This window comes from Dromiciops gliroides, chromosome 1 (genome assembly GCF_019393635.1).
Source record: "Dromiciops gliroides isolate mDroGli1 chromosome 1, mDroGli1.pri, whole genome shotgun sequence".
Lineage (NCBI taxonomy): Eukaryota > Metazoa > Chordata > Mammalia > Microbiotheria > Microbiotheriidae > Dromiciops > Dromiciops gliroides.
Window position 1 is genome coordinate 466784609 of NC_057861.1, and position 288358 is coordinate 467072966.

The window sequence follows — 288358 nt, forward strand, 5'->3', positions numbered from 1 at the left end:
TTTTCTAAGTGCTCTCTATATTATTTCACAAAGCATCTAGTTTTAGTCAACTACTCGTGTATGTCTAAATGTGTTTGTCACTACAGAATCATGTAGATTATGTCCTTTCTTACAAATACATGTAATCATTTTGAAATCCCACTTTAATAAGGTAGGTACTGGATTTATGAGAATAGTAAATTGAAACTACAAAGGGAATTTTCTAAAGGAAATTTTAGAGAAAGTCATTCATGCTTTTACCAGATTTCAACTGTAAATTCGAATCAGGTCTGCTCTCATCTATGCACTAAAGAAAGGGCATCTTCTGTGTCAGAAGGGAAAAAAGACTTTCCTTAAAACTTCTTTAATATAATCTCCTTGCTAAAAATGTATGCCAGATCTAGTAAAAAAAAATGCTTAACTAGGTGTCTGCATGGAGCAGCTAACATTCTCGTGCATGCCTCTCAACAGCTGCATGCAGAAATAATGTAACAAGTAATTGGGTAGCATCATTCTACCAAATGGAGAATTAGGGTGGGGGATGGTGTTTGTTCTTTTGTGTTCTGTTCTCCACAAAGAATGAGAAAAAAATTTGCATTCAGAGAGCTAACCCACCATTTGCTTAAAGCAATGTCTTCCATTTCTGCTAGCACAAGGCAACTTCTACTTCCTGCTGCCTGTCCATTCTCCCAGTGGGGACATGTAGAACCTCTGGTGCAAAGAAGAGCAATGTACCCTTTGACATCAGGCCTTCTACCTCCTGCTTCAGTTTTCCTGCCTAATCTTCAGCCTTTGGAGGGAAGAGAAGTTGTGAAGCAGGGCCTCCCATCTGACCATCTGACTGTGTGCCTTCCGTCTCATATTGCGCTAGCCTTCAGCTTGATCTCCAACCTCTGTTGGGAAGAAGAATGGGACCTTTCACTCAATTATGAACATTCTCACATATGGTCACATATGTCACATGCCAGTGATCCTGTCAATCATCATCCAAGCTCCATTTCCTATTCCCCACAACTCAATTCTTTCTTCCTATCCCTCTCAACCCTCCCATCCAAAAGTTCCTATTAAACACCTGTGGAATGTCTGGTCCATGGGAAACAAACTTCATTTTAAATCTTTTCCTATCCTACTCTTTCCATCTAGTCGCTATTACTGAAACTTAGCTTCCCTCTGATGGCACAGCCTTTCTGGCCACTCTTTCCAGTACTAGCTGCACCTTTCCTCGTTTTCCTTGGTTCACTGGCCATTGTTCCCCATTGCCACTTCCAGGTTCCCCTCCTACCTCCATCATTCAGTAACCTCTCCTACTTTGAGGTTCTTGCTAGTCATATATTACCACCCAATCAAAATGCTGGTGGTTGTCTACAGACCCCCCAGGTCACTCCCCTTCCTTCCTCAATGAGTTTGGTACCTGGTTCACAATTTTTCTTTTCTTAATTCCTGCCTTCATATCAGAGAACTTCACCATACACATTCCTTCCCCCTCAAATTCCCTAACTGCTCAGTTCCTGAACTTACTCAACTTCCAAGAGCTTCACCCCACATTAGCCAAACACAAAGATGGTCATACCCTTAATCTTGCTATTATTCAAAGTTGCTACCTATATGTTCAAGAATTCTGAAATCCCCTAATTGGCCCTAATCTATTCTTTTCTCCTCTCTCTCTCCCTTCCCTTACAAAACTCTACTCTTCATCTGCAATGTGACCTCCAGGCCCTTGACCCCTCAATTATCTCCAAGGCTGTCTCTCCTGAACTAGTCACTCTCTCCTTCCCATCTTCTTCCCTTGGTGAATCAATTCGACCTTACACTGTCCTCCTTTCTTGAATACCTAGTTTCATTATCATATCACTGATTAGGCCCAGTCAAACCCCAGTCTTGGATCACTCCCACCATTTATCACCTTTGTTGCTACACATAAGATGTTAAATGAAAAGTGGAGAAAATCACTTAATCATTCTGATTGGGTCCACTACAGATTTATGTTACACAATCTCAACTGGGCCCTCAATTTTACTCATACTTCCCTCATAAACCCACCTTCCACCGGAATTTTTCCACATATTTTCATTCTTCCTCAAACACTCCATGACTTCTCTCTTCACTCTCTCAGCTGGAAAGTTGCCTCATATTTTACAGAAAAAAATGAGGTCATTAGGCATAAACAATTCCTTCTCCATTCTTCCTCAGTTCCTATCACTCAGATGCCTTCTGCCACTTTCTTCTCCTTCTCCCCTGTCTCACATAATGAAATGACCTTACTCCTTATCAAGACTAACCCCTCTAACTGCTGAAGGGATCCACTTCTATCTCTTGCTACAGATTAGCCCCTCTGTAATCCTTACTTTATTTTAAATAATTTTTTTTGGGGGGTGAAGCTATTGGGGTTAAGTGACTTGCCCAGGGTCACACAGCTAGTGTCATGTGTCTGAGGCCACATTTGAACTCAGGTCCTCCTGAATCCAGGGCAGGTGCTTTATCTACTGTGCCACGGAGCTGCCCCCTGAAATGTCTTTTTTCAAAGTTACTAATGATCTCTTAGTTGCCAAATACCATGCCCTTTTCTCAATCCTCAGTCTCCTTGACCTTTCTGGAGCCTTTGACACTGTTGATCACTCCTCCTTGATACTCTCTTCTTTCTAGGTTTTTAGGACACCTCTCTCCTGGTTTTCCTCCTATCTATCTAACCACTATTTTTCTGCCTCCTTTGCTGGATCCTCTTCCAGATTGATTCTGTTCTGGGCCTTCTTTCTTATCTTCTCCCTTCACTGGGTGATCTCATCAGCTCCCATACCATCTCTAGGCTGATGATTCTCAAATCTACCTATCCTATCTCTCTTCTGACCTTCAATCTCTCATTTCCAACTGCCTTTCAAATATCTTAAACTGAATGGTCTACTTATATCTTAAACTCAACATGTCCAAAACCATCCCCTCTCTTCCCCCTTCAGTCTCTCTATTACTGTAAAGGCCAATACCACCCTCCCAGTCCCTTGGAATCTGGGAATCATCTTGGCTCTTTACTATCTTTCAGCACCCCACTCCCCATCCAATCTATTGCTACGTCCGATTAGTTTCACCTTTGCAACCTCTCTTGAAACATGTCTTCTCTTCCCTGAACACTACCACCACTCCATTTCAGGTCCTGGTCACTTCATATCTGGATGATTGTAAGAGACTGCTAATGGGTCTGGTTGCTTCAAGTCTCTCCTGACTCCAATCCATCCTCCTTATAGTTACTAAAGTGATTTTCCTAAAGCACAGGTCCCATTATCCTGGCTCTGCCCCCCTTCTTCTACTCAATAAACTTCAATGGCTCCCTATTGCCTCCAGGATCAGATACAAAATCTGGTCTGGCTTCAAAGCCCTTCACAACCCAGCCTTTTCTACCTTTCCAGTCTTCTTAATACTTTACTCCCCACCACACACTCTTCAATCCAGTGACAATGACCTGGCTATTTCACAAACAAGACACTTGCTCTTTCAGCTCTGGACATTTTCTCTGCTGTCCTTCATGCCTGGAATCCTCTCCTCCTCATCTATACCTATTGACTTCTCTGGCTTCATTTCAGTCCCAACTAAAATCCCACATTTTACTGGAAACCTTCCTCAAACCCTTTTATTTCTAGAGACTTTCCTTTGTCAATTATTTCCCATTTATCCTGTATATAGCTATGTGTGTATGTGAGTGTGTGTGTGTATGTGTGTGTGTGTGTATTTGTTTGCATGTTGCTTCCCCCATTAGATTAAGCTCCCTGAAGGCAGGGACTGTCTTGACCATCTTTTTGTATTGCTAGTGTTTGGCACAGTGCCTGGTATATAGAAGGTGCTTAATAAATATCGATTGATTGCCTTCAATAAAGGCAAGAATTTGATTTGTTTGTTTTTGTGGGGCAATGAGGGTTAAGTGACTTGCCCAGGGTCACACAGCTAGTGTCAAGTATCTGAGGGCTGATTTGAACTCAGGTCCTCCTGAATCCAGAGCCAGTGCTTTATCCACTGTGATACCTAGCTGCCCCCAAGAAGTTGATTTGACTGTATTCAAAGATCATTTCTCTCCACAAATTAATGTGATCTTCAATCCTTAATTCGTAGGTCAGGGAATCAGACTTTGGTTAAATAGCACGGCATTTCATAATCTCTAGATTCTATCCTTAGGAAATTATCCAAAATACAAATGGATGCAAAACATGGTATTTCTGAATTTGTGAATCCACTCTCCATTGCATCATTCTTACCAATGGAGCAGGAAATCTCTCAAAGCATAAGCCAAAGGTCAGGAGAACAAACTAGGTTTGTGCCACTGATATTTTCAGAGAGGAGTAGAGAATTTGACAATATGAAGGTTGGAGAGGGTTCAAAGAAAAGTCACCAAAAGAGAATAAAACCTGGGGTGGTGGTGGGGGGGGGGAAGCATTGGGAATATTTATACAGGAGAAGAGAAGTCTGGGCAGGGAGTCATTTAATAATTGTGTATTAACTAGCTATTCTCAGTACATCCAAAAGAAGAAATGGTATTAAGCTGAAGTAGGAGAGATTTAAGTTCAACAAATACATAGAGGAATTTCCTGATTGTGAAGTAACCTTTGGAACAGGCTTTGGAATAGGTCGCAGTGGAATATTTTCTCTGAACGACTTTAAATATTGGATTCTTCTTTATCTGTGGCAGGTTATGAATAGATCTGTTTGAAGCCTGGGGGTTGAGGAGATGACTTCTCAAGGTTCCAGCTAGCTCTGTGATTCTTAGCTACTTCTGCAGGCCTTCTGGTGATGGGAAACATACAGCTTAAGGAGAGGCCCTAGAAGAATCCAGAGAAGAAAGTAACAGCAGCTGCATCAACAGTTCCTATTAGAGTACCTAACTACAGGTGAGTCAGGTCACCTTGGTCTAAGGTACTTCCTCCGACTTGGGAAGAGGAGCATCCCTTCTGAACCTGCCAGGCAAATGCTTAGTCAGCTGAAACAGGAGAAACAGAAAGATGTTTGGCGGGCGACTAGTGGGAGGGACCCACTGCAGGAACGCTGGGAGAAAGGGCTGGGGAAGAGAGGAGCAAGCCCCTGGGCTCCAGCATTAACACCAAAGGGTTCCACTCTCCCTCACTGGGTCTCGAAAGCCATTCTGGCTTCCTCAGCAACTACGGTGCCACCCCTTCAGTGCCTTATTTCTTTTCAGTTACTGCAGAAGAGTGGCAGCTCCCCTTTCCAAGTGTCTGGACCTGGGGTTCATGCAAGTCACTGCCACCACTGCCTTCTGTGGAGGAACAGAGGGAAGAGGAGGGGAGAGGGGAAAAAAAAAAAAGGAAGGAAGGAAGGAAGGAAGGAAGGAAGGAAGGAAGGAAGGAAGGAAGGAAGGAAGGAAGGAAGGAAGAAAGGAAGGAAAGAAGGGAGGGAGGAAGGAAAGAAGGAAGGAATAGGGGAGAGAGAGGAGATAACCCTTCCCCTCCTTTTTTTCCCTCTCCCTAGTCTCTTTGCACTCTTCCATCTCTCTGCGCTTTTTGTTTCACTCCCTCCTCTTCCTCCACCTCCTGCACTACTGCAACCACTTCAGTCTCGGTAACTGAATTTTTCTTCCTCCTCCACCCCTTCCTCGTTTTCTCCCTCCTCTTCCCCCTCCCCCCTTCTCTCCCCTTTTCTCCTCCCCTCGCTCCCTCTGCACCCTTGCACACCAGAGAGGAGCTGCTGTAAGAGAAGAGTGTGTGGGAGAACAGGAGAAGGAAGAGGTGGCGGTGGTGGGTGTGGGTGTGTGGAAGGACACGGACTCGCTTCTCGTTCTTGCTCTTGCAGTCGGCGAGGGAGCACAAGAAGACCCGGTGAGCAGCAGTAAGCGGAGTTCTGCTAGGAAGATGCTGAAAGTCACCGTGCCCACCTCTTCCTCCTCCTCCAGTTCTTCTTCGACCACCACAGGGGTCGGGATTACCTTGTCTGGGAGCGCCTCGGCCACTCCCGATTATTGGATCGACGGCTCCAATAAAGACTCTTTGGATGATTTCTTCGAGGTGGAGACGGAGCTGGGACGGTAAGAAAGAGGAAGAGAAGGAGATGGTGTGTGTGTGGGGAGGTGGGAGGGCGGTGCAGAGGCGGGAGAGAGGGCCGGCTGCAGAAAATCGGGTGTTCTGTCCCTCAGTCTCTGTTGGCTTTTCTGGCTGCCGTAGCTTAGCAAAACCAGACAAGCCGCTCCCGGCTGTGTGCAGGTAAACAAATGGAAAGGAGGGAGTGTGCATGTGTGATAAATAAAGGTGTCACAAGCTAAAGGGAGCCTCCCCATCCTCTGGTTTTCAGGGACACAGACTTTCCCTTTCCTTCCTCCATCATCATCATCGTCGTTGTCGTCGTCATCATTTCAATTTGCTCCCGTAATAGAATTAACTAAATTTTGAATGGTCACTTCTTGGTCGAGGTTTTCTCCCTGCAGAGGAAATTTAGGGTTGCTGGAACAGTATTCGATCTCTACGCCATCCCTGTTCTTCCCCAGCAACCTCCAGCCCCAGCCTCTTTTCAGGTAGCTTTCTCCTCCACTTTTGAACTCGGTTCTGCCATCCATCCTACTTAAAGTAATCCAGGCGTACAACCTATTTGAGCGTCCTTTTGTCTTGGGAATGGGAGGAGCGGAAATATGACAAAAATGTTAAAACTTGATTCCCTTCCCCCTGCCCTATCTTGCTCTCTAAATTAAGTGACATTGGAAATTAAACTTAAATACCAGCTTCCTTGCAGTGGTTGTTTAGGAGTAGATAGGAGAATGAATCACTTAAAAGAGTTTGTGGCAGAATAATAAGCGAGTGATTCTTTAAAGGAAAAAAAAATCAGCTCAAAGGGTCCAGGTGAGTGATCATTAGTGAGAAGGGCCCTAGCTATTCTTTCAAGCATTGTAGTGACTTGTTTGAGTTATGGACTACGAAATCTCCCCTGGGCTGCAGAATTATCTCTTCTGATCTGATGTTTGCAGTGGCCTGAGACTTTTGCTATGGGACTGGTGCCATATACTATTGTAGTTTTTACATTCTGAATTCTCTTTTTGTTTTTCTATTCAGACTTGGGGGGAAATTCTAATTACTCATTTAAGATTAAGATCCTTTATTGTGGGAGAACCTAAAGATAAAAAAAAAAAGTTGGTTCCTTTCGGTTTTCATGCTCAATGATGCCAGGAAATTCCACTGAGGATGGGGGTGGGGGAGGGCAAGGAGTTTAGCTAATAGAACATTTTTTTTTTCTGTTGGTAAAAGTTCTAAACTAGATTTTGTAATTTGAACAGTGTGTGGAAGGATTCGGAGGACCTTTCCTCTCATTGCTTCTCTTTCATCCTCCTCTTTTCACTCAAGCCTAATTGGGTTGAGGAACTGTATCAAATGACTATAAGATACATAACATTTGAATTCAAAGGAATAATTGTCAGTTAACAGATGTTTCCAAATGTTGAATATTATACAAACGAAACATCCAGGTCATTAAATTAATTTTTTATCACTAATATTAAAGGTAGAAAGGTGAAAAAGAGAGGATTTTTATTGGGGTAGTGTAGGGTTCCAATAATAACACATAATAACAATAACACATAATCTTTGTGTAACCACGGGCAAGTCACAACTTCTTTGTGCTCTTGGCAGTTCTCTAAGACTGTTAGAGATGAGGAAGTTTTCATACTGGAAGTTTCTCCTCTGAAGAAATTAGAGGTAGGGACTCTTTCTCTACTAATGAAATCTGAGGACTCTTCATTCCCCCCAAAAAGTTGAAAAGTGTATATTCCTGTAATGGTAAATAGAAAAACATAATTTTGTAAACAGAATAATAGGCTGTGCAGAGGATTAAGCTTTTAACCAAACAGTCTACTTTTTTTTTTTTTTTTTGGTTTGGCATATTAGAAATTGTTAGATCATTAAGGAAATTCCTGTAATCAGGTCTGGGACAGGCAATTCCTGCCAGTAAACTCACCTGCCTTTCTAGATATTGTTCATCTTAAATCTGTCATTAATCTACTTCAAATTGCCATGTGTGAGCATATGGAAGGACATCTAAGTCTAATGGGGAAAAAAATAGAATTTTGAAGGTTGTACTGAAATTTTTAAGTAAAAAAATACTGTGTTGATTGAATATTTATAGAATAATTTTCTGGTACATTAATTTAATTGTAGCTTGAGAGAGCATGGAGTGGTGGCTAAGAGAGCTGGCCTCAGAGCCAGAAATACCTGGATTCAAGTTTGGTTTCTTGACTCTTTCAACTTGTTCAATTCATTTAACCTTTCTGTGGCCTAGGAAACCCCTTAAGACTATAAGTTGCAGAGAAAATGCCAAACTGCCCAGGTAGAGTTCCTGTAATAGTCCAATCACAAGTCCAGTCCCTATCCCATTCTTTCTTATTAAGTGTACTGTTCTGACTATACTTAGTTATCTTAAATATATGTTAATAATACCATAGATACTTCACCCAGGATTGCTCTTTGGCAGTGCCCATAAGTAAAAACCTAAACTATTAATTTTCTGTAGATTACAGCATTGGTAAGTTATATATTTTATGTCTCCTTATAATTTAAAAACTAATTTCCTGATCAAAGTTTTTTCTAATAAATGGGAAACTTTAATTTTGTTGCATTTCAAAATGCCTTCTGTCTACATATGTCTTTAAAGCAATTAATATAATTTTTACTAGCAAAAGATTATAATAATGCTAAAATTGTTCATGTGAGAAATTTCCTTTTAATTATACAGTGATTTGAAAATTTAGAAAATTGAGGCTGAATCAACCAGTTTCAAGCCCTTGCTCTAACTTTTTGGTCATAACTATAAAATTAATAACACAAAACTGAACCAACTGATTGCCCATGGGCCACTATGATACTACCTTAATATACACTGTCTGAGTACCAAAGTATGAGTCCACCTTTTGGATGACAATGAGAAAGAAGCTAACTTAGAGTTAACTAGAAATAACTTATTTAAAAACTTATAATATTTATTGTAAAGTTGTTTTTATTGAATGCCCCCCCAAACCCTACAAATTGTTTTGGATATATATTCTTGATAAGAGGATAGATATAGGAAATTAGGGGAACCTGATTTTTGGAGGTTGCATTTACAACATCAATCTAGGACTTTCCACTTCCTTGCTATATACTCTGTGACCTAGGGTGTGACCTAGTAGTTCTGTAATTTGCCTGAAGTCTTATAAATTCTCCCACAAATAACCTAAAATAATTCTACAAAGTAAATTTTAGACCTGCAAAAATAATTAAAAGTAAGGGCAAAGCAGTTGTCTAGCCTAAGATAATGTGGTAGGATGTTAGGAAAGACCTGATCTCCAGAGGTGGTTGTGGGCCTGATTTGAAGTGCAGATACCAGGCATATACTAGGAGCCAACAAACAGCAAATCCTGGGGGCAGCTGTGTCTGGGGTGCTTTTCTACTACAGACGGTGTTGGTGTTGGGTAACTGATCAGGGGAAGATTGTGAGGTCCTCCATTGGTGCTGGATGGGGGCCCAGACTCTGACTAGATGGGGTCCCAAGCTATGACTGCAACAAGAAGTGAGCAAATGCTCTACCTGAAAGAGATCCCAAAATGAAAACTCATGAGAACATTATAGCTAGGTTTAAAAGCTCCCAGGTGAAAATATTACAAGCAACTAGAAAGAAACAATTTAAATATCGTGGATCTATAGCCAGAATAACATAAGATTTAGTAGCTTCTATGTTAAAATACTGAAGGATGTGGAATATAATATTCTGAAGGGCAAAGGAACTTTGTTTGCAACCCAGAATAACCTACCCAGCAAAGTTGAGTGTAATCCTACAAAGGAAACAAGTTGATATTTAGTGAACTAAAGTACTTTTAAGTATTCTTGAGGAAAAGACTAGAATTGAACAGAAAACTTGACTTACTAGAATTAGGAGAAACATAAGAAGGTAAACATGAAAGACTAATTATAAGGGATTTAATAAAATTAAATTGTTTACTTCTCTGAGAAAATTATATTTATAACTCTTAATGTTATCATTACTAGGTTAATTCAAAACAGAATAGATAGATAGAAGACTCAGGGTTGAATTGATTATGATGGAATGATCCTAAAAAATAAAATTGGGCAGGGAGAGATAAAATGGAACAAATTATCTCACGCAAAAGAGACATGAATGAAAGAACTATTGCAGCAGAAGTGAGGATAAGATACAAGGTGACTAATGCTGGAGCTTTTTTCTCATCAGAACTGGGTTATAGAGGGAATAACATATATTTAGTAGGGCATAAAAATCTTCTTAGCTTATAGAGAAATAGGAGGAGAAGAGGATAGGATGAAGGAGGGACTCAAAAGGGTGTGTGGATTAAGAAAGAGGAGGACAAAGGGATAGGATAAAGTGGGGGACTTTTAGAAGAGTATGTGAATTAGGGAGGCAGTAGTCAGAAGTAAAATAGAATTCTGAGGAAGGGTAGGGTATAAAGAGAGAGAGGATAAACAATGAGGAAAAATAGGATGGAAGGAAGTACACAACTAGTAATTACAACTTTGAATATAATGAAGCCATCCATAAAATGGAAGCAGCAGAATTCATTAAAAAACAACCCTAGAATCTGACAATGTATTGTTTACAAGAACCACATTTAAAAATAAGAGGCACAGGGGCAGCTGGTTGGCACAGCAGATAAAGCACCGGCCCTAGATTCAGAGTACCTAAGTTCAAATCTGGCCTCAGACACTTGACACTTACTAGCTGTGTGACCCTGGGTAAGTCTCTTAACCCCCATTGCCCCGTAAATAAAATAAAATAAAATAAAATAAGAGGCACACATAGAGTAAATATCAAGGGCTGGAATAGAATTTGTGCTAAAGCTAATGTAAAAAAATCAGGGGTAGTGATCAAGATCTCAGACAAAGCTAAAGCTAAAGTAGATTTAATTAAAAGAGATAAGCAGGGGAACTACATTATGTTAAAAGGTATAGATGATGATGTAAATACTAAACAGATATATACCAAATGCTATAACATTCAAATATTTAAATGAAAAGGTAAATGGAGTACAGGTAGAAATAGGTTGCAAAACTATAGTAGGGGGGAATTTCAACCTTTCCTTATCAGAACTAGATAAATCTAACCAAAGAATAAATAAGGAAGGCATCAAAGAGATTAATAGAATCTTAGATAAGCTAAATATGATGGACATTTGGAGAGAATTGAATGGAAATAGGAAGGAATATACCTTTTTCTCAGTGGTATATGGCACCTTTACAAAAATTGACTATATAGTAGACCCTAAAAACTTTATAGTTAAATGCAGAAAAGCAGAAATATTAAATGTATCCTTTTCCAGATCATAATGCAATAAAAATTACATTCAGTAAAGGACCATGGAAACACAGATTAAAAACTAATTGGAGACTAAATAACTTAACTTAAAGAATGAGTGGGTTAAAGAACAAGTCATGGAAACAAATGAATTATTTTATCGAATAGAAGGATGTTGATGTGACAGCATGTCATGACTCAGTGGTCGACAGTGATTGGGGGCAAATTTATGTATAAATGTTTGCATCAGTGAGGTGGAGAAGGAGCAGATCAATGTGCAGTTGGAAGGACTGGGAGGGAAACTGATTAGGAGTCCCCAATTAAAAAAAAACAGGTTGCAGGTCCTGAAAGATAAAGGTGGGAATTCATGAAATTGAATATCCAGAAATCTTTGAGTTGGTGACTGAAACTAGGGGTTGGTTTTGTGAAATAACTAGTGGACCGGATAAATCATTGATTAATATGAGTGGAGCGGGGAGAGAGAAGAACCAAATCACTGGTGTTGGAGATGAGCGGGGTGAATGTACCACTGATAAAGATGAAATTAGAGCAATTAGTGAGAGTTATTTTGCCCATTTGTATATCAATAAATTTGACAATTTGCATATGGAAGAATGCTTACAGAAACATAAACTGCCCAGATTAAGAGAAGAAGAGGTAGAATATCTAAATCTATTTTGGAGAAGAAAAGTGGACAGGCCATAGATGGCTTCCTAGGAAGGAAGCGTCAGGACCAGATGGATTTGCAGGTGAGTTCTACCAAACATTTGAGGATCAGCTAATTATAATATTAAATAATTATTTGGAATGGTAGTGGAGAGGGAGTCCTACCAAACTTTTTTTTGTTTGTTTGTGTGTGAGGCAAGTGTGATGCCAATGGACAATGCTAGATCTTGAACCATATTTTGGGATATTGATTTTCAAGGCTATCTGGTGCTGGCTAGGAGGTAGAATGGTGGATCAGTGGAGTAGAGTGGCTATACAGTGCACAGTGGTAAAGTATTATAGTAGCATTATGTTTGATGAATGTATAGATTTGGACTTTTGGGATAGAAATCCACTATTTGGTGAAGGGGAGCAATCTGGCAGAAACTGGATGTAGACCAGTGTCTTGTACCATTAGCCAAGATAGGGGCAGATTGGATACATGACCTAGACATGGAGGGGAATGTCATGGATGAGTTGGAGTAGTATGGAACATGTTGCCTATTGGATTTATGGATGGGAGAGGAATTTGTGAGTGGGCAAGAGATGAATCAAATTGTGGGATGTGGAATAGATGGTTTTGATTACATTGAATTGAAAAGTTTTTGTACAAATAAAACCAATAAAAGGATTAGAGGGAGGGCAGAAAATTGAGAAAAAAAATTGTGGATAGTTTCTTGGATGAAGGCTTCGTGTCTCAGGTATATGGAGAACTTTGTTGAAATTATGAGACTGGGAGTCACTCCCCAATTGACAGATGGGGACAGATGGAGGATGAAATCAGGGCTACATGTGGTTATTTGGGGAAGTACTCTCATTATCTATTGGAGAGGTACAAATTGAAACATCTTTGAGATGCCATGTCATGCCTATCAGATTGGCTGAAATGATGAAAGGGGAGGATGATGGATATTGCAGAGGATTGGGAAAGATTGGGACACTGATACACTGTTGGTGGAGCTGTGAACTGATACAGCCATTTTGGAGAGCAATCTGGAGTTGGATCCATGGAGTTATAGAGCTGAGTGTGCCCTTTGATCAAGCAGTGCCATGGATTGCTTACCCAGGGTGATCAGGGAGGGAGGAGAGGAGGCTATAATGTTCTTAAATATTTGTAGCAGCTTTCTTTGAGGTGGTGGACAATTGGAGGTTTAGGAAATGCTCATCAATTGGGGAATGGCTAACTAGGTTGTGGTGTATAATTTGATGGAGTGTTGCTGTGCTATGGGGAATGACGAACAGGTTGATTTTGGGAAAGTAAGGAAGGACTCAAATAAGTGGTGAGGAGTTAAATGGGTAGAACCAAGAGAATGTTGTGTGCAGTGGCAGCAGTATTGTTTGAGGAATGGATTGAATGACTAGGTGAATTTGAATTATATGAATGTTTAAATTGACTTCAAGGGACCTGTGAAAGAGAATGCAATACTCCTCCAGAGGGGGAAATGATGTATGGAGCTATGTGTTGTGTGGTTTCACATGTATGTCTCTGTCATGTGTTGGCCTTCTCTGGTGTAGGGTTGGGAGGGAGGGAAGCAGCTCAGAGCTCAGGACTAGCAAAGAAAAAGATGAAGGGAATATTAAAAACAACGACTTAGTATGTGCCAGGAACCATGTACTGGGAATACAAGAAAAGACAAAAACCAGTCCCTGCCATTGAGGAGCTCACATTTGAATGGGGGAGACAATGTGCCAGTAACTATGTATGCACAAGATATATACACTGAAGGTATTTTTAGAGGAAAACCACTGGGAACAGGGGGAGAAAAAAAAGGATCAGGAAACATTCCTGCAGAGGGTGGGGAGAGGACATAAGGCAATCCAGGAGGCAGAGGTGAGGAGGGAGGGCTTTCCAGGAATGGCATCCAGCCAGTGAAAAGGCCCGACGTGGGAGTGTTGTATTTAAGGAACAGCAAGAAAACAGGTATTGCTTCATTGTAAAGTAAATGGAGGGGAATAAAGTGTAAGAAGATTGGAAAGATAGGAAGGAGCAAGGCTGTGAAGGGCTTTAAATGCCAAAAAGCCAGTGTTCTCTGGCCCTCTCTCCTAGAGTCAGGTGGGTTAAATGTTCCTCAAGGTACCGGGGAACCTTGAGATGTTTGTGGTGGCTTTTTTCTCTGTTGCTATCAGTTCAAGCTCCCACAGGTCAAGTCACTCCATTGCTGGGGGATGAGCGGCAAACATCTCAGTTTTATTATATAACACTGATTAGTCTCTTACAAAAGGATAGTTACTTCTAAGATATATACCTACAACAAACATATGCACATTTCCCCCAATTCATCCAGGTAATACCACCTAGATCTAACAGGAATTGAGAGAGTAGTGGGATAGGCTCAACTTAATTTAGGTCCTACCTAGCATTGGCCCCTCTGTTGGCACTTCTGCTTAATGTGGTAGCCAAATGTCCTCCCCAAATTCTCTTTTTACTCCCTTGGGCATTGATGTTGTGCTTGCTAAGAAATCCCACTTGGTGTCTGCTTCCTGGATTCTTACAGGTTGACATCATGACCTTTTAAAGTTCCCAATATTGGAGAGATGCCATTCCCTTCACCACATGCCATGAATGAAAAAGTCAGTAAATTCCTGCTGAAATGAATGAGCCAAATAGACAGTGATTGGAGCTGACAGGCCATTTTCAAAGCCTCTGCAACCAACTAAGGTTATGTGGTTAGCTTGCCAGTTATGGAAGGTCTGAATATTATCCCACAGTCTATCTCACTAAGGCCCTTAACATATCATGATTCTCCCAGAATCAGCTCCCTAACATCCTCTACCTGGAGAGAGAGGCCATGTTCTCTCTAGCTTCCTTCATGTGGAGATACCATCTGAGGCAGGTTGATGAGGCCTGTACATAGGCCAGGCCAGCATTACATCTACTTGATCTTGGAGATAATAGATACCAACTGGAGTTGGGGAGGAGTAATATATTCAGCTCTTCACTTGATGGAAATCACTGTGACAACTGGGTGGAGGATGGATTGGAGTGAGGAGAGATGAGGTAGGAACACCAAACAGCAGGCCATTGCAGTAACGTAGGCATGAGATGATGACTACCTTCACTAGGGTGGTGGCTGTGAGTGGAGTGAAGAGGCTCTATACTAAAGATGTTGTGAAGGTAGAATTGACAAGATTGGCAACAAATTGGATATATGGGGAGAGTATGAGTGAGTAATTAAGGATAACATTGAGGTCGTGATTCTGGGTGACTAAGGATGTTGGAAGCCTAGACCATAAGAAAGTTGGAAAGAAGGGAAGACGGGGTGGGGCAGGGAAAAAAATGATATATGAAACTTCTAGTTGGTATAATGGATAAGAACACTAGACATGAAGTTAAGAAAACCAGAGTTCAAATCTGGTCTCAGACACTAGCAGAGTGACCCTAGGCAAGTCACTTAGCTTCTGTCTGCCTCAGTTGACTCATCAATAAAATGGAGATAATAATAGTTCCTAACTCTTAGGGTTATTGTGAGGATAAAATGAAATGATATTTGTAAAATTCTTTGCAAACCTGAACACTATAAATTATGGCTATTACATGTTTTGGACATGTTGGGTTTGATATAGCAACAGGAAATCCAATGTCAGATATCTAAAAGACAGTTGGTGGTGCAGGCTGGATCCCAGGAGACACCTGGGTTTACAGATCTGGGGTTCATCTATATAGAGATGGTAATTGAGCCCATGAGAGCTGATGAGATCAATATAGATAGTATAGAAGAAGAGAGGGCACTGATCCAGAGCTTTGGAGGCTACCCATAGCTAATGGCCCTGACCTGGATAAAAATCCATGGAGGAGACTGAGAAGGAGCAATCACACAGGTAGAAGGAATCTCATTAAAATATAATTTGAATATATGATATAGACCATGCAGATTTGTAAATACTTTACAACAATCATTAGCTTTAATAATTCCATTCTGTTTAAGAATATATATATGTATATATACATATATATATATACATTTTTTTACCTAGATTCTGTTCAGACTTATATTACTCTAGAGAATATAGTCATTTTTCCAGTAACCTGTTTCTTCATATATATTTTTATGCTTTTTCTTTTTTTTTAATTTAATTTTTTTAATTAAGTGAGGCAATTGGGGTTAAGTGACTTGTCCAGGGTCACACAGCTAGTAAGTATCAATTGTCTGAGGCCGGATTTGAACTCAGGTCCTCCTGAATCCAGGGCTGGTGCTCTATTCACTGCGCCACCTAGCTGCCCCTTTTCTTTTTTAATAAACATTTTTATTTAAAGTTTTGAGTTCCAAATTCTATCCCTCCTTCTCTCTCTCTCCCTTCTGCCTTTCCTGAGGCAGTAAGCAATCAGATATAGGTTATACAGATGTAATTATGTAAAACATTACCATGGTAGTCATTGTGTATAAGAAAACTCACAAGAAAAAAATGAAAGAAAGTGAAAAATAGCATACTTCAGTTCATGTTCAATCAATATCAGTTCTTTCTTTGGAGGTGGATAGTATACTTCATCATTAGTCCTTTGGGATTATCTTGGATCCTTGCACTGCTGAGAATAGTTAAGTCATTCACAGTTCTTAATTGAATTTTTATGCTTTTTCGATCTAAACTCCCTCCCCTGGAAACTTTGGTCAGTGTCTTGGAACAAAAACCTTTCACTTGGTGGGCTTTGTGGAGGTAATTTAAATAGGAATACCCACTTGCACCCCAACAATCTGCAGAGCTTTTCTTGAAATAAAAACTACTCAAGTATTTGCCTCATCTACTTTTTTTTGCTCTGCTTCTGCCTGATACTGCAAGCGTGAATTTCTCTTTGGCATTTCTTTTGCTGAGAGCCTCTAGCCTGGAACTAAAAACACACACCCGGCTCTGTGCTTTATATATACCTTGATACTTTCCTTGTTGAAAGCTGACCAAAGATGAATTGAAGGTTAGGGAATGTTACTTGGAGAATTAGGAGGGAGAATTTATTTGTCCATTAAAATTAGGATTGGAGCCAAAGGGGATTAGGAGTATGTGGGAAGAAAGATTCTTTTCTTTTGTCCTGGTGGGCAGATACCTTCTTAAGATGACAAAGTTACAGTATCTGCAGGGGAATGAGAAAAGTAGAAATCTCTTCCCAGATCCTTTACAAACATATGGCCATAAAACTTAAACTTACTAACTCTGTTTTTCCATCTCTGCATTAGGACCTGTGATAACTACGATCTCTTTACTTTGCAGGTGTTGAAAAGAATGAATATGTTTATGTTGGCCAATTATATTGTGGCTTTGAGACAGAAACAATTCAGAATTAGGGGTGAGATACATGTTAAAATTCAATGTATGAAACTCCCTGGGGCTCTACCACCATGTTTACTACAAAATAAATGTAATTTGGAAACACTTCTGGCAAAGGAGTTTTTAAAAGTCCTCAAGTCTATTATAGCATCAGTGTTTTGTTGAAACACACTCTTTTCCCATGTTTTAAGTATTGTTAAGTTAAAGGTAACTTCAAGTGAAAACAGACCCAGGTGCTGCCTGCTGCTACCACACAAACTGTTCTAAGGAACTGTCTTTGAAAAAAACATCATCTTCCACATTAACCACAAAGTAGCTTCATAGCACTTTATTCTCATAAAACTACCCACAAAGCTACATGTGTGGGCTATGTATCTTCAGCACCGAGATTAGGAGTAAAGTTGTGGGTGATAAAGCAGGTGAATTAATTCATTTTTTGAACTCTTTTTCATTCCATTCTGATAAATCTAACTAAAAATATAACATTGAATTTTATTTTCTTTCAATATTAGATTTATGTAAGCAAAGTGACAAAGGTGAATTTAGTCAATTATTCACAAAAGTGAGGCCCAAACCACATTTATCTGTAGTTGATAGATGGTAAGAGGTTTTGTGTTGTTTTTTTTTTTACAGGAATTATGTATAATTGACCTAATTTTCTTGTCTCTGTGTAGAAATAACTAAAAGGATTGTAACTCAAAAAAATTAAAATTCTGATTGTAAATCTGATAGAAATATTTGTGGTTCACTATTAACATTATATAAATAGTACACACACACACATATGGAACCTAATGAGTCTGTTCTTTTTCTCATGAATGGTAATGGAGGGAGCTAGTAGTGTGAATAACATTAAATCACAAGAAACTTGATTGGGCCTTAACTTCCTGTCACAGTGTTGTCTGAGACAAAGATTAAATAATTGTAGGTTGGGCACTGTTTCAGAGAATTTATGATGCAACTATAGTCATCTTTGGTCCAATGATTCTAATCCTTCTCCTTTGATGCTTATGTTCTATGTAGACTCTTTTCTGTTCTCTATCAGTATCAGTCACCAACCTATTAGACCCCCCACCACACAAATCTTCAGTGGCTTCTTATTTCTTCTAGGCTAAAAAGTAAATTCCCCAGCATGGCATTTAAGGATCTCCACAGTATAATTCTAAACAACCTCCGCAGGTTTATTTCACATTGTTTCTCATCCATTTGCAGTTAAAATGTCTCCATTTTAAAGTGGACACTAACTTCCTCAAACACTGTAGCTTCAGATAAGAGAATCCCATTGTCTTCCTTCCGGGCTCCACTTAGTGTCACTTTCTCTGAGGAGACTTTCCTGATTCTTCTGTTGTTAATACTCTTTTATTTTCTCTTATTTGTATACTAAAGAATCCTTCCACTAGAAAGTAAGCTCCTTGAAGGTGGAGACTTTAAAAAAAATTATTTTGTTTGGCTAATATTGTAACAAAAGAGGAAAATGATAAATGTTGGAGGGGATATGGGAAAACTGGAACACTTAAGAATTGTTGGTGGAGTTGCGAACTGATCCAACCATTCTGCAGAGCAATTTGGAACTATGCCCAAAGGGCTATAAAACTGTGCATACCCTTTGATCCAGCAATACCACTGCTAGGTCTACATTCCAAAGAGTCTTTTTAAAAAAAGAGTAAAGAATCTATGTATGCAAAAATATTTATAGTAACCCTTTTTGTGGTGGCTAAGAATTGGACATCAAAGGGATGCCCATCAATGGGGGAATGGCTAAACAAGGTGTTGTATATGATTGTGATGGAATATTACTGTGCCATAAGGAATGACAAATAGGATGATTTCAGAAAAACCTGGAAAGACTTACATGAACTGATACAAAGTGAAGTGAGCAGGGGCAGCTAGGTGGCACAGTGGATAGAGAACCGGCCCTGGATTCAGGAGGACCTGAGTTCAAATCCGACCTCAGACACTTAACACTTACTAGCTGTGTGACCCTGGGCAAATCACTTAACCCCAATTGCTGCACCAAAAACAAACAAAGTGAAATGAGCAGAACCAGAAGGACATTGTACACAGTAAGAGCAATATTATACAATGAAGAACTGTGAATGACTTAGCTATTATCTGCAGTACAATGATCCAAGACAATCCAAAAGGACTTATGATGAAAAATGCTATCTGCCTCCAGAAAAAAGAATTGATATTGTCTAAATACAGACTTAAGAAGACCATTTCTCACTTTCTTTCATTTTTTATTGAATCTTCTTGTACAAAATGACTAAAATGGAAATGTTTTGCATGATTACACATGTCTAACCTATATCAGATTGCTTACCATCTCAGAGAGGAGGAGGGTAAGGAGGAAGGGAGAGATATAATTTGGAACTCAAAACTTAAAAAAATTTAAAATTGTTTTAGTGTGAAATTGGTGAAAAATAGAGTATGATTAAAAAGAAAAAGAAAAAAGACACTAAACAAAACAAACAAATAAAAAACCAAGACTTTTAGAATTAAAAAAAAATTATCTTTGTATCCTCAGGGCCAAACAGTAGCATGTGCTTAATAAATGTTTACTTGAATTGAAAAAGTAATTTAATTGGCAAATCAAAACCCTATTTAGAGTTTTTAAAAAAGGAACTAGGTTACTATTTCTTAAAGAGAAGTAAAGAGGCTTTTTGGTGTGTTTGGTTTTTTTTTTTGGTGGGGCAATGAGGGTTAAGTGACTGGCTCAAGGTCACACAGCTAATAAGTGTCAAGTGTCTGAGGCTGGATTTGAACTCAGGTCCTCCTGAATCCAGGGTGGATGCTTTATCCACTGTGCCACCTAGCTGCTCCTGGTGGTTTTTGGTTTTTTTTTTTTTAATTTACAGGACTCTTTTCTCTTTTTCCCACTCCCACCCTATTGAAAAAAACAAATTCTTCATAAAAAATATATACTTAAGTAAAACAAATTCCTTCATTGCCTGTGTTCTCTCTCTCTGTACATGCATATATATATATATATATATTTATATACATAGGTGTACGTATTTATATAGATTTATATAGATAGATATGTCTCATTCCGCACTCTGAATCCATCATATCTCTGTCTGGAGGTGCATAGCATATTTCACCATCAGTCCTCTAGAATCATAGATAGTTATTGTATTGATCAGATTACAGATTTTAAAATTGCTTTTCTTTGCAGTGTTATTTTATATATTATTATATAAATTATTCTGCTTCTGCTCATTTAACACAACAGTTTATAAAAGTCTTCAAAATTGTTCATTTTATGATATTGATGTTATAGTATAAATTATTCTGGTTCTACTTGCTTTACTCTATATCAGTTCATACAAATCTCTGAAATAATCTATTTCCTCATTTCTTAAATACAATAGTACTCCATCACCTGCTTATATTACAGTTTCTTCAACTATTTCCCAATTGATGGACATCCCTTTAGTTTCCAATTTTTAAGCCACTGCATTAAAAAAAGATGCTCTAAATATTTTTGTTCAGTTAGACCTTTTTCTGTTTGGTTTCTTTAAAAAATAACCCTAGTAATGGTATAACAGAGTCAAAGGGCATTCTCAAAATAATCTGGTACTGGTTAAAAATATACAGAAGCAAATGAATCTGGTTGCCTAATGTTTGTAAATACAATTACCTGAACTACTGGGATAAGGACTCATTATCTGATAAAAATTGGTGGAGAAATAGACAGCAAATATAGAAGAAATTAGATTTAGATCTATATGACATATACATGATATAGATACATGACATAAAAAGTGACATCAAAAACAAATTAGAGAAACATGGAAAGAAATTACATATCAGCTCTATGGATTAAAAAATTCATGACCAAACAAGGGATAGAGAAGATCACAGAAAGTAAAATGGATAATTTTGATAATATAAAATTTTAAAGTTTTTGCACAAATACAATACAGCTAAGATTAAAAGAGAAACACCCAGGGGGAAATCAAGTCTCTCTGATAAAGATCCTATTTCTAAGCTCCATACAAACCTGATTCAGCTTTTAAGAATAAGTGCCATTCTCTAATCAATTGATAAATGGTTTCAGTATATGAAGAGACTGATTTCAGAAGAAACCTTGGCTATCAATAACCATATGAAAAAGTACTCCAAATTATTAATAATTAGAGAAGTGCAAATTGAAGCATCAGATTGGCAAAGATGATAAAAAAAAAGAAAATTATATCTATGGGATGGGCTGTGTGGAATACATTGATGTACTGTTGGCAGACCCATGAATAGGTACAACCATTCTGGAAAACAATTTGGAAGAATATACAAGAGTAACTAAATAAAGAGCATTTTTGAAGAATAATCACTACCACTTCTTTCCCTCTATCTGTTGTATTTAGACCTTCATGCCCTATATTTTTCTAACTGGCAAATCAGACAATGGAAATAGAGATAAATTTTATGTCTTGATTTCCAATTTATAGCCAGCTTATCTCAAAACAGTTTTGTGAAGCAGTTTAAGCATTTTTATCCATATTTTATGGCTGAGGAAACCAAGAACAGAAAACAGAAAACTTATATAAAGTCACAGAGATCGTAACAAGTGATAGTCTCAGTGGGCTTTGAAAGAAAGTTATCATGCAAGAAAGTCAGGCAACATGAGGCTGGAGCAGGAAAGAGAAATCTGTAAGAAAATCAGGAAAGTCCATTGTTGGAGAGAAAGAACCCTGAGTCTTGGAGAGAGGATGTGACCTCTTAATAAACCAAATATTGGTAACTGAAAAAAGATTGTATTTTGGGGAACATTCCCATGTTACATCTACATGGATAAAGTGAAAAGCAACATTTAGCAATTCTGTAGATAATTTAAGGTGGAATAACTTCTATCTATCTAGCAGTTTCAGGTTAAAGAATTTTTGAAACCCTAATTATTCAGCTTATTAACTCAATTCCCATTTTTACATTGTTAATACAGAAAGCATCATTCTTTTTTTTTTTTTAAGACAATCGGGGTTAAGTGACTTGCCCAGGTTCACACAGTTAGTGTCTGAGGTCAGATTTGAACTCAGGTCCTCCTAACTCCAGGGCTGGTGCTCTAGGAGAGGAAGATCAGAGAAAGGAATAGTGAGTGCAAAAAATAAAAAAGTACCTGTTTTGTACCTTGTTCTCCTTGAATTTCCTTATCTGTAGAAGGAGGAGCTCTGATCAGATTATTTCTAAAATTCCAGTCTTCTAAATCCTATGATTCTTGGCCTGATTATCTAATCCTTTTCTCTGTGCTTTCAAGGTACCAACCAATAGTACCTCACTTTGACCAGATCTCCCTAAGGCCTGGGGTTCCCGTGCTCTTAACCTTTCCCTGTTCCTCTCCTTCCTTTCCAAAGACTTATGTGTCCTTGTCTTGTATCCCATTCTCTTCATCCCTGTACTTTATGTCTCCCAAGGTGAATACAGTGAATCTGTGCTATGTGGCCAAAAGAGAGGGATAGAGTAGAAGCTGGCAGCCAATATATTTTTGATAATAGCCTTCAAACACAATTCTGTCCTGTTTGGGCTCAGTCCAGAGTAGTGACTCCTAGGCTTTATTTGCAGGTCAGGAGGAGAGAAGGGTGATGCCAAGGATGGCACATGGGGAAACTATGTTTGGACCTTCAGTGTTCTTCAGAACATTCTGTATAGGTGGCCTACATTGTATATTCATAGATTCAGATCTGCATGATTCTGTTTTTCATAACATGGTGTTTTGTCCCATTGGCACCTTTATCTTTTCTGTACTCATTACGATTCATCTATGGGTTCAATTTCTTCTCTGATACCTTTCTCATAGTCACACTTTTGTACAACACAATGCTTCATTACCTGTTGGCTTGAAAAATGTCACTGCTTGACAACTCACAGCTTATTACTTCCTTGTCATCTGGCATGAAATTTTTCAGTGCCAACTTGAAGGTTCTGCTATGAAAAAAACAATAACTTGGCACCTCTTCTATGGTCATATGGTTCCCTCAGGTTTCTAGGTGCCCTTTCTAGATTGGCTCATGATTATCAGCTTAGTAGCCTTCAAAAATATGAGTGAAATTAATAATTCACATTTACTTGGTGATTTTAGACTTATAACAACTTTTTCCTTAAAACCACACTATGAGGTGGGTATTATTATCCTCATTATGCAGCTGATTAAACTAAGGCTCATGGAAGTTAAGTGACCCCAGGTCATATAATGAGGAACTAATGATCACTTAGAATTTTCACCCAGATTTTCCTGAATCTAGTTTAGTGCTTTTTCTACTCCATCATGTAGCCTCTCCAGAATTCCTATCAAGGATCTGATATATTTACTTGCTCTTTGAAATTTCTGCCTATGACTTTGACCCTTTAAAATGTTTAGGTGGATTGGGGATTCTGGTTAGGTGACTAGCAGTTAATACTTTTTTGCAGGAAGGTGGTACAGTGGATAGAACATTGGCCTTAGAGTCAGGAGGACCTGAGTTCAAATCTCAGACACTTACTAGCTGTGTGACCCTGAGCAAGTTACTTAACCACAATTGCCTTAAACATCTCCAGTCATTTTGATGTATGTCTTGCCATTGGATCTAGATGGCTCTAGAGGAGAAAGTGAGGTTGGTAACTTTGTACCGCTCTCCCTCACTTAAATCCAATTTACTGCAAGTCATGACATCACCCTGATGTCACGGCTGAAGTTGGTGACCTTAAACAGCTCTCCCTCACTTAAATCCTATTCACTAGAAGTCATGACATTGCCCTAATGCCATGCTTCTTTCTGAGAATGAAGGACAAACAACAACTTTTTCTATTAAATTCATAGACTTTTTTTTTAGTATAGTGGTATAGTACTAGCTAAATTTCCTTCACATATACTAATGTCTGGTATTGTTGTTGGACTTTAAGGTCTCAGAGGGTAAGGATCATATTTATTAACTTTTTATAGTTAATTCTTAGAAAAGAGCAAAGTAAAGATGGAAAAAAAGAGTTGCAATCAGGGGTGATGCAAGGATGCCCATTATTTAATACTGTATGAGAAATGTTAGCTATAGTAATGAGAAGAAAAAGAAACGAAAGGAATTAGAATAGGTAATGAGAGAACAAAGCTATCACTCTTTCAAATGATGTGATGTTATAGTTAGAAAATCCTAGAGAATCAATTAAAAACTACTTGAAATTATTAACAACTTTAGCAAAGTTGCAGGATATAAAATAAGCCCACAAAAAAGATGAGTATTTCTATATATTACCAACAAAGTCCAGCAACAACAGATAGAAAGAGAAATTCCATTTAAAATAACTGTAGACAAAGTAAAGTACTTGGCAGTCTACCTGCCATGACAAACCCAGGAACTATATGACCAGAACTATAAAATGCTTTTCACACAAAGTTAGATCTAAACAATTGGAAAAATATTAATTGCTCATGGATAGGCTGAGCCAATATAATAAAAATGACTATCCTAAGTTTATTTATTTAGTACTATACTAATCAAATTATAAAAATATTTTAATAGATCTAGAAAAAATGATAACAAAATTCATCTGGAAGAACAAAAGCTCAAGAATATCAAGGGAATAAATGAAAAAAATGTGAAAGAAGGTGGTCTAGCAGTATAGGATCTCAAACTGTATCATAAAGTAGTAATTATCAAAACAATCTGCTACTGGCTAAGAAGTAGAAAGGTAGATCAGTGGAATAGAATAGGTCCAAATTACACTATAGTAAATGACCATCATAATGGAGTATATGATAAACTTAAAGATCCAAGCTTTTGAAACAAAAACTCCTTATTTGGCAAAAACTGCTGGGAAATCTGGAAAATGGTATGGCAGAAACTAGGTATAGACCAACATCTCACATTGTATACTAAAATAAGGTCAAAATGGGTACATGATTTACATACAAAGGATGATACCATAAGCAACTTAAGAAAGTATGGGATAGTTTATTAATCAGATTTATGACCAGAGAAAGAATTTAGGACCAAAGAAGATATAGAGAGCAACACAAAATGTAAAATAGATAATTTTGATTATATAAAATTTGAAAAGTTTTGCATAAACAGAACTAATGTAACCAAGATTATAAGGTAGGCAGAAATCTGGGAAAGTATTTTTGAAACAAGTATCTCTGATAAAGGCCTCATTTCTCAAGTATATAGAGAACTGAGTTAAACTGATAAAAGTACAAGTCATTCCCCAATTGATAAATGGTCAAAGGATATGAAGAGTCAGTTTTCAGACAAATCAAAGCTATCTATAGTAATATGAAAAAATGCTCTAGATCACTATTGATCAGAGAAAAGTAAATTAAAACAACTCCGGGGCAGAAAGGTAGCACAGTGGATAAAGCACCAGTCCTGGATTCAGGAGTACCTGAGTTCAAATCCGGCCTCAGACACTTGACACTTCCTAGCTGTGTGACCCTGGGCAAGTCACTTAACCCCCATTGCCCCACCAAAAAAACAACAAAAAACCCCCCAAAACCTCTGAGGTTTCTTCTCACACCTATCAGGGTGGCAAATATAACAAAAAAGAAAAATATTGGATGCTGGAGAGGATGTGGGAAAACTGGTACACTAATCCATTGTTGGTGGAGTTATGAATTGATAAAATTATTCTGGAGAGAAATTTGGAAATATGCAAAAATTGCTATCTAACTGTGCATACTCTTTGATCTAGCAATACCACTCCTAGGTTTATATCCCAAAGACATCCTCAAAAAGAAGAAAAGACCTATTTGTACAAAATATTTGTAGCATCTATTTTTGTGGTGGCTAATAATTGGAAATAAAAGGAATGCCCACCCATCAGTTGGGGAATGGCTAAACAAGCTATGGCTTATGAGGATGATGGAATCTTACTGTGCTATAAGAAATGACAAGTAGGATGATTTCAGAAAGGCCTGGAAAGACTTTTATGAACAGATATGTAGTGAAATGAACAGAACTAGGAGAACATTGTGTACATTGACAGCAATATTGTTTGATAACTGTGAATGACTTAACTATTCTCAGCAATACAATGATCCGAGACAATCCCAAAGGACTGATAATGAAGCATGCTATGCACCTCCAAAGAAAGAACTGATATTGATTGAACATATACTGAAGCATGATATTTTTCACTTCCATTTTTTCATTTTATTAAAGTTTTCTTACATAAAATGACTAATATGGTAATATTTTACATAATTGCACATATGTAACCTATATCTGATTGCTTACTGCCTCAGGAAAGGGAAAGGGAAGGGAAGGAAGGAGGGATAAAATTTGGAATTCAAAACTTTAAAAATGTTTATTATTATGAAAAAGACAACCTAATAAAGAATAGAGTTACAAATTTTTTTAAAATAGTGTTGCTTATTTTTTCCAATGGCAATGAGATATTAGAAAGGCAACAATGACTATGTAGATTTTCAGCATGAGAATTGGTTGCTCTTGGTAGAATCATTTCTGGTTAGGTTAAATGTATTGCCCAGGGTCACAAAGGTATGCAGTAGAAATTTAGAATTCAAAACTAGGTGATCTATTACTCTTTTTTTTTCAGGGCAATGAGGGTTAAGTGACTTGCCCAGGGTCACACAGATAGTAAGTGTCAAATGTCTGAGGTTGGATTTTAATTTAGGTCCTTTTTAATCCAGGGCTGGTGCTTTATCCACTGCATCACCTAGCTGCCCATTCTATTACTCTTTCTACTGCATCATTGGGCTTCTCTAGTTATCTTTCTGCTCTCTTCTAAGATACTATGATCTGAAATTTGTTGAGTGTGGGATTTCAGAAGTTTTCCTCCTACTACCTCAGATATTCCATGCCGTTGGGAAAGTCCAATTCACCTTTGTTAAGTGATCCACCTTTCAGTGGAAAATATTCATGCATAACTAAGGAATTTGTGACATTTTTGCTTTAGTGCAAGACTGGGTTATTATTCCAAACCAATTTTTTTGGTATAGAGGTCTCCTCTAATTTATACATAAGGCAATTTTTCAGAGCTTTCATTGATTGATAGAGAAATAATACAGCACAATGTTTCATGTGGAATATAACTATTCTCATTCCAATTGTATTAAAGTTAATTGCTTGTGCCATTTATTTTTACACAATTAATGTAATCTACATAGCCTGGAATTATTTCTGTGTAAACTGTCATTTTCAATTTCGTAATCTGTACAAGAATTTTAGCTTCTTGTAACCTCCATGCTGAAAATGCCAGAGTTAGGACCAGAAGGACTCAAAAAGCATCTCTGTTCCAAAATACGTGCAAAACTGTTTCTGGAAGTAGAAGTCATAAATATCATCTCTTGTTGCTCAGCTTGAGATATCTTTCCCTCCTCATCCTTTTTTTTCCCTTGAGCACTTTTCCTTCTCAAGGATATCCTTTCCCTTCCTCACTTTCCCCTGCCCCCTAGCAAGTGAAAACACACTTTCTGGCCTACAGTATAATGATCTCCAAGTGAAGATAGAAGTCAGTGAAATTGCATTGCTGGCATCTCAGGCCAGAGGGGAAGATGTTTTGGCAGGAGACAGATAGGGTCAAGAGGCTTATAGCTGAAATAAGTCAGTGATGGCTGGACATAAGACCTTCTTCCTGTACCATTTCATAAGAAATAACCCCACAGCACTGAAACATTAACACCAAAATGTTTAAAATGGCTAATACTATTATCATATCAAGTTTCAAATCTGATAAAGTAAAAAGAAAGACAATATAAAGACATTGTGCAAATAAAGGGGCCTGTTGGAGGCAAGGATGAAAAAAATTAAAAATTTTGATTAGGGATAACTTCTTTTGGATACATTTTAAAATATCATCTTCTGTAAATCCAAGTTCTGTGTATAGCATTACAAATGTTCCTGTTCTGCTTCCTACTTGTCACTCCAAATGACCTGAAAAAATTGACTCTATAATCTACCTTTCTCCCACTTTTTCCATTAATGAAAGTTGTCTCTGTTCTTATTTTTTTTTTTTTTTGGTGAGGCAGTTGGGGTTAAGTGACTTGCCCAGGGTCACACAGCTAGTAAGTGTTAAGTGTCTGAGGCCGAGTTTGAACTCAGGTCCTCCTGAATCCAGGGCTAATGCTTTATCCACTGCACTACCTAGCTGCCCCTTGATTTCATAATTCTTAACTCCAATCCTTGATTTCCCTGTTTTCTGTATTTTTTTTGGGGGGGGGGAATATACCTTCTCTATTTGCATACTCCAGCAATGCCCAAAATTAAACATGTATAGAAACAAGTTCACTATTTTCCTTCAAGCTCATTATTTATATCCAACTACTCTGTTTTTTTAAATAAATTTTTATTGACATCTTGTTTTTAAAATAAAAATAGTTTTTCCTAGTATCCCTGCTCTTCTCTTTCCCAGAGAGCCATCCCATATAATAAATATAATTTTTAAAGGCAAAAAAGAGGGAAAAATTGGGGGACAGCTAGATGGAGCAGTGGATAAGGCACTGGCCCTGGATTCAGGAGGACCTGAGTTAAAATCTGGCCTCAGACACTTGACACTAGCTGAGTGACCCTGGGCAAGTCACTTAACCCTCATTGCCTGACGAAGAAGAAGGAGGAGGAGAATAAGAGAAAATCCCTATAACTGATAAGATAATACATCAAAAAAGTGAAAAAAAAATCCAAAATGAACAATGTGCTTCCACATCCATGAATGGCTTTAGGTGGCCTTATATCTCTTCATTCAAGTCATGCTTGATCTTTATAATTTTGTTACATTCACTTTTGGTTTGGGATTTTCCCCATTTACATTGTCCATTATGCATATTGTTTTCTTGGTTCTGCATACTTCATTCTGCATCAGATCCTGGAATTCTTTCCTTGTTTTTCTGTATTCATAATATATATATATATAATTTCTTATACCACAGGAATATTTCCTTGCATTCATGCACTATAATTTGCTTAGCTATTCCCCAGTTGGTAAGCATCTATTTAAAAAAAAAAATCTTAGCTATCACAAAAAGTGTTGCTACAAACTATTTTTATGTACATGGGGATGTTCTGTCTATCAATGGCTTTCTTGGGGGTATAAACCCAGTTATGGAGTCTCTGGTTCAAAAAGAATGGACATTTTGGTCACTTTATTTACATAATTTCAAACTGCTTTTCAAATGGTTGTAGCATTTCACAGGTACACCAATAATGTAACTATCATCCCACAATTCCTCTAACATCGACTATTGCCATTTTTTGTAATCTTTGAAAATTTTCAGACTGTGAAATAAAACCTCAAATTTTTTTTGATGTGCATTTCTCTTATTAGTGATTTTGACTTTCTCTTATTGTTAGTTACTTGGTTTTTGTGTGACTGATCAATACATTGCAATTTTTTTGTTCATAGCCTTTGATCACTTATCTGTTGGGGAATGGCAATTAGTCATTATAGTATAATTTTTAATATTAACTTCACATTTCCATTTAGAATGTATTGTAGAATAAGATGTATCGTGTTAGTTTAAGTTCAATCTAATTTTGCCACATTGCTTTCCAGTTTTCTCAGTAGGTTTTTAAAAAACAATAATTGGTTCCTTCCTAGGTAATTTATGTTTTCCACTTCATCTGAGAATGGGTCATTTAATTTCATTTTTTCTTACTTTCCTTGTCTAATATGTTCTATTGATTTGTCTCTTTTTAAAAAAAAAACTAATACCAGAGAGCTTTTATGGCTACTGTTTTACAGTATGGTTTGAGGTCTGGAAGTTTTTCTTCCTTCATTACTTTTCATAATTTCATTTGATATTCTAAATCTTCTGTTTTTCCAAATAATTTTGTTAGTATTTTATCAAGTTTTATAAAGTATCTCCTTAGTAATTTGATTGATATAGCATTAAAAGTGTATCTTAACTTTAGTAGTATCATCATTTTTATTATAGTGGCATGGCCTAGTCATGAGCACTGAATATTCCTACAATTATTTAAGTTGTTCTTTATTTTGTTTAGGAGCAATTTGCAACTTAATCTATACAAGTATAGATTCTTTGATAGAAAATATTTTAGTAGAATTATTCCCAGATGTTTTATGCATATTGTAGTTATTTAGAATGAGATTTTCTTTCCTCTTGGATTTTCTTCTTATTATATAGAAGTTAGATTTTCTTATTATTACATAGAAATTGTTGATTTTTGAAAATGAGATTGGATTAAGGATAGCAGAAGACCAAATAGAAATCTTAGGTAACCAAATTTCAGAGAAGGAAATTGAACTAGTTGTCAAGGAATTACCAAAGGAAGGGAAAAAAACAGAACAAAACCTCCTTCTGGTCCTAATGGATTCACAGAAGAATTGTAGCAGACTTTTTTTTTTTTTTTAGTGAGGCAATTGGGGTTAAGTGACTTGCCCAGGGTCACACAGCTATTAAATGTTAAGTGTCTGAGGCCAGATTTGAACTCAGGTCCTCCTGAATCCAGGGCCGGTGCTCTATCCACTATGTCACCTAGCTGCCTCCTTAGCAGACTTTTAAAGAACAATTAGTACCACAATGTACCAATTATTCTCAACATCTGAGAAATAAAGGATCCTACCAGAATTTTTTTAATGGAACTAATATAGTCTTTTGTTGTTTTGTTTTTGTGGGGCAATGAGGGTTAAGTGACTTGCCAAGGGTCACATAGCTAGTAAGTGTCAAGTGTCTGAGGTCAAATTTGAACTCAGGTCCTCCTGAATCCAGGGAGGGTGCTTTATCCATTGTGCCACCTAGCTGCCCCGAAACTAATATAGTCTTAATACCTAAACCAGGGAAGAACAAAATACAGGAGATAAAACAAGAAAACTATAGACTAATAACACTAATCAATTAAAAATTTAAATAAAATTCTGACAGAGAAAAAAATCCTTTTTTCTTAAGAAAAAATGAAAGAAACCATCTTCCAAATGAACGTGTATCAGTTGTTTCTGAAGAAAGATTGTTTTTATATCTGTCAATAGTGTGCAAAATAACATAGCAGATCATTTCAACTAACTTAAGGGAACTTTTTAATGTGGTATTGCTGTTCAGACATTATTTCCAAAAGGCAGTGGATGTGGCAGAGTGGAAAGAGCACCTGGCTTGAAGTTCTCTTTTTCCTTTGAGTTTTGGTTTCCTCATCTATAAAATAAGGAAATTAGATTTCATGATGTTTAAGGTCCCTTCCCATTCTTAGTCCATTGATTTAAGGCTTCTTGTCTCTTTTAAAAATACAAATGTACTGTGGAGAGGTAACACATATTCTTCTATTCACAACTTTCTGCCAAATTACAAGCAAAGTTACTAGTACTAAGACAGGGCTGACCCTCTGAAATATTGTAAAGTAGGCAAAATTTCTCATCCAGGGTCTCAGTCTCCCCTTTCCTATTCTACACACTATCCTCACCTTTATCCCCTGCTACAGTCTGCTTGGCTAAGGCTTTCTTTTTCCCCCCCTCTTCCTCTTTCCTCCAGTTCAATCTATTCTTTCTTTTTTCTTTTTTTCTTTTTCTTTTTCTTTTTTTTTGCAGGGCAGTGAGGGTTACATGACTTGCCCAGGGTCACACAGCTAGTTAAGTGTCAAGTGTCTGAGGCCAGATTGGAACTCAGGGAGTCCTGAATCCAGGGCTGGTGCTTTATCCACTGCGCCACCTAGCTGCCCCCTATTCTTTCTTACTGAAGATATAAAAGACTGAATACTTAATCTGTTACTACTTCCACGGATATTTACATTTTAAAAAGAGACAAGAAACCTTAAGTCTGTGTAAAGAAATGCTCTAATTGTAGAATTAAAGATATTAGTGTGCAATTAGAAGTATTTAGGAGGACAAAAAGATCCTCTTAAAATTTCAAAAAACATTTATTTTAAATTCAATTTTATTTTATTTTCAGATCCACATCCTCTCCCTCTCACCTCCTTCTATTGAGAAAAAAGAAAAACAACCCTATTCCAGACATGTATAATAAAGAAAACATGTTCCTACATGGGTCTTGTCTATATTTGTGTTTGCATAAACACTGAGAAATTTTTGGCAATATTTAAAATATAATCAGTCATATTTGAAAGATAGCCATTGATATATGTTTTGTGGAGTACGATGGTGTTTATCATAAGCTAATTTTCAGCTGTGTCCTACAATAACAACAACAACAAACAACAACTACATGGACAGTGAGTAGGTTGATTAAAAAATATATTCACCACCAATAATAACATAAACTTCCATTTAATTTTTTATAATTTTCTTTTATAACATAATCTTTCTGTGTTTCTGTCTTTGTGTCTGTCATTCTTTCTGTTTCTCTGTCTCCATAACTCTCTTGTTATACAAGATTTTGAGAATTTACAAATTGATTCCTTGATATGGAGACAAAACTCTACCAATATTATTTCTTGAAAACATGAGGTTAAGTGAAACAGCATTACAAGGCACTGCTGGTTTCAAAAGAACAGTGTTATTAGTGGGATAAGTAGACCAAAGCTTTAGTGAGTTAAAGGTACTTGGAGCTCAAGTATTACACAGGATTTCAACCAGGCATCCAGTAACATCCTGGGAAATTGGCCAAACAACACTGCGATGGGGTTTTGCAACATTATAATGAAGTTTAGTTATAATCTATCAATACCATTATAGCAAAATGACATTGAAACAACATTATTTGAAGTTTACCTGTATCTTTTTTGAAGATCATTTATGATAGTTGTAGCAAAGTTCCTACTATTTGTATACATTTTATTTCTACTTACAGTTGTACATTTTATTTCTCTTTATAAAATATAAGCCTAGGAGACTGAGACTATTTCATTTTTCCTCCAGCACTTATCATAATACCTGTCACATAGAAGAAGCTTAATAAATTCCTGTTGATTAATTGATTGACTGATTAAGGTAAAATATGCTCAATTACATCATACTTAAGAATATCCTCTCACCTGGGAATCTCAGTGCTCTTCATAAATCTTAGAATTTTCAAACAAAAAATTGAAGGTAAATTATCTGTTTTAAACCATGTGCAATTCAAAGTTGGAAAATTGACTTTTAGCCTATGAAAAATGAGTTTATAATAAAGTGATCCCCTCTGATGATGTGCCAGAATATTTTTGTTGTTAATCTTGCTTATAATAAATTCTAATATGTATGATATATAACAGAGCATATTAGTTATAATTTATATCATAAGTATATTCAGAGCATGCAATACAATATAATAAAGGAACAACCACAAGAACAGATCATATGCTAGCAGTATATTGAAATTGTAAGATGGTTGCAAGGCACTGGAATGCATGAACAAAGGAAACTGGGTAATGTTCTCAAGAATTCAAGAAATGTGAATAGCTCTCTTTAGAAACATTCAAGGTTGGCTAAGAGACCCAATAGTCTTTGAAACTAATTTGAGAAGTGTGGCAAGTATTGTTTCTACTTAAGATGTGAAAAAATGTAAGTGCTAATAATAAATCAAGTACAGAGAGATTAGTTGGCTTAAAATCTCAAAAGAAATACAATACAATTAATACTTATCCTATTTTCTCTCTTATTTTGTTTGCTTTTATCCCTATGTACAGTGCCACTGGAAGAGTATGTGTGTGGTGTGTCTGTCTGTCTGTCTGACATGGTCAGACCTGCATGAAGATCATTTTGGTAGCAGACTGGAGGATGAATGGTAGTGGGGGAGTAACTTGAGATAAGCAGACCAATCATCAGGCTATTGTAATAGACCATGAATGAGATGATGAGGGCCTGAACTTGCAGTGTCAGGGTAGAGAAGATGGAATATTCAAGAGATATTATAGAGGTAAAATCAATAGTTTTGGCAACAGATTGCATATGGCGAGGAGAAGAGTAAGAAAGTGAAGAGTTAAGGACAACCCCTACGGTTTGAGTCTGAGTGATTGAAGAGATAGATGATGGTTATCTCTACAATAATAGGGAAGTTTGGAAGGTGAGCATGGCGGGGAGGAGTTCAGTTTTGGACATGTTGAGCTTAAGGTTTCTACTGGTAATCCATTTCAGGATTATCAATAGGTAGCTAGAGATGTGAGACTGGAGATCAATAGAAAGTTTAGAGTTAGATAAGTAGGTTGGATAATTATCCACAGAGAGGTTATAATAGGAGCTGATGAAATCACCAAATGCAATAGCATAGAGGGAAATGAGAAGAGGGCCCAGGACACATTGCTGTGGGATACAACTTATAATAGCTGGCATGACCTAGATGAAGATCCAGCAAAGGAGCCTGAGAAAGAATAGTCAGAGGTAAGAGAAGAGCCAGGAAAGAGTATTATCATGAAAACCTAGAGAGAAAAGACTCAAAGAGGTTGATTAATAGTGTCAAAGGCTGCAGAAAGGTCAAGAAGGCTGAGAATTGAGGAAAGACCATTAGATTTGTCAAGAGGTTCTTAGGAAGTTTGGAACTGCAAAAAGAATGATGAGGTTGGAATGTAGACTGTAAAGTTACAAAGAGGGTGAAGAGAGTAAAAGGAAAGGAAGTAGAGGTACCTTCTGAAAGAAATACACAAATGAAAACTAGGAATCTCATAGCCACAATTCAGAGATTTTAGGTCAAACAAAAAATACTACAAATAACCATAAAGCAAGAATTCAAATATCAAAGAACCACAGTCAGGATCACAGATATTTGGCAGCCACTCCTTTTAGTTTTATCTTTGTTTTAAAATATTTTTCCAATTACATGTAAAAACAATTTTAAACATTCATTTTTAAAATTTTGAGTTCCAAATTCTTTCCTCCTTTGATTCCCTTCCCCCATCATTGAAAAGGCAAGCAATTTGATATAGGTTATACAGGTACAGTCATGGAAAACATCTTTCCATATTAGTCATAAAAGAAAACATGACGAAAATAAACCCATGAAAAAAATAAAGTAAAAAATAGTATGTTTTGATCTTCATTCAGACACCATCAATTATTTCTCTGGAGATTGATAGTATTTTTCATCCTAAGTCCTTCAGGGTAGTCTTGGATCTTTGTGTTGCTGAGTATAACTGTCATTCATAGTTGATCATTGTACATTATTGCTGTTACTACATACTCTTTTCACCTGGTTCTGTTCACTTCACTTTGCAGTCAGTTCATGTAAGTATTTCCAGGTATTTCTGATATCATCCTGCTCATTATTTCTTACAGTTCAATAATATTCCATCACAATCATATGCCACAACTTGTTCAACCATTCCCCAATGGATAGGCATCTACCTTAATTGCCACCACAAAAGAGCTGCTATAAATGTTTTTGTATAAATAGGTCCTTTTCCTTTTTCCTTTAAATTTCTTTGTGATACAGAATATACTGCTGGGTAAAAAGGTGTTCACAGTCTTATAGCCATTTGGGTATAGTTCCAACTTGCTCTCCAGAATGGTTGGATCTGTTCACAGCTCCACCAACAGTTCTTTAGTGTCCCAGTTTTCTCACATCACTTGTTATTATTTTCCTGTCAGTCTCATAGGTGTGAGGTGATAATTCAGAGTTTAAAAATTTGCATTTCTCTAATTAACCATGAGTTAGATAATTTTTTCATATGACTATAGATAGCTTTGATTTCTTGTTCTGAAAACTGCCTGTTCATATCCTTTGACCATTTATCAGTTGGGGAATGACTCATATTCTTGTAAATTTGACTCAGTTCTCTATATATTTGAGATATGAGGCCTTTAACAGAGAAACTTGCTATAAAATTCCCCCCCCGCCCAGTTTTCTGCTTTCCTTCTAATTTTGGTTGCATTGGTTTTGTTTGTGCAAAACCTTTTAAATTTATTGTAATTAAAATTATCTATTTTATATCCTGTAATGATCTCTATCTCTTGTTTGGTAAAAAATTCTTCCCTTATCCTTAGATTTGGCAAGTAAAATATTCCATGCTCCCCTAATTTGCTTATGGTAGCACCCTTTACGTCTAAGTCATGTACCCATTTTGACCTTATCTTAGCATATGGTGTGAAATGTTGTTTCATACCTTTCCACCAAATGGTTTTCCAGTTTTTTCAGTAATTTTTGTTAAATAGTGAGTTTGTGTCCCCAAAGTTGGCATCTTTGCATTTATTTTAACACTAGATTATAATAGTCATCACATACTGTGTATTGTGAACCTAGTCTATGCTATGGATTCATCTTTCTATGTCTCAGCCAGTACCAGATTGTTTTGATGATTACCAATTTTCAATATATTATGAATTCTGGAGCTTCTAGGCCATTTTCCTTTACATTTCTCCCTATTAATTCCTTTCATATTCTTGATCTTTTGTTTTTCTAGATGAATTTTGTTATGATTTTTTCTATCTCTAAAAATATTTTTTTTGTAGTTTAATTGTTATGGCACTGACTAAGTAAGTTAATGTAGGTAGAATTGTCATTTTTATTAGATTGTCTTGGCTTGTCCATAAGAAATTAGTATTTTTACCATTTGTGAAAAGTGTTTAGTAATTGTGTTCATATAGTTCTTGGGTTTGCCTTACTAGGTAGACTTCAATGTATCTTATATTGTTTGCAGTTGTTTAAAATGGAATTTCTTTTTCTATCTCTTGTTCCTGGACTTTGTTGGTAATATATGCTGATGATTTATGTGGGCTTATTTTATATCCTGTAAGTTTGCTAACATTGTTAATTATTTCAGTTAGTTTTTTAATTGATTCTCTAGGATTCTCTAAGTATACAATCATATCATCTGAGAAGAGTGATAGTTTTATTTTCTCATTGCCTATTCCAATTCCTTCAGTTTCTTTTTCTTCTCTTATTGCTATAGCTATCATTTCTAGTACAATATTTAATAATAGCAGTGATAATAGGCATCCTTGCTTTACTGCTGATTTTATTGGAAAGGCTTCTAGCTTATCCCCATTACAGTTAATGTTTGCTGATGGTCTTAGATACTTCTTAACATTTTGAGGAAAGCTCCATTTATTCCTATGCTTTCTTTTTTTCAAAAGAATAAGTGCTGTATTTTGTGAAAAGCTTTTTTGCATCTATTAAGATAATAATATGATTTTTGTTGTTATTATAGTCAATTATGTGGATACTTTTCCTAATACTGAACTAGCCCTGCATTTTTGGTATGAATTCCACCTGGTTATAGTATATGATATTTGTTATATATTGCTGTAATCTCCTTTCTAGTGTTTTATTTAAAATTTTTGTATCAATATTCATTAGGGAAATTGATCAATAATTTTATTTCTCTGTTTTTGCTTTCCCTGGTTTAGGTATCAAAATCATATTTCTGTCAAAAAAGGTATTTGGGAGGACTCCATCTTTGTCAATTTTTCCAAATATTTTATATAGTATTGGAATTAATTGTTCTTTAAATATTTGGTAGATATAAACATGTAGAACTATAAACATTTTCCCTAAGTACTGTTTTGGCTGCATCCCACATTTTTTTAGTATACTGTTTCATTGTTGTAGTTATTGTTTATGAAATTATTGATTGTTTCCGTGATTTGTTCTTTGATTCACTTGTTCTTTAGGATTAGATTATTTAATTTCCATTTAATTTTTAAACTAAGGTTCCAAAGTCCTCAATTGAATGGATTTTTTATTGCATTTAATTCCCAAAAGAGTGTGTTTAATATTTCTTCTTTTCTGCATTTGTTTGTTTATGCCCTTTAGCATGGTCAATTTGGGGGAAGGTGTCAGGTACAGCTGAAAAAGAGGTATACTCATCCTATTACTAATCAGTTTTCTCTAGAAGTCTATCATATCCATTTTTCCTAAAGTTCTATTCATCTCCTTAACATTTTAATTTATTTTATCATTTGATTTATTTAATTTTATAGAGGGAAAAATTGAGGTCCCGTAATAGAACATTTTTATTGTCAATTTCTTCCTATAACTCATTTAACTTTTCTGTTAAGAAAAATGCTATGACATTTGGAACATATATATATATAATTTATATTACTACATTGTCTGTGGTACTTTTTAGCAAGATGTAGTTTCCCTGTTTATCTGGTTTAATTTGGTCTATTTTTGCTTTTGCTTTGTCTGAGATCATGATTGCTACTCTTGCCTTTTTTAAAACCTCAGCTGAAGGATAATAGATTATGTTTGAGCCTCTTATTTTAACTCTCTGTGTGCCTATTTCAAGTGTGTTCCTTGAAAACAGCATATTGTTGGATTCTGATTTCTAAACCATTCTGCTATCCACTTATGGATGAGTTCATTGCATTCATATTCACAATTATGATTACTAACTGCATATTTCCCTTCATCCACTTTCCTTCTGGTTATTTTTTATCTCTTTCTTTTTACCCTGTCCCTCCTCAACAGTCTGTTTTGTTTCCTGAAGTCCCTTAATCTGCCCTTCCTTTTATCAGCTTCCTACTTTTCTTTTATCTCTTTTCCCTCCTACTTCCCTGTTGGGTAACAGATTTCTATACCCAACTGAGTGTGTACATGTATTCTGCTTTCTTTGAACCAGTTGAGGTGACAGTGAGATTCAACTGTTGCCTATTCCCCCTCTCTTTTCCCCTTCACTGTGAAAGTTTTTCTTTTCATGCCTCCTTTATGACAGATAATTTCCCCCATTTTTCTTTTCTTTCCTTCTTTTCCCAGTTCATCCCTCTTTCTCACCCCTCCATTTTCTTTTTTGAAATCATCACAATGGAAAAAGCTGTGTTATATGATTGTAGTGGAATGGATTTGTGCTACAGGAAATGACAAACAGGATGATCCCCGAAAAACCTTGAAAGACTAATGAACATCGATGTATAGTGAAGTGAGCAGAGCTGAGAGGACATTGTACGTAGTGACAGCAGTATTGTTCAATGAGTATTTGTGAATGACTTAACTACTCTCAGCAGTGCAATGATCCAAGACAATCCCAAGGAACTAATGAGGAAGCTTACTATGCACCCCTATAGAAAGAACTGATAAAAAGAACACTTGTGGATTGTACATATATAACCTGATTGCAATCTTGTGGAGGGGGGAAAAAGGGAGGGAGAAAAATTTGGAACTCTAAATCTTATGAAAATGAATGTTGAAAACTACCCTTACATGTAAATGGAAAATAAAATGTTTGTTGTTGAAATCATCAAAAAAACCACCAGTTCACACTGCTGTCCTCTGTCTGTGTCGACCACTCCTAACCACCCTAATAATGATAAAGTTCTTAGGAGTTACCTGTGTCATATAGTTATGTAAACAGTTTAACCTAATTGAGTCCCTAATGATTTCTCTTTCATGGTTCACTTTTTATTCTTTTCTTGAGTCTTATATTTGAAAGTCATTTTAAAAAAATTAGCTCTGCTCTTTTCATTAGGAATGCTTGAAAGGGCTCCATTTCATTAGATGTTCATTCCCCTCCCCCCTCCCCAAAGGATTATCCTCAGTTTTGCTGTGTAGGTTATTTTTTATTGTAATCCTAGCTTCTTTGCCTCTGGAATATCATATTCAAAGCCTTCTGCTCTTTTAACTTGGGAGCTGCTAAATCCTGTGTGATACTGACTGTGGCTCCATGGTATTTGAATGGTTTCTTTATGTCTTCATGCAGTATTTTCTTTTTGACATTGGGTACTGTGGAATTTGGCTGTAATATTCCTGGGAGTTTTCATTCTGGGATCTCTTTTAAGAGGTGATTGGCAAATTCTTTCAGTTTCTATTTTACCCTCTATTTCTAAGATATTGGGGCAATTTTCCTTTATAACTGTTGAAATATAGTGTCTAGGTTCTTTATTTGATTATGGATTTCAGGTAGTCCAATAAGTCTTAAATTATCTTCCCTCATTCTATTTTCCAGGTAAGTTGTTTTTCCAATGTGGTTTTTCACATTTTCTTCTATTTTTTCATTCTTTTGACTTTAATTATTTCTTTATGTATTTTTGTAGTTATTAATTTCCACTTGCATAATTCTAATTTTTAAGAAAGTATTTTCTTCAATGAGCTTTTGTATCTTTTTTCTGTTTGTTTAATTCTGCTTTTTAAGGAGTTATTTTCATCAGTGAATTTTATACCTCTTTTGTCATTTGTTAAATCTGCTTTTAAAGGAATTTTTTCTTCAGTAGGTTTATATCTCTTTTTACCATTGGGCCAGTACTTTTGTTTTAAGGTGTTATTTTCTTCAGTATTTTTTGTTCCTCTTTTACCAAGCAGTTAATTCTCTTTTCTTAATTTTCTTACATCACTCTCATTTCTTTTCCCATTTTTTCCTCTACCATTCTTATTTGATTTTTAAAATAAGGATTTTTTAAAACTCTACCAGAAATTTTTATTGGGTTTATGCCCAAATTATATCTTTCTTTGAGGCTTTGCTTGTAGCTATCTTCATATTGTTGTCTTCTTTGAGTTTGTGTTTTGATCTTCCCTGTCATCAAAGTAGCTTTTAATAGTTAGGTTTTTTTCTTTTCATTTTTTCAGCCTATTTCCTGACTTTGATTTTTATGTTAAAGTTGAGCTGTGCCCAGGGAATTGTTGGGGAACACTCTCCCAAGCATTAGACGTTTTTGGTAGTGTTATTTTCACAACTTTTTCTGGGAGTTTGTAAGTTTTTGGTGCTTCCAAGGTAGTGTGATCTGGGGAGAGGTGTGGTCCCTGTTCTCTTGGTCTGTGCTGTGGTCCTTACTCTGGAAGGGATCCTGATCTCTTACAACCCCAAGTGTTCTTGTTCCTCAGGTGCCAGCTCTCTTGTTACAAAGTGCTTTTCTCTGCCTTGGAACTGTAACTCTGAAGTGGGTATGGACAATGGGATTGCCAAACAGCACCCTGTCCTGCTGCCAGTGCTAGCACATGGGTCTCCTGTAATCTCTTTCTGATCAGTTGCCCAGTGTCCTTACTATCATTGGGCTGAGAATTTCCAAAGCTGCTGCTGCTGACACAGCCATCAAGGCCCACAGCTGGTGTTGCTGACATGTGTACTCGAGGTCAGCTCTCAACCCAGTGTTACAACACTCTCCTTCTGACATCCTAACTTGTCTTGTGCTGGAAAAATGTCACATCCTGTCCTTTTGTTGGCTTTGCTGCTCCAGAATTTTATTTGAAGTATTATTTTAAAGTTGTTTAGAAGGGAATGTTGGATGAGTTCAATTGTAGTGCTTCCTCTACTCTGCTCTCTTGGCCAAGAGACTTTTATTGCTGAATATATAAATTCTACAAATTTCCTACTGTTCTATGTTTTGTCCATTTCCACGAAAACAGCAGGTTACACTAATTTCCTTGTCCTATTATCCTTGGCATCCTTTCCCATCACTAATTTAGATGCAAAGATTTTCATTATTTAATGGAACCCTTCCCACAGGATATCTACATGGAGTGAGGAACTAACTCTACAGCAGTGTGACAGAAAGGAAATGAAAACTTTTAAACCTTTTGGGTTTCTAGTTTTGCACATTTGCCAAATTCTGTCAACATTTCTTATATAAGAAGTGAATGCATGTTTTACATTTGATAATTTTTAATACCTAATGACTTCCTTTCTAGCTTTTTATTATTGCCAGTCTTAGAAGTTATTCACTTTTTTTTGCACTGAACCCAAAATGAACAATATATTCTTGAGATGTGATCTACCAAAGTCAATAAAAAGAGCTTAGATTTTTGTACCAATTCACAGAAAAGTTTACAAATATGGATTAAACAAATGTAGGCAATATACAATATAAATAAATCTTTTCAGGCCATATTATATGAAACTCTGATATATCACTTAGATTGCTTGGGGATGTTTCATTAAAATTATATAATAGTTATTTTCAAATATAACCATAACTTTTTCAAGTTGTTGTAAATATTTTAGGTTATTTTTCAAAAGTATGATGTTGGAAGACTAATTTGGTGCAATTAAAAATGTACTGCTAGGGCAGCTAAGTGGCATAGTGGATAAAGCACCAGCCTTGGATTTGGGAGGACCTGAGTTCAAATCTGGCCTCAGACACTTGACACTTAGTAGCTGTGTGACCCTGGGAAAGTCACTTAATCCTCATTGCCCCACCAAAAAAAATGTACTGCTTATAGGAATAGTTTTTTAAGGTAAAAAAAAAAAAGTAACTCCACAACATTTCCACAGAGCCATGGGACATTTTCCAAGGGTTCTGTAGCTTCTGAATTTGAAATCATGTTTTAATGTGTAGCCTTTTTAGACTGAAACTCCTTATTCCAATTCTTACTTGCACTGACAAGTCAGGCCCCTGGTTGCATCTTTCGCTCAGAGTTATAGTGGTACCACTGAAGGGTATGGAGTGTCTTTCTAATATCATAGACATTGCCCATCAGCAAATAAGGCTCCAATATAATTTATGTTTTGTTTTGTTTTATTTTTTACTTATTATCTATTTATTTTAAATATTTTTTAAAAAGTGAGTTCTGAAATCTTTGCCTCTCTCCAAGTCCTCTCCCACTCACTAAGGCAAGCAATATAATACTCATTATACATGTGAAATCATACAAAACAAATTTCCATATTAGCCACATTGCAAAAAAAAAATCAAGAAAAAGTGAGAAAATTATACTTCAATTTTCCTTCAGAATTAATCAGTTCTCTTTCTGGAGATGGATAGCAATTTTTATCATAAGCGCTTCCAAATTGTCTTGGATCATTGCATTGATCAGACTGGCTAAGTTTTCCACAGTTGAAGATCATTATAGTATTGTTATGTACAATGATCCCCTGGTTCTGTTCACTTCACCTTTCATCAATTAATATAGGTCTTCCCAGGTTTTTCTGAAACCAACTACTTTGTCATTTCTTTTTTTTTTTTTTGTGGTGAGGCAATTGGGGTTAAGTGACTTGCCTAGGGTCACACAGCTAGTAAGTGTTAAGTATCTGAGGCAGGATTTGAACTCAGGTCCTCCTGACTCCAGGGCCGGTGCTCTATCCACTGCACCACCTAGCTGCCCCACCTTTGTCATTTCTTATAGCACAACAGTGTTCCATCACAATAGGGCATCTAAGTGGTACAGTGGATGGAGTACCAGGTTGGAGTCAGAAAGTCACATTTTCCTGAATTTAAATCTGGCCTCAGGCACTTAGTAGCTCTGCAACCCTAGGCAAGTCACTTAACCCTATTTGCCTTAGTTTCCTTATTTATAAAATGAGCTGGAGAAGGAAATGGCAAACCACTCTAGTATCTTTGCCAAGAAAACCCAAAATTGAACTGATTTCGAAGAGTCAGGCATGTCTGACAAATGACTAAACAACAAATGTTCCATCTAAATCATATACCACAACTTGTTCAGTCATTCCTAAATTAATGGGCATCCCCTCAATTTCCTAGGTGATTTTTGTTTTGTTTTGTTTTGTTTTGTTTTGATCCCATCAATTTCCAATTCTTTTCCACCACAAGAAAACTGTTATAAATATTTTTGTACATATAGTTCCTTTTCCATTTTATTTGATCTCTTTAGGATACTGTTCTAGAAGTTGTATTGTTGAGTCAAAGGATATGCATGGTTCTATAGCCCTTTGAGTAGATTTCCAAATTGTTCTCCAGAATGTTTGGATCAATTCCCAACTCCACCAACAGTGGATTAGCATCTCAGATTTCCCATATCCCCTCCAAACAACATTTTCCTTTTTTGTTATATTTGTCCCTCTGATAGGTGTGAGGTGTTACCTCAGAATTGTTTTAATTTACATTTCTCTCATCAATAATGATTTAGAGCATTTTTTCATATGACTATAAGTAGCTCTTTGAATTCACTTGAAATGGAGCCTTTATCAGAGAAACTTACTGTAAACTTTTTTACAAGTCATGATTACTGTGTATTTCCTTTCATTCTATATTTCCCCCTGTTTATCCTTCTCTTTCTCTCTCCTTTCACCCTGTCCCTCCTCAAAAATGTTTTCTTCTGACCCCCACCCCAAATCTGCTCTCTTTTCTATTAGCCTCTCCCATCCCCAACTTCTCTTATCCCCTTTCCTTCCTACTTCACTGCAAGGTAAGATATATTTCTTTATTCAACTAAGTGTGTGTGTGTGTGTGTGTGTGATTCCTTCTTTGAGCCAATTCTGATGAGATACTAGCCAGCCAAGGAATTTATGGATTAAATTTTACCCCCAAACCTACATGTATCTCAGTATTAATTAGTTCTATTAAGTAACATTAGTTTTTATAATAGATTAAAATCAATTGTTTCAGATGGGAACTTAAATTGGAATGACCATTTTAATTAAGAAAATTTGAATTGTTGAACTCATATTATGTTTTGGTTTTTTTGTGAGGCAGTTGGGGTTAAGTGATTTGCCCAAGGTCACACAGCTAGTAAGTGTCAAGTGTCTGAGGCCTAATTTGAACTCAGGTCCTCCTGACTCCAGGGCCAGTGCTCTATCCACTGTTCTACCTAGCTGCCCCTAGCTCATATTATATTAAAGGCAGTGTGCATACTGTATTTCAGCAGATGAGTGCATGACCCCAAATTAGACTTTTTGAAATTGGTATCTCATAAATCTAATTTTTATTTTTTAAACAAATGAATCTTTGGTTTCCTAGACTACATAGCCACAATATATCAATCATCATAAAGAAAGGCCATTATTTATTCCTTAGAGCTGATGGCTATTGTATTCAACTACCAGAGTGTGGTAGTGACTGGGAATAGTCCTTGGCTTATACTTGAAGCCTTTGGCTCATTGAAATAGCACTTCTCTGTGGGCACAGCATATCATAAAGCCTCATGAATGTAATAAATCAAAGAGGTTCCCAAGAGCTGATTTTTCCAGAGTGGAAAGTAACATTTTATTTAACTCTCATTCATTGTTCTTTCAATAAATATCAAGCCATTTTAGTCTCATTTCTGTTCTTTATAAAGTTTCCTAGAATTTTATTTGTAGCAAACTTTGGCATAAGATCATAATTTTAAATGTCTATGAAAGTGTTAGAATATTCAGCAGTGAAGTGAAGTCAACATAGTTTCTAATTTGTTCAAACACATTTATATATTTTGAAAGATCTTTGATTTTATCAACATGTGGATTTCCTCCACTGAGCAGATCTCAATGTCTTAACATTGTTTCATTCTTTTTTTTTCTTTTTTTAGTGAGGTAATTGGGGTTAAGTGCCACTACACCACCTAGCTGCCCCTGTTTCATTCTTTCTGAGTCTTGTCCCTATACATTTTCATGAAGGCACTACCCAAGACATTGGAGGTCTTCCTTAGAAAATTGAAGAGTACTAAAGTTTCTCTTAGGCTATCTAAGATGTCTGCAGTTTTCCTTCATATATTGTCTTAATGGAGTCTTTACATCTTTTGGTTGATGTCATTTGATTAAATTTATTTTTTAGGAAATGCTTGAATTTGAAAATTATGAATGTGATAAACACCAGCAAACCATGAACAAGTCCCTCTATATGTACACTGACCTTCTGTCTTCTCCAGCAGATTGTATCCTCAGTCACTCTCCCACTCTTGAATCTTCAACCTCTTCCAAATTTGTTTCTTTCCTACTGATTTCAAATATGTCCAAATGTAACTGCATTTTTGGCAAGGTTGGACTACTTGCCTATGATGAGGCATATGTCTGTGAATACCCTAGAAATTTTCTTTCTTGCAAGGGAAGAATCACCTGAGGATCAGGATTGAAGCATGGAGATTCCAGATATCTAGAGTTTTAAAAAGCTCTCTGGAGGATAGGAAGACAGTTGGAAACTAGCATCAGCAGATGGATCACTTCTCAGGAGACTTGGAAGCCTCTGAGTCTTTCCTTTCCCTGGCTCACAGCTAGGTTTATTAAGAGAATCTAGCAGAGTGACTGAATTTTGGCTTCTCTCTACTTCCTGGACAATAGTGAATCCAGGAAGAAGTAGGACTTCTGCCCTAAAATTCCCAGGAGTTAATCTCATTATCTTTTTATTTTTTTATTTTTGCAGGGCAATGAGGGTTAAGTGACTTGCCCAGGGTCACACAGCTAGGAAGTGTCAAGTGTCTGAGGCCAGATTTGAACTCAGGTCCTCCTGAATCCAGGGCCTGTGCTTTATCCACTATGCCACCTAGCTGCCCCAATCTCATTATCTTTTAGCCAACTGATGTCTTCGTACCTAGGTTTTTGAGTTTTGTTTGTTTTTCGCCACCTACTTTGGGAGAGGAAGAGGATGGTAAAGACCTTAAAAGAAACATTATAACCCGAGTCAGCTATAGTGACTTCTGCTTGCCAATACAAATCTTAGTTATCCCGAAAAAAAAATTTTTTTTCACTAGACCCTACCATCTCTTCAAGCTATTGCCTGTATCTTTTCTCTCATTTTCAGCCAAACTCCTTGAAAAAAAAAAACATTTACACTTGATGCCTCCTTTTCTTCTCCCTATCATCTTTCTTCTCACCCTTCTGTAATCTGGCTTCTGACATCATCATTCAACTGAAACTGCTCTCTCCAAAGTTACCCCACGATCTCTTATTTACCAAATCTGATGATCTGTTTTCAGACCTAATCCTTCTCAAAGTGCCTATTGCATTTGGCACTGTTAAGCACCTTCTCCTCTAGCATAGTCTCTCCTCTCTGGGTTTTTGTGACACTGCTCCATCCTGGTTTTCCATCTACCTAACTTCTTTTCAGTTTCCTTTAGTAGCTCATCACCCACATCATAACCCTAGATTTTAGGTATTCTCTATGTTTCTGACCTGGATCCTCTTCTCATCTCATTCTATACTTTTGACAAAATCTCATCGACTTCAATGGGTTTAACTATCATCTTTATGCAGATGACTTCCAGATCTATGTATCCAGTTTGAGTCTTTCCCATGAGCTTTAAGTTTCATATCACCAAGTCAGTATTGGACATTCCAAACTGGATGTCCCAGAGACATGTTGAATATATATATTTATTCAACATGTCTAAAACTGAACTCTTAATCTTTCCCTATAGTCCCCTAACTCCCTTCTATACTTCCCCATGTATGTCAAAAGCACCAATATTTTTCAAGTCTCTTACATTTTTAATCCAGACATTATAATGGATTCTTAACCTCAGAGATACAGTCACCACATCTTTCCATTTCTACCTTTACAACAATTCTATCCCTTCATATGTGACCCCCAAGCTATCACCTTATTTCAGGTTCTCATCACTTTTAACCTACATATATTGCATCAGCTTTCTAACTGTTCTATCTGACTTAAGTCCTTCACCACTCTAGTCAGCCAATCAATCAGCCTGCTTACTGCTAAGCGTTGTGCCTTTGGTTACAGAAAAAGGGAAAAGATAGTTTCTGTTCTCAAGGATCTTACGGTCTAATGAAGGACATAACATGAAAAAGAATGATATAAAAACAAGATATTATACAGGATTCATTGCTGCCAAATAATTTTCTTTAAGTGTAGAACTCTCCATGTAACTTCCCTATTCAATCAATTCTTTTGGATTCCTATTGCATACAGGATAAAATATAAATTCCTCTGTTTAGCTTTTTTTTTTCCAGGGCAGTGAGGGTTAAGTGACTTGCCCAGGGTCACACAGCTAGTTAAGTGTCAAGTATCTGAGGCTGGATTTGAACTCAGGTTCTCCTGAATCCAAGGCCAGTGCTTTATCCACTGTGCCACCTAGCTGCCCCCCTGTTTAGCTTTTTTTTTTTCTGGCAATGGGGGTTAAGTGACTTGCCCAGGGTCACACAGCTAGTAAGTGTCAAGTGTCTGAGGTCAGATTTGAACTCAGGTCCTCCTGAATCCAGGGCTGGTGCTTTAACCACTGCGCCATCTAGCTGCCCCCCTGTTTAGCTTTTAAAGCTCCCAATAATCTAGCCCCAAGCTATCTTTTCAGCATCACTGGAATTAGTCCCCCTCCTTTATTCGTGATGTAGTCAAACTGGTCTTCTCCCTCTTCCTTATACAGGACAGTCAATATCCCATTTCTGTGCCTTTGCAACTGGCCATCCCCCCAAACTTAAGAAAATTGATGGAGGAAATGTTAATAATGCAGATTAAATTTTCAAATGTGTCCTGTGTTCATCCCCTTCCCTGAGAAAGTCAGTTGTTAAGCATTTACCAAAACACTCCTATATACATGATAAATTAAAGGCGAGGGTAATTAAGGATAAATGAAGATGTAAGACACTAAGATTAAAGAAGACTAGGAAAGGCTTCTTGCAGAGAGTGGACTATAGGTGAGATTTGAAGGAGACCAGGGAGGCTAGGAGGTGGAGATAAGTAGGGAAAGTGTTTCTAGGCATAGGAGATGGTGACAACACTCAGAGTTGGGAGATGGATTATTCTGTCTTCCCCAACAGATTGCCCTTTCTTACTTTTCTTCTGTTTCTCCCCTATCCTTAAAGAACCTTCACTAGATCCATACATCCCTACTCTATTGTCTCATATCCTTTCTTTTGTAGCTAAGAAGAAAAATGCGATTTTTACCAGATGTACTAAGTTTAAATATTCCTTTAAAATATGTTAGCTCTAAAAAATTGTCATAATTATTCATGAATTCATTTATATCCATCTGTACTGACTTTAAACATTGTTCAAATAGCCCTTGTGTGCCATGGTGACTAGAAAGCTGCTTATTGTGCAACTAACCAAGGATTGGGAAGACCTTTATGAATCTTTTGCTTGAGGGCATTGGGTCTAAAATTTAGCCTTGTGTCATTAAGCTAATAGTTTTCTTTTGTTTAGGTTGTATTTGAAGTCTTATTCTATTTAAGTTTATTAAGCCCACCCTGCTTTCCCCAAACCGAAAAGATGGGACCTGAACATGTGATTTCACTGATTTAGGGAATTCCTGGATAGGAAGCTATCATAATGCACATTGGCACCTTATCTGAAACTGTCAGTGGAGCTGGGAATTGGTCCAGTTTTTCTAGAAAGCAGTTTGGAACTACGGCCAGAAAGCTACCAAACTGTATATTGTTGTTGATTGTCTAGATTTAAGAAAAGAATTTCCCAACAAAACTCACCACCTCTGTACAGAGCTTTGTTGGGAAATTCCTCAAACCAAAGGTTCTAGGATTCTTTCAGGCAGTAACTGTTCCACCTTGGGGTCACTTTGATGGTGGGTTAGTTAATTAAGAGGCAAGGCCCAAAAGGTAAAAACTTTAACAGCAGCAGCTGATGAACAATTGCCAGGTAGAAAGCAATACCCTGAATGAAGACAGATACATACATACATATATAAAGTTTTACACAACTTAGGATGACATTATGGGTGGCAAAAGGAGCCTATCAGGTGAGGCTGCTCAAGCACTTTCCTTATATGGGAGAATGAGTAATAGGGACAGGATGTTAGATGATTTGGAGGATGTTAGGTAATTGGGACAGGATGTTGTTATAGAGAAAATATCTGTTCTCTGAGTTATGTGGTAGGTAAATGCTGGAAATATATATACACCACAATGCATAAATTATAGAGGTAAAAACCTAGGTTTTATTATTATACTAAAGCATAAGTTCAGGCCTCAGAGAAAACCTGAACCACCATGAGGATTCTGACAAGACTTTTTATAGGCAAAATTATGTCAAAGTGACAGAGAAATAATTCATTTATATATATTGCAATTTTAAACATTTCTCATAGGCCATAAAAGTTTAAGAAAAGATAGAGCCATAATCCTATACTTCCTTCAATGTCATAAAAGTTGAACAAATTTAATTAGTCAGCCATAATCTCACACATCCTTTAAAGAAACAAACCTTGTCGTTGGATAAACTCTATGAGTAAACTAAGTCAGATTACAAATCAAAACTACATTTAGAAGGTTCACAAATAGGCTGATTGAGAAAGAGGATTTACATGCCTCCAAAGAGTCAAGGACAGTTGAGATTCTTCCTCTGGCTTCTTATCTAAGGAATATTTAAGGCTCTAAGTAAATGTTCACATCTCAGGGGGTAGGTTTTGATTAGATGAGGTTAATGTTAACCAAAATTTCTAGGAGGAATGGCCCAAATTCCAAATAATAAGAGGAAATAAAAAATTCCCATAACAATGTTAACCTTGAGGATAAAACACATTAACCTTGAGGTTTCAAAGATATTAAAGGTCAGGTTTCTTCCAGTGGAATAACAGGTTTCTCTGAGGTTAGTTTTATCAGAATATCTTAGGTGGTGAAGGAGATCTCTAAGATAGTGAAGCCTTCCTTCCGGATAGAATCATTCTATTGTTGAATAAAAATAGCCTGAGGGTCTACCCTGTAGCTCTATTTCTTTGATTTCTAAGTCTACTTTTTCTGGGGAGATGTGTCCTTAAAACTCAGTCTATATCCTCCACAGTTTCTAGGCCAGGGCATCATCTGAAGCACTGTATAGGAGAATGTCATATAGACAATACCACAACTGAGTCCCTGACCTGTAGGGTTGGAGGTTGGGCATCTCTTCAGAATGAGAGGGACACTAGGCATGATCTTTTTTCTGTTAGTGAAGTTAACTTTCACCTTATTTGGATTTGCTTGCTATCAGCCAATAGGGAGCATCTAGGCCCCTGAATTGCCAGTCAAAGGGTAATGGGGTATGGCCCTGTTGCCTGTAGCTCTCCCTACCTTGCTTCTCCCCACTACAGCCTATGGAATGGAGGCTCCCTCTGTGATGAATTATTGGGCTGAGACAAGAATACACTTTGGACTGTGGCTGGTGTCGATGATTAGCTAGCGATTCAAGTGCAACTAAGGCCTTTCCTACATTTCTTTTTTTTCTTTCCTACATTTCTAGCCTGCCGGAGAAGAGGCAGGAGGGTACCCTATAGTCAGGAGTTAATTCAAGAATCCATATAAATGTAACATGTGACTTGGCCTTCTGACTTGTGTTCTCTGTTTATGTGCCTCAGTATATTTGTGTTTTAAGTTTGGACTCGCTCTCCCTAGAGATCATGTGGGTACAAAAGGGAAGAGTTTCCCCTATTTGGGACAGTTGTTTCTATAACAACTGTACTTGCTAAACCTGCCTCATAAATATGCTGTCTAAAAGCTAATTAGGGGGCAGCTAGGTGGCGCAGTGGATAAAACACCGGTCCTGGATTCATGAGGACCTGAGTTCAGATTCAGACTCAGACACTTGACACTTACTAGCTGGGTGACCCTGGGCAAGTCACTTAACCCTCATTGGCCTGAAAAAAAAAAGCTAATTAGGCCTAGCTGATAATTAATAGGGAATATACTGTTGGGGGCTCGTGAGTGACAGTACTAAAATATCCTCACCATTTTAGCATTGCTCAGTAGAATTCTGAAAGTAGTATTAGTCAGTCACTAACTGGGGACCATATCTATGAGTTCTGGTGCAAGTGTGAGGAATAGTTCCAGAGTGCACAAGTAATAAATTATTGAATTACATTCTCTGCTTTGAGGAGACAGGGGCATATGCCAGGAGGATCGGAAAGAGTTAAAAAGACACACAGCTGTTAATGCACATTGGACATACTTATCATCCTTTTTCTGTCACTTTGGAGCTCTGGACTAAAAGGAAAATAAGTGAACTGTGCAAATAATTGAACCAAGAATTACATACCCTTCTGCCCACATAGTAGATGCATCATTCCCACCTAGGTTAAAAGGAACTTTCTCTATTCCCTTTGGAAACTTTTTAAAGCCTAATGCAAAACAACTGTGCTTTAAGGTATCTTTGACTTTCTTCCAGTAAGCAGTAAATCTGTATACAATCAGTTCTGCTGTAACACTACATGTGTTAAAAGCACTGTAATATGCAAAACCTCAGAATTAAAAACCACAGAGCTTATGGGGGAAATGGGGTTAGGGACACAATTCTCAAAAACTTTATCAGTGACACATAAAAAAAGACGAAAATCTAACAATAATGGTAGTACAATTTTAGACCCATTAAATGGTTAAGAAATACATAAATTGGGGCAGCTAGGTGGCACAGTGGATAGAGCACCGGCCCTAGAGTCAGGAGTACCTGAGTTCAAGTCTGGCCTCAGACACTTAACACTTACTAGCTGTGTGACCTTGGGCAAGTCACTTAACCCCAATTGCCTCACTAAATATATATATATATATATATATATATATATATATATATATATATATATATAAATTGTGTCCATGATCTTGGATTGCTGCTCATCCTGTACCCCATGGCTGCCTAAGCAATTTAGACAGGCTACAACTCCCACTACACATGGGGGTCGCAGGTGGGGATGGTGCAGACCAGCCTTTCTCAGTTCACAGCTTCGTTCCAACAGAATATAAATATAATAGATATGGTACTTTACTTTGACAAAGACCTGAAATTTCCTTGTAGAAGTGGGGGTCAGAAAGGTTGTAGCTTATGAGTTATTGTGAAATTGCACAGTTTTCTGCCTTTTTGCTATTTCTTGTGGAGGAAATTGCACAGAAGCAAACTCAAAATTCATGTTATGCTCAAAATATTCCCCCAAAATCAATCACACTGGAACAAATTTGTGTTTTTGAAACAAAGCAGAACTTTTCCACTCAATTCTCAAGAGTAGTTTTTGTGTTTTTAGTTGTTTTTTTTTTTCACTTGAATTAAAGGCAATGGAAAGATGGGTCAGTATAAATAGGCTGAAGCAGTCAGTGAGTCAGTCAATAAAGATTTATTAAATGTCTAATATGTGCCAGGAACTCTGCTGAGTGCAAGGGGGAAAATGTGGCAAAGGACAGTTCTGTTCTCAAGGAACTCATGGTCTTATGGGAGAGATGAGAAGCAAACAAATATGTACAAACAAGCTATATTTAGAATAAATAGGGATTAAGAGAGAGAAGGCACCAGAACTAAGAGGGGTTGGAAAAGGCTTCTTGTATAAGAAAGGGAGCCTGGGAAGTCAGGAGGCACAGATGAGGAAGGAGAATATTCTAGGCATGAGGACAGCCAGAGAAAATGCCTGCAGCTGAGAGATGGAGCATCTTGTTCATGGAACAGCAGGGAGCCCCATTCACCTGCATTTCAGAGTATGTGCTGCTTGCATCCCGGGACTGCTTCCTGTCCTCAGACAGCTCACACTCCCTAGTGTGGTGTGTATTCCACCCCCCCACCCCAAAGATTCATTGTTAAACATTTACCAGCATTCCCCTGGTGAGAGTCCACACCCAGAGTCTCCCTGCTCTGCAAAGAAGGAATATGTTGTATTCTTTTATTTCTCCTTTGGGGGCAAACTTGGTCATTTGAATTTTATATTATCCAGTTTCTATTATTTCCATTCTTTTTACTTCATTTTGCATAGTAAACAGGGAAAAGGCAGCCACAACCCTTCCCATAATACCTTCAACATTGACTATTATCATCTTGTATCATTTTTGACAATTTTATTGGCCTGAGGCGAGATCTCCAATTGTTTTGATTTGCATTTCTCCTATCATTGGTGATGTGGAGAAGTGTTTCATATAATAGCTTTCATTTCTTCTTTTGAAAAATACTTGTTGGGGGGCAGCTAGGTGGCACAGTGGATAAAGCACTGGCCCTGGATTCAGGAGGACCTGAGTTCAAATCCAGCCTCAGACACTTGACACTTACTAGCTGTGTGACCCTGGGCAAGTCACTTAACCCTCATTGCCCTGCCAAAAAAAAGAAAGAAAGAAATATTCTAAGCCTAGATTTATAGAATCTTTGAGTTGGAAATGAGCTGAGAAATCATCTAGTACAACATATATATGAAATATGAACCAGTTTATAATATTCCTAGTTCATGCTCAGTGATTTCCAAGGTCAGGAAGCTCACTGCTTTAAGAGGCCATCCATTGGGTTGGTGTCTCAGACCATTGCTTTCCAAGGCTTCCCTTCTGAGCTGGCCACAACATCTGACCTGGAATCCTGAGCCCCAAGATCCCTTTGGCTTGAACACCTACGTTGAGGACATCACTCCATTGCACCTAGAACTGACAAGGACAAACAAAACATAACAACACCCCAATATCATTTCGTGAGGTCACATGGCCTAATTGGAGAGGTGAGGTGGCCCTCAGGCCCTTCTCTCTTTACTGTATGTCACCTGTTGAGAGGTAATAAGTCCTTTGTTTCTGTAGATGAATATTGGATTGTGACTTTTCTTAGGTAGATTTAAAGACAGACCATTCAGACTATGCAGTCAATGGAAAAAGGCTGCTTTCATCTACATAGTAGGCCAATACAGAACGGATGTCCACATATACACCATTTTTCTTGTCTCCTCGAAGGAGGTCCCAAGCACCTTCCATGTGGGTGAAACCTTTTTTGACATGCATCAAACTCCTGTTAGGTATGAAAACAACAGAGCTGAAGAGAAGAGAAAGAAAACAGTCCCTGAGGTGGCCAAAGTACCAGAATTTAAGAAGGCAAGCAGAAATACCAATCCTGTCAGAAGCTAGAGGGAGCAAAAGATTAAGAATCTAGGCAAACCACTAGGAATTTGGAACCCATACTTATGAGAGGGTCAGAAATCTAGAGAGAAAGGAAGAAATGTCAGTATGAAGCACCTCCAACTAGGAGAATCTGAGATGACTTTGACTCAGCCAGAATTTTCTTATATGTTTGCTATGAGGACAGAAATCATATTGGATGTAGGCAGATAAATGGATGCAACTACTTGAAATTGTCAGTGGAAGGATTTCAAACTATAGATAGGTCCTTACACTAAGTTTATTAAAACTCTAGCATTAAGCATTTCTGAATAGGAGTTTTAAAACATTCTAGGTAATAGTAGCTTTTAATATATGAGGTTTGATTTGGGGTTTTGATATTTAGCCAACTTAGAAAGCCACCAGGTCTAATGGTAGCTTTCTCAATTTTAAAGGTTAACCATTTTTCTTGTTGCAGATTTGAAAATGCCAACATAATAATTGAACAACCAGAGCATTTGTTCATTTTGTTTGTTTAAAGTTCATATTTTGTTTTTGGTGCTTATGAAACATACTAAACAATGTTTCTGAAGAGTTTCAGGCTATCACAAGATATTTGAAAGTGAGTAAACTGACAACACACTATGCCCGTTTATGCTGATATTATACAAGCGTCTCTTTTGAGACTTTTGTAGACTTCTGTTGCTGAATATTGCCCAATTTGTTACCTTGAAAGAGCTTTAAATTCTTCTTTGATAATTCATCTAATCAAAAAACTAGTCAAAGGAATAGGACTTATTAGATAAAGCATATTATTCTAAAAGTTTAAAAAGACAAACACAGCTGCTAACTTTTTATTTCAATGTATTTTTCCCTATAGTCTATAGTTTATATTTTTTAAATTTTGCAAAAAAAAAAGCAGTAGAATCCTACCTTCAAAAGCATATACATAGGGTTTAAAAACACCCTAAAAAAGAATAGTTTAAAATCACCCCCCCACAACATACACACCCAGCTTGGAGGAGTTGGCTGTAGTGAAAAGAGCACATTATCAAGCAATACAAAAATAGGCATAATAAAAATTTTCCTTTCAAAATGTACTTTATTAGTATTTATTTTCATGTAAGATTGAATTAGGTTTAGAATATTTTCCATATATAAAAGTTCATGTGCAAATTTCTATTTTTCCTTCCCCTACCATTAACTATTTGTAGTTCTTCTAAGGTCAGGTAGGAAGCCTCATCTTCCTGAGTTCAAATCCAGGCTCAGACACTTAGTAGTTGTGTGACCCTGAGTAAGTCACTTAACCCTTTCTGCCTCAGTTTCCTTATCTGTAAAATGAGCTAGAGAAGAAAATGGCAAACCACTCAAGTATCTTTGCCAAGAAATCCCCAAATGGGGTCACAAAGAGTAAGATATGGCTGAACAACAAGAACAGCTATCTGTTCTCTGAGTGCTGTGTAACTAAAGACTAATGTTCAAAACTGGTAGTATTCACTAATTAATCAGTTAAAATGTATTTATTAAGTATCTACTATGTGCCCTGCACTGTGTTTAGCACTGTGGATAAAGATAAAGGCAAAAAAAAAGAGGTCCCTCCTTTCCAGAACCTCTTGGTCTGCAGAGGCTAGAGCCAAACAGACAGAGCAGGCAAAAACAACTGTGCAGAGAATAAGATGGAAGTTTATTTTCTATAATGAGGGAAATGGCTTGCAAGCAAGGAGGGAAAACTAAACTCATATTTAGTTCCCCCTGTGGGGGAACCCTCTTTAGTCTGGGCAAATCTCAATACTTATACCAGTGGCTACTCAGTGAGTTATAGCCCTGACAGTGAGGGATAACAGCAACAATGAGACAAGTTTGATTCATAGCAGGGCTTCACGACCATACTGCAGGTACTTGTCTGAGCTCAGGGAACACCTGGTGATGATAAAAGCAATACAAAAATTATGTGAAATAATTCTGGGATTTTGCTGTGGCTGAGTTCATCCAGAGGGTGAGTGCAAAGGATTGTTGTTTGCCAAGCTCAGGGCACAGTTTGCTTCCTGGGCCTTACCTCTGGAAAACAGGGTGTTTCCTATTAATATCTTGATACAAAGAACTCACGGTCCAATGGAGAAGACAACAAATACACAAATGTACAAATAAGATATATACACAATTAATTGGAGATAATCAACAGAGGGAAGGCATTAGCATTGAGGGGACTTGGGAAAGGCTTCTTGTAGAAGGTAAGATTTTAGCTGGGACTTGAAGGAAGCTAGGAAGGACTAAAGATGATGAAGAGGGAAAGAATTCTAGACAGTGAAAGTTCCCAGAGTCTGGAGATAGAATGTCTTGTTCAAGTTACACTACAATGATGAACTCAGGATCATCATAGGGTTTCCTATCAGTTTGGGGTGAAATCTCAGGGCATGAATCTCCAAAGGATGAATTCATGCAGGGACTCCCATTTACAGTACTTAAGAATGAATTTGAATTGCTGACAAAAATGGGTCCAGACTGGCCTAGGTTTTCTAGGCTCATTTTGAAACAGAATTATATCTCCAGCATGTTTGAATTAACACACTTCTGGGACAGCACCTTAGACCCTGGAACTAGCTTAGATTCCAAGAGTTGGGGTACCTGAAGGCCCAGTTTATATCAGCACAGTGTTCATGCATTTCTTACCACAACCACTTAATATTTCCTTTCTTGCCTGGGGAAGAAATGAGGGGCAAGCAGAAAAACATAGTCTTATTACCTACTATAGTGTACAATACATAGGAGAGTTTTTAAATTATGCAATGATTTATTATTAATATAACTATATCATTCCACATTTTCAACCTTCCTTAAATTTAGTGTTCTTCAAAGTGGTACCTGTGGCTCTCTAGGAGAGCATGACCTGATCCCAAGTGGACTGTATCCTTACCCCAAGAGATATATAATCAGGAAATTGTAGCCTGAGAAGATGATTTGCATCCCACTTTTCCTGTGGTAGCCAATCATGAGGTTTCACTCCCATCTAATTATACCTTTCCTTGTTCTTCAACACTCCCTAGTTCCACATACTCCCTCAGTTCTGTAAGATCTCTGCCTCTCTCAGCGTTAATCCCTCAGGGTAGTTAAAATATCATCATTTTCCTAGTTAGCAACAATAGCAAATGTTTTGGTTCCTTTGGGAAAAAACTTCCCCCCTTTCCCTTCCCAAGTATAACCACTCCCTGGCCTCAGGTCACCTTATGGCTTTAGCAGGCACTTTGTTAAAGGGGTAAGAGGGGTAGAGGATAGGGTCCGTGCTCCACGGCAGAGCTTTGTCCCATTTTGGGTGCAATGGACAATGTGTTGCCCAGGATAAGCAGGCATGGCACACATTTTTTTTTTCAGGGCAATGGATGTTAAGTGACTTGCCCAGGGTCACTCGGCTAGTAAGTGTCAAGTGTCTGAGGCCAGATTTGAACTCAGGTCCTCCTGAATCCAGGGCAGTACTTTATCCACTGTGCCACCTAGCTGCCCCCAGGCATGGCACACATTTAAAAAAAATTTTATATTTCCCCCCAATACATGTAAAAACAATTTTAACATTCTTTTTTCAAATTTGAGTTTCAAATAATCTCCCTCCCTTCTCTCCCCCTTCATTGAGAAGGCAAGCTATTTGACATAGATTTTACATGTGTAGTCCTACAAAACACATTTCCACCTAAGTCATACCGTGAAAAAAAGAGACAAAAAAAATAACAAGAAAAATAAAGTAAAGAAAAAGTATCATTGATCTGCATTCAGGATAGCAGTTTTCACCATAAGACCTTCAGTCTTGGATCATTATATTGCTGATAATAGTTAAGTCATTCACAATAGATCATCATACAATATTGCTGTTACTGTGTACAGTGTTTTCCTGGTTCTGTTCTTTTCATTTTGCTTCAGTTCATGTCTTGCCAGGTTTTTTTGAGAGTGTTCTCCTCATCATTTCTTATAGCCCAATAGTATTCCATCCCAATCATACACAAAAACTTGTTCATCCTTTCCTCAACTGATGGACATCCCATCAATTTCCAATTCTTTGCTACCACTAAAAGAGGTGCTATATTTTTGTACATATAGACCTTTTTCCTTTTCCTTTTTTAAAAAAAAATATTTGGGGGATACAGACGTAGTAGTGGTATTCCTTGGTCAAAGTTTATGCATAGTTTTATAGGCCTCTGGCCACAGCTGCAAATTGCTCTCTAAAATGGTAGTACATTAGTGTTTTAGTCTTCCCACATTCCCTCTAACATTTGTCATTTTCTTTTTCTCTCGTATTAGCCAGTCTGGTAGCTCAGAGTTGTTTGAATGTGCATTTCTCTAATCAATAGTGATTTAGAATATTTTTTCATGTGACTATAGGTAGCTTTGATTACTTTGTCTAAAAACTGCCTGTTCATATCCTTTGACAATTTATCAATTGAAAAATGATTCTTATTTCTATGAAATTGACTCAGTTTTCTATATATTTGACAAATTGAGTCTTTATCAGAGAAACTTGCTATAAATATTTTTCACAGCAATTACCAGCTATGATTTTCCCTCCATACTATTTTCCCCTTGTTTATTTTACTCTTTCTCCTTTCAACCTGTTGATTCTCTTTTAGAATTTTATTTTTTTCCCAAAGTACATGTAAAAACAAATTTTAACGTCAATTTTTAAATCTTTGTGTTCCAAATTCTCTTCCTTCCTCCTTCCCTACAACCCTTCTTAAGAACTCAAGCAATTCAATGTAAGTTTTTTGTTTGTTGTTTGTTTTTTAGTGAGGCAATTGGGGCTAAGTGACTTGCCCAGGGTCACACAGCTAGTTAAGTGTTAAGTGTCTGAGGCTGGATTTGAACTCAGGTACTCCTGACTCCAGGGCCCATGCTCTATCCACTGTGCCACCCAGCTGCCCCTCGATATAAGTTATACATGTGTAGTCATGTAAAACATTTCCATGTTAGTCAGGTTGTGAAAGAAAACAGACCAAAAAAACTTTAGAAAAAGAAAATAACAATTATGCTTCAATTATATTCAGACACCATCAGTTCTTTCTCTGGAGATGGATTGCATTTTTCACAAGTGCTTCAGAGTTGTCTTGGACGACTACGCTGCTGAAAATTACCAAGTCATTCACAGCAGATCATCTTACAATATTGCTGTTATTTTGTATACAATACATTTCACTTTGCATCAGCTCATGTAAATCTTTCCAGGTTTTTCTGATAGCATCCTGCTCATCATTTCTCATAGAATATCAGTGTTCCATCATAATCCCATCCCACAATTTGTTCAGCCATTTCCCAATTGATGGGCATCTCCTCAATTTTGAATTCAACTTTTTAAAAAAATCTCTTTTGGGATACCAACCTAGTAGTGGTATTACTGGGTCAAAGAGAGTATGCATAGCACTTTGGTCATAGTTCCAAATTGCTCTACAGAATGTTTGAATAAGTTTACAACTTTACCAAGAATGCATTATATCTCATTTCCCCCATATCTCCTACAACATTTGTCATTTTCCTCTGCTGTCCTGTTATCCAGTTTCCCCAGAATTGTTTTCACCTGCATCTCTCCAATCAGTAGTGAGTTAGAACAATTTTTTTTTCATATGGCTATAGGTAGCTTTGATTATTTCATCTGAAAACTTCATATCTTTTGATCACCTATCAATTGGGAAATGGCTCTTATTTTAACAAAATTCACTCAGTTCTCTATATGTTTGAGAACTGAGGCCTGTCAGACAAACTTGCTTCAAATTTTTTTCACAGTTACTATTGCTAACTGTATTTCCCTCCACCCTATTCCATCACCATGATATTTACTCTATTTTCTATCTTCTTTCACCCTATCCCTCCTCAAAAGTGTTTTGCTTCTGACTGCCCCCTCCCCCAGTCTTCCCTCCCTTCTTTCACCTGCTCCCCCTATCCCCTTCTCCTCCTACTTTTCTGCAGGGTAAGATATATTACTATACCCAGTTGAATGTGTATGTTATTCCCTCTTTGAGCCAATTCTGATGAGAGTAAGGTTCACTCACTCCACAGCACCTCCCTCAGCTTCCTCTGAATTGTATATACTTTTTATTTTTATTTTATGTGAGATACTTTACCCATTTCATTTCTCCCTTTCCCTTTCACTGCATTCCTCTCACCCCTTAATTTTTTTTTAGATCCTTTCACATTTAATTTACACCTATACTTTTTATCTATATATACTAGTTCTAACTGGTCTAAAAATGAGAAAGATTTTAGGAGTTAAAGTATCATTTTCCCATGTAGAAATGTAAACAGAATAATCATATTGAATATATGATTTGTCTTTCCTGTTTACCTTTTATGCTTCTTTTGAGTCTTGTATTTGAAAGTCACATTTTCTTTACAATTCTGATTCTTTCATCAGGAATACTTGAAAAATCCTCTATTTCATTTTAAATATCTATTTTTCTTCCTGAAGGATTATACTTAGTTTTGCTGGGTAGGTGATTCTTGGTCATAATTATAGTTCTTTTGCCCTCTGGAATATCATTTTCCAAGCACTCAGATTCCTTAATGTAGAAAATGCTAAATCTTGTGTTATCCTGACTGTGGCTCCATAATATTTGAATTGTTTCTTTTTTGGCTGCTTGCAATATTTTTCCTTGACCTGAACGCTCTGAAATTTGGCTATAATATTTCTGGCAGTTTTCATTTTTGGATCTCCTTCAGGAGGTGATTGGTGAATTCTTTCCATTTCTATTTTGCCCTCTGGTTCTAGAATAGTGGGGCAGTTTTATTTGATAATTTCTTGAAAGATGATTTCTAGGCTCTTTTAAAAAAATTCATGGATTTCAAGTAGTCCTATAATTCTTAAATTATCTCTCCTGGATCTATTTTCCAGGTCAGTTGTTTTTTCCAATGAGATATTTCACATTTTCTTCTATTTATTTCATTCTTTTGGGTTTGTTTTATTTTTTCTTGATGTCTCATAAAGTCATTAGCTTCCACTTGCCCAGCTCTAATTTTTAAGGAGTTCTTTTCTTCAGTGGATTTTTGTATATCTTTTCCATTTGACCAATTATTTTCAAGGCATTCTCTTCATTGGATTTCTTTTTTGTTTTTTTTGTTTGTTTGTTTTTGATGGGAAATGAGGGTTAAGTGACTTGCCCAGGGTCACACAGCTAATAAGTGTCAAGTGTCTGAGGCTGGATTTGAACTCAGGCCCTCCTAAATCCAAGGTCAATGCTTTATCCCCTGTGCCACTTACCTGCCCCCTCTTCACTGGAATTTTGTCATTCCTTTACCTTTTGGTATATTCTATCTTTTAAGGTGTTCTTTTCATCAATTTTTTTTGTGCCTCCTTTACCAAGCTGTTGACACTTTTTTCATGATTTTCTTGCATCACTCTCATTTCTCTTTCCAATTTTTCCTCTACCTCTCTTACTTGATTTTAAAAATATTTTTGAGCGCTTCCATGGCCTGGACCCAATTCATATTTCTTTTTGAGGCTTTGAATATAAAAGTTTTGCCTTTATTGTCTTTTTCTGAGTTTGTGTTTTTGATCTTCCCTGTCACCATTGTAACTTTCTATAGTTATAGATCTTTTTCTTTTATTTGCTCATTTCTAGCCTATTTCCTGACTTTTATCTGTATGCTAAAGTGGGGCTCTGCTTCCCAAGTGAAGGAGGCACTTAGATTTAGGTTTTTTGTGCAGTTGTTTTCAGAGGTTATTCTGGGGATCTATATATTTTCAATTCTTTCAATGTGGTAGGCTGATGCTCTGCTCTGTGAGTAAAAAGAAACATTTTTTTCCACCCTGGAATTATATCCCTGCTCCCCTGTGTTGGAAATCTCTGATGTGCTAGTGCTCCTCTTTTCCATGGGACTGAGCCCCAAGACTGTGACCCAGATCCAAGGATGGGCAATGCAACAGAGTCCTATCTCCTGGTGTAAGTAGATGGACTCCTATGATGTCCTTACCATCTGTGGACTGAGGGGTCCAGAAACTGCCACTGCCATCACGGATTTAATAACCCTCAAGGTCTTCTCTTCATTTGCTGGGACTTAGTCTACACTGGCCCAGTTTGAGCTCGACTGACTTCCACTCTCACCCTGGTGCAATAGACCTTTCCTGCTGACCTTCTAAGTTGTCTTGAGCTGGAAAATTGTTTCGCTTCATCTTTTGGTGGATTTTTTTTTCTCAGAGCAATGAGGGTTAAGTGACTTGCCCCTGGTCACACAGCTAGTAAGTGTCAAGTGTCTGAGTTCAGATTTGAACTCAGTTCCTCCTGACTCCAGGGCCAGTGCTTTATCCACTGTGCCACCTAGTTGCCCGCATGGATTCTGCCCTTCTAAAATCTGTTTTGAATCGTTATTTAAAGGTATTTGTAGGTGTTTGGGAGAGAGCTTAGGTGATTCTTGCCTTTTCTTCTCCATATTGGCTCTTGTGCTAAACATTTAATGTTTTTTGGCAAAACCCACTCTTTCCTCCCAAATTTCCCTATTATACTATTGAGGTTATCATTATCCTTCTAGTCATCAAGATTCACAAGCTCAGGGTTATCTTTGACTCTTTATTCTCTCTGACTTTTCATAATTAATTCAATTGACAAATCTTGTTTTTCTGCCTTCACCCATGGGCTCTTCTCTCTACTCACACAGCTACCACACAACAGTAGCCTCCTTATTGGTTTCCCTGTCCCAAATTACTCCCCTTTTCAATCCATCCACCACACAGTTCTAGTCTAACTATGTCAATTCAGTTAACTCTAAAAGCTCCTTATTGACTCTAGAACCAAATGTTATTTAACATTTTTCACATTCTTTTAAATTTCCATTTTTATATGTCTTATAATATATATAATTATTATCACAGTACACGCATATGTATGTAACTTGCAAATAAGTAATATACACATGAAGAGTATGTGCTCAAAATTTTTTTATTGATGGGATACACTATCAAAAATGTTTACAGTTTTTTTCCTGTTTATCCTTCCTCTCTCCTTAAGGGGTGCTACATCAATTGTCTACAAATGTATCCAGAAAGGAACACAGAAGCCTTATGCTCTCAAAGTGCTAAAGAAAACAGTAAGTACATTCAATTATTTATCTGAATTTCTAAGGGACTGCTAGGAATAGAGGAATCTGGGGGGTGGTCTCAAAAAGATCATGGGAAAATAGAATCTTATCCCTGGCTGACTGTTTGAATATTGGTCATATTGAAAAACAACAAAAAAAAATTATCTGATAGGAATGTTATGGATCTTCAAAAGGAATATGTGGTCTTATCTCTGTTTTGACTAAAACAATATTCATATTTTGGAGTACAGAAAAAAGCAACTTTGCATATGTAATGGAGGCTCTATCCTCAGAATATGTACAATGTATTTTGCCTACAGCCAAATCACAGGAAGAGGCTTGGTGAGCCTGCTACTGGAATTTCATAATGACATATAATCTAAATATGCTCATAATCTATATAAGTATATATATATAGAGAGATATAACCTATATCAGATTACCTGCTGTCTAGGGGAGGGGGAGGGAGGGGAGGGAGGGAGAAAAATCTGAAATTGTAAAGCTTGTATAAACAAAAGTTGAGAACTATCTTTACATGTAACAGAAAAAATAAAATACCTTATATGTAAAAAAAAAAATACTTGAAGACAATAAATAAATAAATAAATAAATATGCTCATCATCGATCAGATACAGTCAGAATGTTTCTGATCTAGTATACATGTAACAAAGAAATGGATTTTTAACTTAACTGTTTAATTGGAAGTAGGAATACATATAGAATATTCTGATAGTAATAACTTGTTTGGTTTTTCCACTTTCCTTTCAATTGCATCCAGGAAAAAAAGAGATTTGATTTGTTCCCCCATAAGTCTTTTGTATTTATACTTGTCCTGACTTAGTAGCCAATCAGAAAGGTCCTTTCCTCACCACAGTGTCAATGGGGAGAACAGTCATAGAATATTTGTGTGTATTTTAAAATTCATGTTGGGTATTGCTTCAAGCTGACCATTTTGTACATACTTATAAGGGTTGGTCTCTCATTGTCCAGCTCCCATTACACTTAATAGTTATGATCTTGAAAAGTGATGTGTGGAAGAGTGAGGGCAGCCTAGAAAAATTTCTAACTCCACCAAATAAGATACAGCATCCACATATATACACATGCACATACAAATACCTGAAACAGGTGAGACTATATCTCAATTGACAATGTAAGATGTTAGAAGAAATATGAAGTTTTTGAAAACCATTTGATGAACTGGAGTGATATTGCATAGGAGGCATGCTATGATAGGCTGAGAAAATATGGTCTTGCCCTGAGGTCAATGTATAAAATATTGAGCCAGTTCTACAACTAAGAGATTTAAGCAAGGAGATTTAAACCAGGAGAAATTGCAGTTCTGGCTAGGCTCCTGAGAAGTAGTTAGTAACTCTGTGTGTGGGGGTGTGTGTGTGTGTACTTGTATATAGGGGAGAAGTAGAATATAGGACCTGGCTCTCAGCTTTGGTATCATTTCTAACTCTTTTTGCCAGAAGAGTACCTTGTGCCCATCAGAGCACTATAGAATATAGACTTTTTAAAAAATGTATTTTAAAAAAATTTATGGAACAAAACATACATATACAGAACATAGTATAATAAAAAGATAATTGCACATGAAACTGCAAATCTACTATGTATAACTTGCTATTCCTTTTAAATATACAGCAAAATTATCATGTAAATGTATTAAAAAAAATGTTCTCCCCCCCAGAGATGTCTACCATTAGAGACACACACACATATATACATACACGCACTTATTATATATATATAATATACTTATATAAGCATATATTATAAACTTATATATACTTACATATGTAAAATTATTCTATACATCTATTTATCAGTCTTTTCTCTGGATGCAGATAGCATCTTTCTTCATATGTCCTTTATGGTTAATTTGGGTATTTATAATAGTCAAAATAACTTATTCATTCAGAGTTGTTCTTAAAACAATATTGCTGTTGCTGTATACAATATTCTCTTGGTTCTGCTCATTTCACTTTTTATTATTTCATGCAAGTCTTTCCAAATTTTTCTAAGATCATCAAGTTCATCATTTCTTATAGCACAGTAATATTCCATCGCAATCATGTATCACAACTTGTTCAGCCATTTCTCCAACTGATGAGCATCCCTACAATGTCCAGTTTTTTGCCAATACAAAGTTGCTATAAACATTTTGGAACATATAGGTTCTTTTCCTTTTTCCCTAATCATCTTTGGAAATAGACCTGGAAGTGTAGACTTTTTCATTAGCATCCTACTCCTAGGAGTGCTTCCAGAACAGCTAGTGTAGTGTCTGCATTGGGAGCCAAGAATAGATTTGACTTGACATGAGAAATTAGTTTAAATATTCTATAAGAAAGCAGTATTAGCAGAGACTACCCAGGATATCAAAGTGGAAGAAATAGCGTAGCTTGGTTTCCTTAATAACTATTCCAACAAAAATTTCAGAAGAGTGCCAGACCAAATAGTAATCAGAAATCTAAAAAGAAACCAAAGTGTGTTATCTTTCAAGCACCAGATCACAATTAAACCCACAAATAATTAACTAGGTCAGGTACTATGGAACAAGGTGGGCCAGAATCACAAAGCTAGAATAAGGAGTAAAACAAGGCCACACTATTTTCTTCCTAATCCAAGAGAGGGGATTGGGATCTTGCATATGAAGAAGAGGTGTACAAATTTGTCTTTATGACCAAGGAAAGGCTGTCTTAGATTCAGCTATTGAGCCCAGGGATAATACCAGTCACTCTACCCCAAGAGAAAGGATTTAAGAGCCAGATGTCTGGTGTGGAATAGGGTCAGTGTACTGTCATTCTAACCCAGGAGAGGGGTTCTTGCCTCAGAGCCAAATATCTTGGAGAAGCATAGAAGCAGTTTTTCTGCTGTGACTTCAGCAGCAGGATCCCACATAAGACATCCCAAGGCAAGTAAGACTCATACAAAGTTACAACATACTCAAAAGAAGTAGATAGAATCTACCCTAACCTAATAGAGTAGAAGCCCAAATCTGGGAGGTAAGGCTAGAAGAATGAATAAAAGAAAAAGAGTTATTAAGATTCTAGGGATGTCCAGGACAGGAATGCAAAAAAAAAAGAGAGAATAATTCCAAAATATATATAAGCAAAGCCTCGAAGAAAAACACAGCTTATTTGAAAGATCAATTAGAAGTCCTAAAAGAAATGACATAGGAATTTTTTTTAAGTGAGGCAATTGGGGTTAAGTGACTTGCCCAGGGTCACACAGCTAGTAAGTGTTAAGTGTCTGAGGCCGGATTTGAACTCAGGTACTCCTGATTCCAGGTCCAGTGCTCTATCCACTGCGCCACCTAGCTGCCCGACATAGGAATTTTAAAGTGATTTTACAATTGAAATGGGAGCACTGGAGGAAAGAATTGGAAAAGAAATGATATATATGCTGGAGAGTTTTGAAAAAACAATTAATAGTTTGGCATAAGAGATATAAAATCTTAACCAAGTAACAGATTTCATAAAAATTATAATGGGCCAAACAGAAGTAAATGTTTCTATGAGAAGATAAGAAAATTTTAAAATAGTCAGAAAGTTGAAAAAAACTTATAAAAACATAAGGGGTTCCATATAAAAACCAACTGACTTAGAAAATAGATCAAGGAGAGATAATTTAAGAATGGTTAGACTACTTGAAAGCCAATGCAAGAAGAAGAAGGAGGAGGCAGAGGAGGAAGAGGAGGAAAGAAAGGAAGGAAGGAAGGAAAAGAAAAAGAAGGGGGGAAAAGCCTAGATATTTCAATGAAAGAGAACTGCCCACATCTATTAGAAATGAGGGGTAAGGGATAGGGTTGGGAGGGAGGCAAAGTGAAAATAAAATACACTAGTTATCTTCTGGAAAAAAAACAACACCCTAAAACAAAACCTCCCTGCAGCATCATAGCCAAAATTCAGAGCTTTCAGGACAAAGCAAAACCACTTCAAGCTGCTGGAAAGAAAATATTCTAGAATTGAGAAACCATAGTCAGGATCACATAAAATTTAGCAGATACCACTTTAAAGAGGAGAAAAGCAAGGATTATAGTATTCCAAAAGGCAAAGATATAGGCTCATAATCAAGAACAACTTAACACAGAAAAACCGAGTATAATCCTTTAGGGGAGAAATAGGTCTTCAGTGAAATATAAGACTTGCAGGTATTCCTAATGAAGAGACCATCGCTTAGGATTGTTGTTGTTCAGGCATTTAGTTGTGTCCTGCTCTTCATGATCTCATCGATCATATAATGCGAGACCCATCTGTCCTCTACTCTTTCCTGAAGTCTGTCCAAGCTCATATTCATTGCTCTCATGATGCTATCATCCATCTCATTCTCTGCTGTTCACTTCTCCTTTTGTCTTCAATCTTTCCCAATATCAGGGTCTTTTCCAATGAGTCCTGTCTTTTCATTATGTGGCCAAAGTATTTAAACTTCAGCTCCAGTATTTGACCTTCCAATGAATCGTCTGAATTAATATACTTTAGCATTAACTGATTTGATCTCCTTGCTATCCAAGGGACTCTCAAAAGTCTTCCTCAGCACCACAATTTAAAAGCATAGATCCTCTGATACTGTTTCCCTATAGTTCAGCCCTTACTGCCTTTCAATGCTACTGGGGGAAAAAAAAACAGCTTTGGCTAATACAGACTTTTGTTGGCAAGATGACGCCTCTGCTTTTTAGTATGCTGTCCAGATTTTCCATAGCTTTCCTTCCAAGGAGCAAGCAAATAGCTTTTAATTTCATGGCTGAAGTCACCATCTGCCTTTTTTGAAAGTGTTGAAACTTTCTGTAGAAAAAGTTCCCAGTTTTTTGTGTTGGGTTTTTTTTTTTGGTCTGTTCTAAAAGCTTTATCTCTTAAAGCTTGAAAGTTTAATCAAAGGGTCAGTGGAAGTTGCTGTTCATTGGGAAGACAAGTTTAACATCAGAATCACAGTAATTACAGATACAGAGAGATGATTTGGGTATGAAGTTTCAACAGTTAAGTTTACACAGTATTTCAAATTCTAAAGATTCTCCCTGATAGCAAGGATGTCTAGTTTTAGCAGTTATCCTGGTCCAGGCATTTTCACAAAGATATTAAAACCAAGTTTTTGACAGACCGAATTCTTAGAAAGGATTTTCCCTCCTAATTAGCCAGGAGATAACCCAGAGGGATGTCTCTAGATGGGAGTAGATTGGATCAGGAATAATTTTGCTTCTGAATCTACAGATTGCCACAAACCAGAATTACCAGAATTATCAGAACCTGAGGGATCCCATAATGATCATTGACTACTCAAAGCAGACTTGAGATGTTAGATGTATATCATTAGTCATAGGGACCCTCCTCAAGATTTACATCAGACCAGACCCAACAAGAACTACCCAGAAATTTAGACAGGAAGGGTAGACAAGACAGTATAAATGACAGACAACCAGACAGAGAGGTCTTCTGCTTATTTCCCCATAAGAAATAAAGTGAAGGTGCATAGGGTTGGGATGAATTTTAGTTTTAGCTCAAGTATTCACCTAGAAAAAAATAATGTTACATGGTTAAAACAGTAAGCTCTCAACTAATCTCTTGTTTTTGAGTTCTGGCTCATAGCACCATGCTCCTCACAATATCAGTGCTGCTTCCTAGGTTATTCAGGTGCAAGAGATAGACAATATAAATAAATATACAAATGACTTGTCTCTGCAATTTCCTAGGTAGTACTTCAACTTCACTGGTTAGTCAGTTTTTCCTACTCATAAATCTCCCTAGATAAAATCTACCTTGTGGGTGCTGGAGAGTTCTTGGACTGAAAAACTCTATTTTGATCTAGCCTAGACTGTTCTACCTGGAGTGCCAATAACTGTGACAGAAATGTCTGAAGATTCATTGATTAGGTACTGCTATAAATCATATAATCAGTGACACAGAGATAGAAGGGAAAAACACAGTTTGTTATATTCACAAGGCAGACTTCAGTGTATAAAAAGTCCGTGAACCCCAAGCATCAGCTTCAGCAACTTTATATAGGTTTTGGTTACATAAACAGGATGTAACTTGTTTCTTGATGTCTCATAAAGCCATTAGCTTCCACTTGCCCAATTCTAATTTTAAAGGGATTATTTTCTTCAGTGAGTTTTTGTACCTCTTTTCCATCTGGCGAATTCTGCTTTTTAAAGAGTTTGTTTCTTCAATGAATTTTTGTCCTGCTTTTTCCATTTTGTTTTTTTTAAGGTATTTTTCTTCAGAATTTTTTGTGCCTTTTTACCAAGCTGTTGACTCTTTTTTTCCTAATTTTCTTGTATCACTATCATTTCTTTTCCCTAATTTTCCTCTACCACTCTAATTTGATTTTTTTCAAATTCTTTTTGAGTTCTTCCAGGAAATCTTTTTTGGACCTGTGACTAAATCACATTTTTCTTTGAAGATTTATATATAGCTGTTTTGTTTTCTTCTAAATTTGTGTCTTGATCTTTGTCACCAGAGTAATTTTCTACAGTCAGGTTCTTTTGTTTTTGCTGTTTGCTACATTTACTAGCCTATTTAGTGACTTAAAACTTTATGTTAAAGTTGGGCTCTGCTCCTGAATGGAGGTGCCATTGTCCCAAGTTTCAATTTTTTTTGTGTGTATTGTTCTTTTTCAGAGCTAGTTCTGGGGGTTTGTAGGTTTTTGGTTCTCCCAAGGCAGTATGATCTAAGGAGAGGTGTGGTCCCTACTCTCCTAGCCTGTGCTCTGATCCATTAGTCACTACCATGGCATTATGACCAGGGCCCCTGCACCCCTGAAGCCACAAATGCTAGTGGCCTAGTGCTCCTCTTAACTCTGGGACTGTGACCCAGAACTGTGTGTGGGCAATATAACAGGGTCCTGCTCTCAGTGCCAGCAAAGGGTTCCCTGTAATCTCCTTCTGACCAGTTGTCCTACCTCCTTACTATCTGTGGGTTGAAAGCTTCCAAAAGTATAGCTGCTCCTGATCTGTCACCAAGGTCTGCCATTGGCATCCTGGCATTGCTTGCCCTGCATGGTCTGTGTTGGGCTCCAGGTATCCAGTACCCCACTGAGATAGACCTTTCATGCTGACCTAAGTTGTCCTGAGCTAGAAAATTCTTTTACCTTTTGTTGGTTTCTGCTACTCCAGAATTTGATTTGAAATGTTACTTTTAAGTTGTTTGGGAGGGAAATTTTAGAAAGCTCGGGTTAGTCCCTGTGTCTACTCTGTCATCTTAGCTCTATTCCAAGCAATTTCCAAAGCATTTTAATGTTTACAAAATTTTCATTGTGTACCTTTTCCATTTCTTCTTCTCCTATTGCATCAAACATGTCTAAGAAAACAGCAATATAGTAATTCTCTAAATTTCTTCATAGAAATAAAAAATGCCAAAAAGTAATGGAATATAATTATTAAATTTTTTCCCTAGGCCCTTATTGTACAAACTAGTGCCTTTTTGGAGGTCTGTGATAAAATCTAAAGTATGAGACTTGGATGTATTGACTGACAACAAAGCATAGTGCATTTAACTTCTTACTGAAGTTTAGAGTAAGGTAATTGCTGGCTCAAGTTCATTTTCATTATAGTGTTAAAAACAGAGGTGAAATATCATTGGTAGGCAAAACACAGGAGTCATAAAATACTACATTCATAACCTGATTTAGGATATGTGGCATCATGAGCAATGATTCAATCAATAAGCACTCCTTAAGAACCTACACTGTGCCAGGTTCTGTGCTAGGCCTTGTCGATACAAAGAGGAGAATGGAAAAGTCCACGCCCTTAAGGGACTCCCTTCTCTGAGTTTTGAGTAAAGTGGGCCATTTGTAAAGTAGGGATGACATCATGCAAGAGACTTTCAGCTCCATATAGGGACAAACTTCCTAAAATCAGAGTTGTCCAGAAATAGCAATGCTTGGAGAAGTAGGCCATGCTTAGAGGCAGTAGATTCTCCACTATGGAAGAACTTCCACCAGGAGCTGGGTGATTATTAGATCCCTTCGGAGATTCTTTTCAATGCTGAGGTTCTCATACTGTGATAACACAGGAAGATGCTGAGAGGAAAGCCCCATGTAAATTTTAAATTGCTAAAGAGATGTGAGTTGGTGTTATTTTCAATTTTACTTTGTAGGTTTCAAATGGTATGAATCAACATGCAAGCTATCAGCAAGCACTTATTAAAGTCTTTTTATCGAGTACTGTGCTAGGGATTCAATGAAGAGAAAAAATAGTGTTTGTTTTCAAGTAGCTCACAATCTAATTGGGATAGAAAGTGTACAATCATGTACAAACAAGATATATACAGAAGTTAAGGATTTAAGTTGAATTTTTTTATAGTTTCAGTTTTCCCTAGACACTATTCTCCTTATTCAGGAGAACTGGAAGTAGAATGCTAAGGAAGGTTGTATTAGGAAGAACTTTGTAAATGTGAGCTAATAAAAAAAAATGGAATTGATCTCATGATGTAGTGAGTTTCCAATCACTGAAAATTCTGAGGAAGAGAAAGAATGAAGATTGATGTGTGTTGTAAGATGGATTAATATGCTGGAAAGGGAAGTCAAACTAGATGTTCTCTGAGGTCTCTTCCATCTTTAGACTATTGTGAGAAGTAATGTGATATAGTGGAATGAGTACTGGACTTAAAATTAGGAGAGCTGGGGTTTTGGTTTTTTTTGTTTGGTTGGGTTTTTTTGTGGCGGACAATGGGGGTTAAGTGACTTGCCCAGGGTCACACAGCTAGTAAGTATCATGTGTCAGTGGCCAGATTTGAATTTAGGTACTCCTGAATCCAGGGCCGGTGCTTTATCCACTGCGCCAGCTAGCTGCCCCAAGAGCTGGGTTTTGAACCTAGCTATGGCTAGGAACTTAATTCTTGCTATGTGATTGTAGTAAAACCATTTAATCTATCTGTTCTTCAGTTTTCTCATCTGTAACAGGAGTATAATGTTTATATTATCTAATTCACAGGATTGTTGTAAAGAAAATGTTTTTTTTTTAATATCTTAAAGTCCTCTGTAGATATAAGCTGTTATTAATCTATGGGATCTAATCTTAAATCCTCAAAAATGTTGTAACATCAGATCATGTTTCATCTTTGTGGAGACTAAATGCCTTTCATTTTTGCCTTAGTCATTTACTCCATCAGGGGTTTACCAAATTCTTTGAGGTTGCACTTATCTCAATCACCAGGTTGGCAAATCAAGGAAAAACAAAAAGTAACCCTTATAAAAAACCACTTCAAGCTCAAAAACCGTATCATGATCATTTCTTTGATATAGGATATAAGTCCTATATTTTTCTCAGGAAAAAAAATAACATAAGTGGAAAATTAAAGGTTGTTTTCTTGTGGCAGTTATTTGAATGAAAAACTCTTCCTTGTGGACAATAAAAGAGTAGCTCTGTGTTTCCACTGCTTAATGTCAGCCTATCCTATTTAGTCATTCCTCATAAAAATTAAAGAATGTGTTCCTATCTGCAAGTAACAAAGTGGTAAGGAAATGTATATCAAAATTTTCAATCTTCACAGGCATCATTGAGTACTGCCAGGACCCTGCCGTGTCTGAGAGCTCTTTTCGATTTCTAAATAAAGGCAGATTTTGCTCTTATGCTTCCAATCTTACTGTCAAGGTGGCTTGAGAAAGCCTACCCTTTATATTATGGCAACACTAAGGAGTCTGTGGTAAAAATGACTTCAGAAATAGATCTAGGAACTTTGATGATTTGCTTGTTAGATATTAGGTGGGGAAATGTTACAAGGCTTTCCTTGGAATTTTTCCATCACAACTCATTGGTAGACACCTCTCTGTTCAAATGCCCACCCAAACATCAACTCTAAAACTTGATTTACATAAGATTATAAGATTTAGAGCTGGATGGAGACTAAGAAGTCATGGAGTTCTTTCATTTTACTAATGAAGAAACTAAGGTCTAGGTAAGTTACATGGCTTGTCCAAAGTCTTTGACAGAGATGGAATTCAGACTTCTGATTCTAGATCTACTTTTATTGGTATACCTTTTCTACATTCCATTACTGAAAGTTAATTGAAAAAGTAAGGATCCAGCCAAAAAATAATCATCATTTGTTAGAAAGTGATAGCCATTTTTTATTCCTATGCACTCAGAAGAACTAAGTTATAATTGCAGCTCTACCACATATTAGCTGTGTTATCTTTTTCCCCTAATAATAAACCTTTTTATTCATAGTTTTGAGCTCCAAATTTTATCCCTCCTTTCCTCTCTCTCCCCCATCCCTGAGGTAGTAAGCAATCACATGTGGGTTATACATATGCAATTATGTAAAACATTACCATATTAGTCATTTCATACAAGAAAACTTGATTAAAAGAAAAAATGAAAGTGAAAAATAGTATGCTTCAGTCTGTGTTCAGTGTCAGTTCTTTAGACGTGGATAGTATGCTTCATCATTAGTCCTTTGGGGTTGTCTTGGATCATTGTATTGCTGAGAATAGTTAAGTCATTTACAATTCTTCACTGAATAATATTGCTGTCTTTGTGCATAACATTCTCTTGGTTCTGCTCACTTCACCATACATCAGTTCATACAAGTTTTTCCAGGCCTTTCTGAGATCATCCTGCTTGTCATTTCTTATAGCATAATAATATTCCATCACCATCATATACCACAGCCTGTTTAGCCATTCTCCAATTGATAGGTAGTCCTTTGATTTCCAATTCTTAGCCACCACAAAAAGCTGCTAGAAATATTTTTGTACAAATAGGTCTTTTTTGGGATGTTTTTGGGGTATAAACCTAGCAGTGATATTGCTAGATCAAAGGGTATGTACCGTTCTATAACTCTTTGGGCATAGTTCCAAATTTTAGCTGTGTTATCTTAGGCAATTCCCTTCTCTACTCTGGGTCTCAGTTCCCTTGTCTGCGGAATGAGGGAATGGATTAGATCAGAAATTCTTAATGTGGGGCAAACAAAATTCTAAGGGGGTCCATGGATAGATTTTGGGGGTGGGGTATAAATTTGGATGGGAAAATTTTTTGATAACCAAAAAAACTGATAAAATTTGGATAACTTCAATAAAGTTTCCTTTATAATCCTATGCATTGTATTTTATGCACTTAAAAACATTATTCTGAGAGAGGATTCATAGACTGATAAGGAATCCATGACACAAAAAAAGGTTAGGAAATTCTGAACTTTAAGGACCCTTGCAGCTTTAGATTTATGATCCTATGAAGTCTCAAGCACAATAAAGTACTTGGTGTTCTTTGGGGGCCACAAGGGAGAAAACTTATGGAATAGACTCTCTCTTTCTCTCTTTTGGAATAGACTCCCTTTAATGTTTTGACACAGCGGTGATATTTTCCTTAGGAATGCTTTTCATCAGAAATCTTTTCTATTTCATTAAATGTTCATTTTCCCCTGTAGTTTTGCTGGGTAAGTTATTCTTGGCTGTAATTCTGTATCCTTTGCTTTCTGTAATATAATGTTCCAAACTCTCTACTCCTTTGCTGTAGTGGCTGCTAAACCACATCTGATCCTGACTATGACTGTTTGGTATTTGAATTTTTGATTTCTAGGTGTTTGCAGTATTTTCTAGTTCTAGAAGTTCTGGATTTTAGCTATAGTGGTCTTCAGGTTTCTTTCAGGAGATGAGATGATTGGTGTATTCCTTCTTTACTCTATGTCTCTAAGGGATCTGGACAGTTTTCTTTTTTCTTTTCTTTCTTTTTTTGTCCTGGTTTTCAGGAATTCTTATTTTTTTTCTCCTTGACCAGATCACTTATTTTTGTTATGAAATACCTTGCATTTTCTTCAACTTTTTTAGGTGTTTTGATTTTGTTTTAATATTTCTGCATGTCTCATGGAGTCATTGGCCTAAATTTGGTAGACTCTAATTCTCCAAGAGTTTATAGCTTGGGTATGCTTTTATATCTCTTCTGTCAAACTATTAATTCCCTTTCCAATTCTTTCTTCCATAACTCTCATTTATTTTTCCATTTTTTTCTCTAGTGCTTTCATTTCATTTATAAAAGCATTTTAAAGCCTTTGAATATGCTTTCTTCATCTCTTGAAGGAATTCTAGTTGAATATGTGACCAAGCTTTGTTTTTCTTTGAGACTTTGCTTGCAGTTGTTTTGGAGTAATTTTTTCTCTTTTGGGTTTATGTCTTGAGTATCCCTGTCTCTGTTTTATGGTGGGATTCTTTTTTTGTTTGCTCATTCTTCTAGCCTACTTCCTGATTTCAGATTTGATATTAGGGCTAATTTCTGCACATTTCTGAAGGGAAGGTCTGGGCTGATCCTGATGTTGCTTTCTTGGGGTATTGAGTGTTATATTGTCCTACAATCTCAGAGACATTTCAGGCTTGGAACATGAAAGCTTTCAGTATTCTAAAATGATCTGAACCAGAGCAAAGTCTAATTGTTTTTCCCTTGATTTGAGCTCAACCAGATCCTGATCTGACTTTGGGTGTAAGCAACAGTAAATTGCTTCTAGACTCAGTCACTATCATTCAGCGGGAGGACTCTGCTGGTGCGGAATGATAGAAGAGCAGTTCACTTTTGGTCTGTGGTTTCTGTCCTTGTTATTCTTCTTCATGTTTCAGACCAGGCTAGGACTAGAACTGAGACCCTGCTCTATTCTTGGGATCTGAGAAACACAAATGTTTTTTGCTTCAGAACTTGTTCCTTTATAGATACACAACTCATGAGCTGTGGACACACCTTACTCTGGAATAGCTCCCATGTGTACAGCTCCCCATCTCAGCTGGCCAGGGATCTGTGACTTGGAACTTGGAACTGTGATAAAGCTGCCAGTTGGCATCTCCTCCTCCACTCTGTGCTCAGTTGATGCAGTATGGATCTGGGACTTCCTCTTGTCTCAGTTTACAGCCTCTCCCTGGACACTATCCCCAGGTCTGCAGACAAGTCCCTGGTGTTTGCAGAACCCTTAGTCTTTCTCTCTATGTTGACCTGAACTGGAAAATGACTCAAGGTGACTTTTTCTTGGATTTTTACATCAGGATTCACTCTGTTTTTTTGAGGGAGAGGGGTTGGGGGAAATCTACTGTCTTCTAGAATAGACTCTCCTTGTCACATAACATTTAACCTAACTGAGACTTCTGGAACCTTGATCTGGCTGTGAGGGATTAAAAAAAGAAAGTAACAAAAAATTTTATAGTACAGCTTTCATTTCTCAAATTCAAGATTCATCTTCATTTGAATTGTGTGAACTATCTTCTTTCTTGCCCTTATTATATAGTTCTTGAATAGAACTCTATGTATTCCTCACTTTTTTTTTTTTTTTTTGGATTCACCTTGCCTTTAGAGGCAGCTGGTAGGGCAGTAGATAAAGTGCTAGGCTTAGAGTCAGGAAGACTTGAGTTCAAATGTGGCCTTGGACACTAACTAGTTCTGTGACCCTGGGTAAGTCACTTAACATGTGTTTGCCTCAGTTTCCTCAATTATAAAATGGGGATAATAACAGCATCTACCTCTCAGTGTTGTTGTGAAGATTTAATGAGACAATACTTGCACAAAGCACTCAGCACAGTACCCAACATATCGCAAGCACTTTAGAAATGCTTATTCTCTTCACTCATTAACCATATAAGCTCTTAAAGGACTGTACAAATTTTTAGGCTCCTCCCATATCTTCTAGAATGCCTAACACAGTATAGCTGCTCGGAGTAAAAACTCAGTGATAGTGATTGAAAGATTATTCTTGGAAAGTGAGGGAGCAGAAAAACTAAATTAATTGGGTTCACTGAGTGTTTCATAAAGGGAGGTAAGGAAAATAATGGACTAAACAGAAAATTCTACCCATAAATCTGATTGAAAGAAACCATGTTGGGGCAGCTAGGTGGTGCAGTGGATAAAGCACCAGCCCTGGATTCAGGAGAACCTGAGTTCAAATCCTGCCTCAGACACTTTACACTTACTAACTGTGTGACCCTGGACAAGTCACTTAACCCCCATTGCCTTGAAAAAAACCCCAAAACCCAAAACCCAAAACAGAAAGAAACCACGTTTGGGACCTTCTTCATGGCAAAGTTAGTGAAGCAGTCTCCAAAGATTATAGATAATTGGTGTTTGGGCATATAAAGATTCATCTCCTTTTATTTTTATTAATCTGAAAAGGCATCAAGCAATTTAGTTTAAGGTTAAATAAGTTGAATAAGGCCTTTCTATCAATTTTTCTCTTCTCTTAGAAGTCCTCTCACATCATCCTTTCATATTATTTGTCATTTAGATAACATCCATAGATTATATTATCTTTTCCCCTTTTCTTAGCAAGATTAAATTATCAAAGCTATAGATTCTTTGTACGTAAAATTTTTATGAATATGCTTTCTTCATCTCTTAAGATGAAAATGATCAATGGATGCAATCTGGCATTCTTTCAGATAAACTGGCAATATATAATGACTCAAGGATAATTAGCATGAATTAGGAAATCTCTATTAATACTATATGCCCCGTTATTATCATAATTGTCTAGTGTTTTGATACATATTAATACTGTCTTGAGTATAAAGATAATATGAATATCCTAGAGATATGTGTAATTTGTTAATAGATACTATCTGAATAGTCACTCCACTTTTTATCTCCTGCTTTGCTTGGTTTCAATTCTAGGGAACGAGATGCCTTTTTCAATTCTAAACTCAGCACCACACAGCTAACTCAAGTCTTGATTAACACCACCTCCCTGGGTCTCCTCTCCTTTTTGTTTAGAGGGCTGGAGGATGAAGTACCAAAGTCTTTCCAGTGCCTGCCTTCATAGAGGGCAGAAATTGGACTTTCAACTCTCTTCACTTTGCATCTGCTTCTCTTCCTGGTTTGAACTTCACAGAACAAGATGTTTCTTCTCTGGGTACACCCTGGTATCCTCCTTAACCCTTTCCACTTTCCTTCCTCCTTTTGTGCAGTGACCCCCTCTTTAGAGTGTAAGCTTCTTGAGGGCAAAGACTGTTTCTTTTTGTTAATTACATCTCAATACCTAGCACAGTGCCTGGCACATAGTAGGTGCATAATACATGTTTATTGCATAGGATTGGACCTTGGATGGGATTGAAATGATCTTGGATTCTAGTTGTTAAAAAGCACTGGAGGGGCAGCTAAGTGGTGCAGTGGATAGAGCACCGGCCCTGGAGTCGGGAATACCTGAGTTCAAATCCGGCCTCAGACACTTAACACACACTTACTAGCTGTGTGACCCTGGGCAAGTCACTTAACCCCAATTGCCTCACTAAAAAAAAACAAACTAAAAAGCACTGGACACAAAGTGGGGGAAAATGTAAAAAGAAACAGAACTGGTTATCTCTAAGCTATAGGAGTGGCTGACTTTGCTTTAAAACTAGAAGTCAGAGTTCAGTAGAGGGGCCAAGATACTGCTATTAATCACGAAGAGAAATCACAGGAACTTCTGGACCTACCTATGATGTCTCCCACTGTTGCCAGCTTCACCTAGGTACTATTGCCTTTGATCCTTTAATACAGTAAAAAGTTTCTGTGACAGAGATTTCTTTTAACTTATATTTATTCTGTATTTTAGGTAGACAAAAAAATAATTCGAACAGAAATAGGAGTCCTTCTTCGCCTTTCACATCCAAACATCGTAAGTGATTTTCCACCCTTGTAACTTGAATTATTTCCAAAGCTTTAGTATAGATTTGTCCTTCACATTCTGTTAATGAAGGGGGCATCTGACTATAATTTGTAACAGGCCTAGCCTGTTTTCTTCCTTTTGACCACATTTCTAACTGATACAAAATTAATGGCTGAATCAGGCTTATAGTTACTCATAGTGGTATATATGGCTCCAACTAGCAGATCAGCAACACTCTTGTTCATTCATTTCAAGCACAAATTCCATGCCTTAAATTGATTATGTAAGATGGCTAATGTGTTGCTATCTAATGACTGAACATTTAGTGAGTGTTTTTTTTTCTTCTAGGAACCACTCCATTTCTCTAGGTCCATTGATCCTAAAACTTGAACAGACACTCTCATCTTCCCCACCATTCCTTTATACTCTTTTATAATTAGAAATCTCCAAGTCTACTTTGTATTGAAATTTTTAATGTCCAAAATACCTTGAAAAATCATTCCTAACTTCACATTGAATGCTGAACAATTAAAGCAGTCAGTCAGTCAATGTACCATGTTAAGCAGTAGGGACACAGACAAAAAATTTAAAAAGCATATCCATCTGAAAGATCCACCCACATTATGGGTTGATATAATGGAAGGAACACTGGACTAAGAATAAAAGAACATGAGTTCTAGGTTCTAGATCTACTCCTAACTAGCCATGTGATTTGGGGCATATCATTTAACCATATGGGTCTCAGTTTATTCATCTGTAAAATAAGTGCCTTAGATTAAATTACTTTTGAGATCTATTTTTATTTCTAATAAACTATAGTTTTATGATGACTATATTTAGTATACAGATGCTATGTACATAATAAAGTACTATATAAATGTTAGTGAATATTATTATTATAATTGTATTCATCTTTTTTTCCACTGGATTTAAGATAGAAATGACAAGTACCTATCTTTCTATCATTTCATTCTATTCATTTTTTTGTATAGACTATTGCAATAGTGTATGAAAAAAATTTAAACTAACACTACTTTGATTCTACATTGTACTGATTTTGTATTGTAATTGAATCTGCATCAGCCTAAAGTTACCTTTCTATGTCCTTAAGTTGACCTCAGGAATTTAGCTTTCCCTTTGAGTTAGTTTAAAATTATAGTTAAAAGTTGTTATTTCTCATACTGGTAGCCTCTAGAATACATCCAGGATATATGTTTATTTTCTTTAAGTCACGCAAGTTGACTTGATACCACCCCCAAAAAATATAGTGTCTATCCTTGCTTGTCCTTGTAAAATTTGGGGGGTGTTTATGTCTGCCAAGGAGACAGCAAGTCTGTTAGTTTTGATCCCCTAGCAAAGATTGCAAGATGTAGGTGAGTTCCATAGAAAAAATAACATTTCTTAATTGTCAGAGAAGGGCTGTGACGTGAATGCCAGCTCAGCTTTTTTAGTGTAGTCAGTCAAAATGTTCCTGCCCTGATGCTACAACTTATTAGTTTTTCTCCATGCCTACTAAGACGCCTTCTTAACTGTGTGTCAATAAAGAGAGACCCTTTCTTCTCATTGAAATCTCTGGCTTTACCAAGGTTATCGGTCTGATCCCCTTTGTTAACAGTTAAACAAGTCACTGTTAATAAACTTATTTTCCTGAGAGCTCTGTATCTCATTTTAGCTTTATTTTATTTGCCATATGAATAAAACATTTGATTTTTGTCAAATAAATATTAGGATATAAACTTATTCTTTATAGAGCCATTGAAAGCTTCCTTGGTACAACTCCCCAAGATTGTTATATCTTCTATTAGTTCTCTTTGCTTTGAAAACTTTTCATTCCATGTGGTTTGGAGATTATGAATGCATGGATTGGCTTCATTGTTATCTCAAAAAATTACACATGCAAACCTTATCTAATTCAAGTCAGTATCTGCCCAAGACAATACTTATGAAGATTCACAGGATCACAGAATCTCAAAGTTGGAAAGAGCATCAGAGGTCATCTAGTCTAACTCCTACTTGAACAAGAATCCCTTCAATGACATAACTGGCAAGTGGTCACCCAGCCTTTGTCTGAAGATCTCTAGTGAGGGGTCCAGCATTTCCTGAGATTAAAATACCTCAGAAATCTATTAAGTCATGTCCTTTTTTTGTGTGTGTGTGAGGCCAAGTGACTTGCCCAGGGTCACACAGCCAGTAAGTGTCAAGTGTCTGAGGCCAGTTCCAAACTCAAGTCCTCTTGATTCCAGGGCTGGTACTCTATCTACTGCACCACCTAGCTGCCCCCAAGCCATGTCCATTCAAAGCCACTGACTTAGACAGTTTGGTTGGAAGCTTTTTGGTATGCTTATCTATATGAGGCCAAAAAGAATATGTGTCATCAATGAGTTGAAGATATTGCCATAAGGATTTCTCCTTCCTGTACACTGAGAAAGCCTGAAACACCTGTTTGGAATACTTAAGTTATGGCTAAGTGCTTAAAGGCCAGTTATTGTTTTGACCTAATCATTTACAAAGAGCTATCTGTCCATCAGGTTCTGGATATAAGCCAGGAAACTGGAAGGGAGACTATCTCTTTAAACTAATTTAATTATCCTAAAATAGGTAAATTTTCATTTTTCTTAGAAACATTCTAGTTTATCTCCATTGCATGGACACTGACTTTTCACTTTCAGTACAATTTCAGGCCATCACATAAGCAGAGATTTTGTTTAATATTTGTCCCTTCTATACTCATTCTCCATTCACTCCAGGCTCTCTGATTTCGAAGTAGGCCTTTGCTTCTCCAAAACTAACATGGCTTAATATAGTTCAGAAATGGGCGGCTAGGTGGTGCAGTGGATAAAGCACCGGCCCTGGATTCAGGAGTACCTGAGTTCAAAACCGGCCTCAGACACTTGACACCTCGTAGCTGTGTGACCCTGGGCAAGTCACTTAACCCCAATTGCCCTGCAAAAAAAACCCAAAAAAACAAACAAAATATAGTTCAGAAATATCATTATGCTAGAGGAGTTCTGAAACTGGATTGTTTGTTTAAATAAAGAGGACAACTGAGATCTGTGGTCTTCAGTATAGCAGATAGAAAGAAGCTTCCGTATGAAGATAAAGGAAAGAGAAGGTAATAAGCAATTACAAACACTACGCTAACTACTTTTCAAATATTATCTCATTTGATCCTCACAACCACCCTGTGAGACATATCTCATATTATCTCCTTTTTATAGATGAAAAAACTAAGGCAGTTAGAGGTTGAACCTCCCCAGGATCATACAACTAGGCCAGACTTGAATTCCAGACCCAGTGGCAATATTCACCGTACCATCTTACTACTGCTAATAAGAATCAAACTAGCTTGATTCTGTTTGGACCAATTTGATTGCATGCAAGTGGCAAATGAGTTCTTTGCAATGAAACTAAAAGCCTCTATTAACTGATCAGTTTCTATTGTTTTGGTGCTGATGGAATGTTCCTTTAGTTTCAGTTAATTTCCCAGCATATAGTGTTAGGAAAGGTGAAAATAATGAACTTGTGACTTTTTTATGCTTCTCTGCAGATAAAACTAAAAGAGATATTTGAAACACAAGCAGAAATCAGCCTGGTTCTGGAATTGGTCACAGGAGGGGAACTCTTTGATAGGTGAGTGGTCTATGGAAGTCAACTCTCAGAAAGGTTTATATTTTGGACCACAAAAAAGCATCCAGGGAGAATTTATTCTGTCCTTCCTTCCTTCTTTCTACCTATCCTTCCTTCTTTCTTTCCTTCCTTCCTTCCTTCCTTCCTTCCATCCATCTAATATTTATTAAACCCAAACTATTTCCTGAAAAGTCTAATAGAGGAATGAGGTATAAACACAGTAATGAGTCACAATAACATACAATCAGCTTATTAGAGAGGTGCAGAATAAAGATTTAAATGAGGTTTGTGTGGCAAGATTGTAGTAAGAAAAATATAGACTGTTTAGTTAATTTGCATATCATTTATTTGGAAATTCCTCTAAGAAAAAAATTTTTTAAAAGATATTTCTACTGAAATAAATTCTCAACAGGGAAAATGCTATTGAAAAATTGACAATTGATAGATTCCTAGCAGAATAATGTAGTAGGCCAAAATCTATGGTGTTTGGACAGTTAAAAGGAAGATTTAAAACATCTAATTATACTTGCAAACTATAACCAATTTTATAGTTATATAAGAATGTTATTGTAACAGAGGAGAAAATGTAAGGTTAATTGTATCTTATGAGAAAAATGTTAAATAATATAAATGGAAACACTAGTATTTACCAGTGTTCTATGTTTATTACAACTCCAATGCTGGGTACGCTACTGCACATGATACTTCCTTTAAATCATACAGTTGAGACCCAAATTTTCTATTCAGCAGTTTTTTCAGAACCCTGACCTCAAAGGGTTTTAAGTTGCCCATCACATTATATTATTTAAATTACTATTTTTGTAAAGTTATGGGTTTTTTCCAAGGGAAGCTGAGGGTTGAGAGTGGATATTGTCCCTCAGAAATGTAAACCTAGTTTAGCAGATTGAAATCATGCATCTTGCCAGCAGAAATTTAACTCTTCCACTATATGAGAAAAAAGGCCTTACACGTTGATTAAACATATTTTCTGACTATCATTTTTAATTAATCCATAAAATTATCTCCAGCTTTTCCTATACCTCCCATGGTATTTTAAACAGATGAACCAAGTGAGCTTTTATAATATAAGTAGATACATACAATAGATACATAGTCCCTTGCTTCATTTGTTCATATTTATTAAAATCTATTCCTATCCATATTGTTTATTTTATAAAACATGAACAATACTGGGCAAGTAGGTAGGTAGTCAACTGATTAATTTTAGACACGACTTGAAAGTTTCTCTCTCTCTCTCTCTCTCTCTCTCTCTCTCTCTCTCTCTCTATATATATATACATATATATGTATATATATGATATTGTTATTTTTATAACAACACTTAGTGCTTATCTTACCATATCCTTTTTCCACCTTTTTGGATTTTTCTAGTTTTATTGTCCATATCTTTTAGACATCTTAGATTCCAAATCTGAGAGCTAGAAGATAGATCATAAGCTTCTGGAAATTTACTTACTATACCTAGTAAAATGCCTTGCATGTTGTAGGCACTTAATAAATATTTGTTCATTTTAATTGAATAAACATAGAAGTTAGATAATTATCTATAGCAATCATCTATTTCTCTATTCTCTATATATCTATGACTCTTTGCTTATCTATGTCTATCTAACACCTATCTATCTATTTATCAATCTATCTATCTATCATCTATCTATCTATCTAGTCACCTATATCTGTTTCTGTGCCTATAACCTATTCTGAGCTGTAGCAATATGATTAAAAGAGGAAAGAATATGGAAATGGAATCAGAGAGCCTGAGCTCAAATCTAAGCTCTGCTACTTACAAACCTGTGTGAATCTGGGGCACTCTGAGTCCCAATATCCTGATTTGTGAAATGAAGGGCTTGGACTAGATGACCTCCAAAGTTTCTTCCAGCATTAGTGAATCTATTTCTACAAACATCTTGATAGGAGCAATATTTTTTATAGCCTGGCTAGGGATATCCTAAGACTCCACTCGCATTCTAAATAGGCTAATTTTTCCTTAAAGAGTATTGAAATTATTCCTGAGACTCAATTGGCTTAGAGAACTAAGACCTAGTCCTTGATGTAGCTTCCTGACTGTCTATGCACAGAAAAGTCATGAAGAGCTTCAGCGGGCTCCTGCAAATTTGGACCAGCAAGATTGCCAATGTGACCAACATTGGATAACTAACCCCGGGAAGCTGTATCCAACTTGTTTTTGTTTTTGTTTTGTGGGACAATGAGGGTTAAGTGACTTGCCCAGGGTCACACAGCTAGTAAGTGTCAAGTGTCTGAGGCTGGATTTGAACTCAGGTCCTCCTGAATCCAGGGCTGGTGCTTTATGCACTGTGCCACCTAGCTGCCTGTTGTATCCAACTAAATCAAATATACCCTTAATGAATATCCTTTCCCTGTTCTGAATGTCCTTCCCCTACTGTAACCAAGTAAACCTTCTTTTTCTAACTGTTAGATAAATTACTAAGTGTCTCATTTCATTCTAGTCTTGGACCTAAGTCTTTCAGACTTTCTTGGTCAGCTCTAACCTATGGATTGGAAGTATATCTACTATACATCTGTCTGTGTTTTCAAGAACATGTTTGCTTTGATGTATGCCAAAGGACCATAGCTAGTTGGTTGTATTGGGGTATGGTTTAAAGATAGCTCCATATAAAAATAAAAATGGTTTTGTTAAATCTAATGCTTCCAAGTTTATTAATATTTTAATGGAAGACATTTTTAAATGTCTTATTGGCAGCCAGACAGTAAACATTCAACAGAGCTTCTGAACTCAGTGGTTTTTATGGGTGGGATTTTTTTTCAAATAAAAAATTTGCCAACAGTGCAAATAGAATCACTGACACCGAAATAGACTTTGTTCCTCCATTAAAATACTGACTTTCTCAGTTATTTAAAAATCTTTCTTTGGGCTGAAACTATCCCTGGATTAGAATGTAAGCTTAAAAATAAATTTTATCTAAATGAATTTTATCTAAAACAATTTAAATTTAATTAAAAATTAAATTATGGTTACTCACATTATAGTATTATAGTGATTATCTTCATTTTATATTAATTGTCCTGATCCTTATAAAACATTTATGCATAATAAAATGATGCATTATAATATATAAAATGAAAACTATTATTCAGAAATACTCTAAATGCTTAAGGAGTCTAGGCAGATACCCAGCTGAGTAGGCTGCCAATATCAATTTGTGGTTGCCCACATTTTGGCAAATAGGGAGTAACTTGCCTAATTTGATTGTTTCTGTGAAAACATGACATCAGGAGAAAGAACAATTGAGAGGAAGTTGCTTTTACAACTTTATAGTAGGGTTTGCAGGGTTTGGTTATAATGTAGTAAGATTATTGCGAAGTGATGTTGGGTAGGGCCAAATTATATGGAATTTGACTGTAGACAGTTTGTTGTCTCAGTTAACATGGGAACATTGTGGGGATCCATAAAGTACCATTATCCTCTCTCTTTCTGTAACAGTATAGGTAACCTATCCTAATGAATAGAGTGCTGGGCTTGGAGTCAGGAAGGTCTGGATTCAAATCTTGCCTCTGACACATACTAGTTGTGTGACAATATAAAAGTCCCTGAACTGATATAAGCCTTTTAAGTTTCTTTCTTTTTTTCTTTTTTTTAGTGAGGTAATTGGGGTTAAGTGACTTGCCCAAGGTCACACAGCTAGTAAGTGTTAAGTGTCTGAGGCCGGATTTGAACTCAGGTACTCCTGACTCCAGGGCCGGTGCTCTATCCACTGCGCCACCTAGCTGCCCCCTTTTAAGTTTCTTAATCTGTAAAAATAGTGACAATAGCTGGGTGTGTTGTTGCATGCCTGTGATCCTGTTAATAGAGAGGCAGACTGCTAGATTGCTCCAGCACAGGAGTTCTGAGCTGTAGTGGGCTAAGATGATCAGCTATCAGCACTTAACTTGGCACCAAACTGGTAAACCCTTGGGAGCAGGGGCCACCGGGAGTAAACTAAGAAGGAGCAAACTAGTCCAGGTCTGAAATAGAACAGGTCAAAGCTCCTGAGCTCATTAGAAATGGGACTAGGTGAGATAGAGACACCTAGTCTCAGAAAGAAAGAAAGAAAGAAAGAAAGAAAGAAAGAAAGAAAGAAAGAAAGAAAGAAAGAAAGAAAGAAAGAAAGAAAGAAAGAAAGAAAGAAAGAAAGAAGGAAGGAAGGAAGGAAGGAAGGAAGGAAGGAAGGAAGGAAAGAAAGAAAGAAAGAAAGAAAGAAAGAAAGAAAGAAAGAAAGAAAGAAAGAAAGAAAGAAAGAAAGAAAGAAAGAAAGAAAGAAAGAAGGAAAGAAAGAAAGAAAGAAGGAAAGAAGGAAAGAAAGAAGGAAAGAAGGAAGGAAGGAAGGAAGGAAGGAAGGAAGGAAAGAAAGAAAGAAAGAAAGAAAGAAAGAAAGAAAGAAAGAAAGAAAGAAAGAAAGAAAGAAAGAAAGAAAGAAAGAAAGAAAGAAAGAAAGAAAGGAAAAAGAAAGAGACAGGAAGGAAAGAAGGAAGGAAAAAGGAAAAAGAAAGTGACATAATAAAAGAATACCTGTAGTACCTACCTCATAAAATTATTGTGGAGCTCAAATGAAATAATGTATGTATGAAAGCATGTTGCAAATGTTAAACATTAAATATATGTCAATGAGTATCATATGGAAAGTGAGATAATTATTTCAGTTACCAACTCAACATATGTTTAAAACATGCTGATATTCCTGATTAAAGACTCAAGGAATGTTTTCTTATACATTGGATTTCTTTCAAAGAATGAAAATTTCCTAGAGATGAAAAATACTAAGAAGCGAGCCCAGAAGAAAAAGATGGTGAGAAGAAAGTTTTCTAACTGGAAGAACATGATGTAGCTGAAAAAAGAGAGAAGGGTTTGAAATGCTGATCAACCAGAACTATATGATAACAATGAAACTTTTCATAAGAATAGATCTGGACCTTCCAAGGAAGAAACATGATTTTATATACCAAGGAAACAGAAGGTGGAGTCATAGCTGGGATCCATAAGTTCAAAAAAATGTGTTAATCATTTTCAGAAGAAGAAGTATGTGAAATTGGTTGATGGCATCTTTGTTTTAGGCTAAGGCTGTGGCCATCTCAAGGTAGCATGGTCAGACACATGTGTGACTTTCCTGGACTATGTATCAAGAAGATCATGCTTAAGCTGCCAAGTCACTAAAACTATCAGTCAAAATTTTCAGCTGATTCATGTGGAATCAAATCTAAATAACACAAAGACAGGAGGGAATGCTAAGAGGCTATGTGACAGAATTAGGGTCCAAAAAACTCAACAGACTGGAATTAGAGTGCTGATACAATAAGATTATGTTTAATAAAGTTATGTACAAGATGCTATACTTATGAAGTATAGACTCAGGGAACTTGTATGAAAACAGGCTGAAGGATTTAGTCAACTATAAGCTCAATGGAATTCAGCAGTGTGATTTGGCTAATACATAGACTGCACAGAAGTACAGCCTCCAAAATAAAAACGTAATCTATTTGTCCACTTTGTTCTCTTCTGGTCAACTCCTATGTAGTATATATATTTTTTTATTTTTGCAGGGCAATGGGGGTTAAGTGACTTGCCCAGGGTCACACAGCTAGTTAAGTGTCAAGTGTCTGAGGCTGGATTTGAACTCAGGTCCTCCTGAATCCAAGGCCAGTGCTTTATCCACTGCGCCACCTAGCTGCCCCCGTATGTAGTATATTTTGAAAGGATAAGGAGGGCATTGCTAAACTAGAGCAGACATGTCAAACTCCTGGTGGAGCCAGGTTGCCTATAAAATTGAGTGCAGGCAAAATGTAATTGGGAAATATTCAACAAAAGAAATAGAAATACAGTAAAACATAGTAATGTTCATTTCTGGTTTTCCATGTCAATATGCCCCAAAAGGGATCTATTCCTATTTAAGTTTGACACCAATGAACTAGAGGATTTCCATGAAAATCATGTCATATGAGTAGCAATTAAATTAACTGAGCATATTTAATTCATATAATTCAATTAAACAAACCTTTATTGAGTACCTTCTTTATGCAGGGCACTATGTTAGGTTTTGGGGATGGTTCAAGGTTCAAATAAGACAAGGTTTCTGTCTTTATGGAACTTACAATCTAATAATAGAATTTACAGTCTAAGTGTAGACCCAGAGGGCACATGATGGCTTTCTTTAAGTATCTGAAGGTTTGTCATGTGGAAGAGTTATGTTAAACTTATTCTGTGTGGCTCCACAGAACAGAGCTAGGACCAATCAGTGGAATTTATAAGAAAGCAGATTTTGCCTCAATACTCCCCACTAAAATCCTACTCTGATGCCTTATCATGGCATGGAGATGATCCTGGGTTCTTGAAGGAAACACCAGTGGACTATGTGTTCTGGCAGGTTTTGCAGAGCTGGAAAGATTTCAAGTCAGGCATCTGTGATGGAATATGTGTCTCCTGTCTGAAGACTAGCTTAACTAAATTTGGAGAGGCTTATCACCAGGTTGGCTGAAGGGTGGTGAATTTTTTTTTTTACCACAGCACCTCTTGAAGACCATCTACTAAGTCACAGAGGACTTGTTATCTGTATTAGTGGAGGGAATAACCACACCAAATAAATCATGGATATTTGACATATTGACAGGTAAGAAAGAACTTTCTAACATTAGAGCTGTCCAAACATCAAATAGGTTGCATCATAAGGTGATGAGTTCATCATTGTCCTTGGAAATATAAAAGGAGAAGTTAGACAGCATTTTTTGGAGGATATTTTTTTACCTTGAGTAGGGGCTTACACTTGAAATCCTCAAAAATTACTTCCAACTCTTAAGCTGCTATGTGAATTTCTGAAAATTCAAGCAAAATCTGATTAGTGAGTTGTTTCAAGCTAAATTTAAATGAAAAACTTCATAGTTCAATCATTGAAACTTTTTTGGACTCAAAATGTGTCGAATGTTACATGTTCCTAAAATAAAGCAATTTTAAAAATCATGGACTTAACAGGAAGAGTAGAGGGTTGGAAGACATTCAGCAATTTTCTAGTCCATCTCTCTTTGACTAGGTTCATCTAATAATTTCAACATCACTAATTGCTTTTTTTAAAATAAGCTACCAAGTTTGTGCAAAAAGTAAGTTTAAAAGATGTTTTTCAGAAACATTTTATCATATCACATACCCTGGGGACCATATGTCTTGGAAAGTTGCCATTTATAGCCATTTAAATACCAACTCATAAGAAGCTTACATTTTACTTACAGTATTATCTAAAAATATTGAATAGACAACATTTTTTTTGCATTATGTATAATCAGAGGTAGCTTAAGAACAAGTGCAGTCAGTCCAATATATTAAAATAAGGGGATTAGGCAAGGATTGGATTTGATCTTCTGCACACATTTACAACAGTGAGGGTTCCATTGTTGATGAGCAAAGCACCTACCAGGCCAAAAGCCAGGGCTTCAGTCAGTGATGTGAGTGAGTTTTTGATGAAGTTGGGGAAGAACAGAGACATAAGGGTTCAAGGCTCAAAGTCAGGAAGTGCTGCTCTACATGTATGAGGAGACTGATGAAAATGTTCAAGGTAACATTAATATAAAGAAAAAAACCCCAGCAGCTGCTTCCCTAGATGAGTGCCCTACTATTTCTTTTCTCTAAAGTAGGGTTTTCCATTTCTTCCCTACCCCTTTCCAAGTCCTGGCTCAAACTTTTTTTGGTCCCCATTTGAAGATGTCCTTGCTCACTTCCTAAGTCCATTTATATGATATCCAAGCTGTGCAACATGCCTAAGGGGAGGGTTCAGGGAAAGAAGTTCAGATTCCTTGAGCTCTCAAACAGAAGTGTGGTGTCTCTGAATGATCTATCCATTCATCATTACATTAACATACAATGACAATTAACTTTATAATCCTACTTTCTGACAAATCTTCATGTGTGAGCAGACAACATCTAAACCTGAGCAAGTGTTCTTTCTATATGCTTGTTCATTGTTAGCATTGAAAACACATTAAACTTATAGGACTTCACGATTAGCAGAGCTGTTTCTATCTAACTTGTGTAATATCTTGTAGTTTCACCAGGGTCTTGACACAGTTTCTATTTTAGTAAACCTAACTAGAAAATTCATGAATTGATACAGGCTGTTAATTATTTCCTGATGTAAGTGACTAAAATAAATGTCTCTTAAATATGCTTCCCCAAAAGGAGGCAAGAGTCACTAATGTACGGACTTGGGAACCTATGCTAAAAGAGAAACATAAGATTGGCAAAGTGGAGATATTTTGCCTAATAGATTCTTAAATGTATTTTTTAATAGATGAATTTTTTTATCTGAATGTTTTCAGAAAAAAAGTTTCTCTTTGTCCTATTTGATTTAACTATATATGAGATGCCTTTTAGGTATAAATTGCTTTAGGTTAGACATAGCATCAAGTACTTCTACCTAATTTACAGAGTTGTTATGCAGAAAGCAATTTGTAAATTGAAGTGTGTTTATGTGACCCTAGCCAAGTCATTTTCATTTGTAAGACAGGTGCCAATCTTCCTTAAAAGAGGGAGGTACCTCAACCAGGAATGCCCTAATCTAATAAGATTAAACGTTTGTTTACAAAGAAACTAGTCATAAAAATGTGTTATTTTAAATATCCTTTCTCTACTATTACCTTTAGTAAAGTTCTTCCCTGATGCCACATCATGGTATGGAAGTGACCTTGTGATCTCAGAGGCCATGCTAGCAGAATATAAGCCCTAGGAGGTCCTTCTCCCCACCCCCCTCCTGCCTTTTTTGGTCTGAACCAGGGATTTTGCTGGTATGGGAAACTCTTACTGTGGAAACTTGACCCATACATGCATATTAACTACTTTTCTACGATGTGTAGTTTTACAGAATTGCTTAGGACAACGAGAGATTAGGTGACTCATCCAGGGTCACATAGCAAGTATGTGTTAAAAGCAGGATTTGAACTCAGGTCTTCTTCACTCTAAGGCTGGCACTCCATCCACTATACAACACTACCTCTCTTGGCAGACGCTACCAAAGTAGTAAAGCTTTTAATATGGCCCTAGTCATAGATCATATGTTTGCATCCAATGACCAGAATAAGTTTGTAGTAAGGCCTTCATCACCAGGTTTGGTTGTAGGACAGTGACTTTTCAAGACATGAAGAAACTCTCAAAGACCATCTTCTAAGTAAAAGGAAGGTAGTGATCTGTGTAGAGGTAGGGAATACAAACAGGTCTTAAAATATTGAAGGAAGTAATATCTTAACATGTGGCAACAAATCATTCTATCCTTCCCCTGACCCAGTACATTGCTAAGGGAAAACAAGATGAAAATCAGCTTACAGACCAAGTATTAGTGAATATAATTTCTAATCTATAACTTTAGGGCTAGGAAAAACTTGCATAGAGAAGGGAGAGAGAAGTTTATCTGTAGCCTGGTTGGAATAACCAATATAAGATATTCTCTTATTGATTTTGCAAGATGGCCAGTCCTAGAATGGGAGAATCAGGTTGTTGTTTTTACAGCAGTCTTTGTGATTTTTGATGTTTCATAGGATCATAGATTTAATGCTTATCCAACTTATTTTAAAGCTGAGAATCTGAAACCTAGAGTGGGTTGTGACTTCTTCAGAGTTTTCTTTATACCATACCATGCCACCTCAAAATATTGTAGTGACATATCAAATAGTAATAGCAAGTAATGGGCTTATTTTTTCTTTTTTTTCCCTCATTCTTTTTTTTTTTTTTTTTTTTTTTTGGTGGGACTGTCCAGGGTCACACAGCTAGTAAGTGTCAAGTGTCTGAGGCCGGATTTGAATTCAAGTTCTCCCGAATTCAGGTCTGGTGCTTTATCTACTGTGCAACCTAGCTGCCCCATCTGGCCACATTCTAATCATTATTTTTATACCACCCCATATTAGTAAGAATTTTATCTGTTTGCTTGTTTGTTTGTTTTTAGGGTAAATAACTTTCCCTTAAGGAAATTATCTGGAGAGACAGAAGGATTTATCAGATGAGTGCTAGATTTAGAGTCAGGAAGACTTGGATTTATTTGACTCCTGCCTGAGACTTTTACTAACTATATAACTAGGTTCTTTCAGTTTCTTAAACTGTAAATAAGGATAATTATGTCTGTAGTGTTTCACAGGAATGTTATGGTGAAAAAGAGGGAAATATATGTAAAGTATTTTGCAAATCTTAAATCTATTATTTTTTTTAAAATTATTATAAGCAAAAGACATGCAGTATTGGGGGGAGTAGTAGTTGGGAGAGTCACCCTCTAAAATAAGGAGACCTAGGTTCAAGTCTCACCTCTGACACATAGTGAATTTAGTATCCTGGGCAAGTCCTTTAAATTTTTTGGGTCCCCAGGCAACTCTCTAAGACTGTTAAGTTCTAGAACAGTTGCAGATCTACATTTGAAGAAGTAGTTTCCTCACTAGGATCTCCATATATCAATGATATAGATCCAGTTACCCCCATCCTATATGAATTTTTTTAAAAATGCTGATTGGCTGTTGTCCTTTGTGCTCAAAGAAGACCAAAATGACATCATTCTGTCAGGGTCAAGGTACAGTGTGTCCAACTGGGGCTGCTCAGTCCAAATATGAGCTTGGAAGGCTCTACCACAGGTCATGCACAATTAGTCAATATGAACATTTAGAGTAGAGATGTCTCTAAATTTGCACATTTCACATTTCTTTTGAGCTACTGCAATTCTGCTTCACTCATAGAGCACAGCACCTTCTTTGATGCAGGCATACCATCCTGGACACTGTGCCAGTGTCTCCCATGTCTCACAATCAATTCCAAAGTCCTTCAGAGAGACCTTGGGAGTGTCCTTGTATCAATTCTGACCTTCGTGTTGGTGCTTTCTTTGTGTGAGTTCTCTATAAAATAGTAATTGAAGCAAACATACATTTGGTATTGGAACAACATGGCCAGCCCATTGGAATTGTACTCTCTGCAGTAGAAATCGAATACTTGGCAGTTCACCTCAAGAAAGGACCTCAGTGTCCAGTACCTTATCTTACCAGATGATCTTCAGAATCTTCCCAAGACAATTCAAACAGAAGCGATTCAGTTTCCGGCTTTAGTGCTGGTATCCTGGCCAGATTACACAGGCCTAAAACAATAAAGTCAGCAAAAGGGCTCTGTGGACCTTCAGTTTGGGAAGCAGCATAAAGCAGGGGTGGGGGGCAGTGAAAGGAATAGGAAGACCAGAAAGGTCTCTCACAGATGAGATTTGAACTGAATCTTGGAGGAAGTCAGGGAAGTCAAGAGGTAAAGGTAAAAAGATTATTTACAGGTATGGGGGACAAACAGGATAAAAGCAAATGGCTGGGAGATAGAGTGTGATAGAGTATATAAGGAATAACAAATAGACAAGTATCTCTAGATCGTAGACTAAGAAGAAGGGAATAAAATGTAAGAAGACTGGAAAAGTAAGAAGAGATCAAGTTGTTTTCTGTATTTTTTTTTGTAAGGCAATGGGGGTTAAGTGACTTGCCCAGGGTCACACAGCTAGTAAGTGTTAAGTGTCTGAGGCCGGATTTGAACTCAGGTCCTCCTGAATCCAGGGCCGGTGCTCTATCCACTGCGCCACCTAGCTGCCCCTGAGATCCAGTTGTGAAAGGCTTTAAATGCCAAACAAAGAATTTTACATTTGATCTCGGAACCAGTAGAGTTGATTGAATTTACTGACTAAGTAATAGGGCAACAGAGGCAGAGCTGAGCTTTGACAGGTGAGTGGAGTTGGATAATGTAAGCGTCCTCTCATAGATAGCTCAGGACCCATAACTATTTTCAATTCTGAAAAGGATCTCAAATAGAAAACAAGACATTAGTAGGGTGGGAACTTTGAAATAGGAAAAAGTGGAATGTTTGTGAGCCATAGAGCTGATAAGGAATCAGGCTCCAGAGGAGTGGCCTCTGCCATTGAGACCACATGAAAGCTACTTAGACTTAGTCATGGTCATAGAATTTCAAGCTGTGAGACTTTACAGATAATATAGTTCAACCACTCCATTTTGCAGATGAGGAGATGAGGCCCAGAGTGGTGAAATTTCTTGATCTACAAAATGTAGGCTTTGGATTTCATAAACATCTAATTCCCTCCTCGCTCTAAATCCCTGACTTACTGACAAGCATGTCAATCCCCAGACGAAAACTACTGCTTCATTCGGTGTTCTAGATGTGACCTTGAGGGAAAATGTGGGAGTGGGGAGATCTTTATTATTATAGCTCACGAGTTACCATCCAATTCCACTCACCATTATTAATCACCAGTTAAAATTTCCCTAATGTCATCTAACTAGTGATTACTGCTCCAATATCAATTAATATCAATTGGCCACAGAATCTGCTGCTCTGCCTGGAATCAATTCCATGGAATAAGATGCTCCTTCCAGGAGAAGCTCATCACTTCTAATCTCATTGTTATTGTTTGGTCATTTTCAGTTGTGTCTAACCCTCTATGACCCCATTTGGGGTTTTCTTGGCAAAGATACTAGAGTGGTTTACCATTTCCTTCTCTGGCTCATTTTTCAGATGAGGAAACAGATGAAAAGGGTTAAGTGACTTGACACAGTGAGGAAGTGTCTGAGGCCAGATTTAAACTTAGGAAGTTGAGACTTTCTGAATCCAGACCCAGCACTCTATCTACTGCACTATCTAGCTGCCCATCTAACCTCACCACCATGCTGCTTACTAAAGACTTAATTCATACCGCTTCCCTCAGCCTCGCTTCTTCTCTTACTAGAGGACTTAAAGGTGGAATTCCAAAATCTAAGTCTTCTTTTAGTGAGGGCTGAAATTGAGCCTTCAGCTTACCCCACTCTATATCTGCTGCTCTACCTGGATTTCCCTTGAACAAGATGTTCCTGTGTTGGGTGCCCTCTGATGTCTCCTCCCCCCATTTTCCTGCCTCCTTTTGTGTGGCCACCCCTGCTCCCCACCCATTAGATTGTAAGCTCCTTGAGGGCAGGGGTTGTCTTTCTTTTCCTCATTTGTGTCCCCACTACTTAGCACAGTGCCTGGTGTGTAGTAGGCCATTTAATAAATGTTTATAGAATTAAATAGAAATATATAGCAAGACTTGAAGCACAAAGACCTCTGAAACCAGGAGCCCCTTCTCTATTGCTCCAGTTCTATTTAAGCAGATTCAAATTTAAAGTGCAACTAGTAACATTTCTCCCTCAAGTTCACTTCTAGGGATTTTATTGTCACAATGGAAGAGTCTCTCCTTTGTTAGCAGGACACAGTGTCACTTCATTGCTGAGCAGGGTCAGTATAGGTTACTCTTTAGGGTTCAGCTGGTTCAGCTACTGGCAAATTCTTCCACAGACTAAAGTTCTTCTGAACTTCAAAGTTCAGTCCTATGAGCCTGGTCCCTCTGTCTCCAAAATTAATTCACCTAAAATCATGACAGAAGAAACAGAATCACTGTGTTCACTGACACATGGAGAACCATGGAGTATAAGAGTCCCCCACTTGAAGGCTAGTATTTCTTCCTCCTCCCCTGATAAGGGTGAAGACAATTGCATTTCTTAATGCCTTTTGTATGTATACTCACTTTCAGCTCAGCAGCCAATTAAAAGGCTTGTTGTCCCCAACAGAAAACAATAAACCTAACAGGACACAATAGTAGAATACAGCAAGGTGGCAGTGGATGGAGTGCTGAGCTTGAAGTCAGGAAAATCTGAGTCCAAATGTGGCCTCAGATACTTATTCTGTGCCTCAGTTTCCTCATCTATGAAATGGAGATACCTAACAGGGTTGTTGTGGGGATCAAATGTGATAATGTTTATAAAGTCATTTTGGATGTTGCAAATCTAATATGTTGTACCAATAAATATTTCTATTTTTTAATCATTACCAAATAGTTTTGATGATTACTTCTTTTCTCTCTCTCTCTTTTTTTTTTTAGTGAGGCAATTGGGGTTAAGTGACTTGCCCACGGTCACACAGTTAGTAAGTGTTAAGTGTCTGAGGCTGGATTTGAACTCAGGTACTCCTGACTCCAGGGCCGGTGCTCTATCCACTGCGCCATCTAGCTGCCCCTGATGATTACTTCTGTGATCTAACTTGAGCACTGCTACAGTTAGCCTCTCTTCCTTCCTCATTTTTTCTGTTACTTCCTTCAAAATTCTCTGGATTCACTTTTCCCAATTCTACAAATAACCCTTTGCTATTCTGATTGGCATGATACTGAATCAAAAGAATAATTTAGATAGCATTATCACTTTTACTGTAATAGCACAATATAGCCATAAGTAATTAATATCTGAGTCTTTGTTTATTTCTATAAAGTGCTTTATAGTTGCATTTACAAAATTTCTGAGTGAGATAAACTTCCCAGATTTTAAAGACATCTTATAGTTATTTCATCAATCCTTAGCAATATTCAGAAAGTCTGATGATTTGGGGGAGGGGGCATTTGATATCCTGCCACTTGATTGAAGTTAGCAATTATTTCACTTGACTTGTTTTACTTAGAGAACTTGAAAGATTCAGCTCTCATACCGTATTCAAAAAGATTATTCTGTTTCTTGCTTTTTCTTATTTCCTCAATTTCTTTCTCTTTTTTTATCATTGCTATAGCTAGAATATCTAGAACTCTATAAAATAATACTTATGGCAATGGATACATTTGCTTTTACTCTTTATGATATTGGAAAAGCTTCTAGCATTATTCCATTGCAGATAATATTGTCTCTTGGTTTTTACTATTTATAAACCCTATTTAATCCTAAATTTCTCAAAGTTTTTAATGTAAAAGAATATTGCACTTTTGTAAGAAAAAAAACCTTTTCTGCATCTATTATATAATTGTGTGCTTTTTATTTTTGTCATTAATATGTTCTATTGTTTGTAATTAAATTATTATTGAACCACCCCTGTATTCCTGAAATATATCCAACTTGGTCATTTAATATGATGCCATAGCCTCTTAGCTAATATTTTATTCAATAGTTGTGTACTGATCTACAGTTTTCTTTTTCTTTTTTACTTTCTTTTTGAGATTAAATTTTACCTTTTTTAAAACTAATAAATCTATTTTCTCCTTCTCACTTCATTCTCCATTGGTGGAAAATTTTTGTAACATGTATAATCAAACAAAAATTCTCTCATTGACTGTATTGTACACACATACACACACAGTCACACACACACACACACACACACACACACACACACATAGGAGCTAGGGAGAACACAGTAGATAGAGTGCCAGACTTGGAGGCAGGAAGACCTGAGTTTAAATGTGGCTTCAGATACTTACTGTGTGACTCTGGACAAGTCACTTAACCCTGTTTGCCTCAGTTTCCTCTTCTGTAAAATGAGCTTGAGAAGGAAATGGCAAATCACTTCGGTATCTCAAGAGTTCTCCAACATGACAGATTGCAAGTCTTAAGGGTTCTTGGATTATGTCAGTAGATGCCAGGTGTCTACAGGTTAGATAATTCCTGGAGGATCTTAGGAGGCAGTGGCAAGGAAAATGATAAGGCCTGGTGGTCTTTCATCTCATCAGAAAAAATAGTGTTGTTGATTATCATCTAATTCAAGACTTGTGAGCAGCTAATTAGTCTATATAGTTTCTTGATAGCCCAGAGCCAAGAAGCAGGGTAAAGGGGGAAAGAAAGTAGGAGGGAGAGAGGAAAGGCACTGCCAGTGGTAACAGTTCATCTCAATTCCTGACTATCCAGGATGGGTTTTGGATGACCTAGGGTTAAGGGAAAGGTAAGTGGGTGAAGGTTACCCCTAATAGTGGCAATCACCCAGGCCATCCTAGATGTGTTTTATGCAGATCTTTAAATTTTTTCTTATTTTTTTGTTAGGTTTGTTAGGTTGAGAAAGTGGGCACAGGTATTAACAGTCTTTCTGGCTATTTCTTCTTGTAATTCTAGTAAGTTTTTCTCTAGATACTATGCCCTTCAGTTCATACATATACAGTTCATACTTTGTCTATCGTGCCTTTAAGTATAACATAACTTCCTTGATTATCTTTTTTATGTCTTTTTATTCTTGATCTAATGAGATCGTGATTGCTACCTTCACTTTCATGAATTTACTTGAAGCATAATAAACTTTGTACCATTGGATCTTCATTTTAACTCTGTAAGAATCTTTGTTTCACTTATGTTTCTCATAAACAGTATAATGTTGTATTCTACTTTCTGATCCACTCTACTACGCCATTTCATTTTATGAAAAAGTTCATACCTGTCACATTCACTTATTAAAATTTTTTTTAAATTTCTATCACCTGTCCAAGTGCGGGTGGATGGGAAATAAAAGCAGAATCTATGTAACATGTATGCATAGGCAAACAAAGCAATTTACTCTGTTGGCTTTGTCCAAAAATTGTATGTCTCATTCTGCATATTTGTCCACCATCCCTCTGTCAGGAGGTGAGTAATTCTGACTGTGATTTTTGTGGTATCCATACTCATTTTTTTTTTCTGGCTGATGACCTTTTTTTTTTCCTTTGACTTAGAAGGTCTGATTTTGGTACTTTAAATATTGGGTTTCTTTCAAGTGCATTCTTTCAAGTGTGTTCTTTCTGTTTTCACTTTGCCCTCAGACCCCCAATAAATCTGAACAGTTTTCTTTTATGATTTCTTGAAATATGGTATCCAGGTTTTTTACTTGGTCATGCTTTCTAGGGGGAGCGATAATTTTAGAATTATGTTTCATCAAGCTGTTTTCTGGGCCAGTTGGTTTTTATAGTAAGTACTTTATCTTTTCTCCATTTTTCAACCATTTGATTTTTTCCCTATTAATTCTTGTTGTGTGATAAAAATCATTGAGTTTTGTTAGCTTCATTCTGTTTTTCAAAGAATCTACTACTTGGAGATGGTTTCCACCTTCTATTCTGAGCTATTCATCTTTCTTCTTTTTTTGCTCCATAATTCTAATTTCATTTATATTCTCTTTTTAAAATTTTCTTCTAGTTCCCATGGTCAAGTCATTTTTCCCCTTGATGCTCCATTTGTCTGTGTTATGGAGCTAAACACTTGTTCTGGGTTTACTTCATGTCCATCTCAAACCCACAGTACTTTTTCCCTGTGTTTGAAATTTTCTTCTGTTTACTCATATTTTTATCCTCAGATTTTAGATTGGAATATCGTGCCAGGGCCATAGTTCACCCCTCCAGAATACCTGGATGGGTAGACCTTATTTTCCTGTGTCCCTGTGTAGTCTGGATTCCATTGTCACTGTCATTCTGTAGCTCTAAATCTTTTGGGGGGGCGGGGAAATGGGGGTTAAGTGACTTGCCCAGGGTCACACAGCTAGTGAGTGTCAAATGTCTGAGGCCAGATTTGAACTCAGGTCCCCTTGAATCCAGGGCCAGTGCTTTTATCCACTGCACCACCTAGCTGCCCCCCTCACTGTCATTCTGAATAGAGTTGCTGGAATCCCCTTACATCTTCCTGTACCTCTCCCCCCACCCCCCACTTACTTCAATCTCTGATTTCTACCCATAAAACGATTTAGTATTAGTGCTTGGTCATTGAGTTGGTCCTTTCTCTGTTGCCTTCAGGATTGAACAGGTTCGCCTTGTCTCCCTGAACAGGGGTCTGTTAGGGCAGGCTCTATCTTCCACTTCTATTCTGATAGCCCAGAGTTGAGAATGGGGTGAACTACTGGGGGTTTTTTTGTATTTGTTGTCCCATTGACACCACACTGATGACAACTTAGGATCACTTTGATGATAATAGACTAGTTCATATCCCTGAGATATTCTACTGACTTTGGCTTTTAAAAGACAAGGTGGGTGAATACATAGATTTATAAGACTGAAGAGCTGAAAAGTGACAGAGAGAAAGAATAAGGAGAGGGGATAGACAGAGATATAAACTCATATCCCTGGAGGGAGGCTTGGACATCTATCTATATGAAGTCCCTCTAGAGAACTGCATGTCCCTCAGGTAGGGTAGCACTAAAGAGACAGCCTCAACAGAGAACTAAGTAAAGGTAATCCTAGTGTGATGGGTGTTTGCTGCATGTCTAAATAACTTAATATGGCATCATCCACATGGGAGATGCTAGGGATCTGATACCAGAGAGAAGGACTGAAGCATAAGTGACATTCTGCACCTACCTACCAGATGATTGAGATCATCCTTTTTCCATTCACTGCATAGCTAGAATAGCCATCATTGAAAAAATATCCTTAGTCATTACCTATGTGGCTATCATGACATTCCCATCTGAGGGAATCACACCAGGTAAAAATGGTGGGGAGAGGGCCCAAGGGCTCCCCCCACCCCAAGAAACTTAGGCCATGTAATCTTGAGAAATAGGCCTAGGTCTTTGGCCTTTTCGTTCGTTCTTTTCTGTTCTAGGTCCAGGGAATGGAATGTCTGATTTGCCGAGCAGATCAAGCCACAAGGATCCAGGAGTCCAAGATTCCAGGCCTGGTGTTGCAGTCTACCGAGCAGAAGCCAGCATGGCCAGCTTTGGACTTGAATTTGGTGGGACGAATGCTATGTAGGAACTGAGCTAAGCTGTGAGCGTAATTCCTCTTTACCCCTTCCATTCCTTCCCCTTGTCCCCCCAAACCAACAATGAGGTGGTTGGTATAGGGGAGATTATACTCCTAAAGTTTAGGGGGAAATATTTCTAAATTTTTTCTTGCTATATCTTTGAAGTAAATATCCCTTTGCATAAATTAATCTTGGGACTCTAAAAATTATGGGGGACATGGCTAATGGGGGGTGGCTTAGAGGGACTATTGAACTTTGTCAGAGAACTAGAGCACCCTGTGAGGGATGAAAGGAAATAGACCTGGCTCTGAATGCATGGGGCTGGAGTTAGCTGAGATACACTAGAGCAAATGAAGGAGCTCCTGGGTAAAGCTAAGGGCCTGCTTCAAAGTTAGGTGTATGAGAACAGGAACTAAGAAGCAACAAGGAACAGAACAGTCATAAGAAGGAACAAATTTGAATTTGCTGTCCAGAACAGTACTCTGGTCAAAACTAAAGTCTTGGATAGTGAAGAAACTGGCGAATAGGATTACTGTATCACAGGAAATGATCTTTGAAAGATCATGAAGAACAGAGGTACCTCAAAAATGGGGAAGGAAAATGTCAGCAAGAGTACTTCAAAAAGGGAAAGAGAATGGAGTCTGAAAACTATAGGCTACTGAGTTTCATTTTGATTCCTAGAAAAGTTCTAGAACATATTAGAATAAAGCTAGATGGTGCAGAGCTTTAGGTTTAAGAGTCAGAAAGACCTGAGGTCAAATACTGCCTCAGACACTTATTTGATATGTGACACCTGGAAAGTCACTTAACCTCCCACCCGGCCTTGGTGTTCTAATCATGTAAAATGAAGAACTTGGACTCAACTGGTCTCTAAGTTCCTTTCTAGCTCTAAATCTATGCTATTATGTGTAATTAATGAACATTTAGAAATTAAATCTGTGATCACAAAGACCTTCATTAAGAATTAATCATTCCCGGGGCAGCTAGGTGGCACAGTGGATGAAGCACTGGCCCTGGATTCAGAAGGACCTGAGATCAGATCCGGCCTCAGACACTTGACACCTGCTGGCTGTGTGACCCTGGGCAAGTCACTTGGCCCTCATTGCCCCGCAAAAAAAAAAAAAAGAATTAATCATTCCTAACCCATGATTTCAGAGTAATTAAGATAAATGTTACCTTCTTCTAACACAGAAGTCATAAATCAAAGATGCCTAAGTTGTTGGACATTTTTGGATCCCAATTCCAATTTGGATTCTAAATTCCAATTTAGGATTTGCTTTACTTGACTGTTCATAATTATTAGAAGCATTTTTGTTTGTTTGTTTTTGTCCAACCGGGAGGGAAGAGAACAAAGAGAAAGAAAATAAATGCTTGTTAGTAAAAACAAATAAATTTGAACAAAAAAGAGTAGGTCATGCCAGACCAACTTCCTTTCATTTTTTAAATGAGATTGCCATACTGATACATTGTGGGAATGATAGAGATATAATTGCTAATATTTTAGTAAAACATTTGTTATTCTCTCATTTTCTTATGGAAGTGACTTTGAAATGTAAACTTGGGTAAGGCTCCTTCAAATGTTGTTAGGTGAAATACAAACTGCCCTTCATTCAGCCAGGGTATGAGTTTGCAGTAGATAAGTCATTGCAGTCCCTTCTAATTCTGAAATTCTGTGATTCTGTGAGTATTTCCATTAGAGTGGACGGTATTCTTTCTTTCTTTTTTTTTTTTTTGGTAGTGATTTAAATGTGAACCAAATTCTGATGTTCTTAGGGAAAACCCTGGGTGATAGCATGAGCAGTAGACAATATGGTTTGTCTGAATTCAGAGCTATGATTGTAAGCATAAATATTTCACCTCCATCTACAATACTAGTCTTTGTCCATAGTAGAGGATGTAAGTATTGGGACTAACCCCTTTAAAGACACTATATTGAAAAGTCTATATTATGGAGATAGTGAATCAGTACTTAGAAGACAGAGAGTAGGAGGGGTAAGGGAATTTGTCCAGGATACAGCAGAGTACTGGGGAAGGGAAAAAGCAATGGAGAGAATAAAATGAGAAATACTTTCTAGTTTACTTTCTAAAAATGGATATTGTTCTAATTATAAAAATAAATCTGGGGGCAGCTATGTGGCGCAGTGGATAAAGCATCGGCCCTGGATTCAAGAGGACCTGAGTTCAAATCCAGCCTCAGACAATTGACACTTACTAGCTGTGTGACCTTGGGCAAGACACTTAACCCTCATTGCCCTGCCCCCCCCCCCAAAAAAAATCTTGTTCTCTACAGTATATATTTGCTTTCTGGGAAGTCTCATGTGTTACAATGCCATAGAAGGCAAACTTTTCAACTTTGTGCAGGAAGAGATGGAAATATTTTCAATTTTTTCCTAGGGTAGTCAAATTTCATGTTTCAGCCCTGACAAAGGGAATAATAGAGTTAGTGTGAGATAGTAAGGTAGCAATTATACATAATCTGGAAATGAGTACTTCACTTTCCTGAGACTATCCTATTGTGGGATGCTATCATAGTGCACAGCACATTGCTCAGTGATCCTCTGTGTTTCCCAAAAATTCAGAGTATATACTCCTTTTTTTGTTTTTTGTTGTTGTTGTTTTTTGGGGCAGGGCAATGAGGGTTAAGTAACTTGCCCAGGGTCACACAGCTAATAAGCGTCAAGTGTCTGAGGTCAGATTTGAATTCAGGTCCTCCTGAATCCAGGGCCGGTGCTTTATCCACTTTGCCACCTAACTGCACCCCCCCAACTCCCCCAGAGTATATACTCCTAAACTATCAGGGCAGTAAAATATAGTTCAGTAGCAATGATTAATACAACAGAGTGCTGGCTTCAGCATAGCACATTTACAGTAAAAACTATAATGACCACAATCTACTATTACAGCACATATACAACCACACTAAAAGTAAATGAAGAAAAAAACCAGAGGGGCGGCTAGGTGGTGCAGTGGATAAAGCACCGGCCCTGGATTGAGGAGGACCTGAGTTTAAATCCGGCTTCAGACACTTGACACTTACTAGCTGTGTGACCCTGGGGAAGTTACTTAACCCCCATTGCCCTGCAAAAAAAAAAAAAAAAAAGTAAATGAAGAGAGTCTTAAAAATGGCTTTGTTCAAGACAAGTTGCTTAGAACAACGCTGGAACTAAATTCATGTTCTTATTCTTCAACCAACTTTCATTAGCCATTCAGCAAATAATAATAATAATAACAATAACAATAATCATAATCATCTAAGTTTTCTTATCTGAAAAAGTAAGCACATTTAAAAAATAATCTTTAAGGTCCCTTCTCATTCTAAAACCTATGCCCTTTCACTTCCCCCCCCCCAATATTAATCTTTTATAGGAAATAATGACCAGGAAGCTAGTCTCAGAGTCAAGAAGACCTGGATTCAAATCTAACCTCTGAAACATACTGACTATATGACTTTGAGTGTCAGTTTAATCTCTCATTGCCCCAAGTAATTTTCTAAGAATAAACACCAGATAGGTTGCATAGCAATTCCTATCTGTATTGATAGCACAAGTTTACTTACCAATAATTTCCCGTACTAATGAAATCATAGGTACACTTCCCATCTCTTGACCCCTATTTCTTTTATGAGTTTCATCCCTACTTCTTATATTTGGATCATTTAGTATTCTAATAAAGTTATAAAAATGAAACCTCTCTGACAGCAATGTAGCCCTTCTCCTTGCCAAAGCCAACCCACAGACTCATAAATAGTTGAAAGGGATATTAATGGTCATTGAATGCAGCCCTCTCGTTTTGATGATGAGAAAACTACATTTTCTTAATGCAGAGAGGTTAAATGACACACTCCCTGTACATATCAGAGGCAGGATTCAAACCCAGATCTCCTTCACTTCAAGTCAAACATGCTATTCACTACACCATCCTGTCTCAGGCTCACTGCATATGCCCTTTGATTGCTGTCCCCTCCCACAGTCTATAAATAATTATAATCTCAGTCATCCTTTCAACCTTCTATTGGTTACTTCCCTACTGCCTTCATATGTGCTAAATTCTCTCCATCCTAAAAACAAACAAAAAAACCCTTCACTACATAGAACCATTCACTCAAGCTACTGTTCTAATTTTCCACTTTCCCTTTCTCAGTCAAATTCCTAGAAAAAACTGTGTATACTTCACTGCCTTTATTTCTTTTCCTCTCACTCCTCAACCCTTTGCAATTTGGCTTCCAAACTTATCATTCAAATGAAATTGCTTTCTCTAAAGTTTCTAGCAGTCTCTTAATTGCCAAATATGCCGGTCATTTCCTAGTCCTCTTCCTCCTGGATCAGTCTGCTCCATTTGACATGGTATGATTTTTACAGTAGCAATATATAGCTGTGAGAGTTGGACTATAAGGAAAGCCAAGCACCACAGAAATGCTTTCCAGTTGTGATGCTGGAGAAGACCTTTGATTTTCCATTGACAGCAAGGAGATCAAATGAGTCGATACTTAAAGAAATTAATTCAGGCTATTTACTGGAATGTCAAATACAGAATCTGAACTTCAATGAACACTTTGACTACATAATGAGAAGACAATATTCATTGCGAGAGACCCTGACGTTGGAAAAGATTGAAGGCAAAAGGAAAGGGGGATGAGAGAGGATGAGAAGGATAAATAGTGTCATGGAAACAATGATCATGAACTTGGACAGACTTCAGGAGATAGAGAACAGAAAGACCTGTAGTGTGTGGCATTTAAAATCTAAATTGTGTGGTTGCCTTAAATTAGAAGCTTTAGCACCAGTCTTGGGCATTAAACATTTATTAAAGCATACAAGGTATTCACATGGAATTCAGAAAGTTAAGAAAAGGCCTATCTAGCCTACAGTTCCAGCCTGGTCTAGTTCTTACTCAAGTCTTCTGCCATGAGCCTGCTTCAATCATGAACTCTCCTTCAAACTGAGCGTGGAAGCTTTTTATAGGTCCAGAGCAGAGGCGGTCCTTACACACTGCTTCAAGATGATTGGTTAGCATCATCCAAATCCATTGGTTCACTGGACTTGAAGGTGGTCTCGAGTTAAGTTCAAAGTCTAGCTTCTGAGAACAATACCTTCTTAAGGGCTAGCCAGGTGTTTACTATCTAGGTAATTTGAAATAGACTAATCGGCAGTCAATCACTCTCACTTAATTCAATCAGTTTAGATTAATCTCCAGGTGGACCTTTGAGTATCTCCTAAATCCCATTATTTTATCACAAGTGCTATAGTCTACAGGGTCACAAAAAGTCAGACAGGACTGACTGACTCAACAACAGCAACAACCACCAAAAACCTTTCTCCTGTGTACTCTTTCCTCTTTGGGTTTTGTGACACTACTTACTCTTTCTAGGTTTTCCTCTTATCTGTCTGACCATTCCTTCATCTCCTCTGCTGGCTTCTGATTCATATTTAGGAAGTCTCTGGAATTACTATTTTAGAGTAAAGCCGGATGTCTTTCTCCCTCAGGATTCTAGGCCCTGAGGACTGGGGGGATTGGAGGAACCTTTTTCTGATGCTGTTTGTTCAAGCTCACATTCTAATGTGTTCCATCTATTGTTAGCTGCTGGTAAACTACACTCCAGTTCTACTTAATCAATTAATATAAATGAGCTTCTTAAGGGATATTTACTTCAAAGATATAACAACAGAAGTACAATTATCTTCCCCAAATACCTGAGGGAACACTTCCCTGTACTGCCTCAGTCCTTAGGCTCAGACTTGAAATCATTGATACATGGCATTTGCCCCACTGAGATCATTTCCAAGTGAAGCATAGTTGATAGATAGATGAGTCTGCATCTCTGCCATTGCTAGACTGGATTGAGCAGGTCTCTTGGGGCTTACCACCTGGCTTGCAGCAAATCTCAGCATGAACTCCAGTCCCTGGACTTCTAATGGCTCAGTTAGCCAGTCTTCTAAAGCTCACAATGCCATATTCATCTCTAAACAAATAGATGCAACAGATGGTTCTGGCCAAAAGAAGGACAAAGGTCCCTTCCCTACAGAGAGACTCTGGGATTCACCCTAGCTGGACAGTGCCTTTTGAATGCACCCTAGTTCCAGCTTCATAGTCAGTCAAAAAAGGCTTATCTTCACCATGTGGTTAACCGACTGGAACCAGTTGCAGAATGTTTGAGTATGCTCTAAAATCCATTTGTGGGTTCCATCATCTGAGCATGCTAGGATAATTTATTACATCTATCATGATCCCTAATTGTAGTTATTCTCCAAAGTTCTAATGCTAGGCCTTTTCTCTTCTGTCTCTACATTTTCTTTCTTTCTTTCTTTTTATTTAAAAAAAATTTTTTTTGGCGGGGCCATGAGGGTTAAGTGACTTGCCCAGGGTCACACAGCTAGTAAGTGTCAAGTGTCTGAGGTCAGATTTGAACTCAGGTCCTCCTGAATCCAGGGCTGGTGCTTTACCTACTGTGCTACCTAGCTGCCCCTGTCTTTACATTTTCTCCTGGTGACCTTATCAGATCCCCAAATCATCTCTATGAAAATGCCCCAGATCTATATATCTAGTTACAGTCTCTTTCCTGAACCTCAGTCCCACATTACCAATATCCTGTTGGACATTTCAATGTCCCTAAGACATCCCAAACTCAGCATGTTCAAAACTGAAATCTTGATTTTTTTTTGTATTTAAAGTCTGAGACTAATTTAGCTAATTATGTAATACTGTGGAACTATAATACCTAGGTTAGGTAGTCATATCGGTCTGTATATTTTTCTTTCTCCCTAACTTAGAACTCAAAACACTGAATCATAGAATAAGAGAATTGGACCTTAGTTAGAGAAACCTTAGGGGTCATCTACTCCAACGACCTCATGTTACAGATGAGAAAATTGAGGCTTAAAGAGGTGACTTGTCTAAATTGTGAGATAATTCCTTGAACAGACCAAACTTATAGTGGTAATAAAAAAGGAAAGTATTCAATTCAGCATTTATTAAATGCTACAACATCCTGTGCCAGGCACTAGTGATACAAAGACAAAAATTTATTAAGTAGTTCCTGCTTCTAAGTAGCTTATGTTCTATGGAGAGATACAGTGTGTACAATAGGCAAAAACTTGTTTTCCCTAAAGGCATTCGTGTTCCCCCAGGGTCTCTTTGTCTTTCTAGCCTCATCTCTTAGTTCTCAATTCCTCTGCATATGATCTCTTTGGTCAAAAATGTCTTTGAATACAATTCAAATACTAAAATTTTAAATTATGTCTTAGAGAGGTAAGAAATCTACAGCTGTTTTTGGGTTTGGTTTTGGTTTTTTTTAGTCAGGTATTATAGAGCTAGGGAAATAGTTCAGTTTATAAAATATTTTATAAAATGGTGGTCATATTTGAAAAACTTGAAGGGTATGAATGAAAGCTCAATTAATAAATCTTTTGGAAACAAAACTTCTTTTCACAGTGTCAATCTAAATAAGGCATAAAAAAGTTCTTGTTCCAGGGGGCAGCTAGCTGGCACAAGGGATAAAGCACAGGCCTTAGATTCAGGAGGACCTGAGTTCAAATATGGTCTCAGATACCTGACACTTCATAGCTGTGTGACCCTGGGCAAGTCACTTAACCCCCATTGCCCCACAAAAAAAAAAAAGGAAGGAAGTTCTGGTTCCTCAATAGTGTGCCTCTTTTGTACCTGTTTTTGTGGTCCGTTCACAAAACATAGGAGTTTCCCTACTGGTTTCTTTCTGGCTTTGTTGTTACCCAGATTAGCCTTTGAGAAAGGGGGGTAGGCTTTTCCCATCTCTGTGAAAATAGCCTATGGCCTATCTTTTAGGTCTTTTAAATGGTCTTAATTACAAGGAACTCTGGAAAATCTTCAACTGATTCTTAAATGATAATTATAAGTAATGATTAAAATAGTAATAAATTATAGGGAACTCTGGGAGTTAAGAATTCCAGGAATAATATACAGTCTGAGACCACCTTTTAGTAATATTGTAGAAGTAAGTCCTTCATGGATTTGAGATTGGACTAGAGGATCTCCTTTCCAACTGTGATTTTGTCACTCCCTGGGAGTTAAAATAAAGTGGAAAGTGAAAAGTTAAAAGGACTCAATAGTCAGTACTGAATTACACATAGTCATACAGAGAACTAGTTCTTCTTTTTTTTTTAGTGGGGCAATTGGGGTTAAGTGACTTGCCCAGGGCTATACAGCTAGAAAGTGTCAAGTGTCTGAGGTCAAATTTGAACTCAGGTTCTCTTGAATCCAGGGCCAGTGCTTTATCCACTGCACCACCTAACTGCCCCTGAACTAGATCTTTTTTGAAAATTTTAAATGTTCTTTTCTTTTTAAATTTTGAGTTCCAAATTCCCTTCCTCTTTCCCAACCCCCCTCAGCCACTGAAAATATAATCCATATATCATGTAAAATCATGCAAAATAGATTGCCATATTGCAAAATAAAAAGGAAAAATGGGAAAATTATATTTCAGTTTGCACTCAGAGTTCCTTAGCGTGCTCTCTCTGTAGATAGATAGCATTTTTTTGTCATGGGTTTCTTGCAATTGTCTTGGATCCTTGTATTGATCAGAGTAGCCAAGTCTTTCACAGTTGATTATTATTACAACATTGTTGTTACTGTGGACAAAGATGTCCTGTTTCTCACTTCACTTTGCATTGGTTCATATAAGCCTTGCCATGATTTTTTAAACCATCCCCCCTCATCATTTTGTATATTACTCTATCACAATCATATGCCATAGCTTGTTCAGATATTCTATAGTTGATAAACATGCCCTCAATTTTCAATTCTTTGCCACCACAAAAGCACTACTATATAGGTCTCTTTTCTTTGATCTCTTTGGAGTATAGGCCTAGTATTACTGCATCAAAGGGTATGGACAGTTTTTTTAGCTCTTTGGGAATAGTTCCAAATTGTTCTCCAGAATAGTCACACCAGTCCACAACTCTAGCAACAATCCATCAGCATATCTATTTTTAACCCATTCCCTGTAGCATTTGTCATTTCTGGAACCTCAGAGGTGGTACCTCAGAGTTGTTTTAATTTGCATTTCTCTAATTAGAACATTTGTCATATGACTATAGATAGCTTTAATTTCATTTTCTGAAAACTGCCTATTTATATCCTTGGGCCATTTATCAATTGGGAAATTACTGTTATTTTTATAAATTTGAGTCAGTTCTCTATATATTTAGGAAATGAACCCTTCATCAGAAAAACTTGCTATAATTTTTTTCAAATTTTAACATTTAATTTAGTTTTGAATTCCAAATTCTATCTTTCCCTCTCTCCTCCCTTCCCTGAGAGGAGAATAATCACATATAGGTTATACACGTACAATTACGTAAAAAATGTCCATATTAGTAATTTTGTACTGGAAAACTCGAAAGAAAAAATGAGAGAAAGAAAATTTAAAAATGGTATTCTTCTGTCTGTATTCAAAAAATGTTAGTTCTTTCTTTGGAGGCAAACTTTTTGATATTATTTTATTGGATATGGTACCTTTTTAGCAAAATGTAGTTTTCCTGATTATCTCTATTATTAGATTTATTTTTGCTCCTGCTTTGTGTGATATCATGATTACTACCCCGTCTGTTTTTAATGTCAGCTGAAACATAATAGATTCTGCTCCAGCCCTTAACTTTACCTCTATGTGTGTCTTTTTGTTTCAAATGTGTCTCTTATAAACAATATGTTGCTGTATTCTGGTTTTTAATCCATTCTGCCATCTGTTTCTGTTTTATAGGTAAGTTCATAAAATTCAATTCACAGTTATGATTACTAACTGTATTTCCTTGTATCCTATTTTCTTCTGTTTCTCTTTTATCCTGTCCCTCTTTAAAAAGTAAGGTTTACTTCTGGCCACTGTCTCTTAATTTGCCCTCCCTTTTATCATTCCCCTTCAGTCCCATATCTCTCATCACCTTCCTCTCCTATTTCCCTATTGGGTAAGATATATTTCTATACCCAGTTGAGTCTACATATGTTTTCTTCCCTCTTTGAACCAGTTCTAGAGAGAGTAAGGTTCAAGTATTGCTCCCAAGCCCTCTCCTTTTTAAAGCTCTTCCTTGTGTTTCTCTATTATGTGAGATAAATTTTCCCTTTCTTTCTCTCCCTTCCCCCTTCCAGTGCCTTCCTTTTTCTCACTCCCCCTTTATTTTAGGTAGTCCCAACATAATTGACTCGAATTCATGTTCTCTGTCTATGTAGATTTCACATAAGTGCCCTTACTAATGATAAAGTTCTTAGGAGTTACATGTATCATCTTCCCACACAGGAATATACACAGTTTAACTTTATTGAGTACCTTATAATACTCTTCCATGTTTATCTTTTTATGCTTTTCTTGAGTCTTCTGTTTAAATGTCAAATTTTCTGTTCAATCTTTTCACCAGGGATGCTTAAAAGTCCTCTATTTTATTAAATATCCATTTCCCCCTGAAGTATTATACTCAGATTTGTTGGGTAGGATATTCTTGGTTGGAACATTAGCTTCTTTGCCTTCTGGGATATCATATCCCAACTCCTCTGCTCCTTTAACATGGAAGCTGCTAAATGTTGTGTGATTCTGACTGTGGTTCCATAATATCTGAATTGTTTCTTTCTGGATGCTTCTAATATTTTCTCCTTGACCTAGAAGCTCCAGAATTTTGCTATAATATTCCTGGGAGTTTTCATTTTGGGATCTCTTTCAGGAGGTGATTGGCAGATTCTTTCAATTTCTATTTTACCTTCTGGTTCTAGGATAGTGGAGCAGTTTTCTTTGATAATTTCTTGAAAAATGTTGTCTAGGGGGCAGCTAGGTGGGGCAATGGATAAAGCACTGGCCCTGGATTCAGGACAACCTGAGTTCAGATCTGGCCTTGAATACTTGACACGAAAGAAAGAAAGAAAGAAAGAGAGAAAGAAAGAAAGGAAGAAAGAAAGAGGAAAAAAAGGGAAAAAAAAGATGATGTCTAATCTCTTTCTTTGATCATGGCTTTCAGGCAGTCCAATAATTCTTAAATTATATCTCCTCCATCTATTTTCCAGTGAGATATTTCACATTTTCTTTTATTTTTTTCATTATTTTGACTTTATTTTATTGTTTCTTAGTGTTTTGTGCAGTCATTACCTCCCACTTTCCTAATTCTAATTTTTAAGGAATTATTTTCCTCATTGAGCTTTTGTATCTCTTTTTCCATTTGGCCTATTCTGCTTTTTAAGTAGTTCTTTTTTTCAGGGTTTTTTTTTTTTTTTTGGATGCTTCTTTTACCACCAGGTAAAAATTCTGGGTTTTGAGGTGTTATTTTCTTCAGAATGTTTTTAGTGCATCTTTTACTAAGCTGTTAATTCTCTTTTCATAATTTTTCTGCATCACTCATTTCTGCCCCCAATTTTTCCTCTACTACTTTTATTTCTCTCTTTTCAAAAGTTCTTCCTGGAATTCTTGTTCTGCTTAGGTCTGATTAGTACTTTTTCTTTGAGGCTTTGCTTGTAGTTGGTTTTACACTGTTACCTTTTTCTAAATTTCTTTCTTGATCTTCCTTACCACTGTAGAAGTTTTTTTATGGTCACATTCTGATTTTGTTGTTTGTTCATTTTCCCAGCCTATTTCTTTTTCTTTTTTTCTTTTTGGCTGGGCAATGAGGGTTAAGTGACTTGCCCAGGGTCACACAGCTAGTAGGTGTCAAGTGTCTGAGGCCGGATTTGAACTCAGGTCCTCCTGAATCCAGGGCCAGTGCTTTATCCACTGTGCCACCTAGCTGCCCCCTCCCAGTCTATTTCTTGATTTTGAACTTTACATTAAAGTTAGGCTCTGCTCACCTGAGGGTGAGGAGGCACTGTCTCAAGCTTCATGGCTTTTTCATGTTGCTGTTTTCATAAATAGTTCTGATGGTCTCCAAGTTTTTCAGTGCTTTAAAGGTGGTGTGATCAGGGGAAAGATGTGGTCACTAGTCTTCTGGCCTGTGCTCTGAAAGACTCCCTGCTCCCTTGAAGCCTTAAGTTTTAGCATTCCTCTTGGCCCTGTAACTGTGACCAAGTTCCCCGCTCTCCTGCAGACATAAGTACTAGTATTTTTCTCTGCCTTGGAACTATGATGAGGGCCCTTGCTTCCCTGTGACCAATGAGATGTGCTCTTCTCCTCCCTGGAAATGTGACCCAGAACCACATATGGGCAATAGAGTTGTCAATCAGGATCAGCTGCACTTAGTGCCAGCAAAGAGACCCCTGTAACCTTGTTCTGATCAATTGTCTGACTCCCTTACCATTTGGGGGCTGAGAGCTCCTGAATGTTGTTGCTGCTGCTGCTGCATTGCAGGCTGGCTGCCACCTTAGGTTCACAGACCTCTCCTGCCTGCCTCCTAAATTGTCTTAAGCTAGAAAAATGTTTTACCTTTACCTTTTGTTGGCTTTGCCATTCCAAAATTTTATTTGAGGGGCAGCTAGGTGGTGCAGTGGATAGAGCACCGGCCCTGGATTCAGGAGGACCCGAGTTAAAATCTGGCCTCAGACACTTAACACTTACAAGCTGTGTGACCCTGGGCAAGTCACTTAACCCCAATTGCCACACACACACACACACACACACACACACACACACACACACACACACACACATACACACACACACACACATTTTATTTGAGGCATTATTTTAAAGGTGTTTGGAGGGGAACATTGACAGGGTTCATTTGGGTTGCTGCTTGTACTCTGCCATCTGACTCTTCTTTTTCTAGGTCTTTTTAAGGACCTCCTCTCAAGCCTGGTTGACCCCAGTTCTGCCTGTGCTTATTTGTTCAATTATCTTTCTTGGATGATTTGTTAATGCAAGATGCTTGTAGCTATTAATGGGCAATATCTGTGCTGCTCATTAGTTCCAAGAAGATTACAAGAACATTGTATTTTGCTTTGAGATTGCATTATATACAGTTGGGAGAGATGTAATAAGCCTAGCACTCTACTTGGAGGAAGCACAATTTAAGGAAATATATAATCAAATAACATGGAAGACTTAAAAAAATGACAAGAGATCAGAAGGGTGAAATAATCTGAGAATGGAATGCTCAGCAAAAAGCTTAAGCTTTTTTTTTTAAAGGAACCACAGACTATCATAGCTGGAAGATAATTTAGAAACATACTGAAAAGACATAAATGAACTGCCAAAGGAAAATCCAAAACAACAGAAAATCAAACCTGATTCATTTATAAGTGGTGCATGTGTCTGTGTACTGATTTAGGATATATATGTATATGTGTGTATATATGTATATACATATATGTATATATGTATTGTGTGGATTTAGGATATATATTTGTATGTTATATGTGTGTGTGACCTGAGTTTGTTGCTCACAAGGAGACTTAGATATCTCAAGGATCTTGTTCCCTTCCCTTCTCCAAAGGAGGATTTGATTCCTGTATCAAGGGGAGCTGGTGAAGTGACTATAAGACTAGCCACCAGGCTCTCCTAAGAATGGAAATATTAGACTAGAATTAAATCTATTTGCCCAGTAAATATTGCTAGTTTAGAGAAAATTATTTTTTAAACTGATTTCCTGGTTGCTAGGAGTACTCCAAGGTTATGTCTTAAGCCTTGAACCATATCACATTCAAAAAACATCACAAATAATGAGTAATAAGTAAATACATTTATACATACGAGATGATTCTCAGAGTGAATGAGCTTTCCCATTGAGAGCAAAATATCTCAGCCCAACCAAAAGTCCCTAATCTCACCCAAGGAAAAATTTCCTAAATTTTCTAAGGAAATCAGGGACTTATTGAGTATCAAAATTCTGTCTCTCTCTGTTACTCTGTCTCTCTGTCTCTGTCCATCTGTCTGTCTTCCCCACCATTACCACCACCACCACCATCACTACTACCACCACCAAAGAGGATATGGAATGTGTATTTTTTCTTGAAGATCTCTCCCAAGCTCTTGTGACAATTCAATGTCTCTCTACCAGTCTTATGAAAATTCTCCAGGTTTAAACCTTAGGTTATACAAGCATATTTTATTAAATTTTTAAAATTTAAAAATCACGTGATAAAAATGCTACAAATTATTCTAATAAATGGAGACAGGAGATACTCTATCACATACTTTTAAAAAGGCATGTTGAATTGTTAAATAAACCCAGAAGAAACAAAACGGAAAAAGAGAACTGTGGATAAATGGGTACTGAGGCAAAAATAGAAATAAAACCTTTGAAATGTAACTACAGAAATATATCCAGAAAATGCTTCACTATGACTTAGTTATACTCATATCAGTATTGCAAAAAAATGGTTTGATATTAGGAAAACAATTAGCCTATTCATTATATAAACAGCAAAGACAACAAAAGCTACTTGATTGTTTCAATAAAGGAAAAAATCTGACAAAATGCAGCATTCATTTATGTTAAAAAAAAACTCTTAAAAGCAAAGGCATTGGGGCAGCTAGGTGGCACAGTGGATAGAGCACCGGCCCTGGACTCAGGAGGACCTGAGTTCAAATCCGGCTTCAGACACTTTACACTTACTAGCTGTGTGACCCTAGGCAAGTCACTTAACCCCAATTGCCTCACCAAAAAAAAAAAAAAAAGCAAAGGCATTGAAGTTATCTTTTTTAATGTGATGAAAAATATATTTAAAACCAGGACAAACAGAAGAAAAGCAAGAGCTATTATTTTTATTATGAACATCATTATCATATTACATCTAAAATACATCATATATTGTATGATTATTATCTCCCAATTCCTTTTCATGTAGCTATAGAAATATAATAATGCAAGGACAATAGCAAAAGAGAATTTAAAAAATTTTAAATTCCTTTGGAAGAAAAAATATTTAGAATATTAAAAAATTTTTTTTAAGTAGGAATGAAGAGTTTATCACATTTACAAGATATCAAGCTATATTACAAAAACTACTTTGTACTGGTTTAAAAGAAAGAGTAGATCATTGGAGCAGACTAGATAAATAAGAATTAAAAACAATATAACCTAATAGTTCAGTGTTTGATAAATTCAAGAACATAAATTATTAGAAGAAAAGAATCCCTTTTTAAAAAATAGGTGATTGAATACTTTAACCAAAGCTAGGTTTAAATTATGATCATATACTTTAAACCATAATAAACTCAAAATGAATATGCAACAAAAAAGATCAAAACACAAAAATATTTAAGAACAAGATCAGGTACTTTTCCCAACTATAGTTAAGAAGAGAATTCTCGACAACATCATCAAACATAAAATAGACAATTTTGACTACATTAATTTAGAAGCTTTTATAGCAATAAAATCAATGAAGGTAAAAGTAGAAGAGAACTAGTAAGGGAAATACATTAGAAAAAAGTTGAATAACAGAAATACATAGGGAATTGAAGCAAGTATCAATCAACAATTAATCAGTGATCAAACCCCTATTTATATATAACAGCAAATGTCATTCCCCAAAAGATAAATGGTCAAAGGATATGTAGAGTTTTCAAAAGAAGAATTGCACATTATAAAATTATCATATGAAAGTATTCTCCAAATCAGTCATAGTAAAAGAAATACAAAAGAAAGCAACTCATATATTCTACTTCATACCTTGAAAATTAGCAAAGATAACAAAAGATACAAAAAAGTTTTTCAGGGGCTTTGGGACAACAGGTATACTGATGCACTCTTGATTGAACTGTACAGTGTGTTGAATCACCTTTGAGAAATTCAGAGAAGAAAATGAAACATTTAATTCCTCAAGGCAGCAAGCAAGTTATGGGGCTACTGGGAGAGAATAGTGTTTATTATTACAGTCTATCAGATTTTTTCCTTTATTTTTTTTCTTTGTCACAGAGAGAATTCAATGAGGGTGGTGAAATGACCATGATATAAAGGCAAAAGACATTTAAAAAATTTATATTTTAAAACTTTGAGCAAAATGTGCCTCTACCCAATATTCCAGCTGTTGAATTGCTTAGATCTTTCTAGCCTAAAAAATTTTTTTTCCTTATCCCTTTTCCTGACATTATGTTTCTTTGGTTTTCTAATTTCTGAATTCACAGGATAATTATTTCTATGTAATGCTTTATTAATTTCCCTATGAAAATTTATCAGGAATTAGAAAAGCTTATGGTCTTTTAAATTAAATAAAAATATTTAGTTGATTTTTAGAAACTGCAAAAATCAATTCATTTTGTGTCCTTCCATTGATGAACTTGATTTTGGTGTAACACAGAGTTGACCATGAGTCAAAAGAGCATAAGAGGTGATTTTATACATTTGACTCTTTGAAATAATTGGTTATTTTGTAGTTTTTATCCATGTATTAAATGTTGTTAAATTGGCAAAAGAAAATAATTGAATTTTAGGTATAATAAAATATGTATATGGATAGATGTTCAGAATTAGCTCTGTGAATATTGATAGCTCATTGTATAGGTCTCTTCATGTATAATTTAGTACTGGCCAGTATATCTCTCAGGGTTTGTCTCTCTCTGGTGATATCTGGTGATGATGTTACCTAATCATTCTACCTAAGTTAGAAAGGTTGATTTTAAAATGGGTTAGTTTCAGGATGATAGACTCCTCAGCCACTCTCCTGAACTATCTTCTAAGTTGTAGAATGGTTGCAATCAACACTGACAAAGGAAATGCTTTCACTAAAACATCAGAGATTTGAAATATTGAGGAAGTAATAGTGGGAGAGGAGGAGTTGTAGTAGTAGTAGTAGTAGTAGTAGTAGTAGTAGTAGTAGTAGTAGTAGTAGTAGTAGTAGTAGTAGTAGTAGTAGTAGTAGTAGTAGTAGTAGTAATTGTTGTTATAGTAGTAGCAGTGGTGGTGGTGGTGGTAGTGGTAGTGGTAGTGGTACTGGTAGTGGTCATAGTAGAAGTCCCCAAGCACATTAAGGTAGACTGCTTATAGTCTTATTGAAAGACATAGACAAGTCATATGGGTTGAGAGGACATGGATAGGATGCTATCTTTGTCATTAGATGAAGTATCCATATTGATGATATCATGTAGCTATCAATACAGTAGCAGCAGAAGCAGCAATAGTATTTCTATGACACAAACCCCAAGTAAGACTTAAAATAAAAGGCAAATTTGTAGCACTAAGCGCTTGTAGTAGCAGGTTGACAGTGCAAGACAACGAAAGAAATCCCTTCTATTTCCTCAAGGTAAGCAGGGATCTAAAGACATTTCTATGTTTAAACTCCTTAATTCACAGGGAAAATGATAACCGAATCTAACTATTTGAATGTTACTGTATTTTGGTTAACTGTTTGTCAGACTACATCTTCCTATCTGAATCCATATATTTCCTTGATTTCTTTTAGAATTGTGGAAAAAGGCTATTATAGTGAGCGTGATGCAGCACAGGCAGTTAAACAGATCCTGGAGGCAGTTGCGGTAAGTATTAAGTAATGCTTAAAAAATTAAATATTAGGACTCATCACCAACTATTCTTTTTTCCTTCCCATAGTAATTCTTAATAAAATTATCATGACAACAGCATGATTTATATAGAAAATCATCTGAAAATGTTATTTTCTTGTTTTCTTCTTTTTTATTGATATAAATAGCCCTGAGGGGCACAAATATTCACTAAAATGAATTCTCATATTAGCCAAATGTTTTCCAATTAAACAACTGGACAATAGCTTTTGAAGTTCCCCTGCCTCTTTTCTTGTCAAATTTTCTTTTTTGTTTTTATCTGTTTACCCCCCCACACACACACACACCATGATAAATATGTAGCCTGGAGCTTTTAAACTGATTGTATTGACTTTTTTATTCTTAATTGGACCAGTAGCACATGAAATAGAGAGAAAACGTGGCAATTTAACTTTCAAAAAGAAACAACAATTCTAAATGCATAACATTTTAAGACAGAGCATTGGTAAAGAAAAAATATACTGATAAATGTTTGCTATGAAATATTCCTTCTTGAGAAGCTTATTAGGATAAAAGAATTAGAGGTAAAGCCACAATTATTGAGACCTTTCAAATGCACTCAAGAGGGCAATAGCTAGTAAAATATACATGATTGATTCAGTTATTGAGTATAAACTCAGAACAAATTGTTCTCCAAATAAGCAAGATAGATCTCAAGGGAAGATGCTTAACATAAGCAGTTAAAAAGAAAATTCATAAAATTTGCCAAGGATTAAAGTGTAGCCTAATATTCACTGTTATTTATCAATTTAAAAGTTAGCTATTCAGTATACTGAGAAACCAGGCTTGGCTGACAAGAATACACTGGCCTGACAATCACATAGATAATCAAACCCACTTAAAAAGAAGTAGTTCTCTGTGTCCAAAACCACAATTTTGAAAACAAAGCGGGGGGAGGGGGAAACCCGTCACAATCTCTGTGAAGAGAATTGTTTTGTTTTTGTTTTTCAGGGCAATGAGGGTTAAGTGATTTGCCCAGGGTCACACAGTTAGTAAGTGTCAAGTGTCTGAGGTAGGATTTGAACTCAGGTCCTCCTGAATCCAGGACCAGGGCTTTATCCACTGAATCACCTAGCTGCCCCTGTGAAGAGAATTGTAAAAATGTATTCTAACTAAACATTGTGCTGAGTAAACAGGCTTCAGCTTTAGTTGGTTTTATAGATTTATCCTATCAAATCTATATTTGTTTTATTGTTTTTTGGGTTTTTTGAAGGGAGGTGGATAGAAGACATGACTATGGGGAAATCTCACATACTTGCTTTTAATAATCTTTTCATGATATGACTCCTAAATATTTGATTTAAAATGTTGAAAACCAATTATTGTCTCTCTCCAGTCACCCCAATTTTACCATTATTGTCAGTGACAGCACTATCTCATGTATTCACTGGGCTTATAACCTCAGTCATTTTCCATTTATCTCTTTCTTTTGTCCATCACATTCATTCACCAAATTTTTGTCAATTCTTTTTTTTAAAAATAAAACGTTTTATAAGCATGAACCTAGTTTGAGTCCCTATTACCATATGTTTCAATAACTGCAATATAGCCTCCTACCTGTTTCCCTACCTTCATTGTCTCCTTTCTTTAATCCAAATTGTCTTAATGTTATGTTACTATCCTGTTCACTGAAGGAATTCCCATCTCAGCAAAGTCCTTTCTCATTACTCCACAATATAAATTTAAATTCGGTCAAATAAAATGGTTTTCTATGCCCCAACCCTGTTTTTTAATTTCGATATTAATAACTGTAGGTGATCTATTTTCTTCTGTCAATAATTGCCTTCCTAACTCCTCTTCTCTCCCCATCTCCTATCCTAAAATCTGATTCAAAAATCCCTTTCTTCAGAATATTATTTTAAGGCAAATCAGATTTTGCTCTTCATCTAATCATCACTTATATATGGATATTCTTCCATGTAACACTTCAAGTAGTTGTCTAACAACTTATTTCTATGATTTTGTTATGGGTCGGTGAGTATTCTGGTTAACGAAACTTTGCATGTAAAACCAAGTACCTATTTACACAATGAAACTACATCTAAGCAAAGATATCTTTGCAAAGTATATAGGGAACTGAGTGTCCAGAACTCTCTTCCAGGCATGACAAATGAATTGCTTGATGTCCCAATTCTGTACCTTTAGAAAAATAATTCTTGCACTACAGCATTGTGGTGACTGGCATAGCAAACAAAACAAAACTTGAAAATAGGCTCATAAAAATACCAGAATTGTCATTGTTGATTTTATTTTAGCAGAGTAAACCTATAAGGAGAATAAAAACTTTCTCTAAGACTTCCCAGAGGTAAAAAGGATTAGAATTCTGTGTCTCGTCATATAGTTGGCAAGATGCCAACACAGTTATTTTCAGCATATCTTTTCTAACCTGACAACATCAAAAGAAGGAATTGTGCACAAAATCAATAGTAATTCAGATTGAATCAACGAGATAAAAAGGCCAGTCCTGCACAAGGAAAAAGTGCGGTTAAATAACAATGGAGAAGTTAAATACTTAAAGATCCTACTCAGCCTTTTCACTCCCAACCTAGCCAGCCAGCATAACCTCATAGGATTAAAATTTGGGTTCAGTTGTGGTGGTCTCTAACCAATTTCTGCTAGACAATGACCCAATCTATATAACCCCCACCAAAAAATAAAAAGACAGAAGGCAATATATTGAGGAAGAGTGCAGAAGCTGAAGTTTTCATGGCTGCCTAGAAAGCAAGGGACTTTCATAGCCAAGAGAGAGGATAGAAGAAATCTAGCTATAGCCAGGCCTTTCTTCTGGAGATATATATTTATAAGGAGGGAACTAGCCAGACCCCTGCATGCCAAATTCAAGGATGCTCAGTGCCCTCAGACTTAGGAATATGTGAAGGAGAAAAACAAAAGAGGAAAGAAAAGGGATCAAATAATAAAGAGGAAAGCCAGAGACAAGCTACAAGGTATACAAGAACAAACACTGAAAAACAAAAAAAGTATGAGAGATGGTCTGGGTATAAGCCTAGATTACAAACAGATCAATTAATAATGTGCCCCCCCACACACACCTTCAAGAGAAGGAAAAATAAAATATTTTTTAGAAGTCCAAAATGAATAAAGAATATACCATGAAGGGAAATGAGCCCAAAACCCCAATGAAATTCTACAGATTGCTCAGAGACCCTGAAACAAGAGGAAAACCCCCCACCAAAAGTGGTTCAATAGAGAAATAAAACTTTTAAAAGGAGTAGAATGGAAAATATGCTATAAAACAGAACTCTTAAGGCATCTATATCTAAGACAAGAACTCACAACAACAGAAAATCTCTTAAAATAGCAGAAATCATGCAAAAGAGAATGGCACATACAGAATTTTAAAATTCAGAAATAAAGGAAATTTTTACAGAAGAGAAGCAAAACTCAACAACTTTGAAGGAACATATGAATTTTTTATAATTCAATGTGGTTGACCTTGAAAACAGGAAAACTAAATAAAGGACCAAAGCTTTCCTCCTCCTCCTAAAAGAAACATAATAAAATTAAAAACTGACCATAATACTACAGGAAACAAGAAGTATTGCCCAGAACTTTTGAATATGAAAAAAATGCTTATTTATCAAATTCACAGATAATGGCCAAAGAAAAAACCCTTTACTTGAAACTAATTTTATGGATGAAGTGCTGACTTAGAATAGGAAGTAAAGCAAAAATAAATACAAAAGAAATAAATGATGAAAGCAAGATTAAGAATCATCACCTTAAATGTGAATGGACTAAACAATCAAAATGAATGAAAGGAAATGACATAATGAATAAAAAAAAGAAAGGAATAATTTGCTGCACAAAATCCCCACATCTAATAAAGATGAATACAAAAAGCAAATGACAACTAAAAACACATTATTGGGTGATTTTTGAAAAATCATCAGTCAATCATGCTATCACACAATGCTAGAAAAATATCAGTATCAAGAAAGATATGGAACCTGTTTTATGCTTAAAGTTGCCATAAACTATGAAACAATATTATTATTAAATATACATTCATTAAATGGCATAGGAAATAAAATTTACAAAGGAAAGCCTAAATTACAATAAAGAAACAGAATGGCACAATTATTGTAGAAAATATTCAATTTTTCTTTTAATTTCTTTATTGGTTTTATGTTATAGTCTGCTCACACTCATTACTTGCCTCCCCTCTACCCTTTATGTAATACTCATTTTCAATTTTTTGAAAATTGCTATTTCCTGTCTTTCAGATGTACAACCGACCATACCAAATAAAAAATGTAGTTAATACAGAATATACAGGCAAAAAGATACAGACCAAAATGTAGATTTAATCATTCTGTATTTCTTTTTTCCTAATTAATCCCCTTTCACCCTTTCTCATAGTTATATTGCTCTCCTATGTTTTCAGTCCTCTCCTTTCCACTAGTGTCTTTCCATCCCCCTATTAACAAGAGAGGCTATATACTGTGTTAATGGCTTAAGCCCAGAGTTCAAGTCCTGCCTCTGACACACACTGGCTATGAGACCCTAGGCAGTTCAGTTAACTTCTTGGTGCTTGAGACAAGACTAAGTTCACAAAGAATTTTCTGACAAGTATTAGGCAGAGGCAATTTCCTCATCTGAGAATTCCCAATACAAAGAAACCATAGCTTTGGTCTCTATCTCAGTTTTAAAAAAACACAAACCCTCACATTTCTCTTATCTTTAAAAAAAAATCTGCTAACCTTGTTACCTCCTCATGCTAATTTCCCTTTTTATTCTTGAAGCCAGATTTTTAGAGTCATTTATAGGCATTGTGTCCATTTTTTTTTTTTTACCATCTGCTTATTCCATAACCTATTACAATCTGGCTTCTGTATTGTACTTCTGTGAAACTTCTCTAGAAAGTCACCAATGCCCTCCTGATTCCAAAATTGCCTTGTCTTTTACTCTCCTTTACTTCATTATAACATTTAAGACCGCTGAAAACTCTCTTTATAGTTTCCCTTCTCTTAGTTTCTGTGATAACTACATTTTTGTGGTTATTTTTTCCATCTCTCTGACCCTTTTCTTTCTCTTTTATGGACTTTTCTTCCTCAGCATGTTTCCTAAGTATAGATGTTCCCTCCTATTCTGTCCACAGCCCTTTTCTTTTTCTACACTTTTCATATGGAAGTTCTACAATTTGGCTATCGCCTCTAGTAGGAAATACATAAAATATCTGTGTCTGTAATATTCATTTCTCTTCTAAGCTCTAGATCTGTGTTTTAAATGACCTACTAGACTTCAACCCCTGGATGTTCTAGTGGCACTTCCAGCTCATGATCTTTCTCCCCAAATCCTCCCTTCATCCTCCTTGTTTGTTAGTGGCACTTCCATTCTACTAGTCACCCAAGCTAGAAATTTCAGTTACACAATGAGTTTTTTAAGTGTTATTGATTAGTTTTGTTTTTACACTACATACACTCATAGATTACTTCCACTGTGAGAAGTATCTTGTAGTAAAGTAAAACAATGAAAACTAACAATATAGTGACAATCGGGGGGGGGGGGCAGCTAGGTGGTGCAGTGGTTAGAGCACTGGCGCTGGATTCAGGAGGACCTGAGTTCAAATCCAGCCTCAGACACTTGACATTTACTAGCTGTGTGACCCTGGGCAAGTCACTTAACCCTCATTGCCCTGCAAAACAAAGAAACAAAAACAAAAAACCAACAAAAAACCAATATAGTGACAAGCCAAAAATGCATACATTCCATATCACTAGTATTCCTACCTCTTTCTTTAATTGTATATTAACTAACAGAAATATATTTTCTCTCCCTCCCATTAGAAAATAGAGAAAAGCAAATCAAATTCCTTGTAACAAGTATTCATATTCAAATAAAACAAATAGTCGTAGTAGGTACATACAAAAATATCTCATTCTGCATCCTGAATCTATCACCTTTCTGTGAAGAGTTGGATAGTATGTTTCATCCTTGGTCCTCTGGAATCATGCAAGGTCATTGTATTGATAATGGTTATTATGATTTTCAAAGTTGTCTTTACAGCTTTTGTCATTGTATAAATTTTTCTCTCATTTCTGTTTAATTCATTCTTCATCAGTTTATAAAAGTTATAATATTAATTGTTTTCTGATCTTGCTTACTTCACTTTTCATCAGTTCACAGAATTCTTCTCAGGTTTTTCTGAAATTATCCCCTTCAACATTTCTTATAGTGGAGTAGTGACAAAACTTATTCAGCCATTCCTCAAATGAGAAATATGCCTTTAGTTTCCAGGGTATTTTTTTCCTACCACAAAAAATAGCCCATATAAATTTTTATTTTTTACATATAGGACCTTTTCTTGTTTCTTTAATCTCTTGGGTATAGTCCTAGTATTGGTAGAGCTAGGTCAAAGGCCCTATACTATTTAGGAACTTTTCCTTTTTGATTCCAAATTGTTTTTCAATATGTTTGTATCCATTCACAGGTCTACCAATAGTACATCAATGTGCCCATTTTTCCATAGCGACTCCAACATTTATTATTTTCATTTTTTTGGTCATATTTTCAAATTTGATGGATATGAGGTGGTCTCAGAATTGCTTTAATGTGTATTTCTCTAAATAGTAATGATTTTGAGCAGTTTTTTCATTTGGACATAGTATGGGGAGCTTCCCTTGATTGCTGCCTATGTATATCCTTTGACCAAGTTATCTATTGGAGAGTAGCTATTATCCTTATAAATCTGAATTATTTCATTATCTATTCTTAGAAATGATAACTTTGGATAAATTTTCAAAGATTTTCCCAGTTATTTTTTCTCTTTTAATCTTATCTTTATTGGCTCTGTGCAAAAATTTTTTAATGTAATGTAACCAAAATTTTCTATTTTATCTTCTGTGGCCCTTTTTATCTCTTGTTTATTCATGATCTTTTCTTATATCCATGGGTAATATAGGTAATTTACTCCCATTTTCTCTAATTTATAATGTAACTTTTTATATTTAGGTCATTTATTGATGTGGTGCTTGTTTTGGTATAAGGTATGAGGTATTAGTCTAAATTTTCTTATTTTGGTCTAATTTTCCCTATAGTTTTGTCAAATGCCCCAGTAGCTGGGGCATTTGTGAGTATTGTGGATGTTAGGTAAAAATATAGATATATATTCTTCTGTGTTATGAACCTAATCTGTTCTTTATTTTTAACTTGTATCAAATTGTTTTGAGAATTACTCCTTTGTAGTTTAGTTTGAGATTCAGCATTGCTATGTCCCCCTTCATTCTCACCTCTTTTCATTATTTCTCTTGAGATCCTTGACCTTTGTTGCTACCATGTGAAATTCATTATTTTTTTCTGGTTCTGAAAAACAATTCTTTGGTAATCTGATTAAAGAAGTAAATAAATTTAGGTAGTATTGTTTTAATTATATTGACTTTTCTTACTCATGAACAATGAATATTTTTCCAGTTGTTTAGGTCTGTTTATATTTATGCAAACAGTGTCTTATAGTTGTGCATTTATATAATCCTTCTGTATATCTTGGTTGGTAGAATCTCAAATATTCTATACATTTTGTAATTATTTTAAATGAAACATTTCTTTCTCCTTGGTTTTATTGGTATTATAAAGAAATGTGTTGATTTGTATGGGGTTTATATGCTGCAAGTTTGCTAAAGTTATTAAATATTTCAATTATTTTTTAGTTGTGTGATATTTTAATAGTTGAAGAGGGGGCAGCTAGTTGGTGCAGTGGATGAAGCACCAGCCCTGGATTCAGGAGGACCTGAGTTCAAATCCGACCTCAGACACTTGACACTTATTAGCTGTGTGACCCTGGGCAAGTCACTTAACCCCAATTGCCTAACCAAAAAAAATAGTTGAAAAGACATAATTTCTGGTTAATTAATCATTTTGTTAGTAATGCTATCATATTACCAATAAGATGGATCAGGGACACTATCAAATGTCAAAAGCTCACAGTTTATATGCTGTTGGAAGAGTGAGTGTTCTTAAGTGTAGCAATCAATTCTGACTGGTTAACAATTATTAAAAAGAATGAATATTACAATTAGAGGTGGATCTATTCTTTTTTTTTCCTTTTTGCGGGGCAGTGGTGTTAAGTGAATTGCCCAGGGTCACACAGCTACTAAGTGTCAAGTGTCTGAGTCTGGATTTGAACTCAGGTTCTCCTGAATCCAGGGCTGGTGCTTTATCCACTGTACCACCTAGCTGCCCCTAGGTGGATCTATTCTAATGAGGGGCTGCAACAATGTAATTTTGATAATGCCATATACTTCCAAATTGCTCAGCCTTGGGTAATCTAATCAAAGAATTTATCCCCACTTACACCTATGTAGAACATAATTGGCTTATCTGGATGAGGTCTGACCAAGATTGAGGAGAAAGTAATTCAATCTCATTATCATCAATGTCCTTCAGATACTGAATAACCTATAGACTTCTAAAAAAAATCCTTGTCCTAATTCAATAATTGATTTTTTTGTGAGGCAGTGGGGGTTAAGTGACTTGCCCAGGGTCACACAGCTCGTAAGTGTCAAGTGTCTGAGGTCGGATTTGAATTCAGGTCTTCCTGAATCCAGGGTCGGTGCTTTATCCACTGTGCCACCTAGCTGCCCCCCTCAATAATTTATTATTAATATGAGAAATAATCTTTCTCTCAGTTGGCTTTTTGGGGTTCATGTACACCATCATGTGTTTTGCAAAAAGAGATATTTCTATTCTTTTATGATTCCCTCAATTTCCTTTTCAATTTTAATTTCACATAATCAGTTGCTCTATCACCTTTCTCCTTTTCATTTTTAATCCCACAGGATAGTTTGTTTTGATTTTTTTAGTGAGGCAATTGGGGTTAAGTGACTTGCCCAGGGTCACACAGCTAGTAAGTGTTAAGTGTCTGAGGCCAGATTTGAACTCAGGTACTCCTGATTCCGGGGCTGGTGCTCTATCCACTGCACCACCTAGCTGCTCCCCTTATTAACTTTTGACTGGACTGATGCAATGGTTTTATGACTAGTCTAAAATCCATCCTTTACATCACACATTGCTATAGTAATATTCGTAACTCTTAGCTATGATCACAACACTTTCACACTGTTAGAATATTTTTAAATTGACTAGCCTAATTTGGGGGGCTAATCTGACTGGAGGACTAAACTGGGGACTTTTTACTATTTAGCTATCTGACTTCGTTAATTTAATGTTAATTTAATGATAAAGTTCCACCACACTGCTCCCAAACTGATAGACTAAAGATTAAGAAGGCTCTAACTAAATAATCAAAGCAGAGTTTATTTATGAGATACTATTTCAAATTAGGAATACAGGGAAATAAAGTGTACAACCTGACTGCTTTCCTGCGGTCTCTTTCGCACCTGACTTCTTGAATACAGTAAGGGCCTTAGCCACCTCCGGCCTCAGGGCAAGTTACACTTTCCCTGGTTTGTATTAAGGCCTGTAACCTTGTCAGACCCGTCTCTCCTTTTCCGAACCGAACTCTCCTCCGTCCTTGTCCGGGCTCCCCTCTGGTCAGCCTCTCTCCTAGTCCTTCCTCGAGTCTCCTTCCTCTAGTCCGTCTCCTCCATCTGTCTCCTTCCTCTAGTCTGTCCTTTATCTAGTCCGTCTCTCCTAGTCAGCTTCCCTTGCTCTAGTCAGCCTTCCTCTCATCTGCCTCCCAGGTCTATATATACCTTTTCTTCTCTCCACTCAAATCTCGGGGCTTCCTTCGCCCCCACAGACCAAGTTAATCCGCCAGCCAGAGCTGCGGCTGGTGTGTGGGGGGGGTGCGCTCCAAGTTTCATGTGCCTCAGCACAGGCTATCCGGGATCCGCTCAGGTCAGAGGGAGCTGGGGGCTTTTTTTCCCCCCCAGCTGTCTGACCTGGCGTCTTGTATAGACCACAGGGCTTTTTCACTCAGCTGAAGCTGAGGAGGAGGGGGGAGACCCTGAGGGCCTAAGGCTTTCTAATCTCAGCCTAAAGGTAGGGTCCCCAAATCAAAATAAATTTCCACAACACTCAAAAGTCTTCAATAGCTCCTAATGCCTACCAAATTTGGTTGCAGTATCTTAATGTCTCTAATTTACTTTTTTTGCCTTTCCTCCCAATTTTCCCCTTTGGATAATCTACAGTCTAACCACTGTAAACTACTCACCTTTCCCTAAACTCACCCTACTTTTTTCTACTCCCATCTTCATGCCTGACTATACCATCTCCATCTATTGAAACTTTCCTCATTTCAAAGCCCATCTTAGGTTTAACTACTTCCCTTAAACCTTCTCTTAGAAGTAACTGAAAGTAATGTCTTCCTTAGATGTCACCAATCAGTCAATCTCTATCAGTCAGGAAGTATTTAAAAGACACCTATAACATATAAGCAATAGGGACACAAATACAACAAATGAAATAAACCCTTCTTTCAACAAACTTACATTCCAATGTAAAACTAGAATATAAATATATGCAGACTAAATATAAAGCAAACAAATACAAAGGAGGGATAAGGAAAGCTTTCGTGTAGCAGTAGAGCTTGGGCTGTGTCTTGAAGGAAGAGGAAGATTCTATGAGGCAGACAGACATGAGTACAGGAGGGGATTTCAGGCATGTGGGATGGCTGGTTCAAAGGCACAGAGACAAGATGGAATGTTATGTGTGAGGAATGGAGTCTGGTTTGGCTAGATTCAGAGTGCAAGAAGAGGGATAATGTCCAATGAGGCCAGAAAGGTAGGTTGGGGAAAGGTTATTAAAGGCTTTAAGAACTAAAGAGAAATGTTTATATTTTATCCTTAAGGTAACAGGGAGTCACTGAATTGAAGGAGTAAGGTAGTGACATGATCAGACATGGTTTTAAGGAAAATCACTTTAGTAGTAAGATAAACTAGAGACAAGGCAGGGAAGCCAATTAAGAGGCTGTTGCAATGATCTAGGTAAGAGATGTTAAGGACTTCAACTAATATAAGTTGTACAAGTATAAAGAATGGTTCAGATTTGAAAGATGAGGTAGAAATGGTGAGATTTGCAAACTGTTTGGATATGTAGGGTAAGGAGTTGAGCATAATGCCAACATTACAAACCTGAGAAATTAGAAAAATAGTGTTACTTTCAACATAAGTACTATTTTGTAATTTTTCTAAATATTTAGTGTATTTTAATTGCATTATAAAATTTTCTGTATATGTGTATGTGTAATCTCGTCAGCAGAAATGAACTTAAAGAAGAGGCATTAACATCTGCTTTACTCTAACTATGGAATTTTTTCATCTGACTTACAGCTGAAATCATCCATATATGTTATCTTTCCCATTGAAATGTGAGCTCCTTGAGATTAGGAACTTTTTTTTCTATTAAGCACTTGATAAATGTTTCATTCATTCATTGTCCTTTATTGCCAAGAGTTAAATTTAGCTCTGTACACCCACTTCAGAAATTAGAGTTTTAAGTTTGTCTGTTCCTGTGAAAATTGGATGCCTTTTTTTTCCGGAGAATTTTGTCTCTTGCTATTCAAATTTGAATTTATTGCTGTGGTGTGATGTGGAGTGAGGATTTCCAAATGAAAAATTATAATAATAATTGTACAAGTTTTTTAAAAAAGATCTTATTCCAAAGAAACATGGGTAATTATTTAGAGATGATGAAAAACTATCAATATGAAGTCATTGAACTGTTATTTATTTTGAGGATGAAGTAGATGAAAAATACTAATTTATAGCATTAAGATATAATCAGGGGGGCAGCTAGGTGGCGCAGTGGAGAGAGCACCGGCCCTGGATTCAGGAGGACCTGAGTTCAAATCCAGCCTCAAACACTTAACACTTACTAGCTGTGTGACCTTGGGCAAGTCACTTAACCCCAATTGCCTCAACAAAACAAAACAAAACAAAAATATAATCAGGAAAATTTTAAGGGACAAGGAATACTCAACAATTCACTGATACTGGGCAAATAGGGCCCAAGTTCCAGTTCATAAAGAGAATAGTATTAGATTTGCTTTTTAATGTTCATATAATAAAACAGTTATACTAAGTTATTGAATTCTATCAATTCAATTTTCAGAACATATCTCATTTGTCCTCTTCTGTAACCACAGCCTTTTTTAGTTTAGGTTTTCATCACCAATTGTCTGGACTAGTGCAATAGCCTCCTATCTTTTTCTCCCATTTCTAGTCCCATTCTTCTCCAGTTGCCAAAAACCTTCTTAAGGCAAAGATTTTTAACATTATTTCCCTAATCAAAATTTCCCAGTGGGTCCCTGGTACCTTTCTGATAAAATACAAATTCTTCGACTTGGGATTTAATGCTCTATGCTTCATGTTTCCTTTCTAGTCTTATTTCACACTGTTCCTTAAAGTATTGTATGCTAAATTGTACAACTAGCCATGTCCCAAATGTGATTTTCCATCTCCCACACTTGTATGGGATAAGGAATGTATTGCCTCCATCTCTACTTCTAACAGTCTTTTGTATCCTTCGAGGCTCAACTTAAATATCACTTCCTCTATGAAGGCCTCCCTAATCTGTGTAGTTGTTAGTGCTCTCCATCTTCTCATATTCCCTTGTATACCTTTATAAGTACATGTTGTATATATGTTGTATCTCCCCAATAGAATGTAAGCTCTCTGAAGGTAGTGATTGTTTTATTTTAGTCTTTGTACCACCCCTACCTAGTATAGTGCCTTATATATAGGAAGTACGAATAAACATTTATTGAATTAAATATCAACTGAGGTTCTTCATGTATGATCATCTTTCTTCTGCTTCCCAGGATACCAGGGAAATATGGAGAATAAAAGTATTTGAGGTTTCCAACTCATATTTAAAAGATACTTGTTTTGGTACACACATACACATATATATGTATGTATTATATATTCAAAGAAAAAGTAAAGTAAGACCAGCAAAAGCTGACTTTCTAAAGTGGCTATAAAGACAAAGACTTTGAATAATAAAAGGGGAGGCTTTCAGATACAAAATAGACATTCCCCACCTTTGAAAGAGTTTGGATACCTTAACTGTGTATGAAGAAGTCAAAAAGACAATAACAACACCTCCAGGGTATAAGCTGAATTAATACAGTTGTCCTTAGCCACCTATCTGCATTAGATTCTCCCAGCAATATCGGATATGAAAAACACCAAAGGGAACCTGGAGTTGTTTATTAAGGGAAGCAGTTTTTGAACCAGAAAAATACATTGAAAAGGAGAGGTGAATCTTCTATCTCCTGCCTTGAGTTGACTTACAGCTATGGTTCTAAGGGAGTGAAAGTAGAGAAAAGCTTTTTCTGATCTTCAGCTAAGAGTGACTGCCATAGATGAAAGAGCTTTGGTAGCGCTCCTGCTAAAAAAGAGCACAGTAACACTCAAATGAAGAGGCTGCAGTAGCCCTCTATTCAACCAGTGCTGAAGGTTTAAAAAAGTCTATAGCTGCCCATTAAATAATGATCCTAGGTGACCAATAGACTGACCTATCAAGCAGAGACTCTGCACCCTGAGAACAAACCAGTGGTAGAGTGGCCTGCTCAGCTTGATGCCCATTTAGCATCCTGGAAACACAGCCTAGCAGCAGAGACATAGGCTAGCCTAGCTCAATAGCAGATCTACTTCTTTGGAACTTTATGGGGACTCTTTGAAGGAAGATAATCAAAGCCTTGTATAGTCGTGAATTGCCATGGCCACATATGTTTCCTGTACTTGTGCCCTATTACCATTGAACTTTGTATTCCTGCTCACTATTTCCCCTTCTAGATTTTGGTTGTATTTGTGGGCAAGTGTGCTTCTGATACACAGGGAATTTATTTGTAATTACTGTTCTTGCTAAGTCATTTGGATAAATGCCTTTGTTAAATATCTAACTAATCTACTGCTTGATTGTGAAAGGGAAACACACTAGTGGGGCCTTATGAACTGATGAAGAAGATAGCCACCCACAGAGATACCAGCCACAATCCTAGAACCCTCAGAGTAGTAACAGCTCCCTCTCTGGAGAGTAGTGGTACGAGTTGGATGAATGAGCCCCAAGGGGGCATGCACTGCATAGCTCCTTAGAGGTTAATTCTTAAGTATTGATTTCTGTGGGATGTTGCTGAATGAATCAATTTTAATGTGCTTTTCAAGCATTTTGATCCCCTGGTTCACTCTCACTACCCAACATATTAAAGAATCCCTTAAAATTACAATAAAACAGGGGGCAGCTAGGTGGCGCAGTGGATAGAGCACTGGCCCTGGATTCAGGAATACCTGAGTTCAAATCCAGCCTCAGATACTTGACATTTACTAGCTGTGTGACCCTGGGCAAGTCACTCAACCCCCATTGCTCCACAAAAAAAATTACAATAAAACATTTTATGTCAATAAAAGAAAGAACTTTCTTAGCCCAGAAGAAAGACTTTATAGCTGTTTTAAAGTGACTGAAGAATCCCCACATGGAGAAAGGTATACTGGGCTTATTCTGCTTGGATGGGGAAGGGCAGATTTTTTTGTGTGTGTGGGGTAATGAGGGTTAAGTGACTTGCTCAGGGTCACACAGCTAGTAAGTGTTAAGTGTCTGAAGTCACATTTGAACTCAGGTCCTCCTGAATCCAGGGCTAGCTCCCTATCTACTGCACCACCTAGCTGCCCCAAGAAAGAACTTTCTAATGATTACAGCTGTCACTTAGAAGTGAGTAATAGGCTAAATCGTTCTTGTCATGAGGGTCATACAAAGGATTCATGATTTGGATAGAAAGTTAAACTAGAGTTCTGACCCAGATCCAAAATTCAATGATTGCATAGCATTTGCTTGTTTGTTTGTTTGTTTTAAGTGAGGCAATTGGGGTTAAGTGACTTGCCCAGGGTCACACAGCTAGTAAGTGTTAGGTGTCTGAGGCCGGATTTGAACTCAGGTACTCCTGACTCCAGGGCCAGTGCTCTATCCCCTGCGCCACCTAGCTGCCCCTGCATAGCATTTGCAACCCTTCCCTCAGTATTATTAGGTGGCACATTGCAAACTGCTAAAGGCCCAGGAGCAGAATTCATATTGGTCTCTGTAACTGAGGGTGTTATTAAGCTCAAATGAGGTAATGAATATAAATTACTTTGCAAACCTTAACATGCTGTATAAATGCCAGTTATTGTCGGCAGCTGTAGTGTAGTAGCTGTTAGCCTGCAGTCACCCAGCCTATGGTTTGGTGAGGACTTTATTTCCTGAGTCTTCTATTGCACTCCTGCTGAACTCAAGTGATATTTTTAGAACAACACATGTATGTGGCTAGTAAATATTTAACATCCAGGATCTCTGGGGGGAAAATGTATAAACACACTTTTAAGTTTAATCTGCATGTTTATACTTTCTTAAATCTGTCAAACAGCAAAACAATAAATCAAACACAGTTCTGTAGTGATTGTATATTTCTGAGGCTCAGACAGAAAATTTAATAATAGGCTCTCAGGCAGGTTAGAGCTGGCTCCAGCACACTCCATCTATAATTGAGTACTGACTTCTTTAGAAATTGATACATAGTTTGCATGCAAGAGACTGCTCTGGAACATGAAATGCTGCCTCAGCTGGAAAAAAATAATTCAATACTCAACCTTTTTCAGAAAGGAATGAGATCAAAAGCTAGTTTTTTGAAGGCAAGCATAAATTTCTTTTTTTTTCCTTATCAGGGATGGCAAAGAGTTACTGGAGTCAATCTCCAGCTAACCAGTTATATATGATTATTTCAATAATTAGCCATAGGAAAAAAATTGAGATTATTTTAATTTATGTACAGTACAAGCCCGATGCCAGAATTAGTGGAGCATTTCCTGTCTTAAAGGAATTAAATGTTACTTTGCATTATCTTTAATAACATGAGCCTGCTAAGTCTACAGTTTTTGATTGATAGAAGAGAATATTTATTTTTGTTCTAGTTAAATGTAAGGTTAAAAAAAAGTTAACACTCTAAAATACTCACTAGAGATTTGAGATGCTTGTATAAATTCAAGGAGAATCTGTTCAGGGCCTCTGCAATAATAATATAGTGCTAGCTTTGCTGCTTGAATCTTACTCTGAATACTTAAGCTGATTTTTTGTTTGTTTTTTTAGTGAGGCAATTGGGGTTAAGTGACTTGCCCAGGGTCACACAGCTAGTAAGTGTTAAATGTCTGAGGCCGGATTTGAACTCAGGTACTCCCAACTCCAGGGCCAGTGCTCTATCCACTGTGCCACCTAGCTGCCCCTTAAGCTGATTTTTTAAATTGTTATTTCAAGATGCAGCTGCAATAGTTCTTAAAAGGTCTCTTCCTCAAGATCAATCCATCAATCAATGGGTACTTATTAAGCACCCCCTATATGCCAGGCACTGGTCTGGGAATACAAAGATAAAAATGAAACAATTCCTTCCCTCTGGAAGCTTATATTCTACTGACAGAAATAATACCTACACATCCATAGATATATGTATACATATATACAAAAATTCATATGTGTGCATGTACATTTAATTGACCATATTATATATATATAAATTAACTCCATAATATGTATTTATATACATATATGTATTGCATATACACACATGCACATATGCACATATTTATACATGTCTATTATTGTTCAATCATTTTAGTTATGTCGGACTCTTCATGATCCCATTTGGGCTTTTCTTGGCAGAGATACTGGAGTGGTTTGCCATTTCCTTCTCTAGCCCATTTTCAGGTGAGGAAACTGAGACAAATAGTGTTAAGTGACTTGCCCAGGGGCATGCAGCTAGTAACTATGTGAGGTTGGTTTTGAACTCAGGTCTTCCTGACTCCAGGCTTGGCACTCTATCCACCATGCCACCTAGCTGCATATTGTATATGTGCATATTGTAAATGTATTTAGAATACAATGTCTGTATACAATGTATATGTACACTATATATATATATGTGTGTGTGTGTGTGTGTGTGTGTGTGTGTGTACACATATGCCTGTACATGAGCATAGATACATAGATGTATAAATGCATAAATATGTATATACACAAACATACATATATTAAATGGTTAATTTTAGGGGAGCACTAGAAACTTGGGAAATAAGAAAGGCTTCATGTAGAAGATGTTACCTGAGTTTTGAAGGAATTGATGAATTTTAAGAACTGGAATTGAGATGGGAGTGCATTCCAAGCAAGAAGGACAGCCACACAAACACATCAGGAAGGGAGTTGGAATGTTCCATGTGAGGAATATCAATAAAGCCACTTTGGCTCATAGAATAATATGGGAAGGGGAGTGATATATAAGTTTGGAAAGATAGGTTTAGTGTCAGGTTTTTAAGGCCTCTAAAAGCTAAACATTGCTAGAGGCAACATGGAACCACTGAAGTTTACTGAGTAGTGGAGACACAGATCAGCTCCATACTTTGGAAAATCACTTTGGCAACTATGTAGAGAATGAATTAGAGAGAGGAGAGATGAAATAGTGGTAGCAATTAGGAGGTCACTGTAATAGGCCAAGCAAGAGAAGATGAAGGCCTGAATTAGGGGAGCAACTTTGTTAATAAAGGACAAAGATGGATATGAGAGATAATGCTGAGGTAGAAATTACAAGATTTGATAAGTGAGTCTATATATGGGGTAAAGGAGACAGAAGAATCAAGAGTAATGCTAAGATTGCAAACCTGGGGACCTGGTGGGATGGTGATGCCTGGAACAGAACTAAGAAAATGCAGCATTGGAGTGGGGTTAGAGACAAAAATAACGTGTTCAGTTTTGAAAATGTTGATTTTGAGATGCCATGGGGAGATCAAGTTGGAAGCGCCCAATAAGTGATTGTAGATTCATAACCAGAGCCTAGGACCATAAGTAGGGCTGGATAGATACATTTGGGAGTCATTTGCATAACTATCTATAGTGAAATTATTGGGATCTGTTGAAAGAGTAATATAGAAAGTGAGTAAAAGGAAGATGCATGAGGCAGTTAGGTGGCACAGTGCATAGAGCACTGGCCCTGGAGTCAGTAAGATCTGAGTTTAAATCTGGCCTCAAACATTTACTAGCTGTGTGATCCTGGGCAAGTCACTTAATCCTGATTGCTGAAGGAGGAGTAGGAAGATGAGAATGCTCATGATGAGTTTGCAAAATGCCAACTGTATATTATAACTTGATTTTTCAATTAATTACTTTGTTATGATGATTATGTATATGCTTCAAGATAATTCTGCCCACATCCTTAGATGCAACTAGGAGACTGTTGAGGGGAAAACAATTGTACTTTCCCCATCACATCACACAACAGAATTTCTATAATTCGGATTCCCACTGGAATTCTGGGTCCCCAGAGGGTGGCTGCTACTTCTCTCCTCAAGATTCTAGGGATAACACTGAGGGAATGCTCACAAGCCTCCATCTGGTGTGTTCTCCCTAATATCATTTAAGAGGTTGATATTTCCCTAACATCAATTAACAAATCAATATCAAATTGCTTTTACAAGAGAATATTTACTGAGAAGATATAGTAAGGACTGAAGTACAAAAATCAAACTGAGAGTTATCTCCATAAGCCATTTCTGGGGACAGTGGACTTAAAATTAAAGGTGTTGCTACAAAACATCTTCCCTTCAAGTAGGAATGAGGAAGGTACTTCTTGGCCCTTGAACTCCTTTTCTCACTTTGTGGAGGCCCTACCAAGTTCACTTTGAGGTGTGGTATGATTGATGGGCAAGTCACTCCCTTGATCAGTTGGACTGGCTTCTTGCTAGGGTGGGTCAAGCAGGTTTCTAGGCTACTTTGTTGACTCTTCACTTGGACTTAGCTACTTCAGCTACTGGAAGACTCTGCCATGGACTCCAATTGCTGCATCTCTGAGTGATTTTCTGAATTTCTGAAGCTCACTAGGTCACAACTTGCTCAATTCTGTCTCTAAATATTATTACTTAGGGTCAGAAAAAAAACAAGTCCATATATTCACAGACACATGGCAGACAGGTGGTCATCTATCTCCTCCTCCCACCCAGAGGAAGTTGCCTTTATGTGAAAGCTGCCAGAGGAGAAAATTCAACTGCTAGAACCTTTTGTATATATCTTCTGTTCCAGGTTAATACCTAGTTGAAAGACTTTTCCACCCAATAAACCCAATAGAAAATAGAGCATGCCTTCATATGCTCTCAAGTTGGAATAGAAACGGCCCTTCTAGGGGCAGCTAGGTGGCACAGTGAATAGAGCACTGGCCCAGGAGGACCTGACTTCGAATCTGGCCTCAGACACTTGGCACTACTAGCTGTGTGACCCTGGGCAAGTCACTTAACCCTCATTGCCCCACAAAAAAAGGCCCTTCTATAATGTAATTTCTTAAGGAGGCTTATTAAACCTTATATGAGTTTGTTACAAGGCAGAACTTATTACTTTGTAGTTTAAGGACTGGCCCCTCATTAGTCAATATTTCCATTATACAGGGCATTGTTAATGTGTATAATTTTAGTGATAATCTACATGATGTAATAGAAAGTATACTGGCCTTGAGCTAAGAAGACCTGGGTTCAAATCCTTTACAATTACTGGACATATGGACATGGAAAAGTCTCTTAGCTCCTCTGAGCCTTAGTAGTATCCTCATCTATAAGATATGATACTCCTACTTGAACTTCCCACTAGCATTGTGGAGAAAGTGCTTTGTAAACTTTCAAGTTCTATCGCATAGCTTCATGGTGTGGTAGAAAGAACACTGACTTTGGATTTAAATTCTCCATCTGACATATATGATTTATGTGACTTAGGACAAGTTGCTTTGCCTCTGGGCCTCAATTTCCTTATCTGTAAAATGAGGCTGTCAGATTATTTGGACCCTGAGGCCCCATTCAGCTCTAGATCTGTACACCTAATAAAAAAGAAATATTTTTTCTTGATTTGACTCCCATCCTGAGGTATATAAGTGATCACTAATGTACTAAAAAGTGTTATTGTACCAAAGCAGAGTAATGAATATCCTCCTTGCCTTTAGCACAGGGTTTGTCTTTACCATTCTTCTGTATTTTTTATTTTCTGCATTATTTTACTTTTTTGTACAATATGAACTAATTTTTAGGTCATGTATGAATTATTGGTAAAATCCAAATGCATTTTAAATATCTAGTTATTTGATATTCCAATTTTTCCGTTATAATTTTCTATGGTTCTAATACGTGAGATTCTTGCTGGTTTTTATTTTGCACAAAGCTGACATAGTCTGGGCAATCTGTTCATTTTTTTTTCAAGGAAGTTTTTCTCCACAGAAATAAAAGTAACATAGCAACACACCAAATATGGCAGAAGACCAGAGATCTACCCACAGATCGGAACATATCTTTTTTTTTTCCCCTAAGGAGAAGTCTTAAATACATACTTACATGTTTGTATTCTGGGTAGTTTTCATTTCTAAAATGGAGATTTGTATAAAAGTAAATACTGATTTTTAACTGCATCTAGATCAGCAGGTGACAGCCATTAAGCAAATCAGTAGTTTTACACAAATCATCCAGAGTAGAGAAATTAAAATTATTTCAGAATATTTGTGACTTTGTTTTGACATATAGAGTGACCAACTACATTCCTGTGAATACTGTATAACTAAGCTGGAAAGTTTGCCCTTAAATACTTTCAATTAGCAACTACAGAATGAATACATAGGATTTAGCAACTCAGTGGTTACCAGTAAGCACTTCCCCAACATTTATGTGGGCACCATTGTGAAGGGTCAGTTGTTGATATACACAGCATCATTGTGGTTTAATAGTAATTGAATAATCAAATTATTAGTCAAAATCACCACATTCCATAATAGTAGTCTTGCTAGGCCATGACAAACAGCTTGTATTTAATTAAACATGGCAGTGGAAAGAGCAGTAGAGTTTGAATCAAAGGACCTGGAATTTGAATCTTATCTCTGCTGCTTATTAACTATGTGACCTTGGATAAGTCACCTCATCTCCTAGATTTCAGTTTCCCCATCTGTAAAAAGAAGAGAATTAAACTTGAGAATCTCTAAGATCTTTTCCAACACTAGCTCTCTATGATTCTATGATGATGAAGAATGTAATAGTTATAAAAAGAGTACATAACCAGGCTGATTTAATTTGTTTTGGTTTTTGCTGCTAAAGGGGTCATTTTATAAATAGTTACTAAATGACAATCACATCTTACATTTGCATAGCGTTGTTAAGCTATTTACACAAGGGATCATGACAGACACAAAATTATATAACATGGTGACTGCCTTTCATGAGTGTCAGTCTTTGGATGAAATAGGTTTGAAAAGTAGACATCCAATAGAGCCTAATAATGATAGTTCATATTTTTTATAGAACTTTAGTCTACAGAGCACTTAATATGCATTATTATCTCTTTCGAGCCTCACAATAGACCTGTGAGGTAGGTATGGCAAATTTTATGATCTCCATTTTATAGATTAGTAAACTGAGGCCCATAGAAGTTGTGACTTGTCCAATATCATATAGCTGATGTCAGAGGTGGGGTTTAAACCCATATCCTTTCAAACCCAGGACTTTTTTCCATTATAATTCACTCCATCTTTTCCACTGCTCTTTTCAGACTGCCTTCTGATACTGGTCCATTGATTCCTTGATCAAAGACTGGCAAATTGGTCAACTAACCTGATCTGTTCTTCTGAGAATCATAAAATCAGAGATTTAGAGCTTAGATCACCTTAGAGGTGATCTAGCCTAATCCCTTTGTTTTACAGATGAAGAAACCAAAGACCCAAAGAAATTAATTGACTTGTCCAGTGTCATATAGACAGAAAAGTGGCAGAGGTAAGAATCAAATCCACATCCTCTGAATCCAAATCCAATATTGACCCATCATAACCGTGTTCACCCATTCATGATGTAAGGACTGAGTCCTAGCAAAAGGCTCGGACCTGGACTAGGTAGTTCTTCCTTTCACTTATGTTTCCCTCTCTATCACCCTTACAGGTGAACTCCCTGCCAAGCTCCGACCTAGACAGGATCCCTGTCCAGTCTTGTCGTCCACAGCAGTGGTGCTAGCTTCTGTCAAGAAGCTTGTATTTAGGGGCAGCTAGGTGGTGCAGTGGATAAAGCACTGACTCTGGATTCAAGAGGACCCGAGTTTAAATTTGGCCTCAGACACTTGACATTTACTAGCTGTGTGACCCTGGGCAAGTTACTTGACCCTCGTTGCTCCACAGAAAGAAAGAAAGAAAGAAAGAAAGAAAGAAAGAAAGAAAGAAAGAAAGAAAGAAAGAAAGAAAGAAAGAAAGAAAGAAAGAAAGAAAGAAAGAAAGAAAGAAAGAAAGAAAGAAAGAAAGAAAGAGAAAAAGAAAAAGAAAAAGAAAAAGAAAAAGAAAAAGAAAAAGAAAAAAAGAAGCTTGTATTTAGATATTGTTAGCTCAGATTTTTCTAATTAGGGAATATCATGGCCAGACTCAAATGCAGCTTGAAAGGTCATGGTATGAAGGCAGAATTTTTATAGGCCTTGTATGCAGAAATTAGAAGTCCTAGCTTCACCCCATATCTTTTTTAAATTGCTCTGGGATGGTTTTCTATCCAGTATTAATTCACATAAACCAACATTTGCTGTATGTGAAAGGAACAGAGCCTCTTGTTCTTGGGTATTCATGGAAGAATGATACAATTTCTGCCATAAAAGATTTTAGAGATACTTGAGTTCAATTTGTTTTTTCTTTTTATAAGCCAAAAGCCAGGGAGATGAGGTGACTTACCCAAGGTCACATAGCTAATAAGCAGCAGAAATGAAATTCAAACCCTGGGTCCTTTGACTCAAAATCCAATACTCTTTTTACTACCATGCTAAACTAAATACAAGCTGTTTAGCATGGCATGGCATGGCGTAGCATGGCCACTGTTACAGAATATGGGTTTTGTTGGTTGTTTGGAATTTGAAATTCATGTCCTCATAGGAACGATGTTATATTTGAGTACTAGATTCCTAGGCCAGGCAAAAATCAATTTAATCTAAATATATTTCTGATCATGTTTCTGTGGGAAAATGCATTCCAAATTCCTACTGAGGATGCTGGCAACACATATTATATTCACCATTAAGAATTTGCTCTCCATCTCTCTTTCCACCCCAACTCCACCTGCCTAGCTCTAAGACAGGAGGTAAAGGAAGGATTTTTGGATAAGGGTTCAGGAAAGGCTCCCAAGGTGTCAGTGGGAGAACAGGAATTGGACTTCATCCTGGAGTGCCAGCATCTGTTATTCCTGCAGGCAGCAGTGGCCAGGGACCCAGTGGAGTGAAGTGACCCACATATTCACAAATCATAAACTGCCTGTCCTTGGTGAGGAATTGACACTTATCCTGAGTTGCTTTAACATCTCGCTTCCTTTGCCACAGACCAAAGCTAGCCCCAAAATGAGAATCACTTATTATGTTTTAGGCAATTCTGTGGGTCTAGTTAGGATACAATGGAAAGAGCACTGAACGTAGAGAAGCCATGGGTTTTCTCCCTCATTTTAGGAATTTCAAGTAAAAATGAAAGATATGATTTGGTCACATACCTGACCAAATTGAGGCTGCTCTTTGCAGTGGATAGAACATTAGGCTTGGAATCAGGAAGACTTGAGTTCAAATATGACTTCAAGTCGGCTTTGTGACTCTGGACAAGTCACTTAGCTTCTGTTTGCCACAGTTTCCTCAACTGTAAAAATGGGAATAATAACAACACCTACCTCCCAGTATTGTTGTAAAGATCAAATGATATTATACTTGTAAAGTGCTTAGCATAGTACCTACAACATAGTACCTGCTATATAAATGTTAACCACCACCACCACCATCATCATCAGTGGTGGTGGTGGTAGTAGTAATAGTGGTAGTAGTAGTAGGAGGAGTAGGAGGAGTAGGAGTAGTATCTCCAGGGTTATTGTGAAAAGCAAATGAAATAATATTTATAAAATAACATTTGTTTAAAAAAAAGAAAAGCTCTTAGCACATAGTAGGTATTATAGCAAATGTTTATTCCCTTACCCAGGGCTTTCCACCTATTTTTAAGAGAATGCCTTGGCATTCTGATTTTCTAAAGACTTACCCCTCCTTGGGGGTAGGGAGATGGTACAGTGGATAGAGCATCAGCCCTGGATTCAGGAGGCGCTGAGTTCAAATCAGACCTCAGACACTTGACACTTACTAGCTTTGAGATAGTGGGCAAGTAACTCAACCCTCATTGCCCTGCCAAAAAAAGACTTAACCCTCCTCAATTTCCCTATCTTTGAACCTTATTCCAAAAGAGTGGGTGGTTTTCCCCATATCTTTTCACCAATGTCAATCATTTGTACTGTATATTGTCTTATTTATAAACTTCTTGGAGAATAGGGACTATATAACTTGTATTGAATCTATCCAGAACCATATAAGGATGTAAATTTTTTTTTCATAGATTTGGGATTCATTCTTCATTAGTAAAGAGACAATGTCAAATAGTAGACAGAGAGTTAGCTTTAGAGCCAGGAAGACAAACGTTCATGTCCTATGTAACCCTGTATTTTGGACAAGGCCTATCTTAGGTCAGTCCTGAGTTATTCAGCATCAGGGTTAGAAAGCAATGAAATACTTGTGAACCATAAAATGTAATAAAAATAACTTTACTTAGAATAATTTAAAAGGAAATAATTCTTGAAGTAAAAAAAATAATGCTAACTCAGATAAAACACTGTTCCCCTCTGCCTCCATATTTACCACAACAACTGGGACACATTATGTCAGAAAGGCATTCCAGAAGAGTAATGGGAATTTTGCTATAAAACCTTTAACACCAATTCATCATAGGCTCAGTCTTTTATTCCTTAGGAGGCAAGAGAGCTAAATGGCTTTTTCATTCCTTTAAGCGGTCAGCCTAGGCTACATAAAACAAGCAACATTTCAACTATTTTCCAACTTTTGATAAGATCCCTAAAATTTTCTAGGAGACCTTCTACCATGCAAATAATCTTAAAACAACTCTGGCCTCATAAACTGCACTGGTGTAGCAACCTGATACAAATAATCAAAGATAAAATAATACAAAAGGTTCTCTTAAAACTAACTCCATGGAATAGTGTTAATGTCTGGGACAGTTCAGAGGAGCTTTCCTGATGTAAAAACAACTATAATGAAAAGAAGTGGCACCAGGCATGTCAGATTCACAGCACAGATGGTGGTAGCTCCAACAGCATCACTGGGTTCTATCACAGGTCTGGTTCATTTGTCCAAGGTATCTAAGTGGTCATAGGCTGCTTGTGTATAATATACACCAGGTCTGAGGTAATACTATGATTCATCCAAACCAATTTTCCCTAATGCCCCAGTCAAAACCACCTCTCCCTAGGAATCCCATCTGGGTAATAGTACCAAATTTTGGCCCTGTTAGAGAGATGTAGTAAGGTGATACCCCCTTCTTCTTTTGTAATTAGATGAAATCTCCCCTTTATTCCTCATCCAGGGACTTAGATTACTATCTAGACAGCTAAAGTAGATCCTTTATTCTAGGTGAATTCACTTTCACTGACTATAAAAAGATAACTTCATCTCTCCTATATTTTATTTTATTTCATTTATTTTTGCAGGGCAATGAGGGTTCAGTGACTTGCCCAGGGTCACACAGCTAGTAAGTGTTAAGTGTCTGAGGCCAGATTTGAACTCAGGTCCTCCTAAATCCAGGGCCGGTGCTTTATCCACTGTGCCACCTAGCTGCCCCTCTCCTATATTTAAAAAAATAATTCACCCCCCAAATAATCTACCCCTTGGTGTTTAAAAACCTTTTTAAAAATTTTATTTTTTAACAGAGACTTGATAGATATTTATTGTTTTCAAGGTTACAAGGTAGGTGGTGGAAGGCAGATTTAACTAGAATTAAAATTTTCTTTAATTCTATTGTCTTTCCCAATAAGACAATGCTATGTACTTCCTTTAAGAAAAACAAGATGAGGAGCAGCTAGGTGGTGCAGTGGGTAAAGCACCAGCCCTGGATTCAGGAGGACCTAAGTTCAAATCTGATCTCAGACACTTGACATTTACTAGCTGTGTGACCCTGCTAAGTCACTTAACCACAACTGCCTCACCAAAAAAAAAGAAAAGAAAAAGGAAAAAAAAATAAGATGGGGGCAGCTAGGTGGTGTGATGGATAAAGCACCAGCCCTGGATTCAGGAGGACCTGAGTTCGAATCTGGCCTCAAACACTTGACACTTACTAGCTGTGTGACCCTGGGCTAGTCACTTAATCCTCATTGCTCCATTAAAAAAAAGGAAAAAAAAATAAGATAATGGGGGCAGCTATATGGCATAATGGTTAGAGCACAGGTCCTGGAGTTGGTAGAACCTAAGTTCAAATCCTGCCTCAGGCACTTATTAGCTATGTGACCCTGGGTCACTTTGTTTCTTTTTCTAAAAAAGAGACCAAATTCGGACAGATGAGGATGATTAGAAATCTGTGTATTATTTATTTCAGGATGTCAGGGAACCAGTTACAACCCAGATTTGCTAGAATGGGATTAACCCCAATAGACTTTCTAGATTTTTGGTGGTGGTGGTGGTTGTGGGGGAGATGATGGTAGTGAAATTGTGTAATGTGATTCTTTCCTCTAGTGAAAGGGTTCTTAACCTTTTCTGTGTCATAGACCTCTTGGCAACATAATGAAACCTACAGGCCTCTTCTTAGGATAATGTGAAAACCTTTTTGGATAGAAGTTATATGTATCATCTGAAATTTTCACTGGGGGAAAACGTGCTAATGAAGGGGAATCTGAAATGTTCCTATTGCTCAGACAGAACCTTTTTGGGGCAGCTAGGTGGTGCAATAGATAAAGCACCAGCCCTGGATTTGGGAGGACTTGAGTTCAAATCTGACCGTAGATACTTGACACTTACTAGCTGTGTGACCCTGGGCAAGTCACTTACCCCTCATTGCCCCACCAAAAAAAAAAGGAAAGAAAAAAAGAAAGAAAGAACCTTTTGATTCTCAAGAGCCTCAAGACCTAGGGAACTGCAGAGTTGAATAAGGAAGGATGGGAGAAGGTAAAGTGGGGCTATGTCAAAACACAGTAAATCCTTAACAGGTGCATCTTTCTGGAGGCCAGATTCCAAAAACTGCTAGAATGGAAAGCCTTCCTGTTTTTTGGGGCTAGTGCTGATTCATCAGACATCACCTGCTTGAAGTGTAATATCCATCCCTAAATATCGGGGTTGTGATGCTAAGGCTTGTTGCTTTAAAATTCAATTTCAGGGGCAGCTAGGTGGCGCAGTGGATAGAGCACCGGCCCTGGAGTCAGGAGTACCTGAGTTCAAATCCGGCCTTGGACACTTAACACTTGCTAGCTGTGTGGCCCTGGGCAAGTCACTTAACCCCAACTGCCTCACTAAAAACATTTAAAAAAATAAAAAAAAAATTCAATTTCAACATTAAATGTTAATAACTACTTGAGGAAGGAATGCGTGGTGGAAAACCCAATGAATGTGATGGCATCGGGCCCTGTTTCTTTACAGTAAAAAGGGTACCCAAATCAGATAACCCATTTTAAGGAGGTGGAGGGGGAGAGATAAAGAAGATGGATATGTATTCTTTTAACTTTCCATTTCAAATTCTCTCCCTCTCTCCTATCCCTTCCCATTTATTGAGAGGGCAAGAAAAATGAAACCCATTACAAATATGTATAGCCATAAAAAAACATTCTTGCATTAACCATGAAAATAGATATATTCTGTAAGAGCTTTGACAGTATCTACCATGGTACAACAGTGATATATATCATTGATACATATGTACAAATAGACACGTGGAGAGAGAGAGAGAGAGAGAGAGAGAGATCTTTGATGTATACACACTGAATCAGCTTCACTGAGAGCAAACCTCTTGCCTGAGATGGTAGAAGAGGGATATGATCAGTATGAGAATAAAAGGTAGATCAGGAACAAGAAGATATTCTTATAACACAATATTATTCCATCACAATCATATACCCCGACTTGTTTAGTCATTCCCCAATTAATGGGTATGCCCTAAATTTTTAAATTATTGCCATCACAAAAAAACCCACACTGCTATACATATTTTTGTACATATAAGTCTTGTTCCTTTTTCTTTTATCTCTTTGGGGGTATAAATGTAGTGGTGGTAATGCTGGGTTTTTAGCCCTTTAAGCAAAGTTCCACATATAGCTTTTCTCCTCCCCCTCCCAGAGAACCATCCCATATAACAAACAGTATTTTTTGGAGAGGAGAAAAAAAGCATAACTGATCAATACATTGAAAAAGTCTGAAAACATGTGCATAGTGTATCAGTTGTGGACCTCCCACCTCCACAAGGGGTAGGTTGGCGGTGTCTTCTCATATATCTTCATTAAAGTCCCACTTGATTTTTATAAATTTGTTCCATTTGCTTTTGATTTATTGGTGTGTTGTTCTTTCCATAGTTACTTCATATATTGTTATCTTGTCTTTGCTTATTTCACCATGCCTCAGTTGATACAGATCTTTCCATTTTTCTCTGTATTCATCACACAAATCACAGTAATGTTTGTTTGGCTTAGTCGTTCTTGCAACTCCTTTTTTGGGTGCATTTGATGTATAATACATTTTTTCCATCCCGTCACATATATTGAGTAGGTCTTTCTCTTTTTTTAATGTGTTACTTATAAGCAACAAATTGTAGGGTCTTGTTTTCTTACCCAAAATGTCATTCTTTTTGTCTTATTGGCCTGTTTAATCTGTTCACATTTAAAGCTAAATTTATATTTTCCTCCATCTGTTCTAAAATTCAGTTTTTTTCAAGTTTCCCCCATTGTGCTGTAAACACAATATTATGTTCCTTCAGTTACTTTAATCTTTTTAAGGTGATCCTGTTCCCATTGGCTCCTTTCCCTTCACCCTGATTCCCTCTTTTCATTTGTTATTCCTTTCCCTTTTGGGTTTTATTAGTTCCTTTAACTCCTGCTTTTATCTGGTTATATATTTCTTCTTCTACCTTTTTCCTCTGTTAGTGAAGTAGATTACTCCTTCATCTCCTCTTCTTCAGTTAGTCCTATTATTAGTTTTTTTATTTTATTTTTGTGCCTCTTTCCAAAAAAAGGATTTCTCTTTACTCTCTTTATTATCCATCTTGTCTTTCTGTTCACTCAAGACCCTCAAACTCTGATTCATGACCCTTATAACCATCTAGTCTCTTTCTTTTCCCTGTATTTTTCAGGGAATCAAAGTTTCTAAGATATCCATTCTAGGCTCTCCTCTCTAGGCACTTTCTATCGCTGACTTGTTGAGTTTCCTCTGAAGATTTCTCTTTTCCATTATGCCTCATTCTCAGTACAATGTCAATTATTGCAGATATCAAAGAGGATGCTGCCCTGTGGGAGGGACCCTCACCAACCACTAACCTATATCCTCTCTTGTTGACTTTTTTCTCTACATTTGCCTGGAAGTCTACAATTTGTGTCCATGATCTTATGATAAGAATGGGAGTCGGCCTGGGTGATCACCCCCCCCACCACTTGAAGTGACAGATGCTTTGCTATGATAGTCAAACTAGGTCAAAACACATCTTTATTGTTCACTAGATATGAACAAAGTATGGAGCCTCTATTGAATCAATCAATTATAAGCTTTATACTATGCTTGAAAAATCCTTAAGCAGTTTAGGTGTCTTTAAAAATCATTGCATGAACTGGAAGGGCATTGCACAGGTAATCTTTTCAAATTGGTTGAGAGATTCGGTCCTTCCTTGTGGAAACTACCAGTGAGTGAGCTGGAAATCAATCTGTACATCTGGGAGCTATGAGTGACCCCTTTGTCAGAGGGGCTCTCTGAGTTTGAACCCACTTTTCCCCTAGTTTCTATATAAACCAGTGAGAGAGTGCATCATAGATACTGAGGGAATGTTTTATATTATGAAACCTTAGTAAATACCTCTTTCTGAAAACTAATTAGATCTGGTTGACTAATTGATATTGACTGATAATCATTAAAGAAAGCACACTGGTGGCCCACAATTCATAGTATTAGAAGAAATTTCTTCTGACTACAAGTCTGAGCCAAACTCTGGGGACGTGATTTGTTGGTGTGACTAGGAATTAGAATCGTTGTTCTAGAGCACAATGATGATAATCACATGAACTCTCTATAATCCCTTGCATATTATTCACCCCTAGGTACTTCTTCACTATTTATCTTCATTTCATACCCATCTCCCTGCTACCTATTCCTAGAGGACAAGATAATTTCTGCAGTCTTTCCTCTCATTCTAACTTCCTAATGCAAGTAGTTAGTATGTGGGGCTGGTGCTTGGTAGCTTATTGCTATCCATCTTTCACCACCACAGGGAACTATGCTAAGAAAAAAAATACACTCTCTATTCTCATGCTTGTTCTTTTACTTATTTCACCTTCTCACTCCCCACTGTGGCTCCTTTCCTCTTTATTTGCCTTTCAACTTCCCTTCTTTTCCATTCCTTTTCTGTGGTTGTTCCATAACAAACTTTTTTTAATGATAGAAAAAAAATTTAGATACAATGATATTAAAAAGTTAGAGTTTCAGGGCAGCTAGGTGGCGCAGTGGATAGAACACCAGCCCTGGAGTCAGGAGGACCTGAGATCAAATTCGGCCTCAGACACTTAACACTTACTAGCTGTATGACCCTGGGCAAGTCACTTAATCCCAATTGCCTCACTAAAACAAACAAACAAACAAAAATTAGAGTTTCTATGGAAGTAACATGGTGCAGGTCCAAGTGAAAATAGAAGAATGAGTCATTTCCTATTTCAAAGAAAGTGAGTCAGGGGATGGGAAAGGAATGGATCACTGGCCATTTTTCTACCCCAAACATACCTTAAATGTTGTTTGGGAAATCAATGGAACCAGAAGCAGAGCCAGAGATCAGAACAGGTGGGTATATGAGTTAAGGGATTAGATAATAGAGGTGGCAGGGCCGTTGACAGCGATAATAATGATGATCGCAATGATAATAGCAGGAGGGGGGAGGGGTTGTTATTCCAATCTAGTTTGGCTTGGGAATGTCAAAGTACACCATGTTGATGGCCTGGTTCTGCAAGGTGGATGTGGATAAATATGAAGAGGACAATTTCATGGATAAAAAGAATGAAGTCAAGGGCCACATTGGACCAACTAGAATGACATTGCAAGCAGCTCTGACAAATTCTCTAATCAATGTCGATTCAGGCTGTTATGGATAGAGTAGTAGGCAGCATTGTCATGAAGGGGCTCATCTCTTTTAAAGCTTAGAATATTTAAAAGCCAGTCCAATCTCTTGACAAGAATGGCATGGATTTCCTAACAAAATATAAAGGCTTTGAAAGTTTCTCTGAAAACAGCAGTGCTGTGCTATTGAAGTGGCATGAAATGGGATTTGCTGATGGAGGGGTGGGGTCTATCATTCATAAATTGCCAGGAAAATGGTTTAGTCCAGCAAGAAGTAGATGTCTGTCATGGGTAGAATTGCTGGTATAAAAGACCAAAACAGCCAAATGTCACTGCTTCCCTGTGGGTAACATCTTTATATATCAGCTTTGCTTTCATGCTTCCTTTTTCACATATATGAAGAAGGAAAAAAGCATATAAGTTTTCATTTAGTTAAGAAGTAGGTGGGGCAGCTAGGTGGCACAGTGGATAGAGCACCAGCCCTGGAGTCAGGAGTACCTGAGTTCAAATCCGGCCCCAGACACTTAACACTTACTAGCTGTGTGACCCTGGGCAAGTCACTTAACCCCAATTGCCTCACTAAAAAGAGAGAGAGAGAAAAAGAGAGAGAGAGAGAGAAGTAGGGTAATATAAAAGTACAATTTTGTTTTAACAAGCATATTTGATGCTTCCAAAACCATTTCAGTTATATATAAATATATATACACACATATATACACATACACACACACACACACACACACACACACACATACATATGCTATAGAGAGAAACGATCAAATTGGAAAAAAATGTTTACTTCATTGAATAAACCAAATCGATTCTCTCAAAAGTGATAGGTTCTTTGGAGCAAACCTCCTAGGACCTAGGATCTGAATGAATATGACCTGGAGGGAAACCAGCCTGTGTCTTTGAGGGCAAGACCATGCATCTTTTCTTTGTCGTCAGGAAGTGACGCTTGCTGGTGGGAGGAAGAAGGGGGAGCCGGGCGCTCTGTCTCTCTCTTTTGGACTCTAGTGGAGAGAAGAGCTAGAAATGTGCTCTCCCTTTAATAGATAGATGAATGTAGGCCTTTTTCTTCTCTCTTTACCAAATTCTTATTCTCAATAAATGCTAAAAAGCCTAACTCTTGCTAAAGCTTATAATTTATTGGCGACCACTCGTTAGCTATTTTAGACAGACTAGCTAGAATTTTAGCTCTTAACACCAACAATTAGCTTGTTTTTCTCCTCGCACCTGTGTTCCCCTCAAATCTCCTCTGTGCCCTGAACCTTGACATGCAAAGCAGTCAGCTGCAGGTGGCCAACAAAATCATACTCTGAGTACCCCACCCTCAGAAGGGCATTTTACAGTATATCTCCACTCCCAAGCATACTCTCCCCTCCAACTGGAGCATGCATTTCTATCTGAATGGACCTATGTCTCTCCACTCCTCAATGCAGCCCCACCCTTGCATGAATTATACTCTATGTTAGTGTGTATGTTGCATATCAGGTCCCCTTTTTTCCTTTTCCCTTCTCTCTCTTCCCCATTGCTTTCCAATAAAGCTTTACCTTGAGCTGATTCCCATTTTTTGTATTATTCTCAACACTTGAACTCATTAAGACACTTGTTTTCTTTGATATCTCTGGGCAGCCCATGGGCTTTCCTTTAAACATAAACTAGGTACCAAACAATGACTTAATCTGTTGGTAGCCTCTGCTGGGGAACTATGGCACTGTGAGCCCAGTTGTAGAAAGCAAGGGCTGACAGGGAATCCTACATCATCCCAGGATAGACTGCCTTATGCCAGATGACTGGTGCCTTGCACAGAGTACTGGAATAATATTGGCAATGTGGGAAGTTCACAAACAATCCTCATTGGTCTAAAGTCATTAGGGAAAAACCTCTGGGAAGCCTCTAAAGATATTTGGAGAGGAATAGCAATTACCTGCAGCTCCTATTTTCTGCTGAAGGAAATCTTTCCTGCATGTTTCTTGGCCTGATTTTTGGCTTACACATCCTGGTGTTCTAGAGTTTAGATGCAATCAAGGATAAAAATTAAATGTCACATCTGAGGAAGAAATTCCAGAGGAATCTAATGCATCTCAGGATCAAGGTTTCCCTATGTGTCTTAGGGATAGAGGGTACAGTGACTTGGACACCAAGGAGTAGGGATACCTACTTCCTCCTAGAGCAACATCAGTAATAAAACTCCTGTATCTAGAATAGTACCTAGAGGATCCCTCTTTGGACAAGGTTGTAGATAACCTGTAATCTCAGCCTAGTCAGCTGTTAGGGGACTAAGAGAAGGTTGTTAATACTTCTATTTTCACCATGAGCACAAAAGATTCTAAATGAACTTGCTTTATGAGAGGATACAAGGCACTCTGTCAGTGACCAGATGATGGGAGTTTCATTCCTGACAAGTATATATATTGTAAGAATTTATGGGAGTTTTCCATTTTAAGAAGGACTAAAAAGAGTATTGGTAGCTTGGAGTGAAAAGTGTTTTATTTGTGTAATGTTGAGTGCTATGTGGTCAGCATTGTCTCTATTTTTGTGTTGCTGTAAATCAAACTCACTTTTTCCTATGGTCTGACAAGCCCAAGGAAAAGGGGTGTAAAGAAAGAAAACTTTCCTGTAGAATTTTCAAAACTTTAAAAAAAAATGTTTCTCTCTCTCTCTCTCTCATCCTGGTCAACTTGGGAAAGCAGACAAGATATGTAAGAGGGAAGAAAATCTTTTCCCCAGTCTGCAGAAATTTATGGCATCATAAACTGAGTAGACATGACATTTGTGAGCTAAATTTAATTACTGTGGATTTCCAAATTGTGGTTTGAATTTTTTTATAAATGCTGAAGTGTCTTAGTGAATATACAGAGTGTACAGAGCATACAGTATACAATGTGTTGTGATATACAGATTCAGGGAGAAAAATAAGCTAACTGATGGAAAGATGTTTGGGGGCACATTACCTCACCAACCTAAAAAATATTACCAGTAATTTTCCATGAATAAGGCTTTTCTATAAGTCCTAGTCTCCCTTAAAGGGAACTACCATGGTGGTCTCAAGACCACAAGGCCCAATCTTAAAACAAGCCATCCCTTGGTTTTTGAGATCACCATGACTTGACTAGCACATTGTCAAGATCCATCAAGTGCATTTCCTTTTTGGTGTATAAACCTTATAGAGGCAGTATCTTATGGGGAATGAAAGGGAGGATCTTCACCTAACTTATCCCAATCTAATGACACATCCAGTGTCCTAGAAGGTCCTATGGAACAGGTAACTCCACATTATTTTAATCCCTACCACACACAAGATAAAAAGGATGAGAATCCCAAAAGCACTTTTGGCCCAAGTTCCATAAGGAGGGCACAGAACAGGTTGTTCAATAGGCCTGAGGAAATAGAATGGCTCTGGGTTAAAAAGTCACTGATCCATGTTTTCATCTGGTCTATTTGTTTATAGACTTTATGGAAAGGGTCCATTACCATGGAACAGGAGGTACAACATAAAGGTACAAACTCTTTCTTGTTCAGCAAGAATATAGTCTAGGACCAAGTGGTGGTTCATAACCATGGTCTCAAGGGTCCTTTATCCATCAGCTAGGGTATCAAGTCCTTTGGCAGTGTACATAATCTGTTCCTTCAGGTATCTGGTGGTTGCCTCTTATATGTGTTTCCAGCATCTGTGCAAGTCCTCTTCAGTCATTCCCCAGGTGAATGCTCCCAGGAGGATCTCAACTCCAAATAACATGTGACTCACTCCCTTTTTGTGCCTGGACGAAAAAAAGGAAAACTTCCAGTAGTTGAAGGGCAAGTCAAAAAACCTTGATGGAATTATAGAAAGTGAGATAAATGTCCATGGTGATGAGGGTGTAGGTGATATTGCCCAAGAATGAGACTGAGTGTGAGTGTAGATTAGGTAAGAAGGTACTTGGGGTGCACAGATTTACTGGGTGCCAGAAAGGGCCTGGAGATAGATCTTATTGATACACATGCCACTGTATTCAGTGATTTCATGGTTGGGTCCCCAGGGAACATATCTTTATGGGAAGGCTGATGTCATGGCTCATGTCCAAACAGGTATGGTTCACATCTCTGGGAGAGCTCATCCAGGAGATAGTACACCCCTGAATTTAATCAAGTGTAGGCAAAGACCTTGGAGTGACTGCTGAAAACTGAATGACATCTGGGGCAGCTAGGTGGTACAGTGGATAGAGCACTGGCCCTGGAGTCAGGAGGACCTGAGTTCAAATCCGGTCTCAGACACTTAACACTTACTAGCTGTGTGACCCTGGGCAAGTCACTTAACCTCAATTGCCTCACTAAAAAAAAAAGAAAAGAAAAGAAAAGAAAAAGGAAAAAAACTGAATGACATCTTAGGTGTTTGTGGATGGATCAGGACTATCTAGTTGGGGGCATGCTAAGTAGGCACAACCCCAAAGTGATTCCCTTCAGGGGTGGGAGGCCTGTAGCAGGCCCAGGACCTGGTGAGAATGCTGGCCTGGTTGACCATTTCTACCAGCTCCAATATGAAGGATCTTCCCTGAATAATCTCAATGATAATGATCTAGGAACTCAGGGGACCAAAGGGAAGGACTTTTTAGGTCAGGACACTGATTGGTTGCCAGCTCAGTGAACCTAAGTGTCTCTCTACAATTATTCTCAACCCAATGGTCCTGGCAAAATTCCATCAGTAGAGTTGGGGCAAGTCAGAAATCACCTAAGCCGGCAACAATGTTCAAGATGGTGGGGCACTGGTTTGAGTATTCAGAAAACTTACATTTGTCCCAAGGACCTTGACTGATGATGTGGGCAATTCAGGCAAGAAAAAAATGTTTTGGTGTTACTTTTCCTCCACTTTCAGTAGCTAAGTCTTGTTTGTGTCGAGTAAAATGACACCAAGGTAAGTTTTTTGCAAGATAACATGGTGTAGGGGCCAAATTTAATATGGGGAGAGTTAATTGGGTGACTTGCCATAATATTGGGGTTCAGAAAATAATGAGGGACCTCTAGGTCCAAAGTTTCCTCCCTTCCAAACTGCCTTTTTTAGTTATTTCTCCCAGGCTAATAAGAAAGGAGATTTATAGCCTCTTTTCCACAAAAAAATCAGGTTTTATTAATGGGAATAAAATATACAATAAAGGTGAAGTTAACAAAGGGAATATGGGAAGAAAAAAGTGGATAAGCTCCCTGGTTCTAGCAGAGACTGACTCAATCCCCAAACTTGCTTCCAGCTCAGCTAATTCGAAGAGCTGGCCTCATTTCTATTAACTTATCACCTGGGGCCTGTAGTTTCTATGGGAGTCAGCTGTGCAGCCCCTCTCCAGTCTGCTCTCAGAAGCTCACCAACAGGAAAGAGAGCTCTCAGCCTTGCGTTCTCTTTCCTACCTTTTCTCTGTCTCTCCCCCAAAATGGAGGTCCTTCTATTTGCTTTGCCAAGAGTGGTTCCCCTGCTGATGTCAGCAGTATACATCACTCAGGGCAGGCCAGGTGTGACCTATATGTAATCATCCCAAGTAGGTACTTAGTTGGTTTCTCAAACAATACAAAATCAATCAGGTGGGAACCCTGGGTTTCTGCCAAATTCGATTATTTTATCACAGTGGAAACCCCAATAGGATGGAAAAGACCATTCTTATTAAGCCCAGAAAGGAGGGGATTCAAGGTGGTTGGGAAGCTTTACAATTGGCTGCATATGGGAGAGTGGGTTTTTCTTGTGTGACTGATCACACCCCTCTCTGACATTTAAAGAATGTTCATTGCTTTATGAGCCTCAACTGCCTCTCAGTAATCTTCACTAGAAAATCAGAACTACCCTAGTCAGGATCACCTTGGTTAGCTGTCCCCCTGGAGAGCTCAAACCATGGCTAATTTTGACAAAGAGAGACATAAACAAGAGAGCCGTCCCTTGGGGAGAGGCCTGAGTCTAAGCTGGTTCTTTTTTACAGTTAAACAAAGCAGAGGTCCCATGTAAAACTGGTTAGCAAACAAATGTCCTGGTGCTAGGAGAGATCATATTATTCAACCACACCTTTAGTTTAGACTGGAAGAAGTGGCCTTTTGAGCCACACTGAGAAATGGGGTTTGACAAAATGAGGAATGGGATCAATTACAGAATAGAATCATTTATGAAGTGATACAGCATAATTTTAATTTTCTTCAGGTTCTGATAAGAGGTGAGAATGAGATACTGTAGGACACTAGCTGCTGCAGTTGTATCCTTCAGCTCCTTATGATTAAATAGCTGAAGTCAGTATATGGATTCATATCTTTGTTCACTTCTCCCACATGGGGAGATGGTGAAGTCTCATTTGTTCTAAAAATGGGAAAAATTCTAATGGACATCTGGTCCTTTTAGAAGGCGCTGCATAAATGCAGGGATGATAAGAACTCCATGAACATTTAAGGATGCTTCTGTCCTTGACAACTGAGGATAATGGTGTCAAACAAAGCTGACTTCATATTTTAAATTGAATGGGAAAAATTTAAATTTCAGAGAGATAATTTCTTCAGTTATTTTCATTGCCAATGATTTTTCCAATATTAAAATGGAGCTTGAGCCCTGAAAGATTTCATTTCTAAGCAGTTTGGAGATCACAGAGCATACAATTATACATAAAAATTGACTTCCCCCAGCACTATTAAAGCATATTGTGGGGCAGCTAGGTGGCACAGCAGATAAAGCACTGGCCCTGGATTCAGGAGGACATGAGTTCAAATCCAGCCTCAGACACTTGACACTTACTAGCTGTGTGACCCTGGGCACGTCACTTAACCCTCAATGCCCACCAAAAAAACCCAAAAAAAAACCCCCAAAAACCAAAAACGAAAGCATGTTGTTATGGTCTCAGAATCTCAGTTGGAAGGGTTTGCAGAAGCCCACAGTCCTATTGATACATGGCTAGGATCTCCCCCATAACATACCCTCAAAAAGGTCAAAAGGCCAAAAGGTCTCCAATTACTTCCTAAGGCTGCTCATTCCACTTTTGGAAAGCTCAAATTATTAATAACTTCCTTTATATCAAACCTAAAGTTGTCGCTTCGATCAACCCATTGTTTTGCTATGTGGGGTCAAATAGATCCATATTTCTATAAATGATTGAAGAAAGCCTTCATATCACTCTAATCTTCTCTTATCTTAACTAAATATCACTAGTCATCATATGGCATGATCTCAAGGCTCTTCATTATCCTTCATTGTCATCTCCAGTGCATCAATGCTCTCTTTAAATGTAACTTCCAAAACTGAAAGGAATAGTCCATATGTGGTACAATCAGAAAAATATAGCAAGTCTATCACTTCTCTAATGTTGGACACTATGCCTCTTTTGATGCAGCCCAGATTGCATTAGCTTGGGAAACTACCAAAGAGGCAGAGTAGAAGGAAGCAGAACTTAACCCAATCTAAAATCTTCAGTGCAGTAACCAGGCCAGGAAACTGAGGCCAAAGGGCAATCTTCAGTTCTTTCATTTGGAACTTGGAGAGCCTGAAAAACAACTGATTTTGAAAATGGACCAAAGAGAGACAATTTAAGCAACATTGGATTACCTGAAAGTCATGACCCAAAAAAGTGACCATATTTCAAGGAATCAAAAATTAAGATTTCCTAGATAGAATTTGAAGACAAAATAAAAATAGGAAGAATCTACTGATAACATCCTGAAAGAAACTACAAAATGGAAACTCAAAGAAATATCACAACCAAAATTCAAAGCTTTTGGTTCACAGAAAAAAAAAAATACTGCAAACAGCCAGAAATGAATTCACATACTAAGGAATGTTGCAAGATTTAGTAGCCACATCTATGAAGGGATCAAGAGATTACAATATGATCCCCATTAAGGGAAAAGATAGAAATTTACAACCAAGAGTAGCTATACTTAGCAAAATTGGGTATAATCAGGGGCAGCTAGGTGGGGCAGTGGATAGAGGACTGGACCTGGATTCAGGAGGACCTGAGTTCAAATGTGGCCTCAGACACTTGACATTTCCTAGCTGTGTGACCCTGGGCAAGTCACTTAACCCTCATTGCCCCACGAAAAGCAAGCAAGCAAGCAAACAAACAAACAAATAAATAAATAAAAACTGTGTATAATCCTACAAGGAAATATATGGATCTTTAATGATATTGAGGACTTCCAAGTATTCCTCATGCAAAGATCAGAAGTGAATAGACTTTGACCCAGTAATATCACTACTAGGTCTATATCCCAAAGAGATCATAAAAAAGGGAAAAGGATCCACATGTACAAAAATATTTATAGCTGGGGTTTTTTTGTGGTAGAATTGGAAATTGAGGAGATGCCCATCAATTGAGGAATGGCTAAACAAGTTGTGGTATTTGAAGGTAATGGAACACTATTATGCTGTAAGAAATGATGAAGGAGATGGTTTCAGAAAACCCTGGCAAGACTTACATGAATTGATGCTGAGTGAAATGAGCAGAACCAAGAGAACATTGTACACAGTTTCAACAACACTGTATGATGATCACCTGTGATAGACTTACCTCTTCTCAGGAATACAATGATCTGGGGCAGCTAGGTGGCGCAGTGGATAGAGCATGGGGCCTGGAGTCAGGACTCCCTGAGTTCAAATCCGGCCTCAGACACTTGACACTCACTAGCTGTGTGACCCTGAGCAAGTCGCTTAACCTCAATTGCCTCAAAAAAAGAAAAGAAAAAGGAATACAATGATCCAAGACAGTGCCAAAAGACTTATGGTGGAAAATGCTCTCCACATTCAGAAAAAGAACTATGGAGTCTGAATGAAGGTTGAGGCATACATACTATTTTCACTTTTGTTTGTTGCTTTTTTGTTATTGTTCTTTATTCTTTCTTGTGTTTTTCCCCTTTTGTTCTCACTCTTCTCTTACAACATGACTAATGTGGAAATATGTTTAAAAAAATAAACCTAGGTCATTCCTAAATACTTACAATGCAAAAGAAAAAAAGATGAAATTAATAGAAACATGGGTGTAGAGAAGCATAAAAAGGTAAATAGATCTAAGCAAACATAAGGTATTAAACAAACATGAGGTGTTTGCATTCTAATAGGGAGAGATGATACAAGTGTCCCCTGAAAGACTAATAGCCTCAGGAATCATAGAAGGAATTAAAGGAGATAGATGGCCTAGAAGTGGTTTTATTATGTTTTGATAATCTTAAAAGAAGAAAGGAAATGGAAAAGGAATATGGGGGGAGGGGTGGGAAGGAAGAGGAAAAATTAGGCAAATCTCGAAATTTCATATGTAAGTAGAAGACTATAATCAAAGAAGAAGATATAGGAGAAGTGGCTGACACCTTAACTCCACTTGTATCTGAACTGGTCAAAGAAGAAAAGAACACATACACAGTTTGGTGTAGAAATACATTTCATTCAAAGGGGAAACAAGAAAAAGGGGAAACAGACGGGAGGGGAGAAATAAAAAAGATGACAAATTCAGGGAGGAGATTAGTCATAAGCCAAACAAATTGTAACTTCAAAGGGTACATTGTGAAGCAGGAGTTTAGAGGGAAAAAAGAATGGGTAAGAATCTGTGATTGGGCTGTGAGTGACAGAAAGAGAAGGACAGGTGAGCATTAGTGCTGAGCACATTCCTTGCTGCCTTCTTTTCTTTATAAAGAGGGGTAGGGGGGCAGCTAGGTGGTGCAGTGGATAGAGCACCGGCCCTGGAGTCAGGAGTACCTGAGTTCAAATCTGGCCTCAGACACTTAACACTTACTAGCTATGTGACCCTGGGCAAGTCACTTAACCCCAATTGTCTCACTAAAAAAAAAGAATTAAAAAGAGGAGTAGGAAACAAAGAGAAGGAAAATATGAGAATAGGATGGTGGGAAATACATAATTATTATAATTGTGAAATTGGGTGGGATGAACTCACCCATTAAAAGGAAGAGGATGGTGAAATAGATCAGAAAACAATCCAGTATGTTTGGGGGTTTTTTAAATAGGAAACACACCATGAAACATAAAGATTCACACATAGTTAAAATAAGGGGCTGGATTAAAATCTATTAAACTTCAGTTGAAGTATTTTTTTTAAAAAGACAGATGTGGGAATCATGATCAGAGACAAAGCAAGAACAAAAAAAAATTGACTAAAAGAAATAAATAGGGAAACTGAAACATGCTGACAGTGAATAGCAATACTAAAAATGTATGCACCAAATGGCATTGCATCTATACACTTAAATGTTGATTCATTTTGATCTTACCTCCCAGATCTTTTTGAGACAGAGTTGTCTAGCAATACCTCTCCAATTTTGTGCTTCTGAAGTTGATTTTTTGAAATGATTTGGTGGGGAAAAAACCTCTGAACTTGGAATAATGGGACCTGATTTCAAAACCAGCTCTACCACTTATTTCCTGGTTAACTTTAATAATTTTACCTCTCTAGGCTTCAGTTTCTTTATCTGTAAAATTAGAGAATTACCCTAGATCAACTCTAAGGTTCCTTCCAATTCTATATGCTATTATAATTTTACACTTATCTTTCAATTTATTAGAGTTATCCCCATGTTCTAGCCTATCAAAATATTCTTTGACATCATCTATGTCTCCTAGCTTTGCCTAATGTGCAGATATATATTTCATCTAATCCTATATCCAGTTCATTGAGTATAATGTTAAAAAAACCCCACAAGGCTAAGCACTCACTCTATTGGAGACACACTTCTATATTGATGTAGGAACATTCACAATTGAATTAGCTCTGAATGCACCTTATTTTTTTGTCATTTAGCCCACGACTCTTATTTTTTTCTCACAAGTCATGCCACACTGCATGACTGTCAAATATTTCACAAAAATCTAGATAACTACAGACTTCTCTTTATTTGCCAATCTAGCCAAAAAAGGAGATCTAGTTAATCTGTTCTGAGCTGGTTTTGATGGTCATGTTAACTCTTTGTGGTCACCATTTCATTTTATTACACTTTTAATAATATGTGAGGGTATATCCCTTTTAGACCTTAACAATGTTAAATGTTGTAAGGGGCAAAAACAAAGGCATTGAAAGGCTAAAGAAAAGAATAATAATGATTTCTCCAGTTCTCACTGAGAGTCATGTATGTTATGTTATTCCCCCTCTAAGGTTATCTTTGTACCCTTAAGGGAGCTGGGGGTATCTAGTCTCTGCCATTGACTCAGGTCTACATTCATATGTTCTTTGAATTTTTGGGGGTCCCTTTCACCCTAGTTCCACTTTACCACTTAACAGCTTGGGTTTTACAAAAGAATATTTACTTCAAAGTATAGCACAAACAAATATACAAAAAACAACCCTCTAAAAAAATTTAGAAAGAATAATCCCCCTGTTAAACCACTTCAGACTCTGGAAGAGGAGAAGGATTAGGTTCACATCTTAACTCAATTCCTATGTAGCATGGTTCACCAAGTCCTAAGTCCAAGTCACCTCTGGACTTTTGTCCCAGGACCCAGGCTTCTTGGGGCTTTCAAAGGTTTCCATGGCTTGAGCTTCTGAGACTGGAAACTCCATCTAGACCCCAAAAGTCAAACAAACAAAAACCCAATCTCCAGACCAAAATCCCAAATTTATTTCTTCAGCCCATCTAAACCTAAAGAAGGGCAGGGAGGAGGTAACCCTTTTCACTATCTGGCTGAGTTCATTATGTCCTTTCTGTGGATGAACAGGGTCTTCATACCCTGGATACAGCTGGAAAGACAGAATAAGGCTATCCCAGTCTGAAAGTTTTAAAGATGCAGCCGGTTCCAGCTACAAAGACAATGGAAGGCAGCTACCTCTATCCACGTGGTTAGGGAATGCAGAATGTCTTCTTCCAGAAGCAGGTCTCTGCCATGTCTCACATCATCTTAGGTGATTCACATATATGCAAAGCCTGGTTACAGAAGCATTTCAGAGATTTCAGAAAGTCTCAGAAAGGGCTTCATCTCTTAGGTTTGAGAGCTGAGAGTCTTAACTGCATATGAAAATGCTAGAAAAACAAGGCTTCAAGGCACAGAATGCTTCAGTATTTTTTATCCCCAGTCACTTGAAAAGTCCAGCTAGAATCTGGGAAGTATATTTGGAGTGGTCATCTTAAGTAAAGGTCAAGCCTAAGTGACAGGTGACAAACCACAAAGATAAAGCTCTGAGGGAGTCAAAGAGGAAACACTTCCGGCAGTTCTGTGCTAACTCTTGCTAAAAAGAGCTCTTTAGCTAAGCACGAGAGAAGGAGAGAAAGAGAGAGAGAGAGAGAGAGAGAGAGAGAGAGAGAGAGAGAGAGAGAGAGAGGGAGAGAAATTAGTTGCATCACATTACTATTCAAAATATTTGGAATTTGGCCCCAAACCTGTGATTTCATTGGCAGAGGGAACTCTTCGTGAAGAAACTTTCCCAATGCCAATCCACATGTACTCTGCTCTGCAAATGATAGTTTTAGTTGCTTCAGAGGAGGGTACTACAGAGTCAACATAACTATTGGTAATATATACACTGAAGATACCTTTGCTGACTATATGGAGTTTTTTTGTATTCATTAAGTGACCATTATAAATTATGGTACAGTGCAAAAAAAAAAAAAATGTTGGCTTTGGAATTAAGGGGCCTGGGTTCAAATCCCACTTGTGCAACCTTAAGTAAGCCACTTAACCTCTTTGGGCCTTACTTTCTTCATCTGTAAAATGAGGGTGCCCTTTCTAATTCTAAATCTATGATTAATCCTATGATTGAGTGTTGACCAAAAGGTCAATTTTCCTTTCTTTAGGGGTATCTCTTTTAAAAGTTTAGATAAAACAGGTAGCACAGGGTGGAAAGTTTCACACTTTTGAATGTCACCTTTAAATATCATTCAGATACATTCCTCTTTGTGGGTATGCTTTCCTCCCACACTTTAAATTCATTCCTCACAAGCTATTTTTTGCCAGCTAGAAAAATAATGCTAATACCACCAAAATAAATAAAGCTCAAAATGAAATCTGTGTCAGATAAATAAAGATTATGGACATGGTTTTTAGCTTAGAAAGAACTAAGTCATCATTTGATTTAGAAGGAGAATAAGATGGGTGTGCAGAAGAAAGAGGAAGACAAGAGGTGGAGGAGGAAGAGAAGGAGGTTCTGGTAGGGAAGACAAGGCTATAGTAACAGAGGAAGAAATATCTGAAAGGGGTTGCAGAAGAGCTGGAGAGAATAAAGAAGTTGGGAAAGGTAAGAAAGCAGGAAGAGATACTGGCAAGACAGGGAAGAAAGAAAGTGCTTCTGGGGGCTGTCTGGCATATGTTCTTAGACAGGGCAGTCCATTTGAACCAGAATTCTATGTGACTTTGGTGTTTACATATAGGTAGACTTAAATCCTTTAATTAACAATCCTCAAAGGTACCAAATTTAGGCCAAAAAAAAAATTATTAGCTGAGTCTTTAGCTGATTTAGACCAAACTTATCCAACTGAGAAGATAGGCTTCCCCAGCCCCTTTTTGAAAGGGAAGTACCCCTCCCAGCTTAATCTGGGAACCATCCTTGAGGAAAGAAAAATTATTCAAGGGTTTAGTAACCCTCCTGAATGGAACTAGGATCCTCCTTTAGAGAGAGAAAAAATTCTCCAAGGGATTAGACTTCCCCGAAGGGGCATTAATAGTCCCCCTTAGAATGTACCAAGACACCCTTTTGAAAAAAGAAAAAAATTCTTCAAAGGTTTAAGTCCTTAGGGAATTCCCTGGGTTTCTTGGCTAATTAACTTACAAACAAATATACTAAACCCAAACAGACCAAAATAAAGTTGCAACTTTTCCTCAATATAGGGTCTTTACCTTTCATGAAGAAGGTGGGATGAAGGGGAGAGTTGGGTCTCTGTCACAATTATCTGTGGAGAAGTGTCCCCCTCCTCCATGAAAATTTCATTAAGTGTTCTGGGTGAGGAGGACTCCTGAAGAGGCTGCCTTGAGAATCAGGCTGCCTCTTCCACCTCATGGTTAACTTAGCAATAATTGTGGTTGAAATTAAGGTAAACTGAGGCACAAAGCTCTGAGCATTCTCAATTTATTAGTAAACCTGAATCTATCAATAAAGGGGCTCTTAGCTTCCTTAGAAAACCTAAGACCATGAGGTGAAGCAAGTTAGCCTTTTGTAGTCTTTCTGGGAAACAAAGAACAAAGAATAGGACTTCATAGGTAGGACTTCATAGCCAGGAACCAAGTTACAATTGGTTACAAAAGTTAAAGAAAACAATATAATTGGTAGCATCATAGATGTGGGGGACAACATAATTGGCTGGACATTGGGAAAGTGGGACTAGTAACAATCCCTCCTTGTTATTAAGAAATGCTGATTGAGGGGGCAGCTAGGTGGCACAGTGGATAGAGCACCAGCCCTGGAGTCAGGAGCACCTGAGTTCAAATCCAGCCTCAGACACTTAACACTTACTGGCTGTGTGACCCTGGGCAAGCCACTTAACCCCAGTTGCCTCACCCCCCCAAAAAAATGCTGATTGTTTTATGGAGCTCCAGGGGGAAGCTAGGTGGCTCAGTGGATAAAGGACCAGCCCTGGATTCAGGAGGACCTGAGTTCAAATCCAGCCTCAGACACTTGATACTTACGAGCTATGTGACCCTGGGCAAGTCACTTAACCCTTGATGCCCTGCAAAAAAAAAAAAAAGATTTATGGAGCCTATCTGCAAGCCTGACTTCTTAGTAGAAAAGAGATAACACACTTCCTGGCACCAACCTGCATCTTTCAAGGTTTGCTAGTGAGATAACAGGTTTCCCTTAATTGTACATGGGCATCTCCACTCCAGGAACAGAGTCCAACCTTAATGTAAAGTGAAAAGCCATGAAATAGGCTGAAAAATTAAGCAAAAAAACCCAAACCAAAACAAAACATGATCATAGAAAGTTATCAAGGTGACACTGAAGATCAAGGCACAAACTTAGAAGATGATGACAGTGTCAAGATGGCTACATTCAAAGCCTCAAAGAAAAATGTGAATTGGTGTCAAACTCAAAAAAGAATTCCTGGGACAGCTCAATAAGTTTTTTTAAAATCAGAGAGGTAGAAGAAAAATTGGGTGGGAAAATGAGTAATACAAGAAAATCCTGAAAAAGAACTCATAAAGAAAGCACAAAAATGTAAAAAGAAGTACAAAAATTCACTGAAGAAAACAACTTCTTAAAAAGTAGGATTGGTTAAATGGAAAAAGAGGCACAAAAGCTCAATTAGAATTAGAATTGGGCAAGTGGAAGCTCCAGGAGACATCAGTAAATGATAAACAAAAGAATGAAAAAAATTAAAATGTGAAATGTCTCATTGGAAAAACTTAGAAAATAGATTGAGGAGAAATCATTTAAGAATTATTGTACTACCTGAAAATCATGATCAAAAAAGAACCTGGATATAATATTTCAAGAAATTAGCAAGGAAAACTTTCCTGATATCCTAGAACCAGAGAGTAAAAGAGAAGTTTTAAGAATCCACCAATCACTTCCTTAAAGAGATCTCTAAAATGAAAACTCACAGGAATATTATAGTCAAATTCCAGAACTCCTACATCAAGAAGAAAATATTGCAAACATTCAGGAAGATAAATTTCAAATATCATGGAGCCATAGTAAGAATTACACAGGATTTAGCAAGCTTCTACTTTAAAGGATTGGCAGGCTTGGTATATGATATTCTGGAAGATGACAGATCTAGGATTACAACCACGAATCACCTACCAAGTAAAACTTAGTATAATCCTACGGGGGAAAAAATAGATATTTAATTAAATAGAGGAATTTAAAGCATTCCTAATGAAAAGACTAGAGATGAAAAGAAAATTTGATCTTCAAAAACAAGACTCAAGAGAAGCATAAAAATGTCAAGAGGAGGGCAGCTAGGTGGCGCAGTGGATAAAGCACTGGTCCTGGATTCAGGAGGACCTGAGTTCAAATCCGACCTCAGACACTTGACACTTACTAGCTGTGTGACCCTGAGCAAGTCACTTAACCCTCATTGCCCCACATAAACAAAAACAAAACAAACAAACAAAAATGTCGAGAGGAAAGATAAAAGATAAGGGATAAAATAAGGTTAAACCATATCTTCCTACATGGGAAAATTATATTTGTAATTCTTAAAAACTTTAGCACTATTAGAGAAATGAGAAGGATGGGTGTGGGTGTAAGTTGACTATGGTGGAATGATGTTCAAAAAAACAAAGAATGGGGTAAATTATTTCACATAAAAGAGGCACAAAAGAGCCACTGCAATGGAGGGAAATGTGAAAGGGAGTGGTGGGAAATCCTTAAACCTTTCTCTATTAGAATTGGCTAAAAGATGGAATAACAAACATGCTCAGTTGGGTATAGAAATCTTTCTTACCCTATAGGGAAGAAGAAAGGGACATGGATAAGTGAAGAGTGAAAGTGGCTAATCAGAAGTGAGGAGACAAAGTGAAAGGTGAGAGAGAAGGATAAATAGGGGGGAAATAGGATGGAGGTAAATACACAGTAAGTAATCAACTGTAAATATGAATAGGATGAACTCACTCAAAATGAAAGCAAATAAGGGGGCAGCTAGGTTATGGAGTGGATAAAGCACTGGCCTTGGATTCAGGAGGACCTGAGTTCAAATCTTGCCTCAGACACTTAACACTTATTAGCTGTGTGACCCTGGGCAAGCCACTTAACCCCAATTGCCTCACCAAAAAAAAAAACGACAAAAAAACAAAAAGTAAAGGACTAAATCAGAAACTATTATGCTTCAACTGAAGTAAAAAAAAAAGCAGAGGTAACAGTCATGATCTCAGACAAAGTAAAAGCAAAAATAGATGTAATTAAAACAGATAAAGAAGGAAACTATATCTCACTAAAGGGTACTATAGACAATAAAGTAATATCAATACTAAACATATGCACCAAATAGTATAGGATTCAAATTTTTAAAGAAGTTAAATGAATTACAAGAGGAAATAAACAGTAAAATTATTCTAGTGGGTGACCTCAACTTCCCTTTCAGAACTAGATAAATCTAACCAAAATATAAGTGAGAAAGAAGCTAAGAAGGTGAATAGAATTCTAGAAAAGTTAGACACAATAGATTTCTGAAGAAAATTTAATGGGAATAAAAAGGAACATACCTATTCTCATCAGTATATGGCACCTACATAAAAAACTGACCATGCATTCAGTGTAAAAAACCTCATAACCAAATACAGAAAAGCAGAATTTATTTTTTAATTTCCAATATTCATTTTTTTTAATTTTTTAATTTATTTTTTTCATTTTCTTTTTTTTTCTTTTCTTTTCTTTTCTTTCTTTATTTTTTTAGAATAGAATTTTATTTTCCAAAATATATGTAAAAACAAATTTTAACATCAATTTTTTAAAAAAAATTGTTCCAACTTCTCTTCCTCCTCTATTCCCACCCCCACCCACTAGAACTCAAGCATTTCAAAATAAATTATACATGAGTAGTCATGGAAAACATTCCCACATTAGCTAGGTTGTGAGGAAAAAACAGTCAAAAAACTCCCAAAACTTCAGACTGAGGAATTGTCAAAGAGAAAAAACATTTTTTTTTTAAATGTGTTTCCAGGGGCAGCTAGGTGGTGCAGCAGACAGAGCACCGGCCCTGGAACCAGGAGCACCCAATATTCATTTTTATAAATTTTGAGTTCCAAATTATTCTCCCTGCCTCCCTTCCCTCACTCCTCCCCAAATTAGCAAGCAATCTGATATAGATTATATATGTGCAATCAGGTTAACCATATTTCCACATTAGTTATGTTGTGAAAGAAGAAACAGAACAAAGGGGGAAAACCATCCAAAAGAAAAGTGAAAATAGTTCTTTCTCTGGATGTGGATAGCATTTTCCATCATGAGTCTTTTGGAATTGTCTTGGGCCATTGTATGGCTGAGAATAGCTGTCATTCACAGTTGTTTGTCATACAGTATTGCTGTTATTATGGTACAGTGTTCTCCTGGTTCTGTTCATTTCACTCAGTATCAGTTCATATAAGTCTTTCCAGGTTTTTCTGAAATCTGCCTGCTCATCATTATACTACAATAGTATTCCATTACATTCATATACCACAACTTGTTCAGCCATTCCCCAACTGATGAACATTATGACAAAAAATACTGATGAAAGCCATGCCAGGCTCTGACATTATTATAGTGCTGCACTTGGAATCAGAAGAGATTTGGGTTCAAATCTTGTTTCCAACATGTACTAGGTATGAGACCCTGGGCAAGTCACTTAATCAGCTCTCTGGAGTTGTCTGAATTTCTTCGTTTGTGGTATGGGGATAATAATATTCATAATCCCTACCTAACAGAGATGTGATACTCAAAAGGAATTCAGTTCCATTCAATTCAGTTTGATAAACATTTCTTAGGAGCCAAAAATTATATAAAATGTTATATAAATGTCAACTTTTATTACTGAACTTCAGAGCAGCTGTTATCCAGGTGCTTCTTCAATTCTATTGATAGACTATTGCCATGGGAAGAGTATTAATGCAAAGAGCCAGCTGAATGGCTACCTGCATATAAAATGTTGTTTTCTCCATAAAAGATTATAAAAATGTTCTTTATAACATTACTAGTTCCTTAAAAACTTATTAAAGTCATACACAGACACACATACACACACACAAGAAATAGTAGTTTCTTGGAATATTAAACTCAAATTGTTCTTCCATTTCTGCCTGAAACACTTTTAAATCTTTAAGAAAAAAAAATATAGAGAATTTCAAAAGATCTACTGAGTGGATTATGCTTCATGGTTCAGTGGACCATTTGAAAATAAAATTTGATTTTAAAAAATTACTTGCCACATTAATGTAAAAGTAATTACTTTGTGACTTTGTCATGATACCCTTTATAACTAAACTTGTAATGCATGTAGGCAGAATACTACTCATTTTTTTCTAAGCTGTCATTATATAATCTGATTAGTAAGTTATTAATATTGAAAGTAGGTTAAATGTATATATGTTATATACATTCTTCAGACAGGAAGTTCTACTCATCAAGTCATAAGAAAAGTATGTATCTAATTTGCTTAGAATATTTTTGTATTAGGAAAGGTATTGTTTTACTCCATCAATTCTAATTTGATTTCTCATATAAATAGTTATCTGTTATATATATGATGCTGATAGTTGTAGAGATAATGAACATAATAAAATAAATGGATAATTTATTTTTGTGCCACAGAAAACCTAGCAGACTTTTTAGTTCTTTAAAGTCTTTCATACAATATATTTATGAATTATCAAGGCCATCATCTCTAAACCAAGTATTGTTGTCATTAGGTAACCTATTTGATTCCATACACTTCTACATTTTTTTATCTGTTTCACATCTGAGTCTATTCTCAAATACTCTCTAGGGATCATGATGAGGGAAAAAAATGTTAGTAGATATAGCATGGCAAGGTAGTACCTCATTTTCTTTTCTTTTTTGTTGTTGTTTTTTGTTTTTTCTCTTTTTTTAGTTATAAAATTATTTTATTATTTTCCAATTACATGCAGACATGGTTTTCAACATTTGTTTTTGTAAGATTTCTAGTTTCAAATTTTTCTCCCTCCCTCCCCTCCCTGCCCCCTCCCCAAGACAGCAAGTAATCTAATACAGGTTATACATGTACAATCACATTAAACATACTTCTGCATTAGTCATGCTGTGAAAGAAGAATCAGAGCAAAAAAGAAACACCTCACAAAAGAAAACAACAGCACCAAAAACAAAAGAAATAGTATGGTTCAATCTGAATTCATATTCCACAGTTCTTTTTTTTTTCTGGATTTGAAGAGCATTTTCCACCATGAGTCCTTTGGAATTATCTTGTAACATTGTATTGCTGAGAAGAATCAAGTCTATCACAGTTGATCAACACATAATGTTGACGATATTATTTACAATGTTCTCCTGGTTCTGCTCTTCTCACTCATCATCAGTTCATGCAAGTCCTTCCAGGTTTCCCTGAAATCTACCTGCTCATTGTTTTTTATAACACAATAGTATTGCATTACATTCATATACTACAACTTGTTCTTTATCTACTTTTGAGCTGGCTATCAGTATCTATATCAGCCAGGGTGGCTATTATTATTGATCCTTGAAACTCAGGATAACCTGTTCTCACTTTGGACGCTACTAGTAGTGGTTGCCAATAGTGTATGCATAGCTGTGTTGACTTAAATATATGAGGGTCATGTACAAAGCCCTGTCTCAATCTCCGTGATGAAATTTTACCTGTATTCTCAGGATCCACAGTGCCTTTCTGTATAAGGCTTTGTACTTGTTATTCCTTCCTGAGGAGGAACTGAACAGACTTTTTCCTTTGTGCTGCATAATATTAGAGTAACTTGAATGCAATATGGCCAGCAGTTAACTCATTTGCCTTTTCCCCTAAACCTTCCCCACTTCCTAACTTCCCTATTGCTGTCCAGAGCAACACCGTCCTCCCAGTTCCCCATACTCACAACCTAAGCATCTTTCTCAACTCCTCACTATATATCTCCCCCCCCCACCCCATAACCAATCTCCTGCAAAGGCATGTCAATTTTACCTTTGCAACATCTCTCCAATATACTTCCTTCTCTCCTATACTACCACCACACTAGTGCAGCTTGGTTTTCATTTCATGCTTGGGCTGTTGAAATTGTCTTTGGTGGGTCAGCCTAACTTAAGTTTCTCCCTACTCCAATATGTCCTCCATTCAACTACCAGAGTGATTTGCCTGAATCACAGGTCTGGCCATCTCATCTCCTTCCACCCCCCACAAACTCCAGTGAATCACTATCAGATACAAAATCCTATGTTGCATGTTCAGAGACCTTCATGAACCTCACTAGCACACATCTTCAAACATCTAAGCTAAAGTGTGTATATAGGTCAATGCCAAGAAATATCTAGCCTTACCTCTAGGAGACCGTTCCCTGCTATTGTGGTTATACCTTTCTAGGCTGTCAGTCTCATCACTTTGGTTCAAGGACCTTCCACCACCCCAGGCATTTTCTTGACTATCCAATGCAAGTTTCCCAGTATTGTTCTTAGGGATATGGCACGGATCTAGAGAAAATGCAAACTTTGGGCCTATAGTATCTGTCTATGATAGGATATTTTGGATAACTAGGTGGCATAGTAGATACAGTTCTGAGCCTAGAGTCAGGAAGACTAATCTTTGTGAGTTCAAATCTTACCTCAGGGACTTATTAACTGTGTGAACCCGGGCAAGTCCCTTACCCCAGTTTCCCTGCTTCCTCATCTGCAAAATGAGCTAGAGAAGGAAAAGACAAATCACTGGAGTATCTTTGCTAAGAAAACTCAAAATGCGATCATGAAGAGTTGGACATGACTGAATAATGACTGAACATAGGACATATGACTTCAGTCGTACTCATAGATAAGGTAGAATTCCTAGATTTAATTATTACCTTCAGTTTCTGTAGAAATTCCTCCTTTAATTAGATTGGCAATTCCTCATCCTCGGAGCGTAGACTAACATGAAATTCCTAGTAATAGTTCCTTACTTTCAAATCTTCAGGCATGAATATATCTCCATGGTCAGAATTCTCAGGCAGGACTGGAAAAACTTCTTGAGTCTCACCTGCCTTAACATCAGAGGCCTTCACTGTACACTCTTCCAATCCTTTTACTTTTCTGTCCAATAGCCTTAAAATATATTCATTCTGGGGGCAGCTAGGTGGCGCAGTGGATAGAGCACCGGTCCTGGAGTCAGGAGTACCTGGGTTCAAATCCGGCCTCAGACACTTAACACTTACTAGCTGTGTGACCCTGGGCAAGTCACTTGACCCCAATTGCCTCACTTAAAAAATATATATATATATATATTCATTCTGAAGGTCTAAGTCTACTCCTAATATTAGAAAATATCTGTGCTTTGCAACTACAAAAGTAATACACTGCTTCTCAATTGCCTTGGCTCTCATTTCTAATTGCTCCATCTATATACGTATTAATACACAAATATTAGTGCAATTAACATTTGCAATTAATATGTGTATAGCAATAATGCTCTATTCATATTAATATATTGTGCTTAAACAATACAATAGTAAAAACAAAAGACATGAATTAAAATGATAAGAACTGTACCAATGACTTTCATTTATCAACATAAAGCAACTAATTATGCATACAGTAGCATTCAGACTTTTAAGAGATACCCAATATCAACAAGTTCAAGAAATTTATAACAATATTTTATGTTAAACATCATGTTAGGCCAAAACCCAAGCCAGTTTGGATAAACATATTATACTTCCAAAAAAACCCACAGTAAGACAAAAATTTAAATTACATTAATAAACAATTCCAGGATGCCACAAGGAAGAAACAAAATTATATATGAATCTAAAGAACATCTGTTTCCTGTGAACAGAAAATTTTTTAAAATGCAAACAAAAATTTTCCCCTAGTATGGAAAGGCAAAATGCTCTTCTGAGACCAAAAAAAAAAAAAATGGCCACAGAAAAATTTGCCAAAAAACTTCTAAGTCAAAAAAATTTCCCATCACCCAAATTGCTTGCCTCAAAGGCTAAATTAAAAAAAAAAAATGAGGCTTTGAGTCAAAGGAGATTCTTTCAGGATTAGCCAGCAAAAAAAAAAAAAAAAAAAAAGAAAGAAAGAAAAAGAAAATCACTTGGGGTAATCCTTCTGGGAAACTACTCTCAAAAACCAGAAATAAAACATTAGCTAATATGGAAATTTAAACTGTAAATAAGTCAGGTGGCTTGTAGAAAATAATTTCTATTTAAATTCATTCCAAGGCAGCAAAAATATAAACAAACCTAAAAATATGGATCTCATAAAATTGAATGCTATAGCTTTTTGTGGTACTCAGTACAAATCAGAAGTGATTTGAGTGAAAACACTCTTCTTAGTACTCCATTCAGAAAACAATGGGTTTCTCTTAAGGAAAAATACTGGAGAACCACAGGACAATAAACAAAAAATTTCCACAACTTTTCTTTTGGGGTGGGGGGAACTAGCAAAAAAAAAAAACAACACAATTTTTTTTTTTTTGCAAAAAAGAAATAACCAGATGTCTTAGCAATACTCATTTTTGGTGTTTTTTGTTTTTGTTTTTGTTTTTGTTTTTGTTTTTGTTTTTGTTTTTGTTTTTGCGGGGCAATGATGGTTAAATGACTTGCCCAGGGTCACACAGCTATTAAGTGTCAAGTGTCTGAGGCCGGATTTGAACTCAGGTCCTCCTTAATCCAGGGTTGGCGCTTTATCCATTGTGCCACCTAGCTGCCCCCTCTTAGCAATATTCTTACAGTCTCACATGTAGGGCATGTATGGGTGTTCTGTGTTTTTTGCCTAAGGTCATGTGTATCCAAATGGTTCTGTAGATGTGTTTCACAGGGAGGCAAGAATAGATATGTCTAGAATCTCCTCTCCTCACCATTTCTCCAAGAGACTTTGATTCCTGAGCTGAGGTAAAACTAGAGGTAAAGGGTAAAGGGGGACCACTTCTTTTTTTCCAGAGTGAGGATATACTGGGCTAGGATTATATTTATAGAATTTTATAGAAATATGTATGTTGTTGTTCAGTCATTTCAGTCTTGTCTGATTCTTCATGACCCCATTTGGGGTTTTCTTGGCAAAGATACTGGAGTGGTTTACCATTTCCTTCTCCAGCTCATTTTACAGATGAGGAACTGAGGCAAATAGATTTAAGTGTCTGAGGCCAGATTTGAACTCAGGAATATCAGTCATCCTGACTTCAGTCTCAGCACTCTACCCAATGCACCGCCCAGCAGTCACAGAAATATTTATAGAAATATATTTATAGAATTACATACATACACATAATATATATATATATTTCACCTTCATTCATATATATATATATATATATGTATGTATGTATACTTATAGCCCCTTAAATATTGTGAATCTAGGGGAAATAATTTTTAGGTTCAAACTGTAGTCCTAATCACTGTCTCTTAATGGGGAAGGAATGCCACAAATTCAAGGCTAGACCCTTCTCATGAGATGCCAGTTCTATAATGAATATACATAGCAAATAGTAAATAAATCTATTTATCTAAATAGCAAACAGAAATTAGAAAAATATACATATGAAAATATATGATAGGAAATACACAGTAAACAAGTTTTCTCATTGGGAGCAAGAGAACAGCTCAACCAAGAGGGAGAGTCTCAGATCTCATCCAAGGAATCACTGGTGTAGTAAACTGGGGATAGGGAGATTGACTAAGTTTGCCAACTACTCTACATCTTGGCTTTGACCCAGAGTCTTTCCCTCCTTCAGGGATCTGAAGAGAGTCTGTAATGATGTGTCTTCTCTCTCAAAGCTGGAAGCAAGAAGATGAGGCTCTCTTCTCTTTAGCTCTCACCACCTCCACCCCTCAAGCAGGTGTGGAATATTGAGTAGTCAATCTCTACCAAAGGGAAGAATCATATGCAAATGGCTTTTTGAGCCAAGGGATCAAATGTAATGGAATACTGTCATGCAATAAGAAATGACAAAGTTGAAATCCTGACCACTTTAGACAGAGGTTCAAACCACTGTCCTATCTTATATTCCTAGGTAGTGACCAGTCCCCTTCACTCCATTCCCCTTTATATACAATTACCTAAAACATGAAGCAGTTTCTTTATGATTGGCCATTCTTTAGAAAAGACAAAATTCAGTCAATAAAAACAGCTTAAAGAAATAGGATACCCACCTGACACCTATCAGATTGGCTAATATGACAAAAAAAGGAATATAATAAATGTTGGAGAAGCTGTGGAAAAATTGGAACATTAATGCATTGTTGGTGGAGCTGTGAACTGATCCAACCATTCTGGAGAGCAATTTGAAATTATGCCCAAAGAGCAATAAAGTTGTGCATACCCTTTGACCCAGCAATACCACTATTGGGTCTTTTTCCCAAAGAGGTCATAAAAAAGGGAAAAGGACCCACATGTACAAAAATATTTATAGCTGCTCTTTTTGTGGTGGCAAGGAATTGGAAATTGAGGGGATGCCCATCAATTGGGGAATGGCTAAACAAGTTGTGGTGTATGAATGTAATGTAATTCTATTGTGCTGTAAGAAACAATGAGCAGGAGGAGTTCAGAGAAACCTGGAAGGACTTGCATGAACTGATGATTATGTGTTGATCAACTGTGATAGATTTGATTTTTCTTAGAAATACAATGGTCCAAGATAGTTCCAAAGGACTCATGATGGAAAATGCTCCCCAAATCCAGAAAAAAAGAACCACACTATTTCTCTTGTTTTTGCTGCTGTTGTTTTTTCTTTTTTGAGGTTTTTCCTTTTTGCTCTGATTTTTCTCTTATGACATGACTAATGTAGAAATATGTTTAATGTTATTGTACATATATAACCTACATTAGATTACTTACTGTCTTGGAGAGGGGAGGGAGGGAGAAAAATTTGAAACTAGAAATCTTATAAAAACAAAAGTTGAAAACTCAAAAAAAAAATAGGGTACCAGTGGCAAGAGACATATGGGAGAAGAGTTAACATGTATGGGTTTGTCTTGATCTTCAATGAGTGGTCTCCTTTAGCATCTATCAGAATGTTAGTTTCTCTGTATCCCCCAATAGTTTTTATTATTTTCTTCTTAGTGGAGCATTCATTATAGGGGTCAAGCCTACAGCACATAAAATCTAGTTTCCTCTCTTTGATTACCCTCATTGACACCTTTCTCCTCAGTGGTAATCTTCTATGGGGATGAGTGGAAGTTAGAGAAGGACACTGCTGTTGCCAGTCTTCATTCAAAAACTTAATGTGAGGGGGAAGCTACGTGGTGCAGTGGATAAAGCACTGGCCCTGGATTCAGGAGGACCTGAGTTCAAATTTGACCTCAGACATTTGACACTTACTAGCTGTGTGACCCCAGGCAAGTCACTTAACCCTCATTGCCCTGCCCCCCCAATGCAAAAACTTAATGTGAGAACAAACCTTCCTCAGGTCTAAGACTAATAAGAGTCTCTTATAGAGAGAAGAAAACACTGTTTAAGAATATAACTCTTAAAAGATAACAGGTTTCAGAATGTTTTCCTTTCTGGCAAGAAAAATCCATGTGAATACCTAGTAATAGTTCTATGTTGAAATGTTCATGTTTATTGGTGTTTGGCAAGTTCATAATTTTAAAAAATAATATAGTTAAACTATGTTTCACTAATGATCCTTTGAATAACACATTTTAGAATTTTACTAGGAATCAAAATCAAACTCATTGGTCTATAGTTTTATAGACTCCATTGTTTTTCCTTTTTTGAAAATTAGGACATTTAATGGTATGTGCTCTGTATTATCATGATTTTTATGATTTGCTATAGTTATTATGCTATTCAAATGATAACCAAGTCATACTTATATTCTTTTGTGGACACAGAATTCCTTACTCTCTTTTCTTTGAAGATGTTAAGTAGGGGCAGCTAGGTGGCGCAGTGGATAAAGCACCAGCCCTGGATTCAGGAGAACCTGAGTTCAAATTTGGCCTCAGATACTTGAGACTTAATAGCTGTGTGACCCTGGGCAAGTCACTTAAACCTCATTGTCCTGCTCCACCCCCAAAAAAGATTTTAAGTAATAATAATTAAATTATTAGAGCTATATATAAGTAGAATAGCCAATACCACTTCTTAGTAGGGATTAACTCTACCTACTTGATGCTATGACATTTAAATTGCCTTTCACATTCAGGTAACCATTTATAGTCAATAATTTGATCATTCCTAGTTTTAAAAAATTTCTGTTTTTTAGGTTGATTTCTTTATTCATATTATATGCAAATAGTAAAATTACTGATCACATTTATATCATAAGGGTATATAACAAATAAAGTTTTCGGAATTTCCTAACATGATTTTTTCCTGTTTAGTACCTACATGAAAATGGAATTGTCCATCGTGATCTTAAACCTGAGAATCTTCTCTATGCAACTCCAGAACCAGATGCACCACTTAAAATAGGTAAGAAAACTCCCTTTTTATAGGGAGATAAATCTTTGTAAAAGGGTGTAAAATATTCCTTCTCTTCAGAGTAGTTTCTGGATTATTTTGAATCTTAAAAGGAATAAAAAATGCATTATGTCTGAAGAAGTTGTGCCCTGTATTGTGGTATTAAATATAGAAAACTGCTGTAGTAAAGACTTGATTCTAAGCAAACAAGAATTTTAGCCCAAGATTACTCAGCCTGGTCCAAAAAGGAGTGAATAGCCAGTCTCTGGGTATTAATAGTTTTCCAAACAATACTCTGCTTAAAAAAACAAACAAACAAACTGGGGAGTGTAACGTGTATGGAATTAATCATCCATGAATCTTGAAGCAATTATTAGTTGTTAGTTGTAGACTGAACATCTCTTGTTTTTTCTCTTACCAAAGAAGGAATTATTTTTATTTTATTTTATTTATTATTATTTTTTGCAGGGCATTGAAGGTTAAGTGACTTGCCCAGGGTCACACAGCCCATAAGTGTCAAGTGTCTGAGGCTGGACTTGAACTCAGGTCCTCCTGAATCCAAGGCCAGTGCTTTATCTATTGTGCCACCTAGCTGCCCCATAGAAGGGATTATTTTTAACACAATTATAATTTGCTGCCCCCAAATAGATGTATCATAGGATAAAAGGGAAAAAGGAGAAATATAAGAAACAAAAAGTCAGGATTATTCAACTTCTTTTAAATTAAGCTCTGGCCAGGGCAGCTAGGTGGCACAGTGGAATAAAGCACTGGCCCTGGATTCAGGAGTACCTGAGTTCAAATTTGGCCTCAGACACTTGACACTTACTAGCTGTGTGACCCTGGGCAAGTCACTTAACCCTCATTGCCCTGCAAAGAAAACCAAAAAAAACAAAAACAAATAAATTAACCTCTGGCCAACCAAGAGTAAACTATATATTATGAAAATGCCAATGCTTTCCTTAACTAGCACTATGTTCTGTAATGCTTATGTGGTAACTTGTATGTATTTAATCTGTGTACATCTCTGGCCACTGAAAATTAGCTCATACATAGAATGCAGACAAAAAAAGAAAATCTGAAAATGGCAAAAGTCATTTAGAATTTGCCTTGGATACGTAACTTCAGGGTGGCCCAGGTGTGGCCCCTCCCAAATGAGTTAGCTAAAACTCTAATAATAATTTTGTCACAAATAATTTTTACCACAGCCATTAGAAAAACACACACAGTACAGCGGACTTCAAGGAAGATCTCATTTCCCTTGACCTCTCCTTCAGAAATATTATGCTTAAAGAAGCTTATCTGAATATGGATTATAGATAATAATTTATGCAATAGAACTTTGCATTCTGAAGTATTTCCAACTCATATTTATCTTTAATGGAAACATAATTACTTTTACAGTTAAAATGCCAAGTATTCCACTTTTGAAAGTAAAATATTTCTGATGAAGATTGTTTCATGTGTTTCCTGAGTCAGATGATTATAGCTTGATAAATGGCTCAAAATGATAGCAACCTTAAGCCTGAATGATATTTTTGACTGAAGTTTTTTTTTAATTTTTAAAGCTATTTTACTTCCCTATTCGATAGTGATTGATTACTGCCCCTAAATGTCCATTAGCAATGTTTTCTATATTCTGACAGAATACAAATATTTCATATTTCTTGTTCATTAATGAACATTAATGAAAATTTTCTCCAAACTTTGTTTTGTTTGTATTTCATTCTTATTAATAATTCAGAAGTTCTGAATTGTTCTATTTGTCTATATTGTTTTGGGAAATAATTGTGTACTTCACTAATGTCAGAACTGGTAACCCAATGTTATTTTTTGCTTGTACTATTTTATTGAAAAATATTTAATACATTAGCATAGGTTGGGGATTCTTAACCTGGGGTCCATGAGCTTTTTAAAAAAAATTCTCAGTAACTATGTTTGAACATAATTGGTTTCTGTTTAAATTCTCCATATTTTATTTATGTACTTAAAACAGTGATCATAAAAATAATAATAGCTAGCATTTATATATCACTTTAAGGGTTACAAAGCCCTGGACATATATTAATTCATTTCATTATTGACATGTGTAAGAAAATAATGGGCTTTGCCAACACCCAAAGGCCCCAGCTGGGATTGATTTAGATTGATTGGATTGACTGAGATTGACTGATTTAGCTGATTAACTCACTTAAAGTTAATTCAATTGAAGCCTCACTTTCCTGACTTTGAAGAAGGTATGTTCTCAGAGGCTGTGGACTCTGACCTCAACACAGGACCACCCTCAAATCCAGTGAACCAATGGATTTGGGTGATGCTAGCCAGTTAGATTAAAGCAGGATGGAAGGACTGCCTCTCCTCAGGATGCGGAAAAAGGATCCAGGGATAGTTCTCTCGAACAGGCTCTTGGTGGCAAAGGATTCTTGGAAGAAGCAGGCCAGACTGAACTCTTTATCTCTCCTCCAGGGTAGATGGGTTTCTAAACTTTCTGAACTCCACGTGTTCTCTCTTTACTAATATTTGGTATGCTTTAATAAATGTTTAATGCCCAAAAACTGGTTCTAAAGCTTCTAATTTATAAGTAAACACCAGCTAGTTTTCCCTACACTTGGGACAGGAATAAGGCAACCACACATTAGATTTTAAACGTCACGCATGTTAACAAATTTTAAATTATTCTGAGAAGCAGTCCTCACCCGACTGCAAAAAGGATCCATGACACAAAAAAAGGTTAAGAAATCAAGTATGGATTGAAGAGAATATGATCACAAGATCACTTTTTAAAAATTTCCCTATTATTAAAATTTTCAAACTTTTCTTCCTATAATCCTTTCTTTCTTGCCCCCAGCCTTCAAATGACGAAAAAGTATTTTATTGAGCATCATGGGCACAGAATAGTCTGTCATTGCATAGTAGATTGGAAAACATTGAATTATTTTGTGATTTCCTACCTTTCTTTTAACAGCTGATTTTGGACTTTCTAAAATTGTGGAGGATCAAGTTACCATGAAAACTGTATGTGGAACCCCAGGATACTGTGGTATGTCCTCTATCACTGATTTTCCCTCTACTTTTGTTTCTATTTACAACCTAATTTGTGTGTTCTACAGTGTGTATCAACTCTAAAATATTGTCACCTCTGGATATTGTGGTGTTTAAAATCTAATGAGTGATGTCTAAAAAATCTAATATGTGGTCACCTTAAATTAGAAGCTTTAGCACCAGTCTTTAGGCATTAAGCATTTATTAAAGCATACTAGGCATTTTAAAAAAAAGAACACATGGAGTTAAGAAAAGGCATATCTAGCCTAGAGTTTCAGCCTGCTTCCTCAAGTCCTCTACCACGAGCCTGCTACAACCGTCAACTGCTCTCAAACTGAGTATGGAAGCTTTTTATGGGTCTGGAGCAAAATCAGTCCTTACACACTGCTTCAAGCTGATTGGCAGGCACCATCCAAATCCACTGGTTCACTGGACTTGAAGGTGGTCTTGAGTTGAGTTCAAAGTCCTTAGCTTCAGAGAATACCTCCTTAAGGGCCAGCCAGGTGTGGTTACAATCTAATTAACTTGAAGTAGGCTAATCAGCAAAGTCAATCACTCTCACTTAATTCAATCAGTTTAGATTAATCTCCAGGTGAGCCTTTGAGTATCTGCCAAATCCCATTATTTTCTCACAATACAGATAGTTGAAATAGAAGAATTAGAACATCACATTGTGTTGTTTAAAATCTAAATTGTGGGTTTGGGGGGGCAGGAAGCTGGCTAAAATCACTAATAAATTCAGCAAGAGTTTAGGCTTTTAAAGATTTATTAAAGCTTGGATCTATTTGGTATAGCCAGAGAGACAGAAACTTTTCCTTTCCTAGCAGCCCACATGAAGTTCTTCCACCAAGCAGATGTCCCGAATGACAAGGGAGACTCCTGTTCTCCCTCTCTCACCACACGCCTCTTCCTCACCAAAAAAGTGTTCTTCTATGATTGAGCATCCACTTCCTCATTCCTTTCTCCCTTCCCCAAAGGGGAGATCCTTCAAGCTGGTTGATTGAGAGTGGTCTCTTGCTGACATCAGTAGTACACCAACTCTTCCTCAGGGCCAGCCAGGTGTGGCCTCCATCCAGTCATCCTTAAGTAGGTACTTAGTTTCTCATTCTCACCCAATTCAAACAACACTAAATCAATCAGGTGGGACCCCTGGGCATCTGCAAAATTTCATTATTTTGTCACAATATTAAGGCAGCACCTTTCTATGAGGTTTTCCCAAAGGAAGCAACCTCCTAATAGAATCCCATCTAATTACATGAAAAGTTGAATGGACAAAAAGAAATGCTAGTCAAACCTTTCTGCAAAAACAAACAAACAAAAAAACAAAGCAAAACAAAACCCCCCAAAACAAATATTGCTTACTTTTAAATACTAGTCAAACATTTATTGTAGGGTTTAATATGTCTACAAGAAATCCAGGTTAAGATGTCTGAAAGGCAGTTGGAGATGTAACATTAGAAGTCAGAAGAGAGGGGACAGCTAGGTGGCACAGTGGTTAAAGCACTGGCCCTAGACGCAGGAGGATCTGAGTTCAAATGTGGCCTTAGACACTTGACACTTATTAGCTGTATGACCCTGGGCAAGTCACTTAACCTTCATTGCCTCAACTAAAAAAAAATAAAATAAAAAAGAAGTCAGAAGAGAGAAGTTAGGTCAGAATAGGTAGATTTGAGACAATATAAAGTTGTTGTCCAGGTAGAATTACCAAGACATGACAATCAATTTGGTATATGAAATGTAGGAAAGTATTGAATTGCGGATGATTCTGCATAATGAGCCTCATGACTGGAAGGATAATGGAATCCTTAAAAAATATGTTGGAAAGTTAGTAAGAGTAATGGATCTAGGGAAAAATAATATTTTTTTCTGTCTGGGACATATTAGTTTTGGGATGTTTATGGGCCATCCATTTAGAAAATCTAATAGGCAGTTGGTGGTAGAGCTTAAGAGTCTAAGGATAAATATACAGATCTGGAGTCATATGTGTTTCTGATAGTTTAATCCTTGGGATGATGAGGTTACTGGGAGAGAAAATAATTAGAGAAATGGCCCAGAGCAGGATTTTAGTTATCTAACCTATAGTTAGGTGATCATATATAGGTAATGATACCACAAAGCAAACTGAGAAGTGATGAACAGAAAGATAGGAAGAGAGAAAGTATCTAAAAGGAGAGGATTATTAATAATATCAAATAATACAGAGAATAGTAGTAGTAACAAAAATAATGATGATGATGAATATGATAATAATAACTAGCATTCATATAGCACTTACTATATACTAGGCACTGTGCTAAAGACTTTTATGAATATTATCTCTTTTGATCCTCACAACAACCCTGCAAAATAGCTATTATTATTAACCTGACTTTACAGCTGAGGAAAATGAGACAATCAGACATTAAGTTACTTTCCCAAGGTCATGTACCTTGTAAGTCTCTAAGGCCAGATTTGAACTCAGTTTTCCTGACTCTAGGCCTAGTGGGCTACCACTGAACCACAGTTAAGAAATTTTTAAAAAGACCATCAGTGTAGTAATGAGGTCAGAAACCAAGCTGCAGAGTGGTTGAGAAGTGAAATGAAAATGTAAGCAATGAGTATAGATTTTTTTTTCTTCTAGAAGTTTGTCTTTGACTATTTTATTTATTTATTTTTTTAGTGAGGCAATTGGGGTTAAGTGACTTGCTCAGGGTCACACAGGTAATAAGTGTCAAGTGTCTGAGGTCGGATTTGAACTCAGGTCCTCCTGAATCCAGGGCCGGTCCTTTATCCACTGCACCACCTAGCTGCCCCTGGGAGAAGTATTATATGAAAGTTTTAGGGGATAGTTTAAAATGGACAGCTTAAAAAGCCCTAGGATAAAAGTGAGAAGAAATTGGGGATGTTTTTAGGGAACAAAGCAGTAGATAGAGAGAGACTGAAAGCTAAAAGGGGGTGGGAAGTGGTCATGGGGGCATTCTGCCAAGTAAGAAAGGATTTAACAGGATCAAAGGCAAAAGTACAGGAGTTAGCCTTGGGAAACAGAAGAATCACATTTTCATTACAGATGAGAGTAAAGGAAGAGAGTATGGGGGTGAGTGTTAATGTCAATGGGTTTGGCATATAGAGGAAAATTAGGAGCTCATGGCAAATGATCTCTAGAAAAAGGACACTTTCTAAGGAAAGAAGGTAGAAGATTTAGAGGTGTTATAAACAGATCAAGAAACCCTGGGTAATTGGGGAGAGGATCTATGGGAAAGGAAGTTTATTTGAAGTAGAAAATAAATTATTCTGTTGTAGTATTCCCTGGAATCTTTTAAGCTCTCCTTTTAGATTCTTATGCATCAAAAATAAATCTTCTAGAATGGACTTGACTAAAGTCTTTCATCCTCTAGAAAGCCCTACCCCATTATTCCAGTTCATAAACTCTCTCTTTTTTCTATACTTAGAGTCTATGCCATACAAATGAACAATTATATACTACTCTCATTTCATTCTCTATTATTTCTTCTGGGTTTATTCATTCTTCAAGGGCAGAGATTGTTGTGTTTCTTCTTTGTATTCTCAGGGTCCAGTTTTGTCTAGTATATTGTATACCTTGAATATAACAGACATTTAATAGATATACCCAATGCCCAGCACAGTGTCTGGTGCCTAGTAGGTACTTAATAAATAAATCCTTATGGATTAATTGATTAATATGTTTTTTGAATAAATGAATCCTTCCTGTGTCCTTCAGAATGCTAGGCAAACAGAAAATGTTCAATAAATGCTTGTTAGTTCATTGTTGCACTCCTGAAAATAAAGTTCAATAGGGGGCAGCTAGGTGGCACAGTGGATAAAGCACCAGCCCTGGATTCAGGAGGACCTGAGTCAAATCCGACCTCAGACATTTGAAACTTACTAGCTGTGTGCTCCTGGACAAATCCTTAACCCTCATTGCCCCGAAAGAAGGAAAGAAAGAAAGAAAGAAAGAAAGAGAGAAAGAAAGAAAGAGAGAAAGAAAGAGAAAGAGAGAAAGAAAGAGAAAGAGAAAGAAAGAGAAAGAGAAAGAAAGAAAGAAAGAGAAACAGAAAGAAAGAAAAAGAAAGGAAGGAAGAAAAAAGAAAAAAAGAAATATATTTCAATATCTTGAATGACTATCAGGTAAAGAATTTGAAGATAGAAGAAAAGTTTTGGCTTTCTGCCAAGATGATACATTGCTGGAATTTTCCTAGGTATCAAGAAGGTCTTCAGGTGCAATCAGAGGTGAAATTATAGGCTGATAAGGAAGGCACAGGGAAGAGGAAAAATTAAATCTATAGGATACAACATCCCTTCTTTTCAGAGTTTATCTATCTTATCCCTGAAGGTGAGGGTTTTACTGGAAGGAAGAAAGGCCAGTGTCTTAGATTTCCTTCCTTTAAAATCAGTAAAGAAAATTCAAGGTGGAGAAAGTGATAGAAATGAGATGGTGGGAAAGAAAGCTTAGATTAGATGTTCTGGCCACCACAAAATAAATATTGTCCTAGCCAAAGGGGATCATCTTCTCTTTGGCTTTCTGTTCCCACAAAGATTTTACTCCAAGAAAATCCCAAAATATTCTGGTAGCTAGCTTTCCATAACTGGGTAATAGAGCAGAAAGTGAAGAAGATTCAGAGGAACAAATAAACATACACAAAATACATAAAGCATTTAGGCTTCATTTTCCTTGGAAGGACTTGAACCTGATGAGCCTGCCACTGGGGCAACATCCCAAATTCTAGTAAATTTCTAGCCCTTCCATGGGGTCCCCCTGTTACAAACATATGTATAATTAAACAAAACAAATTCCTGCATTAATCATGTCATATATATATATATATATATATATATATATATATATATATATATATATATATATATATATATAGAGAGAGAGAGAGAGAGAGAGAGAGAGAGAGAGAGAGAGACATATGTGTGTGTCTCAATCTGCACTCTGAGTTCATCACCTCTCTATCAGGAAGTAGGGAGGATGTTTAATCATGAATCTTTTGGGATTGTAGTTGGTCACTGTTGATGAGAATTCCTAAATCTCTTAAAATTGTCTTTACAATATTGTTGTTATACAAATTGTTTTCCTAGTTCATTCATTTCACTCTATATAATTTCATATAAACTTCCCAGATTTCTCTTAAACTATACCCTTCACCATTTCTTACAGCAAAATTGTATTCCATCACATTCATATACCATGATTTTTCAGCCGTTCCCAGATTTATAGACACCTCCTCAGTTTCCAGCTTTGCATGTACACACACAAGCTGCTATATATACCATATATATATATATGTTTTCCTTCTTTCTTTGATCTTTTTGGGGTAGAGGCTTAGCAGTGGTATCTCTGGGATAAAACTTATGCACAGTTTAAAAGCTTTTTGGTCACAGTTCCAAATCCTTTTATAGAATAGTTGAACTTATTCACAGCTCCTCTAATAGTACATTTTTTCTTTTTAGTGAGGCAATTGGGGTAGTGACTTACCCAGGGTCACACAGCTAGTAAATGTTAAGTGTCTGAGGCCGGATTTGAACTCAGGTACTCCTGACTCCAGGGCCGGTGCTCTATCTACTGCGCCACCTAGCTGCCCCTCTAATAATGTACCTGTTTTCCCTTAGCCTCTGCAGAAATTGTCATTTTCCCTTTTTTGTTAAATTTGCCAATCTTATGGGTATGAGGTGGCATCTCAGAGTTCTTCTAATTTGCATGTTTAAGAATATTAGTGATTTAGAGCTTGTTTTTCATAAGGCTATTAATAGTTTGTAGTTCTCCTGAAAAAATTATTTAATCATATCCTTTGATTATTTATCAATTGGGGTCTAGAAAAGCATTCATTTCTGAAAATACTCTTCTCCATCCCTTTCCCCAGTGAACCATCCCTTGTAACAATGGTTTTTAAAATAGAAAAAAAAAGTTCACCAGACTAATTGTAATGGAGGTAGAAAGGCTGAGGAGCCTGCTTCCAGGAAAGTTGTGATGATACAATGGTAGCTAATTGGTGGAATAGATGCTGTACCTGGAGTCAAAAAGACCAGAATTCAAATCCTGACTCAGACACTTTCTAGTAATTTGAGTAAGTCATGTAACCTTTGTCTGATTCAGTTTCTTCCTCTGTAGAGGGGGGATAATATTAACACCCACCTCATAGGGTATCAAATAAGATAATATTTGTAGAACATTTCGCAAACCTTAAAATTCTTTATAAACACTAGTTCTGTGTAATGGAAGTGTGTTGGAGGGACTCTGGAACATGGGTATACATTCTTTCCTGGTTCTGGTCTGCTAACCATGTAATTAGAAGAAGTATTCATTCATTCATTCACTTGATTGGGTACATGGCCAAAAATGGGAGCATCTTTGAAAAGGCTTGAGTCTGCCTCAGCCTAGTTTCTTTGGCTATACTTTTGATCTTTTGGACTCCTTTGCAGACAACACTATAAAGGGAGAGGCCTTATTCCCTCATCACTAAGGATGCTATGTGATCCTGAGGTGGTTGTTTGCCTGATTCAAAATTTGTTCTTTCATTTGAGGTTAAGGGAGAATAGGATTAAGGCATCTGAGTCTGGGTTTTTGCAGCCATTTCAGCATTGATATGCTGAAGAGCAAGGAGTGACCTTCACTAGGGTAGCAGAGATGATGACTCATATGGAGTCATACTACATATGAATATGAACTTGGTGGGAACAATGTTATATAGAATTATACCAAAAGTAATCCCATTCTCCCCTAAAACCTAAGTGGGATAGGGGAAAGTATGACCCTAAGTGTTAGGCAAAATTGTTTATATTTCTTTTCTTGCCATGTCTTTGAAGTAAATATCCATTTATAAAAGCTAATTGATATTAAGTGGTTAAATGTAACTGAGGTTCTAACAGTGGTACCTAACAGTGGGGGAATCCAGATAGTAAGGGCAAGCCATTCAAATCCATCAGAATACACCTGAACCCTGAAAAGGAAATATAGTATGTCTTGCTCTTATAGAATGAGACCAGAGTATAATGGTTACATAACCAATAGATTGATCTTATCTGATAGTATATGAAATATTCCATACCTAGAATCACTTACCGCTTACAATGAGAAGAGTGAGGTATCATGCTGCCTTGCCACTGACACCACTATAAGACATCCTGGAGTCATGTTGTCCTAATTACTAAGAGCTCACCATATCTATTCAGCCCCATCCATCTAACCAGGTTTTGGTGCCATTTTCCTGCCAAACAACCCTGCCATTATTTCTGCTGCCACTGCACTCTCCCAACCATATCTCTTGCTCCTGCCTTGGGGAAGTATGCTGTTCTACGTATGCTGTCATAGGCCTCATAATATCTATCCAGCCTCAGCCACTTCTCTGTATAACTACCATCTTCCTGCCATATTTCATTCTGCTTTTTGTTCCAAGAACAGTAATTAAATCAACATTACACTTGCTTCTGGAGAGAGTATGTTACATGATTCCCCAGTGGTTCCATTCACCATTCACAGAATAAAATTCCTTTCCCTGACCACCATTCTTCTATAGTATATGTAGTTATTTTTCTCTATAGTGTTGTCATTGTGTAAATTGTCCTAGTTCTGTTCATTTCACTCTTCATCAGATCACAGAGATCTTCCCAATTCTTCTGAAGTTATGCATTTCATCATTTGTGGCACAATGATATTCCATTACATTCATATAGCAATTTGTTTAGCCATTCCCCAATAGGCAGATACCCCCTTAGTTTCAAATTTATGACAGCATGAAAAGAGCTGCTATAAGTACTTTTGTATATATAGATCTTTCTTTGGGACATAAATCTAATAGTGGTAAAGCTGGGTCAAAGCCCATGCAAATGGTGCCATAGTTCCAAATTACTTTTCAGAATGACTAAACCAATTCACAACTCCAAAATAGTGTACTAGTATGCTAGTTTTTCCCTTAGCCCCTCCAACATTTGCTGTTTTCCTCTTTTTTCTTCTTTTCCAGTCTTATGGGTATGAGGTAGAACCTCAAAGATGCCTTAATTTGCGTTTCTCTAATTATTAATGATTTAAAGTATTTTATTTGATAACTTGGATTTCTTCCTTTAAAAACTTCCTGTTCAAATTCAGTATTTGACAAAAACCGCTGGGAAAACTGGAAGATAGTGTGGCAGAAATTAGATGGGTGCCCGATTTAGATATAAAAGGCAATGCCATAGATAAATTAGGAGAAGAAGGAATAGTCTACCTTTCAGATCTTTGGAAAAGAGAACAGCTTATGACCAGACAAGAGCTAGAGAATATTATGAAATGCAAAATGGATAATTTTGATTACATTAAATTTAAAAGGTTTTTTACAAACAGAAACAATGCATCCAAAATTAGAAGGGATGCAGAAAGCTAGGAAACAATTTTTATGGCCAGTACTTCTGATAAAGGCCTTGTTTCTAAAATATATAGGGAACTAAATCAAATTTATAAGAATCCAAGTCATTCCCCAATTGAGAAATGGTCAAAGGATATGAACAGGCAGTTTTCTGATGGAGAAATCAAAGCTATCTATTCCATATGAAAAAATGCTCTAAATCACTATTGATTAGAGAGATGCAAATTAAAACAACTCTGAGGTACCACCTGACACCTATCAGATTGGCTAATATGACAAAAAAGGAAAATAATAAATGTTGGAGAAGCTGTGGAAAAATTGGAACACTAATGCATTGTTGGTGGAGCTGTGAACTGATCCAACCATTCTGGAGAGCAATTTGGAATTATGCCCAAAGGACTATAAAGCTGTGCATACCCTTTGACCCAGCAATACCACTTTTCGGTCTTTTTCCCAAAGAGATCATGGAAAAGGGAAAAGGACCCACACATACAAAAATATTTATAGCTGCTCTTTTTGTGGTGGCAAGGAATTGGAAATTGAGAAGCAAGTTGTGGCATATGAATGTAATGGAACACTATTGTGCTGTAAGAAATGATGAACAGGAGGAGTTCAGAGAAACCTGGAAGGACTTGCATGAACTGATGATGAGTGAGATGAGCAGAACCAGGAGAACATTGTACACAGTATCAGCACATTATGTGTTGATCAACTGTGATAAACTAGATTCTTCTCACCAATCCAACGGTACAAGAAAGTTCCAAAGGATTCATGATGGAAAAGGCTCTCCAAATCCAGAAAAAAAAAGGAACTATGGAATATGGACGCTGATTGGACCATACTATTTTTTTTGTTTGTTTTTGGTGCTGTTGTTTTTCTTTTTTGAGGTTTTTCCTTTTTGCTCTGATTCTTCTCATATAACATGACTAATGCAGAAATATGTTTAATGTTTTATATATATATATATATATATAACCTATATCAGATTACCTGCTGTCTAGGGGATGGGGGGGAGGAAGGGGAGGGAGGGAGAAAAATTTGAAATTTGAAATCTTATCTAAACAAATGTTGAAAACTAAAATAAATTAATTAATTTTAAAAAAAAGAAAAAAACTTCCTGTTCATATACTTCAATTATTTATCTATTGAAAAATAAATTTTATTCTTACAAGTTTGAATACATTCCTTATGTCTTGAAAATTATATTTTTATGAGAAACTTGCTGAAAAGATTTTCCTGTTAACTGGCTTTCTCCACTTCATAAAATATTAGCTTTTAGATTTAGATAGATATTATTTTCCATATTATTAATTTATTTCCATATTAAGGACTTCCTATTATTTCTAGACTTTGAAATAAAAATAGGTTTTGATTTTTGTAAAAAAAAAAACTTTTAAAACAATCTATTGACATAATCATATAGGGTTTTTTTGTCTTTTTTTTTTCTGGGGCAATGGGGGTTAAGTGACTTGCCCAGGGTCACACAGCTAGTGTCAAGTGTCTGAGGCCAGACTTGAACTCAGGTCCTACTGAGTACTAGTATAACACTTGAGATATCTATCCAATCTATTAAAAAGTATATTTGAGATTTTTTTTAAAGTCTCCACTTATTTGAATGAATGGATGGATGGATGGATGGATGGATGGATGGATGGATGGATGGATAGATGGATGAATATATTCACTAAATGTTTACTTTGTGCAAAGAACAGCACTAGGCACTGGGGACACAAGTAGAAAAGTTGTCAAGGTGCTTACATTATAATAAGAAAAGACAAAATAAATATAAAGATCAAAAGAGCTCATGGTCCCTAGTGAGCAACAAGGCAGAAGTAATTGCTATTATTTTTTTTTAAGTCCCACATCCATTTTCAACATTGTGTCATTTAAAGGTCCCAAGAACTTTTCTTCTATTAGATAAGATTTTGACAGAACATATATATATATATATATATATATATATATATATAATCTCCATCTAAAATGAAGGCAGCATAAGCTATAGAGACGTTGCTCAAGAGAGCACAATCTGATTGATGATGTTAAATGGATAAAACTATTGTTTGAATGTTGATTACATCTACCTGCAAAGAGTGTGGATATGTCCATTAACACCTAAATAAGGGCATTTCCTGACCCTAGGTACTATTATATTTGAGGATCAGCAATGGGAATGATAGCTCAGTCTATTGTAAATCTAAGATTTCCATTTGTACTGGGACTATAAAAAGCATACAATGATAGGGGCCCTTTAGTGAAGAACTGAGACCAAATTTTGGTTCCTGGATTGGGATGGGGGCAGGAGGAAGAGGAGTAAAGCAAGCCCCTAAGGAAGAGGTCTCTGTTCCCCTAGTCTGTCCTCCCTGAAAAGAGGGTTTCAGAGATTCTTCTTTTTTGTGGGGCAATGAGGGTTAAGTGACTTGCCCAGGGTCACACAGCTAGTAAGTGTCAATTGTCTGAGGTCAGATTTGAACTCAGGTCCTACTGAATCCAGGGTCAGTGCTTTATCCACTGTGCCACCTAGCTGCCCCAGTTGCAGAGATTCTCAATCCAAGAGATTGTAATTTCTGGGAACAATGATGGGGTAGCAAGAATTCCTTATCCCTGAGTTCCTTGACATAGCCATGAAAAAGTAGTGGCTGGATCTCTTAGCCTGAAAAATGGCAGCCATAGAAAGGAAAACTAGATGAAGGACTTGCATTTTTTGTAATGTAATGTTTCTTTAAGACTGTTCTATTCCTATGAAACAGTTTAGGGGTAAAAAGGTCAGAAACATTATTTTTACATAAAGACTCAAAAGAATGTAAGATATAGTCACTGTCCTGAGTGAACCTTTTGATACTTGAAAAAAGCAGGAAAATAACTTTGCTTTAATAAAAACTTTTAAGATATGTGTATGAAGAAACAGCTTCTAGTTCGATTTGAACAATTTTGGGGGGAAATAAATCTTGATGTAAATTTAAAAACTCGAATTACCTTGTGAACAAAGAAGTATGATGCCTCATGTGTGTTAACAGTTTGGTGTTTTAAAGGCAAAGAAAAAACTTTCATTTATTAAAACCCAGAAAGACATGAACAAAATAAATAGTTCAAGGTCACAAAATAGACATTAGAGCTGATCTAACTTTTATATAATTGTTAATGATTAAGGATGGCAATTTTTTAAAAATGATAAGTCATATAACCTTCAGATAGTAAGGTGAATCTCTGAGAGCTCAACTCTGATTTAAGTCATTACTTTTTCTCTGCTTCAGTAGAATGTAGAGTCATCTTCCCACAGCTCTCTTTGGCTTGACAAAAGATGAGAGGCAAGCATAGGTATCCAGTGGGCAGCTTTGGAGCCCTGCCCACATGTTTCAGCCTGCCCAAAGCCTAGCAGAAGAGAATCTTCTTGATCTCACAGATCTTCCTCTTCAGGCAACCCCAGTGGCTACAGCTTTCTCAATCCGAGACCACTGAGTCTCATCAAAGAAAAGTATTTCATTTGAGCGGCTTTGTTTATAGCCCTTCCCTCCTAAAAGAATCATGATGCTGATATATCAGAGAATAAGCTTATTGGTGGTGTGTTGTTTAAAATTCTAAATGTGGGTTCTGATCTGTTCCCCCTTCCCCAGTTTTGGGGGAAAACTGGCTAAAATCACTGATAAGTTCACCGAGTTTAGGCTTTTAAGGGTTTATTAAAAGATATAAGATAGTAAAAAGAGAAAGATTGAGAACAGATTTCTTATAGTCTTCCTAAACTCCCCTGTGAAGTCTTGCCACCACGTCAATCTCTCCAGCCAGAAGAGCTTGAAATTCCCCACCAGCGTTCACTTCCTCCTTCATGTTCTCCTCCCAGAAATGGGAGGTTCTTCAAGCTGATTGGCTAGCGTCATTCAAATTCATTGGTTCACTGTACCCGAAGGTGGTCTTGATGTAAAGTTCAAAGTTTTTAGCTTCTGAGAACAATACCCTCTTTTTTTTTTTTTTTGGCAATGGGGGTCAAGTGACTTGCCCAGGGTCACATAGCTAGTAAGTGTCAAGTGTCGAACAATACCCTCTTGAGTACCCTCTTAAGTACCAGGCAGATGTGCTTACAATCTAGTTAACTGGAAGTTAGCCAGTCAGCAGTCAGTCACTCTCACCCAATTTAATCAGTTTAGATCAATCTCCAGGTGAGCCCCTACCACATTCCATTATCTTGACACAGTGGTTCTGAAAGGACATCAAAAAAAAAAAAAGAAAGAAAGAAAGAAAAAGAAAGGACATTTACCATGGTCTGGGAGGAGGCAGCAGAAGCTGTCATAAATCAGCTACGAAGAAATCCTTTCCTCCTCTGCCTCTGCTGATGCCTAGAGGAAGGTCACCTACTTCATCTCAGAAGACCTTTCTCTCACCAAGCATGCCTCAAATGACAGAGAAGAGATGAATATTGATGAATGCATGTCTTTTTTTCCTGATGAACTTTCTTCCCCTTTATAAGAGATTAAAGCTCAGGAGAGCCAAGAAAGATACTCAAAGCAGTCCAGAAGTCCTGCAGTGTCCCAGAAATACTTTGTATTCCAAGAAACCAAAGTTGTGGCAAAAACATGGCCTCAGTGATACTACTGGACTTTCAGAAAGCAAACCATTTAAACAATTCCTATATTCCTGATCTGAAGTCACTTGCTCTGGCGTCCATGTGTGCTGGTCTGTCCCTGCCCCTGTCTCTGCCACTCTTGCTGTTTCGGGGGCCTCTGGGGATGCAGACTCATCTTGTCACGATCAGCAGAGTGGAAGCTCCAGAATCCAGGCACACAGACCCCTGCCCAGGCTCAGCCAGACAGAACACACCCAGCATGTGTGAACAGTTCTGTAGTCTCCAAGAATGCTGACTATTTACCAAGCCAGAGAAATTCACCTTTGACTATAAGATTGTTAAATTCTTGGACCAGCTATCTTCCCTGATGGACTTCATCTGGATCCTTTACAAGCTATCCACAGTGATAGACTAAGAATGACCTCCAAGGAAATGTTAGTGAAAACTAATGCTGAGGCTGCTGAAGTTTTCATTGAAAGCAACAGAATTCTCTCTTTGATTTACCATATGCCCCAGTAATGGAACAGATATTTTTGATAATAGTTGAGCACCATTTAGAGATAGACATAGGGCTGAATTATAACCACAGGTGCTACAAAAAGAACACTTTAAAGATGCATAAAAGTCTGTTTAAAGTGAAGAGGAAGAACTGGATAAAATAATGAGGCTTAGCATGAAAAGTGTATGCACTCTTCAGCCATTTGAAAATTGGCTCTTGGAAAATACTTCGTTGAATCTCATGGATTAGCTGGAATTTGGACTGTGAAGCCCTTGCTGAGAAGAGTTTTCAAGTTTTGATCACCTAAACAGACTCTAGCAATGGCCAGCAAACAGAAATCCATCACCCCTTGCATGATACCATTAAAAACTGTAGTATTATGGGAAATAGAAGCAGACCTTGTTGATGGTTTTAATGAAGGAACTCAGCAAGAATTACCTCCTGAAATGCCTACTTTTTTTTTTGTTTGTTTTGTTTTTTGTTTTTTGCGGGGCAATGGGGTTAAGTGACTTGCCCAGGGTCACACAGCTAGTAAGTGTCAGGTGTCTGAGGCCGGATTTGAACTCAGGGAGTCCTGAATCCAGGGCCGGTGCTTTATCCACTGCGCCACCTAGCCGCCCCAATGCCTACTGTTAATGATGCTGTTAACAACAACAACAACAACGATAATGGAATACTATCTAATGGACATCAAAGTGCTTTTGATAGTGATTATTACATATGTAATTATTGTGATTTTGGGTCTCAATCCATGAGTCAATTTATGGAGCATATGAACTCAGAGCACACAGACTTTAATAAAGACCCCACTTTTGTATGTATTGAATGCAGTTTTGTGGCAAAAACCTCTCAAGGGCTTTCATTCCATGATGTTAAATGTCATACTGGTAAAATCACCTCCATTTGGAATGTGGTCAAACAGGACAATCATATAATTATAGAGCATATCATCTCTGGTAACAGCAGAAGTCATGACCTTTCAGGGGAGTCCTATGAAGAAGGGATAGATGAGCAAGCTGAAATGATCATTACTAAAACTCTAAATTATGAAGATAATGAAAGGGAAAGCTGAAGTAAAAAAAAAAAATAATAATCACATGCTGAAGGAGAACTTGCCAAATCCATCTGTTGGAGAGAATTTACTAAATCAGCCAGATGGGGAGAACTTATTCAGCTGATGAAACTGACATGAGAGTGACCATTCTTTCACCAATGGATCTGTTCCGGTCAGTCAGTCAGGCAACCAGCAACCATGTGAAAACTTCACATATTGCCAATGGCTCACTAATTGGAACTGTACCTGATTTACCTGCTGACATAGCTCAATTATTATCTATTCAACAACAACCCCAAGTACATATACAACACCATCACCACTGGCCACTTCCCATATCCAAGTCACTTCCCAAAATGATGATTCCACAGAGCAGCATATCAACATATAATATGGCCATGGACTGAAATAGCTTCCTGAAAAACTCTTTCAATAAGTTTCCTTACCCAACCAAAGCTGAGCTTTGCTACTTGACTATTGTAACCAAGTACCCTGAAGAGCAACTAAAAAGTTTGTTTACTGTGCAAAGATTGAAGCAAGGTATCAGTCGGTCCCCTGAGGAAATAAATAGGAGATATCCAGGAAAAGATGTTTAACACAGTTATCCAGTCAGTACCTCAGCCTACACCTTTGGTTGCCAATGTTGGTATTGTCCAACATCTCATTCAGGCTGACTTACTTGGTCATGTTGTTACAGAGCAACCAGAAGGTACAGGCAGTTTGCTGGTCAGTCATCCAGTAATGACCAATGGGCTCCAGGAAGCAAGTTCCTCTATCACCTTAGCAGTTACCTCTGTTCCCAAGCATCCAGCTGTTGCATCACATAACACTGTTCAAATACTACATCCGTCGTAAAGGTGGTAAATGCTGCTCAGTCTCTGCTCACTGCATGCCGAACTACAACTTCCCAAGCTTTCCTAAATTCTAGCATCTACAAGAATAAAAAATCTCACAAACAGCTATCAGCTCTGAAAAATAGATTTTGTAGGACTCAGTTCCCTGGACAAGGTGAAGTAGAGCACTTGACCAAAATTATAGGCCTCATTACAAGGTTTGAAAATGGTTCAGTGCTCAAAGATACCATTGTAGAAATTTGAAAGGTACTTGAAGCATGTTACCTAGACATAATAGCTCTATGATTATGGACTCCACACCTGGAAACACTCTGTCACCCAAAGCACCTGACCTATCCTGTGTAACAACAGCAACAATACCAGGGTTTCATCACTCAGCCAAATGGCAATCCTGGCATCAGACACCAGATTTCACCCCAACACAATATAAAGAGGGAGCCCCAGAACAACTCAGAGCCTTGGAGAGCAGTTTTAGCTGGTTTTCAGAGTGATGGGGAAAAAGTCTGCCTAAGAGAACACAAAATCTGAAGGAGCAGCTTCTCAAGAGGAGGAAGAGGCTGAAGAAGATTGCAGTGAAGAGAATCCTGCTGATGAGTGGAGGGTTTCAAACAAGAATGGCTCTTCAGAAGCTTCAGGCAGCAACCGTCCTCTAGTGGAAAGGAAAGTCAGCCCTATCAAAATCAATATCAAAGGGGCAGCTAGATGGCACAGTAAATAGAGCACTGGCCCTGGAGTCAGGAGGACCTGAGTTCAAATTTGACCTCAGACAATTGGCACTTGCTAGCTGTATGACCTTGGGCAAGTCATTTAACCCTAATTGCCTCACACACACACACACAAAAACCAAAAAACAAAATCAATCTCAAGAATCTTCCAGCGACAGAGGCAAATGGCAGAAATTAATCACTAGGACTGGGTGCCTAAGACCATGAGGAAGAACAGGGTTTGAGCAAATCCCTGGAACAACCCAAGAACAAAGTGAATGACAAAAAGACTGCCCAGCAAAAGCATTTGCCCAGGCAGCTGTTTGTCCAAACCCAGTGGCTGACAAATAAGGAAAATGATGGTCTCATCTCCCAATCTGGTCTGCCCAAGGCCAAGGTCATATGCTGGTTAGGAGACAGCAGATATTCAAGTGCATAAAATGGACAGTTGAAGTGGTATAAGGACTATCAGCATGGTAATTTCTCCCCAGGTCTTCTTCAGGATCATTAAAAAAACCACAGACATACAAGACACTATATGAAGGTGATCTTCAGAGCCTGTGTGACAAAACTCAGATGAGCTCAAAACAGGTTAAGTTGTGGTCTGCTGAAAAAAAAAAAAGGGTCAGGAAACCAAAGATGTATTTGATACTTACAATGAGGACCAGGATTCCAGCACTGGGGAACTAACAAGAAATCACAAAGGGACATGTGATGCCTACTCAGAAGTGTCTGAGAACAGGGAGCCCAGTGGCCAGGAGATCAGTTCAGAACCTTTTGACATACTGAGCCCTTAGGCTGGAATCCAGCTAGAGGCAGATTGAATTTAAACTGACTGCTATGAAGAATCTGCCAAATGTGGGAAGATGTCAAATGGAATGGACCGGATCTGAACCCCTGCTGCAGGGGCCAGTTATAGTGTCTGCTGCTGTGAGACTTTTAGCCAGGCATACTGGGGAGAAGCTGTTGGGGAACTCACTGGTCAGCCCAGAGCTCTTCACAGTCAATTCAGGATGATATGCTGAACTGGGGAGAGCAGGGTTCATGCTAAATTCTTCCTCCTGCAACATAGGACCTCTTCTTTGCCTTCTGGTGGATAAAATATTTCAGAATTCTTATTCATGTACAACAGAACCAACTTTTTAACATATATCTGCCTATACACATGTAATAAAACATCAGATTAATTTGGGGGGGGTGGTGAGGCAATTGGGGTTAAGTGACTTGCCCAGGGTCACACAGCTAGTAAGTGTTAAGTGTCTGAGGCCAGATTTGAACTCAGGTCCTCCTGACTCCAGGGCTGGTATTCTATCCACTGTGCCACCTAGATGCCCCAGATTATTTTTTTAATCCTATATTCCCTATTACCCAACTCCAAAGGATGTTTCCTGCAATTAAGAAAGGATTGTTGTAGAGAGCATTCTTTTCTAAGTACCAGTAGAACCAGATGATCATCTTGTCCTCTTCTGGCTTTGTGACTTTAACAAGCAAAAGAGAAGAACAACTCAGTTATCAGAGGAGTCTAATGGACATTAATCCTCATATCTGGCTGGCCCCAGGAGAGGAAAGAACTCCATAGCTCCAGAGATGACAAGTGAAGGCACCAGAAGAGTTTGGAGGAGTTTCTGGGCCAAACTTCCTGGACCCAGTGGCAAAGTAAATGGACCAAGCATAGGAGTTACTGAACAAAGTGGGAACTGGAGCCAAGGAGAAGTAAGGGATTGGCACAGGTCACCTCCGTGGACTGAACTTTCCTAATAAGAGAGTTGGTTGGACCAGATGATCATTTATAGCTCAAAATTTATTACTTTTTCCAGTTTTGCACAATGTGGAGAGTTAAACCTGGACCTTCATTGATTCATTGATACCATGAACTAAATAGAATATGTGCATGGCCCTGAGTGAACAGGGTGAACTCTCTAATCTCAAGGACTTCCCCCTTTAAGTGGTGAAGAATTCAACTTTAAGGTAATTCTGTAAGTCTGAGGGAGATGGAGCCAAGGGGGTCATTCTGAGGGTTTATGGGCTTGAGGTGCCCTTTTCTGCCCCCTCTTGTTTGAGAAGGAAGAGCTGAAGGAGACAAGACTACTTGCAGCTCCTTTTTGCTATATATAAAGAACTGGCTAGGCTAATTTGCCTGAGCTGGCTGATGTGAGATACCTTCTGATTGGCCACACAGTATCCTAAGTAGTGAAAAATTGGTTGGTGTGGCCTATATAGCCCAGAGATAGCGAGCCTGATGAGCTTTGCTGTTCTTCAGCATAAAGGGAACTGCTAGTCACATTAAGAGGTAATACTTTCTGGGGGTAGCTAGGTGGTGCAATGGATAAAGCACTGGCCCTGAATTCAGGAGGACCTCAGTTCAAATCCAGCCTCAGACACTTGACACTTACTAGCTGTGTGACCCTGGACAAGTCACTTAATCCTCAATGCCCCACAAAAATAAATGAATAAGTAAATGAATGAATAGATAGATGGATGGATGAATGAGTGAATAGATAAATAGAAATATTGTTTTTTTTAAAAGAGGTAATACTTTCTAAAACTAAAAGAGGTAATACTTTCTAAACTCCCATGTAAAGGTAAGTTATAAGTTGAAAAAGCTTGTAAATGCTATGTTCAAGAAAATAAGAGAAGAGAATTTGCTGGAAAGCAGTGATAAACTGGAAAGCAGTGATAAACAATGGACAAGTAAACTGGAAAGCAGTGATAAACTGGAAAGCAGTGATAAACAATGGACAAGTAGATAGCAAAAAAGCAGTTTTGTGTGATACAGATCATAGTATCATAACCTTAGAACTGGAAGCAATCTTAGAAACTATCAAGTCCAACCCCTCATTTTATATATGAAGTCCCTTATCATATAGTTATATATATAGTCATATAGTTGGTAAGTGTCTGAGGCAGAATTTAAACTCAGGTTTTCCTGATTCCAAGTTTAGCTCACATTTTCCTGGACTTTCAGGACCAATGCCTATAGTACAGTTGTAAGCTCTATACTATGAGCGGAAAAACCCAAGCACATTCGCTGTTCTTCCCAGAGTACACCTCTTCCTGGTTTGGGTAATGTATTCTGCTTCCTGTCCCATTCCCCCACCCTTATCAAATAATCAATGAATGAATGAGAGAGTATAGCCTAGCTTTATATGTGGATTGTGATGTTTATTATTTCTGCACTTGCTTCAATATTTTGCCTTATTACTAAAGTATATTTAAGATATAAAATTATGGGGCAGCTAGGTGGTGCAGTGGATAGAGCACTGGCCCTGGAGTTACGGGTATCTGAGTTCAAATTCGACCTCAGACACTTAACACTTACCAGCTGTGTGACCCTAGGCAAGTTACTTAACCCCAATTGCCTCACTAAAAAAAAATAAAATAATTTTTTAAAAAAGATATAAAATTATAATTATTGCGAATGACTGGTTTGTGTAAATGTATCACTTGGTACATGGGTTATGGGATATCCATTAGATCCTAGTCCCAATGTGTTACAGTATGAATGTCTGGTTATGTAAATAGAAACACATTAGTGGGGCTTCAAGAGCTAGAGTATTGAGTAGAGGGGCTGGTATGTTTCCATTCAGTAGAGTTAACTTTAGCCCCCGAGAGAATTTTATTAGAATTGTGGTAGTCCTCTAACTCTGGGAACCTAGTCCTACCAATAGAACAGATTGGAATGACCAAGTTAATCCAGGGAGTGAGTTGGTGTCTACACACCAAATGTGAACGGTGACCCCAAGAAGGAGACATCCCAGGCACCCCACATAGTGTGTTATATTGTTGTAAGTAAGCATACCACTGCTATTATTCTTGCACAAAAACCCCTTTTACTCTTACCGGGGAAAACTAGACAAGATTTATTCTAAAGTTCCAAGAAGAAACTTTAGTGGGGCAGGGAGTACAAAATGAGTCAAAGAAATATGATTTGGGAGGCATATCCTTCCTCTCAGAAGCTGTTCCATATAAACACGAATCTTGGGGTGTCTGAGGCCAGATTTGAACTCAGGTCCTCCTGACTCCAGGGCCAGTACTCTATCCACTGTGCCACCTAGCTGCCCCGATAGTTATTCTTGAGACCCTGGAGTAGGGAAGAAGGACAAGACAATATATTGAAAGGATTGAGTTTTGACCTTAGAAATTGAATAAGTTGAAATCCATTGTTGGAGACTTACTGTGTAAACTTCTAGCAAGTCATTTAACCTGTGTGTTTAATGTTCTATGAATTATTACAATAGGTTGATAAATAAAATGTGGTCTTTTTTTGTAGTACAACTCCAATAGCAAATAAAAAAATAGTCACAATCTTATTTCAATATTATTTTTATTTCTTTTGCTAGATCTTGACATTTTAAAACTTTTTGTTCTGAGCATCTTAGAGATTCATATTTTGTTGTTGTTATTATTATTATTGAGATCCATTGTTGTTACTTTATTATTCTAATTTTTATCATTGCAATTGCTATTTTTATTGCTTAATATTACCATTACTGGAATGTCAGCTAAGTAGGCCAGTTATGCTTGGTGGGTTGTTTGTCCTTCTTTCCTGAAGAGGACCATGGTATTGGAGTGATGTCATGACTTGGACTAAATTGGATTTAAGCAAGGGGGGCTGTGCAAGATCACTAACCCCTCCAAAGCCATCTGGGTCCAGTGGCTTGATATATATATATATATATATATATATATATATATATATATAATAAGTGACTGGCCAAGGGTCATACAGCTAGTAAGTGTCTGAGGTGAGATTTGAACTCAGGTCCTCCCAACTTCAAGGTCAGTGCTCTATCCACTGCACCAGCTAGCTGCCCCATGGGGCAGTTATGGTATAATATAGTTAAGGTCTATGTTGTTTTGAAGAGATTAAAGATAGTGTATGTGATATTCGGCTTTGGAATATAGTTTTGCACTTAGATTTCAGTAAGTATGTGTATGATGGTTTTTTAAATTCATAACCCTTCAAGCAGTTAAGGAAACCATGATATAAAGGCATAATTCAGAAAGAGCTGGGAATGTATTTAGTTTTTCCACTCTGCATTCTTGTATAGAAATAATTCTTCCCTGTATCCCATGCACCAGAATTTGCTTTGGAGTTTTTTACCTCTGCCAGATTTTAGGGCAATAATTAGAGGTTTTGTTATAAGGAGCTGTAGTTTTCAAGAGGAAATTTTCAAAGTTAAGTAAATTGTGTCAACATGGAACTCTCTCACAAACCTTTTTTTTTTTTTTAGTGAGGCAATCGGGGTTAAGTGACTTGCCCAGGGTCACACAGCTAGTAAGTGTTAAGTGTCAGAGGTCAGATTTGAACTCAGGTACTCCTGAATCCAGGGCTGGTGCTCTATCCACTGCACCACCTAGCTGCCCCTCTCACAAACTTTTTAATTGTGATACTAAAATTTCTAAAGTAAAATTTGTATGGCTAATTTAGAGTTGATTAATTTCCTGGGCTCTGTAAGTGTACCTTGAAAGAGTAATTTTTTTTAGCACTTTAGAATTATGTTAAATTGAGTTGTTTGCTGCTTTTACAAGGTCTCTTCTCCTATGTTATAGGAAATATTTTTGTTTCTTTTCCAGAAAGCTCTTTTCCCATTATATTGTTTCTTCCTTAATTCACAAATCACACTTTGAAATTTGAAAATATTTCCATACAGACATGGAAATAATAAGTAGCTACTTTATCCATCTGTGTAATAATTCATTTAACCCCCAACTATAAAAGAATAATAGGAAAATATAAACTTGTCTTAGGAATGTCTCTATTTGAATGTCATAAAAATGAAAAGAATGAGATGATAATTCAATGTACTGGTTCTCAAGTATTACTACAGACAATACTATTGCCCGTTAAAGTGTCCTCTACGTAACATTGATCCATAAACATTTAACAACATTGTATTTTAATAGATGTCACCATTTTGAACATTTGTAATCTCTAAATCATATGAAATAAAAAGCTTTCAAAATGGAAGTGGAAGGAATCAAAACCAAATGGGAACAATATGAGGCATATATCAAATTGTCCAGTACTATTATCCTGATGATACTACATATGCCATAGAACATTAAATATAAAACAGTAATAGCATGAGAATGACTTCCTTGAACTGTTTTCATCTGAACTTCATTGAAAAAATATGAGAACAAGATAATAATTACAAATCACATTTATATAGTTCCCTAAGGTTTACAAAGCACTTATAACAACCCTATCAGGTAGGTAGTGCAAGTATTATTCCCATTTTACAGATGAGAAAACTGAATGTTTCAAGGGTAATGCTATTTTTACCAATGATATCTCAACTAGTAAATATTGGGTCCAGTGCTATCTCTTTTAATATATCATTGCATGATACCGATCATACCATAGCTTCTAGGGTTAAAGCCAGAGTGGAAGAGAAGTAGAAAAAAAGCAAAATGGATGGCAGTCTTAGTTTTATCACTAATTCACCTATAGCAGATCACTTTTCAACTCTGGACCAGTTTCTGCATCTGTAAAATGAAAAGTTCAGACTAGATGGTGAAGTAACATTACACTATATTGTTCTATGTCTAGAATATTTACTTTGATATACCCCAAACATACTTTCCCTCCTTTTACTTTCACTCAAATTAATTCAGGAACTTATGTTCTTGGCTTACCAATTTAGTTATTACCTAAATAGAGAAAAATTGGTATAAGGCTGTTTCAGTTTATATGTTGGGAGACATGTTCTTTTCTTTTTAATTCATTATCTCTAAAATGTGAATTACAAATGAACTTCTTGTTTGAAATAATATATTATCATCTCTGCAGCACCTGAAATTCTTAGAGGATGTGCCTATGGACCTGAAGTGGATATGTGGTCCCTGGGAGTAATCACCTACATCTTGTAAGTGAAGAAAGCAAAAGTGCTACACCATTCTCTAGGTTCCTAGACCCCATCCATTTGGGTTGGCCATCCCATAAAGAAGCCTTTTGTGACACTTTCATTACTCCCTAACCATATTCAAGGAGAGTATTTTCTGCAAATCCAAATGTTAACCCCATATTTGAACAACACTGAACAGCAAACCAAGAAAATAAGGACAGGGTCTTTGAATATGTAATTTCCTGAGGGCTAAAGGCGTTGTTCTTGTCTTTTCTTGTTTGTTTTTCCTCCTGTTCAATATTTTTCAACTTTGGGAGTAATCATTTAGTACTGAACATAATTAAAATTAAACTCATATTGGTATTTTACCCTGATATTGCTTTACTTTTACATGTCTCCTAAGTTAATTGATTAAACTGTCTCCCATGCCTGCAATTTACTTTCTCCTCATTTCTACCCATCAAAATCCTTTTCTTAAAACTTCAAGTATCTATTTCCTCCATGAAGCCCTAATATCCCTAACTCCAAGAATTATTTTTCTCTTCAAATTTTCCTAGAGCATATTGCCTATCTCTCCTTTGCCTCCATCATTCCTACCTTATAAAAATGTTTACAAAACACTGGATTCTCTCTAATAGAATGACATATCCTGAGGAGGAAGATGTTAGGATCCTAGATTGAGAGTTGGAAAGGACCTTCAAGGCCAAATACAAACCCCTAATATTTTTGTAGATGAGGAAACTGAGAGATTAAGTGACTTATTCAGGGTCACCTGACTACTAAGTGTCTAAGGCAGGATCTGAACCTGTATCCTCCTGACTGCGAATACAGTATCTTTTCCACCATTTGACACTACTTCCCAATAAGCGTTGGCTGATAAGGCAGAATGTAACTTTTTTTTTCTTTTATACTCTGTGAAAATAAATCTCGTAGCATTTCAGACATTTTAAAGTGATACTAAGTTATGTTCATTCATCAAAAGGACTTTCTCTTCCACTCATCCAATTATTAACACCATAGATGCTTATTTTTATTTGTGTTACCTTTTCCCTGAATAAAGATACCAACACAAATTATATTCATATTATCATTTAATAGCTTGATTTCCTTTCTTTCTTAAAATAAATTTTATTGATGCTTTTTGTTTTTAAGTTATCTTAATTTCTTCTTGGGTCCCTCCCTCCTTTCTATATAACAGACAATTTTTCAGAAACAAAGAGAAAGAGAAAAAATCAGCAAAAACAATCATTATTTTAAAAAATTGAAAACATACATAATGTTTTATATAATACCTGTGGACCTCCTACCTCACTTTTCATGTTATTTCATTGTTTTTATCCCTTCTTCCTACTCTCCTCCTTTGAAAAGCCTTGGTCTGTTCCTACAGCAAAGCTTTATTTTGTGCATCCCTCTAGCACAGCTGAGAGCTGACCTGTTCTAGTCCAAGGAATCAGGGCAGACAATACAGGCTAATTTTCTTTTTGCCTTCCATACTGGTCAGAATCATGAATGTGTTAAAGACAGAAAATCTCTAACTTTGGAACGACCTAGCAGTTCTGCACACATACCAACAGCTATCATAAACATTAGCATCTTGAGCTTTTACCATCTGGGGACCAGGTAAAGGGTTCATATTTTAATATTAAAATGTGTGCAGATTCTTACTTTTTCTAGGTGTTCTAATGACAGGATCCTACTGCTCCACATCTGAGTCCTCCATACATGATAATTTTCTGATTTTCTGTAGCATCTGATGGCCTTATTGCCTCTGTGTGCCGGCATGAATTTTATGTTTTATCTCTGTCCCAACCAATACTAAGGTCCTGACACAACAAGAGATATGGAGAAAGCATTCAAACAGCATACCTCCTCTATTTGTTATTTCCCTTTTTGCATTTTACTAACTAGTAACATAGATTGAATAAATTAATCATCTTGAAAGATTCATGCTTGTGTCAAAATAAAAGCATAACACATTAAGGAACTCATTCAGTGGTAGATAATTCTGCCAGTGGATAACAATGCCTATTTTATCCATAGCACTCAGAGAAGCACCTTCCTTTGCACAGACCATGAAGAGAATTTAGTAAAGGCTGGCTGATGAGGGCTAAGTACTTTTTCATTTATGCTTCTTGGCAAAGCAAAAATTTAAGTAATTTGAAATAAAATTTAAGAAATTTTGATTTGAGATGATATTATTGTCATTCTTCAAAGTCCTTTCCTTTCCTTTTGAATATGTAGTTATGTGTAGATGTTTCTATCATTAACTATAAATATGTTACTGGATCTTGAATAAAGATAATTTTCTGAACCTTCCCTCCTTTGTTGCTCCTGTCCAAATCTAATTCCAGAATGCCAGGTAAGCAGCAGCGACCTTAGTGCATGCAAGATGCTATAACAGGAGTGCAAAGAGAATATTTGACAGACTGTCCTCAGCCATTCTGCTCATGACTCCCCTCCATTCTATCCTTGATACCCACCGGCCATTCATTTCTATTGCAGACTATGTTCCAGGAAAATTTTCAAGTATAAGAGAACACATCTATTCTGTGTTCTCATGCTCAGAGTGGACAGGCATCATCTTTTTTTACTTCCCTCACAGCATGTGGCTGCCCCAGCCAGTGTGATAGGGTAAAAAGAATGCTCTATTAGAGTCAAGAAGGACCTTGGTTCAAATCTCATCTTTGACACTGTGATCCTGGGTGTGTATGTCTCAGTCTCTTTGGGGGTTTCAATTTCACATATAAAAGAGGAGGTAATAATAATAATTATATTGTCTCATAGCATTATTGTTGGCATCCAACAAAAGAGTGGATTATAAAATATTTTGTAAGCCTTAAAATTCAGCTTACCCCCAAAAAGGTTAGTTCTTATTGTAAGAATGTAGACAACATGCTACAGCATTCAGAGAAAGAATTAAGAAAAATGAGAATCCTTTGCCTCCCTTATTCTAGTTTTTTTACTTATGGACTTAGTCATTGCTGGTGATTTTTTCCCCCGCTCTGTAATTCATTTATCTGTTAAATCAGAGCAGACCACTAGTAACTAAACATGTTGGTTTTCTGTAATCTTTGATCTTCATCCACAGTATCCCACATTAGCAATAAAGTTCAGCTGCTCTAGCCAACAAAAAAAATCTCAGCCTCCCAACATATAATTTACATGATTTTGAAAAAAAAAACAACAACACATAAATCTTGACATTTGTTATTTTGGGACAGTTTCCTTTCAATCACCCTCCATGCCATTTTTTCACTATATTAGCTCTTTATTCTTTCAGTGATTTTTTTTAAATGGAGTAGTAACTTTGGGTGGCTGATGATATTTTAACCCATTAGCATCTCTAAAATTTGGAGACTGGGATGAATACAAATGTTTGGATAGTTTCAGTTCCCCATTGATTAAATTTCATCTTCATTTTCTTGCATTCTGCTTACATACCCTGTATATCAGGAAATACACTGAATTCTCTCTCCATTTTTTTCATTTCCTGAGGAAAGTAAGAATATCTGTCATAGAAATCTATGTCCTTGAATTCCTACTCTTATTTCATAAGAACATCATAATTAATTTCCATTACAAAGTTAAAGAGAAGTCTAACAAAATGATATTTTGCCTATCAGGAGTTTGCTTACCCTGAGGAAAACACCTTTAACAGAGAAGGATGAGCATTTCATCAGGAGTGAAATATGCTTAACTATTTAATAAAGTTGTTCATTATCTCTTTCTTCCTCAGACTTTGTGGATTTGAACCATTCTATGATGAAAGGGGAGATCAGTACATGTTTAAGAGAATTCTGAACTGTCACTATCGCTTTGTCTCCCCCTGGTGGGATGATGTGTCTTTGAATGCCAAGGATTTGGTAAGGTGGACCAAAAAAACCCAAACACAAAAACAAAAAAACCCTTTAAGAAAATCAGATTAAGGATTATTTGTTGGTCATGGTTTAAATTCTTGTTCCTATGTATTCCACGTAGGTTTTTTTTTTCTTTCAGTGAAGTAATTTTAGTATGGATTAGCACTGTTCTTATCCATTTGTCACTTGCAGGAATTTAGCGAGACAGCAGTAGAAAGAGCATTGAAATGCAGGAGATCTGTTTTTCCCATTCAGGCCAGCAGTTAACTATGCTATTTTGGGCACGTTTCCCCACCCATAGTCCCCAGCTTCTTTGTGTTTTCATTTTTCCATCTGTAAAGTAGGGTACAAAATGCTTCTCAAAGTTCCTTCCAATATCTATTATTTAAAAATATAAATAATTCTGAAAATGAAGGAGCAGCAATCTAAATAAATGAAGTATATAGATTAGTGAATGTTTAAATAAATTCAGTTTTTATTACTTTCAAGAACATTCAGTAGTAACTCAATGCTAACAAAGGTCCTTTAATCAACGGACAAGGAATTGTATTCAGCTAACATGATCATTTGTATTCAAATGAATTTTTCTATAAAGGGCCCTTCTATAAAGACTTCTTTTTCAGACTTGCATTATTTGTTGCCTGAGCACTGCTAATTTGCTATAGGAAACCCTTTCATTTTAGATATTAAAAGCCTCATCCAAATTATCATAAAATCCTTATTAGTACATCTTTAAAGTAGTCAATTCTTTACATATTAAGAGAAGGAAGTTGCTGTGAACACAGTCAATTAGAGCCAGTTTCTTCTAGAATTCAGTTAGATCCTGGTTCTGCTTCTTTGAGTCTGGGCAAGCCACTTAACTGAAAAGGAGGATGATTGTACTAGAGGGCCATTATGAAGGACTTTACACTTTAAATGGTGAGTCATTATTAATTTTCACTATTCAGCCATCCTTGAAGTCATATGAATAATGTTTAAGGAAACAATTTCTTCATCCATTCAGCAAGCATTTATTAAGCACTTACCCAGTGCCTCCGCTGCCTTGTGGCTATACTCATATATGGGAAAGGTTTCAGGAGTTAACCCCAAGGAAAAATCAGGCGTCGGAGTCCCTTAGGCAATTGGATGTTGGAAATCACATCCCTCTGGCAACTCCTGCGGAGGCACTGGTGCCAAACTGTATTGACTCTGCCTCTCCTTTGGATCCACCAATGTCGTGGAGAGGGCAAACCTGCTGCATGGGCAACAGCTTGTTTTCCATATTGATCCGCCCAGGCCAGTGCCCTGGAAAGGACACTCCAGCTACTACTCATGGAGTAGATACAACACGGGATGTGGCAGTTACCGGTTATAAGTCACTCAGGAGCTGCAGCTCCCGTATCGAACTGCACAGCCACACTGTGGCCTGTGGCTCTTCAAGGCGCTGATCCACGGTTGTCCGTGATTGGTGGAGGCCTACTACCCAGTGCCAGGCACTGGGGATCCAAGCACAAAAATGAAATGGTCACTTCCCCCAAGGAGTTTACATTATACTGAAGCTGAACAACTTGAACACAGATAAGTAAATATGAAATCTATACAAAGTTATTTCCAGGTTAAGCATAGTGGTGTGAGAAATGAGCACTTAGAGGAATTAGAGCTGACCTCCTGAAAGAAGTAGCATTTCTGCTGAGCCTAAAGAAAGCTAGGCATTCTAGGAGTTTGAAGTGAGGAGGAAAGAGTATTCTGTGAATGGGCACAGAGGTAAGGAGATAGATTGCTACAAGTGAGAAACAGCATGTAGACAACTGTAACTGAAACAAGGAGTATATGAAGGAGAGTAATATGCAATAAACCTGTAGGCTAGAACCAGACTGTGGAAAGCATTAAAAGCCAAAGTTTGCATTTTATCTTAGATGCGGGAGGGAGCCTTTAGAACTTCTTGAATGGGGTAGTGACCTAGTCAGACCTATGCTTTATGGGTTTCAGTTCGCCAATTACATAGAGGATGAACTGGAGAAAGGAAAACCAGGAGTTCAGGAGGACAATTAGGATGTTATTACTAAAGTAAAAAAAAAAAATGCTCCATCCTATTTGCAATGGATTATGTAGTTTTTATTGATTATGTTTTGCTTAGATTCATATCAAAATGCATTTAAATTCATTAAACACCTCAAGTAATAGCTGGGAAGGTGCTTCAGGTGTTCGAAATAAAACAGAGACCCTAGTGTGATAATGAAAAGTGCCCCATGAGCCATTAATGAAAAAAAAAACACCTATAAGAATAATCGAGGCTTTTGTAGAACTATATATAGAATGTTAGAATTGGAAATTACTTCACAGATTATTCAGTCATGATTTTCTAGAAATCATAGAGCCAGAACCCAGGACTTCTGGTGAAGTGCTTTTTTTCGTGGCCCAAAGTTGCTTCTGTAATGAGCAAGGACCACTGCTTGCCCACCTAGCTTGTTGGAATTCATCCAAATTACCTACATTGGGGCAGCTAGGTGGTACAGTGGATAGAGCACTGGCCCTAGATTCAGGAGGACCTGAGTTCAAATCTGGCCTCAGGCACTTGACACCTACTAGCTGTATGACCCTGGGCAAGTCACTTTACCCCAATTGCCTCACCCACAAAAAAACCAAACACCAAATTACCTAAATTTTAGTGACTGCTCATTCTGCATGAATAACACCAAAGCCCCAGGGATGAAGGACAGTCCTATAATTAAAACTAATCCTAGGCCTTTGACTAACAATATTTATTTTGTTTTCAGTGCATTTTTCCTCATAGGAAAGTATGTAGCATATAAATGAGAGACCATAGATTTAGAAGTAGAAGAGTCCTTAAACTCATCTAAACCTCTCATTTTGCAAATGAAACTGAGACCTAGAATCATGAAGTAATTTGCCCACAGGTATAATTTCTTCCAAACTATTAGTAGGTTCATTATTTTAAAAATATCCTTTTAAGGGGCAGCTAGGTGGCGGAGTGGATAAGGCACCGGCCCTGGATTCAGGAGGACCTGAGTTTGAATCCAGCCTCAGACACTTGACACTTACTAGCTGTGTGACCCTGGGCAAGTCACTTAACCCTCGTTGCCCCACAAAACAAAAAACCAAAAAACCAAATTTATTATGTATAGTTACTTAGGTAGGGACAGAAGATAACCAGATAGGTACAATCTTTGACTTGAAGGAATATGATATAATATGACATGACATGTTTTAAAATAAGACATGAAATGATATGACATGAAGAAATAATAACTATACCACATCAAAATCATATTATATCATATAACATAAAATCACGATATAATTTAATAATATACATAAATATAATTTCAATGGTAACAAAACCAGGACCTATTTCTTTGACCCTAGATGGAAATAAATGAGTGCTATAGCCCTAGATGCTTGCCTTCCTTAACCCTACAACTGTTGCCACAAGGGGTCATTTGTCTTTTATGACCTCTGGGTGCTTGATTTATTTTTCCTCTTTCTTTACCCAGATACTTGAGAGAACACCCTTTTATTTTACAGAAGAAGGACCTGAAGCCTTGAGTGGTGAAGTGACTTGTCTAAAGTTACATAGGTAGTACTGGCCAACCCGCAATTCAAACATAGCTCTTTTCATTCTATCATACTATCTCCTTTTTTGTACTCTCTTGGAGGTATAGCCAGAAATAATGGGCAGGCCTTTGGTATTTGCAGGCCAGGTGGCATGCCAGTACCCATTATGTCAGCATATAGTTTCTACAAATAGATTTTTGTCCCTCATGTTTATTTTGAAATTAATAGCTCCACTAAGAAGTTCATCATGCTTTGTTGCTATAGGTGAGGAAACTGATTGTTTTGGATCCTAAGAAGCGTTTGACCACCTTCCAAGCTCTGCAGCACCCTTGGGTCACAGGGAAGGCAGCTAATTTTGTACATATGGACACTGCCCAAAAGAAACTCCAAGAATTCAATGCACGGAGAAAGCTTAAGGTAAGAAATCACTGGGAAAAGTGACTTGCACTAGGAAATTCAGGAGTCTTCTAATAAGTAAAATGCTAAACTTTCAACATTACTCATCAAATATTGTGTATTATCAGAGCTGGAAGGGAATTAGACCTCATCTAATCTAACCCCTTTGTTTTATATTTGAGCAAACAGGTTCAAAGAGAGGAAGTGACTTGATCAAGGTAATACAAAAAATGTGTGGTCCCAGCCCCTACTTCAGTGCAAACTCTGATTTGGAATTCTGAAAACTCAAGTTGGTATAGGATGCTAGTCCTCTCCCTTAGAACTCTGCTATACCTCTCACACTGTTTCTTAATAATGGGAAATTTTTTCCCCACACTCATTCTACTGAGGACAAATTACTTAAAAACCCCAAGCAGACATTTCTATTTTTCACCTACCAAAAATTAAGAAGAATGACTTAAACATCATTATTTAGGTAAATGATGCTTATTCATAATTTTACAGTCATTTTGGGGTTATGTATAGATGAAGCAAATATAACTCACTAAGCAGAAGAAATTAAATGATTATTTCATTTGATTATAACTAAAATGTTATAAATCACTTTGTGGAAAAATCACTCCCCAGATTTCATTGACTCTTATGATAATAGCTTCTTATATTCATTAATCACAAAATAATTTTATAAATTATTTGCAAACCAAGAAGTTGATGAGGAATTGTCATAATGTTGAAGAGATGACTTTAGCTCAAATCCAGCCTATTTTCTCTCTCTCTCTCACACACACACTCACAAACACACACAGAGTTATCCCTTCCACATTGCAGGCATTAAGGGGGTACAGCAGCCCTGCCATCTGAAAAATCCATGTAAAAATTTTTGGTCTGAATTTTTTCTTTTTCTTTTATGGGATGTTTCCAGTACCTTATTATAAAATTTGGGTTAAGTATTTGGCCATAGGTTCTGTGTTGTCTGCTGGCCTTCTCATGTCCTCTGCAGCTTCTGCACAACTCCCAAAAAATTCACGTGTAATTTCTTATGCTGACCCATGCCAGATTGAAACTGCAATAGGGAAAGGCACGTGTGTATCTATGTGTGTATGTTTGCATATGTTATATATTACACACATATATACCTGCATATGTATATATGTGTATATTCATATGTGTATATATATAATTTTTTGGTTTATTTCCCCATACTGTAGACACAGCTGATAGATAATAGAGTTTTAGAAACACTAAATAATTTCATTCTTTTGACTGAGAAAATTCTGAAAGGGTTTGGGGGCAGAGAAAAGAAATGCATCTTTAAGAAAAATCGTGTATAGGTATGTACCTTTCATTTAAGTGTAAGCAGTGATGAAGGTTTTGTAGTTGACTACTTTCAAACATTTCCAGAGTTGAGTTACCAATGAAGTGGAACTCAAACCAGGACCTTCCTTGTCCAGAATTGCCAAAGAACATAGAATTTGCCCACTCTAAATTTACTTAAGTAAATGTATATATAAAACGGACAATACACATATATTAACATAAACATATATAAAAACTACATGTGTATATATGTATATACATGTATGCACACATGTGTGTACACGTGTATATATGTATATACATGTATGCACACATGTGTGTATGTGTATCTTTCAGGAAAACTGTTCTAATGCTTGGAGCTAAATCTCCAAAGGGCATGCACAGCATTTTGACAATGTTTCAGAGACTTAGAAATTATTAAAAAAAAAAATCTTCAACCTAGAATTCAATAAATCTGAAAATATAAATTACTTAAGAAAGGATTCCCTTTGACAAGAATTTCTAGGAAAACTGGTAATAAATGCAAAAGAAATAAGACTTAGATGAATACCTTATATGATGGTCCACAATAAATTCAAAATAAATGCACTACCTGAATATTAAAGATCATACCATTTAAAAAATTAGAAGAAAAGCAGATCATATACCTTTCACAGATATGGGTAGGAAATATATTCTTTTTTTTTCAGGGCAGTGAGGGTTAAGTGACTTGCCCAGGGTCACACAGCTAGTGTCAAGTGTCTGAGGCTGGATTTGAACTCAGGTCTTCCCTGAATCCACAGCTGGTGCTTTTTCCACTGTGCCACCTAGCTGGCCCCCAGGATATATATTCTTAACAAGTGTTAGCGGAGAACAAAATCCAGAACTGACATAATTTATAAAAAAGTTTAATTCATCTTTTTCCAGAGAGCTAAAAAAGGAATGGCTCACCTCTCTCCTCAGTGTCTATTTTATACATTATATAGCATTCAAAGGAAAAAGGAAACAGTATCTGATTGGCCAGCACAGAAACAATTTCCAGATAAGACGTGTGTTCTTGAGATGTACAATGGGAGAAAACTTCACATTCTTTGCATCAATCTTTAGATCTGACTGGGTTTCTAATCAGCATAACTTAGCTTCTCAATTAAGCATTAAACCTATCTTTTCTCTAAGCAGCAAGTCTGATTTCAGTCGTACAGAACTAGTTCAAATAATGCAATAAAGTTTTCCCATACCAGATAAAGTAGCTAATTTTGATTACATGAAGTTGAAATGTTTCTCTACAAATTCCTACATTCTTTTTTTTTTTTTTTTTAGTGAGGCAATTGGGGTTAAGTGACTTGCCCAGGGTCACACAGCTAGTAAGTGTTATGTTTCTGAGGCTGGATTTGAACTCAGGTACTCCTGACTCCAGAGCCAGTACTCTATCCACTGCGCCACCTAGCTGCCCAAATTCCTACATTCTTGCATTAAAAATGTAGCATAAAGGAGGCGGCTAGGTGGCGCAGTGGATAAAACACCAGCCCTGGATTCAGGAGTTCCTGAGTTCAAATCTAGCCTCAGACACTTGACACTTACTGGCTGTGTGACCCTGGGCAAGTCACTTAACCCCCATTGCCCCGCAAAAAAAAAAAAAAAAATGTAGCATAAGAAGGGAAGTGATCGAATTAGTGTTGGGGGAAAATCTTTGTATCACCTTTTGTGTATAAAATTTTTCTATTCAGTGGGGCAGCTAGGTGGCGCAGTGGATAAAGCACCTGCCCTGGAGTCAAGAGGACCTGAGTTAAAATCTGACCTCAGACACTTGACACTTACTAGCTGTGTGACAGCTAGTCACATTGGGCAAGTCACTTAACCCCAGTTGCCTCACCAAAAAAAAAAAAAATTGCTATTCAAGATATAGAGACAATGAACAATAGATACATGGTCAAAGTATATGAATAAACAGTTCTCAAAAGAATTATTAAAAATTATTAAAAATCACATGTAATGCTCCAAATTGCTAACAGAAAAAAGCAAACTAAAACAACCCTGATTTTTTTTTAATATTATGGGTGAAGCTTGATCCTAGAGAGAAGTTGAGAAAAATGTACTTCCCTCTCTTCTTTGCATAGGTGGGAGATTATGGGTATGGATTATTGTATGTACTGAAAAACACAATTGATATATTATTTTTCTTTTTTAATGAACTCCTTTATTCCTCTTTTAAAATGATTTGTGTCAGAAGAGGTGACTTGCTTAATAGGGAAGGGTGAAAACATATATTCATAAATTCTGGTGATTTTAAAATAATTTTTTCTATACGATGTTATAAAAATGCTTGTTTTATTCAGAAATTGCCATTAAAAACAAAAGGTGCAAATAAAATAAAATTTAAAATACCAAAAAGAAAAACAATAAATCTGAGATTTCGACTTATAGCTAGAACATGGGCAAAGATGACAAAAGCCGGAAATGGTCAATATTAGAGGGGTTATGAAAAAATAGCCTACATATAATGGCCAAAATATTTATAGCAGAATTTTTGTGATAGCAAGGAACTGGAAAGTAAATGCTCATCAGTTGGGGAATAGCCACAAATTGTGGTACACGAATGTAATGGAATATTATATTACTGTGCTGTGTAAAAAAAAAAAAAGGGACAAGCATGGATACAGGGAAACATGAAAAGATTCATATGAACTGATGTGAGCTAAAATAAGCAGTGCCAAGAAAACAATACACATGATTATAATGATGTGAATTGAAAGAACCACCATCATAAAACAATGAATTTGGCAAATTTTCTACAAGTTTGACCCCAAAGAAAAAAAAATATGAAGATACTTCTACTTTGCAGGAAAGATGAGTTATGGGGTATAGATTGAGTGTAGAATGCTTCATATGTAGTCAGATTTTATTTTCAATGTATTGGTTGGTATTTCTGATTTTTCCCCCTTCTTTTTCCTTTTTTTTTTTTTTAGTGAGTCAATTGAGGTTATGTGACTTGTCCAGGGTCACAAAGTTAGTAAATGTCAAGTGTCTGAGGCCGGATTTTAACTCAGGTCCTCCTGACTCCAGGGCCAGTATTCTATCCACTGCGCCACCCAGCTGCCCCTTTTTTTCCTTTTTGTTAAAAGAATTCTTTGTTGCATGGGATGGGTCTCTGGGAGGGGAAGTAAGGGGGAAATTTGGGTTATGAAAACCAAAAATATATCCTAAATATACTTAAATGTAATTAAATTTTGTAAATATAAAATTTATAAAAAGTAAGATTTATTTCATAAGTATAAAAATTTTAAAGTAAAAAGCAAAAACAAAACAAAAAACATATCTAAATCAATGATTATAATATTGTTCAAATTCACTCAGAAGAGTTGGATGCCTGTATCCACCATGGAATTTTTAATTTGGGTTTTCTTTCTACTGTTGGAAATTCCTAAATAAACTCTCATTTTAAAAACTTAATTGAAGTAAGCTCTAAATATATGATGAAGATTGGATATAGAAGTTTTAAAAATAATTTTTACATACATTTCCTACATTTCTATTCTGAATGTTTTGAAAGTAATGTTTGAATGTGGTCAGTGGATTGAAATAATGGTACTATACTATATAGTGATACTATATGAGAAAGTGGAGATATCCAGTTGGTGTGAGACAAGCTACTATAGTACAATCCCTGCATGAAACCTTAAAAAGTGATAAGCTTCTCCCAGAAATTCCATTTGAAGAGGGTGCCTATTTTGGCTATTTTTTGAGAACAAAGCTGAAAAATGAAATTAAATGGATAGACACAAAATATAAAATATCAGGTTAATAAAATGAGAAATAGAAAATTTAATTGCTACAATTCAGAAAAAGAATTCAAAGAATAATTAATTCCAATATTATATGAAATGCAAAAATAAGTCATTTTATGAAACACCATGAATGATACAAATTAGGTACTGATGCCTAAATCAGGGAGAATGGAAGTAGAAAAAAGTACTATAGACCTAATAAACATTAGTGTAAACAAAATTAAAGTGCTAGTAAAGAGAGACTCCTAAAGAGTCAACTAAAATTTAATTGAAACAATTAAAATACTTAGCAAAGTTGTAGGAAATCAAACAATCCCCCCAAAATCACTGGCCTTTCTATACAATTTCAACAAAACTTAGTAAAAAGACATAAAAAGAGAAATTCTATTAAAAATAACTAAAGACAAAAATCAGGAGGAAATCTATGCATCAAGACATACAAAGGATTTATATGTGAACACAGCTATAAAATACTCAACAAAATAAAGAATGACCTAATCAATTGTAGAAAACTTCATTGTTCATGGTTGGGATGTGCCACTATAATAAAAAAATGAAAACTACCCAAATGAATTAATTTATTTAATGCCATAACAAACTACCAGTAGATTACTTGAAAGGGCTTAAAAATATGAAATTCATCTAGACTCACAAAATTTCAAGATTCTCAAGGAAAATAACAAGAAATAAGTGGGAACAAAGGTACCCTAGCATCCCAGATGTCAAACTGCAAATTAATAATCATCAAAACTATTTGGTACTGGGTAAAAATAGGAAAATTGATCAGTAGAAACAATTAGTTATAAAACATATTGATACAAATGAACATAATAACAATAAACATACTACCAATCCTTATTTGATAAAACTGTTGGAAAAACTGGAAAGCATCCTAGCAGAAATTTGGTTTAGAACACTCATCAAGATAATTTCCAAATAGATATAACTTAGGTCACCCTATAAACAGAGGAGGAAGAAAGAAAATATCTTTGTAACTATAAATAGGGAAAGAGATCATGATCTAATCAGGGAAATAGAATATCACAGAAAATAAAATGGATAATTCAGATTATAAAAAAATGAAAAGAATTTGCATATACAAGGCCAATTCAAATCAGAAAGAAAACAAATAATTAGTGGGAAAATGTTTGCAATATATCTCTTACAAAGATATTATAACCAATCTATTTGCAGAAGTGATTCAAATATATAAAAACATAAAATCCTCTCAATAGATAAATCATGAAAAGGCAGTTCTCAAAGGAAGAAATCTAAATTATCAACAGCTATGTTTTTTTTTAAGTTCTAAAACAGTAATAATCAGAGAATTGCAAATTTAAGTAACTCTGAAGTTCTATGTCATACCCATCATATTGGCAAAGATGATTTGAAAAAGTAAAATTACATTTATTGGATGGAAGGAAAACAGTGCATGGGTGATGGAACCTTGAAATGATCTAGCCATTCTGAAAAGCAATTTGGGATTATGTTCCAAAAGTCAGTATACTGAGTATACCCTTTTCATCAGCAAAAACCATTCTAAGGACTAAACCCCAAAAAGATCAAAGGAAAAGGAAAATATACAATTTTTGCTCTAGAAAGGAAATGGAAGCCAAGGGTGTGCCCACAAATTGAAAAATAGTTGGACCAAATTAAAGTATGTGAACATAACAGATTTACAAAGTATGTAATGATAAAATGGACAGTTTCAGAGAAACCTGGAAAGACTTGTATAAACTGATGTGCAGCGAACCTAGCGGTTTGTACAAAAATACAAACTGCCACCTATAGGGCAGGAAAGGCAGCCTAGCTGACACAGTAGGGCCCCCTCAGGGAGAAACAGGAGGCAGCTTGTGCCAGGCAAGTCATCACTACTGCCACCTCAACCACCACCCCTCATACCCTGATAGAGATAGTCCAGAACCCTGAAACCAAGAACCAGACTTGAAGGTCCTGTTTCACAACATGAGCCCCTGAATCACTATGGAGAGGGGCTATATTTCTTGCTACCACCAATACCAACTTCTGACCAAACATTGCTGATGGGAAGGTAAATCCAAAATCCCAGGGAGTGGTGGTACCACCCTCCTCAACTGCAATCCCTGCCCTTTCTTCCAGACCAGCCCCACACAGCCATTGCTCAGGGAAGTAACCATGATGAAGATGTGGATTAGCAACTTTTTTTCCTGCTGGTGATACAGCCACAACTACAGAAGACCCAGACTTTGTCGGCAAAGTCCTTGCCACTGTCAAAAGATTCAGCATCAGAGACTAATATGATTTTATCAGTAAATTACATTAAATAACATTAAAGATTACATATGACCATCTGCTTTGCTGCTGAGCCCTAAGGACCATGGGACATTTCTTTCTCCTCCATTAGAATGTGAGCTCCCTGAAAGCAGAAACTATGTACATAATATATTCTGTAATTCAAAATGCCTTTAAGAAATTATATTTCACTCATTCTTTCAAAAACAACTGTGAATGGCTTAATGGACTCATAGTTCAGAAATTTTATATATATAATGCATATATGTGCGTGTATTGGGCATGGACGATGTTGGCATTTGTTTTGCTTGACTGTATATATTTGTTGCAAAGGTTTTGTATGTTTTTTTCCATGGGGGAAGGGAGAGGAGTTGGGAAAAGAAGAGTTTTGGGACAGAAAGCATTGCCAAAAAAGAAAAAAGAAAGAAGAGTCATTGAAGCATTTTTCTCCACAAAATGTGCAGAAGAGAATGGGAAGAAAGTCAGAGGGAAAAATACAAAAAAAAGTCATGACAACTTTAAAAGTTACACGTTAAATTCATACTGAAAAGGAAAAACAAGCTGTTAGAAATTTAGGGGCAGCTAGGTGGCACAGTGAATAGAGCACCAGCCCTAGAGTCAGGAGGACCTGAGTTCAAATGTTAAATATCTTTATTCTATTTTACTTTATAGAGAGATGGTCATTTTATTTGTTTGTTATGTGTAAAATAAAACTTTGACCATCTTTGTTAAAAGAAAAGACAGACTGCCACTTCTTAGCTATTTGAGGAGGCTTTGACAATTCATTTAACTTCTCTAAGTCACAAGCTCCTCATCTTTTAAATAGAGATGACAACATTTAACAACTCCAAAGGGTTATTGTGAAGAGATCACTTTTTTATTTTATTTTATTTTTTTTGGTGAGGCAATTGGGGTTAAGTGACTTGCCCAGGGTCACACAGCTAGTAAGTGTTAAGTGTCTGAGGCTGGATTTGAACTCAGGTACTCCTGAATCTAGGGCCGATGCTTTATCCACTGCGCCATCTAGCTGCCCTGAAGAGATCACTTTTAAGATAATGTAAATATGTTATTATTCTTAAGTTTTCATTTTTAAAATGATGTTTAAAAAGTCATTTGAGGGGGGTAGCTAGGTGTCGCAGTGGATAAAACACTGACCTTGGATTCAGGAGGACCTAAGTTCAAATCCAGCCTCAGACACTTGACACTTACTAGCTGTGTGACCCTGGGCAAGTCACTTAACCCTCATTGCCCCACAAAAAAAAAATAAATAAAAATAAAAACAAACAAAAAGTCATTTGAGTTCATGTCTGGAGTACTTGAAAGAATGAATGAATGAATATATATGTAGTATCAATTCCCTAAGACATCAGGACTGATCTTTATTTTTTTTAACAGATTTTTGTTGTTGTTGTTTTGGGGTTTTTTTGTTTGTTTGGTTGGTTTTTTTGGTGAGGCGACTGGGGTTAAGTGACTTGCCCAGGGTCACACAGCTAGTAAGTGTCAAGGGTCTGAAACCGGATTTGAACTCAGGTCCTTCTGACTCCAGGGCTGGTGCTCTTTCTACTGTGCCACCTAGCTGCCCCTAGGACTGATGTGTATTGATTCACTTTCTTTTTTTTTTCCTCAATAGTATTTAGTTATTTTTTTCAATTACATGTAAAAGTGTAGATTTTGAGTTCCAAATTTTTCTTCCTCCCTTACCTCGACCCCAGCACATTAAGCAATCTGATATAGGTTATACATGTATAATCATCTTAAACAAATTTCCACATTAGTCATGGTGTGAAAGAATAAGAACAAAAGGGAAAAACCACAAGAAAAAAAAAATGCAGACACACTAAAAAAAAAAAAGAAAATAGCATGCTTTGCTCTGCTTTCAGACTCCATAGTTCTTTTTCTGGATGTGGATAGCATTTTCCATCATGAGTCTTGAAATTGTCTTTGATACAATACATTTTCTTTTTTTTTCTTCTTTTTGATACAATAAATTTTCAAAGAAAGCTAAAATTCTTGCTTTTCTCTTTTCCATTAGGCTGCAGTGAAAGCAGTGGTAGCCTCAACTCGACTGGGGAGTGCCAGTAGTCACACCAACTACCTTCAGGACACCTGTAGGTCCAATGTTACGCCAATATCCAATGAAGACAGTGAAGGGAAAGAAAGCACATCTCAGAAGGAAATAGAAGCTCAAGAGGAAAGCTCAACTGAGGTAGTAATTGCAATAACAGAACCCCAAGATGAATTAGAAATGAGAGACAAAATGGAGTCCCAAATAGAACCTGAGGCTGTAGCAGAAGCCAAAGCAGAAGTTCTCACTGGAGAAGGAGAAATCCTAGACGTCAGTGCACAAGAAGAGGAAGGACCACAAGAGTCCTAAACTACCCCTTTCCAAATAGAGGGCTGAAGCTAGTCACTTTCATGCATGGGCTAATTTGTCCTTCAGCCAGGAAGATCGTAAGTGTGACCCTCACTGTAGTGGTTCTGTTTTTGAGGTGCAAAACAATGTGTAATAATACATCAGATGGTGATCCTAACTCCAATGCATGTGACTGCTTATGAATAGTAGTGTCCACTAATGGCATGTAATGGATTACATGTAATGTTATCTAATAGCAACAAGTGAAATTTGAAAGTGAGCAAACACAGCATAACACTTAAACTTCATGTATATTTGCAGAGGGCCAAAGTTAATGTTTGATGTGAATCATATTTATATTTTCTGTTTGCAAAATTTAGTCTTCTAAGGGAGATATCCAATTTCTTTGGAATGCTAGTTATTTCTATTGGCATACTGGTCATCTGCTACATGTCGTTATCATAAAACTGTTTAAATGTTTTTTATTCATATGTAAAAACTGTTTACAAGAAGATAGCAAATAGATATACAGTATATGCAAAAACATTCCATAAATTCTGGTAAGAAATTGAAGCATTACTTTCAAGGGCCATGAAGCTATATGCCCCTCCAGCTTGTGTTGCGAATGCCTTACTATACCTTTAACTATTTGTACACTCTATATTATTAATAACCAAAAAGCTCTTTCATAGAATTCTGCCATTTCATTATCCCGGCAAATTTTCAATACAACTGGGGTGGTCCCTATTCTTTTCTGAACCCTCATTTTCTCTTTCATAGGAATCCTTTTGAAGAGAAACTCATTAGAGGTTGATAAGAATTGGGCCTGTGTAGAGCAGTCAAAAACTACAGGCTCCTTGTCTTTTTTTTTTTTTTTTTTTGGTGAGGCAATTGGGGTTGACTTGCCCAGGATCACACAGCTAGTAAGTGTCAAGGGTCTGAGGCCGTATTTGAACTCAGATCCTCCTGAATCCAGGGTCGGTGCTCTATCCACTGCGCCACCTAGCTGCCCCAATCCTTGTCCTTTTTTAAGATAAAATTATACTCATCCGGTAGTTTATAAAACTATGTAGCTAAAAAGGCATTAATTTTTATGGATAAGATTACAAAGTAATTACAAAATTTTAAATACTTAGAAAAATCTTCCAAGGCTAAATCTTATGAAAGTAATTTTTCAAAATAAGGTCATTATCAACTTAGGAAACCTTTTTTTTTTTTTTTGCCATTAAGTCATTTTTCTCCCTTGTTTGTTAAACAGATATAAGGTTTATGAACTAAAGTATCTTGAACAAAGGTACTTTGTGTTTTTATGCTCCAAACTAGTAGTTCCTGAATTTCACAACAAAGTATTTTTAAAGTGTCTATATTAGAGATGTAACAATAACATATTATTTTACTTTTTTATTGAAACATTGATCATAAATTAGAAAATTGAGATCCTAATATTCCTTTTATTCTCATTGTTTTAATTTTAAAAGAAACCTTTTGAAGGTATGATAGTAAATTTTTCCTTTTTAACATAGACCTCAGTGATTCATAGAAATTGGACTAATAAACATGTATAATTTTTTAAGTTAAAATTAAATTTTTTATCAAGTAAAATGCTTATATATTTTATAAGTTTATTTATCATAATCTATTATCTCTCTGGCAAAACTGAAAAATCAATTGACTACAACCAGCTGTAATGAGACATTTGTGTTTCCAAATAATGGTTTAGAGAATGTTATCCCTGCTCACTGCATTACTACCATTCACTAGTGGCTTTGAGCCTTTTTGTTAACAATACATCTTATTATGAAGTAAATCCCTACATGAAGAGCACAATTTTATGGCATTAAGAATATGTGTATTTGTAAAAACTGTAATATTAAAAGTGCCCCTTGCTGCATCCTGGTCATATTTCACCTCAAATGGCCATATACCTTTCCTATCTTTAGCTTTTGACTCTAACTACAACTTTAAAATCCTTGTTGAATAATCAAGTAAGTTTTCTGATGTACCTAACTTTCATTTCTTTTGGCCCTTCCTCTAAAACATACATTGGAAAATAAAAATACTTCACTTTCTGAAGGTCACTAGAGTTTTACTGAAGGTATGTTTCCAAAGTTCTTCCTTTCTTCCTTCTTCCACTCTGAAGAAAAAAGTGTTTATTGGTAAATATGGAGAGAGGTGGTATATGCTACAGGTGAAAGCAGTGCTATTCGCTGCTCCTTGATTTAATTTGACTTGACAGGAGTAAGCAGGACGAGTTCTTTGCATAAGTGTGGCAGCAATGACTTACAAATGGTATTTTTTATATTCCATCTTTTTTACCCCACATGACATAGAGGCTCACTATTTTCTAATAGGGGTGAATACTAGTAGTCATCATCAGTGGGCAATAAGAAAAACATTTAAGAAGACTAGGTATCACCTGGAAAATGACATCCTAATGGTCTGTTCTGAGTAAAATTATCTAACAGAAATATCATATCTATCCTACATTTCAAGTAGCAATGGCCACTTAGGGGATAAAACAATAAGTCAATAAATTAGCATACTGGAATCACCACCATTCATTACCTTAGTCATTGTTATTACATCATCTCAAGGCAGCCATGCCCAAATACACATTGCCCTTTTATTCCCTTTCCCATCTTAGCTTTAAACATACTGGAGTTTATTATAATTGGCCCATGGTATCCACCTTATCTATAGTTTAATGTGAGGTTGAACAAAAATTGCAAGACAGGAATTATACCTATTGGACTCATCCCTAGTGATTTATTTTTTTAATCTACACACACATAAATATATATATATATATATGATTGTCATTAATAGTCTACAGAAATTGGTTTATCAATTATGCTTTTAATTTAGCCTCTCCCCCATTTAAAATATTTTCCCAAGACAGTATGTAAATAATTTTTAAGCAGCCAATGTCAGGGAATTCAGAAAAAATATATAATTTCAGTCAAAATGATTGATGAAGACATTATATAAATGCAACCTTGTTAAGAAGAAAATTTGAACATATGAGAATGTATGTAACCACTAAAGTGTCTTTAAGCCCCTTAAATGTATATTTTATGATTTCAAATGATAATTTACTAGATCTCTATTTCTTCAAGAGTGGCCAAATAGTATTTATTTAGTCAGAAATCTTACTTTAGGTGAAAATTGTGCACCTTTATTCCTTACTGACATCTGCTACACATGATGGAGAATTAAAATTATTCAATTTGTGAAGTTCAAATATTCACTAGATTATTCATTCTTCCCTGGTTTATTAAAGTAAGAATTTGTAGATATTATTTAATGGAACATAGGACATGAATTAGAAACAAAACTTGTGGCACAAAAGATTTATAATTAATCAATCAATAAAGATTTATTAAGTGCCTCCTATGTTCCAGGCACTGTGCCAAGCACTAGGGATTTAAAAAAAAACACCTAGTTCTTGTACATAGGGAAGGCACTAGAATTGAGAGGAGTTGGAGAAGGCTTCTAGGAAAATATGGGATTTTATTTGGAACTTACAGAAAGCCAGAAAAGGAAGGAAAACATTCTAGACATGGGGGACAGGCAAAGAAGATGCCCAGAGCTGAGAAATTGTGTGTCTTGTTCATGGAAAACCCAGGAAGCCAGTATCACTGGATGGAAGAATACCTGTTGGGGAGTGAGGCATAAGAAAACTGGAAGATAGAAGGACAGATTATGGAGGGTTTTGAATGCGAAACAGAACGTTTTGTATTTGTTCCAAAAAGTAATAGGAAGCCACTGGAATTCATTGAGTAGCAGAGTCGACAGGATTAGACCTGTGTGCTTTAGGAAAACTACTTCAGCAGCCAAATGAAAGATGGATTAGAGTGGGGAAAGTTAAAGCAGGCAGACCCACCAGCGGGTTAATGCAATAATCTAGGTGTAGATTGCTGAGGACCCTCACTACTAGAGTGGTAGTTATGTCAGAGGAGAGAAGAGGGTATGTTGGAAAGATTTTGCAAAGGCAAAATTGACGGACCTTGGCAACAGATTGGATATGGTGAGATGAGAGATAGGGAGGAGTCCAGGGTGACTAGGTCATGAACCCAAGGAACTGGGAAGATGGTAATAGGGATGGTAGTGGGGCAAGTGTGGGGGAGAGTGGTATCCCCAAAACCTAGAGAGAAGAGGAGATATTGGTCAACAGTGTCAAAGGCTGCAGAGAGGTCATCAAGCGGAATGAAGATTGAAAAAATGTCATTGGATTTGGTGACTAAGAGATCATTAATAATTCTAGAGAGAGCAGTTTGGTGGAATGATAAGGTCACAAGCCAGATTCTAAAGGGTTAAGAAGAGAATGAGAGAAGTGGAGGAACCTAATGCAGTTGACCTTTTCAGGGAACTTAACTTTAAAAGGTACAAGATACATAGGAGAATAGTTAGCAGAGATGGAAGAATCAAGTGAGAATGTTTTTGGTTGGGGAAGATGTGAGCATTTGGGGAATGAGCCAGTAGATAGGGAGAGGCTGAAAATGGTTTACATTTGCTGATTAGATATTATGTGATGTCATCAATTTTTTGAAAAGAATGACACACCTTCCTTTCTAAGGTTAGATCACATTACTCATTTGGGGGGGGAGGGGCAGGGCAACGAGGGTTAAGTAACTTGCCCAGGATCACACAGCTAGTAAGTGTCAAGTGTCTGAGGCTGGATTTGAACTCAGGTCCTCCTGAATCCAGGGCTGGTGCTTTATCCACTCCGCTACCTAGCTGCCCCACATTATTCTCTTTCTAACATTAGACCACATTACTCCCTTTCACGTACTCTACATTCCAACCAAACTGTACCACTCCCTGGTCCCCATACTTAACATACCATCTCCTGCTGCCATAGACTGTCCTTCATGCTTTGAATGTATGTCCTCCTTAGCTCCACTTCTCATAACTTTTGTCTCTCTTCAGAGTTCAGCACAAGTGCCAAGCCCTCTGTGAAGCATTTCCTTATCTTCTCCCTCCCTGTTTTCACCAGTTGGTGCTATTCTCTTCTCAATTTACCTTGTATTAGCTACATACATTATATATGCATACATACACTGCCACCAATAGACTATAAGTTCCGGAGACTATTTGGTTTTGCCTTTGTGTTTCCTAGGCATAGCACAGTACTTTGTCCATAATGAATGCCTTGGTGAATTGAATTAAATTAGGTATTTGGGTCCTTGCATGAGAGACTTAATCTGACCCTATATCTGAAGCCTTTCAAGCTTGATAGCAATTGCCAGAACTTAACAGTCTGATAGCATAGTTTATAAAAACTCAGGGTAATTTCCATGCTGTGGTCAGGTATAGGAAAAGGGCTTTCAGGGAGGCTGACTTGATTTACATTGATAATTCATTATCCTCTAAGAACCAATTTAAGCATCAGTCTTTCCATGGCTATCACTGTTTTTTCCTGGGGAAATTGTTTCCAATTCTTTGCTGCTTTCATATTCTGCTTCTCGTTTTGAAGTAAGAATAAGCACCACCATCCTTTGAAGGATATGACATTAATGTAGCTGGAGCATATTCCTATACTACCTCACATCTTACAATGGGGGTGTGTAGCATCACAAACTTACTGCATGAAGTCAAGGACTATAGCTCCTTAGAATCTGGGAGACTGTTATGATTCAGAATATTCTAAAGGGGCTTAAAGAGTAGTGATAAAGCTATCACAGAACTAAAAAAAAAAAAAACTTTCAAAGACTTTCAGGAAAACTAAGGTTAAAGATTGAGCTCGGGGAAGCTAGGTGGCACAGTGGATAAAGCACCAGCCCTGCATTCAGGAAGACCTGAGTTCAAATCTGGCCTCAGACACTTGACACTTACTAGCTCTGTGACCCTAGGCAAATCACTTAACCCCAACTGCCTCACAAAAAAACAAAAAAGATTGAGCCCTAGTAATGATAGATATAGGATGCCTAAAGAAAATTAACATTATAATCACTGTTAGTATTCTACTAATACGATGAATAATTAGTGTTAACTGACAGAAGACATAACTATAGAAAGTCTAATTTTTATTATTTCTTTGAAAGATAATTTCAAGCTATTTAAGAACTGTAAACTTTATATGAAAACATTGGAAGGTTTCTCATAACTCTGGTCATTAATTCTCATTGATGAAAACAATCTGCCAGCTTAGCAGATATTGTATATGTAACATAATTTACGAAGTAAAATATTCTGCAAAATCATTTTACATTTTAAAAGATTCACTTAAGGTGAATAAAAGCTTACAGCTAGTGTCCAGCAGTAAGCAAATACAATCAGTAGATTCTTGAACTGTGATTTATTCAATCTCTACCATTCAGATGAATCACTCCAGTTTAAATAAAGTCTTATATTTTGTTGATTAAGAATATCTAAGGGGCAGCTAGGTGGCACAGTGGATAGAGCAATGGCCCTGGAGTCAGGAGGACCTGAGTTCAAATCTGGCCTCAGACACTTAACATTTACTAGCTGTGTGACCCTGGGCAAGTCACTTAACCCCAATTGCCTCACTAAAAAACAAAAACAAAAAACAAAAAAAACCCCAAGAATATCTAGGGGACAGCTAGGTGACACAGTAGATAAAGCACCGGCCCTGGATTCAGGAGGACCTGAGTTCAAATCTGGCCTCAGATCCTTGATACTTACTAGCTGTGTGATCCTGGGCAAGTCACTTAACCCTCATTGCCCTGTCAAAAAAATATATATCATCAAGAATATCTAGTCTGAACCCCTACTATGAAAATGAAGGACAAAATTAAACATGACTATGGAAGTTCAAGCATATTCTTATTCAATGATAGACAAATGACATTAATTCAGTGACAAAAATATTCTTTATTAAGCATTATTGTGTGAAGAGTACTTTGCCAGACTTCTGGGGAAATTTAGAAAGTTTAGATAAATTGAGGTACAACAATATCCTTGCCTTCTTAGAGCTTCCAGTCTAGTAGGGTCATTTACCACATCCATAAATAATTACTATATGAAATAATAGCATCTTATTTAGAAGCTGAAATTAATTTTGGCAATATCAAAATTTTTAAAAACTTTTTATTTATTAGTATGACAACTATTCTTAGCTACTTCTTGGTCTTTAGTTGTGGCACAAACAGAATGTGTGAACAAATGTATATTTCTTTGTTTTCTAAGTTTATTTTCAAGTGATTCAATTTGTCTGCAAAGGACTATTTAGTCACAATATATGTTGTCCTTGGGCTTTTTGGTGACCCCAAGGGATACATTCTATGCTTCCCATTTATTCCAGGTTTCTGATCCTCTTTATCTTCTGGTGACTGTTTCTCTCATGATGCAGACACTCAAAGAATATTAATTTCAGTACAGCTAAATAATGTAGGGTATGACAAAATATTGGTTTGTGATCTGGTGCAGTTAGATGCTTTGATTTCTATTTGCATCTAGAAGAAAATTTGGCATGACTGCATTCCTTAGAAAAGACAAATGAAGGGACAGCTAGGTGGCACAGTGGATAAAGCACTGGCCCTGGGTTCAGGAGGACCTGAGTTCAAATCCGACCTCAGACACTTGACATTTGATAGCTGTGTGACACTGGGCAAGTCACTTAACCCTCGCTGCCCCACAAAAAAGAAAAAGAAAAGACAAATTAAGTACAAGAGTATCTTGATTAGAAATGGGATATTGGGGGGCAGCTAGGTGGCACAGTGGATAGAGCACCGGCCCTGGTTTTAGGAGGACCTGAGTTCAAATCTGACCTCAGACAGTTGACACTTAACTGGCTGTGTGACCCTGAGCAAGTCACTTTACCCCAATTGCCTCACCAAAAAAAAAAAAAAGGAAAAAAAAGAAATGGGATATTGATGTTTTCCTTTCTCCCAAAGAATGGAATTATGGTATTTCTAACAGAATTTGTTTTGTTGTGTGTTTATCATCTAAGAATCTAAAGAGTCCATATTTCTGTAACTTTAGTTGGGATACTGCATTATAGATCATTTTGTCTGCTCTTATGGTTCATCTTATGCTCATCTTTTACTTTTATGTTCCAACTTGACAGTCTTCTCCATTCTACAATTCCTGCAGAATTTGGGTTGGAAAGCCAAACCCACTAAAGCCCAAAGCTCCTTACCTAATTGTTTTCTATGACAGTCTTGCATCTGTAACAGGATATAAGGATAGCTACTTATTTTAGAATTGCTGTGATGTGCTTCTCATTAAGCTATACTCATACTTTGTTATTGAGAATATTTACTTGGAGTTTGGGACTATTATCTACTCACTTTCAGACACTTCTGTTCCCTGGTGTCTTCTTGGTCATTTAAGGAAAAAAATAATCTTCAGTTTCTGAATCCTCTTTTGTACTCTATTATATTAACTGTTGTCATCACTGTGAAGTATATAGTAAATGTATTTTTCATCATGACATTGGTTATACCTGACTCAGGAATAAAAGAAAATGCAAACTTCTTCATAAAAGATAGACATCATTCAGTTTCTCTCTATTTTCCATCCAAAGTTGTCTAGATTTTGTTTTGTTTTGGGTTGGGTTTTTTTTTTTTTTTCATTTTTTAAGGGCAGGGGGGAGGAAGGGGAGAACATTTTCTTTTATTTTTGTTATGAATTTGAAAATTTAAATCCATCCCCTTGATTGGTTTATGATGTTGCAACCACTGAAAAAATTGCCCATATTAACAAGATCCACTGAAGTATAGAAGAGATTTGTACCTAAGAAATTGTTCTGTTGTCGTTCAGTCATTTTTCAGTCAAGTCCAACTCTTCATGATTTCATTTGGGGTTTTCTTGGCAGAGAGACTGGAGTGGTTTGCCATTTCCTTCTCTAGCTCATTTTACAGATGAGGAACTAAAACAAGCAGGGTTAAGTGACTTTCCCAGGGTCGCACAGGCAGTGTCTGAGGCCAGATTTGAACTCAGGAAGAAGAGACTTCCTGACTACAGGTCCAATTTTACCAATTAAATAATGATTCATCTCAAAATATTGGCAGTTCTGGGGTACTCAAGGTTTTTGTATCTGAAGAGCTCTCATTTTTCATGTCTGCAAAGGATTTATAACTGATACTAGATAGAAAACCACCTTTTTTATATTGTATTTCCATAAGACAATAGTTCCAATGAGATTGACACACAGCTTTTTGTTACACATGGCAATATATATTGAAACATGAAACTTCTCTTAAACATATGAGATAAATATTTTGCTTAACTTTTGTGGGTAGACTTTACTACAATGTTGGGGAAAATGGAAGAGGAATCAGGGGGTAAAGGTGAAAAATATGTTGATCTCAGTCCCATCCTTCTAGCTATCCCAGGTACAAATATGATGCCCTATAACAAGAGAAAGATTTTCTTCCATATTAGTAATGTTGTAAAGGAAAACAGACAAAAAAAAAAACTCCAAGAAAAATAACAAAAGTTTTTAAATAGTATGCTTTGACCCTATCCATTCTTTCCCTGGAGGCATGTAGCATTTTTCATCTTAAGTCCTTTGTAATTGTCTTAGATCACTGAACTGCTTAGAAGAGGTAAGTCATATAAAATGGATCATTGTACAATCTTGCTGTTACTGTGTACATTGTTCTGGTTTTGCTCATTTCACTAAGCATCAGTTCATGTAAGTCTTTCCAGGTTTTCTGAAATCTGCATGCTCATCATTTCTTATAGCACAATAGTATTCATTACAATCCTATTTCACAGCTTCTTCAGCCATTGCACAACTGATGAGCATTCCCTAAATTTACAATTCTTTGCCACCACAAAAAGAGCTACTATAAATTTTTTATAGATACTTTTCATTTTTTTTTATCTTTTGAGGATATAGACATGGTAATGGTATTGTTTGATCAAGGGGCATGCATGATTGTAAAGCTCTTTGGGTATAATTCCAAATTGCTCTCTAGAATGCTTGAATCAGTTCACAACTCCACCAACAATACTTTAGTGTCCAAATTTTCTTAAATCCCCTCCAGCATTTATCATTTTCTTTTTCTGTCATGTTAGCCAATCTGATAGGCATAAAGTGGTACCTCATAGTTGTTTTAATTTGTATTTCTCTAATCACGATTTAGAGGATTTTTTATATGACTACAGATAGCTTTGATTTCTTCATCTGAAAACTGCCTATTCATATCCTTTGACCATTTATCAATTGGGAATTCTTATAAATTTGACCCAGTTATCTACAAATTTGAGAGATATGGCCTTTATCAGAGAAACTTGGTGTAAAAATTTTTTCACAGGTATGATTGCTGTATTTCCCTCCATCCTATTTTCTCCCTGTTTATCCTTTTCTCTCTCTCTCCTTTTACTCTGTCCCTCCTCAAAAATGTTTCACTTCTGACCACTGACTTCTGTGATGTTCCCTCCCTTCTATTAGCATCCCCTTCTCTTATTCCCTTTCTCTCTTACTTCTCTATAGGATAAGATGGATTTCTATACCCAAATGAGTGGGTATGTTATTCCCTCTTTGAGCCAATTCTGATCAGAATAAGGTTGAAACATTGTCTACTACTCCATCTCCAAATGGTTCTGTCTGTTGGAGAAGCTATTTTTGTGCATTTTGTGTGTATTTATGTGAGAAAATTTACCCTATTCTATACTTACCATCCCCTATCTCCCAGTACATTTCTCTTTTCCTTTCCTCCCCTTTATTTTTTTTATATCATCCTATCATAGTCAACTCATACCCTTGGCCTCTGTCTATCTATATGCTTTCTAACTGCCCTAATAATCATAAAGCTCTCAGGATTAACAGGTATCATCTTCCCAATTAGGAATGTAAACAGTTTATCTTTATTGAATCCCTTATGGTTTCTCTTTCCTGTTTACCTTTTTATTATTTTCTTGAGTCTTGCAGTTGGAAATCAAATTTTCTATTCACCTTTGTTTGGTCTTCTCATTAGGAATGCTTGAAAGTTCTCTATTTTATGAAATATTCATTTTTCCCTCTGGAGGATTATACTCAATTTCACAGGGTAGGTGATTCTTGGTTGTAATCCTAGCTCTTTTGCCCACTGAACTATCATATTCCAAGCCCTCTGATTTTTTAATGTAGAAGCTACTAAATCTTGTGTAATCCTGTCTGTGGCTGCATGATATTTTAAATGTTTCTTTCTGTTTGCTTGCAATATTTTCTCCTTGACCTGGGAGCTCTGAAATTGGTCTACAATATTCCTGTGAGTTTTCATTTTGGGATCTCTTTCAGGAGGTGATTGATGGATTCTTTCGATTTCTATTTCACCCCTAGTTCTAGGATGTCTTGGAAGTTTTTCTTGATAATTTCTTAAAATATAATGTCTAGGCTCTTTTTTAGTTATGGCTTTCAGGTCATCCAATAATTCTTAAATGATCTCCCCTCAAACTATTTTCCAGGTCAGTTATTTTTCCATTGAGATAGTTCACATTGTCCTCTGTTTTTTTTCAATCTCTTGATTTTGTTTAAGGTTTCTTGATGACTTATGGAGTCATTACCTTCTACTTGCCCAATTCTAATTTTAAGGAATTATTTTCTTCAGTGAGTTTTTTTACCTCCTTTTCCATTTGGCCAATTCTACTTTTTATGGAACTATTTTCTTCAGTGAATTTTTGTATATCTTGTTCCATTTGGCTAATTCTCCTTTTTAAGAAGTTCTTCTCTTCAGTGGATTGTATTCCTCTTTTACCATTTGACCTATTCTGTTTTGTTTTGGGTTTTTTTGGTTTTTTTAGTGAGGCAATTGGGGTTAAGTAACTTTCCCAGGGTCACACAGCTAGTAAGTGTTAAGTGTCTGAGGCCAGATTTGAACTCAGGTACTCCTAACTCCAGGGCCTGTGCTCTATCCACTGTGCCACCTAGATGCCTCTCTATTCTGTTTTAAGATGTTATTTTCTTAGTATTTTTGTGTGTCTCCTTTATCAAGCTGTTGTCTCTTTTCTCATGATTTTCATGGATTACCTCATTTCTTTCCCCAAATTTTTTCTCTGCTTCTCTTATTTAATTTTTTAAATCCTTTTTAAGTTTTACCAGGAATTTGTTTTTTGGACCTGAGACCAATTCACATTTTTCTTTGAGGCTTTGCATGTAGCTTCTTTGATTCTATTGCCTTCTGAGTTTGTGTTTTGATCTTCTCTGTAACCATAGTAACTTTCTATGGTTGGGCTCTTTTTTGTTCTTGTTGTTTGCTCATTTTCTAGCCTATTTTTTGACTCTTAGCTTCATGTTTTGTTTTTTGGTTTTTTGCAGGGCAATGAGGGTTAAATGACTTTCCCAAGGTCACATAGCTAGTAAGTTTCAAGTGTCTGAGGCCAGATTTGAACTCAGGTCCTCCTGAATCCAGGGCCAGTGCTTTATCCACTGGACCACCTAGCTGCCTCCTCTCTTAGCTTCATGTCGAAATTGGGTTTTGCTTCCAGGGCAAAGGGGACACTTTCCCAAGCTTCAAGTTTTTTGTGCTACTGTTTTCAGAGCTAGTTCTGGGGGGTCTGTAAGCTTTCAATTTTTCCAAAGTAATATGATCTAAGGGGATCTGTGGTCACTGCTCTCCATAGCCTGTGTTCTGATCTGTGAGCAACCACAAGCACTCTTTTCCACCCTGGAATTGTGACCAGAGTCTCAACTTCCCTGTGGCTCTAAACTATGGTGTTCTAGTATTTCCTCATCCTGGAACTGAGACTTGGAACCACATATGGGCAACACAACAGAGTACTCTACCCAGTGCTAGCAATGGGTCTTTTGTAGTTAACTTTTTTTTTTTTTAGTGATGCAATTGGGGTTAAGTGACTTGCCCAGGGTCACACAGCTAGTAAGCGTCAAGTGTCTGAGGCCGGATTTGAACTCAGGTACTACTGACTCCAGGGCCAGTGCTCTATCCACTGAGCCATCTAGCTGCCCCCTGTAGTTAACTTCTGACAAGTTTTCTCATTCCCTTACTGTATGTAGGCTAAAAGTTCCAGTATCTTCCACTGCAGTTTTAGTCACCCCAGTAAGACAGATTTTTCTTGCCAACCTTCTAAGATGTCTCGAGCTGGAAAATTGTTAACTCTAACTCATTCCTTGGATCACCTATGTTAAAGTGGACATTTAGGCCTGAGAAATGCAGTTAATTGGCTCAGTATTTTTATTCACTTCACAAATATTTACCCATATATGTCATTCATTATCAGGTAAAATAGTTTCTCCATGGAATTCAGTAACCATTTAAAAGGCATACATCCAAGAGATACACACATATGTATTCACCGCATATATGAAACACATACATATTTTGCATCGAGTGAAATAAAATAATTTTCTTAATTTAAAATTTTTTTAAAGATCATGCCACTTATTTACATGGGACTGGGGGCACTGTAGAGATAAAGCTCCTGTTCTTTACTATCATGGTCTCATGACTGCAGCTCAAAAAATGATTTCATCATAATCTCATCCTTCAAATTGGGTTTTCTGGCATAGAGGACAAAAGGAAGAACTTGAGGGGAATGAACATAGAGGTAAGAAAGGCCTAGGCTCAAGATATAGAGGCTAAGGGCCCCCATCCCTCGTCTATTTTATAATCTCTCTCTCTCTCTCTCTCTCGGCAATGAGGGTTAAGTGACTTGCCCAGGGTCACACAGCTAGTAAATGTCAAGTGTCTGAGGCCAGATTTGGACTCAGGTCCTCCTGAATTCAGGCCAGTGTTCTATCCACTGTGCCATCTATTTGTCCCCTATCTTATAATCTCAAAGCACTTAATTCAGAGATTGAAGTGGTTATGTATATGTGTGTATTGTGTAGGGGTGTTGGGTAATAGATATCCCTGCCCCTTTTCAAAGGGGCATGCCCATCTTTATTTGGCATCATGACTTCTGTCTGCCAGCTACTTTTATTCCATGCCCAGACTGGCAAAATCTCATTTCTCCTTGGGGAAGATCATTTTAAAATTAGTATTTGGTGGGGGGGAGTCAGCTAAGTGGCACAGTGGATAAAGCACTGGCCCTGGATTCAGGAGAACCTGAGTTCAAATCTGGCCTCAGACACTTGACACTTACTAGCTGTGTAACCCTGGGGAAGTCACTTAACCCTCATTGCCCCAGAAAAACTAAACAAAACAAAACAAAACAGAAAACAAACTAGTACATAGGAACCTAACTTCTGCAACATCCCTAAGGATCAGGGAAGAAATCCCAGCCCCTTCTGGAACAAACCCTAGTTCCCAGGAGAGGGTCAAAGGTATTGGTCATTTCAGGCCTGGAAAAGCCCTTGGTGATCTTACATACATGGAAAATATTATTATATTGCTATGTGTTGAAGGCTGGGGTGAATAGGCAGGGGTGGGAAACAAAGAGGAAGGATATCAACATTTAGTGCTTGGAGGTTATGTCGTCAACAGAGACCATTGTGGGAAGTGAGAATTACCCTCTCTCCCCCTAATTCCAATCCCTAATTAGGATTTGTAAATCCCTTCTACCATATTCACTCTCCATCCTAGTCTAGCAAACCACAATTTTCTCCAGGGCTCTTGGCTTTTTCTAGCTTCTGACTCTTTACCCATTCTGACCTGCCCCAATGACTAAGACATCCACTCTCTCCTCCAGGAAGCTTCATTGCGCTCCAACACCAGACCCACTTTATATTTATAGCACTAATGTCTAGATCCCTGTATGGAAGGATCACTCCACCTTGTCTCTGTGTCCTGAAAGAGTGATCCATCTTCCTCCTCAAATGGGGAGACATTTTCTCCTTTTCTGTCTCACTGCAGAGCCCACAAAAGGGCTGTGCCCACAAAAGGTGTTCAAAATAGGAGTATACACTTGGGGAACAATGAGGAGGGTATTCTAGGCTAACTGCCTACTCCACCTGCCCTCTTCTGTTTGGATGCATAGAAACTCGCAACCCTTCATTAGGGAGGGGAGAATAAGGTTGGAGATGGGGCTGGTGGGGAATGTCATAAGAGGGCTCTGATAGAGAAACTGGGGTTTGACCAGAATTAGATATAAAGATTCCATAATCTACTAGGGGGACAGACCAACAATATCCTCTGATAAATTAAAGCAATCAAGTAATCCCATGACTCAGTTCCATTAATGATAAATTATGGAGAATATGGAAGAGCAGTCAGAGATGGAATTGGGAAACCCAAGTAAAAGCAAAAATTGATTAAATATCTCTGCCAAAGGTCAGGCAGGGGCAGAATGGAGGAGAGATGTACATTTAGAACCAAAAGACTCAAGATAGAGCTATGGGATTAGGTTGCCATGGTCCAAATTCCCCACCCTTCCCCATGCTGTTTAAAGAAGGTTGAAGACTAGAGAGATGGGGTGAAGAGTCATAATAGGTAATGTTATGGATTTGCAGAGGTCAGGGAGCTGTCAAAGGAACCAAATGATGGAGGGGGAAGTAAGTGTGTATATGGGGATGGGGGTGGTGATGGTAAGGGATAGACTCAAGGATTATGAGGTCTGAGAGCCCAGCAGTCTCTCAATGGCTTCACTAATATCACTACCCTGGGCAATCAAGACCTGCGTAGACTTTCAATGGATGAAGCCCATGCTGTTGAACTCCTCCAGTCGTTGCTGAAATTGAACCTTTGGTGTCTACATCTGGGAGTTTCCTCCAGCCAAAAGCTGAATCATCTGTTGCATCTGCTGCTGCTGGGGGCCAGTGGTGCCCCCCGCTGGAGAGGCACTAGCTGGCATAGAAGGGTAAGTGATGGGGGGAGAGGGGAGCTCTGGGCCACCGCTGCCTTCTGCAGGGGTAAGTGGGATCCAAGGTGTCCCAAAATTGCCAAGACTGGGCACCAGCCCTGGGACCTCCATCTGCAGGATCTGCAGCCCCTGTTGAAGCTGTAATTTTACATGACACTGTGAGTCTTTATTATATACAATTTACTTTTCTTTTTCAGTATATACTAAGTACAACCTGTAACTTGCCAAAGCTGTTCTCCTTATTTGCTTATTTTGCTCTTCTTTTTGGCCTTCCTTCTATTCTCTTCTCCACATTAAAAAAGTGTGTGTGGGGGGCGGGGGGGGGTTGTTTGTTTGTTTTGTGGATACACTAGCCTTCTAATTAGACTTCCTATATGATGACTCATAATGATAAGATTCTGAGGGGACACATATATCATCTCCCCATATTAGAATATAGTTTATCCCCCACCCCTTTCTTTAGTGCTTTGTGATTGCTCTTTACCATTTTGTATTTTTCTCAACTCTCGTGTTTGCACTCAAAATTTCTATGCAGCTCTGGTGTTTTCATCAAGAATGCCTAGAAATCTTTTTAACTAAAATTCCATTTCCCCCTCTGTTGGATATTACTGTTTTGCTTTGTAAGTTATTCTTGGTTGTCTCTATCCTCAGCTTTCTGAAATACTATATGGTATTCCAAGTTTTTAGTTCCTTTGGAGTGGAGGCTGCAATTAGTGTGTGATCCTGACCAGTGTGATATTTGAATATTTTTTTTCTTTCTGTTTGCCTACAGTATTTTTTCTTTGACTTATAGACTCCGGAATGTGGATATAATATTCCTGGCACTTTTCATTTTGTGGTTTCTTTCAGGAGATAATCAGTGGATTCTTTCTATTTCCACTTTGCCCTCTGCTTCTAAGAGATCTGGGCCATCTTCTTTTTATGGATTCTTGAAATATGACTAAGCTTTTTATTTTGGTCATTTAGTACAATGATTCTTACATTATCTCTCCTCAATTTGTTTTGCAGGTTATTTGCTTTTGTTATGATGCCTTGCATTTCTATTGTTTCAGTCTTTTGACTTTGTTATTGACTTGTTTTAATATTTCTTGTTTCATGGAGTTATTATCTTCTATTTGATCTGTTCTAATTTTCAGGGCATTTTGGTTTGGGTAAATTTTTACGTCTTGTGCCAAACTATTTATTCCCTTTCCAGTTCTCTCATCCATAGCTTTCTCCTTTTATTCTTTTCTGCTACAGCTCTCATTTCTCTTACTAAAATATTTTTAAATTTTTAATTTCTTCCAAAAATTCTATTTGAAATACTCTTGATTTTCCCATCTCCCAGAAACTGATCAGTAATTCCAAAATCCTCTTTTACAACCATAATCTATTGCCTTTTCACCTTTCCCTCTTCCTTCCCTTGCAAAACCCTATTATTTGTCCACACCATGAGCTCCACTCCCTTAAGCCCTCTAAGGGCCAAATTTAGTAATAGAAGAGTTAATTGGGTGGTTCACCTTAATACTGAGGTAAGAAAAGAAACAGCCTCTTTGAAAAACAAAACAGGTTTATTAATGGGAACAAGTTTAAAACACAATCTGAATCACATAAGTGAGATTAATAGAACTAGAAACAATGTATAAATCTCTGGGGTAAAAAGGTCCCAGGCACCTGAACCTGCCTCCAGCTAGCTTTGCCTCAAAAAACAAAACAAAACAAAAAAAAACCTCACCACACTCAAAATCAGTAGCTCTAAGGAGAATCAGCTGTGCAGTCTCTTCTGTTTTTGTCCAAAGGTCAAACACCAGCAGCATCTTTAAATGTCTGCCTTTCTTCCCCATTTCCCTCAGAACCCTCTCTAACTGCCTTTTCACTGAATTTCTAACCCCTCTAACTGAAACTCAACTGCATCTCTAACTGACTTTTCCACCAGAAAAGTTCTTAGCCATGCTGAGTCTCGGATTGGCTCAGCACACCCACATGGGCTGTCCCCATTATAATCTAGCCAGACCCACATGGGTGTGGGGAAGCTATTAGAGGAATGATTAGTTACATAGTTTCAATAAATGTTCCCTATGGTCAGAGTTCCTTCTGTTTGTTCAATTATCTCTCAAAGTACACACCCATCCTCTCTTAGGCTTTTAAGCTTAGATTTTTTCAGTCTGACCATAATAAAGCAAAGGTAGGGTTATGAAAACCCCAAATCACAATTAATTTCTTACAGCCCTCAATTCTCTCCCAGGCCATTTTCCAGCCCAAACCACTCTATCTTCTCCCCATCTTGACCCTTTGCTGAACCTATTCAACTCTACAATATATTCCTCTCTAGCCCCCTTATCATATTGCTGATTATGCCCAGCTAAACCTCAGCCTTAGATCACTCCCATAATTTGCTCCTTAGCTCCTATACACATGCTACTGAAGGAAGATTGAGAAAATCATGCAATTATTCTGATTGGGTCCACTATAAAATTTGTTACACAACCTCAACTGAACTCTCACTGCTGCTAGGCAATTCTGGCATACTTCCTTTATCAATTTATTATTCCACTCTCCACAGTGATTCTTCCAAACTTCTTCCTCAAAGCTTCCATGGCTCTTCATCCCCCTCTCTCAGCTAAAAACCTCATTTACAGAAAAAAATTGAGATCATTCACTTCAAGCTCCTTCTTCTCCATTCTTCCTCATTTATTACTCAGATGCTTTCTACCATTATCTCCTCCTTCACATCCTGCCATTATCACCTCCTTCATATGATGAAGTGGCCTTGTTCCTTATCAAGGTCTATTCTTCTACCTGTTCAAGTGATCCCATTCCATCCCATCTCCTTTAATAGATTGCCCCCTCTATTATTTCCCACTGTTTTATTCATTTTTAATCTCTGTCTACTGGCTACTCCCAACAAACATGTCCATCTGTCCCCCAACCTGGGAAAACTTTCCCTGGACCCACCCATCCCTGTTAACTATCACCATATATATATATATATATATTTCTTGTACCCTTTGTAGATAAACTCAAAAAGGCCTCAGTTTCTCATCTGTAAAGTAAGCTAAAGAAGGAAATGGCAAGCCACTCATCTTTGCCAAGAAAACCCCAAAAGGGGTCACAAAGATTTGGACATGACTGAAATGACTCAACAATACTCTTCTAAACCACCTCTCCTACCTTCATTTGGTATCAGTCAATAGTAAATCAACAAGTGTTTGTTAAGTGCTTACTATGTGCTTGGCACTGTGCTAAGCACTAGGGATACAAAGAAAGACAAAAAAATAATCTTTGCTCTCAAGAAGCTTATGGTGTAATAATATATGATAAGAAATAGTGACCCAAACAGAACCTACGAAAAATAAAGCAGCAAGGGTGAAATATCATCAAATCAACCAGAGGGTCAACAGAATCAAATAATTTGGTTTGCCTATTTTGCAATTTCCTTCATATAATCAAAAGTAGACAATTGCAGCTCTTAATATTAATGACAGTAGCATTTATTCTTCATTTCCTAAAATACAAAAATGACTTTAAGCAATAGCCTATCTTCCAATAGCTATAGAAATTACCTGTCTCTCCTCACTTTCCCACCAAAGAACAAATGAAATCTTGGCAGATGTATCTGCTAAGAGCTTTCAATCCTGTCAAGTGCTTTAAGAACTGGGTCAAAGGGTGTTAATACTGAGGGGACATTTTTTATGTCTTCAACCTACCGCCATTGACAATGGTAGTGACTTTGTTGTACTTATTAACGTACATGCTTTTGTTTCCTCTGGCATAACATGCTGTGCTCATCATCAGTACTAGAATATTCTTCCTTCCCGGTTCTTAGATGTTTTTATTCAATGGTACCACATCTGTCACCATTAACCTCAGAGCTTTAACTAGAAAAAAGTTACCAGATTTATCCCCAGAAGCCAGACTGTGCCCTATTTTCCTAGTTCTTTTTATACTACCCAAAAAAGGGTGAGGGGGGAAAAAAGGACTGGAAACCAATGCATCATTGTTTATTAATATAGCAGATTCAAGGCATAAAACATTTTTGGCTTATATAATTTTAGCACCATAATTTGTAACTGAACAATGTAATTATTTAAAGTCTAGGTATGCTAAATGTAATTTAATATTTATTTAGCATCACTGTAATGAAGATAGAATATATATCATTCCCCTGGTTATCTTTTACCAAATAAAAATTAAGTGTCGATAAACAAAATTTCAGGATTCATTTTTAGGAGACAGTGTTTATTTCCTGCACTTTGTTAATCTCATTGTGGTTTCCAGGATCGTATCTTTCGATGGTCATTATTACCCTTTAAAGATGAAGCATGGGGCAGCTAGGTGGTACAGTGGGTAAAGCACTGGCCCTGGATTCAGGAAGACCTGAGTTCAAATCCAGCTTCAGACACTTAACACTTACTAACTGTGTGACCCCGGGTAAGTCACTTAACCCTCATTGCCCCGCAAAAAAAAAAAAAAAAAATTAAGCCTGAGAAAATGAGGAGACATGGGAGTTCTATTTAGTGCTCCTACAAGCTCAAGTCAAAACTGACTTCTAAGTTTCATTAACAACTAAAAATAGTCTTTGGAATTTTTTTCTTATATTTTATAGTAACCAAAATAAATACAATCCCCTCACTTAGCACAATGTGTAATATGGTAGCTTAGTATTTATGAATTTTTCAAATTAAAGAATACTCATCAGTTGAATACAAATCCCAACTTCACATGTAAATTCCTATGTCTAATAAAATCTAGTTTTTCATCAATTATGCAATGTTATTTCCATTTAATTATTAAAATGGCTTTAGAAAGTACCATTCAAAACTTCATTCCATTTGATTCTACTCTTTATATTCAGGTCCCACTACATTAAGGTATCTTCTCTGGTTTCTAAGTCTGCCACTGACCAGCTGTGAGACCATGAATAAATCATTCTACATCTCTAGATTTGTATTCTCATCAGTAAAACAGAAATGCCTCCTCTTCTTATGTGGTAGAGTTCTTATAAAGATCAAATGAGGGAACAATGTTTTATCCCCTTGGGAAGCTTGCTTTAGCTATAGGGGAAAATGGCACTTCAGTTAAAACTTATACCTACTTTGGTGACAGAGAAATTCAGTTTTATCAAGAAGGGTAGGGGAAATCTTGAGAGGAGTATACTATGTGATGTGCTGGAAATTGGTGATTGTAAATGGGTTTGATGATATTGCTTATAAATGATTATGACTTGCATATTATTATAATATGGTACAGCCATAATTAGTAAAGGTTAGTTTCATAAATATAAAAAAATAAGCAACCCACTTGGGTGTATTTGCACTAGCGTAAGGCTAAAAGCCTAGGTCTATAAAGATTACCCACCCCACCCCCCAAGTTGAACATTTTTGCTTGTATAGTAAATGTAAATATTAAACAATGGAATGTCCCAACAGATACAATAAGCTTTGGTTTCCTTTTTTTTTTTTTTAAGTGAGGCAATCGGGGTTGACTTGCCCAGGGTCACACAGCTAGTAAGTGTTAAGTGTCTGAGGCCGGATTTGAACTCAGGTACTCCTGACTCCAGGGCCAGTGCTCTAACCACTGCGCCACCTAGCTGCCCTTGGTTTCCTTTTGATGAACTATAAAGCTTCTACCTGCATTAGTGAGAACTACTCTATAGAAAAGAGTGAATACATAACTAAGTACATTATCTTCAGTGAAGCCTCAAACGCTATCTTCTCAGTTATAAATTTTGTACCTATTGTGTTTATTCAAATTGTGTTGAAGAAATGTTTTCCAGTAAAAAGCAGCATTATGTTTAACTATTAACAGATAGATCTGGTTCAAAGAAACATATGCAGACTTTAAATACTTCCTATTTATGTATCACTTTAAAGTTTGAAATGTACTTTTCTCCCAAAAATCCCATGAGATAAGGAGTGAAAAAATTATCATCATTTTACAAATGAGGACAAAACACTTCCCCAACATTTTTTAATATTTTATTTTCCCCCAATTACATGTAAAAACAATTTTTAACATTTGCAGGTTTTTTGAGTTCCAAATTCTATCCTTTCTTCCCTTCCCTATCCCCTCCCTGAGATGCTAAGCAATTTGATATAGGTTATACATGTGCAATCATGTAAAACATTTCCATATTAGTCATTTTGTGGAAGAAAACCTGGAATAACAAAAAAGTGAAAAATAGTATGCTTCAGTTTGTATTCAGATGCCATCAGTTCTTTCTCTAGAGGCAGATAACATTTTTCATCATAAATCCTTTGGGATTGTCTGGGATCATTATATTGCTGAGAATAGCTAAATTACTCAGTGTTCATCATACAATATTGCTGTTACTATTCACACTGTTGTCCTGGTTCTGCTCACTTCACTCTGCATTAATTCATATGTCTTTCCAAGTTTTCTCTGAAATAATCCTGCTTGTCATTTCTTTTAGCATAATAATATTCCATTACAATCACATACCAAAACTTGTTTAGTCATTCCCCAATTTCTAATTCTTAACCAATACAAAAAGAACTGCTATACATACTTTTGTATAAATACATTTCCTCCCTTGTCCCCCTTTTTTAATTTCTTTGGGATATAGACCTAGTAGTGGTATTGCTGGATCAAAAGGTATACCTGGTTTTATAGCCAGAGCAGTTGGATCACCTTACAACTCAACTCCATCAACAATGCACTGGTGTCTAAGTTTTACCACATCCTCACCAACATTTATAATTGTTCTTTTCTGTCATATTAGCCAAAACGATGGATGTGAAGTGGTACCTCAGGGTTGTTTTAATTTGCATTTCTCTAATCAATAGTGACTTGGAGCATTTTTTTCATTTGACTATAGCTTTAATTTCATTTGAAAACTGCTATTCATACCCTTTGACCATTTATCAATTGGGGAATGACATATTCTTATAAATTTGACTCAGTTCTCTACATTTGAAAAATAAGGCCTTTATCAGAGATACTTGCTATAGAAACCTCCTCAGTTGTTTTCCTTCTAATTTTGGTTGCATTTTGTTTGTGAAAAAACTTTATAATTTTATATAATCAAAATTATGCATTTTACATTTTGTAATGCTCTCTATATCTTGTTTGGTCCTATATTCTTCCCTTATACATATATCTGATAAGTAAACTATTCCATGCTCTCCTAATTTGTTTATACTATCACCGCTTGTTTAAATCATGTACCCATTTTGACTTTATTTTGGTATATGGTGTGAGACGTTGGTCTATACCTAGTATCTGCCATGTTATTTTCTAGTTTTCCCAGCAGTTTTGGCTAAATAACAAGTTTTTGTCCCAAAAGCTTGGGTGTTCAGTTTTATCAAGAGTGATGAGATTGCCATTGTCATGTATTACTACATATTGTATACCTAATCTATTCCACTGATCCACCATTCTTTTTCTTAACCAGTACCATATTGTTTTGGAGATTACTACTTTATTTATACAATCTGAGACCTGGTACAGCTAGGCTACCTTATTATTACATAGTAATTATTCACATTTTTAATAATTTGATTGGTATGGCACTGAATAAGTAAGATTAATTTAGATACTTATCATTTTTATTGGCTCAGCCTACCCATGAACAATATTTTTCCAACTGTTTAGATCTGGCTTTGTTTGCATGAAAAGTGTTTTGTTCATATAGTTACTAGGTATACATTGACAGGTAGATTCCCAAGTATTTTATATTTTCTATAGCTATTTTAAATGGTATTTCTCTTTCTATACCTTGCTGCTGGACTTTGTTGCTAATATATAGAAATGCTGATGATTTATGTAGGTTATTTTATATCTGGCAACTTTGCTAAAGTTGTTAATTTCAACTACTTTTTTGGCTGATTCTCTAGTATTCTTTACATCATATCATCTGCAGTGATAGTTTTTTTCCTCATTTATTTGCCTATTCTAATTCCTTCAATTTCTTTTTCTTCTCTTACTGCTATAGCAAGCATTTCCAGTTCAATACTGAATAATAATGGTGATAATGGGTATACTTGCTTCACTCCTGATCTTATTGGGAAAGCTCCCAGCATATTCCCATTACAAATAATGCTTGCTGATGGTATTAGATGGATATTATTCCTAATTTAAAGGAAAACTCCATTTATTCCTATGCTTTCTAATGTCTTTAATAGAAATAAGCATTGTATTTTGTTAAAAGCTTTCTCTGCTTCTATTGAGGTATATCATGATTTCTACTGGTTTTCTTATTGATATGGCCAATTATGTTAATAGTTATCCAACCTTAATGGCACACAATTTCTGTTATGAAAAAGTATGACCTGCCAGCATAACATTGAATATTGAAAATGTTATTTACCCCAGCACTGCATCAATTTTCAAGGGTTAAGCAACTGAAAAATGTCAACATAATGTCACCTATATTAAATAATTGTGCCCTGCACAAAACATTTTACAAAAATCAGTCACAGGGTGCCATGTACTATCAACAGCACTGAACCCATAATTTCCTTAAGATGTGTTTCTGAGACATAAACTGCTGACAAATAGCAGGAAACTGCATATCTCAATAGAGGGGTGTGTGTGTGTGTGTGTGTGTGTGTGTGTGTGTGTGTGTGTGTGTGTGTACATATAGGTATGAATAATATACGCACATATGTGTATAATATATGCATATGTTTACATACATATATTAAAAATAGCTTATATGTATATTATATTTTATTTAATTATCAGTATCAAAATCTAATCATTCCCCAAGGGAAGACATTTTCTCATAAAAAATATTTTCCTTTTTATTGATAACAGTTTAATAACCCACTTCCTAGAATTCCAAAGTCCCATTTAACTAACATTAACAAGGCCTAAGATTGGAATAGTTCTATAGAAAAAAACGAATTTCAAAATATTTGCTTCTTCATTTCCAATATTATACCAAATTAGTCACAATCTTACATCTAAATCAGTCACAATTTTAAATATTTTAAATAAATTTTTGAAATAGCAACTATGTCACCAAAGTCTGACAGTTCAATACATTATCACCATAAAATTGCTGACTTTAAATAAAGTATTCATTTTCTCTAAGCAACATATCTTTGGCTTGTTTTCTTCAGTATTACAATCCATGGTCCAATGATAGTTATTTATGCCATCTTTGGTTTATCTTGACAGTCAAATTTAAGCAGACTTCCCAGATGAACTAACATGCAATCCTAAAGCCAAATTGAACTTTTAAGGAATGCAAACACTCTTTTTCAACCTACCAACGATTCAGTATTTCTATGATGATTTTTACACGGGGGCAACAGCATTAGCCTAGGATGAAGCAGTAATTAAATAGCTGGAGAGATAATAATTCATCACTCTGGATCCCAGAAATATGAATTAATGAGAGCAGAACAGATATTGGCATTTAGAAATTAGTAGATCAATCTATTCAGGCAATAGTAGACTTTTATGTTATGCTAATCAATGAAAATCATTGAAAATTATTTTTCCTTGAAAGGCTAGAAGTCATCAATTCTTGAATCATAGTGTGAAGGGAGGAGAAGCAAGGAAGAGAACAGAAGAATCTGACAATACAATGCTAATACATTTTTCCTTTGCTTTTAGACTTGCAATTAACTACTAACAGCTATTTTGCAGATGCACTTAATAGCAGCTATAGCTTGTTCTTTTCTTATAAGCAGGGGAAAAATGCACAAAAGGAGTCTAGTGCATTAATTACTTGATACTTTCATGGCTCGAATCACTGGGTTGTGTATGAACCAAAATGTTTTCAAGAATTAAACATCCTTTCAATCCACCATCATAAGCAGGAAGAGCTAGGCTACATTTTTAAATGTGTTATATTTTATACATACATACATACATACATATATATCACCCCCTTCTCATAGTTTCTAAGTCAAGACATAAGTGCAATAGTAAATCACCTAGAATGAGCCCTTAATTGACCACATCTGTAGAATTGGAACATTTCCCTACTTGGGTCATTCAAGTCATGAGTTTCCACAGCTGTGCAGATAACCACCAGGCATGAATTTGTTCTTGCTATGGCTTAAGTTATGCTATAATTGCATTGTTCCTATTCAATTATAATGCTCCATAAGAAGCTGTGTGTTTTATTTCCAAAAATAAAACAGAGTGCATGTCTCTGATTTGCCTTTCTTCATAGGCAATTCTCAAGTAACAACTTTGTCCCACATTACCAATGTTCTACACTGGCATGGACTATTGCTGTAAAAGCTACTGCTACACAAACATCTGAAGCAGATATTTTGTTACAGTTTTTGCCAGAGCCCAATTCCACCTACAAACACCCTTAAGTATTTTTGAAGAGGTTTCAAGTCAGTGTACCTTAGGTACTTAAAAAGAATGATGGCTGGCTATGACATAGAAATACTATTGAATTCTAATAAGTGAAATTGAATCAACTGTGGGTTGTGGGAAACCCTTACATTTCTTCATTTCAATATTTAACTACCACATTAGTTAACATTAATTATTTTTTCAGAATTCTTCTGAAAGAACATTTTTTAAATTAAAGAAATATAAAGATAAACATTGTTTCTTCTCATTCAACTAAATCTAAATCAATCTCAAAACAACAGATTATAGGAAGAACTTTGACAACATGAATTTAACAATAAGATCAGAAAATTATCTTGAATAAACATAGGACTCTACAACAAATTATTTTGTATACAAGCAGTATATATATTAAAAAAAACTTTAGTTTTTTGAAAGATCCTAACATGAAGTTTGTGCTTCTGATAATTCCTAAGAAGCCAACTAGCATATATTCACATTAAGATACTAGTCAGCTCTTAAGAAGATGAAATTCAGTTTTTGTGTATCTAAGCAGTATAGTAGCTCCAACTCTACTACAACCATATTGAAATGCCTTCTATAGGCATTAGGAATAAAAGAAAGCATCACACTCCGGAAGAAAAATGTTCTAACCTAGCCTGAGATTTTTACAACATAATATAGGAAAGATAAATGGATGATGGTGAGTTCATGGTATTTCAGTCTACATCCAATTAGGTCTTCAGGGCTTTTCTGAGGTCACCAAAAAAGTTTACCAGGGTGCTAGCCATGGCTGTATCTACTGCAGACTGAGGAAGCATCCCTCGAAGATCTGTCTGAATGTAGCCTGTCAAAAGACTTTGATCAAGATTATCTTTAAGTGGGACACAAAACCAACCACAAGGATGATTATATCCTCGGACAAAATCTGGTCTCATTTCTTCATAGTGGACACTTATACCTATAAAACAATTTAAAAATAACATTATTAAGAACAATTAATTTGTACCTATTCACTATATTCATCAAAAGATATGAAGATTTCCTAAGTTTTGTTCCCATTTTTTCATATCGGGAAAATTAATCGCCAAGTTTTAGTGCTTTATATTAACCAATAAACATTTATTAAGCACCTACTATATTCCAAGCACTGTGCTAAGTACTGGGTTAAAAAAAGAGGCAAAAGACAGTCCCTGTCTTCACAGAGCTTATAATCTAATGGTGGAAACAACCTATAAACATATATATAAAGCAAGCTATGTACTGAATAAATAGGAAACAAAGGGAAGGCACTAGAATTAAGAAGGGTTGGGGAAGGCTTTAATAAAAGATGGGATTTGAGCTGGGACTTGAAGCCAGGAAGGTCAATAGTTGAAACATAAGTGGCAAAATGCAAAAGAAATTGCCTGTTAACTCCCGGGAATCTATGACCTTTGAGCCAATCCTTGACTGACTGTCAACATACTCCTAAAAAAACAAAAGCTATGCTGGCTAAGATACTTAGTTGATGCTTACCTGCAAATACCAACTTCTGTAAACATAACAGCTATTATTTTATCTGCAGGAGAAACCCTCTAGGAAGCAAAGAATTTCACTTGGAACAGTTTTCTAAGATTAAAAGGAAAAGTACTGCTTGGAACCACAGAAAAGAACTAGATTATTATACATACTATCACAAATTTTCCTATTATGACCCAGAACATAGTAGTTTTCTAAGACTAAGTGAAGGGAACTCTTCTTTCTTTAAAAGTTATGAAATCCAAATCTGCAAAAAAGCCACCTCATTAGTGACTGAAGTTCAACAACTATTCATGTTATCTTATTTGCTAAAGTTTAGTATCAATTATGTCAATAATTCAAACAGATAAAAATATGTAGAGCACAGATAAGAATATTCTTTTAATAAAGAACTAAATTTTAATCCAAAACGACATAAAAGAAATATAGGTCTAAGATTATTACCGCATGACAAAAGCCCTTCTTCATACTGTGTTGTATAGGAGAAATCAATAAACTCTCTTGGCGCAATGAGGTTCCATAGCTGCCCAGCAGTTGTGTAACGCATCACACAGCAATTCTACAAGATAAGAAAGGAGGTAAAATGATTGGCTATTGCAGGAAGACTATTCACAGGTTGAAGTTCACAAATCAACCTTTTTAGAAAAATATTACATAGGCAACACTTTGCAAGTGTAACTAACAAAGTGCTTCTCAAAAAGATCCTAATTGATCTGCTCTGTGGTTCATTATAGTAGCCAACTTGTCCCTAGCTCCATGGATTCCACAGAAATGAACTAGACATGTCAGCTGATGATGGAGGCTATTTAGGCTAAAACCACCTGCTCAATACTCTGCACTAAAATACCAAGCATGATAAGGAGTTACACCGTTGCAAAATGTGATCATCTAGTTCTTTATTGGTTAAGATGCTTTTTTTGCCTTTGATTTCCAGGACCCTGTAGAGGAAGGCTATTTTTAGAACATTCATGTTACAAATGAAGGAGAATCTTAGATCTAGAAGTTGAAGGGACCTTGAAAGCCATTCTCTTTTTCCACCTCTTTCCTTCCTTCCTTCCTTCCTTCCTTCCTTCCTTCCTTCCTTCCTTCCTTCCTTCCTTCCTTCCTTCCTTCCATCCTCCCTCCCTTCTTCCTTTTCTTCTTCTTTTTTTTTGGCAGGGCAATGGGGGTTAAGTGACTTGCGCAGGGTCACACAGCTAGTAAGTGTCAAGCGTCTGAGGCCGGATTTGAACTCAGGTACTCCTGAATCCAGGGCCAGTGCTTTATCCACTGCGCCACCTAGCCGCCCCGTCTTCTTTTTTTTTAATGAAGAAAACTTAGGCCCAGAGTAGGGAAGTGACTTTCTTAACATCACAGAGGTGGAATTCAGGTCCTATGACTCTACTCTGTTCCTTACAGCAGAAGGGGTACTGTTGTCCCCAGTCATAAGGGTTTTGCTACCAGGGTAAGTAAACTCAATCATTCACAAATTCACTTCAGTGACTTTGGTTTCTTCAAGAGATTGCACAAGATTCTATCAGACTTTACTGATGCCACTTACAATTCTTGGAACAACAAAAAAAAAAACTATTCAGTGCCTTCTTAGAGAAATGATTTACCTCTTCAAACTGCTCAACAATATCCATGGAAGTCATTAAACTGTCCCAATCTAGGCGACGAGGCCCTGGACGTATGTAATCTATAACGTTATTAGTGACATCCTCCATAACACCTTGAGCTTTGTAGCTAAAGAAATAGATATAAAATGTTATTAGAGAAACATCTGTTACCTTTCATAAAGCAGAATTGACTCTGAATGAATAAAGGAAATTTGAAGGAGAGGTTTAAGAACAGGATATAGAGCAGGAAAATATCACTTCTTAACTATTTTATTCTACACACATCCTTCATTTCCTTACCAGCATACAGTTGTCTGAATTATATTATGTCCACATAAATATCATGAAATCTCTTTACATCCCAAAGTGCATAAAAACTTACATACTGCTACCATTCTGGGTTATGATACACATATGCTGTTACTACACATTTATCCAGTAATATCCTACTGGTACTAAACATGCTATTTCCGTTTAGATTTTCAACAAACTCTGGGGTAAGGATATCATTACCATCCTCTGTTTTGGGGTCTGTAGACAGTTGAAAAAGGATGTAAAACAAAACCCCTACAAATTAAGCAATTTGAAATCAACAAATTATTAAGAGCCTACTATATAAAAAGTGCCGAATATTAGTGGGAGAGGGAGGTTCAGTGAAATAAGACATCATCCTTTCCCTAAGAAAATTAAATCAAACATGGGAAATAAGGGATGTCACAGGGAATGCCAACAAAAGTTAAGTAACAGCAAGTACAAAACCAGAAGAGATATCATAAGGCAATACATAATTAAACATCAAGGGAAGTAGTAACGAGTGCTCTTAATGAAGCAGTACAGTGTAGGAATGTAGACTGTATATGAAGTCAAAAGATCTGGTTTAAATTTCATTTAGTTCAAGAAATATATCTGTATTTCTCCATATATACATTTGTATACCCATCTGTATTTATATGCATATGTGTATGTATAAATGCATACACACACGCATATGAGAGAAGGACACTGTGCTCTGAATGACAAGTTTTTTTGCTCTTTATTTTTTTTTTTTTTTGGTGAGGCAATTGGGGTTTAAGTGACTTGCCCAGGGTCACACAGTTAGTGTCAAGTGTCTGTGGCCAGATTTGAACTCAGGTCCTCCTGAATCCAGGGCCAGTGCTCTATCTACTGCACCACCCAGCTGCCCCCAAGTCTTTGCTCTTAAGGAGCTTACATTCTGCTTGGATACAGATATGGAAATATAAAATCCTTTAAGGAGGATGAAAGCACTGACTGAGGGGATTGATGACAGAAAGTTTAACAGTTAAGGTGGTACCTGAACTAATCCTAACAAGAAGGTACATATTCTTACAAGAGGCAGGAAAAAAAAGAAAATGCACTCCAGATAATGGGAACAGCTTGTAAAAATGCACTGAGATAGTTAAGGGAATAACTAGTTGGGTAGAGTGAAGTATGTGAAGAAGAAGGTAAAACAATCCTGAAAAGGCTGGCAAAAGCAAGCAGGGGGAGAACTTTGAATAACTGGCAATAAGGAACAGGTTTCTAAGCAGGGGAGCTAAATATGACATTCTGTTACAGCCTATTATAGTGCTGGCTTTTTCGTTATGACTCTAAGTCACTTAATCTTTCTGGGACTTGTCAGATGAGGGATTTAACTAAATATTTCTAAGGTTGCTTCAAGTAAATTCACCAAAAATGTACCTCAGAACCACAGAATTTCAGTGTTGAAAGAGACCTCAGAAGCCATCCAGTGCATGTTGAATCTGAATCTCCTCTACGATATAGTGGGTAATTTGTCATCCATCCTTTGCATGAGTATCTCTAGTGAGGGAGAACTCATTATCTCCTCAAGGCAGTGCATTTCACTTTTAGATAACTGCTGTCAAGTTTCTCCCTTATAGGAACCCTACATTTGGGAGTGGTTGAGGGTATGACAGAGAGTAGAGAAAATTGCCAATGGAAGAAAAAAAAGGAAAAACAGGAGAGCTTAAGGTAGAATCTTGGCAGACATCTACATCTAAGAAAGAGGCTGAGAAGCCAGCAGACATAAGAAGACATAAGGAAAAGTCACTAAGTAATCTTCATGCAATATCAACAAAGTCTGTGAATTAAAGGTATCCAAAACTGCCAAGGTCACCGATTTCCAATATTGCAAAGACCATGAATTGAGCCACTCTCTGGAGGGAATTTCATTTTCTGAAATAAATGGTCCTAATTTGATTCTTTATGGATGAGCATTAGTGAAATATAAACTTAACACCATTCTTCATAGGGAAAAGGAGCAGGGAAAGCTATCAGGAAGGAAATCAAGGAGTCCTACCACCTCTCTTGCTTCGAATATGTCATTCATTGTTTCCTAGTTTTCTCAGAGGATGAAGATTAACTTTCCCACTTCATCTCATTACAGAAGTATTTTGCTTTCAACAATTCATCCAATTCTAGCTCCCTCTGACCTTGTCATGGACACTGTTCATCTCATACATCTGGTGATTCTATTCTGCCTTGGACATTATATTCCAGAGTTTCAGGGTTTATTCTAAGTTGTTTGGGATAGCAGGAGAGACCTTAAGTGTGCAGATTCTGTTATAGCAGCCTCATTCAATAATACGAACATTTTAATTCTTAAAAATAACCCTAAACCAAAAGACTAACACTTCTTGTCCAATATAAAGTCAGTGACCATCTACGTATGTGAAGCTTTAAAGAGGATTAAGAATTAACTTTAGAATATAAACTTACAGATATCCACTGAATTCATCTGATGGCTTCCGCCAAACTGTTACATCTTTCTGGAAAAAAAAAAAATCAAAACAGAGCGTTGTAATAATACAAACATCATTTGAGCTACTGGAATCAGTCACTTAATATTTTCTATCTCTTCATAGCACTGTCTGCTTTAAAATATAAAGAAACTCCCAATGAGAAATGTAGAAAATGTGTGTACTGTGCTTTATCAAATGAGTTGAATTTGAAATGGTTTTATCCCTGGGGCAGCTAGGTGGCATAGTGGATAAAGCACTGGTCCTGGATTCAGGAGGACCTGAGTTCAAATCCGACCTCAAACACTTGACATTAACTAGCTGTGTGACCCTGGGCAAGTCACTTAACCCTTACTGCCCAGCAAAAAAAAAGAAATTATTTTCTCCCTGATTAAAGTTCTTCAAATATTACCTAATTTATAGCATTCCAATAAAGTAATATGATACCATTAGAAGAAACCAGGCAATGTGAAGTATAATGGCACCATTATTCTACTTAATGTTATACTTTATACAAGTTAGTGCAAGTCACTCATTTTACATTGATGACATGTTCACCTGAAAGTGACTAATCTTCATTATACATTTTAATTGTATTATATTCACCCATTTAAACTATATTATTCTGAAACTATATTCTTAAACTATAAACCATTTCAGATGAAGTTTCATTTTTTTTTTAAATTATTGATCTAATCTAGTTTTTACATTGCCTTGATTTTCCCCAATGTATCTTTCTCTTCCCCATCCCAGAACCATCTTTTGTAACAAAGACTTTTTTTCTCCAAAGAGAAAGAATGGGAAAAAACAATCAGCAAAATTAATCAATACATTAAAAAAAACAAACACCTGAAACTATTATCAATGTTCCACACCTGTGGATCTCCTACCTCCAAAGTACTGGGAAGAAGGGTCTTTTCATTTCTCTTGGGGTCATTGTAATTTTGCAATATTCACTTTAAGGTTTTCTTGTGGTTCTTGGTTCTTTCCATTCAAATTGTAGTCATTGTGTATATTGTTTTCTTGGCTCTTTATGTTTCCATGCTTCTCTTTATTTCATCATAGTTGTTACTGTCGTATAATCCACTTACCCAATTCTGATTTTTAAGGAATTATTTTCTTCAGTGAACTTTTGTACTTTTCCCCCATTTTGCTAATTCTGCTTTTTAGGGAATTATTCTCATCACCAGAGAGACAATTCTACAATTCTACTTTTTAAGGAGTTTTACCAGGGCAGCTAGGTGGCACAGTGGATACAGCATTGGCCCTGGAGTCAGGAGGACCTGGGTTCAAATCCAGCCTCAGACACTTGACACACTTACTAGCTGTGTGACCCTGGGCAAGTCACTTAACCCCAACTACCTCACCAAAAAAAAAAAAGTTTTACCAAACTATTAATCCTCTTTTTTTTTCCACCCAGGGGTGGGGTGGGGGAGGGGCCGAACAATGAGGGTTCAGTGACTTGCCCAGGGTCACACAGCTAGTAAGCATCAAGTATCTGAGGCCTAATTTGAACTCAAGTCTTCCTGAATCCAGGGCCAGTGCCTTATCCACTGGTCCACCAAGCTACCCCCTATTAATTCTCTTTCCCTCTACCTCATCATCTTGGCTCTAGTCCCTATTGAGTCCTAAAAATTCAACTTCTTCATCTCAAGATGTAACCATTATGATACAGTCATTATGTTAAGAATTCAATAAGATTATTCCTCAGTTCAACACTTACTTAACAAATGAGAATATTAACTAACATAAGATTAATAATAAAAGTACTCCCCCTCATACTGAAATTAAACTACTATGAATAGAATTTTCTCAGATTGCTTTTACATCCACTCAAATTATTGTCTCTAGTGCATAATTTCCACATTGGTAATGACGTGCCGTAAAATAAAAAGCCTGATGTATAATTAGCTTCTAAGACAGGTATTATCTTTCCAAAGAGAAAAAAGATCAAATGCAGTGCCTTGGCCACAGTAATTGTTCAATATATATTTGCTGAATAAATGAATGTCAACCACAAAAGCAAAATGTACTCAAGTACTATAGTTTATTTATTGCTTCTTCCCTTAGACCTTATCCTACATGTATACATACACAAACATAATCTACTGAGTGAATCAGAAACAAAAAATTAGATTAGTTTAATAGCACTTGTTGAAGAAACTGTCTTCATTATTTTCTATTTTCTTGAAAGAGACTATTTATGGGGGGAAAAGACCAAAACCTTATACCGCGAAATAAATCACAAGAGAGCTGTTATCCTTCAGCATAGTAAAGGGGTTCTAAAATGTTAATGCAGTGAACATTCTTTTGTGAAAATCTAGGCCTGCTGACCAACAATCTAACCTGAGTGAACCACAATATATCAATGGTCACACTTTACAATACGACATGTACCAAAAGTCTTGGTGCAGTTTTAAACTTTAGTAGCTTAAAATTAAAAGATTGTGGAGCATTAAGACCTCTGGGACACCACAAATTTCTATTAAAGAGGAAACTTTAAAATCATTATAGATAGCAAGTATAAAAAATTTACCGTTTTCTTAGCAATTCTCCACTTATCATCTTCAATACTGTGGTACTGGCACAGTGTGTTTTTAATTTTAGTTGCAAGGAAAGTAGCATCAGTCAAGGTTTCCATTTCTTTTTCCTGTGTTGAAAACCAAGATTTAATGTTAGTCATGAAATTTAGGTATTTTTCAACACATCAGAATAACTACTGAAACAATTGTATCAGGGATTAAAAATAACTACAGGAAGAAAGGTTAAACTACAACCTTGTTTTTCATATCAAATCAGAATCTATGGAAAAGAATTAGTTGTAGAAAGTCACTTAAAGAAATAGTTTCATAATACATAAAGACACCTCTATTTAAAAACTGATGCCTTGGAAAACATTTTTCATGGGAATTTCTATTGCCCATATCATTGAATAGAGCTAGAAAGGCCACTTATCTAAATGAATATCCTAGGGAAGTAACATACAAATGGACAGTTATTTAGCCCCAGAACTGAACAGGAAGAAACTGGGCTTGATCACATCTGGAAAAACAAAGTCCTTTTAATGATCCAGATGTCCTTATTGCCTTAATATTTCTGCCAACATTCTCCATGTAGTCAGCTCCATGTGGAGCATAGGCATCATAATCCCAAAAGAAAAACAATCCCAACTCCAGGTGACCCAGTAAATTTTTGACCAAGATGGTTATCTGAATATATGCAGGTAGATAACCTTCAGGGACTCCCCCCTTCCTCCCCACCCCCACCCCCAATCCAACTCCAGGAAAACGGGAAATCACATCAGACAAAATAATAAATTAAGAAAGGCAATAAAAAACTTTAAAAGTAAATTATTTCACTCCAAAACTACATAAAAAGTTATCCAGAAACCTACAGGAAATGAGAAAGGGAGCCACTTGCAAAGCATCTACCAGCACAAGCAAATAAGCCAACAGCCTCCCAAAAATATTAGAGATGGGTCAGAGGCACACATAGTCGTCAATTCTTTGTGTCCAGATATGATTAATATGGTAATGTTTTACATAATTGCACATGTATAACCTATACTGATTGCTTACAACCTTGGGGATGGGGGAGGGTAGGGAGAGAGGGAATGAGAGAATTTGAAACTCAAAACTTTAAATAAATTCTTTGGATCAAGAAACAAGAGAGAAAAGGGATGAGCCACCTCAGAAGGCCAAAAGAAGGCTGGAAGCATAAAGTGGAGAATTTGGAAGCCAACAAAAATAACAATAACTAGTACAGCCATGACAGCCCAGGGGCTCCAAGTTCCATAAAGAGCCCTGAAGGCCCAGCTCTTTGGGTCTCAAAAATCCAGGAGGTTAACCTCAAGAAACAAGGCAAACATAGGAAATTCAGGTGCCATACATCATGACAAATACAGCCAAAAATTGCACCTAAAAACAAAGAAGGGGGCAGAATCTGGTCTTGAAATAAAGCCCCTAATTCAGGAAGTAAAACTGGAGGAGAAAATTTTTAAAAAGATAATGATCAGTACAAAAAATTTAGAGGGGGGTGGGGGGGTGGGTTCAGCTAGGTGATGCAGTAGATAAAGCACCAGCCCTGGATTCAGGAGGACCTGAGTTCAAATCCGACCTCAGACACTTGACACTAGCTGTGTGACCTTGGGCAAGTCACTTAATCCCCACTGCCCCACAAAAACAAAACAAAACAAAAATTTAGAGACACTCCAAAATGAAACCTAGGAGACAATGCCATCGCAAATATAAGCAGACTTTAAAGGGGAAAATGTATTTTTAACATGGACTAGGTGAATACCTAGATGAAATAAGATAAAAACTCTAAAGGAATGAAATGAAAGAAGAAACAGCTTAGAACAAAAACTGATAGCCATATTGTGTTTTTTGAAATAATTACTATTGCTATCAGTTTTGGCATTGCATGTATTAATTTATTAATATTATATGCCAGTAAAGAATTGACCACGAGTCTCCCTAACTTCTCTTGGTCTCAGGCCGCATGGTAGAAAAAGCAGGAAAAGCGTTTCAGCACAGCAGTTAGCACGTGCAAGAGAAAAGCCCCAGAAGATCCATGCTGTCCTCCAGAGAGACAGCACATGGTCTCAAGGAGACCTAAGAGTTTGGAAGACCTACCAGACCTATGCTGTCCTAAGAAGGATGGCCAAGAGGCAAGAGCACGTGCCAAGAGAGGGTCCTGGCCTCTTGCCAGGGTTTTTAATCCTCTTTTGATAGAGGTGGGTCATTAACATTGATCAAAGTTAATTGGTTAGCATCATTCAATTCCATTGGTTAACATGATTTGAAGGTGGTCCACATTAAAACGACATCAAGGAAAAGACCCTCAAGTTGCTTAAGATAAAGTCCAGTATCTAGGTGTGGTTTGATCACTTCAGTCCTTCCTTGAGCTAGACAAAAGGGTCTATCTCCATTTCTTTTGTTCCCTTGGGTTTGTCCCAAATAAGATTTGCTGAAGTTCCCAAGAACTGGACTTTCTGGTGTGGGGTGAGGGTGATAGCTTGTGGGGACAAAGCATTGAGAAACTGATCCCTGGGTCCCTCCCCACCAAAGAAATTCATTATTAATTATTTTCTCACAATAACCAAGTAAAAACAATCCCTGAAAATCAGAATAAACCAAGTGGAAATAACTGACTACCAGAGACAGCAAGAAATATTGGAATATAAAAGACTGAACAAATAGTGGAATATATAAGCACCTTTATATAAAAAAAACAATTCACCTGGAAAATAGGCAAAGGCAACATATTTTAGGAATAATTACAGTTGGGGGCAGCTAGGTGGCACAGTGGATAAAGCACTGGCCCTGGATTCAGGAGGACCTGCTTGAGTTAAAATCTGGCCTCAGACACTTTACACTTACTAGCTGTGTGACCCTGGGCAAGTCACTTAACCCTTACTGCCCAGCCCCCCCCAAAAAAAGAAAAAGAAAAATAACATACACACACATATAAAATGTTGAAAAGAAGGGGTGAAATTTTCTATTTTGCATAATCTGTGTGATACTATTCAATATAAGGGGGAAATAAGTATGAACTGAACCTCATTTGTCTGAACAAAACAAAAAACACAAGCAAAAAAAATTTAATGTAGAAATACATCAGTTGGGAGCTGGTTAAGAAGAAGAGAATATAACTAGGAAGGGAATATTATAAGCAAAACAAACTTTCTGATCTTGAAGGTAGGAAAAGGGAAACGAAAAAGGGAAAGGACTGGAAATAAAAAAGGCTGTCATCAATTGGAGAATAGTTGAACAAATGTGGCATACAAATAAATGCAATGAGGGGCAGCTAGGTGGCACAGTGGATAGAGCACCAGCCCTGGATTCAGGAGGACCTGAGTTCAAATCTGGCCTCGGACAGTTGACACTAGCTGTGTGACCCTGGGCAAGTCATTTAACCCCCATTGCCTTACCAAAAAAAAAAAAATACAGAAAACAAATAAATGCAATGCCATATCCATGTGCCATTAAAAATGATGAAAAACAACAATTCCAGACAATCTTGGGAAGTATGAATAGGTATAGAATGAAGTGAGCAGAACCAAGAGAAAAATTTACACAATGACAACACTGAAAAAAAATACAAGTAAAGTCTGATCTAGGCAATGATCTATGAAGAAAAAAGTTACCAGTCTCTTGACAAGAGAAGTGATGAACTAAAATAGAGACAGGTTTTTTGAAATGGCCACTGAGATTTGTTTTGATTGACTATGGTTATTTGTTACAAGGGGATGTACGTTAGAGAACAGAACGAAGTTCAGAAAGATACATAGACAAGGATGTAGTAGAAGCTAGATAAATGAAGCATAATATACATATGCATATATATATATATGCAGAACTATACCTGAACCAACTTTTATCAACATGCAAAAATGGATTATTAAACTTTCAGTGTGAGGAGTACCTCAGAAATCAGCAAACACTACAAATCAGGGCTTAATTTATTTTTTTGTTAATTGTCTAGACTTAAGAAAGTGATGAAGAAAATTAATAATGCAGATTAAAATTAAAAGTGTTCCCCCCAGTAAGATGTTAAATGTTTATCAACCCACCTCTGTAATATGTATACTTATATATTATAGAAAATACCTTATAATATGTATATGTATATAGTATTGACAATACCTTATATGGGTAGTATCATCCAAGATACATGACTAGAAAAGGTGGGCTTAAGAGCAAGATATAATAAATATATGCTGCAAATGTTACAATTTTGTCACTGTTCAGTTGTTTCAGTCATGTCTGACTCCATTTGAGGTTTTCTTGGCAAAGATACTAGAGTGGTTTGTCATTTCCTTTTCCAGCTCACTTTACAAATGAGGAAACTGAGGGTTAAATGACTTGCCCAGGGTCACACAGCTAGTAAGTGCCTGAGGTCAAATTTGAACTCAGGTCTTCCTGACTCCAATCCCAGTGTTCTATCCACTATACCACCACCTAGCTGCCGTAAATGTTAAAATGGTATTCATGATATTAAAAAGAACCAGGGGGCAGCTAGGTGGCACAGTGGATAGAGCACCGGCCCTGGAGTCAGGAGTACCTGAGTTCAAATCTGACCTCAGACACTTAACACTTACTAGCTGTGTGACCCTGGGCAAGTCACTTAACACCAATTGCCTCACTAAAAATAAAATAAAAAAAAAGAACCAGAAGAGGGGGCAGCTAGGTGGCACAGTGGATAAAGCACCGAACCTGGATTCAGGAGAACCTGAATTCAAATCCAGCCTCAGACACTTGACACTTACTAGCCATGTGACCTTGGGCAAGTCACTTAACCTCATTGCCCATCCCCCCCCCAAAAAGAACCAGAAGGCTTCTAGCTGTACATTCTGTCCACAGGATATAGGGAAAGATATGGATAGTGAGACATAAAGGAGCTGACCATCCATCTGGTCACCCAAGTGACCTTCGTGCCATCCTTGACTGCTCTGAGATGACAGGTATTTTTATTTCTATCTACAGACATAATGACATCAGCAACAATTGATTTTTTTAAATGGCAAAATACAGATTCAAAACAAAATATATAAAATGCTATTATTACTTTTAAAATGAAATTCTATAAACAACAATAAGAGCTGCCAGCATTTAAAAATTCTTTTTTTATTACATTCATTTTCTTATTTTCTATGAACCTTTTAGTCCCATCAGTATACTCTGGGAAACAAGTTCTCCTGGAAACACTGCCAATTATATAACAATAGTAATGTAGAAACTGCTCACATTTATAAAGGTTTTAAGGTTTACAAAATGTTTTACATGCATTATCTCATTTGTTCCTCAAAATAACTGTGATAATCAGTACCACATATTAATATCCCCATAGTGTAAAAGAGAAAGCTGAGGCCCTGGGAGGGTTAGTGACTTCTATTTGATACAGTACACTCCAAGAGTGGAGGCAAAGTTTAGAAGTTTTAAAACTTTTCCTATAAGGAAAGAAACTCATGAATGCATTCAGACTGGAACTTAATTTAAAAGTATTTCTTTCAAGGTCTTCTAATAGCAATAGAAGCATATAAAACATGGAGACTATGGTGGTTAAAAGTGTTTGCCTCGGTCGTGTAGGAAATAGCAGAGTGCCAACGGAAGAAGAGTTCCCTAAAAGCTGAGAGATCGTCCGGCCGTTGCCCTTTGCAAATAATAGTGTATTAATTGCATTATGTCCTGGAACACTGTGGACACCTCTTAGATGAAGAGAGGAAAGGAGCAAATCTTAGGCACCTACCACTTGACTGGCACTGTGACAGCACTTTACAGATAACATCTCATTTGAGATTCATAATTATTCAAGAGTTCTGCCAAATCATTCATGCGGTAGCAGAAAAATTAAACAAGTGAATGGAAATGCCTATTGTTTATAGGCTATGATATGTAAACAAGCCAAAGAGATAAGCCTACACACATTTTGCAAATGTTGTAGGTAAGACAAGAGCTGGGCTCCCAAGCAGTGAAAGAAAGAGAGCTAGATTGTCTTTACCTTTTAAATTAAGCATCAAAGTTAAAAGTAATCCTGGGCAAGTCACTTAACCCTCACTGCCCCGCAAAAAAAATACAAAAAACAAAAACAAAGTTAAAAGTAAGGCTGACAAACAATGAACTTAAAAAAGGAAGTTAAATTTCAACCCTGTAAAGTACTCCACGGGATTTTAGTCCAAGCCATACCTATGTAGCCAATTACTTTAGAATTTTGCTAGGACCCTGACCACACACACTGTATACCATTAGGCTGAAGCCAGGGAGCAGGACCGTCTGAGCTACAACTTGGGAGACTTTGTGCTATTTCAGGCCCGTTGAAGTTCAAAGTTTAATGGGCATAATCCAAGATGGTCTTTCCAAAGGATGCCAGCCAATGCCCTCCGACACCGCCGCCCCAAGGATCCCAGCGATAAAAGCCAAGTGACACCCCCTGGAGATTTCAGCTAGCTCCCCCGAGCCCATGGAATCCAGCCACAGAACCGCTATGTGTGTTCGCACAGATACGGTGCAGACACCTGGGGAACGAGGCGAGCCACCAATTCCATTGCTCTCCCCGCTTCCCCAGGATTTCAGGACCCCCTGACCCCCCCCCCCCCAGGGGTGATTTCAGCCAATGCTGCCCTCTCATGCAGAGTCCGCTTCCACAACCCATCACCGTACAGCCTCCCACAGGGAAAAGAAGACCGGGGAGCTTTGAGACCCAGCTGGTCTCTCTGCAGCCGGGCAGGTCCTAAGTCTTAGACTATCTCATGCTTACCCTGGTAGGAAAACAGCCCGGCCAGGACCCCTTCAGCGCGAGGACTTCCGGGAGACCCTCGCTCACCCGATCTCTGGAGCTGGGCGCTGCGCGCAGCAGCCAATTGCACGGGGCCAAGCCGCTACACGAGAGGCGGCGCTATCCTTCACCCTTCCTTTCATCGAGTTCTGGAGGTTGGCCTTGCTCATGGTGAGACTAGTAGGAGGCGGTGCTGGAAAACCCCACGCCCTTGCTCTCATTGGCTGGTGCAAAAGAATGAGGTGCGCTGATTGGCCCAGGAGAGATGGAATGATGCTGCGTCGACTGAAATTGGTGGGGAAACTAGCATACGTTTCATTTATGAAGACTGTGTTACTTTTTCTGCGAGTGGTGTGTGGTTTGGCCCCTGCTCCATCTTCGTGTCCGTAACTCCGTCCAAATTGGGGCCGACTGCAAAAGCTTTTCTCTGCCCCGTAGTCATAAAGAGAGCCTGTAAAAGAGTTATGGGGTGGGGGCATGGGTGTAAGGGTTAAACGTTTAACAACCGGCTTTCCAGAAGGGGGGGGAGGGAGTATACAGGACAAATTTTCCACTGCCCTCCATTGCTTTATGTCTAGACAATCAATCAACCCCTAATTTGTAGCATTTCCAATTTCCAAGGTGTATATGTCATTCTGAAAACTTAACGATCTGTTCTGCTCAAGTTGGGGTCAACACACCCTTGGGTGGAGGATTGGTGCGGTACAAACCCATAATGTTGGAGCGGGGCGGGGTTGGTATGTACACAGCACAATAGAAGTAAAAATACAACCACTGAAAGAACCACGGAGCTTATGTATTTTCTTGTCAGCAAACATATAGATTCCTATTTATTGCCTCCAGGAGCAAATACAAATATTCTAATGAAAAATGCAATATTGATACCTCTTAGATGAGAGATATCAAACTCTCAGCTGCAGTGCAAACTCCCAGGTGCAACCGTATCATATCAAAGCGTAATCGGGAAATGTTTAGCAAAAATAAATAAAAATGCAATGTAACGTAGATGATGTTAATTTATGTTTGTCTAAATCAATATGCAGCCTCAGGGTTTTGTTTCTATTTGAATTTGACACCACTGCCTTAGATTATTGGAGATTCATCACTGCCTTCAGCTCAGCAGTTCAGCATATTTTCTCAGAATTCTGAAAAACAGGAGTGAATAGTTTCCTTGGTCTATAATAAAATATCTCTTAACACGTACTAGCTGTGTGACCCTGGGCAAGTCACTTAACCCCCATAGCCCCGCCAAAAAAAAAAAAAAGAGTTTATTACCTCAAATATTGTGACACATGGTCTCTATTGAAAAACACCCTATTGAGTTTTACCTGATAGTGTTCCCAATACTAGTTGGAAAGATGTGGGGTTGTTTAGAGTAGGGGGAGGAAAAAGGAGGAAGAGGGAGAAAAGGAAAGGGAAGAAACATTCATTAAGCACGTGCTGTGTGACAGACACTGTCCTAAGCATTTTAGAAATGTTATCTCATTTGATGTAGGGGGTTGCTGAAATTTGCCAGCTAGCAAAGGAACTACATAGAAGTAGAAGTTCATTCACAAAACAAGAAAGTAATATGTTTTTTAAACTATTTCTTCTGTTTAAAATGTCCAGAGATTTCTGCTAGACTTGGCTTTAAGAAGACCTGAATACAAACCCTACTAGGGGGATTTGCAACCTGGATGGTGGGGCTAGCTCACCCAAACAATTGGAGGCTCACCTGGAATCTTGTAAAATATAAAGAGATTTATTAGGAGAGGGGAGACAGACCACTATGTTGACTGTTCCACAGGAGTAAGAGATGATCTATCTGGTCTTCCGTATCTTTATAAGACAAAGAAAGGGGAGTGAATTACAAGGCAAGAGGAAATGCAAATGCTGGGACCAGATAACTAGGAGGGGATCTTTGATAATGGGGTAACAATAGGATATGCAGCATCCTTCCTTACCTGCCAATCATCTTGCAGACCTTGGTATTGTTTATTAGCATACTGGGGTCATGTCCTGCCACACCTCATACCTGACAGAACTGTTTTTCCCTTGGCCTAGGGGGTTGGAATCTTTTAGATTTATTGTCCCACTACGACCCCCACCTCTAGCAAGTCACTTAACATCTCTCAGCCTCAGTTTCCTCATTTGTACAATGAAGATGACAATAGCACCTACCTCAAAGGATTGTAGTGAGGAACAAATGATATAACATATGTAGTGTTTTTGCAAACGTTAAAGCACTATATAAAATACTATGTTGATTACATCAGAATTTTGTCACTGAGCCCCATGACCAGTCAAAAGAGATTAAACTAGCACCAGAGCCATCTTTGAAATGAACAAAAAACACACATTTCCCAGAATATGACATATAGCTAGATACACAGCCCATTGAAAACATATATCTTAGACAAGAAGGAAATGGGCAATGGGCTCCAAAGTTGAATTTTATAAAGCAAATTAATAAATTGGGCCTGCAAACAAACCAGAAAAGAAACAAATGACTTAAACAAAATTGAAAACAAAAGAAATCGAATTGTTAATTAAACATAGAACCTGGTTTCTTGAGGGGAAAAAAAAAGTTGATAGAATAGACAAACTACTACCTTATCTGGTTTTTATTTTAAAAAGAGGAAAACCAAATGGATAGTGTTAAATAATTCAAAACGAAGGAAGAGAAAATGAAAGAAATTATTTTACCAAACATTTCCAACAAAACCAATAACTTAAATATAATAAGTGAACATTTACAAAAATGTTAATAACCAATCTAACAGAACAAGAAATAGAGAATATTAATATACTAATCTCAGGAAAAGAAATTGAATAGAGACCAGCCAAGATAGTGGAAAATGAGGGAGATATTAGGAAGAAGCAGCCTATCTCTCCCAACTACTACTTCATCTTCCTTCCTTTCTTCATTCCTTCCTTCCTTCTTCCCTCCCTTCCTTCCTTCCTTTTCCCCTCAATAATGAAATAGCAATCAGAAGTTACCTTGAACCTGAAAATCACATCTCCTAGACTAGTGATATTTAAGGTACCAAATGGATATAATTACAGCTTCTGGCCCTTCTTCATTACTGCCAGGAAGAGAAGCAGGAAGGTGGGGCCAGAGGCCATCACTGCTCTCCTCAGAGAGGAGGTACCAGACTAAAATTTTATCTGCTACTTTAAATATTATTAATCTTGGGTAATTGGGTCAAACTAACTTCAGGCCACTTTGTCATTATTGGGGAAAGGAGGATTCTAAGCACTATATTTAAAACTTGATCCCCCTTTCTGAGAAAAACAGTGGTATTGTCTGACCCCAACTACCTGCACCCCCTCCTAACAAGAACGAAAGTGTCACTTGGAAAAGGGTAAGAGGAAGAGGCTTAAGTATGTCTTCTGCCTCCTTTTGAGGCACACAATGACATTCCCATACTACCTGTAAGAGGCAACTCTCACGGCCTATAGAATGATCAGAAATCTGAGGATGGGCTGTCTTTCCAGCAAAAGATCACAAATTTTATCCACAGGCTAGTGACAAGGGGACAGGAACTGTGAAAAAGAGGTGAATCAGATCCCAGAGGGAAACCTCTGGAGCAGAACAGGGCCACTGTCACTCTGACCCCAGAGAGAGGATTGGGGGTGCACACAGCTGATCATCCTCAGCTTCCAGGGACAGGTATTCCAGTGCTGCTTTTGCTAACCCTGCAGAGGGAAACCTAAATTCATCTCCTGGGTCTTGCAGTTTTGCTGATCCTGGATTGGTGCATTAGTTCATCTAAAACTAAGTTTCTGAGTGCATAGGCTGTGTGCTCTCTTTAACCCAGGAGAGGTATGCTCAGTCAGATCCTGGGAGAAGTCCGGGGGCTGCACCTCTGTGTCTCTGAACTCAGGCAGCAGACCATCAGATAAAATGGACTAGAGAAGAATGGAAGGCCAGTATAATCTTGCCAGAAGTGTGCAGAACCTAACACTAATATAAAGTCCCAATTTGGACAGTAAAGCTAAAAGAATTAGTAAGAAAAAATAAAGAACTATTATGGGGAGGCAGAGCCAAGGTGGCAAGTGCAGTCAGGTCCCCTTCCACAAAATTCCTTTAAATAGGTCTTCAAAATGCACTAGACAGGGGGCAGCTAGGTGGCACAGTGGATAGAGCACTGGCCCTGGATTCAGGAGGACCTGAGTTCAAAGCCAGCCTCAGACACTTAACACTTAACTAGCTGTGTGACCCTGGGCAAGTCACTTAACCCCAATTGCCTCACCAAAAAAAAAAAATGCACTAGACAGAATCCTGATGGGGAAATCAAGGAAAAGTCACAATGAGTCATTTATCCAGCTTAGCTTGACACAGAGACAGATATGGTGGAGCGGGTGTCTAAGAATACCAGAGATGGAGTGGGTGTGCTCATTCTGTGTAGACTGATGTAGGAGGCAAAAAGAAAAACCTAAGACCCAAGCTCTAATACAGATATTAGCTCTAAAAGGGAGTCAGATCCCAGTTAATGGTTAACTTATATTAGGTTCTCATACCCATAGCGATCAACATCCATAACGGACCAGAGCGGGTCAGGTCAAAATAACAATAAAGGAAGACAACCTATAGAAATTCTAATGAAAAATTATTATATTTTGAAACTAGCCATGGGAATCAGAAAGAGACATGCACAGAAAAGGCCAAATTTGTCCCCAGATTCACCTTATGACGTGTAAACCCCCAAAACACAGCTCCACTGAAAAAGGTACCCACCTTGGGGGTTGGCTTAGGACCCCCAGGAACTCCAAATTAGGATAAGCCCTCCCTTGTAACACCCCTAAGTGGAGAATATTATAATGAGTAGGACAGGCCCTCCCCTGTACCTCCCCAAGGTGGAGATTATTATAATGAGACTGATAATCAATTTATCCATACTATAAATATAAACTGTCTTTCCCTTCCTTATTTGAGAGATACCTTTCCAATATTCTGGTTCTCTCCCTGCAATCACTCACAGTATTGCAATAAAACTTGGGAAACTGAGTCACTGAGTCTTGTAATTCTTTTGGGACAACTCACTATTAATTTAACCCCAAATTCCAGCCCACATCATAGACTACTCCAGCACCTGGGGAGAGGCTGTGAACTGATGCAAGAGGAGGTTATAGATGCATATGGGGCACCACTAGACTTATATGGGGCACTGAGACTGTGATAAGTGTGAGCTTTGTCGCCCAGGGGGAACTAAGAAGGAGACTTGCTCAAGGGGTGGCACTCCTAGGTAGGGAGGCCCTGTGCAGTATGTAACAGCAATGTGGCTCAGACTTCAGTAGCAAAGAACATTTCTAGCATCTAGCCCAGCCTGCAGAGGAATAACCAGGACAGGAATCTCAGACCAACAAAGTTTTCCAGCTGGCTACCTAGAGCCAAATCCAATAGCAGTCTACCCTTGGAGAGCCCCAAACCCAGCTCAAGAACTAACTCAGACCTTGCCTTGGATCAGTCCACTTTGGGAGCACTGAAAGCTTGCATTGTCCCCAGCCTGACTTGTTTCTGAGAGGCTAAAATAACAAAACACTCAATACCCCTAAGAAAGCAACAACAGGACCAGTCTAGACCTTCTTTTTATAAGTACACATAAGTCTATAGTCAAGAACTAGGTTAGAAGAAGAGTGAACAAAAAAATGAATCTCACCACAAAGAGTTATTATAGTGACAGGGAAGCTTAAGACACAAACTCAGAAGAGGATGACTCCAAAACATCAACAAACAAATTCTCGGAGAAAATTAGGGGCTTTTAAATTTTTCTTTTGCTATTTGGGGTATGTGTGGTGGGGGAATCAACTAAAACTCCTAAAAGAGAGAAAGCAAGAGTTTTCAAAAGTTTTAAAATTTTTTTGTGAATGAGCTCATTTTAAGGGTTGATAACTACAAATTTACTGAGAACTGACTGATTCACCACCCAGTCCCCCTACCCAGGCAGATGAATTGCCTGGTGCTGACTGTCTTTGTCATTTCCAGACTCCTGATGGACTTGATGGACCTCTCCCACCTCCCCTCCTCCCAAGCAACTTATCCCCTCCCGATGTTTCCCCACCTTACTTACTGTACTTTGTGATTATTATGTGAAAGAGTCCATCTACATTAAGTAGTTTCTATTTAGAGTTAGTAGCATCGATACTTAACTTAGGAGCAGTTCTTTGTTTCTTTTGTTAAAGGTTCATTTACATTAAGTAGTTGTTCATGACTCTGGAGCAATCTTTTGGTTCCCTTATTTGTTCTGTTATCCCATAAAAATCCTGTCCTCCTAGGCTCCCATCTTTGGGTATTCCTAGTTTCTGAGCTTTGTGATACCTCGAGCTATAGTTCCTATGTCCTGATTAAAGACCTTTTTTCTCCTATATTGATTGTTTCCTTATTTTCCAGGTTAACAAGGTCTTCTTAGGGGGTTAAAATAGAGTCAACAGGGGGCACCTAGGTGGTGCAGTGGATAAAGTACTGGCCCTGGATTCAGGAAGACCTGAGTTCAAATCCAATCTCAGACACTTGACACTAGCTGTGTGACCCTGGGAAAGTCACTTAACCTTCATTGCCCTGCAAAAAAAAAAATAGAGTCAACAATTTTAAGAAAATTGTGATCGTGCCTGTAGTTGGGTCCCCCATTCTCTGTCAGGGAGGAAGGTGACTGGGTTAAGAATCTCATACCTGGAAATAGTGACATTTGGTTTGGATAGAAGTGAGATCTCTAATACTACAAGGGAGCTGATAGAGAAATGCTGGGTGTGATGAGAGTTTAGAAGAGTCTCAGTTGCATGGGGAACATAGAAGGCACAGTGGGAGACCCCTTGTCACTGGGTCAAGGACTTTACTATAGAATCCTAGTGGTCTGAAATTATCCCTGTGTTTCTGACACAGAATGCCCACACTGTTCCCCATCTTTTTCCATTAGAAAAGGTGAAAGGGGGGGTGGAGCCGAGATGACAGAGAGAAGCCAGTGAATTGCCTGAGCTCTCCTTTGGTTCCCTCAAAAAGAACATTAAATCAAGCCTCTGGATGGTTTCTGAAACTACAGAACCTGCAAAGAGACAGAGAGACACAATTTTCCAACCTGAGATAATTTAGAAGACTTCAGGAAAGGTCAGTCTCACTTGGCAAAAGGGAGGTGCAGCACAGCACAACGTGGAGGGGATCAGGGCAAGTAGGCAGGAAGCTGCAAGCCACAGCCAAGCAACTGAGGCCCCTGGATCCTAGCTCAACAAGCTGGTGGCACAGCAGGCCAGTGGTGAGACCCACCAGCACCAGCTGAGAGGGCAGGCTGCTAGCTAGAGGGCCACCCACAGGACAGGCGCGACCAGGCCTATTGATCCCAGAAAGCCCAGGACAGTGAGAAATCCACAAGGCATAGAGGCCTCAGTGTAGAAAGTCAGTGACACAGCCCCTATACCCTAGCAGAAGAAGCTCGAAACAGGGACCCTGGTGCCCCCAGTTAAACCTCAAAAAAAAAAAAAAAAACCCTGCAATATGAGTAAGAAACAAAAAAGAGCACTTACCATTGAGAGCTTCTGTATTGACAGAGAAGAGTCAAACACAAACTCAGATGAGGACAATACTCTCAAATTGAGTACATGTGAAGCCTTAAGAGGAAAGATGAATTGGTTTCAAGAACAAAAAGCCTTCTTGGAAGAGCTCAAAAAGGATTTAAAAAATCAATTGAGGGGGTAGCTAGGTGGTACAGTGGATAAAGCACCAGCCCTGGATTCAGGAGTACCTGAGTTCAAATCCGGCCTCAGACACTTGACACTTACTAGCTGTGTGACCCTGGGCAAGTCACTTAACCCTCCATTGCCCCACAAAAAAACACCAAAAAACCAAAAACCAAAAAAAAAAAATCAATTGGGAGAGGTAGAAGAAAAATGGGGAGAGAAATGAAAGCAACACAAGAAAATTATGAAAAAAGAATCAGCAGCTTGGAAAAGGAAGCACAAAGATTGACTGAAGAAAACAATTCCTTAAAAAATTCATTTGGTCAAATGAAAAAAAAGGTGCATAATCTCACTGAAGAAAACAATGCCTTAAAAATTAAAATTGGACAGCTGGAAGCTTATGACTCCATGAGACACCAGGAATCAGTCAAACATAATCAAAAGAATGAAAAAATAGAAGAAAATGTGAAATACCTCATTGGAAAGACAACTGACCTGGAAAACAGATCCAGAAGAGGCAATTTGAGAATTATTGGACATTGTTTCAATCTTACTCTCACTAGATTTGATTCAAAGAGGGAATAACATATACATCCATTTGGTTAAAGACACTTAGCTTATTCTTTAGGGAAGTAAAAGGGTAAAGAAAAGTGAGGGGGTGATAAAAGGGAGGGCAGATTGGGGGAGGCAGGGGTAAGAAGCAAAACATTGGTGAGAAGGAATAGGGTGAAAGAAGGGGGGAAAAGTACAAAAGGAGTAAATAGAATGGAGGGGAATAGACAGTTAGTAATAATAACTGTGAATATGAATGGGATGAACTCTGCCATAAAACAGAAGCAAATAGCAGAGTGCATAAAAAACCAGAATCCTACAATATGCTGTTTACAAGAAACACATTTGAAGCAGCGAGATACACACAGAGTAAAGGTAAAAGGCTGGAGCAGAATATATTATGCTTCAGCTAAAGTAAAAAAAAGCAGGGGTAGCAATCCTTATCTCAGACAAAGAAAAGGCAAAAATAGATCTAATTAAAAGAGATAAGGAAGGAAACTACATCTTGCTAAAAGGTACTATAGGTAATGAAGTAATATCAATACTAAACATGTATGCGCCAAGTGGTATAGCATCCAAATTCTTAAAGGAGAAGTTAAATGAGTTACAAGAGGAAATAGACAGTAATACTATACTAGTGGGGGATCTGAATCTCCCTCTCTCAGAATTAGATAAATCTAGCCACAAAATAAATAGGAAAGAAGTGAAAGAGGTGAATAGAATATTAGAAAAGTTAGACATGATAGATGTCTGGAGAAAATTGAATGGGGATAGAAAGGAATATACCTTTTTCTCAGCAGTACATGGCACATATTCAAAAATTGACCATGTACTAGTGCACAAAAACCTCATAGTCAAATGCAGAAAGGCAGAAATAGTAAATGCATCCTTCTCAGATCATGATAGGCTGAGCTAATATAATCAAAATGACAATTCTACCTAAATTAATTTACCTATTCAGTGCCATACCAACCAGACTACCTAAAAATTATTTTATAGAGCTAGAAAAAATAATTAAAAAATTCATCTGGGAAAACAAAAGGTCAAGAATATCAAGGGATATCATGGAAAAAAAATGCACAGGAAGGTGGGTTAGCTGTACCAAATCTGAAGCTCTACTAAAAAGTGGCAGTCATCAAAACTATTTGGTACTGGCTAAGAAATAGAGTGGAGGATCAATGGAATAGGCTAAGCACAGGAGACACAGTAATAAATGACTTTAGTAATGTACTGTTTAATAAACCCAAAGACTCCAGCTTCTGGGATAGGAACTCAGTATTTGACAAAAAGTGCTGGGAAAACTAGAAGATAGTATGGCAGAAATTAGGCATAGACCAACATCTTACACCTTATACTAAAATAAGGTCAAAATGGGTACACTATTTAGACATAAAAGGCGATGCCATAGGTAAATTAGGAGAGGAAGGAATAGTTTACCTCTCAGATCTTTGGAAAGGAGAACAGTTTATGACCAAACAAGAGTTAGAGAATATTATGAAATGCAAAATGGATGACTTTGATTACATTAAATTAAAAAGGTTTTGTACAAACAGAAGCAAGGCATCCAAAATTAGAAGGGAGACAGAAAGCTGGGAAACAATTTTTATAGCTAGTACTTCTGATAAAGGCCTCATTTCTAAAATATATAGGGAACTAAATCAAATTTATAAGAATCCAAGTCATTCCCCAATTGAGAAATGGTCAAAGGATATGAACAGGCAGTTTTCTGATGAAGAAATCAAAGTTATCTATTGCCATAGGAAAAAATGCTCTAAATCACTATTGATTAGAGAGATGCAAATTAAAACTCTGAGGTACCACCTGACACCTATCAGATTGGCTAATATGACAAAAAAGGAAAATAATAAATGTTGGAGAATCTGTGGAAAAATTGGAACACTAATGCATTGTTGGTGGAGCTGTGAACTGATCCAACCATTCTGGAGAGCAATTTGGAATTATGCCCAAAGGGCAATAAAGCTTTTTGCCTTTGCCCCAGCAATACCACTATTGGGTCTTTTCCCCAAAGAGATCATAAAAAAGGGAAAAGGACCCACATGTACAAAAATATTTATTGCTGCTCTTTTTGTGGTGGCAAGGAATTGGAAATTGAGGGGCTGCCCATCAATTAAGGAATGGCTGAACAAGTTGTGGTATATTAATGTGATGGAATACTATTGTGCTGTAAGAAACGATGAGCAGGGGGCAGCTAGGTGGCCCAGTGGATAAAGCACTGGCCCTGGATTCAGGAGGACTTGAGTTCAAATCTGATCTCAGACACTTGACACTTACTAGCTGTATGACCCTGGGCAAGTAAGTCACTTAACCCCCATTGCCTTGAAAAAAAAAAAGAAAGAAGAAAAAAAGAAATGATAAGCAGGAGGAGTTCAGAGAAACCTGGAAGGACTTACATGAACTGATGATGAGTGAGATGAGTAGAACCAGGAGAACATTGTGCACAGTATCATCAACATTATGTATTGATAGACTTGAATCTTCTCAGCAATACAATGGTCTGAGATAGTTTCAAAGGATTCATGATGGAAAAGGCTCTCCAAATCCAGAAAAAAAAAAAAAGAACCGTAGAATATGGATGCAGATTGAACCATACTATTTCTTTTGTTTTGGGGGCTGTTGTTTTTCTTTTTTTGAGACTTCCTTTTTGCTCTGATTCTTCTCTTACAACATGACTAATGCAGAACTATGTTTAATGTTATTGTACATATATAACCTATATCAGATTACTTGCTGTCTTGGGAAGGGGGGGAGGGAGAAAAATTTGAAACTAGAAATCTTATAAAAACAAATGTTGAAAACTATCTCTACATGTAACTGGAAAATAATAAAATACTTTTATAATAAAAAAAAAAGAAAAGAAAAGGTGAAAAAGGGAGGGAGTAGTTAGGGTGGCCAATAGCCAGGGGACATGGGAGGATGGCTTTAAGATCAACAAATGTAGCCTCAGAAACTTTGTTCTAGGGGAGTGGATCAGGAAGAGAATCTTTAAGATCATGAAGGGAGAAAGCTAACAAGGAAAAGGAGAGGATCCACAACCTGCAGTAGCCAGAAAATCCCAGAAAACCACCAAGCTGTCACTTGGTTGAAGGATGGGGTGAGTTCAACACTTCAGTTTGCTGGGCAGGATGGAGATGGAGTCTGTTGGGGGAGATCAAATGTCCTAAAAGTTTAAACTGGGAGTTGGCTAACTGCAGCTTTCCTTTAAAAGCTTTATGGGGGCGACTAGGTGGCGTAGTGAATAAAGCACCGGCCTTGGATTCAGGAGTACCTGAGTTCAAATCCGGCCTCAGAAACTTACTAGCTGTGTGACCCTGGGCAAGTCACTTAACCCCCATTGCCCGCAAAACAACAAAACAAAACAGAAAAAAAAAAAAAAAAAGCTTTATGGCCTTTGTGGGCCAAGGGGGTACAAAGAAAAATGGAGTCAGTTTTTGAAGACCCGAGCTCTGGGAAGTACAGGAGTAAATCACCTACATATTAGAGGAGGGTGGACCCTGAAGGAAACTCAGGATCAGCAAGGTCTGCTTTCAAAATCTGTGTAGATGTCAGAGGGGCTCTTGGGACAGTCCAGGTATATTGAAGGCCCTCCCAGGTGAAAGCAAAAAGGAACTAACTGACTATTCAAGTCAGGGAGTACACTGAAAAAGGTTATACACAAATCGATGATATAAAAACAATGGAATCATGGAGGATATGATTCTGGAGGGTACAGGGATTAGGGACCACAGGTGTTCTAGGGATGACAGGCTTATTGAAGAGGAAGGATTGGAGAGTTATAAAGGCTAGTGTAGGGGACTAGGAGGCCAGAGGATAAGTAGTCATTAATTAGGGGGCTGATCCTCTCAATCGCCTCTCTGGAGAGGGGATAATGTGGGGCACAAGGGAGAGGTTTAGAGGGATTCAGCTGACTCTGGATTGGTGGTGCACTAAGAAGGTTTCCACTATCAGGAGTGCTAGCAGCCCAGAGGGAGGAACCTTCTCAAGGTGGGGAAAGGAACAAAGATGGGGGTTGAAGAAATATGAAGGAAAGGGGGGAGTATGTCAAGAAGAGAGAGAAAAGCTGAATGTCATTTTGGGGAAAGAATTCAATTGTGACCCTACATGTCTAGAGAAAGTCACAGCTTAGAAGGTAGAGAGGAGCATCTGGTGAAAGAAGGAAGGAGTAGATCCCGGACAAATTTCTGACGACAGAGGGGAAGGGGTGAGAAACATAGACAGACTGCACATGGCTAGTGATGCCCACTATTGAAACTTTTCTAGAACTCCAAGGGAGGGGGATAGGAAAAGCAGTGGGGCTTAAAACAGACATCATGGCACCAGTATCTATGAGGATTTCAATGGGATGAGAGCCCACCATAATGTGAATGACCCCCATTGGAGACATGGACAACATGAAAAAAATCTCTATGCCCTTGGAGCTCCATCAATCCAAGGCAGAGCAATCGATCTTTTTTTTTTTTTTTTCCTGGGGGCCTCCTGGCATACAAAGGGAGAGGCAGTGTCTATAGTAACATGTTGTAACTCGTGGCATTCTCTCTTCCAGGGGCCTGATTTTTTGCAATAGAAACATATCTTGTCACAATGAAGACTTAGTACCCAGAACACAGGAGATCTAAAGGCAGAGGAAGTAGAAGTTATTGCCTTAACTGTTGTAACTGCAGGTTCATTATCTGATTCTTTTTCTTTCTTTTTTTTTTTTTTATATTTTTATCCTTTTCTTCCATTAGGGTTTGTTGGTCCTTACTAGCTAAATAAGCCAAATCAGAAGTAGGATGCATCATTCCATTCTAATTTTCCTCTCTTGTTAAAGTCCCCAAGGGGCTTGTTCAATCCAGCCACATAGTTAAAGGTGACTAAGGCATCTGTACTATCAGGAGAGAGACCAGAGTTAGCTTGAAAGGTAGATAAGAATCTGTTATATAAATAAAACCACTGACTCTCCTATGTTTTGGGTACAGGACTGAATTTTCCTGCACTCGAAAGGCTTAGGGGAAGCCTTAGGGATTACTTCTAATAAGGCCTCCTTAATTTTTTGGGCTTCCCAGAGATATATATCAGTTTCCACTTTCTAATATATTATGTGACCTATGTGCTCAAGGAGATTGTCCCAATGAACTATTTGAAACCAGTGGGCAATATCTCCAGGGCCTAAAAGGATTTGGGTGGGCTAATAAAGATCAGAGAGGCCAGGCTGGTAGGTAGAGAATGTAATTTTGGGGCAGCTAGGTGGCACAGTGGATAGAGCACCAGCCCTGGATTCAGGAGGACCTGAGTTCAAATCCGGCCTCAGACACTTGACACTTACTAGCTGTGTGACCCTGGGCAAGTCACTTAACCCAAATTGCCTCACCAAAAAAAAAGAAAGAAAGAAAGAAAAAAAGAGAATGTAATTTCAAACTCACTAGCAAAATCCACACAAAATCTACTCTGGGCCTTAGGGAACTCATTGGCCATGGCCAGTCTTGGTCCAGAGGGTAAAAGATGTTGGAAATATTTTAGTGTCTGCTGTTTCCTTGGCTTTGAAGGGAAAAATGGGGTAAGGGGCCCTCAGGCAATTGAGGGGAGGATTAAGGAGAATGAAGAGGTTAGCTTTTCAAAAATATCTTTCCTGGCATCTTTAAGGTCTTCCACTTTGTTGTGTAAAACTTCAACCTGACTTTTGGTCTATTCTTTTTCCCTTCTAAATTTGGAGACTTCCTTCTGAAGGACACAGCTCTTATTCCCCCCCCCCTTTTTTTTTAATTGCAATTTTTGGACCTTTCCCTGGAGAGTTCAGATTCAGATTCCTACTTGGTTGATCAGACTTCTCTAGCTATTGGAGTTCTTTTTCTTCTTGAATATTCCTAGATGCTTCAATAGAATAATATTCCAAAAACATCACTTTCAACATGACATTCTCCTGTTTGAGAAACAAACTTCGACTTACAAGCCCAGATATCCATATATACATCCATATATATGCATGTACATACACATATATCTATACATACATGCATATAAACATATACATATGTATATATACAGATGTGTATATATAAACACATGCACACATATAGATGTGCACATATATATACATATATTAGATATATGCATATATTAGCTATATAATATCTCCATATTATATATCTCTCCTTGAGGCCACTAAGTGGTGCAATGGATAGAAAGCCAAGCATGGAGTCACGAAGACATGAGTTCAAATGTGACTCCAGACACTTACTAGCTATGTAACCCCTGGCAAAATGGGGATAATAATAGCACTTACCACTAAGTGTTGTTGTAAGGAACAAATGAGATAAAAATTGTAAAGTGCTTAACACAGTATCTGGTATATAGTAATTACTATATAAATGTTATTTATTATTACTCCCATTTTACAGTTGAGGAAACCAATGCAAGTAGAGATTGTCACTTGAGCACTTTGACTTCCTGCTTTATTGCAAAAAACATTTTAAGCATTATTTATTTCAATCATTTTAAGATCAAAATCTTATCTGTCAAAGGTAACGTTACAATTGCCACAATCTACTGATAACTGTGGTGGACACTAAATACTGTTTCTAATTGATATTACTGAAATTAATGAAATTGTATGGTAGTTGGGTAAATCTTGGAATTACGGGGAAACATGAGGATATGATCATTGTATAAAAATGCTGTCAATTCTTATACTTAGAAAAACTACTCGTGTAGGTAATGGTGATAATATATGTAATACTCGCATAGGTAATAGTTATAATATATAATACTCATATGTGATACAGTGAGTGTTTAATGAAATAGACATTATAAACTTTATAAAGATCAGAGTAAAGGAATTGAGGGACTATAGAAAAGTATACATGGTAACGAGGTCAGGAGCATACACAAAGGATATGCTTTGTGAATCACCAAACATTCAAGGTTATTTTTAAATTTTTTAATTTTTTAAAACCCAGATAGGTTTCAATATTTGTAAATTGATTCATTGCCCTTCATTTAAGGGCAAGGCATTAGGTGCCAGAAATGATGACAGCACAGTAACTGAGGTTTGATTTCACCTATGCTATAGAAGAATGTTTCCTTTATTGCCCCCTAGATGTCCATGGAAGGCAAGGTTCCCCAGCTCAAAAAGTAATGTGGTTTTAGAAAGAAGAACCTTTAAATATAGTTCCATCATGGTAGACAGAGCTACCTCACCAGTATATCAAATGGTTGCTGGGTCTCCTGAAAAGCACAGAGAAGCTTCCCCTGAAGATAGATTGTAATTTATACACATTGTTATAGACAGAAAAATGCAGCCCAATCCATTAACATTTTCAAGGAACACCTCTATCTAGTCTCTCTAAGGAAGATTCTTGAGAGGACTAGGCCAACCATGAAGTAGAACTGTTATAGGACAGACAAGTCTCTGCCAGTAACAAGATGACTATCTAATGGAAAGTCCTACTTTTGAGCACTTGTAGAAATATATAAATATATAAATATAAACTTGATCTGTTCTATGACAATAGACAAAGTGGCAATGATTGAATTTGGAAAAAAAACAACCTACCACATTGTTTTTGTCATCCTATTTTCTGTCATGGGTAGATAACTATCCAGATTAATAGCAAGAAGACTGTTACTCAGGGCAGCTAGGTGGTGCAGTGGACAAAGCACTGGCCCTAGATCCAGGAGGATCTGAATTCAAATCCAACCTCAGACACTTGACACTTACTAGCTATGTGACCCTGGGCAAGTCACTTAACCCTCATTGCCTTGCAAAAAAAAGAAGAAGAAGAAAATGATGACGAAGACTGGTACTCCCTGATGACTCAGACATGACTAGAATGCCCCAAGCATTCATAGAATTATGAGGCTGGCCAGACCAAAAAGACTGACATAGCACTGAAATAATAATACTTTTGTCAAACTAACAGATTCTGTGAAAACTTTTCAATATGTAGATGATAAGTCAAGAAATTTTTCCCTCAACTCCAACTAGCTCAGAGATACTTACCTGAATTATGGTATTCCTAGTTTTAAGAAGGGGAACAGTTCTGTAAGCGCTGACTCTGCATAAGGTGTTTACAGATCCTATAGGGAAAGAAGGACCCAGAGATAAAACTATTCTACCTGGTAAAGTAATGAGAGAGTTGGTTTACTAGTTTTGACAGAATAACCCTGGAGGGCATGGCTTTGAAGTTGAGTGTAACGATAGGAATGACGCCACCAACTGGAGACTTACTATAGCAAAGCACTGCCATGAGGTAAAGGCCTCTGAGGGCAAGCCATGTGGTCAAGGTCCTTAGTGTCAGGAAGGGACGTTTGCTCATGGGTACTGTCTATCAAGGCTACCAGCCAATCAACTTGAGGAGCCTCCCGTTTTCTGGGAGGAAGACATGAAGTAGGAAGTGGACGCTGGTGGAGGGGTACACTTTCTTTTGGTTCCTCACCTTGCCATGGTGGGTCTGATGATAGGGTCTCTTAGAAATAGTTAGATTTTTTACCTTTCTCTCTGATCCTAGTGCTCCTTAATAAATACTTAAACATTTAAATACTCTTGCTAAAGCTTATAATTTATTGGATTTTAGATAGTTTAGCTAGAATTTTAGCCCTTACAAGAGAATCAGGAACAGGCCTGGGCGGGAGACTAAAGGTAGGCCAACCTTGGCCCTTCCACAAAATGGAAAGAGGAACTCACCAGTGGTGAAATGGGAGCCTTAGAGAGGGATTTTTCTGGTGAGTGGGTCAAGGGGTAATAGGCTTTTCTAGGTTGAGGAGGCCCCAGGCACTGAGGGAAGTTCCACAATGAACCAGCAGATAGCAAGAATATTTCATATATTGGTGGTAACTGATCACTTCACAAGGTATATAGGCACACCCAGCAGGGAATCAGAAAGCTTCCATAGTTGTTAAAATGTTGTGGGAAAAGCATTTTTCAGTATATAAACTTCCTGTCAGAACCCATTAGGACCAAAGCTGAGACTTATTGATTAAAAAAAGAATTTTAGCTTTGACTGGCATCTCTAAGTCTAGAACCATCCACAAAGGGACCCACAATCTAATAGAGCCAACATGGCTTTTATGGAACATACCTAAAACTCAGGAATGCCTTTGGTTTGACACACTACTAATTGATATTTAGAGATGAGCCACTCCTATCTATTGATTTATGTTTTGAATTTTCTGGAGATGGAGAGACTATAGCACCAGGCAACCAATACATCTTTCAGCTGAGAGAGAAAATAAAGGAAGCTTATTTACCATGTAATTGAAACTTTAGTCCATCAGAATGCTGAAACAAATAGATAATGATATGATATTTGAGTTTGTTATCAAGACCTTCAACAAAGTGGGTTCTGCTGAGAAATCCTGGTGGTCATGGCACTTGTAAATAGAGGGATGGAAAGCCTCTCAGTGATGGAAAAAAATGCTATCCCTTTCCAGAAAAAGAACTGATGAATTCTGAGTGTAAAATGAAGTAATATTTTCATACTTTCTTTAAAAAGAAAGCTACTCAATACTTAGTAGAAGAGAGAATGGAAAACTTGTCTATTTAGAAAATAGTCCCAGGAGGACTTCCAGGGACAGAGCCAAGATGGCAGAGTAGAAGAAACACTCAGCCAACCTCTCACAATATTCCCCTCCAAACAACTTTAAAATAATGCCTCCAGGGGCAGCTAGATGGCGCAGTGGATAGAGCACCGGCCCTGGAGTCAGGAGTACCTGAGTTCAAATCCGGCCTCAGACACTTAATACTTACTAGCTGTGTGACCCTGGGCAAGTCACTTAACACCAATTGCCTCACTAAAAAAACAAAAAAAACAAAATAATGCCTCCAAACAACAAAATCTGGAGTGGCAGAGCTAACAGAACTTCAGGGTGAAAGAGACTTCCAGCACAAAACAACTTAAGAAGTGGAAGGAGAGATCTGTGACATGGGGGTAGAGGCTTCTCTGGAGCCTACTTGTTTACAATACCAGTTGTGGGACTAATTAATAGCAACTGAAGTAGCAGCAGCTTCAGGGATTCTGAAGCCAGAGATGGTAAGGTTACCTGGCAGATTGTCAGAAAGAGATTATAGGAAACCCATGTTTTAGCACTGGATGCAGGCCTGGAAGCTGTTTGGCAACTCCATTACCTCTACCCACTTCTAGGTCACAATGCAAGAGCAGAAAACAGCACTTTCAGTCACAAGGGATCAGGGACAGGGGCAGCTAGGTGGCGCAGTGGATAGAGCACCAGCCCTGGATTCAGGAGGACCTGAGTTCAAATCTGGCCTCAGACACTTAACACTTACTAGCTGTGTGACCCTGGGCAAGTCACTTAACCCCAATTGCCTCACCCCCCCCCCAAAAACAAAACAAAACAAAACAAAACAAAACAAAACAAAACAAAAAACAAGGGATCAGGGACCCTGAGGAATAATATTGGTTCCAGTCACAAGGGAACAGGATCCTTGAAGAGCAGTATCACTTCTGGTTCCAAGGAAGCTAGGACACCATAGAGCAGTATAGATTGCAATCCTAAATGATCAAGAACCCTTTCTAGGTAAGGACCAGAGCACAAACTGAGAAAGTAGTGACCACAGTTCTTCACGGATCACACCAACTTGGAAGCACCAAAAAGTTCCAAACTTCTAGAAATAGCTTTGAAAAGAGAAGTGCAGAAAACCCTGAAGTTTGCAATGATGCCCCACCCCCATGCCAGGAACAAAGTCCAATTTTAACATAAATTCAAAGTCAAGAAAAAGGCTGAAAAAAAATTATTAAAAAACAACAAAATAGAACCTGCCCATAAAAATCCACTATGGTGACAAAGAAGAGCAAGACAAAAACTCAGAAGAAGACAATGAAATCAAAATAACTACCAGAAAGCCTTAAAGGAAAAAAAATTAAGCACAAACCAAATAAATTCTGTAAGAGCTAAAAAAAACTATTTTCAAAATCAAATAAAAGGGGTAGAGGAAAAATTGGGGAAAAAAATTAAAGTAAGGGAAGAACATTATAAAGAAACAATGAAGGGCAGCTAGGTGGCACAGTGGATAAGCACTGGCCCTAGATTCAAGGGGACCTGAGTTCAAATCTGGCCTCAGACACTTGACACATACTAGCTGTGTGACCCGGGGCAAGTCACTTAACCCCCATTGCCCTGCAAAAAAACAAAAACAAAAAACAAACAAAAAAAGAGACAATGAACATGTCTTTATATGTAATTAGAGCAAAATATAATATTATTTTAAAAGTAAAGAGGGGGGGATGGCAATTAAGAGCTTGGTAAAAAAAGAGGCAAAAAAATAGCACCTTAAAAAAAGAATTGGCCAAATGGAAAAAAGTGGTACAAAACTTAACTGATGAAAAAGTAGAATTGGCCAAATGGAAAAAAGAGATATAAAAGCTAGCTGAAGAAAATAATTTCTAAAAATTAGAAACAGGCATGTGGAAGCTAACGACTTCATGAGACACCAAGAAACAATAAGACAAAGTTGAAAGAATAAGAAAACATAAAAGAAAATGTAAAATATCTCATTGGAAAAACAATTGACCTAGATAATAGATCCAGGAGAGATAATAGAAGAATTACTGGAAATTACCTGAAAGCCATAATCAGAAAAAGAATCTAGGCATCCTATTTCAAGAAATTATTAAAAACAAAACAAAACAAAACAAAAAACCCAACTTCCTTGGTATCCTAGAACCTGAGGGTAAAAAAGAAATTTAAAGAATCTGCCACTCACCTCCTGAAAGAGATTCCAAAATGAAAACTGAGGAATTGTATAGCCAAATTCCATATCTCCAAAAATGAAGGAGGAAATATCATAAGCAGCTAGAAAGAAACAATTAATATATTGTGGAACCATAGTCAGGATCATTCAAGATTTAGCATCTTGTATATTGGGATATGATATTCCAGAGGGCAAAGGAGCTAGGATTACAACAAAGAATCACCTAACCAGCAAAACTGAGTATAATCATTTTGGGGGGAAATTAGATATTTAATAAAATAAAGGAATTTAAAGCATTCCTGATGAAAAGACCAGAGCTGAATAGAAAATTTGACTTTGCAAGTATAAACAGGACATAAACAGGAAAGAGAAATTATAAGGAATCAATAATGTTAAACTCTTTATACTTCTATATGGGAAGATGATACATGAAACTTCTAAGAAGTCTGCCAATATAAGGGCAGTTAGAAGGATTCTATATAGATAAGGGTATGGGAGTGAGTCTATTATGTAAAAAATAATGGATGAGCAAGAAAGAAGGATGCCATGAGAGAAAGGGGAAAGGAGGAGAATAATGGGGAAAATTATCTCACATATAAGAGGCATTCGAGCAAGAGATTTTATACTAGAAGGAAAATGGTGAGGTGGGGGTGGGCAATGCTTAAACTTTATTCTTATCTAAATTGGTTCCAAGAGGGAAATACACACATACACACTCAATTGGTTATGGAAGTTTATCTTGCCCAACAACGAAGTTGGAAGGGAAAGGAATAAGAGAAAAGAGTGAGGGGTGGTGAAGGAAAGGGTATATAAAGGAAGTCATTAGTCAGAAGCAAAATATACTTTATAGGAAGGACAAGATAAAAAGTGAGTAAGAAGGATAAACTGAAGAAAATAGGATGGAGGAAAATATTGTTAGCAATCATAAATGTGAATGTGAATGGGATGAACTCACCCATAAAATGGAAATGTATAGCAGAATGAACTAGAAATAAGAATCCAACAATAAGTTGTTTACAAGAAACACACTTGAGATAGAAACACACAGAATTAAAATAAGGGGATGGAACAGAATCTCTTATGCTACAGCTGAAGTAAAAACAAAAAGAGGTAGGGGTAGCAATCACGATCCTAGACAAAGCAAAAGCAAAATATAGCTAATTAAAAGATAAACAGGAAAACTACATATTGCTAAAAAGGGACCATTGACAGATAATATCAGCACTAAACATATATGTGCCATATGGCATAGCATTAAAATTCTTAAAGAAGTTAAATGAATTTCAGAAGGAAATAGACTGTAAAACTATACTAGATAATAAGATCATGGGTGAAGCAAGGATGTTCATTATCAACACTATATTCAATATTGTATTAGAAATGTAAGCTATAGCACTAAAAGAAGAAAGAGAAATTGGAAGAATAAAAATAGATGTGGTAAAATAATGGGAATTGGCAGATGCCTAGGAGCCCCACCTGAAGATTAATTTGGAATTGATTGAATTGGGTGAGACTGAGAAACTGACTGAAAACCTACTTAAAAATGATTAGTGGTGTGTTGTTCTCAGAGGCTGTGGACTCCGACATCAACAGGAGACCACCCTCAACCAATCGGCTTGAAGGACTTCCCCTTTTGGGGAGGGAGACAGGAAGTAGCAAGGTGAGGCTCACTCGCTGGATCTTTCCTTTTTTGTTTGGACTTTGGCTTGGCAGCAGAGAGAGAAAAAGAGAGAGCCCCTCTTTTAATCTGGTATTTCAGCATGGTGGCAGAACTTCATGTGGGCTGCTAGGGCTATCCCGCATAGATCTAAGCTAGGGTTTTCCATTCTATAAGAGATCTGTTCTTACCCTCTCTCTCTTTACTAACTTCTAATACACTTTAATAAATACTTAAAAGCCTAAACTTTTGCTGAATTCCTCAGTAAATCTTAGGTAGTTTCACCTCCAGATGGGGGTGGGGCAGGTTAGGACCCACATTAGATTTTAAACATCACATAGACAATGAGAATACAACACAATCACTCTTTGCAGATGATATGATGTTATACTTAGAAAACCCTAGAGGATAAACTAAAGCCTTTCAAAACAATTAACAACATTAGTAAAGTTATAGGATTTAAAATAAACCCACATTATCTGCATTTCTATATACTACTAACAAAACCCATAAGAAAAGATAGAGAATTTCCATTTGAAATCATTGCAGACAATACAAAATCCTTGGGAGTCTACCTGTTAAGACAAGTCCAAGGATTATTTGAAAACAATTACAAAATGTCCTTCACACAAATAAAGACATATCTCAACAATTGGATAAATATTAATTAATGGGTAGGTTAAGCCAATATAATAAAAATGATAATTCTATCTAAATTAATTTACTTATTAAGTACTATACCAATCAAAGTACCAAAGAACTATTTTATAGGTGTAGAAAAAAATAATAATAACAGAATTCATCTGGAAGAAGAAAAGGTCAAGACTATTGAGTGATTCAATAAAAAAAAAAATGTGAAGGAAGGTGACCTAGCTGTACCAGATCTCAAAATGTATTTAAAAAATTTTTTTTTCAAACTGTATTTTAATATGGTAATAATCAAGACAATCTGGTACTGTCTGAGGAATAGAGTGGTGGATAAGTGGAATAGATTAAGGCACACAATACACAGTAGTAAATGACCATAGTAATAATTTTATAAACCTAAAGATCTAAGCTTTTTGAGTAAAAACTCATTATTTGACAAAAATTGCTGGGAAATTGGGAAGCATTTTGGAAGAAACTAGGCATAGATCAATATCTCACACTACATATCAATATATGGTCAAAATGGACAAATTATTTAGATACAAAGGGTGATATAAGTAAATTAAGGAAGAACGTACCTGTGAGATCTATGGATAAGGCAAGAATTTGTGACTAAACAAGAGATAGAGTGCATCTTGGGAAGTAAAATGGATTACATACAATTAAAACATTTTTGTACAAACAATACCAATGCAGTCAAAATTAGAAGGAAAACAGAAAACTGAGTGGGAAAAGTTTACAAGTTTCTGGCTCTGTCATGTACTATGTAAACCTGGACAACTTAACCAACCTGGGGCTCAATTTCAACATCTGTAAAATGAGGATACTTGGAATAGAACACATTCAAGGTCCTTTCCAGCTCTAAAATCCATGATCCTATCCTATTTTACTAAGTTATCACCAGTGGTTTTTTTCTTCATTGTCTTGGATTTTCTAGGAAAACAACCAAATCTAACTATTAATTTATACTCATTTCTTTTTTGTTTCTTTAGGATTGTGTTGTTTGAAAATTTATGGGGTGCCTATCTCTTTCCCAAGTTTTAGGGAATTTAGCTGGGGTTTTTAATATATTGATACTTAGAAATCAGAAGGTATGGCACCAATTTGGGCATTAAGCATTTATTAAAGCATATTAAATATTTGTAAAGAGAGAGCACATGGCCCCAAAAGTTCAGAAGGGAGAGAGAGTAAAAGTGTGGCTGCTTCCTTCAGCATTCCCAGGCCAAGAGAGCAAGAGAGAGTGTAAGCTATCTGTGGGTCTGGAGGAGAAGTGGCCCTTCCACACTGCTCAAAGCTAATTGGCTAGCATCATTCAAATCTATTGGTTTACTGGACTTGAGGGTGGTCCATGAGCAGTACCTGCTGAGGTCAGAGTCCAATGGACAGACCCTCTGGAGGGAAAGGCTTTCAGGTAGGTATGGTTTTAACCTCTATTGTCTCTATTCACAATCCAAGGTCCAACTTGACTGACTCTGGGTTGGCCTTAGAAAAGTCAGGCAAGGCTCTGGAGTTAGGCTCTCAAGTGTGTGTGTGTGTGGGGGGAGGGCTCTGGGTCTCCCAGAACCCCATTATTTTCTCATAGCATCTAGGACACAGGAGAGACATTCTATAAGCATTTGCTGAACTAATGAATGGTGTAAAAATAGCTCTTTGGGAAAATAGGTCAGTGAAGTTAAAGACATTAATTTATAATAACTTTATATAAATTACCTTTCTATTCTGAAGTTCACAACTTTTGAGTGCTGTTTTAAAATTACTTTTTATAATATAATTAGATTCTAAGGGCATCTTTTTCTCTGAATTTTTACATTAAAATTTAAAAACAAGTAATAAATTAAAGTAAACATGCTCATGAAACAGATTTTGGTCTTTAATAGATTCAAGTATAGGTTTTAGAATAAGACTGAATACTAAAATTCTTAATTTCATTCACGACTGGTTCTGAGAACAATTTTTAAAACCAGAAGATTTAATGTGCAAAGGTTTATCAATAGAAAAATTCTGTTACGTTTAAATAAAAAGAAGATGCTTAACACATGAGTAGTATTGAATAAATATTTCTACACCTCAGAAGTAATACAAGCCCATATCGGGAATCTTCTTCTCAGTAAAAGGATCCTTCTTCTTCTGGGGAAGAAACAAAAGAGTTTGAGATTGAGTGTGGTACAAAAAAGCTAGAATTATCTGTACTAGATAAAATTTGCAATTTATTGAAAAGTATCAGAGCGACAATTTTCAATCTATGGGGTGTCTGAGGGCAGAAAAACCTGAAATTACATAGCGAGGGTGCTTGCAAAAGTAAGAGTGTTGCTATCAAAGAGGAATCAACATTTAAATTTATTGAACAAACAGCCATCTCTTAATATTAGTTCAAAAAAGGGGATACAATGTATGAGAAAAAATAAAGACTCAAACAGGCAGAAGATTATAAGGATGGTCTAGATTTGAAGTTAAAATTTTTTTTTTTGTTTTTTTTTTTGCATGTGTAAAGTACCCCTTTGGCAGTCTGGTAAAGCTTATAGACAACTTCTCAGGATAATGTATTTAAATTAATAAGATAAAATATAAAGGAAACCAACTATATTGAGATAGGTATGTAATTTTTTTCCCATCCAAATTCATGGACCCACTGAAATCTGTTCACATCCCCTTCTGGGTGGGTTGGGGTTTATCTACCTAAAATCACATTTGACAAATGCCACATCAGAGAATAAATATTTGACTTGTGAAGTTGTGGGGCATCAGGGGGATTTGGTTCCTCCCAACTCTCTTGCAAAACAAGTTGAAGTAATCCCAGAAAGTAAAGGGTACATAGCAGAGGTAACAATATATTAATATATTAATTCAATGCAACTATGTGTGGTAAAATATGAAAGTTTTTAACAGTCGGTTAGGATAACTGAAAGACGCCAGTTTTTCAAGGACCACCCTTTTGGGGAGGAGATGAACAGTCCGCCTGCTGCGCATGTCAGACTGCCTGCCGGGTACAGTCCGCCTGCTGCGCATGTCAGACTGCCTGCCAGGTACAGTGCGCCTGCTGCGCATGTCAGACTGCCTGCCGGGTTTTTTTTTGACTTCCGGGGTGGAGAAGAGGAGAGTAGCCTTTTTTTGCCGGCTGGGCGGGACTCCGGGCGGCGCGGCACAGACGGTCTGACTCACTCCAAAGGTGGCCTAAATCGGTTTGGTGAGTTTTTATAAGGAATATAGACAGCCTAGATTTAAGACGATTTGTACTGTATTTCTGTTTTCCTATCCTTCTAATCAACAACACCTTATATACAATAAAGGCTCTATCTAGAAAACCAGAAGCTTCTTCCATTTACTAGTCTGGGAGATGAATTAAGGGAAGGGTTAAGTAGGGGAGATTTATGATCTAATATCCAATTTTAAATCTCACAGTTTGGCGACCCCGAAGGGACCTTAAGGACCCTCCCACCCTCCCTAGTTTGGCCATAAGCCGGCTAATTCGGTGGATTTTCCAAATACCCCCCCCCCCCCCCCCCCCCCCCCGCGGACTTTCCCTTTGTCTAATCTCCCTTAAAGACTTTAAGCCTCTAAAAGTCTTGCTTTAAACAGAAAAGCCAGCCCAGTTTAAAGGGCAAGATGCTCGAATATTCTACCATCCCTTTGATTTTTCTCATCGGAATGTATTGGGACAGCATAACATCCCGACTTAGAGGAATAGTTTATTCAATGGTCCTTCATAACATTATTGGTTTTTTCCTCATTCAGGCAGCAAAAAGTTTTTTGTATAATAGTATACGTGAGAATCTTTGGGAAAATACGTTTAATATAAGTAGAAATTTTATGCCTGCAATTGAAATACCTTTTAATACCACATCCATAGTTCATACGACTAAGGATTTTATTTTTTTTTGTTGTTTTTTTTTTGTTTTTGTTATTATCATTGTTTTTGTTATTATCATTGTTATGATGTGGGGGAAACTCTCACATATGGAGAGAGACCTCAAAATGGCTGTTTCTACTAGAGATGATCCAAGTTCAGAATCAGATCAGCAGAAACTACTCCCTCTGCAGGAAGCTATAGAACATAGTAAGAAGGGAGTGCCAATTCAAGTCAGAAAATATAGCCCCTTTAGACCAAGTGACTTGAGCGCATGGAAATCAATCATCCCTAGTTTTGAGAAAAATCCAAACACTGTAATTTCACAGTTAAGGACTATATTTAATGCATATCAACCCAGTTGGGCTGATGTTACTTGCCTTTTGGAAACTTTACTGTCCCCAACTGAGATTACAGATATTATCTCAGCAGGAAATGCCCTTGTTGCGAAAGGTAAGGCCGATGTGGAATGGCCTCTAAAGGATCCAGAGTGGAATTATAATGATGATAGGGATTTCCAAAGATTAAAAGATGCTAGAGAAACACTTCTGAAGGGAATGGAATCTTGCTCTAGAAAACCGGAAAACTGGCAGAAATTTTTAAGCCTACCTCAGGAGGCTAATGAAAGACCAAACAGATTTTATGATAGACTTTGTGAGGCCGCTAGACAGTACACCAGATTGGATCCAGTAGATTTAAGAGATTCCTGTATCATTCTCAACACATTTGTTTATAATTCACTGCCAGAAATACGCAGATACTTTCTGAAACAATGTCCAGACTGGAGAAATCTCTCAGTAGATAGAATTAAGGAACTTGCAAATTATGTCTTTGACTCACGTGAGGAAGATCCAGATCACCCTAAACAGAGCATTCTGGCACCAGCGATTCCTAGTCAGCCATGTGGACACCGGAGCAAGGACACTAAGGTGTGTTGTTACTGTCGTAAGGAGGGGCATGAATTGAGAGAATGTAGGACTTGGAGAAGAAATTCTAATTCTAATTACAGGCGAAATCAAAATAGAAATAGATCTTTTTGGAGGAATACAGAAAGGCAGTACCAGAATAATGGTAACCAAGACCCCCCTCAGAAGAGGACACAGGAATGATGGTGTCTTGGGGAGGAATGGAACATAGATAATGAAAGCCATATATTCCCAGATCCAGATTTTTTGAATGCACTTGTGCCAGTCCATTCACCTCCCCAGAGTAATGAACCACATGTCACCTTAAAAGTGGGGGAGACTTATTATGATTGTCTGCTAGACACAGGAGCCTCTAAATCAGTATTAGTAAGCAAACCAGATGCTGGGTGTAGACCTGTAGGATTTTTGAATGTAGTGGGAGTCTCAGGAAAGAGCCAGAGAGTGGCAAAATTGAATCCTCGCATGGTATCTATGGGGCCCTTAACAGTGGAACATTCATTTTTACTCATGCCTGATGCCCCTGTAAATTT

The 288358-nt window shown here is 37.2% G+C and overlaps 2 protein-coding genes and 2 pseudogenes across 2 annotated transcripts; 3 read left to right on the top strand and 1 right to left on the bottom strand.

The window, feature by feature from the left end:
• The first annotated feature begins 4982 nt into the window (after positions 1 to 4982).
• On the top strand, positions 4983 to 221857 carry CAMK4 (calcium/calmodulin dependent protein kinase IV). The gene is made up of 11 exons (XM_043974969.1): positions 4983 to 5995; positions 63263 to 63341; positions 78831 to 78893; positions 82432 to 82514; positions 118278 to 118350; positions 176296 to 176386; positions 179337 to 179411; positions 202221 to 202296; positions 206012 to 206138; positions 209952 to 210104; positions 219468 to 221857. Exons 1-11 carry the CDS (start codon positions 5823 to 5825, stop codon positions 219807 to 219809), a joined length of 1335 nt encoding a protein of 444 aa, XP_043830904.1. The 5' UTR covers positions 4983 to 5822; the 3' UTR covers positions 219810 to 221857.
• LOC122737194 lies at positions 149322 to 149775 on the top strand (annotated as a pseudogene).
• LOC122734227 lies at positions 193133 to 196248 on the top strand (annotated as a pseudogene).
• A 22149-nt stretch (positions 221858 to 244006) lies between the features above and the next one.
• STARD4 (StAR related lipid transfer domain containing 4) lies at positions 244007 to 261015 on the bottom strand. The gene is made up of 6 exons (XM_043976664.1): positions 260830 to 261015; positions 254108 to 254221; positions 251552 to 251601; positions 248816 to 248942; positions 247662 to 247776; positions 244007 to 246660 (listed from the first exon to the last, which is right to left on the bottom strand). Exons 2-6 carry the CDS (start codon positions 254210 to 254212, stop codon positions 246434 to 246436), a joined length of 624 nt encoding a protein of 207 aa, XP_043832599.1. The 5' UTR covers positions 254213 to 254221; positions 260830 to 261015; the 3' UTR covers positions 244007 to 246433.
• Positions 261016 to 288358: the final 27343 nt, after the last annotated feature.

Coding starts and splice junctions, on each gene's coding strand:
- CAMK4 (XM_043974969.1), top strand. CDS start 5,823: ATGCTGAAAGTCACCGTGCCCACCTCTTCCTCCTCCTCCAGTTCTTCT. Junction 118,351..176,295: donor AGATCCTGGAGGCAGTTGCG/GTAAGTATTAAG, acceptor TTTCCTGTTTAG/TACCTACATGAAAATGGAAT. Junction 206,139..209,951: donor CTTTGAATGCCAAGGATTTG/GTAAGGTGGACC, acceptor TTGTTGCTATAG/GTGAGGAAACTGATTGTTTT.
- STARD4 (XM_043976664.1), bottom strand. CDS start 254,212: ATGGAAACCTTGACTGATGCTACTTTCCTTGCAACTAAAATTAAAAAC. Junction 248,943..251,551: donor GATGAATTCAGTGGATATCT/GTAAGTTTATAT, acceptor CTATTTCTTTAG/CTACAAAGCTCAAGGTGTTA. Junction 246,661..247,661: donor AGAAGGGCTTTTGTCATGCG/GTAATAATCTTA, acceptor ATTGTTTTATAG/GTATAAGTGTCCACTATGAA.